The sequence below is a fragment of the Monodon monoceros genome, unplaced genomic scaffold, assembly GCF_005190385.1.
Source record: "Monodon monoceros isolate NGI ecotype Baffin Bay Population unplaced genomic scaffold, NGI_Narwhal_1 Super_Scaffold_12, whole genome shotgun sequence".
Classification (NCBI taxonomy): Eukaryota; Metazoa; Chordata; class Mammalia; order Artiodactyla; family Monodontidae; genus Monodon; species Monodon monoceros.
Window position 1 is genome coordinate 81262037 of NW_021703768.1, and position 288358 is coordinate 81550394.

The 288358-nt window shown below is 35.0% G+C and overlaps 1 pseudogene; it reads left to right on the top strand.

The window, feature by feature from the left end:
* Window positions 1-134926: 134926 nt before the first annotated feature.
* On the top strand, window positions 134927-236988 carry LOC114892105 (annotated as a pseudogene).
* The last annotated feature ends 51370 nt before the right edge of the window (window positions 236989-288358 follow it).

Sequence of the window (288358 nt, forward strand, 5' to 3'; positions counted from 1 at the left end):
TATTAGTATACCACAATTTATTTATCCATTGTAGTGCTGATGGAAATTAAAGTTGTTGTGGGCTTTAGAAAAGCTGCTATGAATTTTCTTGTATATGTACTATGATGGGCATGAAAGAGCACTTAAGAAAATATGATAGAGAACCCAGGGGCACAGTGATTCAGAGTATGTACTCTGGAGCCAGATTGCTGAGTTCCTCTATTCTCCATCTGTGTGACCCTGGGCAAGTTCTCTCAACCTTTTCTGTCTCACTTTCTCCATCTGTAAAACTAGGATTAAAACAGTACTTAATCCATACAATAATTTTGAAGGAAAATGAGTTGATATACAGACATACCATGTTTTATTGTGCTTCATTTTATTGCACTTTGCAGACATTGCATATTTTTTACAAATTAAAAGTCTGTGGCAACCCTGCATCAAGCAAGTCTACTGGCGCCATTTTTCCAACATTTGTTCACTTCATGCCTCTGTCACATTTTGGAAATTCTTGAACTATTTCAAACTTTTTCATTATTATTATATTGTTATTCTGATCTGTCATCAGTGATACTTGATATTACTATTTTAGTTGTTTCCGAGCTCTACAAACCATGCCCACATAAAACAGCAAACTTAATAAATGTTGAGTGTGTTCTGCCTGCTCCACCAGTCAGCTGTTCTACTGTCTCTCTTGGGGTATCTCTATTCTCTGAGACACAACAATACTGAAATTTGGCTAATTATCAACCCTACAATGGCCTCTAAATGTTCAAGTGAAAGGAAGTGCCTCTCACTTTAAATCAAAAGCTAGAAATGATTAAACTTTGTGAGGAAGGAATGTTGAAAGCCAAGACAGGCCAAAAGCTATGCCTCTTGCACTAAAGAGTTAGCCAAGTTGTGAATGCAAAGGGAAAGTTCTTGCAGGAAATTAAAAGTGCTACTCCAATCAGCTTGGTGCTTTGTGATCGCCTGGATGGGTGGGATAGGGAGGGTGGGAGGAAGGGAGACACAAGAGGGAAGAGATAAGGGAACATATGTATATGTATAACTGATTCACTTTGTTATAAAGCAGAAACTAACACACCATTGTAAAGCAATTATACTCTAATAAAGATGTAAAAAAAACAAAAAGTGCTACTCCAGTGACCATAAGAATAATAAGAAAGTGAAACAGCTTTTATGGAGAAAGTTTCTATGGTCTGAATAGAAGATCAAACCAGCCACAGCAATCCCTTAAGTCAAAGCCTACTCCAGAGAAAGGCCCTAACTCTCTTCTATTCTTTAAAAGCTGAGAGAGTTGAGGAAGCTGCAAAAGAAAAGTTTAAAGCTAGCAGAGGTTGGTGCATAGGTTTAAGGAAAGAAGCCATCTTTATAACTTAAGAGTGCAAGGTGAAGTAGCAAGTTCTGATGTAGAAGCTGTGGCAGATTATCCAGAAGATCCACCTAAGATAATGAAGGTGGCTATGCTAAATAACAGATTTGCATTGTGGACAAAATATTCTATTTTTGGAAGAAGATGCCACCTAGACCTTTCATAGCTAGGGAGAAGACAACATCTGGCTCCAAACCCTCAAAGGACAGGTTGATTCTTTTGTTAGGGGCTAATGCAGCTGGTGACTTGAGTTGAAGCCAATGCTCATTTGCCATTCTGAAAATCTTAGGGACCTTAAGAATCATGCTAAATGTACTCTGTCGTGCTCTATAATAGAACAACAAAGCCTGGATGACAACTTATCTGTTGACAACATGGTTTACTGAATATTTTAAGCCCACAGTTGATACCTGCTGCTTGGAAAAAAGATCCCTTTCAAAATATTACTGTTCATTGACAATGCACCTCGTCACCCAAGAATTCTGATGGAGATGTACCACAAAATTCATTTTTTTTTCATGCCTGCTAATATAATACTCATTCTGCAGCCATGGATCAAGGAGTAATTTTGAATTTCAAGTCTTATTCTTTAAGAAATACAATTCATAATGCTATAGCTGCCATAGATAGTGATTCCTTTGATGGATCTGGGAAAAATCAATTGAAAACCTTCAGAAAGGATTCATCATTCTACATGCCATTAAGAACATTCAAGGTTCATGGGAAGAGATCAGAATATCAACATTAACAAGAGTTTGAAAGAAGTTGATTCCAATGCTCATGGATGACTTTGAGGGGTAAGAGACTTCAGTGGAGGAAATAACTGCATGTGTCAGAAACAGCAAGAGCACTAAAATTAGAAGTGGACCCTGAAGATGTAACTGAATTGTTGCAATCTCATGATAAAATTTGAACATATGAGGAGTTGCTTCTGATAGATGAGCAAAGAAATTGGTTTCTTGAGATGGAAAATACTGCTGGTGAACATGTTGTGAAGATTGTTGAAATGACAACAAAGGATTTAGAATATTACACAAACTTAGTTGCTAAGACAGTGGCAGGATTTATGAGGATTGACTCCAATTTTGAAAGAAGTTCTACTTTGAGTGAAAACACTATTAAACAACATTGCATCCTACAGAAAAACTGTTCATGAAAGTAATAGTCAATTGATGTGGAGAACTTCACTGTCATCTTTTAAGAAACTGCCACAGTCACTCAACCTTCAGGAACTATCACCCTGAACAATCAGCAATTATCAACATTGAGGCAAGACTCTCTGTCAGCAAAAAGATTCTGAAGGCTTAGATGATGGTTAGCCTTTTTTTTTTTTAAGCAATAAAGCATTTTTAACTAAGGTACGTACATTGTTTTTTCAGACATATGCTATTATTGCACACATGACAGACTACAGTATAGTGTTTATCTGACTTTAATATGCACTGGGAAGCTAAAAAAATTATGCGACTTGTTTTATTGTGATATTCACTTTATTGTGGTGGTCTGGAAGTGAACCCACAGTACCTCCAAGGTATGCCTGTATATGAATTATGCAGAGCAATGCTTGGCACACAAGTATTTCAAAGAAATTCATGGCAACAGTGTTAGGAAAGCAAATGACAAAATGAGCTGATGTTAGCAGAAAATTCCAATGACTACAACAGGATATTTTTTTTAACTTTGTGAAAATAGAAGGAGCTAATTGACTCATTATTTCTACTTTCTCTGATAGACAAATGCATTCATAGTGAAGATGTAAATATCTGTTAATCATTAAGAGTAACTTAAACCAGTGCAGATGTTCAGCTCGTCCATCCTGCTGTGTCCATATCTGTTGTTAAATTTCAGCTTCTGTTGCAATTGGTCAACTACTATTAGCTGTAGGTGAGGAGACACCAGGAGAGCATCTGACCATGTTAAGTGACTTCCCATTTCCAGGTTCATACAAATGGCATTTGGGATGTTGGACACATTTCAAATGCAAATATTTAGCAATTACATATTCTGAGTAAGGTAAAATAGGAAAGGAGCCAAATGACAATTTTTAAAGAGAACAAATTGGATTCTGAAAAGTACTGACCTATGGCATACTTATTGAATGACAATTAAAGTTCAGATACTGTGCAAGGCAGTGGATACAAAATGATATATAAGACACGATTATTATGTTTGAGAAGTTTACATGTTATTCTGAAAGAGTCAATAAATAGGTAAAAAATGTCACTTAGCTATAAAAATTTATCAGCTATGATTACTAAATACATGTCTGTGCATTTGGGGATTAAAAAGTCAATATTAGAGGTTCAGGAAGAACAAGTTGCCCCAAAATAATCAGGTTTTTTCACATAGGTTATATGGTCTCTAGATTGTGAAATGTAGTTATATCTTCTTTACAAAACATATCTGTATCAATTAATTCTTCCATGTTCAAACCACTAGGTCCCTATTCACTAGGGACCATTGGTGACCTTTTAAAGGAATTTCTACTCCAAAGATGATCCCCTAACATTTACTCAGAAAGTCCACACTCTAAAACTGCATGCTATGAAAGATTCAGCTTTCATACCTCATGTCATCACCACGAGGTTTGTTCATTAAAATAATTAATGTTAAAATGAATTTTAATTTTTTAAAGTTATTTTATTATGGCAATAAGGATAGGCTAAAATATTTAGAGTGGGAATTTACCCCTTTATGAACATGGCATAAAACTCAAAAGAGGACTTTATACATTACTCTTGATCCACAGATGGTTTGTGTCATAACCCTGTTTGCAGGATTCTTTTTCATCCTATTCTGATAGATATTTGAATCCAGCCACTGGAAATTCTCACAAGGCTTCGTGTAAGGTGTCTTAAAATATAACAGAGGGGTGAGGATATACCAAATTCATAAAAAAGTTTTAAATCTATGTCTAGCTTTTAATAAATGTCTGCAGGCAAGGCAGAATTAGACTAGACTTTACTGAGACTTTACTTTAGAATGAGCCAGAGGACAAGATTATAGAAATACCTTACCTTTGTCTAATTCTATTCACTTCTACAAACAAATGACAAATTAGGCCAAATGACAATATTATTCTTTTCTAGTTCTATATTCTCTGAGACTTCTCTGCTATATACCTGAAAAGAGCTTAGCAAGTGGCATGTAATACTGTGTTAATACATATTTTTGAATAAATAAATGAGAGAAGAGTTTAAATTAAGACCCTTGAGAAAGTAATCATAAACATATTAAAAATTTATAAATTATGGGTTTGTAAATCAATAAGTATATTCCTAAATATTTGTGTCTATGACAACTGCCGAATAAAATGTGCCAAGACAAACTATCAAACAATTCTATCCACTTTTTAACTTTATTTCTATAACCAGAATCTTGCATTTCTTTTTTTTTTTTTTTTTCCTTTGGTAAGAACACTTGAGATTTACCCTCTTTAAAAAATTTTAAGTGTAGAGATCCAGTGCTGGGTGAAGCCTCTCTGCACTCAGCCTGATTCCACCATCTTGAATCACGGTGTCTTGTGGGATGCTTTTGCACATGGCCTGCAGCTGAAGTGTCAGATGGGGCAGTCCTGTGCTGGGAACCCTAATGCAACTTGTTAGGAGTGAGGCCTCTGCACATGGACCCCTATAGTACTTCAATGTTAAGCAAGCCAAGACAGCTACAGACAGGTATAAAAGGAGCTGGAGCTCTGAGTCCGAACCACTGGACTAACAGAACCTCAGACCCCAGGGAATATTCAGTAGAGTGAGGTTGCACAGAGTTCCTCATCTCAACACCAAGACATAGCTCTACACAATAGCCTACAAGCTCCAGTGTTGGAAGCCTCAGGCCAAACAACAAGTAAAACAGGAACACAATCCCACTCAAAAAAAAAAAAGAAAAAGAGGGCAAAAAAAAAATGTCACAGATGAAGGAGCAAGGTAAAAACCTACAAAACCAAATAAATGAAAAGAATATAGGCAATGTACCTGAAAAAGAATTCAGAGTAATGGTAGTAAAGATGATCCAGGATCTCAGAAATAGAATGGAGCATGGATTGAGAAAATACAAGAAATGTTTAACAAAGATCTAGAAGAACTAAAGAACAAACAAACAGAGATGAACAACACAATAACTGAAATGAAAAATACACTAGAAGGAATCAAAAGCAGAATAACAGAGGTAGAAGAACGAATAAGTGAGCTGGAAGACAAAATGGTGTAAATAACTGCTGAGGAGACAAATAAAGAAAAAAGAATGAAAATAATTGAAGACAATATCAGAGAACTCTGGGACAACATGAAACACACCAACATTTGAATTATAGGGGTCCTAGAAGAAGTAGAGAAAAAGAAAGGGTCTGAGAAAATGAAGAGATTATAGTGGAAAACTTCCCTAACATGGGAAAGGAAATGGTCACTCAAGTACAGGAAGCACAGCGTCCATACAGGATAATTCCAAGGAGAAACACTCTAAGACACATATTAACCAAACTAACAAAAATTATTCAAACAAAAAATATTAAAAGCAGCAAGGGAAAAACAAAACAATAATATACAAAGGAATCCCCATAAGGTTATCAGCTGAATTTTCAGTGGAAACTCTATAGGCCAGAAGAGAGTGGCAGGATATACTTAAAGTGATGAAAGAGAAAAACCTACAACCAAGATTACTCTACCCAGCAAGGATCTCATTCAGATTCAATGGAGAGTCAAAAACTTTTCAGACAAACAAAAGCTAAGAGAATTCAGCACCACCAAACCACCTTTATGACAAAGGCTAAAGAAACTTGTCTAAGTGGGAAACACAAGAGAAGAAAAAGACCCAGAAAAGCAAACTTAAAACAATTAAGAAAATGGTAATAGTAACATACATATCGATAATAACCTTGAACGTAAATGGATTAAATGCCACAACCAAAAGACACAGACTGGCTGAATGGTTACAAAAACAAGACCCATATATATGCTGTTTACAAGAGACAAACTTCACTTAAGGACACATACAGACTGAAAAAGGATGGAAAAAGATACTCCATGCAAATGGAAATCAAAAGAAAGCTGGAGTAGCAATACTCATATCAGATAAAATAGACGTTAAAATAAAGAGTGTTACAAGAGATAAGGAGAGACAGTACATAATGATCAAGGGACCAATCCAAAAAGAAGATATAACAATTATAAATGTTTATGCACCCAACATAGGGGCACTTCAATACATAAGGCAAATGCTAACAACCATGAAAGGAGAAACCGACAGTAACACAGTAATAGCAGGGAACGTTAACACCCGACTTATACCAATGGACAGATCATCCAAAATGAAAATAAATAAGGAAACATAAGCATTAAATGACACAATAGACCAGATAGATCTAACTGATATTTAGAGAACATTCCATCCAAAACTGGTAGAATGCACTTTCTTCTCAAGTGCGCATGGAACATTCTCCAGAATAGATCACATCTTGGGTCACAAATCAAGTCTCAGAAAATTTAAGAAAACTGAAATCATATCAAGCATCTTTTCTGACCACAACACTATGAGATTGGAAATCAATTACAGGAAAAAAACTGTAAAAAACACAAATACATGGAGGCTAAACAGTGCACTACTAAATAACCAACAGATCACTGAAGAAATCAAAGAAGAAATTAAAAAATACATAGAAACAAATGACAATGAAAACATGACAACCCAAAACATATGGGACACAGCAAAAGCAGTTCTAAGAGGGAAGTTTATAGCAATTCAATCTCACCTCAAGAAACAAGAAAAATCTCAAATAAACAATCTAACCCTACACTTAAAACAACTAGAGAAAGAAGAAAAAAGAAAACCCAAAGTCAGTAGAAGGAGAGAAATCATAAAAATCAGCAGAAATAAATGAAATAGAAATGAAGAAAACAATAGTGAAGATCAAAAAATCTAAATGCTGGTTCTTTGAGAAGACAAACAAAATTGATAAACCCTTAGCCAGACTCATCAAGAGGGAGAGGACTCAAATCAATAAAATTAGAAATGAAAAATGAGAAATCACAACTGACACTGCAGAAATACAAAGGATTATAAGAGACTACTACAAGCAATTATATGCCAATAAAATGGAGAACCATGAAGAAATGGACAAATTCTTGGAAAGGTACAATTTTCCAAGACTGAACAAGGAAGAATTAGAAAATATAAACAGACCTATCACAAGTAATGAAATTGAAACTGTAATTAAAACTCTTCCAACAGGGCTTCCCTGGTGGCGCAGTGGTTGACAGTCCACCTGCCGATGCAGGGGACACGGGTTCGTGCCCCGGTCCGGGAAGATCCCACACGCTGCGGAGCAGCTGGGCCCATGAGCCATGGCTGCTGAGCCTGCACATCCGGAGCCTGTGCTCCGCAACGGGAGAGGCCACAACAGTGAGAGGCCCGCGTACCACAAAAAAAAAAAAAAAAAAAAAAAATCTTCCAACAAACAAAAGTCCAGGACCAGATGGCTTCAGAGGGGAATTCCTTGAAATATTTAGAGGAGAGCTAACACCAATCTTTCTCAAACTCTTCCAAAAAATTGCATGGGGAGAAGTACTCCCAAATTCATTCTACAAAGTCACCATCACCATGATACCAAAATCAGAAAAAGATATCTCAAAAATTATAGACCAATATCGCTGATGAACATAGATGCAAAAATTCTGAACAAAATACTAGCAACCAGAGTCCAACAGCACATTAAAAGGATCATACACCATGCTCAAGTGGGATTTATCCCAGGGATAAAAGGATTCTTCAATACATGCAAATCAATCAATGTAATACACCACATTAACAAATTAAGGAATAAAAACCATATGATCATCTCAAAAGATGCAGAAAAAGCTTTTGACAAATTTCAATGCCCATTTATGATAAAAACTCTCCAGAAAATTGGCGTAGGGGTAACCTACTGCAACATAATAAAGGCCATATATGACAAACCCACAGCAAGCGTCATACTTAATGGTGAATAAATGAAAGCATTTCCACTAGGATCAGGAACAAGACAAGGATGTCCACTCTCACCTCTCTTATTCAACATAGTTTTGGAAGTCCTAGCCACAGTAATCAGAGAAGAAAAAGAAATAAAAGGAATCCAAATCAGAAAAGAAGTAAAACTGTCACTATTTGCCGTTGACATGATACTGTACATAGAAAATCCTAAAGATGCTACCAGAAAACTACTAGAACTAATCAATGAAGTTTGTAATGCTACAGGATACAAAATTAATGCACAGAAATCTCTGGCATTACTATACACCAACAATAGTGGAATACTACTAAACAGTAAGAGGGAAAAACTGCTAATTGGTTCAATGACATGAATAAATCTTAAGTAGATTTTACTAAGTGAAAGAAACCAGATCCAAGAGGAAAAGGCAGGTATGTTGACAGAAAATAGATCAACGGTTGCCTGTGTTTGGGGGTAGAGGGAACAGTGGCGACTACAAAAGGGCTGTGCAGAGAAGATTTTAGGGAGATGTAACTGTTCTGTATGTTACTGGAGTAGTAGATACTTGATGGTATGCATTTATCAAAACCCTTAGAAACTGTACATCACAAAGAGTTAAATTTAATATATGCAAATAAAAAAAACAAGATCAACTAAATTTGAGAGTCCAAGAATAGAATGCACATTAGGGCAAATGAATATAATTTTATTGCAAATGTATAGCAACTTCACTGAAGGTGGTGGGGGAAAAAAAGAGCTGACCTAAGTAACTTTGCAGGATGGTATTTGGAGTGGAAACTGTGAGACCAAAGAAAAAAGTAACTGTACATAAACATTACTCTATTTCATAACCTTACTTCTCCTAGGGGTATGGATTTTCAATTCTAAAACTATGTTATGAGTATATTAGGGCTGAACAAAATCAATAAATTGTAGCTAATGAGGGACAGGTATCTCACTATCAGATAAGGAAGTTATAAATAAGCCACAGTGAACCCACTGGTGCTGGATTAGAATCTGAGATAGCAGTATAAAGTCATATTTAGCTTAATGTACATAGAGAGATACAGATAATATAGATATGTGCGTATACATGGGTTAGGAGCTATGCATATAATTTGAGCACTGCCTGCTGAGAGGGCCTAGAAGCAGTGATAGCCCAGTAGCATCAACCACACTGAGAGCCCAGATTTGGGTTTCTGAAGCCATTCTTCAATAAAAGGCATGAAAGCCCTTCAGAACCTGGCTGATTCCTAGACTTGAGGAAGACAAGACCATTATGAACCCACATTTTGTAGTGCCAAAGAAAGTTTGGGAGGCAGGTCAAAGGGAAGCAGGAGCCAACCTGAAATAGTTCTCAATGGCCAAAGCTGGAAAAGTTGAGCAAAAAGTCATGGAATAATAGAATGTAACCCAAAGTATAAGATACCTGTATGTAATTTCATGCTTATATAAATTATTGAATAAATAATTTTTTTGAATAATTAAAAAAATTTTTTTTATTAAATAAAATTTAAATTAAATAATTTAAATAAAATTTAATTTTATTTAAAAAATTTAAAAAATTAAAAAAAAATTTTAAATAAAAATAAAATTAAAAATTTTATTGAATAAATAAATAAATGGGGCAGACATGACAAATCTTTCTTACAGAAAAACTATAATTTTTGAAGAAAATTACTTTCTAGGAGATGGAGCTTAATTCTTTTCCCCTCTAATAACTGTCTGGATTTAGTGACTTGCTTCCACAGAATACAGTGAGTAAAAGCAAAAATAGGAACCTTACAGTAGAGAAACTTGGAAAAGCTAAACCAAGTGATCAAGTTTAATGTCACAATAATAAGTCATATGAGGAAATAAGACGTACAAGTCATCTCTGTGGGATTTTTTCCAAAATGCCTTACCTCCAGCCTTATCATGAGAAAAACATCAAACAAACCCAAACTGAGTACCTGACCAGTACACTCTTCAAAACTCTCGAGATCATGAAAAACAAGCATTAAAAACTGTCACAGAGAAGACTAAGGAAATGATGACTATCTGAAATGTAATATCCTGGATTGGATTCTAGAACAGAAAAATGACATTAGTGGAAACTAGTGAAATATGAATTCTGTAATTTTAGATAATAGTAATGTACCAGTGTTAATTTCCTAGTTTTGACAAATCTCTCAATACCATGGCTCTGTTAATATTAGGGGAAACTTGAGTGAATGGTATATGGGAATTAGTTCTCTGTTCTACCTTTACAATATTTCACTAAACCTAAAATTATTATATAATCAACTAAAATTATAAAAGATAATTACCACCTGACTAGTAAGAATAGTGGAAATAAAATAACTAAATGAATTAAAAGGTTTACGATGAATGTTCTAGCCCATGTTGGAATGAAGTCTAAGAGAGAAATTGGAGAGGTTAAACTTTTTTTTTTAAAAACAAAAGTAGAACAGAGAGGGTTATGGTTCTTATAGCTGGGGTGGGGTTTGTTGGAAATAAGTCATATAGAAAGTAAAGATTAAAAAACAATAAGAGATCTAATTTCAAGTACCATCCACCCCATTTCTTTCTTCAGTCAGTGTTGCCTTTGCTGATCTCATCCTCCTTGTCAGAACAGAGATGGCCAGGTTTTTGATGACAGGTTAAAAAAAATTAATTTTTCATAGTCCTTTCTGAATCATTCCTATTTTACACAGGAGACTTTATATACTTTTGGATTTTTCTATTCAAAATTGTGTTTAACTGATTAAAGTTTAAGATGAAAAATTGGCAAACTTTGCAATTCTGTTGAATAGTCCAATCTGCACTTGGATCTTGGTAAGCAATACACTTTGGTAAATTCTGGTAGCCAAAAAAGATCACCATGACATCAATGGTGTTGATAGAATAATACATCACAACTTAATTTCTAGAATTCTCTGACTCTGTAAATTTATTTATTTTTTTCTCTTCTGGCTCTACACCATTTCTCTCTGCCTGAAAATATGGTAGATTTTGTTTGTTGGTTGGTTCCCCTAGAAAACAATTTAATATGTGTTTCACAGATGTTTCCTTACATTGGCCTGAGGAGGTACAGATATCTAACTCTACCTATTTCCAACAGAGCAGAAATCTTCTGAATACTTTTTGGCTGCTGTTTTTCTGCAAAATTCTTCATTAACACTTCTTGAAACCCAACCACATACAGTTGAATGTGCAGATATCTATCATAGTATTTAAGAAAAAAATCTAAAAATTAGGGTTCATGTTTAGAAAACTCATTAATTCAATATTAAATTGCACTGATCACCTTTTTGGAATAGCAAGCACATTAGCTTCTAAAAATTGAACCATAAATAAGAAGCAGAACCTGCCTCATTGAGTATACAGTCGAAATTTAGAAAGAGATAAATGAATAATTAAATTTTTGCCATAAATAGTGCATTTGAACATGGTCAAGTAACTATTTGTTCCAGGAAAAAACAAAAGTACCTGAATAATAGGATAAGAAGCATAAATGTTTTTGAGGCTATATGTAAGCTGGATCTTAATGATGTGCAGGCAATTGTCAAATAGATATTACCTTACTTAAATTGCAAGACTGTTTTGAAACATTGACACAGTATTTCTTTTGTTGTTTAAAATCTGCTTTTGAGACCATATAACGAAGTGTTTTAGAAGTGGGTTTACCATGCTCCTCAATCACAATAAGCAAACGATCAAGCCCATATATGTATGATATAATGCTATAGTATGTGAATATATATATGTATATGTGTAGGGGTGTGTATATATATGGACACATAAATGGATATGATCATACATATAAACATAAAGATCCTGGCATCTCTATCACCTCAAAATATAAGCACTATTAATAATTTAATGTACAAGTCTATGTGTATACCATGATTCAAAAGCTATATATAAAAATTGTAATAGGTACAATATGCAAGAACTAAGAAAGTTAAATTAACCTGAGTAAACAGAGGATCTAGGCATAACTGGTACAGTCTTATAGGGCTTACATTCTTCGGGATTCACATTCAGTTTAATTCTCTGCTGTCACCTTTTGCAATTATTGACAATGTTATCTTTGAATGTGTGTTTCGAAAATGAAATCAGGTAAGAAAATGGAACAAGTTTATAAGCAGAAGAGATAACGTACAGTGCATTTGTCTGCTCATCCTTCTACCCCATTCACATATAGCAATCCCAATGCCCTACAAGAATGAACACAACTGCGGTACAACAGTGATGTGTGGGGTACAGGAAGATCAAAACAAGAATAAAGGAAGCGTTTTACCTCCACAACTGAGCAAGCACAGACAATGACAGCCTCAAGAGGCCATGCTTCCTGTTCCAACCAGCACTTGCTTTAAACACAGAAGGCAAAGGCATTCTGACAGACACAAACAGCCAATGGAACTTACATTCTTTCTTACTTGCAATTCCCCTGTATTAGCTAAATAACCACTTAGACTGAAGAATGATGACAGAATGAAAAATAAAGATTGGGCATCCCAGAGTTACTCTTTCTTTCAGTCCTTCCTTACTCATCAGTAAGACAAAAGTAGAGTCTTAATAAAATATGCTAACTTGTAGCAAAAGTGAAATAAAAAGCTATGTTATTCTTGTGCACTTTCATTTTTATAGTAACAGTGAAATAGGTACATGTATGATGAGCTAAAAAAAATCATATAATTTTAGTTATTTCACATACAAATTACTCTTATATTTGCACTGAAACTGTCATTGCACAATATAAAAATGAATACTAAAAATTAATGATGTCTTAAAATTTTAATTTTTCTTTACTTAAAATGACATCAAATACCAAATAAAATAAAACATGGCAGTTAAAGAGAGCTCACAGTTGAAAGGAAAATGCTTTATATTTTAGTACCTTTACCTGCACTTTTTGAACTATTTGCTACTATTACTATTTGTCATAAACTACTATTTGAAAAACATTAATTTCTATTTGTGGTAACTATGACTTGGCTTTTTTTTTATTATTTGAAAGAGACTTCACACATGAGAGGTAACATACAATTGTGGTGAAAGAAAGGACTTTGTAGACAAAAATGTCTGATTTTGAATCGTGGTTCTGCCACTTACTAGTTGTGTGACACTATGCAATATGGAAATTGTGTAAACCCCCCAGTTATACATCTGTTTTCTTATCTGTAAAATGGGAACAATAAGATTACCTCTCTTACAGGGTCCTTTATATATCAGTTTATATAATTATAACAATGTGCCTAGACCACAATAAATGTCACATAAATTGTTTTCTTCTATCATTGTCATTAGTCTATGTATACATAGAACTGTTCCCAGACATGATTCAAAAATCAAGAAGAAATAATGGATGAAAATAAATTAGAAATCACTTGGTGAGTGAAGACTTGCAGAAGACAGGAAGGAATTAGATCATAATATTACAGGATAGTGTGCAAAGTAAAATTTTATGGGAAATGAATCGATATAAAAATGATCTATCCAGCCTTAAATAACAAAGCTGATTATAGGCTGACTTACAAAAAATGTCCATTCAAGTCATGCTTATGGTAGAAGTCAATGTTTTATAAAAGATTCAGAATAGTTGAGGACTAAATGTGTGTTACAGTAAAATTTGGAAATATGCGATGGGATGTTCCAGAAGGAATTGAGTTCCCATTCATAGGAAGTCAACAAGCTCTGACAGAAGAAACATGTGGAAAGATTATTACACAACAGATTAATATAAAGAGAAATAGGCTGACAACAAGAGGTGTTAACTGTGATCACCATAATGGGTACCATGTATGTGTGTTAAAGAAATCCACATAAATACACATGTTTGAAATTATCACTTAAATTTTTTTCCATATGACTATGTATCCAGTATAGCACCCTCCTATTTTCATAAGTTATTAAGGTACACAAACAAAATAACATTTAAACATTAAATGCTGTTCTGTCAGGTATTCCTAGATAAAAGATACTGAGGCAGTGCTAACAGGTAACAAACACACACTGTAGAAATTTTTATATTTTAACTTTTTCTCTGTATTAAAACTCTACCACAGCAATTTAGAAGTCATTTTCTAATGATTTGTGAATTTTCAAAACAATTTTGGATTAATAATGTTCTCTGTATAGGTAGCAATGATACAGATCCTGCTAAGATACTTGGAAAATTAGAAAAGCTATTTTTCTAAAGAAAACAAGGTATTTTGATAGTTTCACAACTGCTTATTGAAGAGCTTTCAACTGAAGGACTCCTGTGATCCCACCTGTCTTTTCCAGCCTCTCAACTTTTAACAAATATACTTGTTCAAATAACCACCCAGATAATTTTTCCTTTCTCACTTCCAAGCCCTTTGTCAAACCAGATAATATGCTTGGAAATACTTATTTTCTCCGTCCATCAGGCCATTACTTCTTCATCAGACGTACACTAAACTTTCATATTGTTCTGGACATTTCCTAGTTTAATCAGAAGAGAGAAATCAGCTACCTCTAAACCAATCTTGTCTGAAGGAAGATTTCATACAGTGGTTCCCCGGAACTTCATTCCAAATACAGTCAGCCCTCTGTACCCACAGTTCTGCATCCACAGATTCAACCAACTGTAGATGGAAGAGGGTTGGTTGAATCAAAGGACGCAGAACCCACGGATACAGAGGACTGACTGTACTATGCCATCTTATATAAGGCACTTGAGCATCTTTGAGATACGGTATCCACGGGTGTCCTGGCACCAATCCTCTGTGGACACCCAACCATGACTGTATGTACTTTTTAGGTGCTACCCTCTGAAATGCAGTTTGACATAAAGCTTACTTATTTTACTGTCTCTGTATTTTTATCATATTTGATTCTGCTTTTTGAACATTTTTATTTGTTTGTATGTATGGTTTCTTCCTTAGATTTATTGGATTACTGGAAGCCAGGAGTCTTATCTGTAACTCAAGAAAGGTCTATTTCTCTCTAGTCCTCACAAAGATGCTCATGAAATATCTTTTGAGGTTGTAGAAAATGTATCAATATACTACATCAGTGGAGACTGCTTTTGAACCTCCAAGGAGGCAACAGATACCCTCAGAGAAAAATGATTTCATGCACTTTCTCAATACATTTTAATGGAATTAAAACAAAATAAACCTGTTGTTGAAAGTAAGTAAATCTCTATTGCCCTAAAACATATAATTTCAGAAGCCTAGAAGTTATTTTCTATGTCTTTTTTCTGATGGGTTGGTTTAAAAATACAACCATTGCTGTCACTTATTATTGGTTAAAATGTTGAATTTAAAGATTGTATCCATAATTCCATATGGAATAGCTATCTTTTTAACTTGAAACTTGAGAGATTTTACTTGTTTCCTGTTTGTTCTTTGGTAGAGAATGAGGGCTGGTTGCTACAGCAACAGATTTGTTCTCTCCATGCATTTGTACTTTCATCAGATGTGCACTCTGACAGTGAGTTCTGACTTCTGAATATCTGACTTTTACAACCACAGCTAATTACAAAACCTGTAACAATTCCACATAGCTGCCCTAAAGGGTAATACAAAACTTGTAGTACTGAAGAAAATGTCGATTGCCAAAACAATTCCGAGGGAGAACAGAGAAAAACAAGTAATTACATTTTTAAATCTATAGTCAAAAATATTAAACTTTAAATTATCTGTAGCTGCTGGGTTTACAAAATATCTTTGGGGAATGAGAAAAAATGTCAGTTTTCTCTGCCTTCACTTTTCTCCACCACTCTTGAACCAAGGTTCCTCAAAAATATTCAGAACCAGAATATTATATTGGTTTTCAATCACTTTGCTTTTCAACTAGAGAATTTAACTCTTGAATGAGGGGAGGAAGTTAAACTCACAACGTTTGAATCTTCTGTAATATGAACTACATTTTTATCTCTGACTGACTGTTAACTTTCTAAAAACATGGTGTGTGTTAAAGCTGCAGCATATACTTATTAAAAACAAACCTGAATATTCAAAGCTTTTGCTTTTTTTAACAAAGAGCCAGTCAATTTTTACAAAGAGCAAAGAGGTGGAATATGTTCAACCTAAAAAAGAGCTTTTGAAAAATAAATTAATAGAACAGACTTTTTAAAAAATGAGCAAAAAAAAAAAAAAAAAAAGAGGAAACTAAAGTTGAGGAAATTTCCTAAAAGCTACAGTAGAAACATGGAGAACTAGAGTATAACATTAAAAACAGAAGTAAATAGAGAACAAGTCCAGGAGACAACGATATTCAATTACTTTCCCCAAACACTTCCACTGACAGCTCCACCAGGAGCATCACTTCCGCTTTGTCTTATGGCCATTCTATACCAACTCTACACACTTATTTCAGCACCTGTGAGCATCTCTATGCTCCAGCTCCACTAGCCAGTAATGTAAACAAAACAAACAAAAAACACTTACTCCCCCCACAAAGCTAAGATGATCCTTTAATTAACAAGTTACAAGGGCTTGCTTCCCACAATGTCATTTTAAAAGAAATTCCAGTCCTTCTCTATAATTTCACCCTTCAGTATTCACAGAACCTGCAGAAAAACTTATATGTTTACTTTTTTTTATTACCTTTATCACATGCCAGAACAACACAGAAACACTCCTTAAGGGGAAGTGTGGTAATTTATGTTTCAATCTATTTGCCTTCCAGTTTTCTGATGCTTATACTAGTCTGCATATTTTCTTTGGCTACAGGTAAAAATCTGAAGCCTAAGTAGTATTTTGTATGTAAAGGTGCACTCTGCAGTAGTGTTTTAGAGTAGAATCTTGGAAGGGACCTAAAATAAATCAATAATATATTGATAAAATAAATTATGTATCTCCATACCAAAGAAGACTATCTAGAAAAGAGAAAGAATGACATGAATCTATATTAATTGATGCAAAATAAACACAGCCTATCTGGAAAGGATTTCCATTATATATGGTTGCCTAAGAACATTTTATATCTAATTTATATAAATTTATATTATTTATTGAAAAAGGTCTAGAAATATGTTCACTAAAATATTTATTATAATTTCTGAGTGGTGGTCTCTTTTTATTTTTCTAGATAAAGTTTTCTATTTCTAAAATTTATTGTCTTTTAAATATACCCCAAAAAACTTGAATTGGCAGTTACTGACTGTTAAAGATACCAATCTTTTCTTTATTTACATTTCTGTATTTCAAAGCTTCTAAATAGTATAACTACATAGATGTTTTTAAATGGTTTTGGCATTCTTTTATCATCTTCTAAGATAATACTGTAAAGAAACCCATTAAATATGTGTAAAACTATACTAATGAATCTGTGATGAATGGAGTAATTTTTTACACATTACAGTTAATTACACCAGTGTAGCTATCTACTGAAAAATTCAACACTGATATTTTTGTCAGAATAAAGCTATTTTCCTTTACCTAGAGTTCAAGCAAACATAAAAGGAGTAAAAACAAATCTTGTATTATAGAAGAAAAGGTGAATAACACAATTCTTAGAATATTCCTCTGGCAAAACCTTTTAATTTTTTAAGTTCTCTGACAAAGAACTCCTTTTAGTAGTCAAATTTAAGTAGTCAAATTTTAAAATGAAAGCTACTTATAATTGTCAAATAATGTTTAAGTCAACATTTTAAAGTTGCTTTCTTCCCAATATTTTAATCAAACTATGTTTTTTCTTACTATTTTATAACTTTCCTCTTTCTTATAATGCACAAAATGATTTGAATAAAATGTTATTACTTTTCATTTCAATTTTTACACAAAATGACATACATATCTGGATATTAGAATACAGAATTTAAAAGAAATCATATAAATATATTTATAAAATCTGAAACAATCAGAATTTTCTTCTTACTCTTAAACTCTTTGAATCTAAGGTTATATCTTTGTATCTGGTGACAAGAAAGCTGCTCAATTTTGGACAATTAAACTTCAGTTGAATTTATAATAACTTGCCTTCATGGAAAGCATGCTAATACTTAATACTACAACCGAAATTCCATTATTGATTCACAAAAGATTCTAAAGCTTAAACAAAAATTATAGTAATATAAAAATCTCATTATAATCTTGTATATCTCTCACCATCATATCAAGAACTGCTACAAGTAACATAAATTAGAAATAATTCAACTTCTTTTCCTCTTCAGTGTCCTTTGTCACTTTAAACATTTAATAGGTTATTCTTTTCTATATGTGTTATCTACAGTTACTATGTGCTACTAATGGGTGGTTGGAGGATTTCAACTAGGTTTCTCATGTCAGAATATACCTCTCTTCCGATGGTATATACAATAAAATTTATTGTGAGTGAGTTAAGGATGCTTTGCAACTATATTCTTGTTTGGTTTAAAACAGGAATTTAGAAACATTATACATAATTAAGATAAAGCTATATAGTTTGAAGAGTGCATAATATTTTAGAAAAGTAATCAAAGAACAAAATCAATTAAGGACAATAATTTTCCTGCTCCTTATACTGAAGTGTGATTTTAAGTCTGCTTTAATCAAAGAGATATCTCTGTATTGTTTTCTACAAGTTTCCTCATAAGAGTCTCTTCCTTATCCCACATAAAATGAATCAATAAATGCAACTATATGACAAATTCATGGTATCCTCCTTTCCAAGCAGGATTTATGTGTAATTACTCTGATATCTTAGGGAACTACCATCTATATATTCATGAATTAATTTACATCAAATAGTTTCAAGAAATGTCTTCATCCTTTGCGCTGCTGTCACAAAAATACCAGAGACTGTGTGGCTTACAAACAACTAACATTTATTTCTCACATAAAGACTGGGAAGTCCAAGATCATTACGCAGGCAGATTCCATATCTGGTGAGACCCTGCTTCCTCACTGGCTGCTGTCTTTTCATTGGAACATCAGTTGGTGGAAGAGGGACAGGATCTCTCCCAGGCATTTTTTATGAGGTCATGAATCCCATTCAGGAGGACTCTGTCCTATAAACTAGTCATTTCCCAAAGGCCCTACCTCCAAACACCAACATGTGGAGGATTAGGTTTCAACTAATAAAATCTGGGGTAACACAGACTTTCAGACCACAGTAAGCAATCATTACTAATTCGGGATCCATAGAGGATTGCATGTAAAACTGCTCATATATTGAAAAGCCATCAGATATCTTGCAATAAAACAAATTTCATCAACTTACATCTTTTAAAAGATAAAGATAGAAGTAAATTCTTTCTTTGTCTTGCTTAGAGAGGATTAAAGTTATTTTCAAATTTTACTTTAAAAAGGAATATTCAAGTATATTTAAAATAAATTCAAATTTATTTAATAAACACATAACTTTGACAAAATATAGTATTTTTAAAGGCATAAATTTTTCTTGACACTTCTCCTCTGTGGAACAATATTAATATTTTTATCACACAATACATTAAAAGTATCATACACCATTATCAAGTGGGATTTATCTAATCCTTGTATTATCCAATACAAGGATTTCTCAATATCCACAAATCAAAAGTATGATACACCACATTAACAAACTGAAGAATAAAAACCATATGATCATTTAAAGTGATGCAGAAAAAGCTTTTGATAAAATTCAACACCTACTTATGATAAAAACTCTCTAGAAAGTGGGCATAGAGGAAAACTAACTCAACACAATAAAGGCCATATATAACAAACCCACAGATAATATCATACTCAATGGTGAAAAGCTAAAATCATTTCCTCTAAGATCAGGAACAAGACAAGGATATGCACTCTCACCACTTTTATTCAATATAGTTTAGAAGTCCTAGCCATGGCAATCAGAGAAGAAAAAGAAGTAAGAGGAATCCAAATTGGAAAAGAAGAAGTAAAACTGTCACTGTTTGCAAATGACATGATACTATACATAGAAAATCCTAAAGATGTTACCAGGAAACTACTAAGGCTCATCAACGAATTTAGTAAAGTTGAAGGACACAAAATTAATACATAGAAATCTGTTGCACTTCTACACACTAATAATGAAAGAGCAAAAAGAGAAATTAAGAAAACAACCCCATTTACCATGGCATCAAAAAGAATAAAATACCTAGGAATAAACCTACCTAAGTAGGCAAAAGACCTGTACTCAGAAAACAATAAGATACTGATGAAAGAAATTGTAGAAGACACAAACAGAGGGAAAGATATACTATGTTCTTGGATTGGAAGAATCAATATTGTCAAAATGACTATACTACCCAAGTCAATTTACAGATTCAATGCAGCCCTATCAAATTACCAATGGCATTTTTCACAGAATTAGAACAAAAAATTTTTAAATTTGTATGGAGACACAAAAGACCCTGAATAGCCCAAGCCATCCTGAGAAAGAAAAACAGAGCTGGAGGAATCAGGAGCCCTCATTTCAGACTATACTACAAGCTAAACAAGTGTGGTACTGGCACAAAAACAGACATATAGAACAATGGAATAGGATAAAAAGCCCAGAAATAAACCCACATACATATGGGCAATTAATCTACAACAAAGGAGGCAAGACTATACAATGGAGAAAAGACATTCTCTTCAATAAGTGGTGCTGAGAAAACTAGACAGCTACATGTAAAAGAATGAAGTTAGAACATTCTATAACACCATACACAGAAACAAACTCAAAATGGATTAAAGATCTAAATGTAAGAATGAATACTATAAAATTCTTAGAGGAAACATAGGCAGAACACTCTTTGACATAAATTGCAGTAATATCTTTTCGGATCCACATCCTAGAATTATGAAAATAAAAGCAAAAGTAAACAAATGGGACCTAATGAAACTTAAAAGCTTTTGTACAGCAAAGGAAACCATAAACAAAATGAAAAGACAACCCACAGAAGGGCAGAAAATATTTGCAAATGAAGCATCTGACAAGGGATTAATCTCCAAAATATACAAACAGCTCATGCAGCTCAATATCAAAAAAACAAACAACCCAATCAAAAAAATGGGCAGAAGGTCTAAGTAGACATTTCTTCAAAGAAGACACACAGATGGCCAAAAAGTACATGAAAAGATGCTCAACATCACTAATTATCAGAGAAATGAAAATCAAACATACAATGAGGTATCACCTCACATCGGTCAGAATGGCCACCATCAAATGTCTACAAACAATAAATGCTGGAGACAGTGTGGAGAAAAGGGAACCCTCTTGCACTGTTGGTTGGAATGTATATTGGTACAACCACTATGGAGGACAGTATGGAGGTTCCTTAAAAAAGTAAAAATAGAACTATCATATGATCCAGAAATCCCACTCCTGGGCATATATCTGGAGAAAACCATACTTTGAAAAGATACATGCACCCCAATGTTCATTGTAGCACTGTCTACAATAGCCAAGACATGGAAGCAACCTAAATGTCCATCGACAGATGAATGGATAAAGAAGATATAGTATATATGCAATGGAATACTACTCAGCCATTAAAAAGAATGAAATAATGTCATTTGCAGCAACATGGATGGATGTAGAGATTATCATACTAAATGAAGTCAGAGAAAAACAGATGCCATATAAAATCACTTATATGTGGAATCTAAAAAGATGATACAAATCAACTTATTTACAAAACAGAAGTAGACTCACAGACTTCAAAAACAAACTTATGGTTGCCAAAGTGGAAACATGGTGGGGAGGGATAAATTAGGAGTTGGGGATTAACAAATACAATACTACTACATATAAAATAGATAATAAACAATGACCTATTGTATAGCACAAGAACTCTACTCAATATTCTGTAATAACCTATATGGGAAAAGAATCTGAAAAAGAAAGTATATATGTATACGTATAACTGAATCACTTTGCTGTACACCTGAAACTAACACAACACTGTAAATCAAATATATTCCAATATAAAATAAAAATTAAATTTTAAAAAAAGAGGTACAAACTATTATGTATAAAAGAAGCTACAGGGATATATTGTACAACACAGGGAAAATAACCAATATTTGATAATAATTATAAATGGAGTATAAAAGAAAACAAATATTTTTAACAAGGTCATGACACATCTTTTAAATGCATTTTTACATTCACTAACTTTCCCATCATTATTAACTACTGTAGAGCAAAATCGAAGTTTGATTTTCCTCTACCATAAATGCTCTTTGAGTAGCATTTAACTTATAAGGAAACTGACAATTATCTGGATGAGAAAAAAGGAAAATTTACAAAAACTGTGACCATACTAATGATGCAGAACAGAAGCCATTATTCATCAGGTATATATCTATGAAATAATTCATTTCAAATAATTAATGCATACTAAGTACATAATAAACATATCCCTTCATTCATCTGGAGGACACAATAAAATGTCAACTCCAGTGTGTCACACCTTTCTATAATACCTGTCCCTTGGCTTAAGGATTACCAGTCAATCACTTCTAGCCAACAGAATATGGTAAAAGTGATAGGACAGCCAGTCACTCCACTGATTATGTTACATTACATAAAACTCTATCTTAGCCAAATGACATATCCTCCTGGGCTTGAAGAAGGGAGCTGCTCTGTTGTGAGAATGTCCCCCGAGGGAGAGGATCATGTGACAAGGATCTGTGAGTATCCCTGAGAAGAGAGAAGGACTTCCAGTTGACAGCCACCAACAAAAGGGAAACACTGTTTTTTTTTCTCTTTCTTTTTTTTTTTAACAACTGAAAGGAACTCCATTCTACCAACAACCATGTGAACCTGAAAAAGGATCTTGGCCTCCAAAATGGAATACAGCCCTGCAGACAACTTCAGGGTTGCTTCCAGAGGCCCTGACCAGATGATCCAATAAAGCTGTGCCTGAGAGAGACCTTCAAGATGGCGGAAGAGTAAGACATGGAGATCAACTTCCTCCCAAAAATTACATCAGAAATACATCTACATGTGGAACAACTCCTACAGAACACCTACTGAATGCTGGCAGAAAACCTCAGACTTCTCAAAAGGCAAGAAACTCCCCCACGTACTTGGATAGGGCAAAAGAAAAAAGAAAAAACATAGGCAAAAGAATAGGGAAGGGACCTGCACCTCTGGGAGGGAGCTGTGAAAGAGGAAAGGTTTCCACACACTAGGAAGCCCCTTCACTGACGGAGAGAGGGGGTGGGCAGGGGGCAACTTCGGAGCCATGGAGGAGAGCGCAGCAACACGTGTTCAGAGGGCAAATCGGAGAGATTCCTGCACAGAGGATCCGTGCCGACCAGCACTCACCAGCCCCAGAGGCTTGTCTGCTCACCCGCCGGGGCGGGCGGGTGCTGGGAGCTGAGGCTCAGGCTTCAGAGGTCGGCTCGGAGGGAGAGGACTGGGGTTGGTGGCGTGAACACAGCCTGAAGGGGGCTAGTGCACCACGTCTAGCCGGGAGGGAGTGCAGGAAAAAGTCTGGACCTGACTAAGAGGTAAGAGACCATTGTTTCGGGTTGCGGGAGGAGAGGGGATTCAGAGCACCACCTAAACGAGCTCCAGAGACGGGCATGAGTCGCAGCTATCAGCGCGGACACCAGACACGGGCATGAAACGCTAAGGCTGCTGCTGCAGCCACAAAGAAGCCTGTGTGCAAGCACAGGTCACTATCCACACCTCCCCTCCCGGGAGCCTGTGCAGCCCGCCACTGCCAGGGTGCTGTGATCTAGGGAGAACTTCCACAGGAGAATACACAGTGCGCCTCAGGCTGTTGCAATGTCACGCCAGCCTCTGTTGCCACAGGCTCGCCCTGCATTCTGTAACCCTCCCTCAACACGGCCTGATGAGCCAGAGCCCCTTAATCAGCAGCTCCTTTAACCCCGTCCTGTCTGAGCAAATAACAGATGCTCTCAGGCAACCTACACACAGAGGCGGGGCCAAATCCAAAGCTGAAAGCTGAACCCCAGAGGCTGTGTGAACAAAGAAGAGAAAGGCATATTTATCCCAGCAGCCTTAGAGAAGATTAAATCTCCAGAATCACTTGATGTGCTCTGCATCTCTGGAATACCTGAATAGACAATGAATCATCACAAAATTGAGGCAGTGGACTTCGGGAGCAACGATATATACATTTTTTTCCTTTTTCTCTTTTGTCAGTATGTATGTGTATGCTTCTTTGTGTGACTTTGTTTGTAGAGCTTGCTTTTACCATTTGTCCTAAGGTTATGTCTGTCTGTTTTTTTTGTTTGTTTGTTTTTCTTTTTAGTATAATTTATAGCACTTGTTATCATTGGTGGATTTGTTTTTGGTTTGGTTGCTCTCTTATTCCTTTCTTTTTTAATTTTACTTTTTAATTTTTTTACTTTTAATAATTATTTTTATTTTAATAACTTTTTTACTTTATTTTATTTTTTCTTTCTTTCTTTTTTCCTCCATTTTCTTCTGAGCCGTGGGGCTGACAGGGTCATGGTGCTCAGGCCAGGTGTCAGGCCTGTGCCTCTGAGGTGGAACAGCCAAGTTCAGGACACTGGTCCACCAGAGACCTCCCAGCTCCACGTAATATCAAATGGCAAAAGCATACCCAGAGATCTCCATCTCAATGCTAAGACCCAGCTCAACTCAACGACCAGCAAGCTACCGTGCTTGACACCCTATGCCAAACAACTAGCAAGACAGGAACACAACCCGACCCATTAGCAGAGAGGCTGCCTAAAATCATAAAAAAGTCACTGCAAAACACAACACCACATGCAGTCCTTCCCACCAGAAAGACAAGATCCAGCCTCATCCACCAGAACACAGGCACTACTCCCCTCCACCAGGAAGGCTACACAACCCACTGAACCAAACTTAGCCACTGGGGGCAGACACCAGAAACAACAGGAATTATGAACCTGCAGCCTACAAAAAGGAGACACCCCAAACACAGAAAGTTAAGCAAAATGAGAAGACAGAGAAGCACACAGTAGATGAAGGAGCAAGGTAAAAACCCATCAGACCAAACAAATGAAGAGGAAATAGGCAGTCTACCTGAAAAAGAATTCAGAGTAATGATAGTAAAGATGATAAAATATCTTGGAAATAGAATGGAGAAAATACAAAAAACTTTTAACAAGGACCTAGAAGAACTAAAGAGCAAACAAACAATCATGAGCAACACAATAAGTGAAATTAAAAATTTGCTAGAAGGAATCAATAACAGAAAAACTGAGGCAGAAGAATGGAGAAGTGACCTGGAAGATGAAATAGTGGAAATAACCACTGCAGAGCAGAATAAAGAAAACACAATGAAAAGAATTGAGGACAGTTTCAGGGACATCTGGTACAACATTAAACACACCAATATTCGAATTATAGGGGTCCCCGAAGAAGAGAAAAAGAAAGGGACTGAAAAAATACTTGAACAGATTATAGTTGAAAATTTCCCTAATATGGGAAAGGAAATAGTCTATCACGTCCAGGAAGCACAGAGAGTCCTACACAATACAAATCCAAGGAGAAACACGCCAGGACACATATTAATCAAACTATCAAAAATTAAATACAAAGAAAATATATTAAAACTGCAAGGGAAAAACAACAAAAAACATACAAGAGAAGGTTGACGGCTGATCTTTCAGCAGAAGTCTGAAAGCCACAATGGAGTGGCAGGATATATTTAAAGTGATGAAAGGGAAAAACCTACAACCAAGATTATTCTACCCAGCAAGGATCTCATTCAGATTCAACAGAGAAATTAAAACCTTTACAGACAAGCAAAAGCTAAGAGAATTCAGCACCACCAAACCAGCTTTACAGCAAATGTAAAGGAACTTCTCTAGGCAGGAAACACAACAGAAGGAAAAGACCTACAATAACAAACCCAAAACAATTAAGAAAATGGTAATAGGAACAACATATTGATAATTACCTTAAATGTAAATGGATTAAATGCTCCAACCAAAAGACATAGACTGGCTGAAAGAATACAGAAACAAGACCTGTAGACATGCTGTGTACAAGAGACCCACTTCACACCTAGGGACACATACAGACTGAGGTGAGGCAATGGAAAAAGATATTCCATCCAAATGGAAATCAACAGAAACTTGGAGTAGCAATTCTCATATCATACAAAATATTCTTTAAAATAAAGACTATTACAAAGGACAAAGAAGGACACTACATAATGAACAAGGGATCAATCCAAGAAGAAAATATAATAATTGTACATATTTATGCACCCAACATAGGAGCACCTCAATACATAAGGCAAATACTAACAGTCATAAAAGGGGAAATCAACAGTAACACAATCATAGTAGCGGACTTTAACACCCCACTTTCACCAATGGACAGATCATCCAAAATGAAAATAAATAAGGATAAGCTTTAAATGATACATTAAACAAGATGGATTTGATATTGATAGGATTTCCATCCAAAAACAACAGAATACACTTTCTTCTCAAGTGCTTATGGAACATTCTCCAGTACAGATCATATCTTGGGTCACAAATCAAGCCCTGGAAAATTTAAGAAAATTGTAATTGTAACAACTATCTTTTCTGACCACAACGCTATGAGGCTAGGTATCAATTACAGGAAAAAATCTGTAAAAAATACAAACACATGGAGGCTAAGCAATACAATACTTAATAACCAAGAGATCACTGAGGAACTCAAAGAGGAAAGCAAAAATACCTAGAAACAAATGACAATGAAAACACGACGACCCAAAACCTATGGGATGCAGCAAAAGCAGTTCTAAGAAGGAAGTTTATAGCAATACAATCCTACCTAAGGAAACAAGAAACACCTCAAATAAACAATCTAGCATTACACTTAAGGCAATTAGAGAAAGAAGAACAAAAAAACCCCAAAGTTAGCAGAAGGAAAGAAATCATAAAGATAAGATCAGAAAAAAGTGAAAAAGAAATGAAAGAAACAAGAGCAAAGATCAATAAAACGAAAAGCTGGTTCTTTGAGAAGATAAACAAAGTTGATAAACCATTATCCAGACTCCTCAAGAAAAAAAGGGAGAAGACTCAAATCAATAGAATTAGAAATGAAAAAGGAGAAGTAACAACTGACACTGCAGAAATACAAAGGATCATGAGAGATTACTACAAGCAACTCTATGCCAATACAATGGACAACCCGGAAGAAATGGACAAGTTAGAAAAGCACAACCTTCCAAGGTGGAACCAGGAAGAAATAAAAAATATAAACAGACCAATCACAATCACCGAAATTGAGGCTGTGATTAAAAATCTTCCAACAAACAAAAGCCCAGGACCAGATGGCTTCACAGGCGAATTCTATCAAATATTAAGACAACAGTTAACACCTATCCTTCTCAAACTCTTCCAAATATAGCAGAGGGAGGAACACTCCCAAACTCATTCTATGAGACCACCATCACCCTGAGACCAAAACCAGACAAAGATGTCATAAAGAAAGAAAACTACAGGCCAATATCATTGATGAACATAGATGCAAAAATCCTCAACATATCAGTAGCAAACAGAATCGAACAGCACATTAAAAGGATCATACACCATGATCGAGTGGGGTTTATCCCAGGAATGCAAGGATTCTTCAATATAAGCAAATCAATCAACGTGATACACAATTGTCTGTAACGAACTGAAGGATAAAAACCATATGATCATCTCAATAAATGCAGAAAAAGCTTTAGACTAAATGCAACAACCATTTATTATAAAAACTCTCCAGAAAGTTGGCATAGAGGGAACTTACCTCAACATAATGAAGGCCATATATGACAAACCCACAGCTAACATCATTCTCAATGGTGAAAAACTGAAACCATTTCCACTAAGATCAGGAACAAGACAAGGTTGCTCACTCTCACCACTGTTATTCAACATTGATTTGGAAGTTTTAGCTACAGCAATGAGAGAAGAAAAGAAATAAAAGGAATCCAATTCAGAAAAGGAGAAGTAAAACTGTTACTGTTTGCACATGACATGATACTATACGTAGAGATTCCTAAAGACTGTACCAGAAAACTACTAGAGCTAATTAATGAATTTGGTAAAGTAGCAGGATACAAAATTCATGCACAGAAATCTCTTGCATTCCTATACACTAATGATGAAAAATCTGAAAATGAAATTATGGAAACACTCCCATTTACCATTTCAACAAAAGAATAAAGTAACTAGGAATAAACCTACCTAAGGTGACAGAAGACCTGTATGAAGAAAACTATAAGAAACTGATGAAAGAAACTAAAGATGATACAAACAGATGGAGAGATATACCATGTTCTTGGACTGGAAGAATCAATGCTGTGAAAATGACTCTATTACCCAAAGCAATCTACAGATTCAATGCAATCCCTATCAAACTACCAATGGTATTTTTCACCAGAACTAGAACAAAAAATTTCACAACTTGTATGTAAACACAAAAGACCCCGAAGAGCCAAAACAATCTTGAGAAAGGAAAACAGAGGTGGAGGAATGAGGCTCCTAGACTTCAGACTGTTCTACAAAGCTACAGTAATCAAGACAGTATGGTACTGGCACAAAAGAAGAAATATAGGTCAATGGAATAGGATAGAAAGCCCAGAGATAAACCTATGCACATTTGGTCACCTTATTTTTGATAAAGTAGGGAAGAATATACAATGGAGAAAAGACAGCCTTTTCAATAACTGGTGCTGGGAAAATGACAGCTACATGTAAAAGAATGAAATTAGAACACTCCCTAACAGCATACACAAAAATAAACTCAAAATGGATTAAAGACCTAAATGTAAAGCCAGACACTATAAAACTCTTAGTGGAAAACATAGGCAGAACACGCGATGACATAAATCACAGAAAGATCCTTTTTGACTCACCTCCTAGAGAAATGGAAATTAAAAATAAATAAACAAATGGGACCTAATGAAACTTAAAAGATTTTGCACAACAAAGGAAAACTTAAGACGAAAAGACAACTCTCAGAATGGGAGAAAATATTTGCAAGTGAAGCAACTGACAAAGGATTTATCTCCAAAATTTACAAGCAGCTCATGCAGCATAATATCAAAAAAAAAAAAAACCCAATCCAAAAATGGGCAGAAGCCCTAAATAGACATTTCTCCAAAAAAGATATACAGATTGTGAACAAACACGTGAAAGGATGTTCAACATCACTAATCATTAGAGAAATGCAAATCAAAACTACAATGAGGTATCACCTCACACCAGTCAGAATGGCCATCATCAAAAACTGTACAAACAATAAATGCTGGAGAGGGTGTGGAGAAAAGGGAACACTCTTGTACTTTTGCTAGGAATGTAAATTGATACAGCCACTATGGAGAACAGTATGGAGGTTCCTTAAAAAACTACAAATAGAACTACCATATGACCCAGCAATCCCACTACTGGGCATATACGCTGAGAAAACCATAATTCCAAAAGAGTCATGTACCACAATGTTCATTGCAGCACTATTTACAATAGTTAGGACATGGAAGCAACCTAAGTGTCCATCGACTGATGAATGGATAAAGAAGATGTGTCACATATATACAGTGGAATATTATTCATCCATAAAAGGAAACAAAATTGAGTTATTTGTAGTGAGGTGGATGGACCTAGAGTCTGTCATACAGAGTGAAGTACGTCAGAAAATGAAAAACAAATACCGTATGCTAACACATATATATGAAATCTAAAAAAAAGAAAAAAAATGGTTCTGATGAACCTAGGGGCAGGACAGGAATAATGACGCAGATGTAGAGAATGGACTTGAGGACATGGGAACAGGGAAGGGTAAACTGGGACGAAGTGAGAGTCGCATGGACATATATACACTACCAAATGTAAAAAAGATAGCTAGTGGGAAGCAGCTGCATAGCACAGGGTGATCAGCTAGGTGCTTTGTGACCAGCTAGAAGGGTGGGATAGGGAGGGTTGGAGGTAGATGCAAGAGGGAGGAGATATGGGGATCTATGTATATGTATAGCTGTTTCACTTTGTTACACAGCAGAAACTAACACACCAATGTAAAGCAATTATAATCCAATAAGGATGTTAAAAAAAAAAAAAGCTGTGCCAGAAAACTGAGACAAATATGTTGTTTTAAGTTGCTTTGTTTAGTACAATGTGCTACAGAACGATAGAAAACTAATCCACTTTTTTAAATATCTCTGAAATCATAACATTTAAGGTGATTTTATTATTTTTTTTAATTCACATTAATGGAAGGAGATTTTAAATGGTGAGGCAATTGTGCATGAGTGGGCCTACCTGTACATGTATCTATACAGAATTCCACATCAAGTGTGGCATATGCCTCTAAAACTAAGTTCTAATTAAAATACCTCAAACAATTTATATCATTTTAATCAGTTATTGTATGTTTCACTGGTAATGAAAAATGTTGTGCTAACCTGAATTAAATGAACTCGTAAGCCTAGGAAAGTAAAACAATTATGTGGTCCTCTATGGCGTATACTTTTTATGTTTGTGTATTTACATATTTACATTTTAATTTTAGATAGCCATTCCTTTAAAATTGTATTACTATGGAAGGAGTAGTAGGTAACTGATTACTACTATTTCTACAAAAATAACGCTGAAGAATGAATCTGCAAATGAGGGATATCTTAATATATGAAGCAGATGAGAATATTCAAGAGGCACCTAGGACCTTACTCAATGCTGCTTTAACTTGCCATGGTAACAGGTACTAATGTGCTTTAACATTTGACAAAATACTAATATTCAAAAAGAGAAGGCTGTAATTTTGTCCAGAGAGTTGCTCTCACCAAAAATAATTGTTTTATGTGATACACACATATATATATATACACACACACACACAAAACATATATATAATGGAATATTATTCATCCTTACAAAAGAAGGAAATCCTACTGTTTGCAATATGGGTAAAACTGGAGGGCATTATGCTAAATGAAATAAGCCAGACAGAGAGAGACAAATACTGTATGTTCTCACATATATATGGAATCTGAAAAACTGAACTTATAGAATCAGAGAGCATATTAGTGGTTGCCAGGGGCTGGGGGAGGGGGAAATAAGGAGAGGTTGGTAAAAGGATACAAACTTTAAGTTATAAGAGAAATAAGTTCTGAGGATCTAATGTATAACATGACTATAGTTGATAATACTGTATTGTATAATTGAAATTTGCTAAGAGAGTAGACTTAAGTGTTCTCAACAATAACAAAAAAGGTAAATATATGAGGTGAGAAATGTGTTAATTAATTCAATGGTAGGAATCCTTTTATTTGTTAGTTAACACATTAATAAAAAAAAGAATATTTTCTCAAAGTCAAAAAAACATAATTGTTTTACTAGGGTGAACTATCATTAAATCAAATTCTATTCTGTGAAAATGAGAAATTCTTGGGCACATTTTGACAAAATATATTTAAAGGGTTTATTGCAAAGATTTGATTGTTACTCTATTGTGGATATTTTAAAATTTGTTTTCTGATTTTTAAGTAGAAAAATACAGAATAGGTACAAAGTAAAATACATAATATTATATTTATTATTTTGATTATTTAAAGGCAACTTGATATCCTCAATTATTTTATGTTTTTATTATTGGCCTCTTTATTCATAACATTTAAGGTTTTCATTTAGAAATTTTGTCTAGTAAAACATCACTTTTTAAAAACTTTTTAATTTATATTGGAGTATAGCTGATTAACAATGTTGTGATAGTTTCAGGTGCACAACAAAGCAACTCAGCCATATATATTACATGTATCCATTCTCCCACAAACTCCCCTCCCATCCCGGCAGCCGCATAACATTGGGCAGAGTTCCCTGTGCTATGTCCTTGACATGTACACACTGCTATATTTAAAACATCACTGTGATTAAAGGAATAACACAAGTAGTTATGTAATAGAATAACACAAAGTTTTATCATTCTGACAAGGCTATCATGCTTTGCACAATGTGGCAAAAGCAAGATTACAGAAAGTTTTAACTACTTCAATTTTAACACAAGTTCCACTGACTTCCTTGATTTCCCCAGGCAGAAGGTAAATTTTTTGACATTTAAAGAAATTCCCTAGCAACGCGTTTGCCAATGCATTGTACTTGCCAATTTTGATCATTCCAGTTCAATAAATGCTGTCTGGAAACAAAAGGAATGAAGTATAAATACTCCCAACTGATACATTATTTTTGAAGGATTGGCATTACATAATTAGCAAATGTTATTAAATGCCTTTAAGTATCATTAGTGAAGAAGAATGGAAAACTGTTTAATGGTTACCCCTCTCTGTGCTTTAAATGGATTGATAGTGCATGAAGCCACTTAAAGATATAAAATATAAGATGACAGGCAAGACCATCAGTTTTATATATTCATTATCCTATACAATTTATTTTGCATAATTATTTCATTAAAAAAGAATTCATTAAATTGATACAGTGTCCATAAAAGAAGGTGAAATGCCTACATACACCTCTGATTACAAACTTATCTGTAGTAACATTTCAATGACATTTATATTAGAATTACAATATATAGCTTTTTTTTTTTTCGGTAAGTGGGCCTCTCACTGTTGTGGCCTCTCCAGCTGCGGAGCACAGGCTCCAGATGCGCAGGCTCAGCAGCCATGGCTCACGGGCCCAGCTGCTCCGCGGCATGTGGGATGCTCCCGGACCGGGGCATGAACCTGTGTCCCCTGCATCAGCAGGTGGACTCTCAACTACTGCACCACCAGGGAAGCCCTATATAGCTTTTATTTACGTTCTCGTACTCCTCGAAATTGTTGTCATTACAAAACGTGACTTGTAATAGAAGTTCTTACAATGCAAGTGATAGTGTAGTTTTGTTAGATAAATCTTTGTCTTTGAAAAGCCATGTTTTCAAAAATTTATCATTTTATCTGAAAAAATTGCTCTTAAAATATTTGAATGATAACCCCATTTCCACTATTAACAAAAACATCTCAAGAATTAAACAAGTTGAAGATGATTACTTTTCTGTACAAAGTAATAAAGTATTTACCTGACTATGGATAAGAACTATTCCAGATTTTTTTTCATTTAACAAGAAGGAAAGGTATGGGACTGGAGTTTGAGCAACAAATATGAAACATTAAAATCTATAATTGTTACAAAGCAATAGAGGTAGGTTATAGAGCTGGCCGGCCAAGTCCCTGCAATAAATTAGAAAGATGTGCTGTATAATTGTTACCCCCATAGGAATCTTTATACAACTAATGAAATATAAACTACTCCCCCCAACATGAAAGAGAATCTTTTTAGGAGTATTAAAAATGTTTTTAAAAGAACATGCAAAACAGCATCTCTTTATCTCTCTTGAGTATTGTGGCAACATGTAAAGACTTACTAACAAAGTAGATAACATCTTTTTATAAATATTTAATTTAAAAGGAACATGCAAAAAAAGAATTTATAGAATACTCTTGTCAGTATCTATATAACTCTGTTGAGTATTGTTGTAGCATGTAGTATAAGGTTCTAAATGAAACAACAGAAGCTATTACAATCAAGAAAGCCACCTTCAGAATATGACACCTAAAGCACAAGCAACAAAATAAAAAATAAACAAGTGGGACTACATCAAAGTAAATAGTTTCTGCACAGCAAAGAATCAACAAAATGGAAAGACAAACTATGGAATGGAAAAAAAAATTGCAAACCACATGTATCTGATAAGGGATAATATCTGACATAAAGAACTCATATAACTCAATAGCAAAAAAATAAACAATTCAGTTAAAAATAGGTAGAGGGACTGAATACACATTTTCCTAAAGAACAAAAATGAATGGCCAACAGGTACTTGAAAAGGTGCTCAACATCACTAGTCATTAGGGAAATGCAAATCAAAACCACAATGAGGTATCACCTCACGTCTGTCAGAAAGGCTATCATAAAAAAAAAAAAAAAAGACAAGAGAATAAATGCTAGCAAGGATGTGGAGAAAAGGGAATTCATGTGCACTGTTGGTGGGATTGTAAATTGGTACAGCCAGTTAGGACAAGAGTATGGAGGTTCCCCTCACCACCACAAACTGAAAATAGAACTACCATATGATCCAGCAATTCCACTTCTGGGTATATATCCAAAGGAAACAAAAACACTAAGTCAAAGAGATATCTGCACCCCCATATTCATAGCAGCATTATTTACAAAAATTAAAACATGGATAGAAACTAAGTGTCCACTAAAAGATGAATGGATAAAGAAGTTTTGTGTATATATATATATATACATACATACTGGAATACTATTTGGTCATTAAAAAGGAGGAAATCTTGCCATTTGCATAAACATGAGGTGCAGATTGAGGGCATAATGTTAAGTGAAATAAGTGAGATAACGACAAATACTGTATGACCTAAGTGATACGTGGAATATTTTTAAAAAAAGAAAAATAATCTTATAGAAAAAGAGATCAGATCTGTGGTTACCAGAGGTGGGGAGAAGGGGAAAGGGTAATAGGAGGAAAACTGTCAAAAGGTACAAACTTCCAGTTACAAAATGAGTAAGTACTGGGGATGTAATATACAACAAGTTGACTAGTTGACTATAGTTAATGCTGCTTTATAGCATATATCTAAGTTGTTAAGAATATATCCTAAGCATTCTCATCACAGGGAAAAACCTTTTTATTCTTTATCTTTTTGTATCTGTATGAGATGGTGGTTGTTAACTAAACTTCTTGTGGTAATCATTTCATAATAGATGTGCATCAAATCATTATGCCAAACACCTCAAACTTCTATGGTACTATATGTCATTTATATCTCAATAAAACCAGGAAAATAAAAAACACTAAAATCCAGGAAATCACCAAGGAACAACTCAAAAGGAAAAAAAATAAGAAAGCAGCCTCCAGAATGTCCCATGAAGTTGACAGTCACTGTCATCAAAATTTTTGAAACTGAAAAATGTATAGAGCAATAATATTTATTGAGTATGAGTAATTTATTTACTATTCCAATTTTAAGCCATTCACATGCTTCCCCCAAAAGTTGGAAGTTTGTAGTAGAAAAAAGAAAATGCTGACCTAAAAAATTACAAAAATTACAAAACATCGGGGAAAAAGTTACCTAATATTCTTATCACATTGACTCTGTTTTCACTAACAAAGTATGTTATAAGTCAATCTGGTTTTAGATCCTGTTACTTAAAATACAAAATTAGTTTAACCTCCTCACTACTAAGTTCCTGTCATATACTTTTAAAAGGGAAATATTTATGTTTCAAAAAAAGTACTTATAAAATGCCCCATTCAAAGACTTTCTCAGTCTGACCATGCCATGTCATATTCACAGTTATGTTCAGAATATGAATTATGAAAATTTGATGCAAATACTACTGAAAACACATCTTTAATCTTGATATTATTCATCTCTTAATACCAGATGGTTTGTATTTATCTAGAACCAGGAAACAGCACTCACACGTAGGCAGCCAAAATAAGTCAAAAGTCTACATTTAAAATCTCACACACTTTACATATGGTTAGCCCAAACCCAAACTATTTAGATTCTAAATACATGCAGAATAAATTCTGTTACATGACAGATTTCTTTAGGCTGGCGACAGTATGGTAAGGAGGAATATTTTAGACTCTTTACAAATAACTGTGGCAAAAAAGATAGTTGATGGTGTACGGTATTCTGTCAAGGATTCTGGTAATGTATTATCCTCAGTCCTTAAACAGAAATAGTCTTGGCGCTTACCTTAAAAGCACCCCTCACTTGTAATTTTAAAAGGTTATAATATTAGAGTGCCCTTCACACAGAGTTTTATTTACAAGAGCTGCACATTGTTTTCACTTGCTGTTCTGCATCTTGGCCATCATACCACTGGTACAAGATAATTTTGAAAGAATTTCATTGAATGTTTAAAGTATTACAGAAGTATTTTAATCTATGCATCTTTTGGATTTTAGAAGAAATTTTATTCTTTGAAGTAAAAAGGAACTGCTATAAGAGTTGCAAACTCTGTACCTGTGTATATATGTATTTTGGGCAATAAAACAGCATGGTCTGAGAATGCAAAAATATAAAAACAAAACAAAAAAATGGCAAGAGGCTTATTTAGCTCTAAAAAGATTTACATACATTTCAATGATACAGAGAAAGAAATTATGTTTTCTAATGTAAAGCTCTTAGAAAAGGAAGGGGGCTGAAATCTCTTTCCTTATTTTCAACAGGGAGAATTAGCCTTTTAGTTTGTATGTGCCCTTATAACAGTTAACAGGATTTTGAATGATTTGATGTCAAGTCCATAAGAGTTATACAATACATCAGTCTTTACTATAAATAAAGAAGGTGATTGTATGAAGGTAGTTTTTTTTTTGTTTTTTTTTTTGGTGGTACGCGGGCCTCTCACTGTTGTGGTCTCTCCCGTTGCGGAGCACAGGCTCGGGACGCACAGGCTTAGCGGCCATGGCTCACGGGCCCAGCCACTCCGCGGCATGTGGGATCTTCCCGGATCGGGGCACGAACCCGTGTCCCCTGCATCAGGCGGACTCTCCACCACTGCGCCACCAGGGAAGCCCGAAGGTAGTTTTTAAATTGGCTGTTGGAGATTTCAAGGTACTTTGAAGCCGGAAGAGCTCATGCAATTTTATCCATATTGGTCTGTAAGGATTTGTGACAGCTTTCCCTGGCAATTTTCTACCATACATCTTATATTTTTATCCTCTTATTTTTTTTCTAGAAATCAGGTGGGGTTTACTCTCCTCTGTTATTATTTTGGAGGCATTTTACCCTATCAACAAAAGTAGAAGGCAGAATTTTAACCCTATCCCAAATAAGAATAATTTATCCTTATTGTTCCTCATAATGACAATTGTTCATTTTAGTTTTCTTTGAAACAGACATCTTAACTTCTGAAAATTAATTACAGGCTTATATTTTTGTTAATATAAAAATGGATGTGAATATGGTATTGTAATAAGGTGAAAATTCAATAAAGTGTATATACCAACACTATAAAAGTTTTAAAGTTTTTTTATAAGTTACCAAGGACCTGCCATCAAAGTCAAACTGGAGTTATGGATTCAAAAATTACAACTAGAGGAGGATAGTTAATATTGATTTGTACTAAAGATAGATACTATTTTTGATTCTGTTAATTTAATGACACCAAGCAAAGCAGTGTGCTGTCAGCGTGTGCAGGTAACACTGAAGGCTGTCAGAAGTCTTCCAAATACAATGAGTAGTAGTAAAATGCAGTAACTTTTAGTTATTGACAGGCTAGACCAGAATTTTAACTTTAACTGAAACAATTTATTTATCTTTTCAATTGTTTTGTATAACCTACTATTTCTTAGCTTTGCATTATTTTAATAGAATTGTTTATTTAAAAATTTTAAATTATCACATGACAAGAGAAATACAAAGTCAGAATATCTAGCTAGCATCTGAAGAGCCTAAGTAAACATTATGCCAATCTTCAGAGCTGTACAAAAAGATAGAGTAATTTCACAGGTGCTAGGAAGTCTCCTACATACTTTTTGTTTTCTTGGGTAACTAGTGATTCTGTTCAAGTCCTTAAAAAAACTGCACAAGATGCTTTGTCCTTCTAAAGTGAAGCAAATTATAAAATATTTTATTTATAAAATAAAATATTCCATGGAAAGGAAACACATTTCTCTTGCCATTTAGAGTCTCCCTGACTCTACATTAAGGCTACATTTGAGGTTTGGGGCCAGCTTCTACCTAGACAGCTACGTTTGGTTCACTTTATCAATGCTTTACTAGTCACTTGTTCCTCTCATGAAACTGACAAAGTTTTACCCATCTATGCTGATCTTTTACACTAGAAATACAATAAAGACTTTTACTATGGAGAATTTCAAAAGCATATATCATGTAAACCTAATGGCATAATGAAACCCCATCACTGATACAGTAACTATCAACTCAAAAGCCAATTCTGATCTACTTGTACCACATATTCAAATATTTCAGTTTATATCACCGAAAGATAAGGACTGTTTTTCAACATGACCACAAAGCAATGGTTTCAACACACACACACATGCATGCGCAACTTAACATCATCAAATATCTATTTAGTGTGCTCAAGTGTCCAATTCCAAAGGAAGTCCTTTTGATTTTTTTACAGTTCATTTTAATCAGGATCTAAATAACTTCACACATGACTGATTGACATATATCTTATATTTACTTTAGTCTATACTTTTCTACCATCTATTATTTTTTCCTTACACTTAACTCGATACAGAAATCAGGTCATTTGTTCTGTAGAAAGTCCCTCTGTGTAGATTTTTGCTTAATGTCTCTTTAAGGTGTAGTTTAGCATATTACCCTGTCTTCTGTATGTCAGAATCAAGTCTAATTCATTGTTTATGCTGAGTTCTTCCAAAATAGGCAGGTAAAAACTTGTTACCTCTAAGAGACTTATTAAACTATATCACTGCAAAACAAATAGACATGGCTTGAGTGGAATAGCCAAAAATGGCTGGTCTCTTCTAAAAATAATAGGAATACTCTTTTTTATGAAGAATGTTCAGTAAACTTCTAAATCCTTTCCTTCTGAAATAAAGCATTAGTAAGAGAGAATACTATGAGAATACTATGAGTATCAGTAAAGCCCACCTTTTGTTCATATAGTCTCCAGTTGGTGTTTTATTAAACTTCATTCACCATTTTCCTCCCCCCGTTGAACCAATCTATGCTTCCATACAACCTCAGGATAAGCCGTAGAACAGCTGGACATAATTCCTTTAGGCTTAATAGTTATAGTGTTTTGTAATGAATGATGACTATATTTCACCACAGAACCTTTACTTAGAGAGGCTTGTAGTTTAGATGGGTCATTCATCACTGATTCCAAAAGGAAAGACAGAAACTAGAATCTCATTTCCTCAAGAATGAATAGTCTGCACTTGGGTTAAACTCCACAGATAACATTATCTTTTGTTTTCTCTGTTTCTGTGTATGTTTTTTCATCATCTTATGCAATTTTGGGGCCATGGCTGAAAGCTAGTCAGTTTCCTTTCTTGAACAGCAAAATCCACACCCCAAACACTTACCTTAACAGGCGTTTATACTCAGGGAGCCATTACTCACCAGCCCTAATTGCCCCAGGGACAACCCCTATGCCCAGGAGCCTGCCAAATTTTCAAATTAGCCATTTAACAGGGAGCCCAGGAAACATTATCAACCCACCCCCTACCATATATAAGCTGATTTCTAAAGTTCAAGTTTACCTTTTACCCTGTCCCTGGATCTACCCCCTATGTATTGTGTCTGGCAGCCTTCTCTGGTTTAGAGCTGTAAGTAACAAATAGTTCTGCCTTTCATCTGTGTGAGTGTCAGTATGTTTTGCTGACACTGCCAGCCAAATAAATCCTTAGATCTTATAACACATCAGTCGAATCTCATTTCTCTAATCTGATTAATTTAGTTATATTTAAAAAAATAGTTTATTATATCATAAACTCTAATGTCTGAAGAAAAGTTAGAAAAACACAAGGAGAAATAAATTATAAGAAATATAAAGTAATTAACAAATGAGAAGTGTCCTAACATTGCTCTTGTCAGGTCACTACTGTAAAGACACTAATTCAGTAGGTGTATTGATAGAAGCAGGACACATTTTAAGCTTACTGTGACTGCTTTCTGAGGATACTATTTATATAACTTGGAGATGCAGAAATACATACTTTTTTAAACAAAGTTAAATAATGAATATATTTAGTCTATACATATGGAAATAATCTAAATAGTAAAGAGAAATGAGTTAGACATATTTCCACACAGGTGAATACATTAAAAAATACTTTTCAATTATACTAATAGGTGAAATAGATAAGCTGTAACAATTATTCTTAATTAGTTTCCATAAATTTTTTAAACTGACTGAAAAGAAGTACACTTGATAACTAAAACCAATTTTCCCTTCAAAATACTTTACCAGTTACATGTACACTAACTGGCTGAGAAAGCACGTTTTATCTCACAGTATTAATGACACTGAATAATACTATTTGTTACTTTTTTTTTTTTTTTTTGCGGTACGCGGGCCTCTCACTGTTGTGGTCTCTCCCGTTGCGGAGCACAGGCTCCGGACGCGCAGGCTCAGCGGCCATGGCTCACAGGCCCAGCCGCTCCGCGGCATGTGGGATCTTCCCGGACCGGGGCACGAACCCGTGTCCCCTGCATCGGCAGGCGGACTCTCAACCACTGCGCCACAAGGGAAGCTCTATTTGTTACTTTCTTAGGACAAAACATTGGATCTTATTTAGTTATACTCTGGTAGCCCCTGGTAACTAATAAGTTTGAAAATGTTTTCATATATTGCACTTAACAATCATATCCAGCTCCTTACCCAGAACTTTCAAAGCCCTGTTTTTTCCAGTCCCAATCTTGGTAACCAATTCCAACTCATGCCGCTTTCCTTATTACTCACCATCCTACAAGCCTCTAGCAACATTCTAGCGGTTCCTAGAGTGTATCAACCACTCTTACCTGAGAGCAGTTTTACTTCTTGTTCTCCACGACTATGTCCTCATTCCCACAACCCCAGACCCGATTCTTTGAATTCTATTCCTTTTGATCATTTCAATCTCTTTCCAGACTATTATCCTCTATTAGTTTTGTTTATTTCGTTTACCACAGTTTTCATTATATGTACACATTTATTATTGTTTCCTTACTGTCTATTTATGTAACTAGCCTCTGTTTAACACAGTACTTTTTGGATAATGCCACTTGCACAGGCAGCTGCCTGATTTATTTCTCTTCATCTGTCCAGATGAGGTCAACACAAATAGAACTTTCCTGAATCACCTCTACGTTCCTGCTTGATATATATATATCCTTACATATGATTCTCTTTGACAATGCTGTCAAACTTCACCTTCTCTGAAACATCATGAAATCTCATGTGTTTATGCATTCATACATTTTGCCTGGAAAGTCCCCACTACAGCCCTTCTAATCCTTCATCAATTAGGCTCAGCTTCTATCTTATCTATCTTCATCCTCTGCTTGCAAAACAGCCAGCAGACAGCACATTCTGAAAGATCACTAGGTAGTGAACTCCTTGAAAGCAGGGACTCTATGGTTATTATACTACAGACTAACAGTGTTGCATAGAAGGTGACTGGTAATTGTGTCTTTAATGAATTAGGAGCATTCTGAAACCTTAATGGCATTAATTTTGCATAAGATTAGAGAAATTTCTTGCCAAATGCCCCAAGCCTAAATAATCCACTAATATAAGAATTCTAGGAACATAACCATGAGTCAGTAGATGGTATGGGGGACTAGAGGAGCATTCTTGCTCAGACCAGTTTAGCACGCTGAGACAAATATAATAATTAGAGTAAAACAGATAGCTAGTGGGAAGCAGGGAAGCAGCCACATAGCACAGGGAGATCAGCTTGGTGCTTTGTGACCACCTAGAGGGGTGAGATAGGGAAGGTGGGAGGAAGATGCAAGAGGGAGGAGATACGGGGATATATGTATATGTATAGCTGATTCACTTTGTTATAAAGCAGAAACTAACACACCATTGTAAAGAAATTATACTCCAATAAAGATGTTAAAAATAATAATAATAATAATTAGAGTAGTTTGTGAAAAAAAGCAGCATCACTTACTGTAGGAAAAGCAAGACCAAACCTGATCAGATATTAGTAGACTAGGCAGTTCTCTCAGGTATAATTTGGCTAAAGAATTTAATCTGCTGCTTAGTAAGAAAGACTCAAAGATATTATGAAAACCCTAAACAGAACTATTAGATTTCACATATATTTTCTCTCTGGACGTATGTGTTTAGTAAACAAAGAATATTTTCCCACTACATAGGATGAATTCAGTTATCCCCAGGTAATTAAGTTTTAGTTATTAATTTTCAGGTTAGATGCATCTTTATCCAAAATGATTGCCATAGTCAAGACTTTGGTACTGTATTTAGATTTTTCAGTGTAGGAAAAGAAAATGAAAGAGAGAGAGAGAAAGAATCTCTCGACACTTAAGTGATCATTAGCATATAATGTCCAAATTAAGTGTAAGTGAATTTAATAGTGAATAATTTCTCATACAGTTTAAATCCAGATTTTAAAAACTGACTGAAATAGTGAGCTTAGAGAAATTGTAACTTATAAGATTTTATTAGGGGAAACTCTTGGTTTTAACCACAAATTCAATATATTTCCTAATTCCCCTTTTGATTTTTGAGTACTTTTCTTAACATCAAATATTATGAGCCTCAGATACTCATCATATAGTCTCTTTCATCCTTCCCTCCCTACCCCCAGCTATACTAACTCCCAGGATTGTATTATTTTGATAGCAACCCTAAGAACGGCTGTCTGGACTTCATTTCTTAATATATGTTATTTTATTTCTTTGAATTCATACACATACAAAATATTTTACTTATGGTTAATGTATTATATTTTATTGTATGCAAAATATTTAATTCTGACTAAAATCCTATGTAACTTTAATAATATATTATTGTTAGAATATGATGCTATTGGTAATGTGTACTTACCATATAAATGAGATACTTGTCATAAAGGAGATTTTGAGGCTAGAAAGATTAACAAATTAGTTTTAGTTTATAGGTCATAAATAACTTCTTTAGAGCTTGATATATGTAGTTTATTAAAAGTCAGATATAGGAGATAGCATGAAACTTCAGAATAAACATGAATATATTACCTCATGAAAATTAGGCTTATGATGGTACACATTACCAAATGCATCTTGTCTAAATCCCTTCATTAAGGGCATATTAATTACTTTTTAGAACAAAATGGAAATATGGTCTAATAAATTGAACATAATGAAATTGCAATCTTTAATGTGTTAATTTTCTTTTTCCTTTTCTACCCTTTAACAAAATATGCTTAAATCTGTTTCAAAAAATTGGTACATAATAAATTCTCTAAATGAAATGCCTTTCAATTTTTAAATAACCCTGTGTTCAACAAAACATCTAAAAACAACTCACTAAAACTGCCACATATTGAACACAAAAGCATTCCTTGAACTACACAGGCCTACTGGTGTGATTGGCTGGCGTAAGCTGGTATTCAGCCCCATGAAGGGTCTTATACTCCCATTAATAACATACTTTTCTCAAATGAACTAAGTTTCAATAATCATTGAGCAGGATAGGTGTTGGCCTTGACTTCTAATACCACAATATTCTTGAATATTTCTTCCTGATTTTGCAGTGATATATGTGTTATTATCTATATTTAAGAATTATTTCTAACCATATATAAAACTGTATATATACATACCTGCCAGTATATATATATACTGTTACTGCCACTGATGAGAATAACAAGGTACAGAGGGTTTAAACTTGTCAGTGGAAGATTCAGTTTTCATATTCAGGTAGTCTGGACCTGGAGTCCAAAATTTAATCACATGAGTGACTGCTTCTTACTACCTCATGATGTAAGGAAAATATCACAAAATAGCTAATTCTGAGTGAGAAGGTCAGGGTAGATGCCAGGCAAGGTAACAATTTTCAATGTCATACTGGGTACCCATGCACTATATAGATATATTAGATAGGAATATGGATATATATATGGATACAGATATAGATACAAATATATGTATTATATAGATATCCAACAATAAGGAGCTTGGATTTCAGATATTCCTAAATTTAATTTTTGTCTGTTTTTCTCTATTGATAAAGCAAGATAAAGACTAATGATTTAATCCAGGAGTACTTTCCTCAGCAAAGGATAAAATCCCACAAAAAAACACAATGACTTCAAAACAACAATTATACCAACAATGAAAAATTGCAATCCATCAAACTTCTTCACAAATAGCAAGTACATCATACCAAAGAGTCTGGGTGGTTTCAAATTAGCTGACAAAGGTAAATTTCTAAAATTGGACATACCTGCTTTTAAATATTCAGAGGAATTAAAAGAGAAAAAGATTTTCCTTTTGTGCCTTTCCAAGTCCCTCAGGAGCAGTGAAACTTAATTATTCTCATCCTCCTTTCAGTAACTCTCATCTACCATCTATCTCTATATCGTAGAAACACCTTCTGCTTCTTTGCTGAATTCTAGGATTCTTGGCTTGTATTTCCATAGTTCACATTTTTATGTTACATAAAAAGATTTGGACGCAATGAATTAAGCATCAGTACTATGAAAACACAGACAACTGCTGAGTACGCTCCTTTGTCACGGTAAACATTGTGACTACCAGTGAGATGGATTTGAGACTTTAATGACACATAACACTGCTGCCAGTTTTTAGTTTGGAGATTACCTGACTTCTCTTTTTCCCCCTACTAACATGAGAAGATTCAGTTTAAGATTTTGGGGGGTTTTTAGGGTTTTTTGGGTTTTTTTTCCTTCATTTTTTGGCCCCGTGGCATGTGGGATCTTAGTTCCACGACCAGGAATCGAACACAGGCCCCCTGCAGTGGAAGAAGTCTTAATCACTGGACCGCCAGGGAAGTCCCTAGAAGATTCAGTTTAAATGTTAACTGTAATCACTGTGTGGTTAGACTCATATGTTGAATTGTAATCTAATGCTGTGAAAATGGGACACTGTGGGATATGAAGCAAACCCATCGATATTAAAGTGCCTGGCCACTTCATTTTCAAAACAAGGTGGATATGTTCAAATCGTCAAGGATTTTATGAGAATTGTGAAAGTATAGGAGATAATTTATGTTAATGTGCAAATTGAATATAGAAAAAGAAAGACAGGTTTCACATAATTAAATTAGCCATTTCATTCCCTAAGTGAAAGCGTAGTTTCTGCAATGAGAATTTTGTAACTGATCAAACTTTTAAATTTTCCTCATCTGGTTATAAGAAAATTTTGCAAGATTGTACAGGCTAAAAATCTCATCTGAACCAGTAAGTAATAGAAAACTGCTTTTATTTTTGCAATTTCAGAAAACAGTTCAAAAAGCTGTACATTATGTGATCAACAAAAAGTAAACAACTGTAGTCATATCTATGTTCAATTTCTCTCTAAAATATTTCTTATCAAATAATCCAAGAAAAAAATTAAGTAAATAAAGTGGAAATTGAAGTTCATGATTTCTTTTTGATTAAACTTCAATGATTAGAGTAAGCTGTATGTAGTTAGAATCTTCCTGTGCTGTATGATTTTTAGGACATATTTTATACACATTTCCCTAAGGCCTCTCCCACCACCCTTTGCCCAAAACTACTGATTAACTTATTATTTTTGCGTGTTATTTTACTGACTGCAAGACTAACTGTCGAAATTTTAAATGATAGGAATTCAGGCAGGTTAAAAATAAAGACTACAATTATTTTCAGGAATGTTAATAGGTACTTTTCAATTAGATATTTTACCATTTTACAAATGAGAAGATTGAGACTCAAAGAGAGTAACTCCTTTGAACAATGTTATACTAAATTGTTTATTTAAGATTTAAGAGTTTACTTACATTAAATAATTAAGATCACCTCATGCTTAAAATTCAAAACTATTTTGGAAATTAAATTGCATGTAATATATAGAAATATCTGAAAGAATACATCTATGAAGTTTGTAAAGATTTTAAAGATAAAAATGGCTATTTTATAATATAAGGCAAAGTATTTCTTCAATATAGATCTGATTTGGGGAAAAATGTCTTAGAAGACAATGCTAAAGTTTTCCTTTTTTCACTTTTATGCCTATCCCCCTTAAATGAGACACAGCTAAAAATACAATATACTAGACAGGAAAAAAAACCCTACTTTTCCAGTTTAGCAGCATTGATTATTTTAACATTAATTTATGTATAACTGACATCACTGAATTTAGAGAAGCAGCCTTTCTTAAGTAGAAAAAGACCTGGTATTGGAGACAAAGATCTGACTTTTTTTCTATTCTTTAGCTACTTTATTGTATTCTCTTTGGGCCTCTAAATAATGTATCTATTACAAAAAGATCAATTCACATTCCTGAAGGTAATTATAGTATTTATTTTAACATACCCAAATTCCTATCATTTGGAATTTCAATAATTACTCTTGTTTGCAGCAAAAAAATGACAAAAATAATTAGCATTAAGTTTGTCAGGTATTTGAGGGCAAGAGTGGTGAGAAATACCTTAAAAATATGGGAAACATATGTGACAAACCCTGAAAAATTCTACAGAATTCTTCCTCAGTTTTACTCAAAAGCAAAGAAAACAAATGAAGAAAAAAAAGGCAAATTCTTTTTCATGAAAATAGCATAGTAGCATTCCTTATGTTTGCACAATTGTACCATTAAATTAAAAAGTGTTTAAAGTAATTTGAATTACACATTGTCAAAGGATCATGGATTAGTCTCATTAAACAGTTACCTCTGAGGCAACTGAAGTTTCCAGAGTCTGATTATAAATGGCAAAGTTCCCATATCAAGGGAAGTGGACTTTACTTGAGGGTAAAGTATGCTTCTTAATGATAAAAATATAAATGGAAAAATCCACAACCACCACATTTAAATGTTAGCCCCTTTCAGAATAATGATTATCATATGTGCTTTATCCTTGGGTATGAAAACAATAAAATGCAATAAAAATATATTCTTTCAAAAATAGTTTAAAAAGCAGGAATGGATGACAAATATAATTTCAGCTGTTAAGTTAGTGAACATAAATACTGAATCAGCTGCTTTAATTACTATTCGTTTTGTTCACCAATTTCAGCTGAACTGGTCTTCTAGAATCATATAAATGTAAAACCACAATGGGGTCTTCAGTGTTTGGCAATCTGTCATCTAGTTATCCTGTACAACAACAACAACAAAAAGTTAGAGAAATATGCAGAGGCCAAAAATTACACTCAAGTAGAGGAGGAATTGAACAAGTGTAGTGGGTGGCTGCCCAGGGAACCCGTATTAAATTCCACTTGCCTAGATTTTCCTCTTTAATAAGACACAGGGAAGAGGAGGCAAGCCTAAGCCCCAATCAAAACAAGAAGACAGAACCAAGGGAATTTGCATAAAGCTGGGTCCTCCCAGAAAGCCAATTCCAGCAAAACATAAACTAGGAGAAGATCCACCAAAAGGGGGTGGAAGGTGAAGAATTGTGCCCATTTTGGCCATCATACTTGAGATGGGAATACCAGAGACTCTCTCTCAGAATCTATAAATCAGCCTTCAAATGGGTACCTAGCTATGATTCATATGACCTGTCAGATCTGAAAAACCCCTTCCTTCCCCACTGCAAGCCAAGGACTTGCTCTAGATTGATCTTCCTTTCTTAAGGTGTATATTTATGGAAACAAATGCAAATCACCTAAGTAAGAATGACTTTCAATCCAGGCCTTATTAAATTCCTATAAAATGTAAAAACTATGAATTCCTATCCTCTCCCCTTCCCTCCCACCCTTTTTCTCATACAGACACAGACATAAATTCATGTGGAAACAAACCACTGTAAGTAAAAATCAGTAGGAAAAAAATGAATTTCAGAACCAGCAAGTCAACAGGTACTAAAATTAGCAATTATGGGACATAAAGTAAGAACACTTAATATCTTCAAAGAAACAAAAAAGGGACTGTAAACTAGAAGCTCAATGAATGTTAAACAACAAAGCAGACACAGAAGAAAAGATCAGCAACAAAAGATTGTTTTTTTGGATGTCAGACTGATAAAAAAGATGTCAAATATGAGAGGTTATGAAACATCAAAAATACAGTGAGAGGTCTGAAGGCGGATTTGACTTCTGAAAAAAGGTAATATTTAAAACAGAGAAGAGACAATGTTTGAAGGGATAAATGTTAACAATTGTTGAAAGAAATGAATCTTCAATTTAGGAAACTCAACATATCCCAACCATGGTTTAAAACATAACCATACCTCAACACATTGTAGTGACATTTTGTAATATTAAAGATTAAGAGAAGCTCTTAAGCTTGGCAGAAATGACAGCTTCACAAATATCTTTCAAGAAAGAAGAAAAAGACATTTTTGCATAAGCAAATACTGAGAGTTGACCATTAAAAGGTTCCTATTAGAGCAATATCTAAAGGATGTTAAGGAAAAAGAAAAAATGGTCAAGGGTCTAAGATGCAAGAGATAACACAGACACACACACACAAAACAGGAAAATGCTGTTTTAGAGATAAAAAGGAAACTTTGATTCTTAAATGCTTTCAAGAAAAAATACTGTGAGCTTCAACCTATTGTTTTAAATTGCCTTGATTTGAAATATGTATATTCAGCATAAATCACTAAGTCAGAGACAAGGAGATTTCTAAGCAGGTTTGCTGCCTCCATAACCTAATCAATTCAAATAAAGTTTTCAAGGACTTTATTATACGTTATCTTAGAAATGACCCCAAAATCTCATAATTCCTTTTATAAGAAATAAGCTGTATTTTTCCAGTTAGTTCCCAAACTGTTTAAAAGTTTGGGTAGAGAATTAAATAAAATGAAGAGATCTTTGCATTTCAAATACTCAAATTCAGAAATTCACAATTCAAATGGTTACCAAGAAAACCTTGCTTAGCATAATATAGGAATGAGAACGTTTAGGCCCAAATAAGGTTTTGTCAACTAATAAAAATATAGATGAAGTAATAAAATGTAGCTTTACAAATCTGAAGGTTATCTATGATTATATATTACCAACCATATTTTCTAACAAAGTTACCATAAGGTAACATTCAGTACATTTTAAAATAATTACTAAAATTTAAATGTTATAAAATTCTGACACTTAAAAACTTGATAAGCACTAATTTAAATACTGATTGTAAATCTCTTTGAAGAAGATTTTGGCATAAAATTTTAGCCCATTTTTAACTATTCCTCTAGAATAATTTTAAGAACCCATAATCATTCCATTCTGATGAAGCACAAAGCATAACTAATGAATGTTCGGCTGCACAAAAATCCAGAATAAATTGTATTCACCACCTCCAAATGTTATTTTAAAGAATTAAAAGATCTGTTACAGCCCTTCCCTTTTCTCTAAATAAAAATTCTTATGAAGCCATATGTAAGGATATTGGGTATTGTGTCTTCCACAGTATAGTATACTTACAAATTGCTTCAAAGGTTTTGAAAGAATTAAAGCTTCTTCTACTTATCAAGAAGTTTACCATCTAGTGTGGCCAACAGAATCAATCCTCAATTACCATACAGGGTGGTTGTTATGTAAGCCTTTATTGGGCTATAATTGACAAACAAAAAACCACACACATTTAATGTATACATCTTGATGAGTTTGGACATATGCATGAACTCATGATACCATCACCACTAAGGTACTAAACATAACATCTCCAAAAACAAAATTTAATGGGAAAAAAAATAAAGAAGGCAAGTTTAAACTATAAAGCAGACAATAGGATATTAAAAGACTCACGGAAGGTATAACAACAATCATTTGATCCGAACTGGGTATAGACACTTGACTTTTACCTCCTTATCTACTATTCTAACTATGTTAGGAGAGTTTCCCCTCCAAAAGAGAGGAGGTTTAAATTTTAAAGAAGTTGTATAAAAACCCTGGGAAAATAAATGGGGAAAATAAAGACCCCTTGATTTGAAGAGATGCTGTAGAGAATTTTTATTAGTGAAAGAGACCCTAAGAATAGTTCAAACTTCTGGCTTCATTTTTTTGTGACAGCACAATATAAAACTCATAACACAGAACCGTGGATAAAGAGACAGAAGTAAAAAATGTCTTCACCCAACTTAACACTGAATGATTGTTGTTACCCCCAGTAAGTCTTTTAACATCCCGTTGTCTACTCTGCTTTGTAGTTTAAACTTTCATTTTTTCTCATTAAATTGTGTTTTTACATAAATGAAACTTGTGGGGAGGTTAGTCAGCAAGCTTTCTTTTTCTGTGACACTTGCCGAGTTTCTGTAGGGCTTACTTCCTTTCTGTTACCACCACACCTCCAAAGGACAGCTACCCATACAATGTGGTTTTCTGCTCCCCAGAAATGATACCTCCCCAAACTGCTGCATTTGTTCCTGCCCATTTTCCAAGTCCTTTTATTTTGTCCGTCCAATAGCCAGTGCTGTGATCCTCCAGAGTTGAGACTTGTTACTTAAATTCTAATTCAGACTGGACTTTCTCCTGGTGTGAACCCTCATTAATATGATTTGTGGGTCTTCCCCAGGAGGACCTTGATAGCCTCCTCTATTATGCTCAATCCTAAACTCATTCTTTGAAAGTGTTTAAATAAGTTTAGAAACTTACTCTGTGCTTTATTTCCGCATTCACTACATGTACTTTGAAGTCTGGATAGTTACGTTGTAGGCATGGAAAATAGGTGATGTTATACACGTTCCCTTCATTGATATTTATAGTTCATGAATGATGTGGTCACCATTTTTCTATGGGAACTTTTTGAAGTGTCCAGGCAGTTATTGTTTAAAGTGTTCCACATTTTAGTGTTGTCTGAGGGTATTTCTCCTTGCACAGTTTACTTTGTTCCTCTATCCTTTCTATTTTCTGTAATTTGGAATTTACATCTGTGTTTAAAACATAGAAAACATACATGAGTCTGTGTGCTTCATTTTTTATCATAACAGCAGATGAAGAATTTAAGGTTGTCTCATCATTAAGAAAGGCAATTTCACTCACATAATGATTAAGTTGATGACAGCCAGATATCTTCACTGTATCGTTTTTTTCTTTGCAATTAGCAAATAATAGGAGGAAAAAATTTAGTCAGCAACACAAAATGTAACTGAGCGTCAAAAAAGTTTATGTGAATATATAAAGAATAAATCTCTCAAATACTGTCATTATCATCTCTTGAATAAATGAGGAGTAAAATAAAATTCAGTTCAGCAAAATCTTACAAATTTTTCCATTTAGTATTTTCACTAAAAATGCCAATGAAATAAAATGCTTAAAATATTAAATAGGTGAAAAATCACTTGGATCTTACCCATAGTTTTCATAATTTAACTAGACAGGTATTGATTAGTTTCATAAAACAATTTTTCCTGAGAATTTCTTGTTTTAATTTTGTCATTGCACTGCCAAAATAAATATGCAAAATATTTGGGAAGGCAAGCCAAAAAATTACTATCCCATAAAACAGAATTCAATTTATTAGAGAAAACATGATAACCTTATTTTAAAAAAAAATTATAATGCTTACTCATGATGAAAAAGGTGTAACAAGACAACCTATAAGCTAGAGATTATATTTGATTAAAAATTGCTGTAAGAATTTGAATAATGTTAAAAAAAAACAAAGTATAATAGTTAATGATCAGAAAAAAACACACTAATAATTTTTAACATTTTGACTGTTCTGTAAAAGAGTTAGACCCAGGAAAATTAATGAAAGGAATTAAGCTGATTAGAAAATATAAACTTAGGAGTGTTTTCTGTGTCTCTGTTTCTGTCTCATTGTATCAATACTTCATAACCATTGGGAGCCATAAATAAGTAAATGAATTGGAACTGAAGGAAAGATTTCTACTGGGAGATGAAGCATAAGGAAGATTCAAGAAGATACCTGTGACCTATCAGTTATGAGTAGCTAGATTTGCATGAAGGCACGAGTCTAACTCAGATGATCTCTAAGGACCCTTTCAAGGTCTTTAATTCTATTACACAGGTGCCACTCCGTGGTGAAAGAACATAGGATTTAGAGTACGAGACTGGATTTGTGTTCAAACTTTACCTCTGGCTGCTATGATATCATGAGCAAAATCACTTAGTCTGTGCTGTCATTCCTCAATGATGCAGCTAACATTCATAATAAATTCCCCAGATTTCAATGTATTGTAACTTGAAATATTTACCAATATCTTTATGTGTATATCTGTATGCATGTATACAGATAAATTTGAAATTGCAGTATTAGCTATATGTATTTGAATGAATGTATAGATATACATAATTTAAATTACTGTAAGAGTTGTAATTCAGTATATAATTCATCCATGCAATATATCTTTATATTTGCCAAATCTTCCTTTTGTTTAAAATGTTTCCTGGATAATCCTTTTTATAGATTATAATGTGTTGAGATGAATCTACAGCAGCTCTGTACCTATAGTGCAGATTAAAAACCTGTGTTTTACCTATATGAACTATTTAGAATTTTGTTAACACTCGAGTGAACAATTGTGTAATTTCCTTTGGTGATAGACTTAATAAAGCAGAGAAGCCATGCCTTTTCATGTGCTACCCACAGTAGACTTCAAGAGTTTATTCTGCTACACAGGAATTTTGATGATGAATGTATTATGACTAGGTGACATTACTTTTCTCCTCCAAATTAAGTTGCTACTTTATTTTTCAATTATAATGCGCAGGAAATGTAGCATTAAGTTTGGCAAAAAGGAGGAAAGTAAATGAGCAAGGGGATGAAAAATAAGTATTTTTAATAACAGTACCCTATTCTATTTAACTTTCAAAGACAGCTTATGTTAATGTGCCTCAACGTTTCTTCTTGTTCTATATCTACATTCATGTTATACAGACCCCTTAATATTTATGATTAATGTTGAGTTTTTCTCAACATTATCTGGTGGAAGCTGATAATGTGATCATGAATGTGAATTTAGAATCACCCAAGAACAAAACAATATTGATAATAATCACTAATTTCTCAAGTGCTATAATAAAAATTCCCCCTTTAAACTGCAATTTTGGTCCTCTAAATTATACTAAATATCGAATGGTTAAAAATTAAACCACCATCACATTGTCTCCGTTTTAGTATCTGATAAAATGTTTCAATCAAAGTGTCCAGGTTTGTCTGCCTAATGGGAAAATAAAATTAGTGCAATCATAATGAAAGAATATTAGTTTCATGGTAAGGTCACAGGGGAAAATCCTTTCACACATATACACACACACAGGAAATAGATTTCGCAGATTAAGAAAAGAGACATTTTAGATACAGTGAGAACTATAAAGAAAGTAGCCGGCATTTTACTGAATATGAGGAGGGGGACATACTTTAATAACATAATTGATAAAAACTATTCAGTGTGAACTGTTAAGTGAAAAATAACAATCCAAGCCAGAAATAAAGGTCTGTAAAAGGGGACTGATTCAGAGAAGTTTAAGGGAAGAACAAACTATAGCATTGGAAAGAGGGTCAACAGAGGGTTTAAGAAAGTAGGTTTGGTTTCTATAAAAGAAGTCCTTCTCACAGTTAAAATTGTTTTAGTGAGTTATCAAGGAAAAAAATCAAGTTCCATAGACTTTAGAATTTGTAGCATACAAATATGATCAAATGAAGTGAAGAGTGTGGTAAAAATGCATGTAGTTCTTATTTTAGAGAACTGATTTAGTCAATCTCAGCTAATCCTTTGCTATTACTAAAGTTATGATTTAAAGAACTTGTCTACATCACTTAAGAGAATTATATCTAAACTTAGTGGACACATCTAGATTGTACCTAGTCAGAATTCCAGGGTCCAAAATGGTTCTATAAATTTGTATTCTATACCAGGTAGCCATGTAGTAAAAAGAAAACTCAAGTCAGAAATAATTATATTGAAACTGACATTTATGTTGCATTTGTTGGGTATCCTATATTCTGTTAAATACTTTGTATCATTAATTTTATTTAATTCTTACAAATAAACTTTATCACAGCTTATTGTAAAATTCATTTTACTGACGGCTTATTGTAACATTCATTTTACAGATAAAATAACTCAGGTTTAGAGAAACAAAATGGGTTATCCATAGATCCAAGTTTTTAACTGGTGGGTCTAGGATTTAACTGATGCAGTTTGCTGGTAGCATTAATTTAGTAACCAGCAGGAGTAAATTCTATTCTATAATGTTGTTTCATGATTTCTGTCTTTTGTTTCTAGGATTAGGGATAAAGACAGTGCAGCCAAACAAAGAGACATAGTGATATGGGAGTGGGCATCCCACAGAGGTGTGCCTTCAGGACAGGAGCCAGGATATCAGTCTACTTCCCCCTGGTACACGTGATATACATAAAGGCCTTCACAAAGTCTCTACAATTGGGAGGTACAGTGCTAAGTGGCTGTCTTCACACAGCCCACGAAATCCTCTTCCAGCCACACTTTTATGGGACCAGTACAAAGACATGTCATCCATCTTCCCTGCACTGCTTTCCTTTTACCTATTGATTTACCAGTCTTTTAAAAGGAGGAACTCCTGTAGTAGGAGCTATATTCTTAAGATATAGTTCCAAAAAACTCAGGCTTCTGATCTCATCTCCAAATTATTATTTTCAGTGATGAATTTCTGACTTGAAAACCTATTCTAACTTATTTTTCCAGATCCTTACTTAACTTCCAAAGTAGTTATTCCCCCTGCTAAGCTCCTTTGTGGGGGAAAAAAATAACAGCAACAAGAAATGCATTAGCCTTTCAAGATGTTATATAATTTTAGAAAAGCTCATTTATTTTTGGAAGTGCTCTGTGATACATAAAAATCCCACAGAAATGTTTACAACATGGGGATTATTTCCTTTAATGTTTAGAATAATGTTGCACCAGAATAAAGCAGATTCAATATTTTTAAATCATTCACTCTTATTCCATTTCAAAGTTATCATTTGTAGAAAACAACTGATTTTAATAAAGCATAAAAACCTTAAACTGTGTTCTTTCATGAAAAATAACCAGATAAAATGAGTGATGGGCCAAGTAATTGTAATTTATTCCTTTCCAAATAATTTCTTTTATCTAGATGTACTGTTTTTCTAATATACTGTTATTAAGAAACAATATATTGCCTGAAGAATGAAACAAACACCATTCTGAATTAACATCCAAGTCATGTGGCACTAATCAATTTCTCTTCATAGCAGCAAACCAAGTTTGTAAATTAAAAATCATATCAACTTTGCTGTTTGTGAAAAGTAATTGAAATGATATATAAAAAAGGCAGAGTCCCTGCAACATAGTAGTGTTCAATACAACAGTATTTTTTGTGTAAAATTATGGTTAGCCTGGTTTGGATAAAATGGGACCTTCAAAATCACGAGTAGAGTTTGCTTGGAAAACTTTACTAAAGACTATTTCTACTGCTGTTATTGTTCACTGACTTTTAAAATTATTTTTGTATTTACTGTTTGATGAACAATTTGCCATCTGCCATGTCTAGATATGAAAATTAATTGCTAATGAATGTGGCTGAAGTCCACAGGACCATTGAGGATGCCTTGACTCCAGAGTCTCTGTGACAGCCTCCTTTCCCTACCTGTGACTGATGACTGCTGTCTGTGGTCACACGTTGCTTCACCTGATAGCTGTGAAATGTACAGAATGTTGCTTCATAATTCACGAAATGATTATGAAGCTAAATATTCCTGGAAAAACAATGCTTCTGGAGAAAGTCCAAAGCTTCAACTAAATTAGGAAAAGGGTGTTAAATATGCACCAGAATTGCCCACCTGCATGCAAAATGAGACTGTTAAAATCTTGAAAAGGTTTCAATACCTACAGATGGAACTTATCCATTACCCACAAATTTACTCCTTGCCTTCACCAATAACTGGTATGCTCACAGTACATCATCTGAGTTAAATTATGTTATTTGTAAATCTTTTTGAAATAAAATTAATTAGTGCTGAGAAATGAAATGTGACAGATTTTCAACTGGTATGAGAGCAGCAATGATTCTCTGAGTGATGCCATTAAATGCCTCTCCTTGGCGTTAGGAGATCATTCTTCTTTATATACTGGCAATTGCGTACAATAAATTCACTTAGATGTTAATCTCATCCCTAAATATAGTTACCTAAATACTAGAGGGTTATCTTTTTACATATTTTCCTAAAATGCAATTGCATTATTAGATCAAATTTTTGGTGTACCTTTATTATTATTTATAGATGAAAGAATAAAGATCATCATCTACACATAGTACAGGTTATAGATGATTAATTATATAACAATCATGGATACATGAATGGAAAAAAATAAAAGGAACTAAATTAACAAGATTGTGGTTATCATCATACTTCATCTTTTTAAGTCCACTGACCTACCTTGAATATGATATTACAATTGACTTAATCTTACCAATTCCTTACTTCCACAGATAACTTATTCTCCTTGAAAGTTTCCTTGACACCCAGTTAAAGTATTATTTTCTATGACCACTGACACTTTGGGCATCTCTTAGATAAACTATTGAATCCTTACTTATGTTTACATATTCTATCTCCATCACAAGTTATAAGATCTTCTTAATATACCTATAGATCAAAATCTATTGATAGTTAGTGGTCTATCCATCCATCATCTTTTTGATTACAATGCAATGAACTGAAGTGGAAAAAAAAACTGGGATCATTCTCTTAATTATCCTGAGTTTATACACTTTTTCCAATAACTCCAATGGTTTCTCTATGCTTTCCTAATTTATTTTTATAATTTTTGATTAGAAAATTAGAAGCATTTCTCAAAATAACTTATTGACAGAAGAGACAGAACAAGCTGCTTGGCCAGCCTGTGTTGCCAAATAACCACTTAGTTTCATTTAAGGCAATCTCCATGATCTGATTTCCAAATCAAAACCCTGCAGTTCTGGGAACAACATAACAGCATTTGCCACCATTCCCAGTTTATTTCACCCAAAGGAATAGTAACAGCAATACAATCATACATTTTTTTCCCACAACACATGAAAACCAAAATTTTCAGAGCTCAAAAGCTTAAGGTACCCTTTATGTTCATAGTTCAAAAAAAAAAAGTCTTGTTAGTAAATGACTAATGTTTGTGTTAGCAGAAACTACCCAAATTAAAACTTTATTCTCAGAATACGATTCAATCAAACTGTAAAAATACTAAGAAAGGGGAAGTCATTTTTAAAAGGTTAATCTTTCAACAGATGTTATACATACAAATCTATTTAATATAATCTCTCCATTAGCAATATAGTTCCTTTAGCACAATATACTTCATTGGGAATTGCTAAGTCTTTTCTTAGATTTCCTGGTTACTCTGTTATCTAAGGAAAAAAAGGGAAAAGCTGAATATTGTACCAATAAATTAGAGAAAATCAAATCAGGGAAAATAAAGACCTGGAATATAAAGTATATACTTCATAACTTTTAATAAATGTTCAGGTCTTCAAGTCCAGTGGTACCTGTTTTTATTTTTCTTAAAATAATACTAAACTATCAGCCTAAGAAAAATGAGCTATATCTCAGGATCTCAAATGTATATTTTTGCCAATAGTATCTTATTATTAATTTATGAATCACAATTGCTTTCTGTTCATCTCCTATTAATGCTTTTTCTAGAGTGATGTTATTATTCAGACTCCAGGAAAGAGCTTTAGTTTTTTCTAATCTAAAGCTTGATTATGTATCAGTCACTTAGGGAATATTTTAAAAATACAGAATCTTGGCCTCATTCCATCCATACTGAATCAGAATCTTTATGGGTGAGGCAAAGTGATCTAATTTTTTTTTGTGATCTAATTTTTAAACCTCTTCATTTGGCTCAAAAGCCAGTACAGCAATTGACAAATGAATTATCATCCATAGCAAGGGGTGATGCATAGTATTGTATTAGAAGGGGCCATAATTTGTAGGGAGAATTTAAGGGTTAAAATATAGTGAAAATCTCTGAATGATAGCTGGGGTATTGTGGGAATATACTACAGATCTTTCAGCCAGGTAGCATGCACAGATGATGCTTTCCTAATCAAAACTTTAAAAGGGAACCAGGAGAATACAGAAGGGAATTCATTTACTGAAACCTCTCCTATGTCATAAGTTCTGTTGGCCACTCTATACACATTATATCATTAATCTTATGAAAATTCCAAAAGGAAACCATTTATATTTAAATTATTCTGATATAGAGATACTAAGTTATTAATGTATTCCCCAAAGTCATGTAGCTAACAATTAGATCTTATTTAAAAGCTTATGAATTCCATGTTATCATATATTCTGTGACAGGCCTTCAAAAGGGTAGACCTGAAAAAGAAGTTCTGATATAATTTGGTAAGAGTATACCTCTTATATAATTTAAGAAGTCATTCATAATAGGAAATACTGTTCTCAGCTTAACCTGACCACTTAAGAATAACAAGTTGAAAAGTGGATATGAAGATCTCAGGGAGGAAAATGGATTCTAAAATTTGGAGTCTGTAATTGCCAAAGAATGAAGGTCATGTTTAGCCATGTATGTTCTCTACATTTGAGGGAAACATATTAATTAACTTCATAAAACCAAGATAAAGCTTCAGAAATTTAGTTATGATCCCCTGAATGGTATTTTCAGCCAACAAAATAATCTCCAGTAAGAAATAGCCTCAGGGTAAAGATCAAATCCAGAGCATTTCTAGTAGAATGCAGCCTTAGGGCAAAGTTTAGATCAAAAATGTGTGATAAAATTCTTTGATAAGATGTTGGAAAGATCATAAATATTTAAGGTGACATCTCTAATACTTTCTCATGAGGTTCTTATGTGGTATAAAAAAGTCTAAAACGTTAAGTTCTGATTACACACTAATGAACATATATTTTTCAAAAGAAAATTGTCTAAAAAATCAAAGTGGAATGAGAAGGAAATCCAAAAAAGAGAGGATATATGTATAAGTATAGCTGATTCACTTTGCTATACAGTATAAACTAATACAATATTGTAAGGCAACTATACTCCAATTAAAAAAAAATCAAATTGGATATCCAGGAATTCCTTGGAACTCATATATTAAACAACATAGAATATTCCTGTTAGTAAGTATGGAAATGCATAGGTTTCTTCTTGTTTTGTTTGTTTGTTTGGGAGGGTAAACTTCCACAAATTCCCTTATTTTTAAAAAAGAATAAAAGAGAAAGCCTATGGATAACATTTTCAATTAAATTAGATGACAAGACCAGAATATGGGGGTTTGGCTGTTTATATTTGAAGATCTGTAACTAAGTTATCTAACTCCCACATTCAGCCAACATATGTTGGTAAGGCAGGTATAGGGAGCATAGAAGCACATGGTAGTCACTGGCCCATAGACATTATAGACTCTGCTTAGGTGTATGTCACAAGTTCCTTGATTAAGATCATTTCTGCTCTCAGAAATTGATTTTAACTCTGCACTCTGAGTTAACCTTCGTTTTGATCAACAATTCATGTTTGCAGCTGAGTAGCTTTCTAAATCTGCTTCCTGACATTTGAAGTTTGTGAGCCCAGGGGACTGTTTCATTTTCAATTGTCTCTGCCTCTTTTAGTCCCAGCTGGTGATGCTGTTCCTGACCCAATTCTCTTAAAATCTTTGTGATCATCCTATGAATCTTACTGGTGTTCCTACTATAAAACCAAAGTCACACTCACAAATTTCTTCAAGATTGACTCCTCTCAATAAGATCTGTGGACTGAGTGTTAAACTACTATTGCATGACAGCTTCATGATCTTAGAAGCCAATTTTCCTAGCAGAAAAAGTCTAGAAAGCATGTCTATAAGTTCCTCAAAAGTCATTTTTCTCCAGCTGAGATGACATAAGAGATGTCACCTTAACCCTTTCCAGTGTTTTGACTAAGAATTTTAGAGCAACATCCTTAATTTAATCCTTCTCTGAGGCTACATTTTACTGGAAGTTCCCTGAATTTGATTTTTACTCTGAGGCCATTTCTTACTTTGAGAACACTTTGGCTTGAAAGCATCCAGGCTACCTTATATGTCCTAGAAAGTCTGCTCAACAACTGGGTAGTTCCTTCTTGAATTCATCTGTATGTTTCTTAGCAAATACAGATAAAACATCAATTGGCATTTTTAACACTCTTCCTGGAATTACCCTTAGCCAGAATCACCAGTTCATTGAGTACATTTTCTATTTTCCAAGCTACAAAAGGCAACCATTTTGCCTTTCTACTACTCCATAACACAGGCAGCTCTCTATCCAGACTCCAATAACAATTTCCTCATTATTTATCCAGCTTCTAACACCAGTTTCCTCAAGGTCTTCCTGGCCACTTCCTGTGATCCAGTTCCAGAACCAATGCCACATATTTTATGTTTTTGTTCATCAACACTCCAGTCCTCATAACAATTTTCATTCTTCTATCACTGGGTGACAAACCACCAAAAAACTTAACAGCTGAGAAAAAAAGGTAGTAGTTTTGTGGTTCTGCATCTTCACTGGGCTCAGCTGCACTGTTCTCACTGGGTATCATACAATGTTAGTCATATAGCAGTTGGTGCTAGAATCAATCATCTGAGGCTTGACTGGGCTGGATTATGCAAGTTGGTACCTTCACTAAAATGTGTGGTGTTTCTGCTCTTCCATGTGGTAGTTTCTCTCTCTCTCTCTCCCCCATCCCAGAATGTCACAAGGTCACCAGAATAGCCTGGGCTTCTTACTTGTACTTCAGTGGAAAACTTTATAATACCAAGGTGACACAATTCTGTGTGATCTGATTTTAGTTTTTAATTGCCTTTGAACTATCGTACAACTCTTTAAGTTGTAGTAACTGACAGCAATATAAAATAATTCTTGTTTATAGAGACTTAGACCTGACAAAAGATCATTTCTGTCATTACTTTATTGGACAAAGCAGTCTCAAGGCCTACCTATCTTCAAAGGGATGGAAAAATCAACTTCTCCTTTGATGGGATGATCAAGGTCACATTTCAAAAGAGCATATGGAATAGAAGATAACTTTGTAGTCACCTTTGGAAAACACAGTCTGCTTACAATACATTTTAGCAACCCTCTGTCTTAGACACTCTTTGTTATTATTTTACTGATCCCGTGGTACAAAATTTATTAGATTTTTTTATAGTAGTCATATAAATTCATTAATTCTCTGTGACTTTCATTGATAGTTTAAAGTCCAGAATGTTTTTATTTTCTTTATCTAAATTCTTCACTGTAGTCAGAAGCAGCTATCTCACTGTTTTAGTACATTTGGGATGCTATAATAAAATCCTAGAGACTGGGTGCCTTATAAACAACAAATTTATTTCTTACAGTTCTGGAGGCTGGCAAGTCCAAGGTACCAGCAGTTTCAGTGTCTGGTGAGGGCCAGCTTCCTAGATGGCTCTCTTTTCCCTGCAACCTCACATGAGGGAACAAGGGATCTTTAACATGGTGGAATGGATAAGTGGCCTCTTTTAAGGGCACTAATGCCATTCATGAGGACTCTACCATCATGACCTAATTACCTCCCAAAAGACCCATCTTCTAAAACCATCACCTTGTGCATTAGGAATTCAACATGTAAATTTTAGGGGAGCAAAAATGTATTCAATCTGTAGCACCCACTTCATAGAATTCCTACATTCCTCAATCCAATAATAATCCACTAAGCAGGCAAATGCCCACTAGTTAAATTTTAGGAAAATTTTGTCCCACTAGGATTAAGAATTGCTAGGATAATTTCAATTACGATGATTTGGGGGTCATCATTAACTTCAAATATAATCATACCAGATAACTAATCCTAGATTAATTTATTTGAGTGACTCTTATATAAAACACTTTATTAATCAGGGCTGAGTAGAAGAAACAACGACTACAGGAATTTGAAGTAATAATAATGATGATGATGCAAAAAATAGGTGCCAGCAAAATACTGAAATTGTTGAAAATAACTCTCAACTGAAATTATTGACCTGGTTCCAAAAAAAAAAATGGAGAACTGACCCTGATAGCAACTACTAGTGAGACCAGGACTAAAATGATGCCAAATTCAGTAACCCATTGCTCTCAACACTTATTCTTGTTGCTTATCCTACAGGTAAATCTGCAGTTAGAATAGCGACACCCAAAGCTTTGTTTCAGAGATAAAGAAATTGAGTCATGATATTGCCAACTATTGGTGCTGTTACCACCATAAATGGCAAATCTGTGAGTGCCTCCAAAGCCCCTGCAGCACTGGAGTCTTTGAAATAACATTTTTTGATTTTCCAGCCTCTCAAGCAAGGTGTATGGAATGGATTTGGAATGATTCAACATGCAACATCCATCAATATATTTTTATATAAATCTTTATGCACATATATTAGTAACACTGTGATGTACACTGTAAGAAATAGAAGTTTAAAGATGGTAAGTAAAAAAATTAAATTGCTAATAATCACAAATTATATTATAGGTGTAGAATTATTGTATATGTGCAAAATGGCAAAATACAGAAATTATTAGAATCAGTAAGTATTTTTACCATGAATACTGGATGAAAGCTCAATATAAAATAATAATTTGTATAGCTATACACTAGTGAATGTTTTTAAATATTAAATATCATTATAATAGTATAAGAGAGCTAATATAAGGAACAAACCTAATGAAATTTTTGTAAGACCCCTGCAATTTTTAAATAATGGCTAATAGAAAGTTGAAAAAATACTTTAAAAATGAAGGTAACTCTCTATGATTCATTTTTGTGAATATTCAACATTGTAAAAAATATTACTTCTCCTAAATTGGTTGAAAGATTCAATGTGATCTCAATCAAAATCCCACTAGAATTTTGTGAAAACTGACAAGCTGAATTTTAAAATTAACATGGAAATTAGAATTAAAATAATCAAAATACTCTTAAAATAGAAAGCAATGTTGGAGGACTTATAATAACAGATACCAAGACTTTTTATAAAACTGTGGTTATAAAGACAGCATGACAGTGGTGAAATGCTCTACAAACACACCAATAGCACCAAATAGAGTGAGCGAACTCATTAAAGACAGAGGCCAGTCTTTTTATAGCTAAATCTTGGAAGCAACATCCTATTACTTCTGCAGTGCTCCATCTAATTCCATGGGGAATTAATTACATAAGGGCATGAATATCAGTAGGAAGGAATAATTGAGGGCCACCTTAGAGGCTGCCTACCACAATATGTAGAAAAAAATGAATACAGTTGACCCTTAAACATGAATTTGAACAGCAAGGGTCCACTTACATGCAGATTTTTCAATAAATTTAGTACCTGTTCTTTCATTTTACAGATCTTTAAATTGACTGGTGTGGAGAAAATTTTGTATTTGAATAGAGGTCACAATACGTAGAATCAAAAGGACTAGAGTTTGAGTCCTGATTCTAACCAAACAGTTCCAGCTTCCTGCTTTTGGGTGAATCATTAATCAATTTGTTTGTTTTTGAGGCAGAGATAGCAGTATGCAGATTTTCCACTTTGTGGGGGTCCTTGCCCCTAACCCCCAGCTTTGTTCAAGGATCAGCTGTATAACCATTACCTCACGTTCAAGAAACAAATAAAACTCTAATTTCAGATGGAACATAGACCTAGACATACAAGTAAAATAATAAACCTTCTAGAAAAAGAATATAAGAAATTAGCTTTATGATTTTATACTGAGGAATATTTATTTTAAGCAAAACACAGTAAGTAGTAATCATAAAAATATGGTCAATCAGGTGTCACTAAAATTAAGAATACCAAATCATTCTAAGATATCTTTGAGAAAATAAAAATCAAGTCACAGGCTGAGATAGAATTTTTGATATACATATATACATCAAAGGACTGTGACAGAAATGTTTGTGGGTTTTTTTGTTGGTTTTTTTTTTGCGGTACGCGGGCCTCTCACTGCTGTGGCCTCTCCGGCTGCGAAGCATAGGCTCCGGACGCGCAGGCTCAGCGGCCATGGCTCACGGGCCCAGCCGCTCCGCGGCATGTGGGATCTTCCCAGACCGGGGCATGAACCCGTGTCCCCTGCATTGGCAGGCGGACCCTCAACCACTGCACCACGAGGGAAGCCCTGTTTGTGTTTTTTAAACAAGAAAAACACACCAATAAAAAAACAATAAAAGCAGCAAAAAAAAATTGAACAAATGCCTAGCAAAAGAGGATATCCAACTAGCCAATAAGGATATGAAAAAGTGATTTAGCCATTAGGTAAATGAAAATTAAATTCCTAAGATACCACTGCACCCAAATGAATGGGATACAATTAATAGAAATGAAAGTAACAAGTAGTAGAGGGGATGTGAATCAACTATTACATTGTTACACTGGTGATGAAAGTATAACTTGATACAATCACTTTTCAAACATGTTTGGCAGTACCAACTAAAGCTAAGGTATACCCTATGACAAACCATTCCAACCAAGGACTTATGCAAGAATGTTCAGAGCAGAATTATTTATCTTAACACCAAACTGGAAATAACCATCAATGATAAAAGGTATAAACAAATTGTATATTCACATAAGGGAAAACTACACAGCAATACAAAAAATAAAAACTACTGATGCAACATGAGTGAATATCACTAGATAAAACATTGAGTGAACAATGTCAAAAATCAAAGCCTATGTATGATATGATTTTACTTGTATGAGTTCATTAACTGCTGGCACTAATATATGGTGTTCATAATGTTTACCTCAGGGGAATTTTCTATATATTGATCTTGGTGATAGCTACAATGGTGTATACACAGTAAAATTCCTTTGAATTATATATTTAATTCATATGTACAGTATGCTCAATTAAACATTAGCACACATGTTGCCTCCTACTTGGTGTATTTTGCCTTTTTAATTAGATGTATAGAATCATTTGTAATTCAGAATACTTGTTTTTAAAAAGTGGTGACAGTTTAAAATTAAAATAAAAAGCAATTAAAACAATTTTTTTTGAAGTAATGGGATTGCCACAGTTGAAATCTGATTTTCCTGAACTCATTCCCATATGATCATTAAAGGAAAAGCGTATTTATGGTATTAGGTCAGGATTAAACTGGGCAGGAATTTGTCACATACTGCAAATGGAGACAGTTTTTCATTCTCCACATTTATCTTTTAATCAAAATGTCATATGCATAGTTAGTTTAGAGTTACTCATAGCCTTTGCTGCATGGTATCACAAAAGGGATCATTGTATTATAATCTTTTCCATGAAGCTCTCAAGAATCATTCAACTCTTCTGAATGACAAGAGAATCTTCTAAAATCTTTGTAGACAGACTGTATCTGTCTTTTGTAAAATTACTCAACACCTCAAAGGATACAGCTAATTCAAATTGGTGTGTGATATCAATATCCTAATTAACCACTGAAATATTTTCCAGTAAAAATAAAACACAAAGAACATTTTAAAGACCTGATGTATTTGTATGAAGCAAAATATGTAGGCTATGTGGATCAACCTATATTTCTCCTGAAGTAAGGGGGAATTAAAAATAATGAAGTCAAGAAATGACACTGTTTTTCTGGTTAGTCTCCCTGTTTGTTGAGTACAATGTAAAGAAAGAAGAAACTTCTAAATTTTTTAAGTACCAGAATAAGAGGCATTTACAGTATTCTAAATTTTCAAAAAGTCTTCTTTAGAGTATAAAAAGAAATCAAATACACACATTGAGGAATATTTCAAGTAAAAATGATATAAAATTCATCTGATTCAAAATAAGATAAGGATTATTCTCTATCACAGATAAATACAGTCTCTTAGTCATAATAGGCTATTTTTATTAAAATGTAATTTGCATGCCATAAAATTTGCCATTTAAAAATGGATAATCAGATACTGCACACAGTTGCTGCCTATAAATGTCATCTAAAGGGGACAAATAAATGGGAAATGCAAAAGAATGTTCATTTTAGGATTAGATACATTTTTTTTAACCAAGAGAAATGAGGCTGGAATATTTAAAATATTGTGCTGATAAATGATTTAAAATCAGGTGCATTCCCTCTCTTAAGCCATACAAATGCCACTTTATGAACAAAGGTGTCAGTTAATAGCTTTCTTAAAAGTTTGACACTCTTTTAAAAAAATAACTTATTTTGGGCTCCCCTGGTGGCACAGTGGTTGAGAGTCTGCCTGCCGATGCAGGGGACACGGGTTCGTGCCGCGGTCCGGGAAGATCCCACATGCCGCGGAGCGGCTGGGCCTGTGAGCCATGGCCGCTGAGCCTGCGCGTCCGGAGCCTGTGCTCCGCAACGGGAGAGGCCACAACAGTGAGAGGCCCGCGCACCGCAAAAAAAAAAAAAAAAAAATTAAAAAAAAAACAAAACTTACTTTATATTCATAAGTAACAAATTCTTGATCCTGTGATTTCTAGTGATATTTTAATTATTGTAGCAGGATTCACATTCCCATACCTTTTTCTTTTTTTTGGTTTTGCTTTGTTTTTTTGCGGTACGCGGGCCTCTCACTGTTGTGGCCTCTCCCGTTGCGGAGCACAGGCTCCGGACGCGCAGGCTCAGCGGCCATGGCTCACGGGCCCAGCCGCTCCGCGGCATGTGGGATCTTCCTGGACCGGGGCACGAACCCGTGTCCCTTGCATCGGCAGGCGGACTGTCAACCACTGCGCCACCAGGGAAGCCCCCCATACCTGTTTTATATTACTAAGTTTGGTCAAATATACGGCCTAAGTGAAATATTCTGATTATTATTTATAAATCATTTAACTTTATAAATTCATTCCTCCACCCACACTCTGGAATGTCAAAGTACTTTTAATATTTTGTTCTGGTAATAAGTATTCTATGGAAAATCTCACATATAATCCCATGGAATAACAGAAATAACATTTTTATATATGACTTAATCATTAATCAAGGGTATTTTTTCAGATGGTAAACATTAACTTTAGTGTACAGTTTGTTTAGATCAAATAGTAATTCAGTTTTTTTCTTTTATTTCATAAAATATTATTCACAAATCAGAAGTCAAATTTAGCTAATTGTTATGTGAGCAATTTCCAGAATCTAGTATTATTATCTCTCAAAGTAATAGTGTTGGGGTTTTTTTTGGCTATTCATATTTTAGGTAAAAGTGGATATTCTTTTGCAAATTCTATTGCCATATGTAAAACATGACAGGATTGATGCTAAAATAACCACAAGTATTTTTTACTTATGCGTGCAAAGTTAAAAATTTCCATGGCAGTATTCCCTTTATATACCACTTTAGGAATCTGGGACCGTTACCAAATATTTTAATTTGTTTGAATCTTAACCTTTCTATACAATTTTAATTCAGAAATGTATACTAAAAGAGTTTTCTTACCAGAAAAGAAAAAAGAGCTGATAATAGATTTTCACTAAATATGCATGAATGCCAGAGTAGAAAAAGGTTTCAAAAATGTTCTCATACTCCTGTTTGTATTACATTGTCTATGCAGATTTATATGAAAAACCAATGTAGAGAAAAGAGTGAAAGCTGGAGGAAAAGTTGGGACCGGGTAGCTTACCAAAGCACTAAGATCATTATTGTCAATTTCAAAACATTTGGAAAACAGAATTGTAAATGTGGAAATCTAATAAAATTTTAAGGCCAGAACATCCCAGAAAGAATCATGAGTTACTAGATATTTTTAATTGTTAATTTACAGCTCTCATAATCTTACATAATTTTTAGCTCTTGCTCCATATTGTATGCTTAGAAAATGGGGAAAAGAGAAGGTGCAGGATAAATGTAAGAGGAGAAAACCATACTGCTGCTCCTGGGTAAGATGGAGTTACTTGTGATGAATGACCCCTCCACTGAAAACATGTAAGGAAAGCGGGATAATATACAGTTGACCCTTGAACAACGCTGGTTTGCATTGCTTGGGTCCACTTAAAGCATATTTTTTGCAACAGTAAATAGCGGATTTTTTTCAATAGCAAATACTATGGTACTACACAGTCTAAGCTTGGTTGAATCCGCGGATGTGGAGGAACCTCTAGTTCAAAGGGCAGATGACAAGTTATAGGTGAATTTTGACGTGGTGATAGGTGGGTGTCCCTAACCCCAGCATTATTTAAAGGCTCAACTGCACAGATAACTTATAAATGAAAGCATTCGTGTGCCTCTATGGAAACTAGGGCTTGAAGGGTTAAGATCCCACAGAAAGGGAAACCTAAGACTAGAGAGCCATTGTTTTCCTCAAGTCTATATTTGCCTGTTACAGGTGTAGTGCCAGAGGCCGAGAATCCAAATAAGGAGCCAAAACTGCAAAGCAGAGAGGCCATGGATCTTTTGGCCAGCCTTAGCTTACTGGAGTCACAAAATGGAGTTCAGGGCTGCCAAAACCTTGAATAGAGGGTCCAACAGTCTAGAGACAGAGGGACGAGGCACAGAGAAATGAGACAGACTCTCTGGTTTTCCTACTGAACGATGAACCAGACTTAAATATGTGGATGTAAAGGGCATAATCAAATAAGCAGAAAGCGGGCTTCCCTGGTGGCACAGTGGTTGAGAGTCCACCTGCCATTGCAGGGGACATGGGTTCGTGCCCCGGTCCGGGAGGATTCCATATGCCACGGAGCGGCTGGGCCCGTGAGCCATGGCCAGTGGGCCTGTGCGTCCGGAGCCTGTGCTCCACAACGGGAGAGGCCACAGCAGTGAGAGGCCTGCATACCGCAAAAAAAAAAAAAAAAAAAAGCAGAAAGCCACTAAAAAGCAGAGCAGAGTTTTTGGCAATCTTACAGTGCTAAGCAGACAAAAATGGGAGTCCAGTATACACCCTACAGGAGAATGGGCCCAAGTATAGCCTGATGGATTTAACTGAAAGCCGCAGGATTAGAGCCTATCACACATTCTGTAGGCCTTGTAGTTGTAGTTAAACAAGAAGCCTTATTGGACTGAGTGTCTAAATGACGCCCTTATGCACGCATCGTTTGTTTTTTTGGTTTAAAAAAAATCACATGAAATACTCAGCTTTTTACATTTTCCAAAAAAATGAATGTGAAAATGTTATTTTTTATTACTGAAGAATTGTAGCTTGACATGTTATTTGGATTGCAAAATATGTATTTTTTTAAAGTGAGCAGTTATTAACTGTGAAAAATATTTTCTATCTCAACAGGGTAGAATAGAAAAACATCTACTAATAGAGTATTTCTTTTGGTCAAGGGAGATATCTGTTTTGAAATCCGATGAATTGTTAGTGACAGAATCAGAGTAAAGATAGTATTTGACAAACTATGTTCAATCGAATTTCAATTTGATTTTTACCTAGAATATGGTGTACTTTCAGTACAGGTGGTTAAAAATGGCATGTTGTTTTACTTTTTTTTTTTTTTTTTTGTGGTACGCGGGCCTCTCACTGCTGTGGTCTCTCCCGTTGTGGAGCACAGGCTCCGGATGCGCAGGCTCAGCGGCCATGGCTCACGGGCCCAGCCGCTCCGCGGCATGTGGGATCCTCCCGGACCGGGGCACGAACCCGTGTCCCTTGCATCGGCAGGGGCACTCTCAACCACTGTGCCACCAGGGAAGCCCTGTTTTACATTTTTTATCTTTATAATTTATTCTTTTTATAACTATGTTCCTCAGTACTATTGTTACTGCTATGTTTATTATCCCAACTTTAAAAACCAAGGTCAAGTAAGGCTAATCATCTTATCTAAGTAATACAAGAAAAAGTAGAAAAACCAGAATCCTAATCTCAGAGTTACTCCAAGACCAGTGCTTTTAAAAACTCCGACGTTATAATACTGTCTGGAGTTTCCATGTCCATAATAAGTGATCTGAATTAAGTGCTGACTAATACCTAAAAATAAGAGAACAACATTTGATAGAAAAAATAGTTGCTATAATGCCAGAAATCTGAGTTGGTGGATCATAGAGAAATGAGAAAAGCAAGCTCAAGAGGGCCAGTGTAGGGTTGAAAATAACATCCGTGGCAGCGCAAGTCAACATTCAACGCTGTACTCACATTCAGAAGTAAAGTGAACAGCCTGGATTCAGGGTAGCCAGGTTCCCGCTTTAAAGTAAAGTAAGTTAGAAATCACACAGGAAGTCAAGACGTGTCATCAAAATGAAAACAGGGAAGCATCCAGTAATCAAGATACATATACAGAACCTCCTGTATTTCAATCAAGAAATATTCTATACATTCTCATATAAGAGGTAACTTTAAAACCAACCTCAGTAAATGGGATAAACGTCTCCATATTTAGAAGAGTCAGTGAGGGCACACCAAAGTGAAGGCACATTCAATTCTTACTGAGAATTCTGAACTCAATAAAATATGAGTTTTTGCAGGGACCAAGACAAACCACATAAAGTCAATCACAAAGAATATGGGTAAGTCTTACTTGAAAATAAAAGGCCAAGAGGACCTAGGAAAGGTGTGATGCTAATAATGTACATCCATTTTTTTCTTAGACTGTCTTTGGTATGTCTTAGTCTCTAGGAAAAACTTTTCACCTGAAATGCACAGAATCTATTATTTTATATACATAAACTATGATGTGCTTGGAGAACTTCAGTCTTTTTCCAGCACTTCCCTAATCACAGAACCCTTATTAACACCTTGAGCCAAAGCTAATAATTTTTTATTTGATTTAGGGAATCATTCTCCAATGGCTTGAGGACATCATATTTAAAATTTTTATTCTAACTGCAGTCGATTATGAATTAGGAATGATAACTCCAAAAATGTTAATCTCATTAGCTAACCTAGAATCTCACCTAGAATATGTCAGTATCTTCTCATTGCTCTTACAATGAATATGAAATTCCTGAGTGTGGTTTACAAGTCCCTAAATGACCTGACCCCACCTAAGACTCCTTTTTCATCTCACATCAAGATTCTACTCTTTCCAATCATGCTACAAAAGCTTTATTTCAGTCCTTGTATGCAGCATACTCTATCATGAAACAGAATGTTTTAAGATATGTTCCCTCTCCCTTTTTAGATATGCTCTACCCCCTTCTCTGTTTACTTAACTCTTTTTCATGCTTTAGATTTCAAATCAAGTGTAACTTCTGGGAAACCTTTGGTAATTTTCCAGACTTTATTAGGTCCCTTTTTATAAGTTACCATACGATCATTTACTTCTCTTTTGTTGCAAGTAACACAGTTGCATTATCATATTTGCTTTGGAACATTATTATTTATATCCATTATTTGACTATGAACACAATGAAATAAAACAGTTGCATTTGTTAAGAATTTATTTCCAGTTTTGATCAATGTGTATTAGACTTCTCAATTAGCAATCAGTACTTTTGGAATGAATGTATAAAGTTTTAGTTGATAGGTGATAAAGGCAAAAGCATCACTGACAGTCACAACTTGGCCTCATCCTATCAGCTAGGCCTTGGTGTTGCAAGGAGCTGGTCTGGCACTCATGACCAGGTCTTGGCGTTCTTCTGTTGGACATAAACAATTTTATAAAACATCATCATCAGACAAGGCTCTTCTGTGACCATGACGGATCAAGACAAAAACAAAACCACTGTCTAACCAGGTCTGAAAACTGACAAAAACAAATACTTTCCTTGCACAAAACTGACCAAACAACGCCCCATCCTAGATAAGATCAGTCACTGCTGCTGCCCTGCCAATTTCAGAGTCAGCCTCACTCTAGTCGTCCCTTCTTCTAGGTAAGATTTGGATTTCAAAACAGTACAAATTTCCCTGGTGCTTTAAGCATGACATAATTAGCTAACTTTACTGCACTTACAGTGTGCTAGCCACTTAACTCACTGAGCAGAGAGCACAGTTAGTATTAATTTCAATTCCCCAAGTCTGATTAGGGTGATAGAAATATAATTAAAAAAGAGCAAAGAATCAGAAAGAGTGTATGAGTAAGATATCCAGGATCCATAAGTTGAATATTATATTTGTGATTAATATTCTAATAGCATAAATAGCACTGCACATTCCCACTCCAGTGAGCTCAGAGAAAGTCAGAGAATACTGTGGAGGACGATAATGTTGACGATGATGCGTATGAGAACTGATTTGACAGATGTTCAATATAATAGTTTGCTGAGGTCTCTTTTAAAAAAGATTGACTTCTAAGAGATTTGCATGGATTGAGAACATTAACTGGATAGTAACCTCCTTGAGGATAAGAGCCACATCTTAAGAATTCTTAAATCCACTAAATTTGAGCCCTATTACTCATAAAATGTAGGAGTCAATGTGGTTTTTTAAGTATGAGTTTCAACTAGTTTTAAAATAGTCTCTGAAACAGTGACTATTTTAGCTATTAAGAAAAAAATCTGTTTTAGATAATGCTTAACATATAAAAACAGTAAAATATAGCATTCATTTCTTAATCCTCTCATAAATAGAAGGAAGTAAGATAACTGGGAAGACTGCTGAGAAGCTACTCATGGGCAACAAGAAAAAAATGGATTAAACAAGAGTTTTAAAACACAAAGATTAACAGATTACATTTTAAAAATAAATCCAGCAATGGACTATCAAATTTAATGTAAAAATGTATATCTGGAAATTTAAAAATACTGTAACTTATGAATTAAATAAGAAATTAGAATTCCAAACCATCTAGAAATGAATTATAATAAAAGCATTATATCAGAATTTCTGTAACAAAGAAAATAATGATTTGAATGAAATCTATAGTCCTGAATGTTTATACTACGAAAGAAATATGGATGAAAATCAGCACACTGGGTCTCCAACCTAAGAAGTTGAGAAAGTAGCAACAGAATAAATCAAAAGAAAATGAAAAAATAAAAGACTAAATACTTGTCGAATATAGGTGACTAGTGTCTAAATATCAAGTTCCAGAAGATTGTTTCAATATGACAGCCTCTTTATAAATACAAAACAAATGAAATGACTGTTTACATGTTTATAGATATATAAGAAAACATATATATATAATTTTATGACATATATGATCTATGATAAACATATAATAAAACATGTGCATATACAATAAAGCATATTTATATAAATTTTTATATATTCATATCACTTATACTATATCATATCAATTTTTTCATATATATGATAAAAGAAATTATATATTTTATATACATTTGATATATGCATCATATATTATATACCATAACATATATCGCATGACAAACTATGTATTTATATATCATATTTTTTATTATATGTGTGTGTATATATATGTGTGTCTCTCTCTCTCTCTCTCTCTCTCTCTCTATATATATATATATATATGCACACATATTGAAACAAAAGAGTGATAAACAGAAAATTCAGGATAGTGGTTTCAGAGGAGCCAACTATAAAAGCAGAGGAGAATCCAACAGTCAGATATCAGTTTTTGGTATGATTTTTAATTCTAGATTGGATGACAGGTAAAATACCTGCAGATATCAACATTATATTCTTAAATATTTTAAAATAAGACAGTAAAGAACATTATACATGCACTGAATACACTAGTAAGTTATTTACTGAAGATTATGACTAATCTACTTCTGAGCTAAAACTCAATAGAAACATACTACTAATGCATTCCATTTGGCAAAGGCCTTTCAAATACATTATTTTTGTGTGTGAGAACTGTTGTTCAGAAATGGCATTTAAGTTCACATAAGATCTTAACAGCTGATGTGAATACTGGGTGAATCTCTGACTGGTTTTGCTCATTAGTTCATTTATAATTTATCAGAAATATGAAAGAGTATTAAACAATCCTTAATTTTTCTCAGATGGCTACAACACTGAGGCCCTTACCTACTACAGTGCTCCTTACATGTAAGATCCTTTGAGTACACTGTGGTTACTTAACTAGGTTGGGTCTTAGAGTCTGTTCAAATCTACTGTAAGATTTTACTTAAGTTTTTTTAATAAAGCATATTCAATATATTACAAAAATAAGCCAACTTATTTTTGTTGTCGTTTAAAATCAAAACGAATGATGTAGTTAGCTCATCTGAAGGAAAGATGCTTATAACTGGTGTGTAAGGATTGGAACGGATTCAGTACCAGTAAGGGAAACAAGTTAATAAGGAAAGATGACAGATTTTACATGAAAATTTAGACATATGAGACACTTTGAAAATTTGGGTCTAAACTACCTGTTTCCATTTATTTACCATCCATTTTATTAAACAGTAGACTATGGATGTCATTAATTCAATGACCTGTAATTCACTGGGCTAAGGTTCTACTGGAACTCACAAAGGCTTATTCATTGTGACTGAAATGGCTATTTTTGTTTGTAAATCAGTGGTTACTCATATTTTATATATAAGAGTATAAGTCTAAGTGACTCAGTTTCCTTGCCTACAACCATAGCACAATTTTTTGACCTACTCTTTTTTAGGCATATTGATCATTATCCTTACCCTTGCCTTCAACTAAAGAGACTATTGGAGAAAAATATCCATACTGGGAAGAATCAGAAGCTCTGGTGACAAGCTGTATGAATTGTTTATGTTACAGAATTTTTTTAAACTTAATATCATGAAATATACATTACAAAATTGAATACTAGGGATAGCAAGAAGAAATGATTCAAATACTTAAAGAAATTACTTATTGAATATTCCAGATGCCATCTCATATATTTTCCTATGAGGGGCAGTTACAATGCTGTCATGATCCCCATTATATGGTTGAGGTTCCTCAGATATCTCAGCTGGCAAATATCAGAATGTGATGGGATACATTCTGTTTGTCTTCAAAGCCTGAATTACATTTTCTTTAAAATTTCTTAAGCCCAAATATATAACATAAAACAAACAAACCTGAGTGCCAACAGGCCAAATAGTGGAGAAGTCTTCCCCACGATAGGGAATTTCACCCTAGCTATACCTATCCTCGGACAAGAAGCACTAACACTGATTTTGATTGTCAAGGCCTTGTACAAGGGAATCCTTAGGGCTCTGATTCCCACTTGAAGGTTCCCTAAGGAAGTGTTTGCCTTGTGCAAATATCCTTTTTCCTAATTGCTAAACATGATCTATTTAATCTCTAAAGTCGAGTATCTGTCTTTTTAACTCTACATATTTTTCTCTTTATTTCCTTCATTCTATTCCAGTTTGTATAAAGAAAGAAGGGTCCATCTGCCAGTTTGTTCTCCTGTCACAGTGCCTGGTTCTTGCTGACAAATGCTGAAGAATGTTGATTCCTTAAAAGCAAACTGTCAATATATTTAAACCACTTATGTGCTTGCCCCGACCCATTACCCTATGCCATTCTGCTCTTTACAAGAAAATGTGTCGCCTTTTATGTTTAATGATTATTGCTGCCTATTTTTCTGTCTATGTCTAGGGGCAAGTTCAGAGATGATAAAATGAAATGTTTGACAAGTTCTGAGTCAAAAGTGCAATGTTAATTGACGTTAAGTCATCTTTGACAGCATTAGAAGAAAAGGCTAATATGAGCAGTGTTATTTTTTAAAAAACCCTCTTAATGTCTTATTCACTCACACAGAATTATGTAAAATATTTATTTAAATGCATTTGAATTTTTTTTGCTTTTTAAGTCATTTTGAAGAAAACTGTACTAGTTAAGGAATATGAGAAAAATTAAGAAAATATCTAATTACTATGTATGCTCTATATTTTGTTTAACATGTATTTCTCTTGATATCTTATAAAAAAGTATAAGGCAAAAAATAAAGGATAAGTTTTGTTCTATCCAGTAATGACTGAGACCATCACAAATAAATCAGGTTTCTACTGAAATGACTGTAATTGATATATAAATGTATATATCCATTCAACAAATATTTTGTTCATTTATCAGGTATGATGAGGTATATATCCCAGAAGAGACAATATGATGTATAGACTGCAAAAGATTTAAAAGCTACTCACACATAACACACACATGTGTGTACATGAGTGTGTATCTGTGTGTGTGAGAAAATGGTAGGATAAATTTAAATATTTGCATTTAGCTAAAGTATGTATTGAGATCCTGGTATTCACAATGGATAGATCAAAACACAGTAATATGCCAAATTCAATAAAGAGGTAGTTCAGAATAGAATAAAAAATCATTTTCTAAGTTTATTCTATGGGATAGGAAAGAAGGAATCCTTTCTGGAATCTGGTCTCAAGGGAAAATATTATTCTTTAAAAAAATTGCTGATGATTTATTTTAATCAAAAGTAATGCAACAAAAATCAACACTCTATTCTGTGCTTTGCTTCATGGTATCTACCCAGGACAACAGCTTATTTATTAGAATAATTGTATTTGTGTTAAAATTTCACAGAAAGTTTTTGGTACTAGTGAATTAGCTGTATGAAATCCTAGACCTTTAGGGTCATTCTCAAAAATAAACAGATACGTCTTTCTCTCAATAGGATAAAAAGAGGTATGAATGGAGCTAGATATCAAGCTTGTTATTTTGAATTGCTAGAGAGGGATGTTTATGCTAAGGTTAAGATGAAGTATTTTATGAGAGGAAGAGTGCAGGAGAGAGGAAAGTACACTAAGTAACTGAGAACAAAGGAAACAATATGAATCGGCTTTTGTAGATGAAGATACATGGATGGAGTCAAGGAAGAAAAAGATAAAGATGTGTTAGTTTATTCCTGTTCCTCTTCTTCCAAATTGTGTTTTCAACAATCCCTCTTGCCCCACCTCACCCCTTTATTTTGACAGCTACGATAGATGCTGAGTTCTCATTGTTAATATCTCAAAGAAGTTTGTGTGGCATGTAAACAAATGTTCCTGGCACATGGGGCTGTAGATCAAAAGATGATTCATCCTTTAAAAAACACCTTAGCTTGAAAGCTTTCAGAAAGTAGATGGGTTTTAAAAGCAGATCAAAAGACAAACTGCAGACCAAACAAACTGGTAACTGCATAAGGCAAAATAAGTTAAATGCTATGATGGTTCCTCTCATCAGAACCTGCAGAGGGGGCATCTAATTTCAGTGTCGTACAATTTTAATATACAGTTCTAAATTGGGTAGTTCACAAACACTAACATTAACCAATAATTTATGCCCTCTTTCTCCCATTAGTAGGCTGTACATCTGACTGTAATACAAGAAGCCAATATAGAAGATGTCCATGTCTTAAGATTACTGATAGCCTTGTCTTGTTTACAGATGAACCATCGATCAGATTCAGTCTTTAGGTCCATAGCGTGACTCATATTAGTAAATACCATTTGCTGACACAGTGTTTAACAAGGTAAATATGCACTTTAAAAGTAAAGGGAAAGTGAGCTAAAAAGCTGATAATTTTAAGTTGGCTTTTAAGAAATTTATGCTCCATCAGTATGCGAATGTTCTTTGTTGCCTATTTTAGTAATTTCAACATTTGAACTATCAGGGTATCTTGAATTAACATCTCATGAATCTCAAGCTTTGAAAAAACTTTACTAAAACTTAGCATTAACAAATTTTCAAATATTATTAATAAAAAGAAAACACCAATAACCAGTATTTCCAACTTGTATTAATAAATTACAGTAAAAATGAAGGAAACATGATATATAAGTTAGCATGTTTAGCCTTATTATTGTTGTTAATTTATGATATCTGTCCAGTATAGCTGCATGCTTATTTTGTTTTGTTTTTAATACAAATCTCCCTATGACTTAGTATGTTTTTAAATTTTAAGGTTTATTAATTTCACACAAATGCTACAAACTTACAAAAATCAATTTAAAGCTTATTTTTCTCTCTTTACATATATTTGAATTTTGGGTAATGTATTTTCCAATTAATTTTTTTGCTTTTTGATTACTTCAGTCAACATTTGCCACTTTCAATCAGAGGGAAGAGAAGTTCTGAGAGCCTCTGAGTCACCTACAAATACTCTTAGGGTCCAGGTTTTAAAACACTGAGGAAAAGGAGATCAAGATGGCAGAGCAAAAGGACATAAAGCTCCCCTCCCTCCACCAGCACATCAAAAATACATCTATATGTGGAACAATTCTCACTGAAAACTAACTGGAAACTGGCAGAAGGTTCTTCTGTGTAACTAAGACTGTAAGAAAGATATGTAATTGGGTAGGAAGGGATGAAAAGTGATCAGGTCAGGAATTGTGTCCCTGGGAGGGGATTCAAAAGAAAAGGGAGTGAGTAGGTCACCACCCTGTGAGTGAGTAGGTCGAACCAGACTGGGTGTCCCATTCTCAGGGTCCTAGGTGGAGGAGACAAGCCCCCTTAGCTAGCTGAAGGACCTCTGGGACAGACAGAAAGGCTGGAGAAGCCTGGACTCCATTCACAAAGAGCACATGCACATACACTGGCTTACCCCCATAGCAGGGCAGAGAGAGGTTTGCACTAGTAGCTACTGGGTTTCCCATGACGATCTTACTACACACCTTAGCCTGAACCAAGCAAATGCTTCAGCTCTACTCACTCTATGCCACAATGTGACACTAGATCTGGGGCAGCCAAGACCTGGGAAAAGTCTCAACCTTGGGACACAGAGGTAACCGGTCCTGAGGAGGAGCCCAGGTGGGGCTATGGTGGCTATTGTTGGCACTTACTCAAGCAGTGGTCCAGAAGCACCTAGATTTCTGACAGCAGATGCTCATACACAGGTCACCCCTGCGCCCATATGCAGAGAAACACCACACCGGCCCCACCTCCCCTGCAGAGCATTGCCACAACTGGGCAGGAGTGTTGGAGGCTGGGGACAGTGATCATCTGTGAGAGACAAAGGGGTTTAGACCCCCAGGCAAGGAAGTGAGAGATCTGCAATAGCAGCTGCCTGGTTTTCTGTGACCACCTTGCCAGGCACCCCAGCCCAAACTGAGTAATGTTCCAGCTCTCCTCAGACCATGCCACCGCATGACATTGGATCTGAGGTAGCCACAACTGCAGAATAGACGCACCGTGTGCTGCATTTCAACAGAGCCACATATGTCTACCCAGGCAGCACATCAGATCTCTATATGTGCAAGGGCCCCACTTGCTTCAGCACTCTCCTTTTCTGGGGCAAAAGTACCAGTGCAGGAAGAGGCGAAAAAACACACTTGAAACAGACAGAGCCAGCCCAAGCCTGACCCTCACGGTTTCTGCTCCAAATGTGGGATCTGAACCCACCCTTGACCCACACTCAGTGGTGTTAATGGCCACTGAGCAAAAAGGAAGTCCCACTTTACACCCAGCGCTGGCTTTACCCCTCCATCTCCAGCCCCACCCCTTACCAAGGTGATAGCTACCTGCACATTCTAAGGAAAGATTTGACTAGTATCCACATCAAATCCACCCCTCCCATCAAAAGCATTGGACACATGCAGTCTGTATATGGATGCTCTCACTTAAGAACACCCCTTCAAGACCACAATAGGTAACTGTTTCATCTAGATTTGCAGAAGCACAGAAAGTTAAGTAAAATGAAAAGGCAGAAGAATGACTCTCAACTGAAAGAGCAAGAGAAAACCCCTGAAAAAATAATGAAACAGAAATAAACAATTTACCAGATAAAGAATTCAAAACATTGGTAATAAAAATGTTAACTGAATTAGGAAAAAGAATTGACATAAACTCTGAGCATTTTAGCAAGGGACTAGAAAATATTAAAAAGACCCAATAAAAAATGAATAATTCAATAGCTGAAATAAAAAACACACTAGAAAGGATGAATAACAGAATAAATAATACAGAAAAATGCATAAATGAACTGGAAGATAGAATAATGGAAATCGCCAATTAGAAAAGAAGAAAGACAAATTTTTAAAAATGAAAGTAATCTAAGATATCTCTGGCATAACATTAAGCATCTCAACATCCATATTATAGGGATTCTAGAAGGAAAGAGAGAGAGAAGGGAATCAAAAATATATTTGAAGAAATTATGGCTAAAAACTTCCTAAACCTGAAAAGGAAACATATCCAAGTACAGGAAGCACAGAGGATCTCAAACAAGATGAATCCAAACAGATCCACAACAAGACGTATCAGAATTAACATAGCAAAAGTTAAAGATAAAGAGAGAATTCTAAAGGCAGCAAGAGAAAAACAAAGAGTCATATACAAGGTAATCCCCATAAGGCTATCAGCTGATTTCTCTGCAGAAACATCACAGGCCAGAAGGGAGTGACATGATATATTCAAAGTACTGAAAGGAAAAAACGTGCAATCCAGGAAACTCTACTCAGCAAGATTATCATTTAGAATAGAAGGAGAGATAAAGAACTTCTTAGACAAGCAAAAACTAAAAGAATTCATCAGTACTAAACCTACCCTAAAGGAAATGTTGATGGGTATTCTCTAAATGGAAAAGAAGAATCTACAGGAATGGGAAAATCCCACTAGGAAAGGCAACCATATAATAAGGATTAGAGACCACTTTTAAAAGCCAGTATATAGTTTAAAAGATGAAAAAAGTATAAAAGCAACTGTAGTTACAATACACAGTTAAGGGATAAGCACGAAGATGTAAAATACAACATTAAAAACACAAAATGTGGGGGAGGGGAATAAAAAATGTTTATCTTTCAGAATGTGTTTGAACTTAAATGACTACCAGTTTAAAATAAGTAGATATAATTATGGGTCAACATATATCAACCCCACAGTAACCAAAAATCAAAAACCTACAACAGATACACAAAAAACAGAAAGGAACATAACCATACTACTAAAGTAAAATATAAAGGAAGAAACAAAAAGAAAAAGAAATGAACAGAGAAGAGCTACCCAAAAAATTGGAAAACAAGCACTAAAATGGCAGTAAGTACATATCTATCAATAATTACTTTAAATGTCAATGGACTAAGTGCTCCAATCAAAAGATAGATAAAAAAGACAAGACCAATCTGTACACTGCCTACAAGAGACTCCCTTCAGGGCTAAAGACACATAGACTGAAAGTGAGGGGATGAAAAAGATATTTCATGCAAACAGAAATGACAAGAAAGCAAGGGGTAAGGGTAGCAATACTTGTTTCAGATGAAATAGGTTTTAAAACAAAGACTACAACAAAAGACAAAGATGGGCATTATATAATAATAAAGGGATCAATACAAGAAAAGATTATTACCCTTGTTAACATATATGCAGGCCAACACAGGAGCACCTAAATATATAAAATAAATGATAACAGACATAAAGGGAGAAATTGAAAATAATACAATAATATAGGGGACTTTAACACCCCACTTACATTAATGGACACATCATCCAGACAGAAAATCAATAACACAATTTTGATCTTAAATGACACGATAAACCAGTAGGACTTAATCAATATCTACAGGATATTCCATCCCCAAACAGCAGAACACACATTCTTTTCAAGTGCACAAGGGACATTCTCCAGGATAGACCACATGCTAGGCCACAAAACAAGTCTCAATAAATTTAAGAGGATAGAATTACAGTGAGTATTTTTTTTTCTGACCACAATGGTATGAAACTAGAAATTGACTCTACAGAGAAAAACAGGAAAAGAACAAATATGTTGAGACTAAACAACGTGCTACTAAAAAACCAATGAGTTTAGGGGGCGATCAAATGGGAAATCAGGAAATACCTTGAGACAAATGAGAATAGAAACACAACACTCCAAAAATCTATGGGATGCAGCAAAAGCATTTCTAAGTGGGAAGTTTATGTAATACAGGCTTTCCTCAAGAAACAAGAAAAATCTCAAATAAACAACTTAACCTACCACTTAAAAGAATTAGAAAAAGAACGAAGCCCAGAGTCAGCAGAAGAAAGGAAATAATAAAGATCAGAGAGGAAATAAATATAATAGAGGCCAAAATAACCCAGAAAAGATCAATGAAACCAAGAACTGGGTTTTTTTGAAAAGATAAAATTGACGAACCACTAGTCAGGTTCACCAAGGAGAAAAGAGAGAGGACCCAAATAAACAAAATAAGAAATGAAAGAGGAGAAATAAACAATACCACAGATACAAAAAATCATAAGAGAATATTAAAATAGTTATATGTCAACAAATTGTACAACCTAGAAGAAATGGACATATTTCTAGAAACATACAATCTGCCAAGACTGAATCAAGAAGAAATAAACAATTTGACCAGATTGATGATGTATATTGAAATTCAATCTGTAATTAAAAAAATAACTCCCAAAAAACATAAGTCCAGAACCAGATAGCTTCACAGAGGAATTTTACCAAACATATAAAGATGAGCTAATACCTACACTTCTCAAACTATTGCAAAAAAACTGAAGAGGAGGGACCACTCCCAAATTTATTCTACAAGGCCACCATTACCCTGATATCAAAACCAAAGACACTACAAAAAAAGAAAACTACAGGTCAATATCTTTGATGAACACAGATGCAAAAATTCACAACAAAATATTAGTAAACCAAATTCAACAATATATAAAAAGGGTCATAAACCATGGTCAAGTTCAATTTATTCCAAGGTCACAAGGAAGATTCAACATTTGCAAGTCAATTAATGTACTATACCGCATGAACAAAAGGAAGGATAGAAATCACAAAATCTTCAATAGACAAAGAAAAAGCATTTGACAAAATTCAATATCCATCCATGAAAATAAAAGTGTGTATGGGGCTTCCCTGGTGGCGCAGTGGTTGAGAGTCCACCTGCCGATGCAGGGGACACGGGTTCGTGCCCCGGTCCGGGAAGATCCCACATGCCGCAGAGCGGCTGGGCCCGTGAGCCATGGCTGCTGAGCCTGCGCGTCCGGAGCCTGTGCTCCGCAACGGGAGAGGCCACAACAGTGAGAGGCCCACATGCCACAAAAAAAAAAAAAAAAAAAAAGTGTGTATGGATGGAAAATATCTGAATATAATAAAGGCCATTTATGAAAAATCCATAGCCAACACTAATCATACTTAATGATGAAAAGCTGAAAGGCTTCTCACTAAATTCAGGAACAAGACAAGGATGCTCATTCTCACCACTTCTAATTAACATAGTATTGGAAGTCCTAGCCACAGCAATCAGACATAAATAAATAAAGGCACCCAAATTGGAAGGGAAGAGGTAAAACTGTCTCTATTTGCAGATGATATGATAATTTATATAGAAAACTCTAAAGTCTCCATCCAAAAACTATTAGAAAAAATAAATGCATTCAGTAAAGTGGCAGTATACAAGATTAATATACAGAAATCTATTGTGTTTATATGCCCTAATAATGAACTATCAGAATGAGAAAGTAAAATAAAAAAAAAAAATCTTTTAAAATCATGTCAATGGGCTTCCCCGGTGGCGCAGTGGTTGAGAGCCCGCCTGCCGATGCAGGGGACACGGGTTCATGCCCCGGTCTGGGAGGATCCTACATGCGGCGGAGCGGCTGGGCCTGTGAGCCATGGCCGCTGAGCCTGCGCGTCCGGAGCCTGTGCTCCGCAACGGGAGAGGCCACAACAGTGAGAGGCCCGCGTACCGCAAAAAAAAAAAAAAAAAAAAGCAAGCAAGAATAGCCAGGAAAACAGTAGAGAAAGAAGAGGAAAGAGGTAGAGGAAAGTGAGGGGACAACTTTGCCCTTCATTCAAAGACTCTGTTATTATATAAATTATCAGATAAGTTATTGGAAAGGATAGAAAACCTGAAATTGAAAAAAAATGAAAATTTAATAATTTAATACATGAAAATGGTGTCATCTTAAATAAGTTGGGAAATATGTTGACTTTTTAACAGAAAGTTTTGGGAGAACTATTCGTAGAAGAATGAAAATATCTATGTAGAAACATCACTTGGTAAACACTAAGATAGAGTCAAATGTAGGAGAAACTTAAACGTTAAAAAAAAAGAAGAGGAAAATATACAAGTACTAGTTAAATTACGTGAGTAAATAACTCTATGACTCAAAACAGACAAAAACTTTAACTATGATTACAAATTCAGAAACAAGAAAGGAAAAATTGACACATTTAATTACTTAAAAATATGAAGAATAAAACAAAACATGGCAAATCAAACCAGTATAAATAAAAATTGTTTTTAAATGACTAATTGGAAAAATATTCATAATTTATATCTCCATCTAATACTTAAATATCTTCTAAAATAGAAACTAAATAGGCCAACAACTCTATTGAAGAATTGGTTAGAGATTTAAACATAATGACTACAGAGAAAAGAAAGCAAATAGCTCTTAATCATATGAAAACATGATCAGTTTTCTTATAAAATACAAAAAATTAACTACATTGAAATGTCAAGTCTTTGCTATCAAAATGGCACAATCCAAACTTTTGATAACATACTCCATTGCCAAGACTATGGAATGTCAGTACAATCTTATAGAAAGAAATTTGCCGATATTTAGCAAAATCACATATACATTTTACACTTTAGGCCAGCAGTAATACTTCTAGTAATTTTTTTTTTTACAAAGTTGTATGCATAAGGCTATTCACTAAACATTTTTATAATGGCAGCATACTAGAAACATAGAAATCTAAATGTCTGTCAGTAGGGAACTGGTTCAATGAGGTATGGTTTATCTACATAATAGATATTATTCAGCCATAAAAGGAATGGGAAATACTTTCTTCGTATTGATATGGAGTAGATCACAAGGATATGAAATGAGAAAACAAGATGAAAAAAAAAGTGTATATTATGCTACTATTTTTATATTATTATTTTTATGCTAATACGAATTAGGAAAGGGATACTATATAAATTTATATACATATTTACTTTCATTAGGTTAACAGTGGAAAACTAAAGCACAATTCAAAAAATTATCATAAGGCTTAGTAGGATATAAATAACAAAGAAGCAGAATTTTTAAATTTACCATGTTTTGAAGGTATGACTCCAGTTTCAGGTAAATATTTTATACAATTTAAAACAAGATTATATTTAAAAGCAATTTCTAAAAATAGTTAAATAAAGCACACGAACCTAGCTGTGTCTCAGTGGTGGGTTTACAATGCAGAAAATAACTATTCCAAATGGCTTTCAACACAGACATTTGTTCATAAATCCCCACTGGTATATACCCTAGATACAACAACACACAATAGCATCAATAATGGGGAGATAGAGACAGAGAAACTTAAACTGTCTTCAGTAATCATATTATTGGTAGCCTGCTTTCTTCTCTTGAAATTACGCAGGGTTTGTGATGGAATCTTGCTTTTGGTTTATAGCACCAGGTGACATCCTGGGGCTACCACATTTTTTTGCCAAAAACAAAGTTACACAAAATGTCCAAGTGAAGTTCATGCTCATAGCAGACAGAAAGCAGAGCAGGGCGCTGAAATGGCGAGAACACTGGTATGTCATCAGATGTTCTAAGTATTTGCTTGTTCAGTCACTTCAATTTTAAGTCCTTAAGCTTCATACCTAAATTTTCCTAGTCTGTCTTTACTCATTTTAATGTGGTGAAAATAATACTTATCTACCTCCATAAGTTGCTGTGAAAATAAATGAGAAAATGTTTGAAAGATCTTTGAATGTGGTTTGCTTTTAACAAATTTAAGATACCTTTACTAATGAAATGCATAAGAAAGCCAAAAGTGAATAACAAAAACAATATATGTATCCACATATGTATATGAGTTACTTTGGGGCAATTAACTGTTTTTCAGATGAGAATACTAATGTAGCATTTTTTCTGGAAATATTTTTTTGGAGTTGAATCACAAGATTTAGACCCCCACATAAGTTAAAATACTAAATAGTTTCAATATTATAGAATACTATAATTAATAGAACAGTAAATTTGCAATGTCTCAAGACTCATCCTGATAAACCAGGGGTTATATCCGACATATAAAATTTTGACGGAGTAGTATTTGTTTTAAGGGACAGTCCCTGAAGCAGTGCTTCTCTCCTCAATGAGGTCTTTTTTACTCTCATCTCTGGTAAAGTGCTTTTTTATGGCATGTGCTTTGCATATCAAACGGTTCACATACAATTTTGTTTCAAATTGGTTTGTTTCAATGCATATATGTATACATGTTTAAATGTGCCTATCTTGTCAAGCTACATGTGATTACAACATTTAAGTTGTCATCTTCTAAAGAGGGTTTTATTTTTTCCTCTTGCAAAACTTTCAATAACTAAGCTTTGAAGATTTTTGCTCTGATCTTAAAAAAGGTATATATATTTCTCCACCAATTACCTTTTCATTGATTTCCATTTAAATATCAGAGCTCCCATATTGGCTTGCTCTGAGTATAGTGAAATATTTTAGATAGTTTTCATTTACAACTTATTCTAAGTGATTCTAATAAGGCAGGCAAGGATTTAAATCCCATAGCTAGAGTATTGATTTTTTTTAACCCTATAAAATTTTGAAATGTTTTTAACCCTATGTACAATTATGCCCTGTAGCTTTAAGAATTTTTATCCTTCCTATAATGAGCTACCAGCATCATTTACCTACAGATAAAAAATAAAATAATTTTCTTTCCATGTGAGTTCAGACTATATTTCTGACATAGGTTTAATCCTTTCTCAGATATTTATCAATACAACCTCATTGAAGTTTTTTAAATTGTATTCATAAAAATAGTTTTATTTCCTTAAAATTTATAACTTACTGGTGTCTGAAAGTGACATATATGCACTAGACCATGTTATTAAATTGAATACATCGAAAGTATCCCTTTTTAAATTTGCATCACACATTTTGTCAGGTCAAATATATTCAGCTGATGTTGCTTGAAGTCACTGTACTGTGTATTGTTCACCAAAACAGCCATTGGAATTTTGCCACAATGTTAAACATATTCTTGCACTGTTTATAAAACCAAGGCCTAATCACACTTGGACCATTAGAAGATGTGGTTCCTACAAGTGTCAGAAAGGGAAAGATAGAGGGAAATACCATATAAACTTGGGAAATAAAATTGGGTGAAAATTTCTCCAAAAAAAAGAAAAACTGCAAAAAACAAATGTACTCAGTTGAGGTACATTATATAAAGTGAAGATTACATTTATACTTTGATAAAGAATATCAAATTAATTTACAAGGGTGGGGACTATCTTGCATATGAAAATATAAAATTTGATTACATTAACCCATAATATGTTAATAAACAGTAGTTATTGTTAATGTTATAATTTAATCCATTCTCCTGATATCAACTCTGGTGTCACACAAAGAGAACTAGACTTGGACCTAGAAAACGAGGGCTAGAATATATTCTTCCATTTACTAGTTCTTTGACTTGAGATATGTGACTCATTGTCTCTGAGCCTGAGATTTCTGACATATTAAAAAGGAACCATAGTAAAATTATGAAATTAACCATTCCTCACAAACCTTACATAATAGTAGAAAGGAGAGAGAAAATATAAGTTGGTCAATACACATATTCATGTATATACCTGAGTAATCACTGGGCCTCAGTAATATGCACCTCATGTTAATAAACTTATTTCATAGCAAAACTTCTTTTATACCAAATAAGTAAGGCAAAAGACTCACTCACATTGGATTTATGGTATTAACATCATGCAAAGCAGCTGGTCTGATGGACTAATGGAATGACCTATTGAAGATTCAATAACTGTGCCAGCTAGGAGACAACATTCTACAAAGCTGGGTGCTCTCCTATGTAATGTTTTATATGGTTTGAACCAGTGACCAATATATAGTGCTCTTTCATCTACAGCCAGAATGTAGGTCCAGATAACACCTAAGGGATATAAACAGGAATTATGTTTCTCATTATTAAACCTAATGTCCTATGTGTAATATTTTGATTTATTTTTCCCTTTACTTAGGGCTCTACTGATTCAGAGAAATGCTTCCTTCAGGAAATGTAACAATGGTTATACTGAAAATCAACACTACCACTTTGCTATCCCCAGTGGTAAAGGTAATGGAAATCTACAGAAACCCATTAGAGGAAAAATACCAAGAGCTGAGACCCCAAATGATCTTGTTTAATGGATTAAGGCTTCAGACAGAATTACAGTTATTAATCAGCTGACTCTAAAATGGGGAGATTATCCAGGTGGGCTCAATGTAATCACAAGGGTTCTTGTAAGCGGAAGAATGAGACTGAAGAGGTAGAGTCAAAGATTAACACGCTATGCTGTTAGCTTTGAAGATGAAGGAAGGAGTCTTGAGTCAAGGAATACAGATGGTCTCTAAAAGCTGAAAAAGGCAAGGAAATTGATTCTTCTCTAGACCTTCTAGAAGGAATGCAGTCCTTCTGACATCTTGCTTTTAGCCAGTGAGACCCATTTCAGATTTCTGACCTCCAAAACTGTAAGATAATAAATTTGTATTGTTTTAAGCCAAAATTTGTGATACTTTGTCTACACCAATAACAAAAAACTAATACATGCATAAAATTATTGCTTTTCAGCCAAAAATGGCCAATATAAGCAATTTAATGTAGTTCAAATTATATATGACAACTGATTTTTAAAAGTCCACTAATAGACTCCCCAGTGGTTACCTATGTATCTGTTACCATTTTACCTTTATGTATTTAATTTGCCTCTCATTTTTTTATGTAACCTCAATTGTAATTCTGGGCAACTGTGTGATTTATTGATGCTTGACATTTGGCAGGGAGTCTTGGTTAAAAATGTAGAGCTAAATAGGTCTTACCAAGGTAAGATGTATGATACAGAGGCAGGCTGATTTTTTCAAAATATTTACCCTCCTCCTCTTTTATTTTAAGTGATATGAGGTTTTATAGTATTAAATAGAGGATTTAAAATGGTACTTAAAATACAATTGCAATAGGAGTGAAATCTTGCCTTTTCCCCCCTGAAAACCTTATTCATTATATCCACCAAAGGGCTAGGATTGGGGATATGTATAGTCTTAAATCCCTAAATGTCTTATTAGACATCATAATATCAAAGGAAATTTTTTTTTTTTTTTTTTGCGGTACGCGGGCCTCTCACTGCTGCGGCCTCTCCCGTGGCGGAGCACAGGCTCCGGACGCGCAGGCTCAGCGGCCATGGCTCACGGGCCCAGCCGCTCCGCGGCATGTGGGATCCTCCCGGACCGGGGCACGAAGCCGTGTCCCCTGAATCGGCAGGCGGACTCTCAACGACTGTGCCACCAGGGAAGCCCCCAAAGGAAATTTTATAAATGCCTGGAGACTCTTCTAAGTTTTCTAACTGCCAAGAGAATCTTCTAAAATCCTCCTAGTCAGACTGGTTTCGATTTCTTTCAAGGTACTCCCATGATCTCCAAGGCCACAGATTCTGAAATGTATGTCCAGAAGCACAGAGCTAAATTTTAATAAGGCTTTGATGTGTTTATGTGTAGTCAATAATCAGGTCATTTGAACAAACCTCTACTCACACAAAGTCAGGCGGACTTTTGGAATAACAAGTATAATATTTCTGTATTGCTGTTTTAATTAACCTGCCTACACTATGAAAACAAATCTCAATATTTTTTAAAGTTACATGGGTATGTGGCTTTTGCATTTTTCTAAATTTTCAAATAGATTCATCTAATGAAAAACAAAGACTTCTAAGACATACATGTGGAAAGAAAAACAGCAGGAGGGAAGACTATTTCAAGTATTTTTAGCATAATTCTGGCCATTTCTGCTATGGAATTTTAATTCTCTTAAGTATGTAAAAACAGTTTTTCTGTCAGCCCTTAAAGATAAGAATATATGACACATACGGGAACAACATTCCTCCCCCACCAAAATAAAATTAGATAAACTCATCACAACACACAATTCAAGGTGTATTTAGTACTCACTATCCCAAGAGGAAAGGGTTTGTATGAGTTAAAATAACTTGTTTGTAAGTATATTGCTTTTAAAAACTCAATGATTTAGGCTGTGAAAGTTGCAAAGTTTAGATTTCCATCTGTTTTCCACCACATTGGCCAATCAAAAAATATACTGCATTTTCTTATTTTTATTCCTTTCAGTTCCCACCTACAATTGTCATATCTTTGAACTTAAATGATTTATCTGTACTTTTTATATTATACTGATTCATGTATTCTTTAAGAAACTCTTTATAGTATTTAATATTATCAGTTAACCCTTTAATGCTCATGTCTTGTTCGACATTTAAAACTTAAATAATCTGAACGTTTTCTATATCCCACATAATCACTAAGTATCAAATAGACACTGTGGCAGATACTGTTGCCCTGCCTATATCCTGTCCACACTTAACAACTTTTCAATAGAGGCTGCCCCTGTAGAACATCTAAACTGTCTGTTTGAGGGACTTTTTGATTTTTTTTCTTGCTATAGGAGTACAATTACTTTCAATCACAACAAACCGAAAGTGTCAGAGAGATATTGCCCTTAGAAGTAGGGCTCAACTAAGGAGTGATGGGAGTGAGTGGCTGAATACAGTAGTTTCTTCTAACTTAATTGATATAACTCTAAGATGCATTCTCTATCTCCCACAATTCCCCAGCTGGATGAACTCCAATTGTCCCCCTATGTTGCCTTCTTTCTCTTATCATTCCTTCCCACTACCTTATTGATGTTTCCTGGAATCATTTCTCAAAAAATAAATTTTACTCAAACTCTATCTCTGCTCTAGGTCTGCTCCTGGGTAGCCTAAACTAAGACATTATTTATTGAAAAATTAAAGAGAAATAAACGAGAAACAAAACTGATATAAGGTGTTGTACTATAGAGACACTGGAAAACCTGATTGCAGAGTAGTCTTTGGGAGCCCCATTGGGATAGGACAAAATGTCTAGAGACTGTGAAAAGTAACACAAAAGAACGAACAATGAAAACCTTCAGTGATAGATATTATATATCCATAGCACTGGGATAGATTAAAAATAGAGCCAGATTATCTTATTATGATAAAAGACATTGCTATAATCAAATCCATGTCTACTGATCAAAATCATATATAATTCTAAATCTAGTATGAGGTAACTTGGCCATTCACTTGCACATTATTGAACATGGGCAGAAAACAACCTGTGGTTGATCCCCAGTAACTGTGGCACGCCACACGACACCTCTTGCCAAGAACCACAGTGTAAGCCCACGTGCTGTGTAATTTTCTGAGGGCAGGGAGGATGGGAAGCACATCTTTATTGTCCCACTCTGTCTGGAACACTGGGAGGATTGACTGCATATCCCCTTGAATCCCTTCCAAAAGATTTAGTTTGCATTTGATGACAAAATATGGCTATAACTCAAACTATTGATCTTAAGGAATGAGAGCATCCTATAATGCAGGAGATAAAGAAATGGTTTTGTGATGAGCAATAAAGGCTTTATCTGCCTAGTATCTTATGGGGATATTCACTGCTAAGTATTAAAATAATGCAGTCACTAACCTACACTTTGAACAAAGGCTATTATTGATATGCAATCTTCAATATCAAAATATTAATATTTTAAAAATAATAATTATCATACAAAGAAAAATGAATTACACATCTAAAAGCCATGCTGCAATGAGCTCAAATCTGCTGAAAGGCATTTCAAGGTACTCAGAATGATTCATGGAGGAAATATGAACTTGGAAGCAGAGACAGAGATTTGATTGAAGGTAAAGACATATCAGCGAAAGTGTGTAGGAGAAACAAAGGTATTGCAATGGAGAATCTTGAATAGATTGAATCACTTGGAACTTGAGAAGAGGAGGAATGAACCTGGCTTTTTTTCTCTTTACTAAAAGAATAAGCCTGGATTTTCACACTATGCATATGCTATGGAGTAAAGTTTGGGAAGCAGGAGAAATAATTAACTTTTATTGAGAACCATGCCATTCAAAGTATCATGCTGGACCCTAAAATACATTAATTCATTTCATTTACATAATCTTTTGAAATAGATTTCATAATCTGAATTTTGAATCTACTGAAGCTAACATTTCTGTAAGTAAACTCATTTGTTCTAGGTAACTCTCCTAGACCACAGCTGAATCAGCATTCCAAATTAGAAGCATACAATAACACAAACCAAGTACTATCATTAATTACAAATGCCATTCAATGGAGAAGTGTCATGATATTATGGACAAAGAAATTCATTCCAATAACTAGTCAGTGAAAACTTATATGGAGAGATACAAGTAAATAGGAAAGACATAGTTTCCATTTCATGAAAAACCTTACACTTAATAATAATTTGATATACACTCTAGCCCTTTTCAGAATCTTCAAAATTAACCAAGTTACTTTATTCACAATATTTTCTTTTCTTACAGAGGAATTACCAGGCGAAATATTACGTCTCCTTGCCTTATGGTCTATGTGACTCTGAAGCACTCTTTTTTTTCACTTTTATTAGTTGAATTTTGAAATAAGCATGAATCAGTTTTTTAAAAATAGAAAACTCAAAAAAAGGCTATATAAGAACACATTATGAAAGAAAATCCAATCACACATAAAAATATCAAGATGGAAAACTGGTGAAATGTGGTATTTGCCATTTAAAGCCTCGTCATATTGCTCAATAACTTACTGTAACAGGTGTCAGAAATACTATTTGAAAGATGTGGAGGCCTTTGTTGTAGCTTCATCTTACTCTGTTTAATTACTGTCTATCTCAGTAACATTGATTCAGCTCCCTAACTGTAGTGCAGAAACACCATGAATTAGTAAAGGAAAAAGGATGGTGGCAGTGAACTATCTACTTAAATGTCTTTGAGAAATTAGCAAATAGCAACACTTTCTTTAAAAAAAATGAGATGAATTATCATTGCAAAACAGTTGACTATGATTAAAACAACATATTTGCAGCAAAAACATGATAACCAGAGGATCATAAAAAGGAATTAAAACAAAAAAGAACCACATTTACTACTAATGACCCTATATAAGTGTATATTTAGTTAAAATAAAGCAGACACATATAACCCATATAATTATGTATCATATATACTTTCATGATTCACAAATTTATTATATAGGAAGAAAACTATTAATAACTTTTCATTAATTTTGCACAACTGAATGCTTCTCACTTTTTATTTCGACCTTGAGTGTATAAAAGCATACTAAACGGGTCAAGTAAAAATTTCTCTTGGATATGATGTAAGTTTTATTTTTTCTCAATGACTATTAAAATAGATTCAAACATAAATCTAACTTTATAGAATAACAGCATTTAAATCATTTAACTCAAGCACATTAACACTAAAGTTAAATAAATTTCTTCCCAATTTCATATGGTCTTCCATTAATTTTCCAAAGATGCTACAAATTTGCTTTTATGTTTGCCTTTACCTTCCTAGGAATTTAATTAAAAGGAGTAAGAGACAATTGCATAATCGGCATTGCTGTTTTCCTACCTATGAACAGGTTTACCCTTGCCTTTTTTATTGGCTATGAAGTACTTGTACTTCTATTATATTTTTTAAACAGTACTTAACAGTGTTTCTATTGTTTTTTATTCAAGAGAATAAAATTGACATTCTTTAAAATAATTATTCAATTAAAAGGAATAAACTGGCATACTGCAAATTTTAATATACTCTAGCAGCTCATTAAATTGAAAGGCTAATATGATATGCTGTAGAAAGGCTGTGTCACTCTGAGTTGTTTACAAAGGGTGCTAATTAAGTGCTTTGCCTGATTTATTGCTGTAACTTATCCTTCTGTCAGCTCTACAGAAATTTTCTAAGATGTGAGAGCAAAAGGATGGACTTAGCCAATGTTAGATATCCTGTTTATCTCCAAGAAAATAGAAGGACTCGCTCATCTTCTTTAAGTCTCCATTATGCTTTCTCTTCCATTTAAAAGCTGTATTAATGTTTCTATTTTTTAAAAAGAAACTAGAGGCTTCTGGTCTCAGTTAGGAAATGTTGGAAGCTGGAAAGTGTGTCTTTCCCCCTGGGAAAATTTCAAATTCATGAAAACATCAGAAATCTGAAATCACAGGGTAACAAACTAACCTGAAATCTGGAGAGAGAGAGGATTGGATTGGAGCGTTGGATTCCTGGAGGCAAGCGTTGGATTCCTGGAGGCAATTGACGCCAGAGGGCATATAAACTCATGGCATATAGAGAGTGGATATACTCTCCCTTCTGAAACAACCAAAATGTGGAAAAAAATACATGAGACAACAGTAAGCAAGATATTGTACACCAGGCAACAAAAGGAATCCCTGAAAGATGAGGAAATAAGGTAAACGCTACAATTTTGATCCAGTGTATGAAGTTTCCAGGTACAGGGAGTGAGAGCCCGGCTGCAGCCTAGTGGATGCCCTGAGTTGAGCTGGGAATCCGGGGAAAGTTAAGGAGGGCACAGTTCCTGGGACAGAGTATCGAGAGGACAGAGCTATGCAGAGAATGAACCCAGAAGTCTTCAGAGAGACTCACTTGAGTATTTGTTTAAGCACTGATCAGGACATGCCTGTGATGAAACCACTAGGGTCTGGAGAAAAACCTTCCAAAAGGATGAGTGGTAACAGTACACAAGGTTCACAGAGGGACAGAAGACCATGGACAGTGTCTGTTCCACCAGCCAGACCCAAAAAACTCAGAAGCCATGGGGACTGTATTATCAATAGATGCTAAAACGAATGGGTGCAAGTTTGATGAGAAATAGTATATCTACATTGTATTAAAATATCTCCCCTCTAATATAAAGGGAAACAATAGTAAACTACAGTTGGAAAAACCTACCTACATAACCTTAAGCAAAGCAATCAAAATTAACACTACCATAATAGGACAATCCAAAATTGTGTGTCTCCTGATATTATTTGCTGAGAAACATAGCATTGCTTTTGTGATATCCTTGTAAAAAAAAAATGTATCACATGAGTCAAATAATGAGGAAACACCAGAGAAACCCTAGTTGAGATATTCTTCAGAATAACTACCTTGTTCTCTGACCAAATGATTGTTGTGTGCAGCTGATAACTCTATTGTATTTATGCATGAAATGTTCCTTTTATAGGAAAAATGCCCTGAAATATTTAATTATCATGTCTGCCACTTACACAGAAATGGGTCATGTTTATATACACACACACACACACACACACACACACACAGGGAGAAAATGATAAAGAAAATGTAGTAAAATGATAACATTTAGGGAAGCTGGGTAAAGGGTAAATAGGAGTTTTTTTTGTACTATTCCTGTAAATGTTCTCTGATTTTGAAATTATTTCAAAAAATTAAAAATCCAAATATATATTAGTATAATTAAAAGTGAAAATAAGAAACACAGCCTTAATTAAAGAAGTTTTCAAGTACTTGTTTGCTTTAATAATGCTATCACTGGAACAAACTTTATCATTATCACATAAAATCTTACAGAAATGTCTGTGGTCTAAAGAAGTTATAGAAATGCATACTCTGTTCTAAATCACATGAAAGACAATTTATTAAAGAATGACCAGAGAATCTTGATCTAAGTCAGTTACATCACAAGTAAGACAGGGTTACAAGAAGAATTGAAGGGATGTTGCTGGATTGATACTTTTTTTAAATCAGGAAATAGAGATAGAAAACCTCATCTAAACTTCTGAATAGTTTTCAGCTGTGTATACTGAGTTCAGGAGACATAGGTATAATTTGTATAAGAAAGCATATCCTGACATTCAAAGTTAGATTTTCCAGCACTTCACTTTTCCCTTTTTTCCCAATGTTTTTAACTTAAATTGAGATAACAGTGCTAGAAAGAAATATCTATTAACATAAAAATATTTATCATGTACTGTCATCCTTTAACCAAATCTTGTGCTGTTCTCCTCATGTATTCATCTTCAGCACTAACAACCTACTAAGCATTCTTTGATTTTACTAACAGTGTTAAAGGTCAGGGTCCTTGAACTTGCTTTTGTCTTTTCTAGGAATCTTCCCTTCCAGACATTTTACAATGCGTTCTCCAGGCTTCGGATTTCATCAGCTCTCTGCCCAAATGCCATGTTCTTACTGAGGTTTTCTCTGACCACTCTTTGTAAAATATTGTCTTTTTAAAATCACTCTCCATAAATCAGACTTATTTCCCTTTGTAGCAAGTGAAGCACACTATATGTTTACCTGTTATCTCTTCAAGGACACCTAGTGTGCAGGAGAGTTAGAAGCAAATGAATCAAATGTTCAAAATTAACTCCAAATCCAATATCTTTGCTACTGATTTCACCAAGATACATTTTAAAAATAATTTCTTGAATGTTGGGCCAACAGGTATTCTGACATTGGTTTTGTTTTATTATTTCCCAGGAAGCCAATAATAAAATACAATGAAGCTAATATACTTTTTCCTGATTTTATGCCTATGTCTGGCTTTTTATGTGAAGATGTCCTTCTGAGCCATGAGACTATGGCAAACCCTCAAACTTTTGGCAAGAGAGAAATGAATGTGTGGGCCACTGACTAGGACCAGTGCTCAAGGCTCTGGGCCACAAACAGGGCTGGGTTGAAGATACCCTTTGTTGCTTATTTCACGCAATGCCTGAGATCTGGGTCTGTCTATTTCTCCCAAGGGAGTCATGTCAAAACTTCCAGTTTTAAGAATATATTCAGCCTTTTTCATATCTAAAATATATAAAAGAAAAAAATTAAGGTTGTAACTGCATTAAATTGAAGTTACCAACTTTTAAAAGATACGCATACATGCTAATGTTAACTTTGGAAAAAGAATTTTTTAAACTATGCCTAGAGAGAGAATCCTCAAAAAGTTACAAGCAAACAAACAAAAACCCCACACACGCCAATACTGATTTGGAAGAAAATTTTCTTAACAAAAAATTTCTATAACAATTGTGTGTGAAGTAAAAAAACACTTGGAAAATGAAAATAGTTGCCTGGCTTTGCAGTTTGAACTTCTGCCTTGCATGCTTCCACCAAATTTCAAATTGACCTTAGAATGTTTCATTTGTTTCTCTTGGATACTTTGAAATCTATTTTAATCAAATGGGAAATTAAAATAAAATAAAACTTTAAATGATTTGGCCCCCTTGCTTTCTATCAGCCTCTCTCAAAGATTCCATTTGCCTGCTCTGTCATATTTTGCCTGAGTAAAATCCCTTCAGTTCAGCTCTATCTAATTCGCTGATGGAACTGGAATCTGCTTTGTTCTGTTTCTATTGAATCAAAATAGGAAGAAAAATGGGCTCTCTTCACAAGCTCTGGGCTTTGCTTAAAATAGGACCACCTCAGTGGGAGTTCTGCCATACCTGACTGCTTTGTCTCAGCTCTGCTGGACTGTGAACTGGCCCAGCAATGTACTTCTGCTTATACAGATTGTTTTGCTTGGTTGTTTTATGAATAAGCATCTGATTCTCTCTGTCTTTGCTTTATTGAAAAATCCTCACCACTTTTGGTTTTGGCACCCAGCAGAGTAAAAGGACATATTCAAAGCAAAGTCTGGGAGCAAATTTGATAGCTTTAGTGAATAAACAGCGAGGTTTTATTTTAAATGATTCATGCCTACTTTGAAAAAATACTAAGTATCTAAGTGGGAAAATTTAATGCGTATTTTGTCAGACAATATGGTTTATGAGTTTGTCTATATTTAAATGTGTGGAAAATGTGCACATTGTTCTACTCAAGTTATTACCCTTGAGATAAGAATATGAATTGCAATAGTATAAACCCATTAACTAATATCTTAATTATTTTACCCAACTAAAAGGGTGGTCTACTGCAGCTTCTTACAACTTTAAAATAATGTGATGCCAAGTGGTCACATGACTGTGGAGGGAGAGATTTCTTTTTAAACCCACCAGTACTACTGGCCCATCTCCTTCCTTTCATGACACTTAAGACTAAAAAATGTAGCTGTTCTATTCTTGAGCTCCTCATGTGTGAGCTGGTCAACCAATTAATCTAACCTACGTAAGACAAACAAAAATTTTTCCAAAAATTTTTTTGTTCCCTTCAGCTACACTCTTTCAGGTCCTTTCATATATTTTCTAAATATCTCTACCCTATCTCCATTCTAACTCCACACTTAATAAACCAAGGTACTGGGTGTTTTTAGGTCTTTTCCAAGGTCCCCATATCTCAAAAATAAGAAAAGGATATTCTGACTAGCTTAAGCCTTTAAAGGTACTAAAGTTATTTTAGTATCAAGAAACTATGACCTGAAAGTTTATGAACATATTTTTACATCAGTGTCAGGATTCACCTTTTTATGTTGAGCAGATTTCTGACATCCTAAGGAATCTTAAAGAAAAACAACTACTAATCTGGTCTGTAGCAACTTGAGAGGTTTTACAAATTTGGGGCAGCAAATGGTCATATAGAGAAGACTGAAAAATGTCCCAAAGTTCAAAAGTAGAAATTAGAACACTCCTTAACACCATACACCAAAATAAACTCAAAATGGATTAAAGACCTGAAGGTAAGGCCAGACACTATAAAACTCTTAGAGGAAAACATAGGAAGAACACTCTTTGTCATAAATCGCAGCAAGATCTTTTTTGATCCACCTCCTAGAGCAATGAAAATACAAACAAAAATAAACAAATGGGACCTAATTAAACTTAACAACTTTTGCACAGCAAAGGAAACCATAAACAAGATGAAAAGACATTCCTCAGAATGGGAGAAAATATTTGCAAATGAAGCAATGGACAAAGGATTAGTTTCAAAAATATACAAACTGCTCATGCAGCTCAATATCAAAAAACAAACAACCCAAACAAAAAACGAGTGAAAGACCTAAATAGACATTTCTCCAAAGAAGACGTACAGATGGCTAACAAACACATGAAAATATGCTCAGCATCACTAATTATTAGAGAAATGCAAATCAAACTACAATGACGTATAACCTCACATGATCAGAATGGGCATCATAAAAAAATCAACAAACAATCAATGCTGGAGAGGGTGTGGAGAAAAGGGAACCCTCTTGCACTGTTGGTGGGAATGTAAATTGATACAGCCACTATGGAGAACAGTATGGAGGTTCCTTAATAAACTACAAGTAGAACTACCATACTACCCAGCAATCCCACTACTGGGCATATACCCAGGGAAAACCATAATTCAGAAAGACACATGCACCCCAATGTTCATTGCAGCACTATTTACAATAGCCAGGTCACGGAAGCAACGTAAATGCTCATAGACAGACGAATGGATAAAGAAGATGTGGCACATATATACAATGGAATATTATTCAACCATAAAAAGGAACGAAATTGGGTCATTTGTAGAGACGTGGATGGACCTAGAGACTGTCATACAGAGTGAAGTAAGTAAGAAAGAGAAAAACAAATATCGTATATTAACACATATACGGAAAGCAGATATTTGTGGATATTTGCAGAGCAGAAATAGAGACACAGACATAGAGAACAAACGTATGGATACCAATGGGGAAGGAAGGGGTGGGATGAATTGGGAGATTGGGGCCGACATATATATATATATATATACTATTGACACTATGTCTAAAAACAGATAAGTAATGAGAACTTACTGTGTAGTTCAGGGAACTCTACTCAATGCTCTGTGGTGACCGAAATCCAAAAAAAGAGGGGATATATGTATACGTATAGCTGACTCACTTTGTTGTACAGTAGAAACTAATACAACATTGTAAAGCAACTATACTCCAATAAAAATTAATTATAAAAAAATAAATAAAAATGGAATGATTTTTTTTAAGTATATATTGTTGTCCCTGGCTTATATCTCTTTCAAAAAGAACTTTACTTATATACAGCTCTTAAAAACCTCATTTCATTTCAGGCTTCTTCCCAAGCAATACCAGAAGTAGCCAATCAGGAGAAACTGGATAAATCAGTTTGAAAATAAATGAATCTTATTTTGGGACATCCCTTCCTAATCTCCTTGTGAATGTTTGACATTTAAATACATGTCATCCATAATCCCTGGCAGAACTGACCTTCTTGAAATGTCACAGAACTTGTGCCATGCTGATGTCCAGATGAATATACTAGCATGTAGCCTCTACATTCAATCATGGAGGAATGGTCAAAAGCACAGTAAGGTAATAAGAGAACACAAATTATTATGTGGTGATTCTTTTCAAACAGATTTGAAAGGGAAACATCTATAACTTTATCTCAAGGGGGAATGGCAAAGAGGGAATGAAGCTGTGGTAGCCAGACTACTAAAATGACCCCAGTGACCCTTACTCTTATACATATAATCTGTCCCCCTTAAGTGTGGGTGAAATTTATAGCTATATCACTCATAACATGGTAAAAGGGATTTTACAGCAGTAATTAAGGGCACTGATTTGATCCCTCGACTTTCAGCCAATCAAAAGAGAAATGACCTAAATAAGGCTGACCTAATTTCATGAGCCCTTTAAATCTGAGTCCAGAGGTGAGAGACAAAGAAAATCTAAACTCTACAACAGTCTGTAAACTACAAAATCTATGTTGGGATTTGCAGCCTCACGTGTAGCAGTCTATTGACCTCTCTCACTCATTGCCTACAATCTCTCTCATTTTAAACCAATCCTTTCTCCTATCGGGGTAGTTACATTTTCCTCCCTTCGGATATCTTATAGTTCAATAACCTGTTTTAAGAAACTAGCTCCATAACTGTTAAAAGTGTTACAATCTGTTTTTCAACTTCCATGTTCTCCTGGAGGAATTTTTACAATTCCTCTTGATCAGAAAAAAGAAAGTTAAGATAATCCAACTCTATAGTAAGGAATTTCAGTATAGGATTAGTCAGTAATCCCATTGTTTCTTGATCTTCAACCTTGAAGTAAATCCAATAGTATAAATGACATAGAATTTGAATAGACAGTGAATAAGAAGTAGCAAGAATGAGAGTAAGACACATATATGTCAGATACATCCTGTAAAAATTCAGGTACCTGTCTCATCAGTGAACCTCCTAAGGAAGCAGAGTTCTGAGTATTGTCAGAATGTCCCCCTTTAAAATAAAAGACAGGTTTTTGCATTGACTGTTGGATTCTTTGGATTTCAGAATCAATATATTCTACATTCATACAGTTTGCTCTGACCCATTTATCAGAGAACCCATGATGTTGCTAGGTATGAAAGGGGCACAGAATAAGGGAAAGCTTTGAAGTAATTCCAGGCTATTCTACAAAACATCAGGACATTCAGATCTTCTAATGGTGCTTAAAATGGCTGTGGTAAATAAATGCATTTGAAAATTCTAAATAAAAATTGTTTCAGGGATCCATAGGGTTTTGTGGTACAGTCACGCCATCAGCCACTAGCCAGTACCTTACAGCTATTCAGCCCTGGGAGAAAATTAATGCTTGACTAAGGGATACCTAAACAATGTGAATTGAACTGCTTGTCACAATTATGTGATGTCATCTGGCATACCAAGACATAATATTGTGTGTGTTCAGGAAAAAAGAATTTTATAAAATGGAAATATTTGATAAAACTTCAGACTCAAGCCTGTTTAGAAGGCATAAGGAAGTTGCACGAGCCTGAGATTCCAGCACAAGGCAGACACAGGCTCCCAGGTCAGCTGGCTTCTCACTCCTATGGTAGTGGGAGACACTGCCAGGGAACTTGAAGGTGGAAATTGACAGAAGTCAAAGTGGCTCCCCTTTCTCTCTGCTTCCTATGCCATCTCATTTATGGCTCTTTCTCCAGCCAGACAGGTGGTTGGATTTCTAGTTTTCACCAGGTGATTCTAGATTTGAGCTTCAATAACACTTCTGTGACCCTTTGTTCCTGCAGTAGCTTCCTGTTGTTTCCACCTACTATTTTTTGGTGTGACTCACAGTCCATTGCTTGGCTTCTCAGTAGTTCTATTACCTGTGCAATCAATGCCTTATACTAAATTCCTTTAATTTAAATATTTGTAGTGATTTTTGTTTTCTTGGTTGGACCCTGAACATAAGATAGATAAAATTTAATTGCAAATTATATAAGATTCTACTTAACTAAGTTATATGAATATTCATAATGAGTTAACAAATATGTTGCCAATAAAATGGGTGATCACAATGTCACATGGCTGAATGGGTAAGAGGAACTTTTGAGATTCCATCTGTTTAAGAGAAACAAACATAGATTAGAATGCCACCTGGGAAGCCAAAAGTGAGTGTCAACATAAATGCTTTTATTTTAGTATTTTAGTCTGAAAATTATCTATGTATGTATCTATATTTCTTTCTGTATCATGCCAAATGTCTTTCTTTTTATCTATCATTATAATTTTTTACCCCTAGAACTGTGTCCTGTTTCAGTTATGCTGGATTCAAATATTAACAACTACATTTCAATGTATACATTTTAAAAGAATAGATATAGCTTTAAATAATATTTGTCCTCAAAATAAATTATAATAAATTATGACTCAAGGCAAATTTTATTTTAATTGTAATAAAACCAGTAGGCTGTCTACCTGGCTAAGAATGAAACTGGTGTAAATCCCAGGAGTCAAATGTAGGATAAACTTCACTTTCTAATTTGATAATTCTCTATTGTCATCTATATCATTTCTTTGACAATTCAGATTTTAGTGAATTCCCTTCATCTTCATTTGTACGAATCAAAAAAAAATGAACATATTGCAAAATATCCACATGCAAAAATATCCAACATCACTGTTTAAACTTCTCTCTCTCAGGGAAACATAAATTCATCTAGACTAGAATTTTGCCATTACTGCTGTCAGAAATTTGCAGACTGATTTTTGGATCACAGCAGATGGTGGTTGGTGGTAGGAAAGGTTTCCATGTTTCCATTTTACTAAGGTTTCTTAACAAGAACATTTGTCCAAAAATATGTTTAATTCAACTGAAAATCATTTACACAATTTGAATGAAAGTAAACCAGAACATTTGAAAATATAATAAGAAAAATCAGCCTCCAGAGAGCTTGGACTAAGCAATGGAAGAGTACAATTTGACAGTTGTTTTTTTTAAATCCATTTTCATTCTTACTTTCCTTTATCATGAGAATCTACCAGCTCTTTCTCAAAATGTCACCCTTTACAGTTCAGTTGGCATTTGGGATGAAAAGAAATCACTTTTTTTCCAAGTGTGCACAAGGTTATTTCTTTGAATGAACTATCACTTTATCTAAGCAACAGTAACATCTTAAATACCCTTTTTCCCCATTGACCTACATCTCTGTTCCAGATTAAGTGTAAAACCAGAAATTCAATCATTTTTTATCCTTGATAACATGGTCTTATCTAATATTTGCCTTGTGGATATAATTTGAAAGGGAGAATTTCATTAACATTTAATCTCAGTAAACACGTAAGGAAATGCAATTTGTTTTTGATAAATATTCTAATTTCAGTAAACGTCCTATCTTATTTTCTCTGTAGATTTCTATCTATGGGAACATATATTACTGCTTATGTTACAAATTAACAACACTGTGATATAGTTTTTAGTCTAAATGCAACATTCTTTTTTAGTATTTGCTAATGCAGTTAAATGAGTTTAAATTCCACTGATATCTTAAGGCTAGCTATAAATAAAATGTTCTAGCACTTTCCAAAAATTTTGAGGATGCAGGGATAATTTTTTTAAATGAGGCAAAAATGCTTAACCTATATTAATAACTCAGAGTCAAAAGACAAATTCGAGCAAGTATCTAAATATTTTTTGATGTAACCAAGAAAAATATCTAACTTGAAGTACCTTTAAAATTGTCTCATCTCTAAAGGTGTACAATAGATGTGTCCTTAGTACAGAAACAAAGAGGTCCACAACAGTGATTTTAAAATGAAAACATAGTATCCATCTCACTTATCACAAAGTGTGCCAAAATGACAAAAAAAAGACTGTACTTGAATATAATTAGAAAATGCTCCTTCATGGAAAAAAAATAGAATCTGTTATTATTAAACATTTAACAAAAAACCCAACCAAACAATGGAGAGGTAAAAGAAAAGAGAGAATGAAAAGGGCCATGTAATATTTGAAAAAATATCAAACTCAATAGTAATCATTAAACCAGGATAAGGATGTTTAGAGGCCAATTCTCTCCTAAGGTTTATTTTATTCAGATTGTAACTTTTCTAGAAAGTTTTTGAATCCAACATTATTGGTTTAACATGTACTGTCTTTTGCTCTATACTCCACCCATGTGAATTTCCTCAAGTTCTAGTAAAATGGTTATGAAAGGCATGGGCTCTCCACAAATTATCACGCTTCTTAAGGGCACAATTTCCTGGGCCTGGGGTCTGTCCATGAAGAGAGGAGGCAATAAAATGCTTTGCTTTCTTAGTGTGACAGAAGTGAATAGCATAAAGAATGATCAATTTCACAAGGTGAATCTATTCAACACAAAGCTATGATTCAAAAGCACGTTGGTGAGAAATTGTTTCTACAGAAAGATCTCTGAATCTGAATCTACCAGCTCTCTCAAATGTACTATCATTTCATTTATGTTTATGTCATCCCTGATTTTAAGGACTTGGGTGAGGTTAATTTACAGAATCAAATAATAGGCAAGTATATAAAAATGGATGATAGGGCTTCCCTGGTGGCGCAGTGGTTGGGAATCCTCCTGCCAATACAAGGGACATGGGTTTGAGCCCTAGTCCGGGAAGATCCCACATACCACCGAGCAACTAAGCCCATGGGCCACAACTACTGAGCCTGCACTCTAGAGCCTGCAAGCCACAACTACTGAGCCTGAGTGCCACACTACTGAAGCCCGCGTGCCTAGAGCCCGTGCTCCACAACAAGAGAAGCCACCGCAATGAGAAGCCCGTGCACTGAAATGAAAAGTAGCCCCTGCTCGCCGCATTTAGAGAAAGCCCACGCGCAGCAACGAAGACCCAAGGCAGCCAAAAATAAATAAAATCAATTTTTAAAAAATGGATGTAAAAACAGAGGTGAACACATTATTGAATAAATTTAATTTTCTTTATACGAAAAAAAATGTAATCATTGAAATATAAACTAAAATAATAAAGTATGATTATTCTCTGTTGGATATCCTATTAATCACAATCCTTGGTTCTTTCCACTTGCTTATACCTTGTCTATTAATGGCACACTTCTATTTATTTAGTTAATTATTTAATATATTTGATAATACAAGTTCATAATAATAAACCAAAGCCACAATCTGAAAATAACCCATAGCTAACATCTGATTATTTGGTGCCCTGAGTCCTGAGAACATAATATACCCCTGCTTTTCCTCTATTAAACTCTTCATAATAGTTAGCAGACATTAGCTCTATGTAACTTTTATGTGGTTTTTAATAAATTTTTTATATATTCTCCTATATTATTTGAACTTCTACAGTCGTTTATAAATTCATAACCAGAATACTGATCCAATTTTCCCTTTTTTTAACATCTTTATTGGAGTATAATTGCTTTACACTGTTGTGTTAGTTGCTGCTTTATAACAAAGTGAACTAGCTATATGTATACATATATCCCCATATCACCTCCCTCTTGCGTCTCCCTCCCACCCTCCCTATCCTACCCCTCTAGGTGGTCACAAAGAACCGAGCTGATCTCCCTGTGCTATGCAGCTGCTTCCCACTAGCTATCTATTTTACGTTTGGTAGTGTATATATGTCAATAGCACTCTCTTACTTTGTCCCAGCTTACCCTTTCCCCTCCCCATGTCCTAAAGTCCATTCTCTACATCTGAGTCTTTATTCCTGTCCTGCCCCTAGATTCCATATATATGTGTTACTTTTTAGATTCCATATATACGTGTTACCATATACTTTTTTTCTCTGACTTACTTCACTCTGTATGACAGACTCTAGGTCCATCCACCTCACTACAAAAACTCAATTTCATTTCTTCTTATGGGTGAGTATTATTCCATTGTATATATGTGCCAAATCTTTTTTATCCATTCATCTGTCGATGGACATTTAGGTTGCTTCCATGTCCTGGCTATTGTAAATAGAGCTGCAATGAACATTGTGGTACATGACTCTTTTTGAATTATGGTTTTCTCAGGTACATACCCAGTAGTGGGATTGCTGGGTCATATGGTAGTTCTACTTTTAGTTTTTTAAGAAACCTCCATACTGCTCTCCATAGAGGGTGTATCAATTCACATTCCCACCAACAGTGCAAGAGGGTTCCCTTTTCTCCTCACCCACTCCAGCATTTATTTTTTGTAGATATTTTGACGATGGCCATTGTGACTGGTGTGGGGTGATACCTCATTGTAGTTTTGATTTGCATTTCTCTAATGATTAGTGATGTTGAGCATCCTTTCATGTGTTTGTTGGCAATCTATATATCTTCTTTGGAGAAATGTCTATTTAGGTCTTCTGCCCATTTTTGGATTGGGTTGTTAGTTTCTTTGATATTGAGCTGCATGAGCTGCTGATATATTTTGGAGATTAATCCTTTGTCAGTTGCTTCATTTGCAAATATTTTCTCTTATTCTGAGGGTTGTCTTTTCATCTTGTTTATGGTATCCTTTGCTGTGCAAAAGCTTTTAAGTTTCATTAGGTCCCATTAGTTTTTGTTTTTACTTCCATTTCCCTAGGAGGTGAGTCAAAAAGGATCTTGCTGTGGTTTATGTCATAGAGTGTTCTGCCTATGTTTTTCTCTAAGAGTTTTATAGTGTCTGGCTTTACATTTAGGTCTTTGATCCATTTTGAGTCTATTTTTGTGTATGGTGTTAGGGAGTGTTCTAATTTCGTACTTTTACATGTACCTGCCCAGTTTTCCCAGCACCACTTACTGAAGAGGCTATCTTTTCTCCATTGTATGATCTTGCCTCCTTTATGAAAGATAAGGTGACCATATGTGCGTGGGTTTATCTTTGGGCTTGCCATCCTGTTCCATTGATCTATCTTTCTGTTTCTGTGCCAGTACCATACTGTCTCGATTACTGTAGCTTTGTAGTACAGTCTGAAGCCAGGAAGCCTGATTCCTCCAGCTCCATTTTTCTTTTGCCAGATTGCTTTAGATACTCGAGGCCTTTTGTGTTTCCATACAAATTGTGAAATTTTTTGTTCTAGTTCTGGTGAAAAATGCCATTGGTAGTTTGATAGGGATTGCATTGAATCTGTAGATTGCTTTAGGTAGTATAGTCATTTTCACAATGTTGATTCTTCCAATCCAAGACCATGGTATATTTCTGTTTGTATCATCTTTCATTTCTTTCAGCAGTGTCTTATAGTTTTCGGCAAACAGGTCTTTTGTCTCCTTGAGTAGGTTTATTCCTAGGTATTTTATTCTTTTTGTTGCAATAGTAAAATGGGAATGTTTCCTTAATTTCTCTTTCAGATTTTTCATCATTAGTATATAGGAATGCAAGAGATTTCTGTGCATTAACTTTGTATCCTGCTACTTTACCAAAATCACTGACTAGCTGTAGTAGTTTTCTGGTAGCATCTTTAGGATTCCCTATGTACAGTATCAAGTCACCTGCAAACAGTGGCAACTTTATTTCTTCTTTTCCGATTTCGATTCCTTTTATTTCTTTTTCATCTCTGATTGCTGTGGCTAAAAATTCCAAAACTATGTTGAATAATAGTGGTGAGAGTGGGCAACCTTGTCTTGTTCCTGATCTTAGTGGAAATGGTTTCAGTTTTTCACCACTGAGAACAATGCTGGCTGTAGGTTTGTCATATATGGCCTTTATTATGTTGAGGTAAGTTCTCTCTATGCCTACCTTCTGGAGAGTTGTTATCATAAATGGGTGTTGAATTTTGTCAAAAGCTTTTTCTGCATCTATTGAGATGATCATATGGTTTTTCTCCTTCAATTTGTTAATATGGTGTATCACATTGATTGATTTGCATACACTGAAGAATCTTTGCATTCCTGGGATAAAACCCACTTGATCATCCTTCATCTGCTGTGTACTTCTGTCTTCTCACGTTACTTATCTGTGTTTGGGGGTCTCCTTTTTGCAGGCTGCTGGTTCATAATTCCTGTTGTTTTTGGTATCTGCCCCCATTGGGTAAGTTTGGTGCAGTGGGTTGTATAGGCTTCCTGGTGGAGGGGACTGGTACCTGTGGTCTGGTGGATGAGGCTGGATCTTGTCTTGGTGGGCTGGACTGCATCCAGTGTGTTTTGGGGTGTCTGTGAACTTATTATGATTTTAGGCAGCCTCTCTGCTAATGGGTGGAGCTGTGTTCCTGTCTTGGTAATTGTTTGGCATGGGGTGTCCAGCACTGAAGCATGCTGGTCATTGAGTGGAGCTGGGTCCTAGTGTTGAGACAGAGATCTCTGGGAGAGCTCTCGCCGACTGATATTACGTGGGGCCAGGAGGGTTGGGGTGGTCCAGTGTCCTGAACCTAGCTTTCCTCCCTCAGAGCCTGAGGCATGACACCCGGCCGGAGCACCAAGACCCTGTCAACCACACGGCTCAGAAGAAAAGGGAGGAACAAAAAAGAAAAAGAATACATACATACATAAAATAATTATGAAAATAAAAAAATTTAAGAAAATTATTAAAATAGAAAAAACAAAAGAGAGCAACCAAACCAATAAACAACTCCACCAGTGACAAGTGCTAAAAACTAAACTAAAATAAACATATAAATCAGAAACTAGTCAGTCGTATACAGCAAACCCCTAGTCTACAGAGGTATTCCACAGATGCAGGGTACATCAAGTTGATTGTGGAGATTTAATCTGCTACTCTTGAGGCTTCACGGAGAAATTTCCCTTTCACTTCTTTGTTCGCACAGCTCCTGGGGTTCAGCTTTGGATTTGGCCCCACCTCTGCGTGTAGGTCGCCTGAGGGCGTCTGTTCTTCGCTCAGACAGGACGGGGTTAAAGGAGCAGCTGATTCGGGGGCTCTGGCTCACTCAGGCCGGGGGTGGGGGGGGAGGGGCACGGAGTGCGGGGCGGGCCTGTGGCGGCAGAGGCCAGCGTGACATTGCAGCAGCCTGAGGCACAACGTGTGTTCTCCCGGGGAAGTTGTCCCTGGATCCCGGGACCCTGGCAGTGGCGGGCTGCACAGGCTCCCGGGGGGGAGGTGTGGATAGTGACCTGTGCTTGCACACAGGCTTCTTGGTGGCTGCAGCAGCAGCCTTAGCGTTTCATGCCCGTCTCTGGGGTCCGCGCTGACAGCCGCAGCTCGCGCCCGTCTCTGGAGCTCATTTAGGCGGTGCTCTGAATCCCCTCTCCTCGCGCACCAGGAAACAATGGTCTCTTGCCTCTTAGGCAGTTCCAGACTTTTTCCCGGACTCCCTCCCGGCTAGCCGTGGTGCACTAACCCCTTCAGGTTGTGTTCACGCCGCCAACCCCAGTCCTCTCCCTGCGATCCGACCTCCGAAGCCCCGAGCCTCAGCTCCCAGCCCCGCCCGCGCCAGCGGGTGAGCAGACAAGCCTCTCGGGCTGGTGAGTGCCGGTCGGTACCAATCCTCTGTGCGGGAATCTCTCCGCTTTGCCGTCTGCACCCCTGTGGCTGTGCTCTCCTCCGCGGCTCCGAAGCTTCCCCCCTCCGCCACCCGCAGTCTCCGCCCGCGAAGGGGCTTCTAGTGTGTGGAAATCTTTCCTCCTTCACAGCTCCCTCCCACTGGTGCGGGTCCCGTCCCTATTCTTTTGTCTCTGTTTATTCTTTTTTCTTTTGCCCTACCCAGGTACGTGGGGAGTTTCTTGCTTTGGGGGAGGTCTGAGGTCTTCTGCCAGTGTTCAGTAGGTGTTCTGTAGGAGTTGTTCCACATGTAGATGTATTTTTGATGTATTTGACGGGAGGAAGGTGATCTCCATGTCTTACTCCTCCACTATCTTGAAGGTCCTCCTCCAATTTTTGTCTTTAAACACACATAAAAAGAATTTTTGCTACTTCAATTGCTTAAAGCATCTCTTCCCACCTATGAATCTACTTTCCATCTTTGAATTTGCTTATTTTGAATCAATTTCCTTGGTACTCAGCAATTTTTGCTTAAACAGAAGAGTTTTCAGTTTTGCCTATTTTACGTTTTCCTTTATTTTATAAAACTTAGTTTTAAATTCTATTTTGTTATTTTAAATCCCATTCTGAATTATCTCTCATAGATATGGGATAAACAAATTTGTGGGAAAAGCTGTTCAATAGCTTGAATATAAATAGAGCAGAAGTTGGAATGGGTTTTACAGAGCTGTACAGGTTTAAAGCCCATCGGTGCATTTCAGTAGAATTCCATGCAAAAACTACCCTCAAGCATTTGAACTAATTTGAAATATAGGAGCAAGGAACTGCATCTATGTTATACCAGGTATATAAGAATGAGATCTGATCTAATACTCAAAATAGCTTTTTAATATAGTTATTTTGATTTCCATTTCTGACATATTAAATTTTATGCTCTAAGTGGTTAAATAATTGGTCCATGGTCACATAATTTGCAAATATCAGAGCTGGGGTTTTAATATGTATTATTGTATGTGAGTATGTATCTGAGTGTCTCTGTAATAGGACTTCCTTTGAGTGGAATATAAGAATAGAATTACATAAATATTTTTAAAACAATCTAGTTTCTATATCACAAAAGTACATGACCTATTACTTGAAAACTATCAATCATTGGTTCATATTATGGAATAAGAAGGTTGTGATGAGCAACACTTTCCCCAAAAGACATTTCAGTATAATCACTTCTCATATTGTATTCCAGAAAATAATCAGATGGTCCTCAACTTTTACATAAACGTTTTCTTTAGCCAAAATTCCACTAAGTAAACAAACTAAAGGTACACTCTTATGATAACCAGCATATGGAAAAAGCAAATGAATCCGAAATCATTCACCAAATCTAGGTTTGGATGAGTTTCTTTATTGGTAAGATATTCTAGCTCTTTGTATTAGATAGGTCAGATTGTGCTCAGCTGAGACCTAATAGGATGTATCTCTTCAATGACTTTTGTAAGAAACACATGTCTGCTGAATCTCACTACAGATATACTAAAGATTCTAATTTAGTAACTCTTAGGTAAGACCCAGGAATCTAAATTTTAACAACCATATCAGTACTACAGATAATCAGGAAATTTGGGGAAGCACTACATTAACATAAGACAAGAAAGGAAAATAAAATAATGTATTAAGTGCTAGGTACTTTCTAAATCATAAATAATTTAACCCTCGTAAAAATACTGTAAGTTAGGTAACTCCATTTTGAAAGTGGAGAAAACAAATTTTAGAGTGATTAAATATCTTTCTCATACTAAATAAATAGGAGATCATTTTGCTCATAAAGTGTACGCTTTTTTTTTACTTCATTATTGTGTGTATCCTGCAGGTTTGGGGACCTAATTTAAGCATCTGTCAATCACTACCATAACTTCAGAACACAAGGCAATAACGAGAATTTAATTCACCAAAGTTTCAACCTTAAAGTCACACGGATCTGGGGAAAGTGCTTCACTGGAGATGTCTTCAGTGATACCAGTCTGAATCAAACCTGAATATACTTTTTCAAATTCATAATCTATCAATGCTATATTTCAGGTTGTACAATAAATCTATGGGAAATTTCACTTGCTTGCACATCTGAGGTTTTAGTATTATTAAATATTATTAGATATCAGCATTGTGTTTAAACTATTGAAAAAGAAACAAGGCTTTCAGTCCAGCATGTAAGAAGCCTAGAAGTGGCCACTCTCGCTTAGCAACAAGTAAATGCTGAACAAACTAAAAAACCAACAACTCTTCTTAGATCCATAAAAGAAGTAAAGTCATTAACCAAACTGCTGTCCCCCAAACTGGAGAGAACAGGCAAATACAAAATAAAAATAAAAAAAAAACAATCACAACTTACTGAGCAGAAAACACCATGGGAACCAGCTCCTAGGTAGGGAAACCCGAACTGTGATTGAAGACTTGCTGGAGGCTCAGTGGAAGACTTAAAATCTCCAGGGAGACCCAATCATCACTGACCCCACCCACACTTTCATGAGTTCCACCTGTTCCAGTTCTAACAGGTTCTCAAAGGGATTATTGGAGAAAAATTCCCTCGGGCTTCTGTCCCGGGAGAGAGAGAACCATTTTGATACATCCCAGAGCATTCTGTTTTTCTTAACAAGGCCTGCACTCAGGAGAAACTATTTAACCAAAGCCAAAACTGCTGAAGTTTCATCAGCATCTAATTGACATGGGGGAAGGGAAACATCCAACCCAGCTGATTCTATCCTTCCATGTGGAGAAAGCGAAGTACTCAGTTCTAGCGAAATCTAGCCATCCTGCCAATCATAAAAGGGGAGGGACTGAGAAGCACATGTGAAGTTCACATTCTAGAGGCAAAGACACACTAAAAGACGGAGACCTAATCATAGGACGGTAGAACACTTCTCTTCCCACAACTTACTACCACATTACTAAAGACTTAATTAGTAATGTGTTCCTTTAGTTCCTTTTTATCCATTACATCATTCCTGGCTATCTCTCTCTCACACAACACACACCACACACACAATTACAAGACACACTGAAAGGCAAAAAACACATTTTGAAGAGACAGAGATATACTGAAAGGCAAAAAGACATTTTGAAGAGACAGAGCAAGCATCAAAACCAGTCTCAGATATGGCAGGGATGTTGAAAACATCAACCCAGGAATTTAAAAAGAACAATGATTAACATACTAAGGGATCTAATGGATAAACTAGACAGCATGCAAGAACAGAAAGGTAATGTAAGCATACAGATGGAAATCTAAGAAAGAACCAAGAAGAAATTCTAGAGATCAAAAACCTTGCAACAAAAATGGAAAATGACTTTAAGAATGCCTATGACGATGAACTTAGCAGACTGGACCATGACTGAGAACAGAATCTCTGAGCTTGAGAATTCTCAGTGGAAACCTCCAAAACTGAAAAGCAAACAGAAAAAAAAGACTGAAAAAGAAACATAACAGAGTATCTAAGAGCTATGGGATACCTACAAAAGGTGTAAACATACATTTAGGGGGAATACCAGAAGGAGGAGAGAAAAGAACAGAAGAAATAGTTGAAACAATAATGACTGAGAATTTCCCTAAATTAATGTCAGACACCAAACTGCAGATCCAGGAAGCTCAGAGAACACCTGTCAGGATATCATAAAACCTAAACTTAGGCATATCATACTCAAGCTACAGATAATCAAATATAAATTAAAAGATTCTGAAACAAGCCAGAGACAAAAACCTTACCTAAAAAAGAGCAAATATAGGAATGACATCCAACTGCCTCTCAGAAACCATGCAACCAAGAAAAGAGTGGAGTGAATTATTTAAAGTGTTAAGAGAAAATAAAAACACAACGTAGCATTCTGGTCCCTGCAAAATTATCTTTGAAAAGTGAAGGAGAAATAAAGACTCTCTCAGCAAAACAAAAATTGAGGAAAGTTGTTATTTATAGAGTTGCCTTGTAAGAAATAATTAAAAACTTCATTAGAGAGAAGGAAAATAATATAGGTCAGAAACTTTGATCTACATAAAGAAAGAAAAAACACAGGTGAAGGAATAAGTGAAGGTAAAAAAAATTAATTTTCTTATTCTTAATTAATCTAAAGATGTAGTATAAGTGCCTGACACTAAGCTTTTGATTGCCAAGGCATTCATTTCAAAAGACATCCGTCTTGAATAAATACATGGCTAGCTGTATGACACAGCTCCTAGCAAAACAACCAGAAATTAGGCCTCCACACCCAGGCCGTTTCCTTTTCAGAAAACGCTGGGCCACCACTCCAGTGACCCCACCTCCACCCTCCCATGTCCAAATTCCCACCTCTTAAGCTACAGATTGGCCAGTAATGAGTGATCCAGTGAAACCCAGACAACCCACCCTCAGATCCTAATAAAAGTGGAGCCTAAATCCATGTTATCTCTCTCCCCGCTTCCCCCCACCACTCTTTTCCTCACAACCTCACTCTGTGACCCTTGGGCATGCCAAGTACACTCTAAGACCTTTGAGTAATCAATCTTTTTCCACAAAGTTCTCCGATGGTTTTTGCTGAAATGTGTCCTGTGACATAATATGCATCATAATAGAAAACAGAAGGGGTGGCCCAGCCATAGCATTGGCCCCAGTGGGGGAAATGTGTGTGGGGTTCCCTCTGAGTAATATGGGCCCAGGCAAGTGCCTCAGGCATTCCTAGCTGAGAGCGTCACCATCAACAGGCTGGGACTGACACAACAGATAAGAGTTTGTTAATATAATAATAGCAACATTGTATTTGATATGTATGCTTTTGTATGTTTATGTATAGGAGAAATGTATGACAGCAATGAGACAAGGAACAAGAGGGAGAGATTAGGATTATTTTATTATGATACACTACCTATGAAGCAGTATAGTGTTATTTAAAAGTAGAATTGGATTAGTTGTAAATGTGTATGGCAAACTCTAGGGCAATCACTAAAAAAAAGTAAAGAAAGAAATTTTTTAAAGTATGAAAAAGAAATATAACTACAACTGATAGGCTAAGAAAAGAGAAAAAGAGAATAATAGAAAATGCTCAATTAAAGCCACAAAAGGCAGAGAAAGAGTGGAAGATAAAATAGGAGCAAACAACAAGGGGGAAAAAAATAGAAAACTGTAACAGTAGATATAATCCAACTATATAATCATGTTGAATGTCAATGGTCTAAATGCACCAATTAGAAGATAGATGTTGTCAGAGTGAATCAAACAACAGACACAACTATATGTTGTCTACAAGGGTCCTACTTAAAGTAAAAAGACAAATATAGATTAAAAGTGGATAAAGGAAAATATAACACGCTAACAGTAATCCAAAGAAATGGGAGTAGATATATTGATTTCAAACAAAGCAGGACTCAAAGTAAAGAAAGGTATCAGGGGCAGTATGTAAAAAGGGGCATACATAATGATAAAGGGGAAAATTCTCCAAGAAGACAGAATGATCCTTAGTATATATGCACCTAACAACAGAGCATCAGCACATTGATAAATTTACAAAAAGGGATTGTCAAAAACATACAGTATGTACATAACATAGAATGAATTAAAATGTTATGAATACTTTATAAAACTAACAAGTTGCATTTTAATCATTACATCTTATTTAAAATATTTTGAATATATCTCCCCAAATGAATGTATAATACTTGGCAAAATAAAGCTACATCATGCATACATTCTAAGTATTTGTGTGCTTTACAGGGGTTAAGCATTTATTTTGAGAGTACTATAGAGCTATAGTGCTTCAGTATACACATATGTACAACATATCAGTTAATTTATACAAAATCATATACATATAACATCATAACTTATAAAAAAGCAAATGTGAAATTTATAGGATCTCATGATATTTATTTTTCTATTAAATAGCACAGGTTTTCATATCCTCAAGTTACTAAATCCTCAAAACATACTTTGAGGTGCACCATAAATTTATTAATGAAGTAATGGGTTCAAAAGTATTGATTTTCTCAAGGTCACACAGTTATTAATCTGCTTCTGGATTTGACCAAAGTTTATTGATTCCAATTTGGGACATTTAAAATTTTATATCACACTTCCTTATGCTCACTTAAAAATACTCTGGCAGCTATAGATCTAAATTAATATCAGTACATTGAATATAACTGCCATGTGTACTAGGAGATAGACTGAAATGAAGAGTTGACAGTTTTGTAAAAGTAAACTTAAAAATTAACTTTAGAACATATGAGTTTCAAAGGCTCTTCTTCCTTAGGGATGCTTGGGTATAATTTCATAGGAAGAACACAACTCTAGCAATTATTAGTTACTGTAATCTCCTGGTGCGAATGTAAGTAATTATCAATACATTCCATCAAGACCATAAGGGAAAGAATGTAAAACATGAATCTTTAAGTCATTTAAATTGCTTTAAGAGATGAAACTATGCAGAAACAATTGTATGCAAAGAGAAGTTTTGCATCTCACAGTACTAAAATTTTAGAAGGAATGTTTTAAAATTAAATCTAAAACTCCTGTTTCCTTAATAAATATTTATTGAATATATGAGATATGTCAACTTGCTTAATTCTGGGGATGTCTAATCTCTGTTCCCATGAGGTGGAGTAGGAGGACTGAAATAGATTCTTTAAATAGGTCACTTACAATACAACTAAATAAGTGCAATGAGAGATGTGGAAAGGGTATTATAAAAACATAGAGGGTAAGGGGATAAGGGGAAAGAGTGAGAGTCACTGATAGCTTTCACAGTCTAAAATCAATTTAAATAGGTAAAAAGGAGTTCAGCAGGTGAAAAGGTGATGGAAAGGCATTTCAAACAGAGATCATGCATCCAAAAAAGCCAAGCAAATGCATAGAACATCATAAATATAAAACTTGAGTGACAACAATGAAGCTAGAGCATCAGACAGATATGGAGACTTATTAAATAAAAATGTATGGCATTTTTTTCTAGAGTTTAATTAAATTGTAAAAAGATGAATGGCATATTTAGATTCATATTTTAAGTGAGCCTCTGTGATTTTATTTTTTTTTAATTAATTAATTTATTTATTTATGGCTGTGTTGGGTCTTTGTTGCTGCTCACAGACTTTCTCTAGTTGCGGAGAGTGGGGGCTACTCTTCATTGCCGTGCGCGGGCTTCTCATCACAGTGGCTTCTCTTGTTGCAGAGCACGGGCTCTAGGCGAGCAGGCTTCAGTAGTTGTGGCATGCAGGCTCAGTAGTTGTGGTGCGCGGGCTTAGTTGCTCCGCGACATGTGGGATCTTCCCCAGCCAGGGATCGAACCCGTGTCCCCTACATTGGCAGGTGGATTCTTAACCACTGCGCCACCAGGGAAGTCCTGTGATTTTAATTTTGATACCACTTAAAACAATATTAAAATATTAAGTATCTCATCATACATTTTTAGTTGACATTTTTCTTAAGTTAATTTGAAATTCATATGCCGTCTTAAGAAAAATACAAAGGAATGTTGTGTACCCTTTACCCAGTTTCCCATATTGGTAATACTTTGAAAAATTAGTACAATATCATGATAGGATACTGACATTGATACGATCCACTAATCTTATTTACACTTCCCTAGTTTCACTTCTTATTTGCCTGTGCTTGTGTGTACACACATGCACATGTTTAGTTCCATACAATTTTGTCACCTGTGTACATTTCTGAATCAACCACCACAGCCAAGATACTAAACAGTTCCTTGGTCACAAGGATCCCAGTATTGCCTTTCTGTAACCATACCTTCTTGCCCTTCCTTTATCCTCCCTAAATCTAGGCAACCAATAATACATTCTCCATTTCTAAAGTTTATTTCAAAAGTTACATACATAGAACCATACATTATATAACTTTTGAGATTGGCTTTCACACAAAATAATTCTCTGGAGATTCATCCAAGTCGTCGTGTATATTAATAGTTCATTCTCAATTATTGCAGAGTAATATTCCATGGTATGTATTTACTACAGTTGTTTTGCTCTTTAACTCTTGAAGGATATCTGGGCTGTTTCCAGTTTGGGCTATTAAAAATAAGATTGACTATTATGAATATTCATGTAGAGGTTTTGTGTGAACACAAGTTTTCATCTCTATGGAATAAAAAACCAGTAGTGCAATTGCTGGGTTGAATTGTAATTACAGCTCTAGTTTTATAGAAAACTGCCAAAGTATTTTCTAGAGTGCCTGTGCCATTTTACATTCTCACCAGCAGTGTAAGAGTTACGCAGTTTCTTTACTCCTTTCCACTATTCGACATTTTCACTCTATTTTAGTCACTCTGATAGCTAAGTAGTGATATCTCATTATGATTTTAATTTGTATTTCCTTAATGTCTAATGACATTATATGCGTTTATATGCTATCTGCATATCCTCATCAGTGAAATGTCCAGTCATGCCACTTGCCCATTTTCTAATTGGATTTTTACAAATATTCCATGTGTTTATAGAGATTTTCCTGTTGTCTTTCTATTTTAATTTGATTCTTTTATGAACAGAAAAGACACTCTCTATACTTTCAATTCTTTAAATTTATGATATAAGCTATGGGCTATTTTGGTGAATATTTCATTTTGGAAAAATGTTTATTTTGCTGTTATTGGTTGCTATTCAATATGTAACATGTAGATCTTGCTAGTTGACTGTGCTGATCCACGTATCTTTGATTTCTTCATTGACCTACTGAACAACTGCTCAGTAGCATGTTGTTCAGTCTCCATGTATTTGTGATTTTACAAGGTTTCTTCGTGTATTCAATTTCTACTTTCATATCATTGTGATTGAAGAAGACGCTTGATATGATTCCAATCTTAAATTTGTTGAGGGTTGTTTTGTGTCTTAACATATGGCTTATCCTTGATAAAGTTCCATGCGCACTTAAGAAAAATGTGTATTTTGCTTTATTTGGATGAAATATTCTACATAAATCTATCAAATCCATCTGGTCTAATGTTTCATTTAAGGCTACTCTTGTTGAATTTCAGTCTGGATGATCTATCCATTAATGAAGGTGGTGTATTAAAGTCCCCTACTATTATTTTGTTGCTGTCAATTTCTCCATTCAGGTCTGGTAATAATTGTTTTATATATTTTGGTGCTCCTATGGTAGGTGCATATATATTAATAACTGTTATGTCTTTTTATGCTTTGTCTTATTGATTTATCATTATATATTGTCCATTTTCGTCTCTTGTTACTTCTTTTAGCTGGAAGTCTATTTTGTCTGATATGAGTATGGCTGATATGAGTATGGCTATACCCACTTTCTTTTGGCTGCCATCTTCTAGGAGTATCATCTTCCATCCCTTCACTTTGAGCCTATTTTTGCCTTTATAGCTGAGTTGAGTCTCCCGAAGGCAGCATATAATTTGGTTTTGTTTTTTAATCAATCCAGCTACTCTGTCTTTTGATTGGTGAACTCAATCCACTTATATTTAGGGTGCTTATTAATAGATGAGGACTTAGTATGGCCATTTCATCTTTTGTTTTCTGGTTGTTCTATATCTCCATTGTTTCTTTTTCCTTGTGTTTCTGTCTGCCATTTTACTTTGGTGCTTTTCTATCACGTTTTTCTGTTTCCTCTTTTTTTTACGTTTTGTGTCTCTGCTCTAGATTTATGACCTGTGATTACCACGATGTTTGTATAAAACAACTCATAGATAAAATAGTCCTTTTTCTGCTGACAGCATCTTATCTTCATTTACCTATACAGGTTCCATCCTTTTCCTCTTACCCTTTTGTGTTTTTGTTGTCTCAAATTATCCCTTTTATATTTGGAATTTGTTACCAAATTGAAGTAGCTATAGTGATTTTTTCCCTTTTTCTCCCTTTAAACTTTATGCTATAATAATGTGTTTAAAAACCTATTCTGATTAAAGGTTGTAATTTTCTGGTTCTGTCATTTATCATCTTACTCAAAGTTTTGTGTACTTTTTCCTTTTTCTGGTATAAGAACACATTTCAACATTTCTTATAAAGGCCTAGTGTTGATGAACTCCCTCAGCTTTTGTTTGTCTGGGAAAGTATTGCTCGTTCATATCTAAATGATAACTCCTCTGGACAGAGTAATCTTGGGTGACAGTTTTATCATTCAGTATTTTGAGAATGTCATTCCACTCTCTCCCGTCCTGCAGAGTTTCCGCCGAGAAATCTGTGGATTGCCTAATGGGGGTTCCTTTGTAGGTTACCATTCTTTTTCCCCTGGCTGCCTTTAAATTTCTTTCTTTGCCATTGACTTTGGACAATTTTAATATAATATGCCTTCAAGAAGGTCTTTTTGCATTGAGGTAATTATGTGTTCTCTTAGTTTCATGGATTTGTACATCCAGTTCCTTCCCCAGTTTTGGGAAGTTTTCAACTATTATTTCTTTAAATAAACTCTCTGCTTATCTTCTTCTTCTCTTCTCCTTCTGGGATACCCTTTACCTTAATGTTGCCCTTCCTAAAAGAGTTAGATACTTCTGATACAATTTCCTAAATATTTTTTTAATTTCTCTTTCCTCTTCTACTTGTATCATTTCTAGATTTCCATCATTGATCTTACAAATTCCCTCTTCCATATACTCTGTTCTGTATCCAATGCTTTTTTTTTCTAATTTATTTATTTATTTTTGGCTGCATTGGGTCTTCATTGCTGCACAGGGGCTCTCTCCTTGCGGCAAGCAGGGGTACTCTTCGTTGCAGTGTGTGTGCTTCTCATTGCGGTGGCTTCTCTTGTTGCGGAGCATGGACTGTAGGTGTGCAGGCTCAGTAGTCGTGGCCCACAGGCTTCAGTAGTTGTGGCCCGCAGGCTTCAGTAGTTGTGGCTTGCGGGCTCCAGATCACAGGCTCAGTGGTTGTGGTGCACGGGCTTAGCTGCTCCGCATCTTGTGGGATCTTCCCGGACCAGGGCTCAAACCTGTGTTCCCTGCATTGGCAGGCAGATTCTTAACCACTGTGCCACCAGGGAAGTCCCTCCAATGCTTTTTAATGCATTCTTCATCTCATTTATTGTGCTCTTCAGCTCCAGAATTTATTTGGTTCTTTTTATAGAGTTTCAGTCTCTTTGGTAAAGTATTTATTCTGTTCATTAATTTTATTCCTGAGCTCATTGAACTGCCCAAGTGTTCTTGTAGCTCACTAAGTTCCTTCGTGACAGCTATTTTGAGTTCTCAATATTCCATGATGCGATATTCCGTGACGTTAAGTTTGGTTTCTGGAGAATTGTTGTTTTCTTTTTGTGGTACAATGTTACTGTGATTCTTCATGAGTTCACGAGTTGTTCCTCTGCTGACATATCTGATGCAACAGTGCCTTTCTATCTGATTCTAATGATTCAATAGGTTAGAAATTAGAGGCTTTTCTTGTTTTCCAGTAGGTGGCGCTATAGCAGAAGGTTTGGTTTCTCTTTTCTGAGCTGCCTCTGGTGATATATGAGAGTCAGCACTCTCCACCTCCTCTGTCGGAGGGGTTGTGCCATGGCCGCATTATTGCTTTTTGTGCCTTCAGAGCTGTTGGTGCCTTTCTGCTGCCAGTGTCACTGGCATCGCTGCCTAGGGCACTGGAATGGTGGGCTCTCCCACTGTGTCTGGGATCCCTTGACTCACAGGCTCCACCTCCACAGGGGAGTGTGGGAGCTGGAATTACCTGGGTCCTTCTGCCTTGTCTGGCATTTGTAAGGTTCACAGGCTCTGCTAGTGTGGGTGGAGGGGGCAGGGGGCCAGAGTCATTGGCACCTCAGTGGCTGGAGGGACGGAGTCCCAGGCCCCACCACCATTGTTGCCCAGTTACCTGAAGCCGTGGGCACCACTGTGGCCAGGAGACTGGAGTCATGTTCTCTGGGGCTGCAGGCTCTGCTGCTCTGCGCAGAGGGCTGGGATGGCAGGCACCACCTCTTCTGTTCTCCACGGTTCCACCTCCTCTATGTTTTCCAGTCACCCGCCTTTAGGTGTACAAATGTATGGAATTCTCTGGTGTCCTGGTGCATTGGGCAGAGGCACCTTTGTTGAGTTGTGGATGTTTTATTCATTGTAGATTGAAGGGGAGAGCCAAAGGGAGCTTATCATCTGCCATTCTGTTGACTTCAGTCCTGTGTCAATTCTTATGTATCATGTTGTCTTATAATTCAAATCCAATACATGAATACCTTTAAACAAATTAGCATTATCTCACAAAAATTCTTATACTTTCGTTCCTTCATTACTTAAGCTTTCATATTTCAAACTGTGAAAAGTACAACATGCCCATATATCTCTAACTGCTACGATTAAAAAGGTTTTTCCTTTAGCTACCTAACATTCAATGGAGAAAAAAGCTTCCTGATGTATTCTCAATGGTGATAATAACCTTTGAAAGTACTTTCTGATGGTACTAAACAACCACCAAAATTTTTGAATAATTACCTAAATATATTTGCACATTTTATAAAAAAAGAATATTGTTCCGTTGCAATTTCTTAGTAAACAAAAAATTGTGTATCACAATACATTAAAACTTGAGTGCTTGTACACTGAATAGTACCTTGAAGTAATAACAATGGCAGGTAATTTATAGCTCACTGAATATTTTCTTTCTTGCATTTAATAATTAAAGATACTCTGTCTAGTCACTTCATTATCCAATAGACAGTTACTTGGACATTAGAAAGTACAGGTTCAAAATCATTACTTAATATCTGCAACAATGAAGACCACAAAGAGGTACCCAATATTAAATTAATCAACTTTAGTCATTGAAAGTAAGTAATTTAGGAAATAATTCTATCCATCTGAACATTTTGGAAATACACTGGTGAGAATCAACAAAATTAAAACTAATGTCCAATTCAAAACTTAACATCAGAATTGAAGAGAACAGTACACAAGACCAAAATTTAATGATATAATTTATTCACACCTTCAAGTCTCTCCCTTTAATTTTTCTTTAGGACTTGTCTCAGCTAGATGGCAACTCACTTTCCTCTGATGTGCTCTTTAATCTCCATTAGGGCAAAAGCTTACTACCGTCTCATGATTTACACACTTAGCCTTTTGGAAGATGAAAATTATTGAAGTGATTTGTTGGTTTCTTGATTGATTTTGTAATCAATGCCAAATTACTTCATAGTTGCTGTTCCTAGGTCAGAATATCCACACTTCCCATTAAGCTCTTGAATCAAAAGTACTAATGTGATAGTAGAAAGAGACATATCCCAAAGAAGAAATAAATCAAAACAGAAATCTCCCCAAAGAAAAGGATATTCACTTACAGTGAATAATCAAAGCAAATTACAAAAAGCAGGAAGCACAATAGTTAATGCTATAAAACTGTGTAAATATATTTGTATGGTGCATTACTAAGTCTGTTCATAAAAATATAGTACAAGTCAATCTTGAGTAAATACAGAAATACTCTGACAGAAGCGGTGAATCAATAAAGAAAAAGGCAGTTAACAACAGAATAATTATGAATGGGTTTCACGATTCAAAAGACAGCATGCAGAACCTATTCAATTTGATCACTGCTATAAAAGTCCCATTTCCATCAACTGAATGTGTTTTTCTGGAACCACTGAAATTCAATCATTTGTGCATACTACTACTTAGAATGACCATTTTTATGAGTAGTAACATGGCTTTTCATGTCATTTGCATTCATATAATTTTGTATATAATTACTTATTTTGATCAAAGATTTCCAACTGTTAACTGTGTTAAAATAACCAAAATTCATGCATAGTCATCACCTCCATTAAATTAGACCTCTTGGATTATTCTGAGTGTTCTTTGGAGGACATGATTCCTAATCTCTCATATAATCAATTGAAATTACACTTTGGGTTCATATATTGGTCAGAAAGGATAGATCAATGTAGCATGGATTGGTCAGGACACACAGGAATCCTGTCTCTTGAAGAGCCATGATGTTACGTACTTCCAGGCAGTTGTGACTTTTGAGTAACAACTGAGCAACTAACTGTACGTGTCACAGACAGTACTAGGGGTTACTGGTTACATGATACTGCTTGACAAGGTTCCCGTAGCTATACTTTTACATATTTTGAATGTGTATGTGTGTGTGTGTGTGTGTGTGTGTGTGTATTTCCCAAGGGCAAACCACTTGGATGTGATTTTATAGGAATTCAATGAATAAAACTTTTAGTAATCAAATTTCAAAACAAGTGGGTTTAGCAAGGTCATATTTATAACTTTACTGTAGAAATGTTTAGAGTCAATATTTGAAAATAAGCTTAAATCTCTATCAGTCAGTGTTCTCCAGAGAAACAGAACCAATAAGATCTGTGTTTTATACATATACATATACATATACACATACATATACACATGCATATACATATATACATAGGCATATACATATATATGCATAGGCATGTACATTTATCTATCAAGACAGAGAAAGAGAGAAAGATTGATTTTATTTATTATAAGGAATGGGCTCACAGGATTATGAAGACTGGTAAATTTAAGTCTAAAGTGTGGTCCAGCAGACTTGAGACCTAGGAGAGCCAATGGTGTAGATGAAGTCTGAAGGTGTTAGCTGAAGAATTCACTTAACTCGGGGAAGGGTCATTCTATTTGATCTATTCAGGCTTTCAGCTGATTGGATGAGGCCTGCTCATATTCTGAAGTACATCTGCTTTACTCAGCCAGTTAAAATGTTGTGTGACATAATCATTGACTAACGGGAACAACTACCAATCAATAATCTCTTTTCATACTTTCCTCTCCATATCATCCCAATCCTTTTGTAACATACAATTGAATTTTCTGCATTAAAGATTATCTATAACCTCCTAATTGACAAAAGTGGCATTTTTTTCTGCTCTTAGATTATTTGATAGAATATTTAACTTTGATGATCCTTCATTCTTTTTTTTCAGTTTGTTTCTTTTGTCGTGATCTAACAGCCTTGTCCAAGTTGTCTTCTAAAACCAGATGCAACTCTCAAAGCCAGTTGTAATTAATTCTTCCTTTAAAAGATTAGCTAATGTGTTCTTTCCTTTTTATTTCTATTGCCACTGCTCCAGAAAAGGATACTCATCATCTTCCCACAGACTACTTCAATACCTTTCTGTTATACTTGTTTTCCGTCCTGCCTTCCACATACCCAATATTTACCACTGCCGCTGCCAGACTAACACTTCAAAATCACAGTTCTTTTCATACCAGCCCATTTGTCAAATCATTCACTAGCTTATTTACAGAATTTGTAGTACTTCACTGTATGGCCTAATTTACTTTCCCTTATGCATAATAATATTCATCTGTTGTTGTCTGCTTCCTGCCCCAGAATATTTCAGGTACCCACATGAGTTTGCATCAGTTCTAAAAGTGAAGGGCATATCCCTTCTTCTGTAGGTGAACTTCTTAAAGATCTTGTTTAAGTATTACCTCCCCTATGATGCCTTTCTTCATTCTCCCTGAACACCCATGATGCACATCAATCATTATTTCTGGTCATTCCCACTAGGATCGTTACAGTTCCTAATTTCCCTGCTTCCAGTGATATTCTCTAAATAGTTGTATGCCTGGAGGATTCTCCTTGGTCTACATGTCTTAACTCAGATTTTATCTTCTCACAGATGTTTTCCTTGACTTTAACTCAGTATAAACTTCATAATACTTTTCAGTGTCTAAATTTATCTCTTTGTTGTATTTATTCACTTTTTTTTTTAACTATCTCATGTACTCGATGTAAACTCTTATGGAGACAGGAATCTTTTATGAAGACAATTACTTCAGAGCAGTTTTAGGTTCACAGCAAAAATGAGGGGAAGGTACATATATCTCCTGGTCTCACACATGCATAGTCTTCTCCATCAACATCTTTCACCAGAGTTGTACATTTGTTACATCTGATGAACCTACGCTGACAAATCATAGTCACTCAAAGTCCATAGTTTACATTACAGTCACTCTTGATATTTTACATTCTATGGGTTTGGACAAATGCATAGTGACACATATCCATCATGATGGTAACATATACAGTATTTTCAATGCCCTATAAATCCTCTGTGCTCTGGCTATTTATCCTTTTCTTCCCACAAACCATGGCAACCATGGTTCTTTTAACTGACTATAGTTTTGCCTTTTCCAGAATGTCATGCAGTTGGAATCATACAGTATGTAGCCTTTTCAGATTGGCTTCTTTCACTTAGTAATATGAATTTAAGTGTCTTTCATGTGTTTTCATGGTTTGACAGCTCATTTCTTTTTAGCACTGCATAGTATTTCATTGTTTGGATGTATCACGTTTATTTCTCTAATCATCTACTGAAGGACATCTTGGTTGCTTCCAAATTTTGGCAATTATGAATAAAGCTGCTATAAACATACATATGCAGGTTTTACGTATGGATATACAGTTATTGGACTGTATACTAAAAGTATATTTCATTTTGTAAGAAACCTCCAAACTGTCTTCCAAAGTAGTTGTATAATTTTGTATTCCCATCAGTGATGAATGAGAGTTCCTTTTGCTCCATGTCTTCATCAGCATTTCACGTTATCAATGTTTTGAAGTTTTGCCATTCTAGTAAGTATGTAGTGGTATCTCATTGTTTTAATTTACATCCCCCTGATGACATATGATGTGCAGCATCTTTTCATATGCTTATTTATATGTGTATATCTTAATTGGTGAGGTGTCTGTTCAGTCCATTTCTAAGTGGGTTGTTTGTTTTTTTATTGTTGAGTTTTAAGAGTTCTTTGTATATTTTGGATAATAGTCCTTTGTCAGATGTGTCTTTTGCATAGTTTTTTTTTTTTCCTGTTCTGGTTTTTATGCTGGAATTTAAGTGTTTTCTCATGGAAGGTACTCAATAAGTATTGGCTATGAATTTTTTATCACAGTTTTTAAATACTTTTCTCTTACCTTAATAGGATTTTTTGAAAGATAAGAAATATAACTTATTTTTGTGCCCTATCTCATCACATAGTTTGGAATATGTTAACTGTTAAATTATGTTTGTTAAATGGGTCACAATCTTTTAATTTTTTTTTAAATTGAAGTATAGTTTATGTACAATATTACATAAGTTACGGGTGGACAACATAGTGATTCACAATGTTTAAAAGTTCTACTCTATTCATAGTTATTATCAAATATTGGCTATATTCCCTATGTTGTACAATATATCCTCATAGCTTATTTACTTCATACACAATGGTTTGTACCACTTAATCCCTTACCCCTATCTTGGATCATAATCTTAACCAAATATTAGAGCAAGTATTTGAGAAACAGTGGAACATGGTGGGAAAATATAACTCAAATGTTTGAGTACTTCTGAAATGATAGGAACTCTAGTGAGGAGATTTTATACTGTACATATTACAGATAAGGAAACAACAGTAAGAGATTTTATCAAATTATCTAGTTTATGAGAATGGGGCCTATATTCTTATCTCAGCATACCTGAATGCAATATTTTGCATCTTATGCTCTTCTATTTGGATTCAGGAAGGAAAAAAATCTCAAAAAACAACACTGGCTTTCACTTGAGTTTCAATTTCTTCATTGCACAACAGAAGACATAGTAATAACTACTTTATATTTTTTAAATCATGCAGATAAAATGAGAAAATGTATCTCTAATGCTTAGCTCACTTGATATGAATACTGTGAGGTTACATTTGGCTGTTTATACCTTACAGTTAATGATAGGCAGTGGCCTCACTGTTGAAGAGGAGGAAATACAGTGTGCAAACCATGGTTGTCTGTCTCTTGTCTGAAGGAAGCCCTTACTGTACTCAGCCTTTTCTGTTAAGGGCTAAGGGATTTCCACATCATCGGCTAGGTATATATCATGGGTCCTAAGAAATGGAATCACAAAATTAAGTAAATTTCATTTCATACTATTATCTGTGTTGTTTTCTTCAGGTTACAAATCAAACCAAATGGTACAAGAATCACATACGGAAACAAGATTATGTAGAAATAATCATAGTATATAATTGTAATCATAGAATAAAGCAATACTCCCCATCTTTTTTAGTTGTCTTAAATAAGGTCCATTCATATTTTAAACTCTTTTAGGGACATTTTAAGTATAACTAGTTATCTATTACCAAAGTTTTAAAAAAAGACAAACAAGATATAAATTAATCCTGGTCTATATAATTCCAGAATTCACATTTATCATTAAAAGCCAAACAAACCTGACATACTTTGTAGTGAGGAACAGTTACTGTACAGTTGTAAAGGGTACTTTTTCCACTCTAATTTTATATGTAGGTCTTATATTTATAAAGAGACACATTATTTTGGAACGCATAAATTTAACTATGAGAGAGGAAATTTCTTGATATGTATCTACAAGTGGTTCTCAATAATTCAAAGAGTGGTTTTTAGTGATAAGATCTTGGGACCACTGCCATCTTTTAACCAAGTTCTATTTGAAATTCTGAAATATTAATACTACTTCATTTAAGTAAAATCAACTTCTATTACCAGAATAATTTCAATAGAATTTAATGGAAAATCTTGAATAGTTATGAGTCATCTCCTATTAATGAACACATCAAAACTTCAGTAGATAATTAGAAGTATGAAAGAAATATGTATATTCAAGTAGAATAGCAACTCTCAAAAACAAGTCTAAGTTTTAGTTCAATACATAGTGGACTTACACTCTATCATAAATGTTTAAATTCAAGGCTTAATACAAAACTATTGGATGTTTTACTTTTATAATGCATGTCTTTCTAGTTTAGAATTCATACTTTCAATAAGTTGAAAAATAAAAACCAAAAATTCCATCAGGTCCACTTCCAGTTAGTGTTTTCCTTCAAATTGAAAGTGACATATAGAGCAACATTTAAAGTAAAACTCCCCTCATGGAGTAACACTAAATGGTACCATGCCCTTCTTTCTTGCAGATACAGACCCGTAAAATAATTGAGTTTTACCAAAGATGTCCAAAAGTTTTTCTAAATATACTAGAGTGGGACCATTCTGACACAAAAACATATGCCACAAACTGCCAAAGGCTGTAAAATGTGCCACAAGCATAAATTGTTTTAAAAACGGAGTTGGGCAAGTATTTGGAGAAAAGAAATACTGAAGGGCAGATCTGCTAAATCAAAAGGAAGCGATGGGCAATAAATGCCAAGCTACTGAATTCTTGCAAGATTTACTGCAAATTCTTCCTGTGCAGTAGCCTCATTTTTTTTTCTTGTAAGGAAAATGAAGTTATTACAAGGTATCATGCCAAATCTCATGAAATGTCATGACAAAGCACTAAAAAATGGTCACTTTCTGCATGAAGCTCCTGAAGATGATTCTGTAGTATTAAAACTCTCCAGTGAACTACAGCTATTTTTAGGGGGGAAAAAACACTTTGTTCATTTTATTTAATTTCTTAATACAGGGCATTTTTTATTATTTTGTGTTTTTACATTTAACATTTATTTGGAAGACTTCCAGTAATGTCAGTGTTCATGGAAACTAACCTGTTATTTTTTAATAAGGAAGAAGTCATTGACTCCTTCCCAGATAGGGCATGTATTTAGCTTTGTTTTTCCAGTAAACAAGATGCATTTCAGTTTCAGTCACTTTCCCTGACCCATATATTACTAAATACATTTATTTATAGAACTGAGATTTATTTAACAAAATTAAACTAACAGGCATATGCAGAGGTGTGAACCATGATGATGGTGTTATAAACACTACAGTAGTTACCTACAAATATTGGGTCAAACTCAGTGGATCAGAAACTGAGTTCTCTAAGCCAGACACAATTCCCCACCAACACACTGTCATTCTTTCGGTAAACCTCTTTCGTTGAATCACTCCAGAATCCTTTCCTCAAACTGTAAACGTTGGAATCAACCTTGGGTGCTCTTCCTCCCTTATACCTACTATGATGGACTCAGAGATGTGCCACCTCCCAAATCTCCCTGCAAAGATGCTCTTGTTTCCCAGATACTAACAAAGGCTGTCACCAGACAGTCTTTGGCAGTTGGCCCCTTCAGGGGTTGCCTTGGCTTCAATGAACTGCCTCAGTCAAAGTCATGCTGTTGGGAGTGTGGCCTACATCCAATGATTAATTTTACAGGGATTATAGAAACCCACTAATTTTAGCCCAGAGCAGGACATCTCTGACCAGGAATTTCAGCCTCAGGATCCCCGTTAGGTCTGCTGAGACTGTTTGGACTATATCACAGCTGGATTTCTCTCTCTGCCCATCCCTTACTTCTTCTTTCCCCTTTCTAAAGGTATTGATAACATCATCAACCGTTATAAACACCCTGAACACTAAACTGTCTCAAAGTCTGCTCAGAAAAACCTATATGCTATCCTTCCATACATCACCCCTTAAATATTTTCAGTTGTACCTCTAATTATATAAAAAATGCATCTAGTTTTATCATCTTCATTGATTCTGCCTCATTATAGTCTATCATTTCTACATGAGGTCAAAGAGAGACCTCCTAAGGGAGGTCATCTTTTCTAGTCCTGTACCTTCAAGTACATACCCCACACAACCGGAAAGAGCTTTAGTGCAAAATAGATTGTCTCTTTCTTTATTCCCTTAGTGATCACCGAACAATTACAGAATAAGGTTTATATCCTTTACACTGCATGCCAAGTCTTCTATTTTTAAGTCATGGTGTACTTTTTCAATCGCAACACATTTTATTCAATCTTGTATACACTGGACTTCAGCCTGGCTCACTGTTTCTTCTTCCCTAAATGTCTGCTTCCCCTCAACCTTGTATGTTTGCATTGATTTCTCTTCCTGAAACATTATTCTTTGTCTTGTAAATTTTTCTTCCCAGATTCAGCTAAAACCACACTTTTTCTCTGATGCCTTTTTGAATTAAATCCTCGCCGATTTCCAAAACTGAGTTGAGTGCTCCCACTCTCTGCTGCCACAACTCTCTGTGCATATGTCAAAAGACATTGTTGGAATTGCCTGGTGGCGCAGTGGTTAAGAATCCGCCTGCCAATGCAGGGGACACGGGTTCGAGCCCTGGTCCGCGAAGATCCCACACGCCGTGGAGCAACTAAGCCCGTGTGCCACAACTACTGAGACTGTGCTCTAGAGCCCATGAGCCACAGCTACTGAAGCCCGCATGCCTAGAGCCTGTACTCCGCAACAAGAGAAGCCACCGCAATGAGAAGCCCGGGCACCGCAACGAAGAGTAGCTCCCGCTCGCCGCAGCTAGAGAAAGTCTGTGCACAGCAACAAAGACCCAACAACAGCCAAAAATAAAATAAATAAATTATATAATTAAAAAAAAATGTCATGTTGTATAATTTTACTTTATCAATCCATTGCTTTTATTAGAATTTAGTTTCCTGATGGTTGTGAATGCCTTTACATCTCTATCAAAAGCACTGGCACATAGGTGTTCTATAACTTACATAGGCTCTGAATAACAAATGAACACATTAAATAAGTACTTTAAAATTCTTTTCTCAGTTGAAAATAACTATGGTTAGTAGAGAAACAAACAATATTGATATAGATGGGCTTTGATTTGTCTGATAAATTTTACATTCATCTGACAAACTTCACTTCTGAGGAGCCCTATAAGTGGATAATTTTCTATATAGGATTTTTATCTTTCAAGTATTGATTAAAAGAGCTTTGATGAAGATAACATTTAGTCGGATATGATTTAAAATTACTGCTTAAGTCCTTTTATAAACATTTGGCATTAATAATAAAGAAAATAAATTTTGTAACCAAAGGTTTCCTCTCTTAAAATATGAACTAATTTAACAAAGAGGCTATAAAATGACATATACTGTGTGCTCAACATGTGTGGGTTGTTTGCATATTTACATTTATCTTACATGTATACAATTTAAAGAGATAAATCACATTTATTTTCATATTTTATATATATGTGTACAGATATAGATTTTAATGCTCTACAGTTTTAAATTCAGAAGGACAAATAAAGGTCAAACTACAATTTCTCTGGTTTATCTTATTTTTTCAAGTTCTCTTTTTTATCAATCTTACCTTTAAATTAATGTGTAGGGTCTAAATCAATATCCTTCCAGGGCTTTTGTTACCTTATCTTGATGTGGTGTTTCTGAACTAATGATAAAAATGCAGCTTATGTTTAGGTTTAGCTCTTCAATTTGAATCTACTGAAGGGCGAACGTACTTCTTTGAACTATCACAACCTTTTAGATTAAAAATAATTATTTTCTGTTTTAATAGAACAGCAATATTGTTGTTCTTTTTCTTCTCCTTCTTCTTTAGAAACTTTTAAATTTGTTTTAAAATTCTTTCCAGTGTTATTACTCTTCTTTGTAGATTCTCCCTGCAGGAAATTTAAACATTCAAAAATAATTTTCCAAAAATTATTGAGGGATCTACAAATGTCATTCAGCATGATTTTCTGTGATTACTTGCATCAGACTCACTGAGAGTATGTCTGTGGGGTTCCTTTTATTCATTCAAAGTCACACATCCTTTAAAAAAGAATATATAATTTTCTTTAAAGAATATAATTCTGCCTTCAGAAAAATACTTATAATAATAATAATTATTATTATAACAAGATTTTCTTCACTGAAAGAATAGACATTTTAGATTTCAGAGAACTTGTGTTCCATTTAACTACTTTTTAGACTAAATATTCATCTCTTTTTAACAGTTTTTCATACATTATTTAATCTAGATCCTACCTTCTCTGGGTCACACTAACCATTCACGTGCATTTTTACCTAGGTGAATACTAAAAGATGGTATGCAGAACTTAACACTAATGTTCCAGTAGGCTGATAGTGCAGAGTTGCAATGAAACTACCATTATTTAGGTAGGCTAAATCACTTTAGCTTTTGAACAAATCATGCTGGAACATATGATTCATCTGCCCATCAGAAACTGCAGAAATGAAATGTTTCATTCTTTTTCAAACACTGGTGATTTTCTTTCAGTATTTTTCCCCTTTTTCTGCCTCCTAAGTCTCCTTCATGCTTCTCTTACAATATTTTGTTCTCCATTTTCTTTGTAAATATTTGAAATTGTTTTTATGATACCCATAGCATGCTTTTAGGTTTTTTGTTGTTCTTTTTTTGTTTTTAATAAAAGAACTTTTGTGAAAGATCTCATTAGGTCCATTCTCTTATCCCAAATACCCACACTTGATACAATTGAATTGAGTGTTGTTTTTTACTGTTTCATTAATTTTTTGTAGTATTTAGATGAATGTCAGTCACATAATAGATGCTCGATTCATTTTTGCTATAAATGTCTGCAATAAAAGAAAATAGATTGCAGCATGATTTTATCAATTGCAACCCAATTTAAAAAATTAAAAATCAGATAAAACACAATCATCCAAAATTTTCAGGACTGAAAGTTAAAAATATCATAAATACCCAACCTAATTAAACAAAAATGTATAAACCACTTTAAATATCGGTTTTTTAGATGATATTATTATTGAGCTACATAAGGAAAAATTCAAATCATATATTACATATAAAAGTAAGATAAAACTGTGTCTTAAGGCAGATTAGAGCTACATATAAAGCAATTTGGATGAATACTTTCAAATCTCATTAACTCATACCCTTGGGGTTATTTGAGGTTATTTTCAAAGCTAAAGCTCCAAAAGAGAAACAGTTGACAGCCTCAGGAGGTTCTTAGACATTTGAGTGCTTTAGGAAAAAGAAATCTTATTTTAATATATATATATTTTTTGCGGTACGCGGGCCTCTCCCTGTTGTGGCCTCTCCCGTTGCAGAGCACAGGCTCCGGACGCGCAGGCTCAGCGGCCATGGCTCATGGGTCCAGCCGCTCCGCAGCATGTGGGATCTTCGTGGACCGGGGCACGAACCCGTGTCCCCTGCATCGGCAGGCGGACTCTCAACCACTGCGCCACCAGCGAAGCCCAAAATCTTATTTTAAACAAATGTTTTATTAGTCAAAATTTTAAGGAGCACCGAATAAGTGAAGTAAATACACCAATATTTAAAAGTGATTGTAACTAGTTGAGGAACTGATGGATATTTCTTTGTTTTGCTGTATGTCTACATTTGCTAAATTTTATTTGATAAGGAGATTATGCTTTTTAAGCTCAGCAGCAATTTATTTGCAAGCACATGAAAGATAATACTTTAAATATAAATCATAAAACCTTTTAAAATTAGTCCAGTGATAGTTATGTATCAATTTTAGATACAGTAGTATAGTAAATGGCATTAATGAAACATAAAGTGCATATTTTAAATATTATAACTTATAATATACACAAGTTTTATCAAAATCCGTATATAATCAAAATGTATACTAAATGAAAAACATGAGTACCTAAACAGTGAAAATAGAAAATATTAATGTAATTAAATTCATAGGTACAACAAATATAGTAGATATTATTGGGAATATGAAGGTAAAAGTATATATCTTTAAGTTAATTATCTGTATATTCTTAACATGACCAAAATTGGGCCAAACAGAGAAAGATACTGGGTGGGCCTAAAAGTGCCTTCAATTTTTTAAGTAAAAATAAAAGACACATTTTTCATTTTCACCAAGAACTTTATTGAACAATATATTTACCTTTTTGTTCCACTACCTTCTGCCATTTTTCAGGCAACTTCATAATTCCATCTTCCCAAAACTTTTTATCTTTTTGAGCAAAGAACTGTTCCATGTGCCTTTTATAGTCTTCCAAGGAATTGAAATTTTTTCCATTAAGAGAATTTTGTAAAGACTGAGATGAATGGAAATCTGAAGGTGCAATGTCTGGTGAACATGGCAGATGAATCAGAACTTCCCAGACAAGCTGTAACAGTTTTTGCCTGGTCATCAAATAAACATGCTGTTTTGTGTTATCCTGATGGAAGGTTTTGCATTTTCTGTTGACTAATTCTGGACACTTTTTATCGAGTGACGCTTTCAGTTGGTCTAATTGGGAGCAGTATTTGTTGGAATTAATCATTTGTTTTCTGGAAGGAGCTCATAATAGAGGACTTCTTTCCAATCCCACCATATACACAACATCACCTTCTTTGGATGAAGATCAGCCTTTGGTGTGGTTGGTGGAGGTTTTTTTTGCTTGCCTCATGATCTGTTCTGTTCCACATTGCTGGACAGTATCCACTTTTCATAGGTCATCACAATTTGTTTTAAAAATGGAACATTTTCATTACGTTTCAGTAGAGAATTGCATGTGGAAGTATGGTCAAGGTTTTTGTTGCTTAACTTATGTGGAACCCAAACATAGAAGCAATGAACATAACCAAGCTGGTGCAAATGATTTTCAGCACTTGATTTGGATATTTTGAGTATGTCATCTATCTCCTGTGTGGTACAATGTTGATTGTTCTCAATTAATGTCTTGATTTGATCATTATCAACTTCAACTGGTCTACCCAACCATGGAGTATTGTCCAGCGAGAAAACTCCAGCACAAAACTTCACAAACCACTTTTGACACATTCGATCAGTCACAGCATCTTCTCCATACACTGCACAAATCTTTTTTTGCGTTTCAGGTGCGTTGTTACCTTTCTTGAGATAATAAAGCATAATATGCCAAAAAATGTTATTTTTCTTCCGTCTTCAATATTAAAATGGCTACCCCCAAATTCACCAATTTTGATGTCTTTTTTTTAAATGCACGCTGATATGACAGCTATCACATACAATCTAACAAAACTGTCTCGAATGAAGTTAAAGACAACTAAGTGCTACTAGAGCCATCTTATGGAAAAAAACGAACGAACCTTTTGGCCCACCCAATACTTTAAAGTGCAAATATATAAAATAGAGCCTCAATCTGCCTTTTAAAGTATCTTTTATATTACTTTGCATTTGTTCATTGTGTATTAGAATGTAAAATTAAGTTGGTGAAAACATCAGATGAATTAGCAAAATTACTTGAGATGCTCAAAAACTGAAAATAATGTTTATGAATGAAATATTAATATAAAGATTTGGAAACTATTATACAATTGATCCAATAGGGCACATATATACACAAACACACAAAAACATATATAAATATTATGGTGAGCCATTAGCACTTGATCATTGGGATTATTTATTTAAAATATTTAGGTTGTAGGTAAAGACACTTGAGGAAAACGGGCTCAAAATGTTGGAGGAAAAAGAATCTCTGGATCTGAGAAACAAGCTAATATAAGTGAAAAATTATAAAGATAAGAAAATATGGAGGGGCAGAGTCAAGATGGTGGCGGGGGAGGACGCAGAGTTCACGTATCCTCACAGCTAGGGCGCCTGCTGGATGATGGTGTGGGACCTCGATGCCCAAGGAGATGGGAGGAACACCCAAGCGACCGAGTAGGATGTGGGGGGCATGAGGGAGAGGAGAAGTGGAGGCTGGACAGGACTGGCGCCCCTGAGGGGTGTCTTGGAGGGGGGATGTTTTCCCACAACTGGAGGGACCCTCAGGGGCTCAGAGGTACAGGGGGGAGCATGCTGAGAGTTTTCCCTGCCAAATCAGGCCCGGGAAGGCTGTGGGGCTCCCGGGCCTGGTCCTCCACCCTCCGAAGTCCCCTCTGGGCCATGATGGTCCTAGGGGCATAGGAGGGAGGTGGGGGGAGAATAGGAGAGGCAGACTGGGAGGGGTTCTCCAGGATCAGAGGATCAGGGGAGGCATGGTGGGAGTTTCCCCTTAACACTCAGCCCTGGGAAGCCTGCTGGGCTCCCAGGCCAGGTCTCCTGCCTTCCAAGGCCAAAGGCATGCCTGGGCCCCTTTTTGCTCCTGTTGAGCCTAAGCCCCACCACCCAACCCAACCCCCCAGGGCCTTTTCCAGACCCGTGGGTCCTAAGCATAGGCCTTGCCCACCATCGAAACCCCGGCCCAGCCTAAGCCCTGACCCCCACAGCCAAGGCCTTTTTCAGCATTTTTTTTTTTCCTCTTCTGTTTCACTATTGTGGTTCTGTTCTACCTCCTGGTTGTTTTTTCATCTATATTTTTATTTTTTTAAATTCTTTCTAACATATCTCTTAGTTTTCTAATTTTATTTTATACTCTTTGTTATTGCGCTGCCCCTTTTTTATTTCTTCTCTTTTTCCTTTTTTTTTCTTGCTACCCACATGGCTTATGGGATCTTGGTTCACGAGCCAGGGGTCAGGCCAGAACTCCTGGGGTGGGAGCTCCAAGTCTGAACCATTGGACTAACAGAGGACCTCAGACCCCAGGGAATATTCATCAGAGTGAGGCCTCCTGCAGGTCCTCATCTTGGCACCAAGACCCAACAGCCTACTCAACAGCTTACAAACTCCTGTGCTGGAAGCTTCAGGCCAAAAAACCAGTAAGACAGGAACACAATCTCACCCATCAAAAAAAAAAATGATGACGAAAAAATGTCATAGATGAAGAAGCAAGGTAAAAACCTACAAGACGAAATAAAAGAAGAGGAATTAGGTGGTCTACCTGAAAAAGAATTCACAGTAATGATAGTAAAGATGATCCAGAATCTCAGAAATAGAATGGAGGCATGGATTGAGAAAATACGAGAAATGTTTAACAAAGATCTAGAAGAACTAAAGAACAAACAAACAGAGATGAACAACACAATAACTGAACTAAAAAATACACTAGAAGGAATCAATAACAGAATAACTGAGGCAGAAGAAGAAATAAGTGAGCTGGAAGACAGAATGGTAGAAATAACTGCCAAGGAGCAGAATAAAGGAAAAAGAATGAAAAGAATTAAAGGCAACCTCAGAGACCTCTGGGACAACACTAAACGCACCAACATTCAAATTATAGGGGTCCCAGAAGAAGAAGAGAAAAAGAAAGGGTCTGAGAAAATATTTGAAGAGATTATAGAGGGAAACTTACCTAACATGGGAAAGGAAATAATCACCCTAGTCCAGGAAGCACAGAGAGTCCCATACAGGATAAACCCTAGGAGAAACACACCAAGACACACATTAATCAAACTAACAAAAATTAAATTCAAAGAAAAAATATTAAAAGCAGCAAGGAAAAAGCAAAAAATAATATACAAAGGAATCCCCACAAGGTTATTGGCTGATTTTTCAGCAGAAACTCTGCAGGCCAGAAGGGAGTGGCAAGATATACTTAAAGTGATGAAAGAGAAAAAGCTACAACCAAGATTACTCTACCCAGCAAGGATCTCATTCAGATTTGACAAAGAAATCAAAAGCTTTTCAGACAGCAAAAGCTAAGAGAATTCAGCACCACCAAACCAGCTTTACAACAAACACTAAAGGAACTTCTTTAGGCAGGAAACACAAGAGAAGAAAACGATCCACAAAAACAAACCCAAAACAATTAAGAAAATGGTAATAGGAACATACATATTGATAATAAACTTGAATGTAAATGGATTAAATGCTCCAACTAAAAGACACAGACTGGCCAAATGGATACAGAAACAAGACCCATATATCTGCTGTCTGCAAGAGACCCACTTCAGACCTAGGAACACATGCAGACTGAAAGTGAAAAGATGGAAAAAGGTATTCCATGCAAATGGAAATCAAAAGACAGCTGGAGTAGCAATACTCATATCAGACAAAATAGACTTCAAAATAAAGACTATTACAAGAGATAAGGCAGGACAGTATGTAATGATCAAGGGATCAGTCTAAGAAGAATATATAACAATTATAAATATTTATGCACCCAATATAGGAGCACCTCAATACATAAGGCAAATGCTAACAGCCATAAAAGGGGAACTCAACAGTAACACAATAATAGTTGGGAACTTTAACACCCTACTTACACCAATGGACAGATCATCCAAAATGAAAATAAATAAGGAAACACAAGCTTTAAAGGACACAATAGACCAGATAGATTTAATTGATACTTATAGGACATTCCACCTGGAAGTGGCAGAATACACTTTCTTCTCAAGTGCACACAGAACATTCTCCAGGATAGATCACATCTTGGGTCACAAATCAAGCCTCAGAAAATTTAAGAAAACTGAAATTGTATCAGGCATCTTTTCTGACAACAATTCTATGAGAGTGGAAATCAATTACAGGAAAAAAACTGTATAAAACACAAATACACGGAGACTAAACAGTGCACTACTAAATAACCAAGAGATAACTGAAGAAATCATAGAAGAAATTAAAAAATACATGGAAACAAATGATAATGAAAACACGTCCCAAAAGCTATGGGACACAGAAAAAGTAGTTCTAGGAGGGAAGTTAATAGCAATCCAAACTCACCTCAAGAAACAGGAAAAATCACAATCTAACCTTACACCTAAAGCAACTAGAGAAAGAAGAACAAAGAAAACCCAAAGTCAGTAGAAGGAAAGGAATCATAAAGATCAGAGCAGAAATAAGTGAAACAGAAATGAAGAAAACAATAGCAAAATCAATAAAACTAAAAGTTGATTCTTTGGGAAATAAAATTGATAACGCTTTCGTCAGATTCATCAAGAAAAAAAGGGAGAAGATGCAAATCAATATAATCTGAAATGAAAAGGGAGAAATCACAACTGACATCGCAGAAATACATAGGATTATGAGACTACTACAAACAACTTATGCCAATAAAATGGACAACCATGAAGAAATGGACAAATTCTTGGAAAGGTACAATTTTCCAAGACTGAACCAAGAAGATTTAGAAAATATAAAAGACCTATCACAAGTAATGAAATTGAAACTGTAATTAAAAATCTTCCAACAAACAAAAGTCCAGGACCAGAGGGCTTCACAGGCAGATTCTATCCAACATTTAGAAAAGAGCTAAAATTGATCCTTCTCAAACTCTTCCAAAAAGTTGCAGAGGGAGGAACACTGCCAAATTCGTTCTATGAAGCCACCATCACCCTGATACCAAAACCAGAAAAAGATATCACAAAAAAAGAAAATTATAGACCAATATCGCTGATGAACATAGATGCAAAAATCCTGAACAAAATACTAGCAAACAGACTCCAACAACACCTTAAAAGGATCATACACCATGATCAAGTGGGATTTATTCCAGGAATACAAGGATTCTTCAATATACACAAATCAATCAATGTGATGCACCATATTAACAAATTAAGGAATAAAAACCATATGATCGGGGCTTCCCTGGTGGCGGAGTGGTTGAGAGTCTGCCTGCTGATGCAGGGGACATGGGTTTGTGCCCCGGTCCGGGAAGATCCCACATGCCACAGAGCGGCTGGGCCCATGAGCCACGGCCGCTAAGCCTGTGCATCCAGAGCCTGTGCTCCGCAATGGGAGAGGCCACAACAGTGAGAGGCCCACATACCACAAAACAAAAAAACAAAAAACAAAACCTTATGATCATCTCAATAGATGCAGAAAAAGCTTTAGACAAAATTCAACACCCATTTATGATAAAAACTCTCCAGAAAGTGGGCATAGAGGGAACCTACCTCAACATAATAAAGGCCATATATGACAAACCCACAGCAAACATCATACTCAATGGTGAAGCACTGAAAGCATTTCCACTATGATCAGGAACAATACAAGGATGTCCACTCTCGCCACTCTTATTCAACATAGTTTTGGAAGTCCTAGCTATGGCAATCAGAGAAGAAAAGGAAATAAAAGGAATACAAATTGGAAAAGAAGTAAAACAGTCATTGTTTGCAGATGACATGATACTATACATAGAAAATCCTAAAGATGCCACCAGAAAACTACTAGAACTAATCAATTAATTTAGTAAGGCTGCAGGATACAAAATTAATGCACAGAAATCTCTGGCATTCCTATATACTAACAACAAAAAGTCAGAAAGAGAAATTAAGGAAACAATCCCATTTACCATAGCAACAAAAAGAATAAAATACCTAGGAATAAACCTACCTAAGGAGGCAAGACTTGTACTCAGAAAACTATAAAACGCTAATGAAAGAAATCAAAGATGACATAAATAGATGGAGAATTAAACCATGTTCTTGGATTGGAAGAATCAATATTGTGAAAATAACTATACCACCCAAAGCAATCCACAGACTCAATGCAATCCCTATCCAACTACCAATGGCATTCCTCACAGAATTAGAACAAAAAATTTTACAATTTGTATGGAAACACAAAAGACCTTGAATAGCCAAAGCAATCTTGAGAAAGAAAAATGGAGCTGGAGGAATCAGGCTCCCTGACTTCAAACTATACTACAAAGCTACAGTAATCAAGGCAGTATGGTACTGGCACAAAAACAGAAATAGAGATCAATGGTACAGGATAGAAAGCCCAAAGGTCAACCCACACACATATGGTCATCTAATTTATGACAAAGGAGGCAAGAACATAAAATGGAGAAAAGACAGCCTCTTCAATAAGTGATGCTGGGAAAACTGGACAGCTACATGTAAAAGAATGAAATTAGAACACGTCCTAACACCATATACAAAAATAAACTCAAAATGGATTAAAGACCTAAATGTAAGACCAGACACTATAAAACTCTTAGAGGGAAACGCAGGAAAAACACTCTTTGACATAAATCACAGCAAGATCTTTTTCGACCCACCTCCTAGAGCAATGAAAATAAAACAAAAATAAACAAATGGGATCTAATTAAACGTAACAGCTTTTGCACAGCAAAGGAAACCATAAATAAGATGAAAAGAGAACCCTCAGAATGGGAGAAAATATTTGCAAGTGAAGCAACTGACAAAGGATTAATCTCCAAAATATACAAACAGCTCATGGAGCTTAATATCAAAAAAACCCAAACAACCCAATTAAAAAATAGGCAGAAGCCCTAAATAGACATTTCACCAAAGAAGACATAAAGATGGCCAAGAGGCACATGAAAAGATGTTCAACATCACTAAATATTAGAGAAATGCAAATCAAAACTCTGAGGTATCACCTCACACTGGTCAGAATGGCCATCATCAAAAAAATCTACAAATAATAAATGGTGGAGAGGGTGTGGAGAAAAGGGAACCCTCTTGTACTACTGGTGGGAATGTAAATTGATACAACCACTATGGAAAACAGTATGGAGGTTCCTTAGCAAGCTAAAAATAGAACTACCATATGACCCAGCAATCCCACTACTGGGCATATATTCTGAGAAAACCATAAGTCAAAAGGACACATGTACCCCAGCGTTCATTGTAATAGCCAGGACATGGAAATAACCTAAATGTCCAATGACAGATGAATGGATAAAGAAGATGTGGTATACATATACAATGGAATATTACTCAGCCATAAAAAAGGAACGAAATTTGGTCATTTGTAGAGACATGGATGGCCCTAGAGACTGTCATACAGAGTGAAGTAAGCCAGAAAGTGAAAAACAAATACCATATATTAAAGCATATATGCGGAATCTAGAAAAATGTTACAGATGAACATATTTGTAGGGCAGGAATAGAGACATAGACGTAGAGAATGGACATGAGGACACAGGGCAGGAAGGGAAGGGTGGGACTAATTGGGAAATTAGGTTTGACATAAATACACTACCATGTGTAAACTAGATAGCTAGTGGGAACCTGCTGTATAGCACAGGGAACTCAGCTCAGTACTCTGTGACGACCTAGATGGGTGGGATAGGGGGGTGAGAGGGAGGCCCAAGAAGGAGGGGTTATAGCTATACATATAGCTGATTAACTTCATTGTACAGCAGAAAGTAACACAACATTGTTAAGCAATTTTACTTCAATAAAAAAAAAAGAAAATATGATGTAGACATCTTAGCCATATTTTACATTAAAGTCTGAAATTCAATTAAATATTACAGAGCAGATACATCTGAGTTTTTCTTAGTCTGAAAACGCTAACAAGACAAAAGGAAAATTCAAAGATTTCAGTTTCAGCAGAAAGAATATTCTCATTTTCTTCCTGGTCCAATTAATGGGTGTATTAGGAGTGATATTTATCTAATTTTAAGAGCACAATAAATATTTGACATATGAAGCCTGCTGGAATCATATCCAAGTTAAAGCAACTAGGCTTTGCTTTAGTGAAGTTATATAAAATTTCCAAAGCAACTCAGTGGTCACATGAGACAGTATAACACACCCACCAGAATGATGAAAATTTTTAAAAATTAACAATGTCAAGCAGAGTGATTTAAGTAACATTGTTATACTAAGGGAATGGAATTATGTACATTAATAAGAATAAATGAGTGGACTTTTTCACAATCAACGAGTGACATAGGTGAATCTCACAAAAATAAGTTTAACTAAAAACAGCCAGACAGATAAACGATGTAAAACTGGTAAATCTAAACAATGGTGATAGAATTCAGGATGTTGGGTTCTTAGGGAAGAGGGTTGACTGGAAGGATGCAAGAAAGGAGCATCTGGGTACAGTAACTATCTATTTCTTATCAAGCTTGTGGTTCCAGGGTACATTCATTTTGAGAAAACCCATTGAGCTGACCATTTGTGATTTGTGTATTTTTCTGTATGTGTTCCATAGAATTTTACTTTAAAAAAAAGAATTATGTTAGATGGAATAAAAAACTATATTCATATTCTACAGATTGGAAAAGGAGCCACATTGAAATCTTTGTTTAGGATGTAGAGTTTGAAAGCAGTAGAATCAGCTCTTAGACAATGATTCCTAGAAAAGCATCACGTTTGCTATAGAGAAAAGAGTAGGGGTAAAAATTCACATGACTTAAAAGGTTGAATTCAAGATCTTTGTGACTGTATTTTAAATGCATGCTTAAAAATAAATACCTCATTTCTAAACATAAGTGGAAATTGAATGCATTCGATTCAGAATAACTGAGAACTATATATTGAAGTTGGAGTGACCTCCCCTTGGATTGGGAACACATTTCCTCAGTCTTTCCTGGTTCATGGACCAAGAACATCAGGAGAGAGAAAAATGCAATATCTTTTTAATTACAATGCTACTTTTTAACAGATATAATAAAATTAGAGTTTTTATTCATGACAAAGCCATGGATCTGATAAATTAATGCCCTCTGGTTTTGTCCTAAATAAAATGTCTGATTTAGGAAACTGCTTTAATCCAGGTTATATTTTCATTCACATGAGTCTAAAATTCAAAGGCAAATGAATGGGGAATAAATAACTAGTTAATTAAGCCTAGCACAAAAGTGGAAGTGATTCTTTGTCCACAAAATGGGGAAGTGAAAAAGAAATGATATTGCATTACAAAGGAAATGATTTCATGCAATAAAACATCCACTATTACTTGTTTTTGTGTTTTGGTAGGGTTTTTGTTTTTTCTTTTTCCCATTAATTTACAGGGACAGGATATAACTTTTAGAGTGGACCAGAGAAGCAAAGTTTTCCTTATTTCACTTGATCTGAAGTTGACTCAGATAATCAAGTCCCTGGAGAATGTGAAAGGACAAGAGTTTAAAATGCAAGGAGTGGAGGAGACAAACTGAAGCTACACAGGGGTTACAGTAACTTAAGTGGAACAAAAGGCATTCCTAAACTCAGACTTAGGTACAGATTTTCAGCTTCCCTGTATCATTTAGTAGCTTTCAGTTTACTTATGGCAAACACTATCAAACTTTTATTGCTACATTCTTAAGGGTCAGGGAGTTTTCAGAAATCTTCATCTTAGACATTTCCAAGAGTCTGGGCATAAAACTGACAGATGTCGTTTCGGGGGGCTCTGAGGAGCTCGGGTCCTTTATGTCTCAATGCAGAAAGAATTCAGTGAGAGGCAAGGTGATAGATAAGAAGTGATTTATTAGAGTAGGGTGCTTGTGAGGCTTACAAGTGGGCAGGAGAGAAGGTGCCAGGCCGAGAACTTAGCGGGCTACAGATTTATAATCAAAGGAAAAGTGGGGAGGGGGAGAAGACCACCTTCTTCCTCATTCTTGAGTAGACGTCACGCTTCCATCATCAGCTCCTCCTCCAGGTTGGGCAGGGGAGTTTTCTTTCCCCTGCATGGTCAAGCTAGGACTGTCATGGCACTGTGGAAAAATTATTTTAGGTCTCAGTACAGTGAGGATCTTTCACTTTGAAATGTCACCTTTCCATAAATTATTGGTTTTTATGTGTACAGAGAACATGTCCTAGGGGTCATTAACTTACTGAGCTTACTGGGCAGGATGTGGGTCTTATGCCACCATTGTTTTATTGTTTTGGGGCACATCTCCTGCTTCTATGGCATGGTTTTGCTGCTAAGCAGGCCTGCTTGGTTTTGTGGTTAAGCCAACCTGCTTTCTTGAGTGATCATTAACTTACAGGGGTCTCCCATACTTTTTTCTTTACTTACAATCCCCTAGTGGGATTAACTATTTAATCACCTACTTTGTCCCTTTACTCTGTCCCTATCAGGTAGAGGGAAATATAATGGGCCACCAAAGATGGCATTTTCTACTTCTAGTTAACCATGGAACTCATGGTAATGTGAGCATTTGGGGGTTTTGAAAACTGACTTCTATTATGGCTTATTATACAAGCATGAATGCAGAGAAAACAGAATAGTTTTAAATGAATGACAGTAGGCATCAATTTCATGCTGATGCTATATAGCTGACCTTATTTGTAAATTTTAATACATTTAATTCTGTTTTGGAATTAAATATATGGCTTTCATGCAAATGTCCGCAGCTTATGAAAGGCGATAAGTTCATAAACTGTGCCTGTTAATAAAATTATTTGTTATAGAAAATATTCTCAGTTTAAAAAAAAAAACTCAATACTTGCTAATGTGGAAAGTACACATATTATGTACAGTTATTTTAAAAACTACAATATAGAATTACTTATGCAATGAAATAATATTTCTCAATGGCCTGACATATATTTCTCTGGTCCTGCAGTGTTTACAGATTCTTGAAACATACTCTCTACACATCTGAGACACCTGGCCTTTAACTTGCAGTAGCCTCTGTCCACTACCTCTAAACTCAGTTATGAAGAGAGGCAAAATAAATTTTGAGCCAACACAATGTAATTTGTTACCTAGTGCAATTGTTGCTGGTCTAGAAATCCAGTTGTGGTATTTGGAACTCAACAAAAGAAGCAGAACAGCAGGGTGACAGAGATTCTGGACTCTACAGCTAAATAGCCAGATTTCAGACCCCAGTTCCTCCTGTCACTAGCTGTGTGGCTCTGAACAAGTCACTTAATCCCCTCTACCCAGGCTTTCTCATTTGTAATCTAGGGATACTAATAATAATGCTAACCTTACAGGGTTATATAAAAATGAAATGGATTCTTAGTTGTAAACTGCTTAGAATCAAGTCTGGCACATTCATATTCATAAATTTAAAACATAAATATATAACTCTAGTCTCCACTTGGTTCGTTTCAATTCACTCTGGGCCAAAATCACTGCCCAGGTGATGGCCTACTTTCTTGAGAGATGTAATATTTTCCTTTAACTCTAAATGGGTAGGCCAGGCTCCACTATGGTGCTAATGATATGCACGATTGCTCACTAAATGCTTCCTGAATCTCTATTACACTGTCATCAAGTTCTTCCTGTCTTTTAGGAATTCTATTACCCCTATTTTAATCTCCCACATGTTTTCTGATTTGCATGATTTACTGGTCTATCAAGTATTTTATGCTGCCAAGTAAACCTATCGATCTATCTACAGTCTTTTTTTGAGCACTCTCCCCATGACAACCACTGTGCTAAGTGCTTTTCTCTCTTATTTAATCCTCATGGTAGCGTTTAGGGGGTAGGACCTATCATTATCCTTATTTTGCAACCGAGAAAAGTAAGGCTTATAGAAGTTAAGAAATGTGCCCAAAGTTATATAGCATGGGTCAGGCAGAGCTCACATATGAACATATTTGGTGACTATGATATCAAGTTTTCCTTGGAAGAGGGAAGTGGGTAAGTCTGAAACAGAGACAGACACCTTAAGGGTCTATTATTCCTCTTATAGAAAAGCTCTCCCCCACTGCTTATTTGTTCTGTTCCTCCTATTCCTCCTCCTACTCCTCTTCAGTTCAGCATGGATATTTCAGCCACGTTAGTTTGGGGAAACTAAGCTAGTACCTCCTGTTTTGCTACCATCAAACTTGATTTTCCTATTCCCCTAACTATAGCTGAAGCATGCTAGCAGATAGCCATGGTTAGTTCAATAATTGATTCAGTATCCATTAATACAACATATTATTGAATGCTAGGAATTGTTTATAATGTGGGAATATAGCAGGGAATAAAACAATAACAATAAAAAGCCCAATTTCCTTAGAAGAAAAGGAATAAAGACTGTGCATCTATATCTATCTATCTACCTATATTTACATATGTATGTATGTACATATGTATACATATGTACACGGTGTAATACCAGCTAGAGGCATTATTTAAAAAAAATCTCTTACATAGCAATTGATAGTTTTATATGCTTTTAAAAAATATTAATTGCCTTAATGTCATGTAAAATAATTACAAGGTAATTAGAGTATACTTTAAACTGAAACTTCAAAACATTGCTCATGATACACTGGGTCTACTATTATATGCAGACACAAGAAATAATCTTATCAGAATCACTAAACAGAGGTGGTTAGATGTAATCATACTCATAATCCACAGAGAAATTTCATGGATATTTAAAGTATGAAAAACCCATCAAATAGAAACAGAGGAAGAAAATGTAGTGAACTAGTTGCAGATCTAACCTAAATTATGTTGATATCCTTAGATGGTGGCACAGAAAGTCACCTAGCCAAAATAATTAATGTGTTTATATAAAGATCTGTCAAATGGATGAGTTTACTCTTCTATTCCTGGGGCAACGTGCCTTAAATGATTCCAAAGAAATATAAAAAAACATTTTTCTTCCCATAAGTGTGTTTAAGATCCTCAAGTACTTGTATCCTAGTCCTATTGAAAAGTTAAAATATTCATCTATTAACTGAAGATCTAGGCTAAAACTTGATGATTAGCAATTCAATTTATTTTCTTAAGACCCATAATAAAAATTCCTAAAAATATATGACCAAAACTACAAATTAAGCATCACTGTCTTTTTGGCATAAAGGAGAATTGTTTTTTCAAATAACTTTTTATTCACATTTGAACAATCAAATGTTTTAAATTATTGTTGCTGAAATAATAGTTTTATACATATATAGATATGTAAAGTCCATCTTTGTCAGTTCATGTGAAAGAGGGAAAAGTAATGTTTGTAGAGTGTGGACTGTAACATGTTATTCAGAAAACAGAAATAACCTCTATGTCAAGGTTTAGAGGAGGCAATGTAATCCTAATGTCCAAAAAGAAAGGGAATGAACGAAAGTAGTAGGAGTACCAATAGGATATCAAAGACACTTAAGGGAAAAGAGAATTCTTAACCTTCTCATGCTTCCCTCTTAAATCTGAAAATGGGTTAAAATATGTGTTATAAATTCAATGTTTTGTATTTATGCCCAGAAAGGAAATTACATTAAAATACATACATCCAAGTAAAACTGCCCAAGAAGGGAGGAGAAATTTGTCTAGTTTGCCACCTCAGCTCAGAATCTGTAGCCTCAAATCAAGGTGAATCAAAATATCATTCCCCATAACTTGAATTTTGGATAAAAATTCATAGAAATTCACTATTCTCTGCAGATTTCAGATTGTCATTTAGGTATTCCTGTTAGTCTCAAATCCAATCACTTACATCTGTTAGTTTTAATCAAGCAAGATTGGGTGCATCTAAAACAAATATTTGCCTGAACACAAAAATAAGTGACCTATAACAACCTAATATATATAATAATATAACTGACTTGTTCTAAAACCATTTTACTATAGTATAATAGCAACTTGGAAATGGCACAGTTTAAGGTATTTAGATTTCTCAAATGTCCTTATCAAATATCCCACTTTATTTGAGTTATATGTTTTAAGTGAATATTTATAAAGGAATTTGCTTAATTTTTACAACAGGAATTTTGTGTTACTAAGTCTTGTTCACACCTAAGTACTCTGTGCTCTCTGATCTCTCTCAATGATAATTTTACACAAATCAGCTCTCAAAACTTTCATACATTTTGAAGTCTTTAGGATACTGTTGCTTGCAAGGAAACAGATTTAGTGCATGCATTTCACAGCATATTTACTAACCATTTAACAACTTGAGTGAGACAAGCCTAACACTCTGGCTTATATTCCTTTTTATAATTTTCCCATACTCCACATTATATTTTAGCTAAATTTTCAGGGAAACTCAGCAAAGACAGACATTGTTTCTTAACTCCACTATCACCCTCCCCCACTACCATCCTCCTTCTACTTCTAAAGCCTTTGGCATCTATTCCACATTCTTTGTTTTTGTAGATATCACTGACAATACACAAGATTTTACATTCAGCAAAATTCCCAAAGGGGAGAGTCTTTTGTAAAGAAGCTGGTCCTTTATCCTCGTTTTCAAGGAGGTTGTAGGGAAGGAGGTGAAAAGAGGAACACTCTGCCAGAAGTTGTGAAAGCCCCATGCTGCCGACCATTACTGTTCCTGTACAGCTCAGTTTTGTCCCTTGGGATTTCACTAAGACTATTCAATGGTAGCTGTGACACAGTAAATAGAAAAATCTACATCCAATTGTTAGAGTTCTCACATAACTCAAGTTCAACCAGCCAATGGGAAAAGACAAAGAGCCCTTTCTCCTGTTTCCTCGGGCCTTTTTGCAAGCTTGACACAACTCAACTGAGTCAGAAGTCTTACCTGGCTCTTGTTAATTTCCCTACTCTCCTGGCAGTCAGTAGGAGGGAAACTTCAGAAAGACCTTTTTTTTCTGGATTCCCCACCTTTCTTGATCTGTATCCCCTTCTCTAGGGACAATTCTTGTTTGAAACAAAAAAAGATTCTTGTTTTAATATCAAGATTTCCTCTCCTGCATCTGGATCTTCAGTAAAAGAAATGTGTATTGGACTGGGTGTAGGAATATTTTGAAAAATTCCAGCATGGATCATTAATCTCATTAATGGTAACTGTAGAAGACCCTGTCTGATCCTAGCATGTTTCCCTAGCAGAGGGTCGACTGAGCTATTCGAGGAAGTCCCCTTAGGGACTACACTCTACTTACTGCTCCAAGCTGTGAGCTCACCTGCCCTGCCAATCCTGGGGTTTTCAAGCAACCAGAAAATGACATGGGATACCAGTGAAACACGGCCAGTCCACAATCAACTTATTTATAATGGCTATGACCAAATCTGTAATATCTCAGTAGTTCCTGAACATGCAGTGGCAATAATTTATTGTTTTAATTATTATTTTTTATTTTAAAAAGCCCTATTTATTAAGGAAGATTTTCAAACAAATACAAATAGAATAGTATAATGAACTCCCAGGTACCCATCACCACTCAGCTTCAACCCATGAACACTCTTATTTCATCTAAATCCTCCATTCCCCCCTCCCATATTATTTTGAAGCAAATCTCAGGCCTCATACTATTTCATCCATAAATAATTAAGCATGTATCTCAGAAAAATAAAGCCTCTAAATAAAAGTACACAGTACTATTGTCATATCTTAAAAAATTAAAAATAATTCTTTAATATCATCAAATACCTAGTCAGTATTTTAATTTGCAATTGCCGACAAACTTCCTATTTTATTTTGTTTTTTTTTAAATTCCATATTGGAGTAGAGTTGATTAACAATGTTGTGATAGTTTCGGGTGTACAGCAAAGTAATTCAGTTACACATATACAGGTATCTAGTTTGGGACTGACATGTACACACGGCTATATTTAAAATGGATAACCAGCAAGGACCTACTGTATAGCACAGGGAACTCTGCTCAGTATTATGTAACAACCTAAATGGGAAAAGAATTTGAAAAAGAATGGATACATGTCTATGTTTTAATTATTATTTTTTAATGTACCTATAAAGGATTGACTTAATTATATAGTTCATGGAATATTATAATTATTAATCTGTTCAAGACCTACGTCATTTTTGTGTTTTCAATTTCATTTATCTATTCATCTTTTTTTTTTTTTTTTTTTTTTTGCGGTACGCGGGCCTCTCACTGTTGTGGCCTCTCCCGTTGCGGAGCACAGGCTCCGGACGCACAGGCTCAGCGGCCATGGCTCACGGGCCCAGCTGCTCCGTGGCATGTGGGATCTTCCTGGACCGGGGCACGAACCCACGTCCCCTGCATCGGCAGGCGGACTCTCAACCACTGCGCCACCAGGGAGCACTTTTCTCTCCATTTACGACTTCCCTGATCTCTAACCACCCCCAAAGGCAACCATCTAATGTGTTGATTGTGTATCCTTCTGTTGGTATGTGTCATGCTAAAACAGGTCCTTTTTTAGTTTAATAAATTTTTTACTAACACAAATGGTCCTGTATAATAATTTGCAAAATTTTTTGTTTACTTGTTTCAGTCTACACTGTATTGCTAAGTTCACCTTGTCTGTGGCTTTGGTTTTACTTTGTTTCACTTCATTCTATATTAACATATGTCCAGTTGTCATGTGGTATTCAATTCAGTGCATCAGCCACAGTTTCCTAAGTAACGTCACACTGAGGGTCCCCTGCGTTACATCCAACTTTCTGTCACAACATACATCACTGCAATCAGTATTCTTGTTCATATCCTCCTATGTTATCTGTGACGACTTATTTGGGATGTATACCTAGCAGAGGAGTTGCTCTGTTATGAGGAGTATGTGCACTTTATTTAATGAAGAACTACCAGTTTTTGCTCCAGAAAAGAGCAGTGCATGAGACTTACTATGTCCCTGGTTCCAAAACAAAAGTTTGCATTATTCAGCTTTCTAACTTTTTGTCAGGCTAGTAGGCATAAGGTGATACTTAAATGTTTTTCAGCAGTTTTATTGATATCTAACTGACATACAAGAAACAGAATATATTTAAATTGCATACCCCAACCAAGGATCAAACCCAGGCCCTCAGCAGTGAAAGTGCAGAATCCTGACCGCTGGACTGCCGGGGAATTCCCCCCACCCACCACCTTTTTTTAAAAAAATAAGGTGGGGACAGAGTGGGATTCTGGGGAACAGCAATGTCCCCTCCACTTCCTTCTGGGAGGTGCAGGGCTGGGTGCCTACGTGCCATGCTCAGGGTGGGCAGGGTGCTGTGGCTCCTCCATGGGTTCATTTATTTTATAGTTTATTGGTTTTTAATGGCTTATGTGATAGGTTTTGACACATGAACCTATCATCACAATTAAGATAGTGAAAATAGCCATCACACCTAAAAGTTTTTTTCATGTCCTTTTTGAAATTTTCCCTTTCTTAGCTGGTCGCTTTCATTTAGTTATTTTTTCACTTATTAGAATGGCTAGAAACTCCACCACAATGGCAAACAGAAGCAGTGAGTACTGGCATTCTTTCGTTGTTCCTGATCTCAGGAGAAAGCCTGCAGATGCCTTTACCAGTCTGAAGAAATTCCCTTCACTTTCTAGTTTACTGAGGCTTTACCAAGAATAGATGTTGGGTTTTATCCATGCTTTTTCTGCATTTGTCATTTATATGATCATATGACTATTCTCTTTTTTAGTCTGTAAATATGATGAATTATATTACTTGATTTTTTAAATGTTAACCAACCTTACATTCCTGGGATAGATGCCGATAAATCATTATGTATTGCCCTTTGTATATATTGCAGGATTTTGTTAAAATTTTAAGATAATATTTGCATCTATGCTTATAGAGATACTAAGATTTAGTGTTCTCTTTAGTATCTTTGTGTATAGGTGTTTCACTATTATTTCTTCCTTAAATATTGATGAATGCTTAAGTGAAGACATATATGGTCTTGAGTTTCCTTGGGGGAAGGCTTTTAACTAAAACATTAACTCCTTTGTAAGATATAGGGTTACTATATCAGTAGACACAGTTATCTGTGTCTTCTTGAGTAAGTTTTGATAGTTTGTTTCTTTCAACGAATAGGTCCATTTCATCTAGGTTATGAAATGTATTGCAGTAATTTTTAGGGGCTTGAGGTTTATCAATTTTAGTGTGGTCTGCAAATAATTTGCTGTTTATTTCATTGGGTTTCTCTATTGTTTTCTGATTTCTATTTCACTGATTTCCAAACTTTGATCTTTCTTGTCTTCCGTACTTTGCATTTCATTTTGCTCTTCTTTTTCTAGGTTCTTAAGATAGAAATTGAGGTCAATAATTCCACACCTTTCTGTCTCGAAATACAGGCACTTAGAGCTATAAATTTTCTCTTAAGTACTGTCTTAGCAGCATCCCATACATTCTGATAAGTTGTGTTTCCATTTTCATTCAGATTAATATGTATTCTAATTTCCCTTTTGGTTTCCAGTTTCATTCAGATTAATATGTATTTCTAATTTCCCTTTTGGTTTCTTCTTTGACACATGACTTATTTAGAAATGTGTACTCTAGTTTGCAAATACTCAACAAATTTTCTAAAGATCTTACTGTTATTAATTCCTAATGCAATTCTATTGTGGTCAGTAAACATACTTTGTGTGTGACTCTATTTTTAATTTATTGAAGCTTCTTTTGATTCCCAGAATATAGTTTTTCTTAGTAAAATTTTCATGTGCATTTGAAAAGAATGGGTGTTCTGCTATTTTTGGTGAAGCGGTCTATGAGTCAAAAAGTTAATTGATAGTATTATACAAGTCTTCCATATCCCTGCTGATTTTCAGTCTACTTGCAGTGCCTCTTGCCAACTATCCAGATCATTGTACATATTATTTATTCATTTTAAATTGTTCTCTTGTTCGCATTGCAAATTGTGTATCATTTGATTTTTTTAGTTGGTTATTGCTGACATATAAAAATACTATTTTTATTTGATCATGTATTTGTCAATATTCCTGAATGACATAATTATTTCAAGTAGCTTTTACTATTAATTTTACTGGGTTTCTTTTTTTCAGGTAGTTGATTATATCACTTGTAAATAATGAGAAACTGATCTCTACCTTTCAATCATTATAGCTCCTTTTTCTCTCTTTTCTCATGGAAATGTTGACAGTGAGTTCTTAGAGACATTTTCTTTTATCATTCTTTACTAGATCTAGTTTTGTCATCCATAAAACACATTAAAAGTAAACTGCTACTAAGTATACATAATGTATATAATTATCTTTACTTAATTTCTGCTACCCTCTTCTTGAATTTATTTCTCTTCTTCTTTGAATAGCTCCTCCAGGAGTATTTTCAAACTATGATTGTATGACAATCTAAGGCATTCCTTGTCTGAGAATATTCTTATATTACTCTAGAATTTTAATAATATCTTGGCTGAATGCAAAATTGTAGTTCTAAAATATTTCTAATTGTCTGTTTTTATATTTTCTTTAAATATTTAAAAATATTAATCCATTGTCTTCCTTCCTCCAGGAGGCTCATATCGATTTTGTTTTTAGGCTATCTGTTATGTCCAGTGTGTTGTTTTTGCTTTATTATATTTGCATTCTTCAGTTGATTATAATTTTTTACCTGTGAGTTCATTGTCAGAGGCAGTAACCTGGTAAGCCAGAAGTCTTTTTTAAAAAAAGTATGATTTGAAGTGTTTTCTGATTTTTTTTCTTAAATATTTCTACCATGTCCAGTAACAAACTACCAAAGTGTTGTCACTGAATTCAGAGTTGGGAAGAGAGGTTCACAGTTGGCTATCCGTAATAGGTACAAACTGATTCCAACACACCACCAGATCAGCTACTCTTACATATAGAATATATTGAGGAAGGGATAAAGCTAGGAACACATCTTACCCTTCCAGTTGAGTTGGAGAGGAGAGGAAATCAGTCTTAGGATGAGGATCCCAACCACCACAGATGCAGTGAGGATCATATTCCTTTGCTTTTATTCCAATAGACAATTTCTCTGTTCATTATTAAATTCTTAGAAATATGAAGAATTGGAAGGAAACAGTTACCTTAGATTCTAAACCAGTGTCCCTGAAGGTGAAGGAGAGATAATGCATTTGTGGAATAAGAACTCAAGTCAGTTTGATCAGTCTTCAAATGGTTTTAAAAATTGTGCATTCCAATGTGGTTTTACCCTGCCTGGTAAGTTCTATATGGGAGAACTGGACTGCTGTTACCAATTTCTGTGGTGAAGAGGCGAAAAATTATTATTAGATGACAATGATGGAATGGGGACATGGCCAGAACCAATCTTTAAAAATTACCTTCACTCGGTACTCTCAGTGCTGCCCCTAGGTGTCTTTCACCCCAGGCTGCAACCATGAACATTCCCCTCTCTCCCCTGCACACACACACACAGAAGTTCACAAGAACATTTAGTTCCCCAACAGTTTCTAATATTTTGTCCTTTTTGTTAATTACCTCTTGCATACTTTCTCTCTCATTTACTTAGTTTCATCAAGGTCGATCTTGAGGAAGGGAACTTGCAACACTTCAAAACTTCTCCCCAGAACATCCTATAATTTAGACTACTGTAAATTGCACTATGATATGAATTTAAATCAGGCTATCTCTGAAGAGTTTAGATAATTAATTTATCACTTTTTCATACTGATTGTTTTCTATTCTAGGGATATTAAGTTTAAATTCAATTGGAAGATAAATAAGGAATTAAATCCAATTCAGCTGTTATATAACATTTTAGAACAAACAAATAAACCAAAAATGAGTAAGTCTTGACTGTCACAAGTAAGGAAGATACAGAGAAAATGTCTCCTTTTTCTTTTCCCAACACTCTTACACCCTAAAGCTGCCTGTGTATTGAAAAGGAAATAATTTATTCTAGACTGAAATATAAATCTAAGAAAGTTTTACAGCAGAGGTCTACCAAGAGCTCCTGTATGTAAATTCCTTTAGCAGTTTAATTGGGCATCTAGAGGTATGTGGCCATTGGGAACAACTGAAAGTATTTATAAAAACTGAAACATATGAGGAAGATAATTATGAAGCCTACATGCATGAAGAATCAAGCTTCATCTTTTACTTGAAGGACAATTTACTAGAACTTGAAAGAATCTTGAGACTAAGTGTTAACAATGTGTTAACACTGGATCATTATATGCAAGGTTGGATTTTAGAGCTCTCCTCTGAAATTCCTCACGAATTTGAAAGAGGAATAAGTTACTTCCTGCAGTAACAAAATGATTCAACTCCTTGACGACAGGTGCCAAGTAAAATTGCTGAAATTGGTAACTTTGAATATCAGACTATTCTGCTTAATTTCTTTGAAATAAAAAGTATATTTTTTATAAATTTCATTACTTGAATTACGTGTTTCCTTTAAAATAATGAAGTAGCAATATTTGCTATTTATTAAAAATTTCTTACGTGGACAGGGAATATTGCCTGCCATTCCAGAAAACAAAAAATGTTGCCTACCATCCCAGTTCTACAAGGATCAAGTCATTAGCCACTGCAGCTGCCTACTTACAGTGGACCCTGAGTGTGGAGAAAATCAGGAAGCATTCTGTGCACTGGATACTGGCCCTAGATAGTTGCGATGCATATCTAAGGAATAATTTCAATGAACCCAGATCCTTGCCTCTTCCCATACACAGAAAAACACTAAAATCATTAACTTAAGATGTCTGTTCATGGTGAGTAGCAGTAACCTTTTGATGTTCAACTAGGTTCCCCCCCACCCCGGGCTACAGCTGTCAAGAAGATCCCCAAATAAAACTTAACTAGCAACTTTCAGGTTGTGCATTTTTCTTCAGTAAGCACTTATGAACATCAATTGATACATTTGATATAAGAGGAAAGAACTATACAGCTACATAAAATTAGGCAAAGTGATAAGTGTTCAGGAATGAGAGGGTACCCAAAGGTATGTTTGCATTCCCTTGTCTTTGCATCCATAACACCAAACACAAATCTCCATTGACCTAATTGTAACTTTGACTGACAGCAAGTGATTAAGCAGTTTCCCCTCACTGATGAAATCTACCCACTCACTTTTATATCTTCAATATTTCAGATAGCTGGTCGGATAGGAGGATCTCATTAACTATTGCCTAAAATGTATTTAGCACCTAATACTAGGGAAAGAAATCAGTGATCAACAAATTGAAGCGGATACCTGAAAGAAAAGCTCACCATTTATAATTTTTCTTTCAGAATGAAGTCAAAATTAACAAAAATAGGTTTTACATTTCAAAAACAAAACCATTAATTAATATGATTCATATTCTGTAAGAATTCAAAAGTTGCCAAATCTAACCACTTATAAATAATTACACTTTTATATTTAATTCCTTAAAAGTTTTAAGTGCGTTAGCTTGCTAAAGCATATATAAGTTAAATGATCCTTTCAAAAGTATAGAATTTCCATTTTTTAAAATGATTCATTTGGTCACAGATTGATAGCACTTTAAGATTAATGACTATGGCCACACATGTTTCATAATTCAATAATTTTCTAATCTTGTTAAAAGCATCATTTTAGACACCACTTCATTCAGGTACTACTTCATTTTTCTTCTTTATAATCTAAAGTGAATGTAACTTTCTTGTTCATAAATTTTAAACTACCCCAATTTATTTTCACAAACCTAAATATTCATACCTGCTACATGTCATTGTTTAATAAACTTGAAATTGCTTTAAAGAATCCCACCCACAAAAATAAACTCCTCACATTGTTTATTTTTTATATGTAAAGAATGTCAGAATATCATAATTTCATATTTTAGTCAAATTTTTACATTAAGAAAAGTACACTAATAAATCCGTTCTTCTGCAGAAAAAAAAATTCTTCTATTTGGAATATCTACACCTCCTACGTGGGGGTGGATCTCAGTTTATTTTCATGCCATAGAGGAAATAATGCTTTATGTAAACTAGGGAATTCTTCTCCGGCAAAGTACAGATTTAGTTTGTTAGAGTTACCTTCACTCATAAAATATATTTTAGAAAAACAGAAACTATTTTGTCTAAAAGTAGGAAGAAATCAAACCAGTAACAATGACAAACAGGCTGATCAACTTTATCCAAGGGTAATGCCCAAACTTGTTCTTATCTCAAGTAAGAAGTGTTTATTATCAAATCCGCAGCCCCATAGAAGTGAAAATTTTTTGAGAATGAGTAATATCCACATAAAGATGGAAAAATATTTAATATTCTCCTTGGTTCTTTTTTCCCTTCACTATGAGATTCTATTCATATTTTTATACCATTAAGTAATGTTCACAAAATGATGGAAGCATCACCAGAACTATCTTTTCCCACTGCAACACATTAAATCATATATTTTCAAAGTGGTCTAGCATCTATTGCATCATGGAAAAAGCTTCCTGGGAAAGAGTCAGACCCTCCTGCTTAGTAGCAGAAACACCAGAATTTAAACGCATAATGTGTCATATGTATTAATGAATAATATTGGAATTAATGAAGGAAAATTATAATCATTTCTTGGACTATCATGAGTTTATGCTCTTGCTTATAAATCTAATATCAGTAATTCCTAGTTGTTTAATGACCTAAAATGTCCATATTTACACCAAAATGTTTAAATGATTAAAATTTATAAAATAAAATTAAGTTAAAGATAAGACAACTTACTTTAAAATGTAATAAATAGAAGACATATAAGGTGGTGGCATGAATTGCAATCAAGCACAACAGAGTGATTTTCTATGACTTCAAAAGATTGGTTAAGCACACCATAAACATATGAATTATCATCATAGTGTTATAAGATCTCAAATTGAAAGTTTTGATTGATGCCTGAGACGCATTATATATGAGGTATCAGTGAGACGGGAGGTAAACCAATATGCACATTTATAAAGGAAATAAATTAGAACTCTTTAGATGACTCTTGAAATCTCTCACTAACTTTAAGCATATACAAAGCATTAAAAAGAGATTTGGTGGGAGAAAATGAATGGAAAATGTATTTTAAGGAAGAGTTGCTACTTTGTTTTGAGTTTCAACATTCACAAGAAGGAGAGAGAGGGGTGTGTGGCCCTCGCCTCAAACCTGAGAACAGCAACAGTGAGACAACTCAGAAAGAGTGGTACTTGTCTCTATTTAATGGGTCCCTTTGGGCTTGTGTTTGATATACATGCCTGAAGAATTTAAGACTAGATTCTATCCCTATTGGCATGTGGTAATATGGAAGCAGGTGAGGAGAAGGAGAGAGAGGGAGAGAGAGACAGAGAGGGAGACAGAAAGAGAGAGGAAGAGAGAGAAAGACAGAGACAGAGAATGTTTTAGGAAGTAGTATTGTCAACAGCATGACAAACTGTATTTCCCAAGGACTGAGATGGGTCATTTAAGAAAGATATTATATTTAGTCCCCTAAGATCTTCAGATGACAAGGAAGAATGTGGAAACTCCTAAGGAACTGAGGAAAGAGCAGCAGCTAGAGTAACAAAATCTTTATTGCCTGTGAAATGGAAGTTGTAAGGAGTTTACAAACCCATAAAATGCCCTACATGAGAATCAGGTTTAAACCCTTGCCTAGACCAGAGTGTTTGAGGCCATCTTAAGTTATTATAAAGTCAAAGAAGTCTTTACTTCCCCTTATTTTCTACCCATATTCTTAACCCTACAGGGGTCAAAATTCATGATAAGTAAGCCAGAGGAAGAGGAAACTGTCTACACCCTTCATCACAACACACTTTAGCAGAAAATATGTCCTCCATAAATATGACCCATTAGTGAACGTGGAGAAGATTTAACTCTCAACCAAGATTGTAGTTATGATTAGTTGATGAAATTAGGAATTTAATTACTTAATTGCAACTTGTTTTCATTACTTGAGAGTAACCATAAAGTCATGATTCTGTACAGTATGGTGACAATAGTTAATAATACTACATTTTATGTTTGAACGCTGCTAAGAAAGTAGATCTTAAAAGGTCTAATGATGAGGGGATTCAAGATGGTGGAAGAATAAGATATGGAGATGACCTTCCTTCACATAAATACATCAGAAATACATCTGCATGTGGAACAACCCCTACAGAACACCTACTGAACGCTGGCAGAAGACCTCAGACCTCCCAAAACTCCCCACAAACCTGGGTACAACAAAAGAAAAAAGAAAAAAACAGAGACAAAAGAATAGGGATGGGACTTGCACCAGTGGCAGGGACTTGTGAAGGAGGAAAGGTTTCCACACACTAGGAAGCCCCTTTGCAGGCAGAGACTGCGGGGGGTGGAGGGGGGAAGCTTCAGAGCCACAGAGGAGAGCATAGCAACAGGGGTGCGGAGGGCAAAGTGTGGGGATTCCCACATGGAGGATCGGTGCCGACCACCACTCACCAGCCCGAGAGGCTTGCTGCTCATCCACCGGGATGGGAGGGGCTGGGAGCTGAGGCTCGGGCTTTGGTCGGTTGTGAACACAGCCTGAAGGAGGCTAGTGCGCCATAGCTAGCCAGGAGGGAGTCTGGGAAAAGGTCTGGAGCTGCCAAAGAGGGAAGAGACTTTTTCTTGCCTCTTTGTTTTCTGGTGCACGAGGAGAGGGAATTCAGAGCACCGCTTAAAGGAGCCCCAGAGACGGGCGCAAGCAGCGGCTATCAGCACGGACCCCAGAGATGGGCATGAGACACTAAGGCTGCTGCTGTCACCACCAAGAAGCCTGTGTGCAAGCACAGGTCACTATCCACACCTCCCCTCCTGGAAGCCTGTGCAGCCCGTCACTGCCAGGGTCCCGTGATCCAGAGACAATTTCCCCAGGAGAATACACGGCATGCCTCAGGCTGGTGCAACATCATGCTGGCCCCTGCCACTGAAGGCTCACCCCTCATCCGTACCCCTCCCTCCCCCTGGCCTGAGTGAGCCAGAGCCCCCTAATCAGGTTCTCCTTTAACCCCATCCTGTCTGAGTGAAGAATGGACGCCCTCAGGCAACCTACATGCAGAAGCGGGTCCAAATCCAAAGCTGAACCCCAGGAGATGTGCAAACAAAGAAGAGAAAGGGAAATCTCTCCCAGCAGCCTCAGGAGCAGTGGATTAAATCTCCACAATCAACTTGATGCACCCTACATCTGTGGAATACCTGAATAGACAACGAATCATCTCAAATTGAGGAGGTGGACTATAGGAGCAATGATATATATATTTTTTTCCCTTTTCTCTTTTTGTGAGTGTGTATGTGTATGCTTCTGTGTGATTTTGTCTGTATACCTTTGCTTTTACCATTAGTCCTAGGGTTCTCTCTGTACGTTTGTTTGTTTTTCTTTTAGTATAGTTTTTAGCACTTGCTATCATTGGTGGATTTGTTTTTTGGTTTGGTTCTTCTTGTCTTTCTTTCTTTCTTTTTCTGTTTATTACTTAATTATTTTTGATCTTTTATTTTAATAACATTTTATTTTATCTTTTCCTTTCTTTCTTTCCTTTTTTCACCCATTTATTCTGAGTTGTGTGGAAAACAGGCTCTTTGTGCTCCAGCCAAGATTCAGGGCTGTGCCTCTGAGGTAGGAGAGCCAATTTCAGGACATTGGTCCACCACAGGCCCCATAGCACCATGTACTATCAAATGTTGAAAATCTCCCAGATATCTCCATCTCAATGCCAAGACCCAGCTCCACCCAACGACTAGCAAGCTACAGTTCTGGACACCCTATGCCAAACAACTAGCAAGACAGGAACACAAAACCACCCATTAGCAGAGACGCTGCCTAAAATCATAGTAAGGCCACAGACACCCCAAAACACACCACCAGACGTGGACCTGCCTACCAGAAAGACAAGATCCAGCCTCATCCAGCAGAACATAGGCATTAGTCCTGTCCAGCAGGAAGCCTACACAACCCACAGAACCAACCTTAGCCACTTGGGAGAGACACGGAAAACAACAGGAAGTACAAACCTGCAGCTTGCGAAAAGGAGACCCCAAACACAGTAAGTTAAGCAAAATGAGAAGACAGAGAAACACACAGCACATGAAGGAGCAAGGTAAAAACCCACCAGGCCTAACAAATGAAGAGGAAATAGGCAGTCTACCTGAAAAAGAATTCAGAATAATGATAGTAAAAATGATCAAAAATATTGGAAATACAATGGAGAAAATAAAAGAAACGTTTAACAAGGACCTAGAAGAACTAAAGAGCAAACAACAATAATGAACAACACAATAAATGAAATTAAAAATTCTCTAGAAGAGATCAATAGCAGAATAATTAAGGCAGAAGAATGGATAAGTGACCTGGAATATAAAATAGTGGAAATAACTACGGCAGAGCAGAATAAAGAAAAAAGAATGAAAAGAATTGAGAACAGTCTCAGAGACCTCTGGGACAACATTAAACACACCAACATTCGAAATATAGGGGTCCCAGAAGAAGAAGAGAAAAAGAAAGGGACTGAGAAAATATTTGAAGAGATTACAGGTGAAAACTTCCCTAATATGGGAATGGAAATAGTTAATCAAGTCCAGGAAGGACAGAGAGTCCCATAGAGGATAAATTCAAGGAGAAACATGCCAAGACACATATTAATCAAACTGTCAAAAAGTAAATACAAAGAAAAAATTTTAAAAGCAGCAAGGGAAAAACAACAAATAACATACAAGGGAATCCCCATAAGGTTAACAGCTGATCTTTCAGCAGAAACTGCAAGCCAGAAGGGAGTGGCAGGACATATTTAAAGTGATGAAAGGGAAAAACCTACAACCAAGATTACTCTACCCAGTAAGGAACTCATTCAGATTCGACAGAGAAATTAAAACCTTTACAGAAAAGCAAAAGCTAAGAAAATTAAGCACCAACACACCAGATTTATAACAAACGCTAAGAAACTTCTCTAGGCAGGAAACACAAGAGAAGGAAAAGACCTACAATAACAAACCCAAAGCAATTAAGAAAATGGTAATAGGAACATACATATCGATAATTACCTTCGATGTAAATGGATTAAATACTCCAACCAAAAGACATAGACTGGCAGAATGGATACAAAAAAAAGATCCATATATATGCTGTCTACAAGAGACCAAATTCAGACCTAGGGACACATACAGACTGAAAGTGAGGAGATGGAAAAAGATATTCCATGAAATGGAAATCAAAAGAAAGCTGGAGTAGCAATTCTCATATCAGACAAAATAGACTTTAAAACAAAGACTATTACAGCAGACAAAGAAGGACACTATATAGTGGTCAAGGGATCAATACAAGACGAAGATCTAACAATTGTAAATATTTATACACGCAACATAGGAGCACCTCAATACATAAGGCAAATACTAAGAGCCATAAAAGGGGAAATTGACAGTAACAAGATCATACTAGGGGACTTTAACACCCCACTTTCACTAATGGACAGATCATCCAAACTGAAAATAAATAAGGAAATGCAAGCTTTAAATGATACATTAAACAAGATGGATTAATTGATATTTATAGGACATTCCATCCAAAAACAACAGAATACGTTTTTTTCTCAAGTGCTCATAGAACAATCTCCAGTGTAGATCATATCTTGGGTCACAAATCAAGCCTTGAAAAATTTAAGAAAATTGAAATTGTAACAACTATCTTCTCTGACCACAACACTATGAGAATAGATATCAATTACAGGAAAAAATCTGTAAGAAATACAAACACATGGAGGCTAAAGAATACAATCCTTAATAACCAAGAGATCACTGAAGAAATCAAAGAGGAAATCAAAAAATACCTAGAAACAAATGACAATGAAAACATGACGACCCAAAACATATGGGATGCAGCAAAAGCAGTTCTAAGAGGCAAGTTTATAGCAAAAAAATCCTACTTTAAGAAACAAGAAACATCTCAAATAAACAACCTAACCTTACACCAAAGCAATTAGAGAAAGAAGAACAAAAAAACCCCAAAGTTAGCAGAAGGAAAGAAATCATAAAGAGCAGATCAGAAACAAATTAAAAAGAAATGAAGGAAACAATAGCAAATATCAATAAAACTAAAAGCTGGTTCTTTGAGAAGATAAACAAAATTGATAAACCATTAGCCAGACTCATCAAGAAAAAAAAGGGAGAAGACTCAAATGAGTAGAATTAGAAATGAAAAAGGAGAAGTAACAACTGACTGTGCAGAAATACAAAGGATCATGAGAGATTACTAGAAGGAACTATATGCCAATAAAATGGACAACCTGGAAAAAAAAAACAAACCTGGAAGAAATGAACAATTTCTTAGAAAAGCACAACCTTCCGAAATGGAACCAGGAAGAAATAGAAAATATAAACAGACTAATCACAAGCACTGAAACTGGGACTGTGATTAAAAATCTTCCAACAAACAAAAGCCCAGGACTAGATGGGTTCACAGATGAACTCTATCAAATATTGAGAGAACAGCTAACACCTATCCTTCTCAAACTCTTCCAAATATAGCAGACAGAGGAACACTCCCAAAGTCATTCTACGAGACCAGCATCACATTGAGGCCAAAACTAGAAAAAATGTCACAAAGAAAGAAAATGACAGGCCAATATCACTGATGAACATAGATGCAAAAATCCTCAACAAAATATTAGCAAACAGAATCCAACAGCACATTAAAAAGATCATACACCATGATCAAGTGGGATTTATCCCAGGAATGCAATGATTTTTCAGCATACGCAAATCAATCAATGTGATACACCATAATAAGAAATTAAAGGATAAAAACCATATGATCATATCAATAGATGCAGAAAAAGCTTTAGACAAAATTCAACATGGATTTATGACAAAAACCCTCCAGAAAGTAGGCATAGAGGGAACTTACCTCAACATAATAAAGGCCATATATGACAAACCCACAGCCAACGTTGTCCTCAAATTTGAAAAACTGAAACCATTTCCACTAAGATCAGGAACAAGACAAGATTGCCCACTCTCACCACTATTATTCAACATAGTTTTGGAAGTTTTAGCCACAGCAATCAGAAAAGAAAAAGAAATAAAAGGAATCCAAATCAGAAAAGGAGAAGTAAAGCTGTCACTGTTCGCAGATGACATGATACTATACATACAGAATCCTAAAGATGTTACCAGCAAACTACTAGAGCTAATCAAGGAATCTGGTGAAGTAGCAGGATTCAAAATTAATGCACAGAAATCTCTGGCATTCCTATGCACTAATGATGAAAAATGTGAAAGTGAAATCAAGAAAACACTCCCATTTACCATTGCAACAAAAAGAATAAAATACCTAGGAATAAACCTACCTAAGGGGACAACAGACCTGTATGTAGAAAACTGTAAGACAGTGATGAAAGAAATTAAAGATGATACAAACATATGGAGAGATATACCATGTTCTTGGATTAGAAGAATCAACATTGTGAAAATGACTATACTACCCAAAGCAATTTACAGATTCAGTGCAATCCCTATCAAACTACCACTGGTATTTTCAACAGAACTAGAACAAAAAATTTCACAATTTGTATGGAAACACAAAAGACCATGAATAGCCAAAGCAATCTTGAGAAAGAAAAAGGGAGCTGAAAGAATCAGGCTCCCTGACTTCAGAGGATACTGCAAAGCTACAGTAATCAAGACAGTATGGTACTGGCACAAAAACAGAAATATAGATCAATGGAACAGGATAGAAAGCCCAGAGATAAACCCACGCACATATGGTCACCTTATCTTTGATAAAGGAGGCAAGAATATACAATGGAGAAAAGACAGCCTGTTCAATAAGTGGTGCTGGAAAAACTGGACAGCTACATGTAAAAGAATGAAATTAGAACACTTCCTAACACCATACACAAAAATAAACTCAAAATGGATTAAAGACCTAAATGTAAGGCCAGATACTATCAAACTCTTAGGGGAAAACATAGGCAGAACACTCCATGACATAAAACACAGCAAGATCCTTTTTGACCCACCTCCTAGAGAAATGGAAATAAAAACAAAAATAAACAAATGGGACCTAATGACACTTTAAAGCTTTTGCACAGCAAAGGAGACTATAAACAAGACAAAAAGACAACCGTCAGAATGGGAGAAAATATTTGCAAATGAAGAAACTGACAAAGGATTATTCTCCAAAATTTACAAGCAGCTCATGCAGCTCAACATCAAAAAAACAAACAACCCAATCCAAAAATGGCCAGAAGACCTAAATAGACATTTCTCCAAAGAAGATATACAGATTCCCAACAAACACATGAAAGAACACTCAACATCATTAATCATTAGAGAAATGTAAATCAAAACTACAATGAAATATCATCTCACACTGGTCAGAATGGTCATTATCAAAAAATCTACAAACAATAAATGCTGGAGAGGGTGTGGAGAAAAGGGAACTCTCTTGCACTGTTGGTGGGAATGTAAATTGATATAGTCACTATGAAGAACAGTATGGAGGTTCCTTAAAAAACTATAAATAGAACTACCATATGACCCAGCAATCCCACTACTGGGCATATACCCTGAGAAAACCATAATGCAAAAAGAGTCATGTACCACAATGTTCATTTCAGCTCTATATAAAATAGCCAGGACATGGAAGCAATCTTAGTGTCCATCAACAGATGAATGGATAAAGAAGATGTGGCACATATATACAATGGAATATTATTCAGCCATAAAAAGAAACAAAATTGAGTTATTTGTAGTGAGGTGGATGGACCTAGAGTCTGTCACACAGAGTGAAGTAATTCAAAAAGAGAAAAACAAATACCGTATGCTAACACATGTATATGGAATATAAAAAGAAAAAAGAAAAAAATATGGTCATGAAGAACCTGGGGGCAAGATGGGAATAAAGACTCAGACCTACTAGAGAATGGACTTGAGGACACGGGGAGGGGGATGGGTAAGCTGGGACAAAGTGAGAGAGAGGCATGGACATATATACACTACCAAATGTAAATAGATAGCAGTGGGAAGTAGCCGCATAGCACAGGGAGATCAGCTCGGTGCTCTGTGACCACCTAGAGGGGTGGGAGGGAGGGATACCCAAGAGGGAAGTGATATGAGGACATATGTATATGTATAACTGATTCACTTTGTTATAAAGCAGAAACTAACACACCACTGTAAAGCAATTATACTCCAATAAAGATATTAAAAAATAAAAAGGTCTAATGACAAGAGAAAAATTTGTAACTATGTATAATTATGGATGTTCAGTAGGCTTATTGTGGTGATCATTTCATAATACATACAAATATCAAATCATTATGTTGGACTCCTGAAACTAATATAATATTGTATGTCAATTATATTTCAATTAAAAAATTTTTGAAAATCATGATTCTTCTCACAATTTTCATGCACTGTCACAACAAAAACTTTCTCTACTACATGAATTTTATGTCACTGGGAAATAATGATAAGTTGTTTTTTATTGATATCCCATGATTCATGCTTGTCCAATATGCTGGTTACAGTAGAAAAGAAAACTCCATCTGGGTATTAAAATACATACAAATATCCTTGAAGGTAAATGTATTTTTAACAACACAATAGATAGGTTTTCTCTCCCAACTTGAATTTTTAAATCTGGCTGACAACATTGATGGCAGAAATCCTGAATTCTTCAAAACAAAACAAAACAAAAAATCCAAATCTGCCAAATATATCCATGATGTCAGGAAATCTCTAAGCAGGTGAGGTGTTCAGTGCAGAAGGAATGTAATTTAGAGGGGAACAGAATCAAAGCAAGATGCTCTTTTATCTGTAGAAGTCAGAGGGATTTTTGTTTTTAGGCATGCATGTATTCTCTGTTCAGTTTCACAACTATCACAAGAGTCTAAGCAGTGTAATATAATGGATTTCACATGTAATTGTGAAACTGAAACTTTATAAGAGCACTGACTGCAGTCCTGTTAATCAGTTCTTTCCTATATTAGAGGTTATAAAAACCAACCCACTCTTTTGACATCTCATTTCAAAAATAACAAATTGTCATTAAACCAGAGCTATAAATTCAAGTTTATTGATATCTCTATTGACACAGTGGCAAGAGAAGCTATAAATATTACTTACATTCTTATTACTAACTTGAAATTCCAATTGAGAAGGAAGATAAATCACTCTTAGTTCTTAGAAGATACTCAAGAAATGGACAAGGAGATTATATAGTTTCCTATATAGTGGAAAATTGGATTTAAAATGAAGTTGTTCAAATTTTTACTTAATTCAAACTTATCAACTTTCCTGATATTCTAATTTCTCAATCAATAAAAGGCAGTTAAGGAACTTACACCGATAGTCTTCTCAATTTCATGCAACATTTATGTAACTGGTAAAATTCTAGGAAATAGAAATATAGTAGTGAACAACATTAGATACAGATGCCATTTCCATAAAGAAAACATCCTAGTGAATACAAGCCAGTATATTTTTTAGGATGGCACAAAATGATTTTCTTGTGGGGAATTCTCTAGTGGTCCAGTGGTTAGGACTCTGTGCTTCCACTGCGGGGGATATGGGTTCAGTCCCTGGTCAGGGAACCAATGTCCCACATGCTGCGCAGTGCAGCCAAAAAAGAAAAGAAGATCCCTTGCGGTGCAGGAAGAAACTACAACTTTAAATTCTATTCTCAACTAAAAAATACTCCAAATTTTTATGCCCCAAATTCTTCTGAACTGTCCTTGACAAGATCATTGATGATCCCACAGTGCCAGACTCCACAGATCAACTCGCAATCTGCATTATATTCAAGTTCTCAGTGGTAATTATTATAGCTGGCTACTGACTAATTCTTTAAACACTTTCTGCACTTGATCTCTGGGCCACCTCACTGTCCTGGTTCCCCACCCAATTCTGCTCCTGTTCAGTCTCATTTACCAGGTCTTCTTCTTTCCCATTTCTAAATGTTGCTGTGCCTTTTTTTCTCTGTTCTCGATAACTTCTCTCTTTACATCTCTCCCTAGGTTATCTCATTCATTCCTTTAAGTTTAAATACCATCCACACTTTGATAACTTTCAATTTTATTTACAGTTCTGATCACTCTCCTGAAATCCTGAATCATATATCCTAGTACCTGCTTGACATCACCATGTAGATGACACAAGTATCCAAGAATTACTAGGCGAGAGCTAAAATACACATTTGTACCTACACATCTGCTCTTCTCTACATGACGCCTCCTCTTATCCAGATGCTCACCCAAAAAACTTTACAGCAAGCTTGAATCATCTCTTTGTCTCATAGCAAATGCATCAGCAGTTCCTCTTGCTTTTCAGTCACAGGTTCCAGTCAATATCCTTTGCTGCCTGGACACTGTTACAGTCAACTTATCTCCTGTTTCCACTTTTTCCCATACATAGTCTCCTTCTCCACAGATTCTGAATGACCTTTTGAATATATCATTCTTACCATACCATTTCTCCATCAAACACTTCCATTAGTTTTCTGTAACACATAAGATAATATATGACAACCTTACAATGGCTACAACATATGAACTTGTACCCCTCAAACTCCCTGGCTTATCTCTTTCCCTTGCTCTTGTCATTTCAGTCAAGACTGCTTTCCCTATGATTCTTTGAATCCACCAAGCAAATACCTACTTCAGAGTTTTGAGCTTGCTCTTTCTTCCACTCTTTTCCCAAATATTGGCATGGCACCAAGTCACAGTTAATTCAGATGTCACTTCATAAGTCCTTCCCTGACCTATCTTATTAAAGATACCTAACACATATCTCATCCTGTGCTCATTATCTGTATTTTACTTCACAGCATTTATCACTAGCTTATATTATATTATATATGTTTGTTGTCTATGTACTACTAAAATGTTGTCTATGTACTACTAAAATGTAAGCTTCATTAGGGAAGGGACATTGTATTTTACTCACTGCAATACAGAATCTAGCAGAGCGTAAGTACTAAAAAATGCATTAAGCAAAGGAATGATTGCTACATATGTTACCATGATGGAAGAGTGTTAATTCCATAATGTGAAATTGGTGCAAATATTCATCTTCAGGGTGATCCAACTGTAGTGCTCTGCAGTGTACCTGTTCCCAAATAACTGAAGTTAAAAATGTGTGTTATGTGTATGTGTGTGTGTATATATATATATACATATATATATATAAAATATGTGGATTATTATATGTATTTGAAGTTAGAAATATTCATTAGTTTCAATAGGTATTAGATATATATTAGTTTAATTGAAGTTAAAATTTATACTTATTATATATTATATATCTAAAACATATTTAGTATATAAATATAATTATTTTATATATATATTTACTATATCTTATACAATACATTTTAACTTTATATGTAATATATATTCAATATATAATTATTCATATCATTATATTTTATACAAATAATAATTCTATACTTAATGTATAATATATAATTATTAATATATGTCTAGCTTCAATTAAACTAATACTAAAAAATAGGAAATAGTTTTTTTAATATTTCTTCGAAAAGCATATATTGAAATATTACTAATAATAAACCTCCAGGAGAATGAAAAACTGGCAAACCAGATATTTAATCCTATCAAGAGTATACCATAAGTCACATTAAGGAGTCAAAAAAATGATAATAAAATCAGATATGACAAAAAGTCAGAAAATTTATTTAAAATCAGTACAGTGACTATTTGAAGTAATTATTTTGATCCACTATCATTAATAATAAATTTTATCCCAATAGTAGTATATTATGCTTTGAGATAAGTGCTAATGGTTAGTAACTAGAATGTGAAGCCACATGTCTACCATTTAGTTCATTGATATTTAAAGAAATATAATCCTCATTCCAATATTTCACAAATTTCACTAAATTTAACAATATTTGAAAAATTCATACTTGAAAAACTCCATTGTCATTTATAACCTAATAACCACAAACCATTGAGAAAACATTTCCCATTCCAACTACACAAATGAATAAAATGATATATACAAAACAATACGGGAATAAACTAAAATGCATCCCTCTCTTACCGAATGATGTTAAGAGAGATAAAGAAGACAAACATCAGGAAAATGATGGAAATCTCTCAAATCTGTTTAAAAAATAAATGCCCCAAAGCTATAATTTTTATAAGTCAAAAGAAGGTAATTCATAAAAGATACGTACTCAACAATAAATTATTTTTAGAAAACTAATAGGATGCTTTATGAAAAAACTGGGAGAATGTAACCATTGATGTGTTGGTTGATTTGACTGGCACTATAATGACTCAGCGATAAATTTACTGAATTTATACTACGTGCTTCATTCACTAAATGATTCACAAATGAAATGATGCTTCTGAGAAACTGAGCCAGCATTCTCAGAGTATTATACATTGTCATCGGTGTTACTGATTTTACATACTCAAAACATTTAGAATGGAATATAATCGTGAAAATACTTTCCCTGAAATGGGGATGAACCATAAAACAGTTGCACTGCACAGCACCTGTTCAGTATTCCATTCAAAACAGTTGTTCCAAATTTGCTGATATAGTTGGTGATGAAAAGTGACTGACTGTAGGTAAATGGTGCCAAGCACCTTTTTAGTAGAAAAAATAATATACATATAATCAGTTTACAGCACTGTCAAGTTAAAATCACTGTTTTAAAAATGAGTGAAAATGTTTTAAATGAAAATTGTACTACAATAAGAACATTTGAAAAGGAATAGCTGAAAATATTTTTACCATCATATAATTGTTACAAGACATGAGGTCCTCCACATCCTTGCCAATGCTTGGTACAGTCAGTCTTTTTAACTTTACCTGCTCTAATATATATGTAGTAGTTTCTTATTGTGAAACTAATTTACATTTCCGTAATGACTGATGATGCTGAGCATGTCTACATATGTTTATTTGTTATCCATATATCTTCTTTGATGAAGTGACGGTTCAAATCCTTTGCTTATTTTTTGATTGAATTGTTTATTATTGAGTTTTGAGAATTACTTATATATTCTGGATACAATTCCTTTAATAGAAAGATGACTTGCAAAAAGATGATTTTTCAGAAGTCTGTGACTTCTCTTTTGATTGTCTTAACAGTTTTGACCAAAGAGAAGACATTCAGAATTTTGACAATTTTGACAATTTTGACAATTTGTCCTTTTCTTTCATTTATGGTTAGTGCTTTTGGCATCCTATATTTAAAAAGTCTGTCCCTAACTTAAGTTTACAAAAACTGTCTCCTATATTTTCTTTTAGAAGTTTTATAATTTAGGTTGTCCTTTTTGTTCTACAATAGATTTTGAGTTAACTTTTGTGTCTAGTGCAAGATATGGACTAAGGTATTTTTTGTTTGTTTATTTGTTTTATATAAAGATATACAAAGGTCATGGTAACCTTTTTTGAAAAGACTAACCCTGTTTTTCACTGAATTGTCTTTGCACCTTTGTCAAAAATCAGTGGTCCCTTATGTGTGGATTTATGGACTTTGTTTCATTCATCTACTTTTTTTAAAAAATAATTTTTAATACATTTTTAAAAATATTTTTTAAATTTATTTATTTTTGGCTGTGTTGGGTCTTCATTGCTGTGCACTGGCTCTCTCTAGTTGCAGCAAGCAGGGGCTACTCTTCCTCATGGTGTGCATGCTTCTCATTACTGTGACTTCTCTTGTTGCAAAGCACGGGCTCTAGGCGTGCAGGCTTCAGTAGTTGTGGCATGCAGGCTCAGTAGTTGTGGCTCATGGGCTTAGTTGCTCCACAGCATGTGGGATCTTCCCGGACCAGGGATTGAACCCGTGTCCCTGGCATTGGCAGGTGGATTCCCCACCTGGGAAGGCCCTCATTTGTCTGCTTTTGTATTTTTACCCCAATACCGCTCTCTCTTTATTATTATAGTTTTAGTTACATAATAATGTTGATATCAGATAGTGTTACTCCTTCACTTTTGTTTTTCTTTTCAATGTTGTATTCGCTATTGTACGTAATCTTTTGGACTTCCAAATAAATATTATAATCACTTTGCAAACTTCTACTAAAAAAAAACTTCTACTAAAAAAAAAAGCCTGCTGTATTTTTTCATTGAGATCGTACTGCATCTGTAGGCAATTTGGTGGAGAATTAACATCTTAACAATATTGACTTTTCTGACACATAAACACAGTATATATCACCATTTATCTAGACATTATTTTATTCATTAATTTCTCCCAGCAGTGTTTATAGTTTTTAGTGTTTGGGTCTTAGAAATATGTTATCAGATTTATCTCTCTTGTGAAGTAAGTCAGAAAGAGAAAAACAAATACCGTATTCTAACACATATATATGGAATCTAAAAAGGTTCTGAAGAACCTAGGGGCAGGACAGGTATAAAAATGTCGATGTAGAGAATGGACTTGAGGACACCGGAAGGGGGAAGGGTAAACTGGGACAAAGTGAGAGAGTGGCATGGACATATATGCACTACCAAATGTAAAATAGATAGCTAGTGGGAAGCAGCCGCATAGCACAGGGAGATCAGCTCGATGCTTTGTGACCACCTAGAGGGGTGGGATAGGGAGGGTGGGATGGAGATGCAAGAGGGAGGGGATATGGGGATATCTGTATATGTATAGCTGATTCACTTTGTTATAAAGCCGAAACTAACACACCATTGTAAAACAATTATACTCCAATAAAGATGTAAAAAAAAAAAAAAAAGGCCAACACAAGGAATAGTTTACACATCATGAAAGGAGAAGTCTCTCTCTTCAAAAATGTAAGTTCTAAAGATTTGATGATCCTAATGTTGGAAGAGGTATGTTGCTAAATTTTTTGATGCCTTTTCACCCTGATCAAATATGTTCAAACCAGGGTCCTTATTTAACATAAACCTTGTAAACACGTTAAATAAGCAATCCACTCATGGTTACTTGAACACTGAATCAGTAAATTGCTTCGTTTAAGAAAAAAGATTTATCTCTCTTTCACATTTTGATGCTAATATAAATATTGAAATGTTACCACTTAAAAAAGCTTCAAAATTGAAAACTAAAAAAGAAACAAATCTAACAAAGGATATGGAACAACTTTCTGGAAAAGTATAAAACCTTATTAAAACTTCATATAATAAAGAATGCCAAGCAAATAAAGATATATTCATAATTAGAAGTTCCAATACCTAAAGTCCTCATCTTTGCCCAAATTGATCTATAGATTCAATGAAAACAGATAAAATCCTAGCAAATAATGGTGTGGGTTTGTGTGTGTGTGTGCATGACTAAAACTTCAAAAATATGTTCTAAAATTTTATGGAATGGTAAAGATTAAGGAATAATCAAGGCACCAATGAAAACAATATGTGAGAACAAGACTGAATTTGTGTAAACATAATAATTTAGAAAGCACACTATTAGAATAAGAATAGATTAAGGATCAATAGAACTTAATGGAAATTTTACCATACAAATAGCATTGCAGTTTAATGGAGGAGGTTTTTAATATTTAATAAATAATGCTGAGACATCCAAGAGAAACTGGAAGCCAAACACACATACACCAAAATCCTTTCCACCATTACCAACCTATATGAGAAAGATAAAGACATAAAACTTTTAAAAACTTTTATTCCTCAGAACATACAATAAAGCAAGCGGAACAGCAAGATAAAACTGGAGGAAGACATCTGTAACACATAATACTCCTAATGGATTTAAGTCCATAAAAATAAACGATGGCTACAAACACTAGTGGTAGCATTAAAATATATAAACAACCTAATAGAAAAAAGTAAATGTTTTGAAAAAGTACCACATAGAAGAGAAAATGCAAGTAACTAAGTGAAAGAATATGCACAGCTTGACAACCAGAAAAATCATAAGTTTATACAATCTTAAGATATAATTTATACCCATGACATTGTTAGAAATTTTAAAAAAACAAAAAACTTGACAATATCAATTGGTGGTAAGGGTTTAAAGCAAACTGGACACTTAGATTGATGAGAGTATTAAACACTTTCACAAAAACTCGGCATCCCTCATCTATTACAGTTTAAAAAACTCATTCCCTATAGCCCTAGGAATTCTACTTCTGTATATGCTCAGGGAAACGCTAAACAAGTGTATTAAGAGGTATTTGCAAAATTATGTATAGCAATAATGGCCATCAACAACACTACCCTCCGTTGCATATCTTCATAAATTTTCTCATATTTGACTTTTCATTTAACTTCTGTTAGCACCTACTCAAATGGCATATATTAAAGACTAACGTGTGGGCTCCTATAATGGGGATAATATTCTTAATGTCTGAAACAAATGTATTTTAATATCCTCTTATTTTATTCCATCTGTAAACTGAGCCATGATGCATATGTACCTAGGATAATTTTTAAAAATTGAAAGATAAACATGGAATTCATTAAACATGGGATTCTAGGTTGATGTTGCATCATGAAGTTGTCATTATGTTTATTTTGTCATCCTCTGTTTATGATAAGAAGCAGATATCATTGCTCCCCTGAATGTGAATTGTCTTTTACTCTGCCAACTTTACAGAATTTTTTTTCTTTAGTTTTTAGCTGTATGACTATGATGGGCCAAGGTATACATTTTTGTACTGTTTATCCTGACTGAGGTTCCTGAACTTTTTTCACCTCTGCTTCCTTTGTGTTGGGCTGTTTATTTATTTATTCCTATTTGGAACAATTTCTCCACTATCTCTGCAAATATTCCTCCTTCCTTGGTCTCTTTCTTCTTCTGGAACTCTAACTGCACATATGTTAATCATATGGTATTTTCCTTCAAGTTGCTAAATCTCTGTTTAGTTATTGGTATCTTTCTCCTTCTTGCTGTACTTCAGTTTGGATATTTTCTATTGACCTGTCTTTGCATTCAATGGCCTAGACACAGAAAAATGCTGTATCCAATCTGCTATTAAGTTTGTCTGATGAATTTTTCAATTCAGATAATGTCTTTTTCAATTCTACAATTTCCCTTTGGAAATTGTAAAGATACAAGTTGCTGAGTTGAATCTACATAGCCAGAAACTGAGCTGTGCTTTAGTTCTGCTCTGCTTACACTTACTCTCAGTGCATGATAAGCTTTGAATTCTTCTCATGCCACCTTGAGCCTGGAATGTGGGCTGGGGGGATTTTCTCAGTCGGCTCCCTCTTAACTAAAAGACTTCCCTTTACACTTGTGCCTCAAAGAGGTCTCTCCACGCTCTTATCCCTACTCCCGTAGTATTCTGATGTCAACTGTTACTCAGAGTGCTAGCCTGACTTGTGACTGAGAGAGCAAACTGGTCTGGCTCACCTCAGCGGTAGGGAGGCACTGTGTTCCTGGCTCTCAAAGAGGGTGGTTCAGTTATCCTGCTCTCCTCCAAGTAGTAGGCGATCTTTAATGGTCTGGAAACATGACGTTTTCCTATCTCTCCCCCAGGCATACAGGATTTTTTTGTTGCTGTTGTTCGATTCTGTTCCTCTAGCTGCAAGTAGTCTTCATTTGTGCCCTATCCCAGAAAATAAAAAGCCAACTAAGAGCACTGGATGCAGTGCTGTAGGGGAGACAGAACTGGGTGGGGCAGTATGCCTTTCCAATAGTGGCTGAGTCACACCGCCCTCTCCTGGGGGAAGCCTTTTCCAAGCTCTCACATGACCCTATCTCCTGAGGACCCAGACAGTCTGTGGAGAAGAGCCTGCTAATGCAAACACCCCTTGCTCGTGCCTGTTGCATACCCATATGCTACCCTGCAATTGCCTTCAGCAATATGTTACAGCATTACTGAATTCTTATCAATTAGTAATTTTCCCAATGCCTGTCCCAGGGAAGAAAGCATTCACGGTCCATCTCTCCATGGAAGCACCTGCCTTTCCTTGGATTTCAGATGAGTTGGTTGTCCTGAGATCTCAGCTCTGTGAAGTGTTCAGGAAACGTCGTATTTTATAGAACATGTGGATTTTACATTACAATAAAAGCAGCATTCTTTCCAGTTTGATATATCCTAAGCTGAAGCTGAGAATCTATTATTATTTTAACTGTATTACAGGGTCACACTTTCTTGTATCTTTACATGCATTTTTATTTTTAATATGTTCAATTTTTTTATACAGGTGCGATAAATATTGAAGCATTTAGTATGTTTGCCTTTATTCTGTTTTGGTTTTCCCAGTAGGGGCTTGTCCTTTCCTCGTGCAGGGAGCTAAGACGAAGCTAATCATAAGTCGAGCTGAGCTGGGACTGGGTTGAAGCTTTATTTAATTTCAATTCAACTCTGAATTGAATTCCAGCTGCACCCTTGAACCTAAATTTCTGATAGCATTGCAATATCTATGTTTTCTACTCTATACCCACAGATGCTTACTTAGCAAATTCTTATGGGTTATAACTGTCTGGCCAAGAGATTTAGTTTTACACTGGGGCTCTTCCAGATTCCAAACAGTCATACCTGGGCTTTTTTTAATGAAAGCCCAAGCTTTCCTTAAAATTTAGTCTTGTTTCTCCTTATTCCAGAAAAAGTCTCTCTTTCTATGGCATGGCTCCTCCTTTACTCTCTCTTATCTTGTAGCACGCAGTCATTTCTCATTCAGGAAAAGATCACTTCTCTTTGGAATTGTGTCCTTTAGATATTGTTGCATCCAATACACTCGGAAGGCTTTAAAGTTAAGTGTTATTTTGTTTGCTTATCCAGTGTTTTCTTGTATGATGAGCACAATCTCACATCATAGCTGGAAATTAGTATATCAGGCCCTAATTTTTAATTTCATAAAAATCAAGCTCCAGAGTTTCTATTTCAGTTTTACCTTAGAGGGTTCATGTCTGTGTTTAAAGTACAATTGAAAGATTTTTTTCCTTTATTGTCAATGGAAATAATAATTCCCCACTACGCCTAAGTCAAAATGTTGATGAACCAACACAACTTTCCTGTCACACTAACATCATTTCCCATTTAACAATCACATATGGCTGGTTGGTAGAAACACGCTGCAGCAGAACAGAGAGAAATTGCAATCTCTATGTTAGAAATTCCTTTATCTCCATAGTAGGATTCAGGAGCCAATTTTTTGAGTAAGGTACATTCCCTAGAGCTGACGCGGAGTTCATATTTTGCTATACTTGGTATAAAATCACTTACAATTTAATATTTTCCAAAATATTTGAGGATGTATTCAACATAATTAGGTTAAAATAAAGCCAGGTTATTTTTGCACTCTTGTGGAACAGCAATTATTCCATCATTTTACAACTCTCTTTGTTAAAAAAGATATTTACCCCTTCAAATATGCCCATAAAATATACAGATGATTTTAATATGACTCTATTAATAAGTATGAAATGAAAGAAAATTACTATAATACATGGGTAAAATCACATACCTGTTGAATTTACATTTAATCTTGGATTTTTATCAAACTTCATTTGGTTCCCTATAGGTCACTTCAATAACCTACATTAACAAAAATATTATTTTATGGCATGTTCTTTGTTCTAATAAGAAGCATCCTAAATCAGATTCTTCTTTAAATATTAATTTTCCTAACAGGTAAAGTTTTAATACTTTTAACAAGTTAATCCTCTAAATGCCTCTAAATGGCTTAAAGTTAGATTGTAAACATATATTTTTCTATAAATCAGTAATCAAAACTCTGTGAGCTGTAATAAGAAATATTCATGCGTACATACTGACTTTCCATTTTTAGTGGAATGATCTTTAAAAGAAAGTACTTTGTTGATCCATTAGTATAGACTAACAATCTTTTCAATATCTGAAAAGTAAAACATTTCATCAGTCAATTAAAATTTAGTTGATGTGATACCATGATTGTACCTACTTTAAAATATCTAAGTGACTAAAATGTTTCAAATTTATCTGAATGTTTGACATAATCACAAAAGATTATTTTACTCAGTCCCTATTAATATTTTAAATAGCTAAACCTATGTGCACTGCAACCCTTTAGGTTGAGAGAAAAATACTGAATATAAAGGTAATTTACTCTTTTAAAAAAGTCTATATTAAATCAATATTTTGCTTCCTTCTAAGAATAATTTAGTTCCTTTGTTCTTTGCACTATGACTAATAATTTAAAACTCCTATATACAAGTACTAATGTTTTTATTGTCCCTTATTAATTACTCTCTATGAGATGAAAGCTAAAATATTTCGGGTTTAGAAGAGATCTCAGCACATAGTGGGAGACCAGGGTAACAGTCAAAATGAAATTATTACTATAGCATTCCAAACTTTAGAATCAGTCACGTATAATACTATTCATATGAGAATTGCTTACAATTTGTTTATCAATAGATGAGCCTTTAATTTGTGTCATGAATCGGCACTGTTATGATTCACAGATAGTGGAAAAGTAAAAAAGAGAGAGAGAGAGAGCTAAGCTATATGTACCTTCTGCCAGAGTAGGGAAACCTGCTCTAACAGAGAAATTAGGCTCTGCATAATGAAGCCTTTAGGGGAAGGAGATGCTACAATGTGTTTAAAGCCAAAACCACAACCAGTCTCATGGCCAAAATAGACTTGGGAGAGCATCTTTGGGCTTGTTGGTATTCTGGTGTTACCATTAAGTCAGAAACTGCCAACATCTTAGCTGTTTTCTTACTGCCCTTGACCATTTTTCCCAGAAGCTGTTACTGTGCATCTCCTTCTGAGGTTCTGGTCATTGTTATCTTTGAATTTCTCATGCTAACCAGAAAAATGAGATTTTCATATAGATTTTTATACTGTGGGGTCATGTAAAATAAGGCCAGGTTATGTCAGTACCAAGGAGATTTGCTGGATAGTTTCCTCTTCCCATTCTCTCCTAGAAAAAGATAATAATTAGACTATAAAGAAAGAAGAAAATCAAGACTTTCATAATATTTAGTCAAATACTGAACATGTGAATGAATACAGCAGTGGTTTTACATTACCAGATTGACCCTATGCTAGCATTAGCTCACTACATGAAGAATTAAACATTTAAAGAAATGTGATTAGTTGCAGAACTCAAGGGGAAAAAGATTACAGATGCTACTTTTTTTCACCCTAATTTTTTTCTTATTACCTTAAACAACAATTCAACTGTTGTGTCAGCGATGATTACTTAGATAACAAATAACTGAAACCCTCCTCCCCCTTGGCAACCACAAGTCTGTTCTCTATGTCTGTGAGGCTGTTTCTGTTTCATAGATAGTTTCATTTGTGTCATATTTTAGATTCCACATATAAGTGATATCATATGGTATTTGTCTTTCTCTTTTTTACTTACTTAGCTTGGTATGATAATGTCTAGTTGCATCCATGGCATTATTTCATTTTTTTATGGCTGAGTAATATTCCATTGTACATATGTACCACATCTTATTCATCCATTCCTCTGTCAGTGGCAGGAATGGATAAAGGTTTAGATTACTTTCATGTCCTGGTTACTGTCAATAGTGCTGCAATGAACACTGGGTTGCATGTACCTTTTTGAATTATAGTTTTGTCTGAATAGATGTCCCAGAGTGGGATTGCTGGATCATATGGTAACTCTATTTTTAGTTTTTTGAGGAACCTCCATACTGTTTTTCATAGTTGCTGTATTCCCACGAATAGCATAGGAGGGTTCTGTTTTCTTCACACCCTCTGCAGCATTTGTTATTGCAGACTTTTAAATGATGGCCATCCTGACCAGTGTGAGGTAGTACCTCATTGTAGTTTTGATTTGCATTTCTCTAATAACTAGTGATGATGGCTTCTTTTCCTAATAGCTCAATCATATCATTAAGAACATATGCAATTTCAATCTCCCTTCTTTTCCAATAATCCAAAGCAAACTTTCCTTTAATATCACTGACCCACTTTACATTAGGAGTCCTTTCTATGCAATCTTTGTCAATAAGAAATGCCATTTACTCACTGAACTGCATTTGGAGTTGCTATTACTCTCCCAAACAGCATTACTGATCAACAGTTTCAACTCTGAATGTTTCAAAAAAAGGAAAAATTTGCCAAATTATAGTCGATACAGTTATAATGTGGTATGCTCCCTTAATCTGTCATTTAAATTGAATGTTTCTGTCATCAGTTATTTTTACTTGACTTTTATTTGGATTCTTCTAGCTTTTACCCTGAATGGAAACCCCTCACTCCTCCCTCCCTCCCCAATTAATACCTTTTTGGCCAAACAGTATTATGTAGTATTGAATTCTCTCACTGGCATCTCTTTGACAATGGGAATTTCATGACGAGTTTGAAAAATCCTCTGGTTATGATTAATGTTTTTCAGATTGAGAATTACATTAATGGTACATATAGAAGATTGGAATGTCCCCATCCAGGGACTGTGTGTTTGGGGAAGAGTGGGTATATCCAAGCATTCTCTCTTTCTTTTTCTCTTTCTTACCTTGGGACTGTAGGTTCTTAAGAGAATTTTTTTCGCTCTGTGAAGGTACATGATCATTAGAGTAATCCCCAAATATTCTAATCAATTTGACTTGTAGATTTTATTGTATTCTGTTCTCAATCTTTAATTGTCAAGCAAAATCTAATTAAGTAATCACAGATTGAATTCTAGCCATACAGTATTACCATCACAAACACACATAAGCACACACACATATGTATACACATGCATTCACACATTCATGCATGCACACACATGCACACACACACATATGGCCACCCACCCACATATATTCTGCCTCATGAAAACCTCTTTGGAGAAAATTATTAACAAATTACTCATTTTATGACACTTTAAAAATATCTTCTCTGCTAGTTATGCAGTTTTATAAAGCTTTTCCTGCTTTCTCTCTTCTGCTCCAAGGTTATAGACTTGTTTCTCCTATACTCTTTATCAGCTTTTCTGAACGATGCTCTTATTAACTTTATAGTATTTGTTTCTCCTATACTCTTTATCAGCTTTTCTGAACAATGCTCTTATTAACTTTATAGTATCTTTGTTCTTGTATTTGATACTGCTAACAGTAAAACTACAATTGTGTCTAGAAGAGCAGTGACAACTATGATTCCTTCTATAGAGTTTAAAGATCTACCTGACACTTGATCTGTAGTACAGATGTAAGGCTTAACTAAGGAATGTGATGTGTGTGTGTGTGTGTGTGTGTGTGTGTGCGCGCCCAAAACTATAAAGGCAAAGAGGCTGCATAACACGTGTAGGGTACAATTTTAGACTTATTTTTACTCAACTCCAGGTCACTCTGTATTTCCCCCCTCCAAAACCTGTCTCAGTGAATAAGCCACTAAAAGTATCAATGAATATTTAGTAAAATATTTGCACTAGGTTGGCAAACAGTGCTTCATACTTTGTCAACACATTTATACTCTAAAATCTAGTAAATTCCTGAACTTGACCTGCTTAAAAATGTATTTCAAAGTTTAGGGCCACCCACAAATTTTTAATACACAGAGATGCTTGCTCAAATCTGCAGTCACATCCCAAAAGCCTTCCATCCGAATTCTGGGGTGCAGATTGTACAAGTAACTCTCAGTGTAAAATCACGAATATAATGACTGCAAGTGAAGCATGATGAATTCTATTATATATTACACAATACCAAATGACAGGATACATACAATTTAGTATCAAAACACAGAATGTTAAACTCTGAAGTCCAGATAACAGGCCTTCTACTCTGAAGAAAGTAAATCTCATGCTGGTGTTTAATGATCCCAGTATTTGATATACTGAAGTAGCTGGTTAAAGGTGGTAGAAAATTTTAAGTTTTGACCAGAATTGACTCCCTGATACAAAACAATCCAATATGTATAAAATGAGGATAGTGATAGTCATGAGAATAAAACATTATGTCTAATAAGGTTTGCTATCTCATTATTTCCCTGCTTATCGTTTTCAGATTGAGTATATCTGAATGTCTATTGAAAATACTTGGGAAATACAAAGTGATAAAAAATTGATAGAAAATATATGCTTCATTCATGGATTAAAAATTGAATAATTACATGATGTCAATTTTTTACCAAGTGATTTACAGATTCAATGCAGTTACAATTTTAAAAAACCAGTAGGTCCCAGCAAACTAAAAATAGAGGGGAACTTCCTCAAATTTATTTTTTAAAATCTATAAAAACTCTACAGGTAACATCATACTCCATGGTGAGAAACTAGAACCTTTCTCACTAAGGTCAAGAACAAGGCAAGGACGCCCCCACTCACCCTCCCTTTTCAATGTCATACTGAAAGTCCTCGATAATGAAATAAGAAAGAAAAGGAAAAAAACATACAGACCGGGAAGGAAGAAACAAATCTGTCCTTGTTCACAGGTAACATAGAAAATGCATAAGAATTGAAAAAAACTCTTAGAACTAATAAGTGATTGTAACAAGGTTGCAGGTTAACATCCAGAAGTCAATTGCTTTCCTATACACCAGCAAAGAGCAACTAGAACTTGAAATTTAAAAAATAACGTTTACATTAGCACTCCCCAAAATAAAATACTTAGGTGTAAATCTAACAGGATAAGTACAAGATCTATATGAGGAAAATTACAAAACTCTGATGAAAGAAATCAAAGATGAACTATATAAATGGGGTGACATTCCATGTTCATGGTCAGAAAGACTCAATATTATCAAGATGTCAGTTCTTCCCAATCTTATCATAATACAGGTTCAATACTATCATAATCCAAACTTTGTGCATTTTGAAAAACTGACCCTAAAATTTATATGGAGAGACAAAAGAATCAAAATAACCAACACAATATTGAGGGAGAACATCAGAGGACTGACACTATCCAACTTCAAGACTTATTGTAAAGCTATAGTAATTAAGATAGTGTGGTATTGAGGAAAGAATATACAAATAGATTAATGGAACAGAATAGAGGGCCTAGAAATAGAACCACACAAATATAGTCAGCTGTTCTTTTACAAAGTTTCAAAGACAACAAAGTAGAGGAAACACAGCCTTTTTAACGAATGTTCCTGGAATATTTGGAAAATGAAAAAAATTAATCTACTTATGAATGGATTGTACATGAATGGATCACAGGTATAAATGTAAATCACAAAACTATAAAATTCCTAGAAGATAACATGGGAGAATACGTGGATAATCTTGAATTTGGCAATGACTTTTTAGAAACAACACCAAAGGCATGATCCATAAAAGAAATAATAGATATTAGATTTCATTAAAATTAAAAACCACTGCTCTGTGAAAGATACTGTCAAGACAATGAGAAGACAAGTTAAGGTGGGAGATAATATTTGCAAAAAACCCATTTGATAAAAGATAATTATTCAAAATATATAAAAACTCTTAAAGGTCAACAATAACATTAAAATTTGGTGAAGACATGCAGCAACTAGAACTTGCTTACATTATTGATGGAAGGGTGAAATGATACAACTACTTTAGAGAACTGTTCAGTAGTTTCTTAGGAAGTTAAACATAGATCTTCCCTGGGATCCACCAATTCCACAGCTGGATGTATTTACTTAGTAAAAATACTTATATAGGAATGCTCATAGCATTATTATTCATAATTTAAAAACTGGAAACAAAAGAAATGTTATTAATAAGAGAATAGATTAAGAATTAATTATAATATAATCATAGAATACTAATCAATAATAAAAGATGAATTACTGACACAAAGTAAGCTCAAAGAACATTATATTAAGACTCTCAAAAACATTATATTAAGCAAAAAAGTCAAATACAAAGAGTGCATACTTTATAAGTCCATTTATATGAAATTCAAAAAGAGACAAAACTAATCTATAATGATAAAAATCACAAAGAAGTTACTTCTTGGGAAATAAAGTTGAAGTAGAACTGTCTGGAAAGTGGCACAGAAAAACATTGTGGTGCAATAAAAACACTCTCACTTGATTCAAGAGGTGTTTACCAGGGAATATAAATTGTCACTTAATTTATATTTATGTTATTCTTTCAGCTGAACACTGAGATCTGTGAATTTTTTTGCACATTAATACTGCCTCAATAAAATATATAACCAATATATATAATAAAACTAATAAAATACATCTACATTATTAACATGTTCCTAGGGCTTATAACTACATGAAGTATTTCTTAAGAATGAATAATTCATTTAAATACTATTGTTTAAATACTATATTTTTAAACTACATGTTTAATGTTTATTGTATAAAGTTTTAGCTTTGTGGATAAAGTGGGATACATACAGAGGAGTATTATTATTATTATAAATATCACAGAATGTTTGCTTATATATAAGGTATTCTGTTATAATCATGTCTGTCTGCAACAAAAGTAATGATATGTTTTGTTTGTTTGTTTTTTTGCGGTACGCGGGCCTCTCACTGTTGCGGCCTCTCCTGTTGCAGAGCACAGGCTCCGGACGCGCAGGCTCAGTGCCCATGGCTCACGGGCCCAGCTGCTCCGCGGCATGTGGGATCTTCCCGGACCGGGGCACGAACCCGTGTCCCCTGCATCGGCAGGCGGACTCTCAACCACTGCGCCACCAGGGAAGCCCAATGATATGTATTTTTAAGATAATTTCCCACTTTAGAAAATTATAAAAATACTATGAAAGGAGGAAAATGTGTACATTAAGAGGTTTTCTTCCAAAAGTGTTAAAAACTATTCTTTCTGTTTGACAGCATCTGTATCACTAGGATTCTCTCAGTAGTACAGTTCTAGCACATCCCAATCCTGGAAACAAAGATAAACTCAGAGAAAGAACTGGTAGTATATAGTCTCTGGCACTTTGATGCTAAAGGTTGTGATATTCAGGGAAACTTTCATGATAGGGACTGAGGCATTCAAATTTTTTTTAAAGAACCATAAGTAGTTGGAGCACTGTTAACTTGGGAGATTTAACTAGGATTTGGAGAGCAAAGATTCATTTACATGCACAAATCTTGTGAATGTAGAACTCTCAAAAAACCAGGTATTCAATATCTACTCTGCTAGTTCTTCAAATAAGACAAATAATGACTCAACACTACTGAAGTAGCAGCTATAATCAGCAAATAAATAAATAAGATGATAAATATGGTAGTTTTCTCAGGTCACATTTTGTTTTCCTTTGCTGAAACACAAATGTTGACTAACCTTAAATTACTTTTCAAAAAGTGTAATGCTAGTCTACCAGTGGAATCTCAGATATGGTACTACCTTAATAATGCATGCCAATATTTCCAAAAATTCAATTATTTTGTCTTATATATGTTACACATTAGTGTGAGTTAAACATTATTTATGTTATCCATTAATGTATAAGTTAAGCTCATGGTATGTCCTGTTGGTTGAGTGTGTCCTCCCAAAAAGATACATTGAAGTCATAACCCTCAGTACCTATGACTGTGATGTTAATTGGAAATAAGGTTTTTGCAGATGTAATCAAGGTAAGATGAGGTCATACTGGATTAAGATAAGCCCCAAATACAATGACTGATGTCAGAAAGACAGATAGGTGCACAGAGTAGTCAGCTATGTGAAGACAGAAGGCATGGAGTGATGCTACCACAATGCAAGGAGTGCCAAGGACTGCCTGCAAGAACCAGAAGCTAGGAAGAGGCAGGAAATATTCTTCTCTAGAACCATCAGAGGTAGCACTGGCCCTGATGACACCCTGATTTCAGACTTAGCCTCCAGAACTCTGAGAGAATAAATGTCTTTGCTTTAAACCACTCAATTTGTGGTAATTTGTTATGGCAGTCCTAGTAAAGTAATACAATATGTTTTTTTTTAATTATTATTGCCTAAGGAAGTAAGACATATACATTTGTATAAATAATTTCACTTCTTGAATTTGGCTCTTTTCTTAAGTTTGCCTGATCTTTAGCAACTTTGTGAAATAGTTTCTAAAAATATATTGGTATCACTAAAATAAAATTTGAATGTACTTTTATTTTAAAATATGAAGAAGAAATTAATTATGCGTAACAATGCAATAAAATCATTACAGGACATTTGGTCCTGTCCAAAACATCCATTGAGACATTTGGTCCATGCCAAAAAGCTTCTTGAAATTTGGTCCTGTCCAAAAAATCCACTAAGTCCATGCTGAAAGGTCCTTGAAATTAACTTCATCAAAAAGTCCTTGAAATTAGATCCTGTCCAAAGTGTCCATTGAGACATTTGTGCCATGGTTCATTAAATAACACAAACATTTAACTTTGTTAAAATTTCATTTACATTATTTTTATTGTAATTTATGGAATTTGAATTTCACATTTATTCTTATTCTTCCTCATAGTGAAGTTTTACAGGGTTACACTCAAGTCGATGAGCAATTGCTATCAAGTATGTATGACCTGTTATTAGCTTTATATTCATTATATCTGTTAACAATTTTGGTTCTATGAATTTACTTTTGTCAGTATCATTGTGAAGTTGGTGGCTATATTTGAGTGTGACCACCAAGAACCTTAATTTGTTCATTGTTTTGCTATTAATCTTTTAACACTTCAATAAATCTTCAAATTGAAGGATAATGTACTACCACCAGCTTTTGAAATTTGCTATGCCAGGCTTCCACTGCATTGTTCATCCTGTGATTGTCATTCAGTACTGATGTAAAAACATTTCAAATTTCTGGTGAAAATCGTGGAGCTTCTGTTCTGCCTCTGCCACATCTACCATGTACATACATTCTGAAAACATAATCCATCAGATCATCCGAATTTTCTTCTGTATTCTCCACAAGGTACTCAAAAATTTCATTTACATTTTCCAAAGATGCAAATGGAAATCCAAACAATAAGTATGCACACTTATGTGTGTTACTTTCCATTGTCAAATACTCATATGTTAGAACCAAAGAAGATATTTTTAGGCCCAGTGATTGTGAAAAGTGAAACAAATATCCTTTTACTCATGCATTTGGTAGGAGTAGTCGAATCACATTCATATTTGCAATTTTAAAATCCATCATGCACAATGAAGGGTTAATGTTGAGATTTCTTTCCCATGCAAATGCGAGTACTTTCATATATATATCTGTAAGTGTCTTCTTGCTTCTTCATTGTTAGTGCATAAGTCTATGGCATAGTATAACCTCATACTACACCATGCAGAGTAAGTAACTGAGTGAACTGTGTTGGTGCCATCTTGAAGGTGCCATCACTGAATAATGTGGAACTGGTACTTATAAAATCAAATATTTTCATAAGTTGTATAAATAAGAATTCTTCTCTCATCTTGAGCACTGGAATTGTTTATAAGAAATGATTCTCCATATCTGGTTACTTTATATGCCTCTGGAATTTCAACTCCATGTAATGAAGTTGGGTTTGGAGATCAACGTGGGCTTTTAATTCTTTTTACTTGCCTCTTTAATGAGTTTGTTTCTGCTAGCATTAACAGGATCTCTTTATCATGAATATCATGGAATGTTCTTCCAAGTACCTGTGATGATGTTCCATTTGGTTCTTCTTCTGCTATTTTAACCCATTCAGGGTTTTCCTTACTTCCCCTTCAACACCAATGTTGTGCTGATGTTTTCCTGTCCTATCATGAATGACTGTAATCTTATCCAAATCCTGATTAGTTGTACATCAAGCATTGCAGATTCTCCTCTCTCTGTGGTACCTGTACCTTTTACTGCTATCTCTGTTAAAGTAATAAAAATGGTAACAAAAATATTAATAATGTAGCATTGCCTTTTTTTTGTGTGAACATACTATTTCTGACATATTCCACTGAGAATTTTAAAATAAAGATGTATTGCCAAGCAACAGAAGGGTTTTTTTTTTTTTTTTCTTTTGTAGCCATCAGACCAAATATGCTCCTGGATATTTTGGATAGGAACAAATTTCAAGGACCTTTTCGTGTGGGCTAAGTGTCTCAGTGGACATTTTGGACAGGACCAAATGTCCACTAGTTGATAAAATTTTCTATTTTATCTGTGATTCAAAAATATAACATTTGGATAAATGCTTTTGAGCAACAAAATCTTATATGCTCATTTCTGTCACATCTACTCTTCTCAGAGTAGTAATTTTCATGTTAAAGTTCAAAAGCCATGCCTTGTAAGATAAAGTTTGCTCTGCATTATTTTGGATGAATTGCACAGAATTTGATTAGCTTCTCAGAATGTGGTTATTGAAATTATTAATTTAATTGACTTAAAGGCCATCAAGAGAAGAGCTAAATAACAAGATATATATATTCACCCATTTCTTATAAAAATAGCTATTTTACTAAATATAATTATCTAGTACCCTATGATATTGCTGGATTATCAAGGCCAAATCGGTCAAGATTATTACTACAAGTCAAGGCCTTGTTAAATTTAGAGGTAAATGCTTATTAACATGCCTCTCGAGCTTTATATTTAGAAGGGATGAATAGAATAAATTACTGTTGACGAGCTAATCTTCAAACGATCTAGTTAGCTGCCATGGACACTGTAGCCATAGCTCGTGGCTCTAAGTCTAGCACACTCTGGGCAGATGAGTGCTGGGGTGATAAATGGTGGAATGCAAATTTAAGCTGGGGTTACTGAAAATCAATGAGCAGAGACAAGGAATGTCCAGAGACAAGGACGTTCCAAGCAGAGACAAGGAATATGTCTTTTTATACAAAAGATCAAAAACTTTCACAACTTGAATAAATAGTATTGAGATTTAATCTGAATAAAAACCAGAAATTATGACCAGTTAATTAGTTCCCTGCAATTTATTTATCAAACTATTTTTCATTCATGTTCTTTTAATGAAATGATTTATAATACTATAGTTCAATTTATTTTAATAAATCATTTATGGATTTCAGTATTTTCTGAACATTTGTATCCATGTGTTTTCCTGTTTTACATACTATTCTTATACATGAATTATTGAAGCAAAGTATAATTTCTCAACCATTGAGTACTAGAAATAAAAAATATATTAATTAAAATAGTGGACTTTATGAAACCAAAGTCACTATACAACTATGAAATACTACTATTATCATTCTCATATATTTAAATATGTTTAAGTTCTTATATGTTCATCTCTATTATCATATTAGTTTACTATTATAAATATTAGGAAATTTTTAGTAATTATAATAAAATTCAAATAACAAAGATTATCAAAATATCATGGCCTATAATGAGTACAGATAAAAAGTCATAGTTCTATATACATCCTAGAACTTGTGTTCCAGATATGAATACTAATTAAAAATAAAGAACAACCTACTTTTTATTCTAGGAATCTATGATTTTTGCACCCATTCAGAATTCAATACTTAACTGAGCTACTCATTATATTACCAAGTAATATCTAGCAGAATAAATAATACATGTTCAGTGGCAGCCTTTCCAACATAATGGATTTAAAAATATATAAATATTAATAAAAATATCAACTAACATTTAAAACATATTCATAGAATGTGTACAATGCAAATATGTACATATAAATGCATATGACTTATAATGTTTATAATATGCTGCCAATTTAATACATTAAAAAAGAGCATAATCAGACTACATATTTAATATAATTTGTTATTACCTTTAATTAAGAAAAACCCATTTAAAATTTTTAAAAATCAGTTAGAATTTATTTAAAAGACGATTCTGATTTAAAAGAAGTTCTCTCCTATTTAAAGTACCTTAAAATATCCTCAAGATCCACTTTAGCTTCTTTAAGAGACAGTTCTACATTTTAGATGTCAGTGTTAGAACCTGATGAAATAATATTTTGTTCAAACTGACATGTGCAATTTGAATTAATTGATGGCTACACCTTATAAATTACTGTTGATGAAGCACAGTTAAGAGAAAATTGGTCTACAATATTTATTAACTACTCAGGTAGTAAATACCTGCTGTCATCTATCTATTTCTCAAGTTACCCTGCCTGAGATTCAAGAGATATGCAATGTTATCCTGCCTGATATTCAAGACAGCCCTGAAGTTCATTTAAGAAAGAAGTGAACCCAAAAACCCACCCCAGAAAATTTTGAATATAACTCCACTCAGTAATACAATATCTGAGTCTGTAAAACTTGATTAACTTTCACATCACATCTATGACATATTTTGAGAGAATTAAATGAGCTAAAATAGACAAAACAAACAAAAGCAACAAAAGTTAAAATATAAGTACAACCAGTCATGTTTTTCTCTTTGCACCAATTTGTCATATAACTTAATTTGATCTCCAGTGAGTCAGATAATATTCCTCTCTTAATATTCCCTTAACAATTACAATAACTGAGCTTGCCAATATCACCAAATGAAGTGAACCAATAAATTGAATTGCCTCCACAATAGTTTACTCTTAAAGCAATATCTATTATATTACTATTTGGAAACTGTTATCAGAAATAGCATAAGCTGAAGAAATTTCATATTTCAGATAAAGGACCATACATAAAAAACTAGATTTCTTTAGCTTTTTGCACATGAATCATTATTTCTGCTCATTCTCACTAGAACCTTTGCAATTCCTGATGTCCCTGCCTGCAGTGATATTCTCTAAATAGTTGCATGGCTGGATTTTCCTTGGACTTCATGTCTTACAAACATCAAACATCATCACCTAAAAATGTTTTCTTTGACCTAAACTAGCATAATCTTCATAACACTTAGGGTCTAAAATTATCTCTCTGTTGTATTGATTCACCTTTTCCTTTTTAAACTATCTCGTGTAAGCTCCACAGAAGCAGAAATCTTTTTTTTTTTTAATTAAGACAATTTTTTTAGAGCAGTCTTAGGTTCACAGCAAAGTTGAGGGAAGTCTGAAAATAAAGGAAATCTCATTTCCAATGGGGTCAGGAAGCCCTAAGGGGGAGCTCTCATGCAGGACCACTCGTCACACAGCTTGCTTACTCCAGCCGGAGAAAGTGTACCTTGCATCCTCCACCAGGAAGAAGTTTACTTTACAAATCCCAACAGGAGGAAGAAGGATTTTCTCCTCACCCAGCAAGAGCTCAGCCAAAGAGAAGCTGCCATAATTCAGCCAATGAGAAGCCACCAGCATCCTGAATTCTCGATCACATCCAACAAACTTTCACTCAGAAAAGCCCCTCCAAGATCCCCTTTCCCCTACAAAAGAACACTCCTCTCCTTTGTAATCTGAACTTGCCTATGCTTTGCCATCGTTTGCTTGTCCCGAATTGTAATTCCTCTACTATTCCCAAATAAACTCATTTCACTGATAGAATAACTGGCTATTTTTACAGAAATTTCTCATGTACTTCCCTGCTCCCACACATGAATAGCCTCCTCTATTATCATCATCCCCCCACCAGAGTGGCACATTTGTTACAATTGATGAACCTACATTGACAAAAAAGAATCACCTAAAGTCCACAGTTTACATTATGGTTCTCTCTTAGTGTTTCACATTCTGTGGGTTTGGATGAATGTATAATGACATATATCCATCATTATGGTAACATACAGAGTATTTTCACTGCTCTAAAAATCCTCTGTGACCGGCTATTTATCTTCCCTTACCACAATGCCTGATCTTTTAACAAACTCTGTTGTTTTGTCTTTTCCAGAATGTCATATAGCTGGAATCATACAATATATAGTCTTTTCAGACTGGCTTAGTTCATTTAGAAATATGCATTAAAGTTTCTTACATGTCTTTTCTTGCCTTCAAAATTAGGCAAAATTTCTTGCCTAATTTTTTTTCTGAATAATAGTAATATGTATTAAAGGTTCCTCCATTTTTTTTTCATGTCATGATAGCTCATTCCCTTTTAGTGCTGAATAATAGTGCACGATCTAGACATATCATTTTCTTTATCCTATTGAAGGACATCTTGGTTGTTTCTAAAATTTGGCAATTATGAATGAAGCTGTAAGAAATATCTGAGTGCACACTTTTGAGTGGACATATATTTTCAACCGGGTAAAAGAATTATTTTATTTAGATAAATACCCAGTAGCATGATTGCTGGTCTATAATAAGAGTATGTTTTGTTTTATATGAAATTGCCAAAATGTCTTCCAAAGTGGCTGTACCATTTTGTATTCCCACCAACAATGAATAAGAGTTTCTGTTGCTGTACAGCCTCACCAGCATTTGGTGTTTGTCAGTGTTTGGGAGTTTGCCATTCTAATAGGTGTGTAGAAGTATCTCACTGTTTTAATTTACAATTGTCTAATTACATATAATATTGAGTGTGTTCTCATATGCTTATTCAGCATCTATATATCTTCTTTGATGTGGTGTCTATTCAGATCTTTGGCTCATTTTCTGAGTGGTTCCTTTTCTTGTTCACTTTTAAGAGTTCTTTATATGTTTTGGATAACAGTTCTTTATCAGATGCGTCTTTAGCAAATATTTTCTTCCAGTTTCTGGCTTATCTTCTCATTCTCTTGAAAGTATATTTTTCACAACAGAAGTTTTCAATTTCCATGAAGTCCAATTTATCAATTTTTCCATTCATAGATCATATGTTTATGACTAAATCTGATCATAATTCACATCTCTTCTAAGTGGATTTCTTTTTTCTTACCTGTCACTTCTAAAGCCTTTTAATCTTAATATCACAAGAACTGAGTAAGGAACGAGTTATTGAAAATTTTCAAAATAATTGTAGTGATATCCATTAGGCAAATAATAGTTGTATGGGTGTTAAATATGTTTATTTTTATTAGTCTTATTGAGATGTAAATTAATACTAAAAACTGCACATATATACAATTTGATGGGTTTGAACATATGCAAACACCCATAAAACCACCATCACAATCAAATTAATATATCCATCCCCTCCAAATATTTCCTCTTGTCCCTTTGTTTTACTTTGTTTGTTTGCTTTGTGGTAAGAACACCTGACTTGAGATCTACCCTCCTAACAAAATTTTAAGTGTACAATATGTTTTTGTTAACTACAGGCACTAAGAGATATCTGCACTCCCATGTTCAATGCAGCATTATTTACAACAGCCAAGGTATGGAAGCAACCTAAGTGCCTGTCAATAGATGAATAAATAAAGAAGATATGGTGTGTGTGTGTGTGTGTGTGTGTCTGTGTATAAAATGGAATATTACTCAGCCATGAAAAAAATGTAACCTTGCCATTTGCAACAACATGGGTGAATCTAGAGGGCATTATGCTAAGAGAAATAAGTCAGTCAGAGAAAGACAAATACCATATGACTTCATATATACATGGAATCTTAAAAAGAAATGAACAAATGTAACAAAATAGACACAGAGTTAAAGATACAGAAAACAAACAGGTGGCTGCCAAAGGTGAGGGAAGTGGGCAAAGGAAAGAAGTAGGTGAGGGAGATCAAAAGGTATCAATACAATCTTCTAGTAGCAAAATAAATGAGTCACAGATATGAATTGTACAGTGTGGGGAATACAGCCAATAGCTATGTAATATCTTTGTATGGTGACATATTTAACTAGACATCATAGTAATCATTTTGAAATGTATAGAAATATAGAATCACTACATTGTATAACAGGAACTAACATAGTGTTGTAGGTCAATTATACTTCAAAAACAAACAAACAAACTCATTGAAAAAGAGATCAGATTTGTGTTCACAAGATGAGGGGTAGGTGGAGGGGGAATTGGATGAAGGCAATCAAAAGGTACAAACTACCAGGTATAAGATAAATAAGTAGTAGGGATATGATGTACAACATGATAAATATAATTAACACTGCTGTATCATAAGAGTTCTTATCACAAGGAAAAATATTTTTTCTATTTCTTTAATTTTCTAACTATATAAGAAGATGGATATTCACTAAACTTTTGTGATAATCACTTCATGATGTATTAAGTCAAATCATTAGGCTGTATACCTTAAACTTACATGGTGCTATAGGTCAATTATATCTCAATGAAACCGGAAGAAAAAAGTGTGGTATACGCATACAGCCTTAAAGAAGGAAATCCTGCCAAATGCCACATATGGATGAAACTGGGGGGCATTATGCTATCTGAAATAAGCCAGTCACAGGAAAAATACTTCAGGATCCCCTTTGTATGAGGTCACTAAAATAGGCAAACTCACAGAAGCAGAGAGTAGAATGATAATTGCCAGAGACTGGGTGGGAAGAGGAAACGAGGAGTTGTTTGAAGGGTATAACTTTTCAGTTATGAAAGATAAAGGCATTCTAAATGCATATATTGAAGCAGCCTTAGAAATTACAGTTTGTTAGTAACCTATCCTTTCTCTAAAAAGAAAACTATATGACTTCTTTAATCCTACATTCCCCAAATCCAGGGGTACAATCCACTTGAGGATACTTTAATTCTTTAATCACAATTATTATTTAATGTTTAAAGTTATCTAGAGCAGTAGAAATGGAGACATGCTTGTAGATATACTAAATATACTAAAAGACCTAAACCATTATATTTCATTTCTTTGTGAATTATATTCTTTAGTAAAAGATAAATCTGTACCAACAAGTAGCAAAATTGCTTACATAACTTCAGGGACTTTTCTTTCCGAAAACATGTTTGTTTATATGGTGTTCTATCCCTCTCCCGAGAGTGCTTTACAGCCTAGAGGCATGAGAAATGTTCTAGATGAGATGGAAAGATTTGTAATAAGGGAACTAGAGGAGATTGACAATTTTCTTGGCAAGCAGACCCTAAAATCTAAGGCAACTGTATACAGTAATATGACATTACAGTGGGAGGTAAGGAAGAGTTAATGTTTCTTAAGAATGGAATTCTAGGCTATTAATTAAACAATTTTTCAGGATTGTCACTTTTTTATGGATGTGAGTCAAAGTGCAATTTAATGAAAAGGTGTATCCTCTGCCATCAAATCAATTAAATACATATTTAAAAATCGTACACTAAAGTTCTCAAATTCTTGTGCAGCACTTGCAGCCCTCCATACTGCCTCACTATGCTCTTTTATCTCTGGGTATAATATTTATTTCTAATAATTGCATTCCTTATCTTTGAAATGAGGTAACTGTGGGGGGATAAGTTTATCATGCAAAATATATTAATCACCCTCCTAGGTCTTAGAAGTATTTTAGTGCATGTCAAGCCTTGAAAATATCCTGGGGGTGTAATGGTGTCATTATGTTCACAGTTTGAGTTATATCCCATTGCTTAATATTTGCTTTGAAAAAGACAGCCTCATCAAATCACAGGCTGCTCACTTCACATTGCAGTCCATACTCACAAAATGTAAGGAAAATGGAACAGAGTTGCTGGTTAACTTAGAACAAAATGTTAATTGATCTCTATTTATTTTACCTAAACATACTTGCCTTGTGAATCTACCCAATCAGATGTTTCTATAGCTCCTGAAATAATTGATATTTGAAGTAAGGTCAGTAATGCAACAAGATGAGGGTTACATTTATAGCCTGGCTCCGTTGTTTCTTGTTTCCCTACATTTATATCTTGAACTCCTAAAGAATAAGCTCTAACTTGATGGAACAAAATTATTCTGTGCTTCCACAGCATAAAGTGCTTTCAATTTCCTTCTCCATTTAAGAATTGATAAAACTTCAATTATTTTTCTGCTTTATTTTTTCAGAAAAAGTGATAATTTTTTAAACTGAAATTTTATTTATACATTGATTTTTGTTATTATTTCTTAGGAAAGTATCAGATCTCCATCCCCAGATGGGGATGAAAAGGCTCACAGCCACGTGCAATTTCTTGAAAGCCTATTTAGAATACAAGGGAAGAACCTGCAAACTCTCATGATTTCTTGCTTTGAGTTAAGAGAGGGATGGTATTTCTGAGAGGTAATATCTTGGGAAGTAACTCCTCCAAGTATTCAGATACATCATCTAGGGACATATGTATCAATCGAAAGTGGATAGGAAAGCAGGGGCCTGGGGTATGAAACCAAAGAAATAAAAACCAAAAATCGATACCAAACAAAATACTCAACAAAGGATTAATATAATGGACAAGACTTCAAAGAGGTCAAAATGACCTGGGCTTTTTCCTTCACTCCCTCCTTCCCTCCCTCCCTTCCTTCCTTCCTCCCTCCCTCCTTCCCTCCCTTCCCTTCTTGAAGGCCATCTATCTATCTATCAAACAGTATTATACATATTGTGATCTATTTTAATATTTATATAACAACATGCAAAACCAAGCATGCATGCAAACGTGCAGAGCTGGGCCTCATTCAGAAATACTGTCAAAAGTCTACACTGTAAGCTCTGCATGATTGAGAAGCTAGGCAGGGCAAAATAACCTCTCAGAATTCTCCTGTGATAGTCACTGGCAGGTGATAGTAGTCAGTCCCTGGAGGTACTTTAGGGTTGCAGCTATTCTCTAGAGAATATCTTGTACTCTGAGATGGGTTGGGAAGAATCATCAAGGAAAGAAAGCAAATAGTATAGAATTCTGAGAAAGATGCCTCTTTTATTCTTGTGGTTGAAATAGATTCATGCTTTGTCATAAGCATAAGCCCAGAGTATACATAAACACTAATTTTTAAAAGCATGTTATTTCTATAGATAAGTTTTTTACAATCAAAAGCAAAAAAGGATTCGTAAATTATATTCCAAAAATAATTTTAGAAGTGCAGATATCAGCATGTAGGCAGGTAAACACGTCTCTTTTTAGAGGATGGACCTGGGTGGTTTCAGAGGCAACGCTGGCAGCCTGTTAATTACTAACAGTTTATGGACGACCTGTACTGCTGGCACCTTCTGAGAAAAATCCATAAACTTTCCTCCCCAAAAAGTGTTTAGGCATGGCAAATAAATAGTTTCTACAAATGTAGTTCTCTTTTACAGGTGTTATAAAGAGTATGTTTTCATTTACGAAGTAGTTTTCAACCATAGTATAAATGGTTTTTGCACTGGCAGTTGGTTTTATATTATGTTCATTTATTTCCTTTTTAAAAGAAATCTTTCTCTCTTTTTAAAAAACAAAGTCCAAATCAATATTCACATGAATAAAAGCTGGTTTAATAGAATAATGGATTGGAAACCAAAACAAATGAAATGCTGCCATTATAAAAGGTTTTTCTTTCCCCTTAACAATTCAAAATAAGAAAATTGAATTAATATTTAACCTCTCATTACTATAGCCAGTTCAAATATTAATTGCTTGAAGAGCACCAAATTTGCTCTTTATAAACCTTACGCCATTGCTGAAAACTGCATTGCCAAGCAGTCTGTATTTTTTCTTGGAAGGAAAAAAAATGTTTGCCCTCTAGAGTCAAAGAAAATACAGCTAGTAATTTTTAGTAGGAAATATCCTGCCAAAGGTTGTGAATGAGGGTACAAGGGACAGCAGGTAGTGTTTAACAGAGAGCCATTTACAACCATATTGTCATGACCATCTTCTGTATAGATGGGACTTTCAGTCTACTTCTGAGTTGTGACACACAATTTTGACATTTAAATAAACTATTGGAGCAGAGTTAGGAAAAGAGAGAAATGATGCCAAAATTACTGAAATCTAAAGAATGCATCTATTTGTTTAAGCCCTGATTTAGGCATCACTGCTCAGAAAAAAATTGTTGAGCCTTACTTTAAACAAGAACAAATTAAGTACTGAATTTACTCTCCAGAATTTTCTTTGATAATTAACAAATTGTTACTCTTTCATATATATTGCTTCTATCAATCAGCTGAGCAGGATGGTAAAATTGTGATGATAAAAGTATTTTAATAACCAAAAGCCATAGGAATCACATTAGCCTGGAATAATAAAGATAGGTAGCAAAACTTCAGGCAAGGTGAGGCAAGGCTCTTCCTTTTTTATTAGCTTTGCTTGTACTGATTGAAGATTAAAATGGTAGAGGGAGGTTTTATTTGCTATACTTAAAGCTTTGGCAAAAATTATCATAGCTCTACAGTACAAGCAAATTTTAATGGCCATAGTCATGATTTAGGACAGTTTTGATTATCTATTCCTTTAAGACCAGTTTTGGAGGTTACCAATCAATGATCTATGACCTAGACATTCACTGAGTCCTCTTTTGTTTGATATGAGGGGTGGTAATTTTTTAAGCTGTTTTTATAATTAAGAAAATCTCATTTAAAAATTCCAAATTTTCAGTTTTTCTTGACAAATTGGAAGGTCTACAGCCAAACCTCCATGTGCAAGGAGATTAATAAAGGTTACACCCTTCAGACAGGGCATTTTCTCTCTTGATTGTCACAGTTTACATCTGTTCCTATCAGTTCGTACCAGTAAGACTGGCTTTTGATTGGCATACACCGTCTTTCTTGTACACTTGCCCCTTGAACAACATAGGTTTGAACTGTGTGGGCCCACGTATACGTGGATTTTTTTCAATAAGTATATTGGAAAAGTTTGGGAGATTTGTGATAATTTGAAAAACCTCACAAAGGGCACAGCTTAGACATATCAAAAAATGAATAAAAAGTTAGGTAAGTCATGAATGCATAAAATACATGTAGATACTAGTCTATTTTATCATTTACTAACATAAAAAATACACAAATCTATTATAAAAGTCAAAATTTATCAAAACTTATGCATGTTAGCACTTACAGATGATACCATTTGCAGGTGAGAGAAATGTAAACAAATGTAAAGATACAGTATTAAATCATAACCTCATAATTAACTGCAGTACATACTCTACTACTGTAATAATTTCGTAGCCACCTCCTGTTGCTCTTGTGCTGAGCTCACGTGTTGAGAGTATCAGCTTAAAATGCCAGGTGACAATAACCATCTCCGAGTGAGCAGTTCGTCTCTCCAGTAATTGCATAAAAAATATTTCATGATGGATAAAGAAGATGTGGCACATATATACAATGGAATATTATTCAGCCATAAAAAGAAACGAAATTGAGCTATTTGTAATGAGGTGGATAGACCTAGAGTCTGTCATACAGAGTGAAGTAAGTCAGAAAGAAAAAGACAAATACCGTATGCTAACACATATATATGGAATTTAAGAAAAAAAAATGTCATGAAGAACCTAGGGGTAAGACAGGAATAAAGACACAGACCTACTGGAGAACGGACTTGAGGATATGGGGAGGGGGAAGGGTGAGCTGTGACAGGGCGAGAGAGAGTCATGGACATATACACACAAACAAACGTAAGGTAGATAGCTAGCGGGAAGCAGCCACATGGCACAGGGATATCGGCTCGGTGCTTTGTGTCTGCCTGGAGGGGTGGGATAGGGAGGGTGGGAGGGAGGGAGACGCAAGAGGGAAGAGATATGGGAACATATGTATATGTGTAACTGATTCACTTTGTTATAAAGCAAAAAACTAACACACCATTGTAAAGCAATTATACCCCAATAAAGATGTTAAAAAAAAAAATGCAAAGGGCCATCTTCCCCCACCTCCTCCAAATTTGTTACTGAGATAGGAAAAAAATGTTGTTGCTTTCTCCCATGTTCAAAACACATTATAGAATTTTACCCTTGCTATAAATATACATTTTACGTTTGATTTTCCTAATGTTTACTGGCAAACTTCTGGGTCACTGGAAGAATTGATTCCATGGCCTCACTGGCAGCAGGGCACCAAAATTTAAAAGCAGCCTGGGGAATTGGATGTCATTGGCATCCTCATCCTAATGTCTCCTCAAACTATAAACTAATCATTTAAAATATTAAAGCAGAGTACGTTCAGATGCACAAGCATAAAGGTTTAAGCTAGATTTTTATTTGATGACTTGTTCCCTACTTTATTTATTAAACATACAGGACATCAGTTTTAAGTACTGGTGATCCAATTTTGCACAGTGTATGAGCATGAGCTTTGGAATCAGACAGGCTGGGGTTCGAGTTTGGGCTCAGCCAATTATTAACTGTGACCTTGGGCACACTTCTTTGTATAGCTCAGAGCCTGAAGCCTGTTAAGCATTGTCAGTAAACTTTGCTTGTACCAGCAATTCAGTACAAGCAAAGTATTTAATCTCTTGCCTATTCTTAGTGATCATAGTCAGAATGAGTTCAAACCACAAAAATCAATAATGATCTTTAACAGGGGAATCTTCTCCCTCTTCCCCTTGGAGAGAGGGGGCAGTAACAAAATTCCAAGTTGATTGAGGCTCCACTACCTATGAGATCATGGAAATGATTTTTCGAAGGGACCCAACAATTTGTCCTGAAAAAGCTAAGAAAATAAAATATAAAAAGTAAAAAAAAAAAAAAATTTCATGGTTCTTACATATTTTTCATTGTGTTTAGTGCAATAGCTTGAATAACACCATGGGACCCATATGAAATGCCACTAGTGATGCTGGAAGTGCTCCCAAGAAGCAGGGAAAAGTAACAACATTACAAGAAAATGTGAATTGCTTGATGTATACCATGGATTCAGGTTTGCAGCTTCAGTTGCCCGCATTTTAAGATAAATGAATCTAGCATAAAGACCACTGTAAAAAAAGAAAAGGAAATTCATGAATCTGTCACTGCAGCTATGCCAGCAGGCAGGAAAACCTAGCACTTTTTGCAAAATAACTCTTTATCTCATATTGAAAATGCAGCTTTTATGTGGGTGCAGGATTGCTATAAGGCATACCTATAGATTCCAATATGATTTGAGAAAAAGCAAAGGCATTATATGACAACTTAAAGCAAAAAGAAGGTGAAGGATCTAAAGCTGGAGAATTTAATGTCAGCAAAGGATGGTTTGAAAATCTTAGAAAGAGGTTTGGCTTTAAAAATGTCAAGATAACAGAAGAAGCAACTTCTGCTGACCACAAGTCAGCAGACAAGTTCCCATGCCATTAAGAAAATCATTGAAGAGAAAGAATATTTGCCTGAACAGGTTTTTAATGTAGATGAAAATGCCCTATTCTGAAAAAATAAAGCCACAAAGGACATTTATTAGTAAGGAAGAGAAGTGAGCACCAAGATTGAAGGTAGGAAGGGACAGACTAACACTACAGTTTTGTACAAATGCAGTCAGGTTTATAATCAGGACTGCCCTTATCTGTAAAGCTTCTAGACCCCAAGTCTTGAAGGAAAAAGATAAACACCAGTCTTTTGGTTGTACAACAAGAAGCCCTGGACAATGTGGACCCATTCCTGGATTGGTTCCATCGTTGCTTTGTCCCTGAAGTAAGGAAGTGCCCTGCCGGTAAGGGATGGACTTTTAAAGTTCTTTTGATATTGGACAATGCCTGCGGCCTTCCAGAACCCCATGAGTTCAACATCAAAGGTGTCGACGTGGTCTACTTGACACAAACACAATGTCTCTAATTCAGCCTCTAGACCAGGGAGTCACAAGGACCTTTAAGGCTCATTGCACACAGTACAAAAGGATTGTCAACAGTATGGAAGAGAAGAGAGAAATGAAAATCTAATAACTGTCCAGCAAGAACTGTTTGAGCCATTTTTGTGTCATCATCATCACTGCCTAAGTATCCATCAGGTGGAACATCATGTGTAAGCCTTGTATTGAAGTGAATAGCCTATCCTTATATAGGCATTAGGTGATAGTTAATAAAAAACTAATAATGTGTCAGTTTTCTTACTATTTTATAACTTTGCTTTCAAAAGACTGTATTACCATATAGTATATGCCTCTCTCTTTCTGGTAACTGAAGAAAATGCATGTTGACCTATTGTCACAGGTAAATTGTTCTTTAAAAATGTAACAATGTTTCCAATACTGTATTATCAGTATGACTGTAATACTATGTACCATAAAAATGTTATAACAATCATTCATTAGTATATAGGCTAGGCTGCAGTGAATCAATCACATTGCTGCTTCTTTGTTATCAATGCATGAGTCATTATACCTGTAAATAAATATGAATTTATTTTTCACATTATTTTTTCATTTTTGATGTCTAGCGTTAGAAATATGTGTAACATCTACAGTGTTTTGAGTTCTATAGGTATAGATTATATAAACTCACCAACAATGCTCTAGGCTTATTCATAAACATATTCATTTATATTCCACTTGTAGTTATTTTACACAGCTAGATAATACTGCAAGTGTTATATTCAATGTGCAATACAAGACTTGCTAAGATGCTCAAAAGAATGTAATTTTTAGCCCAAAACCAGATATGAGTTTGAGGATAATATATGATCTTCAGATCAAGTAAGACTTTTCTTGACTAAGAAAAATCAATTTTGAGAATATGTGCTAATAAGGAAAATAATCAGTATGTCCACACATGTCCTTTGAGATTCTTAGTGCTATTTATTAAAAGCTTCAGTTTTTTCCGATTAATATAAAAAACTAAATTATTAAAGCACAAATAAGATGTGAAGATGTTTTGTACATGAAACAAAGCATGGGATGAATTGTACTTGCTTTTAAATTTTTATATATATTAAAAATTGAGAATGGCTATTTGCTACCATGATACCAAGGACAGTGAAACAATAAATTCTGTTCTATAAACAATTTAACTTGTGGAAATTTAATCTTCTTTAAATATAATCATAGTGAGTTTTCTCAGAATCATTTCATTCTCTCCCCAGTCTTCTCTCTCTTGCTGTGATCATTATTATTATATTACAATGTTGTGTTGGTTTTCCTCATGACCAAACAGGCTGATGGTCAAATAATGTCCCGAATGATATTAACTTTGAGCCCATTGTTGCATTACACCTTGCACTGTCCCAGAATGGAAATAAAATGGACCACAGGGAAATATCTAAGCTGGGAAATGACTGAATTTTAAAGACAGATACAGTTTATGAAAGTGATCCTTTGTTTACAAGTTTTTCCTAATACAAACTGCTTTCCTTACCAGACTAAACTTCTGGGAAGTCCTCATTTATTTGTACTGCAATTGGGTTCATTTTTGAAAAAGCCATAGAGAGATCATTACATCAACAATATCCATTGCCAGTACTAAACTGCCAAATAGACTCAATAAATAATTGTGTTGTTTTTTTCCCCCTCATCTTCCTATGCTATCCCTATTATGTACTCTTACTCTTTCATCCTAGATTTGCAATGCAGCTTCAAGGCCTCATGTTATACATCAGCCTAAGGTGGGACTATGCTGTACACTCCTCAGGTACTTAACACCCTCCTGCCACCCCCACCTCCATCTGTTATTCCTCAGGCTCACTTTCATTGATCCTAAAACTATGTCTGCTCTCTAACCAGCTCCATAAACATTAAAATGCAAACAACATGTTCTACTGAAATCTCAGAAACCTTCTCCATTTCTTTTTTATAAGCTGCCCATTTCTCTAAGGAAGCATGTTTATAAAATACTCCATGACATACTAAGACAGACTGCTTTAGAGGAAAATCAGAAGTGTATCCAGGTTGTGAGGCTTAGAAAATTTGATGTGTCCTTTGTAAAAGAAAGCATAATTACAACTTTTAAATTAAGTCTAAAAGTGACTATATAAATCACAATGAATAGCAAATTTCAGAAAATTACAAATAGTGGATCACAAAATCCAGAAAAATATAATATTTTTATCCAATAACTATCTCACCACCTCTATAATACTTTTTTCTTACGTTTTGATTGTATTATTTCTGATCACCATGTCAAATGAAAAGCATTTTGTAATACCATTGTCAATGCAGTAATAAAAAATATTATTCAGTCTTTCTTTAGTATGGTTGATGGAAACTTTTATTATTAGTTATTACCTAGAAAAGTTTCTTTCAACTTCAAACTTACTATTGGAAATGTTATATAAATTCCAGGGTTGTTTCCAAATTTGTTAAAACCTCTTTTGAGTTTCTTTCATGTGTGAACTTTAAGGTTTCAGGAATTTTCTTTTTGTTTGTTTTCCTTTGCAGTGTTTATGATAAGAAGCAGATATCATTGTTCCCCTGAATGTGAATTGTCTTTTACTCTGCCAGCTTTACAGAATTTTTTTCTTTAGTTTTTAGCTGTATGACTATGATGGGCCAAGGTATGCGTTTTTGTACTGTTTATCCTGCCTAAGCTTCCTGAACTTCTTTCATCTCTGCTTCCTTTGTGTTGGGCTGTTTATTTATTTTTTAATTTTTTTCCTATTTGGAACAATTTCTCCACTATCTCTTCAAATATTCCTCCCTCCTGGGTCTCCTTCCTCTTCTGGAGCTCTAATTGCACATATGTTAATCATATGGTATTGCCAAATGTGGAGGTTATGAGAATGAGATAGTTCACGTAAGCACAATACTTGGCATGTACTATCTAGTCAATAAATAGTGCTACCTTTCTTATCTATCTCACCCCAAAACATTCCTGTAGTGCAGATGCTTATTGTGGAAAGCCATCAAAAAGACGTGATCTCTAGTCTGGCCCACAAGCTGGACCCGACAGTCAGAAGCTACCCCAAGGACACAGTCTTGAGATAACAGTGTAGTGATGAAACAGTCTGGACTGTGTACGTGACTAAACCCAGTTAAGGCCTCTATATAATCTTTCGAGATCCTGAACAGGCAGGTTCAGAAATAAACTTGTCTTTCAATAATTTCTCTTGCTTATTAAACCTACCACCTACCAATCTGGAGAGTTTGCCTGTTTCTTAGATCTCTCCCTGCCCTCCGTGAATGGGGCCAGTTTCAGGTAACAGGCAGGAAGCTCTGGAGGAAACTGCAAATCAACAATGCTATTATCGTCACTTTATAGATGAGGAAATTTAGGAACACAGCTAACAAATGGCAGGACCAGGCTAGGTTTCATATATCTGCCTCCTCACACTGTAGTTTATTTCTTTTCAGTTGGCACAGTGGCAGATTAACTTATCTCTCAAGGTTGACCCACAGGCACAGAGAGGGACAGGGGCCACTGGCCTAGAACTTCTCTAAAAAGTGCCCCTCTAAAGGGAATCTAGAGTTAGCACATGGAAAGAAGCTCTGTCTCACCACCCATATCAGGACTTAGCAATAACCCAATGTCCCTTTGATCCTGGTTTTTCAGAAAACCTGGGAGCACAGGGTCACACATCTATCAGCTAAATTCCAACAGTTATCCTGATGTGATCTTTAACAACAATAAAAAAAGAAAATAACATACATTGCTTTTTTAAACTTTAAGCTATTGACATTTAGCAATATGGAGAGTTACAGAGTGCTATAGCTATGATGTTACACTTATGGAGAGTTGCTTCAGTAACAGCTGTTATTCAGAAATCTACCTGGGAGAACTGATTAGAAACATGAGACAATTTTCTTTGATGCCAAACCTAGTTATATCTCCACATCTTTAGTAAAATTATTTTTTAATGAAATGGAATAAGGTTAAACAGATTACCTGTGTTATGCCTTCCTTTCTTAACAACAAATTCATTCTTTTCCTTGGAATATGAAAATATGGACCCCACATGTATTTATTTTTAAAACCATTTCTAAAAGAATAAATAAAACTAAGCAAAAACTGATCTCTTCTGATAAATTTGACAGCTTTTCTGAAAGAGAAATATCCTTTCTCCATATATGATCCAGATATTCAATTGTAATAAGAAAGTGAATATGACATGACTCAGAGCTTGGTTACTAAGATGTCAGGGAATCCTGGGCTAAAATTCTGACACTATCACTTTTTTAAGCTCACTAGTGCATCTTTAAAATGACAATGATATAATTAGCTCATAAATTTGTTGTGACGAATAAATAGGATAATGCCTTAGTTGAGCAATTAGCATAGAGTGATCACTCAACATTATCTGCTATTAGTTGTAGCACGGGTAATAAGACAGCTAAAACATTTTCATTATAAAATAGTCCTCACAGGTTATGGCTCTAGGTAGCAAAAGATTATGATTTCCCCAAAAAGCTCAGCACAAAAGGATCCCAGATTCATCCTCTTAGAAGCCTGAAACTTGTGTAGCTCACCCCACACTCATCCCCAGGTCTGCATTTTCAATGTAAGGTTGTACTTGGCTCTTTCATTGTTCAATAACCACTGTTCTTAATAAAGAAAAAATTAAATAAAAACAAAACAAAATGCCAGTTTAGAGAATGCTAGCTACATTTTATTGTAAAGAAAGCATTCCAGAGCAATATCCAGGGCATTTCTAGCTTACCAAAACAAAGCATGACAGAAGGCATGGGTTACACCAAAGACACATTCAGTGCTTACAAATTAGGTCAGCAGGAGGGAGTGTCTACACTGTCCTGGGCATGGGACTAGGCTTTTCATATCTGTCACTCACTTTAATCACAGAGAAAGGTTCTGGTGTCCTTTTAACAAATAACAGAGATAACAAGACTCAGAGAGGTCAAGACTATGGAGGACAAAGGTCATACAATGGCAGGGCAAGCATCCTAACATGTCTTTCCCTGACTCCAGAGACCAAGCCCTTTCCTCTACACGAAACTGCCAGTAAATTGTCTGAAAATGGTAAAGGGGTATTTTCTTTATATGGAAGAACTTTCCATCTAAAACTTGGAAAACTTTCACAGCAAAAGAAGATATATGGTATATTTCCCATTGCAATGTTAACATTCATTACACTTTCTGAAAAATGGGAAAAGAAACAACGTTTAAGTCATGATTACTAGGGTCTCTTATTAAAATGGGAAATATTAAGTTTATTATTTCCCCGAACTATAAAGGGTGTGTTTACTTTAAATGAAGTAAACGTGTCAGTTTTGTAAGTCAAAAGTTATCAAATATTGGCAGTTGTATACAACTCAATCAAAAATAGATTGAGAATCACTTTTATCCCTGTTAATTTGACAGACATTTAAAAAATTTTTCAAAATAAATTACTTACTAGATTCATCACTTATTACTACTTGCCATGTGATATACTTGAAAATGTGATTGTATTCCTTTAGCAATTAAAAAATAGAATAAGATTTCTCATAGTTAAAGTTTAATTAAAACATTTACCTGTTTTCCTAAAGGATGTTTTTTATACATACATGTCTCTGCACATGCTGGCTAAGAATTTAAGGGAAATTAAACACAAGTAAAATGATATTTAGGGAAAAGAATCAGGAATGTTCAACAAGGACTTGTTAGTAGTTATGACACACAGCAGGGCCCTGTGGGGCTCCTGGGCACAAAGCCTTTCTGTGTCCCCCAATTCTTTGATTACAGGAAATAGCCTTCATTCAGCCTCCATGACCTTCCCTGAATTCCAATGGGCAGATTCAAGCAGTTGTTAATTAGGGAAGGGAGGGGATGTGAGACAAGGGAAAAACAAACAGTCAAGAGAAACAATAGTGCAGCCTTGGGGCAGGGTCCTGGTTCCCCATCAATGGATACACACAACAATTTGAGCTGTTTTACAGATACTGAAACCCCCTAATTTTATTCGTGTTTATTTTCAATTAAAAAGTGTAGAGTAAATATGCCTAAATTTAATGTATCTCATATTTGTGAAAAATCTCAAAACAATAACATGCTCTGTGGTACTTTATCCCATGAATTGATCATGTCTCCTGGAAGCAGAAAATGTTTAATTATCCTCAAACTTGATCACTCGTTTCTGCTAGATAGAACACTGTGCTCAGAGCTGGATAAGGAATTAGACATGTAAACAATCTATTTGCATCAGCTCTTCTTAATCTGATGTGTAATTTAATTCTCTTACAGTCTCTCTCTTAAAGTACTGTTGACTTTCTCAAGGGGCTGCTAATGGCAGGAGAAAAGTCCCTGCGCCCAACAAGTAAACCAGTGTTAAGAGTTGCTGGTATTCCAGTAGTTCTCCAAACCCTTTGAGCTCGTGAAAAAACATTCTATCAAGGGCCTGAGTTACCTTTCTCTATTGATTCTTTAACTTTGATACTGATTTTCAAACGTAGCAAGGCAGAAACTAGGTGAATTCAGTCATACCTTCAGGATATCCAGATATTTAATTTTGCAAATGACGATATTTAGATATATAACTATAAATATCTAAAGAGGCTAGAAACAAACAAAAAAAACCCCACAGACCTTCTTTTTACCTTTTTTTGTTTTTAATTTGGGGCACAACTGAGTTTCAGAATCAATCTGCATCATTTTACAGTAAGTCCCCTACCTATGAACCTTAAAGTTGCTAACTTTCAAAGAAGCTAACATGGGTTCCATCAACATCAGGCATGAGTGAAATTGCAGCTTGCCCTCTGTCTCCTATTGCTGACAATCCTTCAGCTCTACCATCTCCCACCCCAGCTCCCTCCTCCAGTCAGTAACTCTTCTTGCCTTTTCACTCAATGCCAGCCCCATGTATGCCAGCTGTTGTGCTGTACCACTGTACTTATCAAGGTACTGTACTGTAAGATTAAAAATGTTGTCTTTATTTTTTGTATTTGTTTGTTTTTTATGTATTATTTCTGCAAAAAGTATTATAAACCTATTACAGTACAGTACTATATAGCCAATTGTGTTAGTTGGGTACCTAGGCTAACTTTGTTGGACTTATGAATGCACTCTCAGAATAGAACTCGTTCATATGTAGGGGACTAACTGTACTTTGCTCGTTACTTACACTCAAGTGGAAAAAATTAAATCTTGAGAATTAAAATATATTTCTTAGATTTATATTCACAAAAAGCTGAAACTAATTTGTTCATCCTAGCAACTTTTCATTCCTGATCTCTACAAATAGCAGACCATGCAGTCCCTTCATGTTTCTTGGAAGCCTCTACTCAGGTACCTCAGAAAATTACAAAAGCACATCCCATTGACAGAAAATTACAAAAGTACATCCTACAGGGGCCATTTATAGAAACTCATAGTGACAAGTAAAGTTTGAGCCAGCAACTTAATGATGCTATTGAGATACAAAATATGGGGGAAACGTTCCTCAACTCAGGACAGAGTAAGATGTGCCTGGTGCTTATCTGAAGGGTTTATTATAAGAACTGCTAGAAGGTCCTTCTTAAAATAAAAATTAATATCATGATATTAATATGAGACCACCATTCATCTTTAATGACAGTCATGATACCCACAGTATCAACAGAGAGTTTTAACTGGGTGGGGCTCATATAATTGTAAATGTAGGCATCTAATTTGAATCATAATTTGATAAAATAAAAATTTATATTCAAAACCTCTCAGGATTAATTCAGTTAGAACTCGTTATAACTCTAAGAAGGTGAATATAAATAATCCACAAATTTCTGTTCTACAAAATGCAGAGGTTATTTCTTAAATTTGATATGGATGAATTAAAACATGATAATGAACTAAATGAAGAACTCATGCTAATGAAAAGCAAACAAAAAATATTGTGCAAAGGATGATAATCCATCAATCGTCCTTATCAATGATCTCTACCTCAAATCTTTATCATAATATGTAATCATTCATTCATTTGGGCAGTCAAAATTAATTTATTATCATCTCTGAACTCTAAGCACTGGGAATAGAGATGTATATACGTATTCCAGGAGCCCACAGGCCATAAGGGTGATAGACATGCAAGACACTCTTTATGATATTTCATGATAAGTAGCTTAGTTATACTATGCATGGGGTGCTGTCATACCACAGAGGCTGATAACCATACTCAGTCTGAAAGAGGAATGTTCTAAGAGTTTTTACTAAAACTGAGCCAGGTCAGAAAAATAAGAGTAAGATCTAGAGTGGAAGGGAAACATTCTTTTAATAGAGAGCAGGATACATATTATACCTGTTCAAATTTTATATCTTCTAATAGACAACTGAGGTCAGAAATTTTGTCATTTTAATTTTTATGTCTATGATTTTATAAAACTCTTGCATGCAGTTGATGTTAAATTAAGATTATTAAATGAATTAAATGTTAAAAAAATAAATTCATCTGATTAGTCACTGAATACACATGCAAAAACTGAAGATTTATACTTAAAAAGACACACACTGAATGCAAGTAAATTATCAAATAAAGTCAGAAGAGATTGAAGGCAGAAAAAAAATAAAGTAATGAAGAAGTGTAGTATGCTAAATAAAACTGACTTACTAGAAGTGATGTTGATATATGCCAGTAATAGGGGTCTGAAGGAGCACCAAAGATATTTGAGTTGAAATAAAAGGAGAGGGAAAGAGAAGTAAAATCACAATATAGGACTAAGTTGTAGGGACTATATACTGCATTCCTGCTATTGATGAGGAATCTGAAATAGCATAATATCAATGATGAAAATTTTGAATACAGAAAGTGATGGTGAGTCTCAGAGGCAAGATAGACCATTGTAATTAACATATAAAAGATTAACTGGAAATTTGAAGCACATGATGAGTTACCCTCTTAGAAAGCAGTAACATAAGGAATTCATCTGCCTGCAGCTTGGGATAAATGTTGTAATAGAAAGGAACAACAGAGAAAACATAATTAATTCCTCAGCTCCCATTTCATTTCTGACTATTCTGTCCAGATGAATAATCATAAAGCTATAAAGGAGATAACAAGTGGTATTTGGTAGAGCTTAAGACCCAAGAAAAATAGAGGGCCTTAAGAAAAAGACATATGGATTTAAATACTTGGACTTGGGCACATTACATTCCCACAGGATTATTATAATGTAGAGATAAGATGCCTAAACTGATGGCAGGGAACTAAGAGGACAACAGGGAATGGAAGAGCTGAAGGAAGATTGGAGATAAAAAAAACAATCCCGATGAAAACAAAGTATAGCCTCCAAAATACAAATGTAGAGATTTCCATTATTCTCAAGGAGAATTCTGTAATGGATAAATTAAAATATTCTTCTCTTTAGAAAGGGTTCAGTTATGGAGGGAAGCCAACATGGTTTTATCTGGATGTGGTCATGGAAAACTATTTTTTCATTACTTCACCCATTCACTTCTGCAATGTCTACTGAAGGCTCTCCATGTGCTGGCAAGAGTAAAGATTTGGAGTTCTCAAAAAAGAAAACTTGATTCATGTGAAGTACCATATTTTGGTTTAAGCAATCAACTATAAGCATGCAGTTTTTTACTAGTGGAAGTGGAAAAAAAATTTAGACAATGTATATTGTACCAAAAGGCCACTGATACACGCTGTTACACTGAAAAAGACTCTTTATATTAAAGATACTTGAAGTGGTTGCTGGAGATGTAGCCTAAAGAATAGAAAGAAGTCTTCAGAGGGAACATAACAACTCTTCAAATATGTAGACGGTTAACAAGTAAAAAAGAGAGTAAAAGCAGAATCTAGGAACCAACAGGCAAAAAGTTTATTTCATTCATTTAGAATTGAGGAAAATACATAATCCTTCATTAAACAATCCACGCAGAAGCTAGAGATTACTTATTGATTGGTTGGTGACAGAATGTTATTCTTAAGCCTAGAATTATAATATTTTGTTAAAGTTTTATAGTCCCTTATTAATCTTGTGTTTAAAGGGTTTTTTGGAGAGAACACTGACAATTAGTAGAATAACAAAGTTCTTTATAGAAAATAATTCAGATTTATATAATCTTGAAAAAACATAATCAAGAGATCAATAATTGTCTATGATTTTCAAAATGGTTTCTTCTGAGAACAAAGACTGGTCATTGATATTTCCTATATGACAATGGGTTCAAACAATATGAAGAGTATTCTGCTAGGACAGACTAATAGACTTCTATTAATTTTTAAGTGCTGGACAGGCTAAGGAGAGAGGTTGTGAAACTTTCATAACAGGGAATCTTTTATGATAGTATAGCATCTCCTTTGGATGTTTTAGAGATTCATCTTGCCATCCATGTTTCAGACAGTATCTAATATGGTATCTCCATGGGTTCCTCTTCCATTCCTATGGTCTGAAAATTTCCTCGTGTGTTCTAATAGTTTCTGTCTCCTACTGCTTTTGGAATAGCTTCTCCATTGGTAAGTAATATTTTGCACAATTTAATTTTATGATGGTAATTAGTGTTCTATCGGTTCTTCTCTGTTAAAGTCACTAACTTATCCTTTTTATATTAGTTATGCTGGATTATTTCAATAAATTAGATATCTATATATTCATTTTAAGTAATTCACATCCTATGCTTTTATGAACAATGTTCTCAAAAATACGAGATCTTTCCTTATTATCAAGTATCATTAAAAACACAACTGAAAACATTTCTGTCTTTTTAACACTCTCTTTACTGAATCAAGCTGAAATCATTTAGACATGATTTTCTTTTGAAAATTGTAAAATAAATTTTGCAATTTCTATTTCTATTAAATGCACTATTAACTAAAACTTTTTTTCCTGGTTTATTTTCATGAAATAGAAACATGTTTAATCCAACTGGATCTATTTGGCTTACCAAATAAGTGTATAAAACAGTTCAGGGATGATATGGCAGCTTTACAATGCAGGCTTTCATCTTCCTACTCAAATATCTTTAACTACAAGAAGCAAAAACCCAAACCAGCTGATTTTATCTTCCTTTAAAGTGATTTCTTGAGCTCTAACTAACAATTCCTGCTTACATGCCAATGTCAAAAATGTAACACAGGCCACCCGTGTTGCACGAAAAGTTGGGAGATCAGGAAACTTATCCAGACACACAGCTGCCCCCCTCTGAATGGGTCCATATTATTAAGAAAGAAGAAAATGAACATCATTTATGCAAATAATTTCTGCCACAGGACTGAAAGGACAGAAATTTCAAGGAAACAAAGAGTATGTGAAGATAGTATCTTGCAAAATAGGCTAGAAGAGTGTTCCCTTATAGGAAAACTGTCTCTTATATATGTATAGCCACTGTAGTCCACTGCTCTCTAATTCACAATATTTTGTTCAATAAGAAACAAAGGCATTCACAGAGAATGAACTTATGGTTACCAGGGGGGAAGGGTGGAGGGAAGGGATAGATTGGGAGTTTGGGATTGACATGTACACACTGCTATATTTAAAATAGATAACCAACAAGGACCTACTGTTTAGCATAGGGAACATTGCTCAATATTCTGTAATAACCTAAATGGGAAAAGAATTTGAAAAAGAGTAGATACATGCATATGTATAACTGAATCACTTTGCTTACACCTGAAACTAACACAACATTGTTAATCAACTATATTCCAATATAAGATAAAAATTTTTAAAATAATAAAGAAACAAAGGCATTCAGTCCATTCAACAAATATTAATTAAGCTCGCTATTATGGGTCAACAATACTTCAGGAAAATTCCTTGAAAAATGTTCATTGTTTCAGGTACAGTTCACCTTGTAAATGAAATGAATACATGAGCAAAGAATGATAACATAATACCCTTGCCCTCAACAAGTTCACCCTGAAACAAGTGACAAAAGAAGACACACAAATGATTATACCACAGTGACATAAACACAAATAGAAGTATCAATAACATTCCATTGGAATAAAAAATAATTTATTCTCACTGGCATGGGGGAAGATCAAACAAATTGAAGGTAATGCAGGAACAAAGAGTATAAGAATTTTTCAAATGGGTCAAGGTTTTACAGAATATCGTTGGCAGAAACCATTCATTTTTCTAACAGATGTATTTAGACGTGGTTTTATAAACTTTTTAAAAGAAGCTTCAAGAGGGTAATTTAAAAAAATAGATTTTATGGATCAGTGTTCACTGATCCAAAAAATTGCTTAGTCTTCCATGTCCCATGACTTTGTTTGTCATAATTTGAAAAATTTCTTAAAACACATAGAATAATATTATAGTCCTGGAAATGATAACCCTCAAGTAGAAGATTATAGCAGAAGGCTGGCAGATGATTCAGGGGTTGTGAACTTTGCTAATAGAATAAGTCAACTTTCACATCGAAAGACATAAAACACTAAGTGCTATCAAAGGGACATATGAACTCTTTAGCTAATTTTCCACCCTGTAATATTTTACCATTATACACCCTACATCCCAAACTGACATCCCTGAAATCAAATTCCATTATTAATTCATTTACCTATTAACACATAGGAAGCATCAGAACAAAATTCTTCACAGCACCTTGTGACTGGATTCAACCTCAGTGATTAAAGAAGAGACTGTCATTTTTATTAAAAAGGTTTTTTCAGGTATTGCTATCTGCATAGTAAGTTAAAAAAGAAATTAGTGAACTACAATTACCATTCTAAAAATATCCTTAGAGTTGAATATCCATTTCAAAAAGAAAAGAAGGAAAGAATATTTTGCTCAATGTACAAACTAGGTGACATAAAAGTCAAATATGTCCAGATATGACATGATTTTTAATCAAATATAATGGATTTGTTTTTCAAATAATATTCCTGGAGGCCAACAACATAAGGAAGTAAGAGTTACAGTGAACAAAACATGAGGTTACATTGGTTAACATTTCTTTGCCTACATCCCTTCAAAGACTTGAGAAAAATGAAGTTAACCAGACAAGAACAAACTGTGTATAAATAAAACATTCAATGAAAATCAGGAACTAAAATCTCTAAGAAAAGTAAATGTGTTTTCACATTAATAATAACTTATTAATAAGTTATTGATTTACTTAATGTGTCAATGTTTATAATTACAATGCATGTGAAAATAAAAATGATGCAAATGTTTTCCACTGAGGAAAAGAAATCTATTGCTATCTGCATTACACACTCTCATTTTCTTAGATATTTATGAGAGTAGTACAAGATTTAATAAGAGCTATTTGTTTTTAAGCCATTTGTCATGAAATGAAGAAGAATCTCATCAAAAAATATGTTTTCCAAGTTTTATTTATTTATAATAAATAATATATATTATCTATTATATAACAGCTCAACTATTAAGCTAATTTTGAAATTCAGTTTTGAATTAGCTTGAACTTTTTTAAAATTTATATTTAAGTATAGTTGATTTACAATGTGTTAATTTCTGCTATACAGCAAAGTGACTAAGTTATACATATATACATAATTTTTTCATATTCTTTTCCATTATGGTTTGTCATAGGATATTGAATATAGTTCCCTGTGCTATACAATAGGACCCTGTTGTTTATTCATTCTATATATAATAGTTTGCATCTGCTAATCCCAAACTCCCAATCCATCCCTCCCCCTCCCCTACTCCCTCTTGGCAACCACAAGTCTATTCTCTATGTCTGTGAGTCTGTTTCTGTTTTGTAGATAAGTTCATTTGTGTCATATTTTAGATTCCACATATAAGTGATATCATATTAGTCTTTCTCTTTCTGACTTACTTCACTTAGTATGATGATTTCTAGGTTCAACCATGTTGCTGCAAATCACATTATTTCATTCTTTTTTATGGCTGAGTAATATACCAGTGTATATATGTACCACATCTTCTTTATCCATTCCTCTGTTGGTGGACATTTAGGTTGTTTTCATGTCTTGGCTATTGTGAATAGTGCTGCAGTGAACATATGGATGCATGTATCCTTTCGAATTATACTTTTGTCTGGGGTATGTCCAGGAGTGGGACAGCTGGATCAGATGGCAACTCTATTTTTAGTTTTTTGAGGAACCTTCATACTGTGTTCCATGGTGGTTGTACCAATTTACATTCCCACCAACAGTGTAAGAGGGTTCCCTTGTCTCCACACCCTCTCCAGCATTTGTTATCTGTAGACTTTTTAATGATGGCCATTTTGACCAGTGTGAGGTAGCACCTCATTGTAGTTTTGATTTGCATTTCTCTGATAATTAGTGATGTTGAGCAGCTTTTCATGTGCCTCTTGGCCATCTGTATGTCTTCTTTGGAGAAATGTCTATTCATGTTTAGCTTGAAGTTTTAGTTGAAAATGAGCAACTAACATTTATCTTTGTGAAGGTTTCTTTTAATACTAACCTTCATTCATTTTATCTTTATTTGAAAACTTTGTGTATTTAACCATTCTTACAAAGGCTCTGGAAAACTGAATAGACCTCCTGGTCTCTGCCGCTGGCCTTGTGCTCCTAACCTCAACTCCATCTTCTTCAGTTTAAGAAACAGGATATTCTATTTCATATACAAGAGACAATAAGGGTGAGACACTTTAAAAAGCACCTTTTCTTTTATTATTTTTCCACTGTACCCAAAAGAAATGGAACAGATTATCTTGCCTTTCATAAAGCTTTGGGTAGCTTCATAAGTTACCTACAAATATGATTTTTTAAGCTGAGTTTGTATAAATCTATTTGCTGTTTTAATGCCCTTTGAATGTTAGTTGTTAACTATCATAACTGTATTTGGAAAGTATGGCTTCAAGTAACCCATTGTTCAAGAAACAATCCTATCACTCCCAGTTATAGATACATCCTTTTGAACAAGTGACTTAAGTTTTCTAAGTCTTCATTTGTTATCTGTAAAGTGAGGATGACATTTATTTCACAAGATTTTTTAAAGAGCCAAATAAGATAATAAATGTAAAGCATCATAATGACTGACCCACTAAATATTAAAATGTTATTCACTTTCTCTCCTGGCAGCTAATATGTAAGTTGTTCTATTTGTTAGGCATCATTTTGAATTAGAAATTAACAAAAGTATATTTTAGTGATTTCAAGAAATCAACTATATATATCGTTTTTTGCAGAAAGTTAAAGGTAGCATCTTGACGTTATAACTCTAATAAGTAAGCAAATCTAAGAATCAGATGATGCCTTATTGACTGTGTGATTATACTTAGTCACTTTCTGGGGTTCACTGTTAGCTTTCTTAACTCTAAAAGTTAGCACAATTTATATAGCTTTCTAAAAAATATTTTCTTCAAAAAAATGAATCTGATGGAAAATAAAATAGTAGGAGAATTATGAATAGAGCTGAAAGAAGATAAAACTCACTTAGATAAATAGCTATTTGTTTTGGTGTAAGAGGAAATGTATTTTTTTGTTGTTGTTTTAAATATTTCAAATTTTATTCTCTTTTGATATAAAACTATGGAACACTCATAGATTTTGTCTAAAACTATGGATCATCTATACCTTGTTAGTAAGTACAAAAGAAAATGTATTAAACAGTATTTAGAAAGCAGTACCAGCAAACTTTATTAGAAGCATTAGATGTGTTATTAAAGTTGATATTAATTCATAATCTGCAATTGTTAAATGTGTATAACTTAATGTTAAAATCACACCTTTATAATCTACAATTATAAACACAGATTTTCTGTAGGCTTCATAAACCAGAGAAGTAGCTCAAATGTGCAAGAGCCAAGGGATAAATAATATTATAAATATACGTATCTATACATATATATGCATTATATTTATGTGTAAATATTATACACGTAATTATAGGCATAATGTTATATTATATGTGCATGTGTATATATGTGTATATCAGTTATATTACCTAATTGAAACCATAACCTATAGATAGTTACAAATTTATTTCAAATATTCAATCAAATATATTACTAACAGTGTAGTCATTGTGTTTTCAATGTTGGTAAAGTTATTCAAATTTTCCACTTTCATAAAGTCCAAATTGAGCTGCCAGATGCTGAAACTCTCCTTCTAAGTTAAAAGCTTGTTTCACATCCAAACCTTTCAAGTGCTAAATATTTGCTGAAAATTGGTTGAATCCATAACTGCTTAGGAGTTGGAAGAGTTTTAGGTATTATATGCAGTCATTCATTAACTTAGCTTGTAGACACTATGTCACCCTGCATCTTCCTTATTTATATCTTTTATCAGTAAAGTAACTAATTTAGTTATCATGCTATCAGCCTATTCAGTCAGTGCTGAACTGAACCATTTCATGATTTCTTTTCCAGAGCACCTTTAGTGGAGGCACAGGTGAGATCTGGCATTCTAGCTTCACTGAGTCTCCCTCAGAAACTTCTTTGCTCTGTGGTTTGTAGATAAATATCAGTGTTCTTCTATGTTCTTTTGCAAGGAGCTACCTTTCCTGAATGTTGATTTAGTATAAACAATTCTAGGTGCATGCATACATATTATCTTATTAATGAATATGTATAATACCATGAAGTAGCTATTTTTAATTCCCATTTTCACAAATAAAAGAAAACTAAGAAAAATTTAATTTTCTTACAACAAATGCACATTTGTATATAGGAAAGTTAGGGGAGTTCATCTGATTTTTGTATCATCATCTTGAGTTGAATACTGACTCTTCATCATTTTTATAATGCATGCATTTTTTAATTTAACCATACCAGAAAAATAGGTGTGTTTCTTACTCATATTTCACAGATGAGAAAACAGGGCACTAAAGAGCTTAAGTATCTTATTATCAAAAACAATATTTAATTGATAAAATAAGGATTTATCCCCAAGATCATGTGACACAAGAGCTTCCACTCCTAACAACTACTCTTATTAGTATAGCTCAAGGTGGCAAGGTTCACAGATTAAGTGTGATCAGAAATATGTAACTACAAATCATCAGGATAAACAAAGGGCTCCTTTCTAATCTTAAAACAAATGAATTAATCTCCCTGATATTCAAAGGAATTCAGGATTTTGACTCCTATTGCATTGAAGTATAATAAAGTCATGACTATTACAATAACTATATTCTGTTATTTACATAGATTCAAAATTAGCCAAAGATATTTTTTCCTGGCATAATCTAGAGGAATATAATTCTAATTCTCATTTATTTTAGGTACTGAATATTAAATTTTTAAAAACTTAAACTAGTACATTTTTGTTCAAGAGTCTTACTACTTTCATTCCACATTTCATTGCCCTTTATTGACTCCTTATTTCAGAGTGTAAATTTTATTGTCACTCTTGCCAAAAATAATTTTTAAAATTTTACCATGGAAACAATTATGCACACACATACAACTGATTATTGTTCATCAGGAATATATCATGGTATGAAAAGAGGAAAACAGAATGCCTTGATCTATGAATATATTGAAATTTTAAGAATATGTTGATTATTATATCTAACATTCAAATGGGTAATTTAAGTGTCAATATCTATCTTTTCCTATTGATCTAATCTATATAACCATCTGTCTATAAACACATTTATACACACAAGCACACATATATATGTGTATGCATATTGTTTATGTGTATTTACATAGGTGCATGCATGCACACACACACACACACACACACACATACATATAGACAGAGGAAGAGAGATGACATACATTAATTTAACCCCAATAATAATTAGATACCTAGAGTAGTAAACTGTATAAATGCTGCAAAGGAAACAATGTTATCCTATCCTTACCCTACAGAGTATTATAATGGCGATAGGAAGATTAGGAAGATAACAAAATCCTTACTATCAACACATAAAACACATGTGATATAGGCCATTTCTAAATTCAAATGAATGTAAAGATTAAGTGTAGTTAATTAGAGAATACATTTTCAAGGCAATGAGTCTTATGCATGGAAGACCTCAGATGTAGAGAATATATCTAAACACATGAAGTAAATTTGAGAATAATACTACAGAGTGATAAGCACAGAACACAGTTGGCCCTCAATATCTGCAGGTACTGCATACATGGTTTCAAGCAACCATGGATTAAAAATATTTTTTTAGGGCTTCCCTGGTGGCACAGTGGTTGAGAGTCCACCTGCCGATGCAAGGGGCATGGGTTCGTGCCCTGGCCCGGGAAGATTCCACATGCCGCGGAGCGGCTAGGCCCGTGAGCCATGGCCGCTGGGCCTGCGCATCTGGAGTCTGTGCTCTGCAATGGGAGAGGCCACAACAGTGAGAGGTCCGCGTACCACAAAAAAATATATATATATATTTTTTAAAAATCCATAAACTTCAGTAAAGCAACTATACTCCAAAAATATTTTTTAATTAAAAAAATTAAAAATATATATACAGTTGGGATTCAAAAAATGACAGTTATCAATGACCAAAAAAAAAATCCATAAACTTCCAAAAAGCAAAATTTGAATTTGCCACACAACAGCAACTACTTATGTAGCATTTATGTTGTATTTACCACTCTTTACACAGCACTTACATTGTTTTAGATATTATAAGTAATCCAGAGATGATTTTAAGAATATGGGAGGATTTGTGTAGGTTATATGCAAATACTATGCCATGTTCTGTAAGGGATGGCGCATCCACAGATTTTGGTATCCAAGGGGTGGGTGGGATGAGGGGGGTCCTTGAACCAATCCCCTGTGGGTACCAAGGAACGACTGTACTACATGAAAACACTATATGAAAAACACAGAAAAACCTGGGTTTTATAAGAGATTCTCAGGGAATCTACTTTTGGAAAGCAGAAAGGCCACACTTAGAAATATTTATGTAGAAGACTTGGATGTTAAAATAACTTAAACTGATAGAAGTAGAACTGCTGAACCTCAGTGTATGGTGCTCAGAATGAATCTCGCTAAGGAGACACAAGAGATACTTATGTTGAGCCAGAGGTGACAATGAAGAAGTTTTGGGAAGACTGGAAGAGCACTATACATACATCCATCCTCTGAAGCCTACTTTTGTTCGTAGGACACTTCATTTTCAAGGAACAACCTCACCAACAAAATTTGTTTCCCAATGTGGAATAGTAGATTGAAAAACTGGCTACAATCCCTCAGTCTTCCTTATGTTCACACCTTTTAAATGTTGCTTTACATTTATTTCTATCAAGGAGTGAAGTTTCTTTTTCCATCTCTTGAATATGGGCTGTCTGTGTGACATGGTTGGCCATTAGAATGTAGTATAAGTGACAGCATGCCAATTCTGAGTGTAGGGATCAAGTCCAGAGTCACTTCCTCTCTCTTCCTTGAAATCCTTCTCAGTTGTCATGTAAATAAGTTCCAGCTTGCCTGCTGAAGAATGAGAAAGAACAGGGAACAGAGACAACCTCCTGGCTACAGTAATTCTACTTAACCACTTCCCAGTTGACCATCCTGTTGAGCTCAGACACGTGTGAGCCCCGCCAAGCCAAGATCAACTGCCCAGATAAGGCCAGCCCAACTGCCAAGTCATAGACTCAGCAGTTAAACCACTAAGATTTAGAGTCATTTGCTATACAGCAAAAGCTAACTGATACACATGGTCAATATCCTCCTGATGAAGGAATAAGGTTACTGTAGTTTATCACACAGGCAATCTAAATGCATTCCTATGTATATTAAAAAGTTTAATTGACACTTCACTCAATTATAAGATAAACTTCTTTTTCATCAAAATGTATTAGACAGGGCTTCCCTGGTGGCGCAGTGGTTGAGAGTCTGCCTGCCGATGCAGGGGACACGGGTTCGTGCCCTGGTCCGGGAAGAACCCACATGCCGTGGAGCGGCTGGGCCCGTGAGACATGGCCGCTGAGCCCGCGCGTCTGGAGCCTGTGCTCCGCAATGGGAGAGGCCACAACAGTGAGAGGCCCGCACACCGCAAAAAAAAAAAAAAAAAAAAAAAAAAAAATGTATTAGACAAGTCAGAGGTATCAGTCCTGCTTCTTTAAGTTATAATTTGAAATGAATATGCATTGTGATTTTTTTTTAAATTTTATTTATTTTTGGCTGCATTGGGTCTTCATTGCTGCGCACGGACTTTCTCTACTTGCGGCAGGCAGGGGTTACTCTTCCTTGAGGTGCACGGGCTTCTCATTGTGGTGGCTTCTTTTGTTGCAGAGCACGGGCTCTAGGCATGCGGGCTTCAGTAGTCGTGGTGCGTGGGCTCTAGAGAGCAGGCTCAGTAGTTGTGGCACACGGGCTCAGTTGCTCCGTGGAAAGCGGGATCTTCCCAGACCACAGATCGAACCAGCGTCCCCTGCATTAGCAGGCAGGTTCTTATTGCCTGCCATTGCGCCACCAGGAAGTCCCTGCATTGTGATTTTAGTCTCCGGTGAGTTCTGCATTACTGCTCTTGCCATATGAACACCAGGAGCTTTGTTGATTGTCCAGTTCACTTCTGGAATAATCACTATATAACCAACTTCTGGCTTTAAATCATTTTACATTAGAATGCCACACAACTGTCTAAAACATCAAAGAGAAGAAAGGAATTATTCTGCAAAAACATTTTGTATATTTTTAGTTAGGCTTAGTGTAACTCCAGATTGAGAAGCTTTCTAACATTTCACATAGTTGCCTTTCTTTGCAGACTCTGTATGTATGTATGTGTATGTGTGCATCAAATAACGAATGGTAATATAAAGTAAATTGCCCTTCTTATGGTCCAATGTTAATTAAAACCAAACATCCCTTCCACAATGAGCTAATGTACATTAATTATTCTGTCTTGTGCAGATGTGACATGAGGGAACATGTAATTATTAAGGGGAAAAAAAGTACACATTGTAACAATAATTGTCCGCAATGTGAAATACTATTGCTTTTCCCCTATGAGTAACTTGAATACTTGCCAAATAATCCTCTCTCCACCATTTAAATAATGTAAATTGTTCTTTCACAATAATATATGCTTAGAATTACCTTTTTATAGAGTTTAACTGGAACATGTTTATTTCCATTTACCTTCCTTCCACAGTTTTAAACAATGCAAAAATCACAATAAGTTTTTAACATTTTCTACTGGCATAAATTTAAACATAAAAAATGAGTGTTATTTTATAGAAGAAAGAGCATTGATGGCAGTCATAATTAACTTTGAATGCTACCCTTTTCTCTTTAAACTTGAGAAAATCTTTTTACTTTTCAGAGATTATTAAGTTGAAATACGAATACCTACAAGGGTAGTAGATGGAAAGTGCTTGAAAAGATTATGAGATAACATGTATAAAGTGGCCAAATCACAAATGATCTTTCCCAAATTGCTCTGTTATTAGGAACAGAAATTAAATCCATTGAGATAAATTTAGATTTTCAGATATCTAAACTCTCAATCTCAAATTATCTTTATCTGTCTTTTAAATCCTTTACCAAAGGACATTTTCTCTGCTTCTAAATAAAATTATATGATAAACATTTGAGGACCTCAATCAAATGCTGATACATCAGAAAAAGAAACTTTCTGAAGGACAACCACTGTCTCCCAGAAACTTTGTATTCCCTCCCCAAAGGAGAAACTGGTGTTCCCCAAAGTGATGATGAAAAACATGACTGAAAGGCAGAAATACAGCAGAGACCATTTTCGGCCCAGCACTGGTGGTACTTTCTCTGCAGCTCTGTTCCATATAGCCCATTTTTCAGTTTTCTGAAAGTGAGGTGTCATTTCTGGTAGGGACTTTTGATTCTGACATTAGCTTCTGTGGTGGCTTCAGAGGAAGAGGCTGCCCTAGTGAATCATCTCTTCATTGTGGAAATTATTCCTGGACCCTGAGTTAGAATCTGGTTTTTGGCCTTCAGCATTTCCATCAGTTTTGGAGTCACTTAATTTCCTGTACTGAATATCTTTCTTGTTAGAAAACCTAGAGATTTTTCTATCTCTTGGATTAATCCCTGACCGATACAGCTTCAAAATATTTTTGATAAGGAATAAATTTGTCCAACATAGAGTGATTGTAAGAGAGAAATAATGATCAAGGGCTAGGTTAGATTTAGATTATAGAGATTCTTAAATGGATTGGTAAGGAAGTGGAATTTATTCTAAAATTCATGAGAAACCATTTGAGCAGAGAGATAGAATGATCAATATGTATTTTAAGAAGATGATTCTGGAACCTATGCATGGAGTAAATGGAAGGATGATAGACTGGAAGCAAGTGCTTTGATCCAATGAAAGCTGTTGGAGCTGACATCAATCACTGCATAGAATAAAAGACAATCCTCTGAAATAACAGCTCTTTCACAAACAACAGGCATACAACTGTTTTTAGCACTATCAGAAAAAGAACCAAGAACAACCCTTATAATTTTTTCTTCGTATTACAGCTAACAGCTGTCATTTTGTTTAATGCTTTAAAGTTACACTTACAATAGGTTTCCCAGCTGACATGGGCATGGCAACATGCAAATGAGTGGATATGAGATGCACACGTCAAATATCATTTTCTCTGACAGGTGGTTCCTGGCAATATATATTGTTCTGGCAATATATATAAAGTTCTTAAAGCTTAAATATACCGGTTGTTTTCATTAAAACTATGAAACACTGGAAGAATAAAAAACAACTTGAGGGCTTCCCTGGTGGCGCAGTGGTTGAGAGTCCGCCTTCGTGCCCCGGTCCGGGAAGATCCCACATGCCGCGGAGCAGCTGGGCCCGTGAGCCATGGCCGCTGAGCCTGCGCGTCCGGAGCCTGTGCTCCGCAACGGGAGAGGCCACAACAGTGAGAGGCCCGCGTACCGCAAAAACAAACAAACAAAAAACAACTTGAATATTTCTCAGTGATAAAACCAAACACCCAGCTTTGAATAAGTACTCAACAACATTAGTTCTCTTACTTTCCATCATACCTACAACACTGAAAACACCCTGATATTCCAAGCCAAAGCCAGGTATGCTCTGAGACTAAAATGTCCCCTTTGTCTATGGAATACCCAAGCAATTCTGTGAGCATTGAACAAAATGACTTAAGTGTCACTTGAGAAGGTAAATATCCCCTGGTGCTTCAGGAAAAAGGAAAGATAAAATCCAAATATAGGGTCGGGGGAAAAACAGCTTTCTGAAGAATAAAACACTTGAGATGGGTCTTGAAACAAACATGGACGAGTAGATGAAAATGGTATGATGAAAGGTACTTGCAAACATGGGAAAAGAAGGATATAAGGATTTAATGGAGGTTGTACCTATATTGTGGAGGAGAGAAAATGGCTTGCTGAGAAATCAGTATTTAATTGGTGGACTACAGAAAAACTTTAAAAGATTTTAAGTGGAGAATTGATCAAATCAATAATTTATAATAAAATGTTGGTATCAACACATTTACTGATGGAATTCCTCTGAAAGATATGTCTAACTTTGCCTCCATAGAGTTAGTCTATACAAAGGTTTTCCAAAAAATTTTTTTGCCAACATTTACAAAATTGGGCATATCACAATTACAAAGTGCAGACTTATGACTTTTTCAGGGTTTATTTGAAATCAGAAGATACATAAGCAGAAAGCATAAATTCCTACTCAGCAATTGTAGTAGGTTTACAGATAAAGACTTAGTATCATATTTTGAGACACTGGAATTAGCAGCTGTGGCTCCCTCTGCTCTGCATTTATGCCTTCCACCAGTACATTTCATTTATCCATGGCTTTGGTATATCTGAGACAGCTGAAATCTAATAGCTGTATCCCCATTCCTAGAATACATCCTACCCCATATAAGTCCACAAAGTACCTTCAACAGTCCAATACGTTTGTCCATCACAGGATTTTCAGTACAGGCATACTTTGTTTTACTACACTTCGACTCATTGAAGACTAGATGACGGTTAGCATTTTTCAGCAATAAAGTTTTTTTTTTTTTGCGGTACGTGGGCCTCTCACTGTTGTGGCCTCTCCCGTTGCAGAGCACAGGCTCCAGACGTGCAGGCTCAGCAGCCATGGCTCACGGGCCCAGCCGCTCCGTGGCATGAGGGATCTTCCCGGACCGGGGCACAAACCCGTGTCCCCTGCATTGGCAGGCGGGCTCTCAACCACTGCGCCACCAGGGAAGCCCAATAAAGTATTTTTTAATTAAGGTGTGTACATTGTTTTTTTTAGACATAATGTTCTTGCACACTTAATAGACTATGGTACAGTGTAAACCTAACTTTCATATGCACTGGGAAACCAAAACATTTGTGTGACTTTCTTTAACTCGATGTTTGCTTTATTGTGATGGTCTGGAACCAAACCTGCAATACATCTGAGGTATGCCTGTTCTATTATCCACATAAGTTGATAAAATGTTTATTTCAAGTCTATTTTCTCAGGCAATTGTTCTGGTTAACAATAAGTGAGCATGTTTATGGATTAAAAAATTTAAGTTTAGAAGTCAAACTTTATATTTGATTATGCCTTCATATTTATTATTTTAAATAAAGTTTAAATTCATTTCTTGTATTATCAAAGGAGAGGGAAAGACTCTCATTTAAAAGTTGTATACTCAAAGAATGCTAATTTATTACATTGATGAGTTATAATAAATTGTGTCTACATGTTTATTTAATTTCACTTCATATTTAAATATTATATGAATATTTATTTTATCACTATAGTAAAAAATTTTGCATTAAAATAATTACTTTTTGATTATAATACATAATAATTTAGCTAAATGAGTGTCTCTGTATGAGCGCACTTGATTAGGTATATATATGTCCTTGATCATAAAAATAGGGGGTTTTTGGAAGTTTGGAGGTGCATAGCTGAGACATTTAGAATACTACAGTTTTGACACTGTTGGGGTTATGTGATTGATTTCTGACTAACTATAAGGTAAAGTCAAGGGAAAGGCAAAAATGAAAAGGGACACAGATGGGCATGATGCTCCTGCTGGCTGGAAAATCAATTCCTGGCACTTGAAGGGAACAAAGGAGGAGAAGGGATTTCCATATCTTAGAGACATGCTGTGTCAACCAGAAGCTCAAGAAAACACAGGTGGTATAAAAGTAAATCTTTCTGGATTTTGTAACTTTCAAGTTCTAATTTGGTAGGTTTGCACCAACTGTTTACATAGCCATTGAGTCAGGCCCACAAGCTTAAAAATAATTATTTGCTCTCCGAAATAATTTCATAAAATAAACCAAGTCTTCAGCCTTTAAATCAAAAAATAATATAGTGTTAAAATTATGCCATTGCTAAGTGTTCATGTACAGTCTGTAGAATTAAGGCTTTCTGCTGGTAGTTTTGTTATTTTGACCCAGGATACCAGGAACATCTCACCAATCACCTCTGATGGTCCTCACTTGAACACACACACACACACGAAGAGATGGATATACAAAAGAAACAATATACAAATTAAAATTCCAGGGTATTAGCATATAAGCTAAAGTCACACCATGAAACAGGTCTGGTAAATGCTGTGATGCAGAACATAGTTTAATGGAAGCCCTTACTTTCCTTGTTTCTTAAACTTGGGCTTTATTTGCTTCATCTGCCTCCCTAACAGGAATCAAAGTAGCAGGGCAAGTGAGATCATCAGATATGTACAGCCAACAGCCCACCTAGGCAAACCTTAACCATACCAAAGTGGATGGTACACAAAGCAAATGGAAAATATGAAAGAATGGAGGAAGCACCACAGCTTTAGCACAATGATCTCACCTTCTAAAATGTATCACCCTATCAATGCCTTGGACTCAAGCAATTTGATCTGTAGCTTCTCCTCTACAGGAAGTGCTGGGGGGCGGGGGCAGAAAGAAGGAAGTAAAAGCCTTATTCTAAGCCTTCTTTTTGCCCCTCTACCCTCATACTGCCTGTTTCTATTCATTTTATAAGTTCTGTTTATGTCTTAATAGATAAAATTAACTTCCTAGAATCATCAGCACACAGACTATTTGTATCCAGGTTTATAGATATTAAGTATATCCTCTGAAAGTGTTCTGTTTCTAGAGAAAAGGAAAATGCATTTCAGAAAAAGGCCATTAGTGAAAAGATACAAAACTTTAGCATTTTGCCATCTCATTTTGAGATGCAGTTCTGAACTTTAGGAATTTCAAATTATTCCTCTGATTCGCAGACAAAGCAAAGTTCAGTGAGGCAGTATTTTCATTAAGAAACAGTTAACTCAGTAATGGTCTGGGCCAACTGGAGAATGAAGAAAAGCAATTTAAAAGAGCACAGGATCTGTTTTAAGAATAATCACTTGTTCACCATATAAAATGAATAATTTAGATGGCCATTAGGCACAATTATTATAGGTGGGCAAAGGCAAATGGAAAATTGTATATTTTCATGGTTGCTAATTGCATCTTGATTGAGGAAGAGAAATTCATGCATTTGCTGAATTGAACTACCATATTAAGACAAAACAACTATTTGGTTGCTTGTGAACTCATCAGAGTTTTAAATTACACATCGATCTATCTTTTTTCTAGTTTTTAACATTTTATTATGTAAAATTATATAAATACACCAAGCATCCAGATTCAACAATTAATAAGTCACAGCAAATGCTGTTTCACCTAAATCCCCACCCAATTTCTCTAATTACCCCACTCAGATTATTCTGATTAAGATTTATACATCCAATCATTTACTCTGTAAATTTTTATATTGATTTATCCTTATGTTCAGTTTTGATACCAATTCTGAGTTCTCTTTTTTTTCCCAAATGACTGAAGCAAAGGAAGTGAGCCACATTTACCAACATATATCACCACACAGCTTTTCTTTTATGAACACACTGTTGTGGCTGATTCATGAGATAAAGGTATTGAACATATTTCAGGCTGCCTCAAGTGTCTGTCATCATTATTTCTGTATACTACTTATAAAGGGGCTCAATGAATGCTTGTAGAATGAGTTCAGAGAATCTATGATTTATGACCAATTACTCTCATAAAATTCATGTCAATATTACATAAGAAAAAACCCTCATAATATAAAAGCTATAACAGTGTCTACCACATATTGTCAGAATTAAATTTGACAGTGCCTATACAGCACTTAACAAGTCCTGACCTATGATGTACTATTAAATATTTGACCTTAATATTCATGTTGTTGTTTGTTATTAAAAGTGATTTTGTAATAGTAAGCACAAAGGAATGAGGATCTGCAAACTTTTCTGGGGCAGACTTGCCCACCTCATCATTCATGGAAAAAGAACTCTTCAAAACCTTAAAAACACTTTAGAGCTTAGATTTATTTCTTCTGTGCCAATGGTACCAAAAATAGCCTATTACCCACTATATTGATACTTCAACCACAGTGGTAGAACTTTAGCTTTTTTTTCTCAGTGCAGGACCTTCAAATACTCTGGATATCAACTATGTAAATATTCTAAGAGTGATGATCAATAGCTATTGCTCTCTTCCCCTTGAAAATTTGCCTAGAATCCCACTAATTAGTGAGGCAGTATGCTCTTGCTCTAGAGCTCTAATCTCTACATATAAGAGTGTCACCTTGGGAGAGAAATTGGACAGAGAAGCGGGAGGGTGAATATAGTTCATTACTACGAAAAGTACGTCAATCGATCTAGAAAAATTATTAAGGGAAAACAGAATTGAAATTTTGGTTAGATATTTCAGTAGCATAAACTATGCTCTCCCCTGCAAGATACTAGCAGTCTAGTTGTGTAATGGACTCTAACACACATGAAATAATTTGACAACTATGTTACACTAACTACTTTAGTTCCAAAATATAAATGTGGTATTAAAGTACATAATTAAAATTTAACTTATGGAGAGTTCTCCAAAGAAGACATACAGATGACCGAAAAGCACATGAAAAGATTCTCAACATCACTAATTATCAGAGAAATGCAAATCATAACTACAATGAGGTGCCACCTCACACTGGTCAAAATGGCCATCATTAAAAAGTCTACAAACCAATAAATGCTGGAGAGGGTGTGGAGAAAAGGGAACTCTCCTACGCTGTTGGTGGAAATGTAAATTGGTACAAACACTATGGAGAACAGTATGGAAGTTCCTTAAAAAACTAAAATAGAACTACCATATGATCCAGCAATCCCACTCCAGGGCATATATCTTGAGAAAACCATACTCCAAAAGGATACATGCACCCCAATGTTCACTGCAGCACTATTTACAATAGCCAAGACATGGAAGCAATCTAAATGTCCATCGATGGATGAATGGATAAAGAAGATGTGGTACATATATACAATGGAATACTACTCAGCCATAAAAAGAATGAAATAATGCCATCTGCAGCAACATGGACAGACCTAGAGATTATCATACTAAGTGAAGTAAGTCAGACAGAGACAAATATCATATGATATCACTCATATGTGGAATCTAATTTAAAAAAATGATACAAATGAACTTATTTACAAAACAGAAGCAGACTTACAGATATCAAAAACAAACTTATGGTTACCAAAGGGGAAACACTGTGGAGAGATAAATCAGGAGCTTGGGATGAACACACATACACTATTGCATATAGGATAGATGACCGACAGGGAACTACTGTATAGCACAGGGAAATAATCTAAAAAAGAATGACTATATGTATATGAATACCGGAATCACTTTGTTGTACACCTGAACCTAACACAACATTGTAAATCAACTATACTGTAATAAATTTTTTAAAAACTTTATCTATAAAAAATATATAATACACACAAGAAATATATAAGAATATATGTGATTATAAATGGGGCCACAATAAAAATTAGTGGTCCTTAACTGAAGTATGGTCAGAAATGATCCCCAGAAATTGTGATTATGTAACTCTGAACTAGATCCTCAAGAATTCATACGTTAAAAAATGTCTAGAGGAAATTTTGATAAAGACTCCTTATTGAATGACACTGGTATGAAGACTATGATGTGAGCTGTACATGTTTACAATGTACAACACAGTATATCTGCAAAAATCATCTCCAGAAGAGGTAGCATGTCACTGTATGCCTCCATGGTTTCCCTGACTGGCCTGTCAAAACTATGTATGTGACTAGCACATAACAAGCACTAAATTAATATTTGATTAACTTTTTATTTATTTATTTTGATTAACTTTTTATTTATGAAGCAATGAAAGAGAAGTTAGATTTTATTGAGTCCGTCAAATAGAATATCAGTGAGAAAACTGACCAAATATCATAATTCACAGTGAATTAAAGAAAAAAATTCATTAAGCAAATGAGAGAGCAAAAATCCAAGGCTCAGGTTTATTGCGTGAGATGTACTGAGTGTAGGTGAAATCTAGAGCATGGAGACTCAAGGTAGGGCCAGAAAAGATACATAAATGTTTTCCATGGATGTATATAAATTATTGTAAGAGGTCTTTCTGGAAACATTGTTAAAAATTAATCTAAAAAGTGACTTCTGCTATTCAGATCGGAATAAAATCTTCATTGTACATTAGAAGCTCAACATTTCTCTCAAACTATTATGAAAGTTGCATTAATTATTTTAGAAGGCCAACATATATGTCAGAGATTTTCTCTTAGTATATTTGTTCATTATATGCTTGGTTTGTGTGCCCTTTTTCATCAAATGACCACAATAACTGTCAATATAGTACCTAAATATATTACCTGCCACGTTAATCAGAATATGCTAAACTTTATCATATAACATTTTCACCTAATATTCAATACACTTAAAAAAATTTTTTTAATTATAGCTAACTTGAATAGCTTACATCTTGCAGCACGTTAGGTTCTGTATTGCTTCAGTACTAAATTTTGGTGTGCCTTAAGTGCTCAATTTTACAACGAAATGAAAACACCATAGAAAAACAGTCCTATTACTGTGGGAAATGTGCCAACTACTGTATGTGTAGTTTCTGCCTAATACTCTAAGGGACAAGATTTATCTCCTGGTCTGAGACCTTTTCCAAATACGGAGATAGAAGCAAGAACCAATTAAATATCAGGCAAATATTTGATCATATTCTGAATCATGTTATTAATAAGCTGAACTGATTTCATTCCACTCTCTTGCTGAGTTGCCTGCATGCCTTAGTCCACTTGGGCATGGTGGAGGTTAGGGTTCATTTTTTCGAGAAATGTATATAATGTTCTTTACTTTCTGTGTTAGTTAACCAATGATAGCCAATGGCAACCCTGAACAGACTTTGTAATTACAGTGGAGCCCATTTTCTGATATCGTCTAATAAATTAGTGAAGAAACCTCAATAAATGTTCAGAGTTCATCCATATTCTTTCAGATATTTGTCTCTAAAGCCTCAGGCAATAAACCAATCACATTTAAATAATTTTTTAAAAAGCCATTCCAGATATTGCTATGTCCTGACATGCTTTTTTTTTTTTTTTACCTAAAATGCTCCAGGTGTCCATATCTTGAGAACTGTATAAGCCAGTCTTTAATAGAAAGTTTCATTTAGGGGGAAAACAGCATAGGGTAGAAGTGGCAATTTTTTTTTTCCACCAAGGTCTCAGTGAAGAGTGAAAACTCACTTAAGTGAAAATGAATGTATCATCTGCAAAGACTTTTTTGAGACATAAATATTTTAATTTTTATTTATTTATTTTTTTGCGGTACGCAGGCCTCTCACTGTTGTGGCCTCTCCCGTTGCGGAGCACAGGCTCCGGACGCAAAGGCTCAGTGGCCATGGCTCACGGGACCAGCCGCTCGGCGGCATGTGGGATCCTTCCCGGACCGGGGCACGAACCCGTGTCCCCTGCATCGGCAGGCGGATTCTCAACCACTGTGCCACCAGGGAAGCCCTCATAAATATTTTTATTAACAAGGCATCAAGGAAGTCAATTTACTGATGATTTATGGATGAACATTTCACATATTTAAGTTAAAGAGACATTTATTAAACACCTACTAGGGCTGAAGCACTATATTCAGTACTTTAGACCTGCCCCAGGAAAGACTATTATTACAGTGAGAAAACAGAAAAAATATGTAAGCATAGAGGAGGGACTCTTAGCATACCCTGGAAGGTTTTAGGATGTTTTTTATATGACCTTTGCCATTAATAAAACCTATCACAAGTATAAACTTATAATTACTTGTATAAGTTCATTATTTCTAGACTGCAAGGTCCATGAGGATGGTGAAAAAGTCTATTTTTGACAGCTTTACCTCCAGAGTCCAGCATAGTATTTAGCACACAGTAGGTACTCTGTTTGTTAACTAAAATAGCAAGTGATATGAGCTCTGTGTAAGCTGTGATCAAAAGATAAGTTAACATGTCAATCTAAAACTCCCTAACTATCCCTCCCCGCCACCATTTCCCCCAGATAACCGTAAGTTCTTTCTCTAAGTCAGTGAGTCTGTTTCTGTTTTGTAAATAAGTTCATTTGTGTCCATTTTTTTAGATTCTGCATATAAGCGATATCATACAATATTATTTAAAATGGATAACCAACAAGGACCTACTGTATAGCACAGGGAACTCTGCTCAATATTATGTAACAACCTAAATGGGAAAAGAATTTGAAAAAGAATAGATACACGTATATGTATAACTGAATCACTTTGCTGTACACCTGAAACTAGGACAACATTGTTAATCAACTCTACTCCAATACAAAATAAAAAGTTAAAAAAAAAAAGATAAGTTGAATTAGCTGGGCAAAAATGTTTGCTGGGAAGGGCGAAGTTGAAGTGAAAGAAAGATGGGTTAGGATATTTGTGATAAGGCTATGTTACACTGAGTGCAGATCACAAGCCAAGGTATGAAGCCTGATAGGTGTGGGGTGCCACATGTGATATAGTTCCAAACAGGGCATTCCTGGAGATGGAAGCTTGAAAGTTAACTAGGGTTTATCCAAAACATGATAGGCTATGTTTCCCTTGGTAAGGAGCTAAAATCCATGCCTGAAGGACAAAGACGGCATAAACTTGCACTAATACTATCACTACCTTCTCAAATAAACCAAACAGGCTTAATTATTTTGTCACTGATCAAAGCACACTTTCATGCTGAGCCAATATGGTCTCTGAACAATGGATTTAAGCCAAAAATAGAAACCTTTTTTGCTGAGCCTGTTCAGGACAAAGAGAGACTGTACAAGTTTTTCACGAGGGAGTAACAGCATCAAATGTGTGGTTTAGCTTACATTTTGTGTAAGGTTGACAAGAGATACTGCATGCAGTGAGATAATTTATGAAGTAAATCTAATAATTTATATGAAATATAAATAAAATATTCTATATTAAGGAAAAATGCCATGTGGAGCCTTGTTTTGTAACTGTTGATTAATTTATCCATTGCCATTTTGTCAATTTTCTAACATATTTTGTTCAGTTTTTATTATTTCTTCCTTCTCCTTTTTACTCCTTTGTAGTAGAACTTATAGTTTATTTTAATTCCATAAGAAATTGTTTTTACTGTTTATATACTCAGTAAGATTTCAAGGTACTGGACTTCCCCTCTGGAAATTGGGTTAAATATTTTAATATCTACAGTCTTTTATATATGGCTTATTCCTTTAAGTCTTCTGTTAGAACATTCTCATACTACATGAGCTGCCCTAGATTAAAACAGAGCTTACTTTGGGTATAACTCATTGATTAGTATTTTCTTATGGAAACAAATAAAATACATCCTTTTAAACAAATTCCCTATGATAATTTTCATTTTACTTGTCTGGAGAGAATGAAATGTGTTTATTAATATTACCTCCATTTTTAATTATTTTTCTTTATTAAATATAAATCTGCATATATTCTAAAGAAAGGTTTACTATGTGTTTTAACTCTCAGATATAATTAATTAATTTTATTCCCATGCATTTTTCTTTCAGATAGTTTTGATGAAAGGGAGAGCAACTCCCTGCATACATTATTTTTTTCATTTGCAATGTTTAAAAAATGGAGGTGATAGAAAGATATTGTCTTACAAAAATATATCGCACAGAAAACTAGAACCAAATGCCCAAAAGCTGTCAAACAAAAGCTGTAAATCAGAGGTTGAAAGTTTGATTTCATAATTTTCTAATATTTACCACTTCACAATCCATCACGAAGTTGTTGATCTAAAAAAACCTAGGATCAGGCATCTAACAGATTGCAGTTTTGTTCACAGTATTTCCATAGCAGTGAGTTTTCATTTTTCTACTTAAAGATTTCCAAATATTCATGCCTAATTATACTAGTACAGTACCATATCATTGATCAAATTTTTTTTCCCATAATCATTTTAACAATAACATCTAAATACTTCAATTTAAGCCTTATTCATTCTTTCCTCAACAAATTTTTCAGTGTCCTTGAATACAATAAGACGCAAATAGTCTGTTTCTTATGACACTTTCACCCACTAACTTTAGCATCATCAATGGATCTTGTATACAATATTTCTTTCTCTGGTATTTGCCTAATGGAAATTTCCTATTTCCATTGTTCCTTCTACATTCTACTTTAAGAAAGACCTGCTCTTCTCCATTATTTTTTTCAATTATTCATTTTTATAAGGAGGATCATGAATATTTATATTAGTCCACAGTTTATCCATAATTTGTATATCCATAATTTATCATAAACTGTTCAAAAATGAATATCGTTATTTATTTTGTTGTTCAAATTGTCCCAGATTTGGCCACTGAGATCTTCACGTTGGTGCTAGTGTCTTTTTTTATGACTTTACCATATTTTTGAGCACTTCATTAATTAGCATCCTGATGTTCTAGGCTTACCTTGTAATTCACCTAACCTCACAAGATTTTTCCAAGGAGCCCTGATTTTTTTTATTGGAAAATAGTATTTAGAAAGCAAGGTTTGGATGGTAGTTGTGCTCACTGCCATTAGATACTGTTCCTACATACGAACATGTACATCTATATATTTCTATGTCTACCCATTTGTGTGAGTGTGTGTGTGTGTGTGTAATCACATTGATAACTCTCATTCCAATCTATCACTACAGGGATCACTCTAGGCTTCCTCCTTTCCTTATTTGTAATTGTTTTCTGTAATAGTGTGAAACCTGACTGTCATGCACAATATTTTTACTTACTGTAGTGACACACGTAAGTAAAAACGAAGATGTTTCAGAATCACAAATTCTCCTGTAAGAAACAAATTTATTAACTAGAGTTAATAATCAACTATAGGGCTTCCCTGGTGGCGCAGTGGTTGAGAGTCCGCCTGCCGATGCAGGGGACACGGGTTCGTGCCCCGGTCTGGGAAGATCCCACATGCCGCTGCGGAGCGGCTGGGCCCGTGAGCCATGGCCATTGAGCCTGCGCGTCCAGAGCCTGTGCTCCGCAACGGGAGAGGTCACATCAGTGAGAGGCCCACATACCGCAAAATAATAATAATAATAATAATCAACTATATTTCAATAAAAATTTTTTGAAAAAAAGATTAATATGGAGTAAGGCCAATAATTTGTCAAACCACTGACAGAACGAATTAGTACTCAGTTACAAAATATGTCAATTATGTCTTCAAATTAATGATTCCTAATAGTATTTTTAATTTAAATAAATATGTGAAGCAAAGGACTTTGAGTCTGTGATTACTTACACATCCTACTCATCTTTAAGAATTTAGCTGAAAAAAATTGGGATGAAAAAACAATAGAGATAAATAAATGTAGACACAGGCATACATCATTTTCTTGTGCTTTGCTTCATTGTGTTTTGCAGATATTGCTTTTTTTACAAATTGAAGCTTTGTGGCAACCCTGTGTCGAGCAAGTCAATTGGCACCATTTCTCCAACAGCATGTGCTGACTGCAAGTCTCTCACATTTTGGTAATTATCATAATATTTCAAACATTTTCATTATTATTACTTTTGTTATGGTGAGCAGTGATCAGTGAGCTTTGATGATACTATTACAATTGTTTTGGGGCACCACCAATCACACCTATATAAAATGGCAAACAATCAACAAATGTTGTGTGTGTTCTGATTGCTCCACCAACAGGCAGTTCCCCCATCTCTCTCCCTCTCCTCAGGCCTCCCTATTCCCTGGGACACAATATTGAAATTAGGCCAATTAATAACCCTACAAATGTTTCTAAATATTCAAGTGAAAGCAAGAGTCACACATCTCTCACTTTAAATCCAAAGCTAGTACTGATTAAGCTTGGTGAGGAAGGCATGTCAAAAGCTGAGGTAGCTGCACCAGCTGGAAGCACTGCTTGGAAGGCAGAAGCTTACATGGCTCTCTACAGCGGGGCACCGAGACCACCAGGAGCACGTGAGGAAGAAGAAAAAGTGTCTTCTGTCCTCTACTCTGTATCGTAGAAGGCTCCTGATCATTCTCTCACAGCATTTATGTTCTGCTTCACATACCTGGAGAACTCTATTCTTCGTTCACTTTGCTTTCCTAATAGTTCCTCTAGTGATCACTTTGACCATTTTCTCTTCATTTGTCCTCCTCGAGGGCCTCGTTGTAATTATCTTGGGGGCAGGGCTGCTCTATGAAATATACTGCGGGAGAACTTTCTATGCCAGAATGCCTGTTTAGAAAATCCTTGAAAAATTCTTGGAAGTCAGTCCCAGCCATCTCTGTTTCCGTGTAATTAACAGTGCATTTATTGCTGTTGCCAATTTGGCTGTGGACTTCCCACTTTTTTCCAGAAGATTTGCCAAAACTGAGCTCTATGTGATAGGAGCAATGGATTTTGGAGTAGGAGGTTTTATTTTAGGGACTGCAATGGTTTGTCCAAAGGTTAGGAGAAAATATACAAAAGGGTCCAGCTTTGTTATCTTACAAAGTCATTGTACTCTGTTTGGCCATTACTTTTCCTAGGAATGGGACGATTAGTCATTATAAAATCCATAGGCTATCAGGAATATTTAACTGAGTATGGAGTTCACTGGAACTTTTTCTTTACCTTAATAGTTGTGAAATTGATAATATTAATGCTATTGATTATTTTTTCCCTAAATAAATCCTGGATTGTGACCATCAGCATTACTGTATTATACCAGCTAGCCTTTGATTTTACCCCACTGAAACAGTTAATTTTATATAGCACTGATGGCAGTGGCACAAGGGTTGGTTTATTAAATGCCAACCGAGAAGGAATAATTTCTACCTTGGGGTACATGGCAATACACATGGCTGGTGTTCAAACAGAGTCATACATGCTTAGAAAAAGATCACACATCAAAGACTGGATAAAAGTAGCATATTGTATTCTACTGACAGCCACTGGCCTCTTCATATCTCTTTACATAGTTTAGGTAAATGTAGAAGTAGCATCTGGAAGAAAGGCCTATTTAGCCTTTTGTATTCGGATAGTTGCTTCTTGCCTGATCCTTCTTAGTAGTTTATTACTGGGTGATATAATTTTGAGTTTTGCCAAATTTCTAATTTAAGGGGCAGCAGTACCATGTTCTTAGAAACTTATCCAGTCACCTACTGCAAATAAAAAGCATTCAGAATCTCTAGTCTCTGAAGATGAAAGAAAGGAACCCATTCTTTGTTTAATCACAGCAATGAACAGAAACCAGTTAATTTTCTTCTTGCAGTCAAATGTAACAACTGCCCTAGTCAACCTGTTGGTAGATACATTACACAGCAGTACCTTGTGGGCCTTATTTGTGCTCAATCTCTACAGGTTTACCAACTGCTTAATTATATATGTGCTACACTTGTAAGATAAGACAATAAAATTTTGGTGATCAATACGGGTAGTATATGCTTTGAGCAATATTATATTTTTTTCTGTCTAAACGTATACTTTTATTATGTTTTTTGAATTTTATTTTATTTTTTTATACAGCAGGTTCTTACTAATAAAAACCTAACTGAGAAATATTATTTTAATGAGGGAGAATAAATATAAAATATGAAGAAAATGGGCTTTTGGCAACCCAGGGTTAACTGTATTTCATTATAAAATTAAGTTTCACTCCTACTCTAACAGTAGTGATGCTTAATATTTTAAATGTATCTCAACACTATGTAAAACAAACCAATACCAAAGAAATATAGCCTTGTGACTTGTTAGAATATTTATAAATTTCAGTATATTTTTCTTTTTTAAAAAAATTTTTGTGGAAGTCTAGTTGATTTACAATGTTGTGTTGGTTTCAGGTGTGCAGCAAAGAATCAGTTATACATATACATATATCCACTCTTTAAATTTCAGTATTTTAAAGAAACTGTTGTGTTTACAGTTGCACCACTGGAAGACTGGAGGGTGGGGAGGAGGATTTTTACTTTCTATCTTATATCATGTATTATCATTCTGTATTTTTTATTGTATGTATTTTATAATATTTACATTAAAATATCTCAGTTGTGGAATTGTCACAAAAAAAAAAAAAAAAAAGCCAAGATAGGCTGAAAGTTAGGCCACTTGTACCAGTTAGCCAAGTTGTTGATGCAAAGGAAAAGTTCTTGAAGGAAATTAAAACTGCTACTCCAGTGAAAATACAAATGAAAAGAAAGTGAAACAGCCTTATGCTGATATGTAGAAAGTTTTAGTGGTCTGGATAGAATATCAAACCAGCCACAACATTCCCTTAAGCCAAAACCTAGTCCAGAGCAAGGCCCTAACTCTCTTCAATTCTATGAAGGCTGGGAGAGGTGAGGAAGCTACAGAAGTAGTTTGAAGCTCATTTTGCTTCATAAGGTTGAAGGAAAGAAGCCGCCTCCATAACATAAAAGTACAAGGTGAAGCAGCAAGTGCTGACGTAGAAACTGCAGTGGGTTATCTAGAAGATCTAAGATAATGAATGAAAGTGGCTACGCTAAACAAACAGACTTTCAATGTTAATGAAACAGGTTTATATTGGAAGATGACATCTGGGACTTTCATTGCTAGAGAGGAGTCAATGCCTGGCTTCAAAGCTTCAAAGGACAGTCTGATTTTCTTGTTAGAAGCTAGTGCAGCCCAAGACTTAAAATCGAAGCCAGTGCTCATTTACCATTCTGAAAATCCTAGGGCCCTTAAGTATTATGCTAAATCTACTCTGCCTGTGCTCTGAATGCAACAACAATGCCTGGATGACAACATCTGTTTACAACATGGCTTACTGAATATTTTAAGCCCACTGTTGAGACCTATTCTTAGAAAAAAAAAAAGGATTCCCTTTCAAAAATATTACTGCTCATTGACAATACACCTGGTAGTCACCCAAAAGCTCTGATGGAGATGGACAAGGAGATTCATGTTGTTTTCATGTCTGCAAACATAACATCCATTCTGCAGCCCATGGATCAGGAGTAATTTAGAATTTCAGTTCTTATTCTTTAAGAAATACATTTCGTAAGGCTATAGCTGCCATAGATAGTGATTCCTCTGATGGATCTGGGCAAAGTCAGTTGAAAACCTGAAAAGGATTCACCCTTCTAGACGCCATGAAGAACATTTGTGATTCATGGGAAGGGGTCAAAAAATCAACTCCTGTTCATAGAACAGGAGTTTGGAAGAAAGTGATTCTAATGCACATGGATGACTTGAAGGGGTTCAAAATTTCAGCAGAAGAAATAACTGCAGATGTGGTAGAAACAGCAAGTGAACTAGAATTAGAAATGGAGGCTGAAGATTCGACTGAATTGCTGCAATCTCATGATAAAACTTAAATGTATGAGGAGTTGCTTCTTATGGATGAGCAAAAAAAATGGTTTTTGAGATGGAAATTACTCCTGGTGAAGATGCTGTGAAGATTGTTGAAATAAAAGGATTTAGAATATTACATACACTTAGTTGCTAAAGCAGTGGCAGCATTTAAGAGGATTAACTCCAATTTTGAAAGAAGTTCTACTGTGGGTAAAATGCCATCAAACAGCACTGCATTCTACAGAGAAAGTGCTCATGAAAGGAAGAGTCAATCAATGCAGCAAACTTCATTGTTGTCTTATTTTAAGAAACTGCCACAGCCACTCCAACCCTCAGTCAGCAGCCATCAATATCTAGGTAAGACTCTCCACCAGCAAAAATATTACAACTCCCTGAAGGCTCAGATGATGGTTAGCATTTTTTAGCAATAAAGAGTTTTTTTTAATTAAAATGTGTACATTATATTTTTAGATATAATGCTACTGTCCACTTAATAGACTATAGTATAGTGTAAACTTAACTTTTATATGCACTGGGAAATCAAAAAATCTGTGTGACTTGCTTTACTGTGATATTCACTTTCTTGTAGTGGTCTGGAACCAAACTGGTAATATCTCCGAGGTATGTCTGTATAGAGACAAATGGGCTAGAGATAGGGACAACTGGACAGACAGACAGACAGACAGACAGACACACACACACACACACACACACACACACACACACACTGGGAAAGACGCATTACAGGTTAAGGGCCATGTTACCTTAAAAGAGCCATCACCGTAATAGAATACCTCAGAACAAATGGACATAAAATTTTCAAGAGCAGTCTTTGGTTGTCATGGACATACTCTTTATTGCTTTTCCTCCCTCTATCCCTTCCAGTTTGCTTCCTTCCTACCTCACTTTTTTTTTTAAAGGCATTCTTTCTGAAAACACACTTACATGAGGCTGATGCTAGAAAAAAACCCCTTGTCTGTTCTCAGGCATATCACAGTCTAACTAGAGTACAGACAAGTAAACAGAGAATTTCAACAAATAATTATGGAAGGTATTATGGCAGTGATATGCACTGGTTGCTTCGGAATAACATAGGACCTTTGAAAGCACGATATCCTCCTTCAAGTTACTGGCCGGCACCACCCTTATCACTCTATTCACTGATTACATATGATTCTATTACTAGTTTAGAAATCATCTGTATTCATCTGTTCTGACTACTATAACAAAATACCACAGACTGAGTAGCTTAAAAACAACAGAAATGTATTTCTCACAGTTTTGGAGGCTGAAAGTCTGAGATTAGGGTGCCAGCATGGTCTGGTGAGGGTCTTCTGGATTTTGACTTCTTGTATCCTCAGATGGCAAAAGAGGGTAAAGGGTGATATCTTGGGCCTCTTTTATAAGGGCATGAATTCAAATAAATGGAAAGATATCCTGTGTTTATGGATTGGAAGAACTAACATTGTTAAAATGTCCATACTATCCAAAGCCATCTACAGATTTACAATAATCCCTATCAAAATACCCATGACATTTTTTCCCCAGAACTAGAATAATCCTAAAATTTGTATAGAACCACAAAACACCCTGAATAGTCAAAGTAATCTTAAGAAAAACAAAACAAAACACAAAGCTGGAGGTATCACACTCCCTGATTTCAAACTATGCTACAGAGCTACAGTTATTAAAACAGTATGGTACTGGCACAAAAACAGACATAGATCAATGGAACAGAAGACAAAGCCCAGAAATAAACCCTATGCATTTATGGTCAATTAATTTACAACAAAGGAGGCAAGAATATACAATGGGGAAAAGACATTCTCTTCAATAAATGGTGCTGGGAAAACTGGACAGTACATGCAAAAGAAGGAAATTAGAATATTTTCTCACACCATATACAAAAATAAACTTAAAAAGGATTAAAGACCTAAATGGAAGACCTAAAATCATAAAACTTCTAGAAGAAAACATAGGCAGTATGCTTTTTGACACTGGTCTTAGCAATACTTTTTTGGATATGTCTCCTCAGGCAAAGGAAACAAAAGCAAAAATAAATGGGACCTAACCAAACTTAAAAGCTTTAGCACAGCAAAGGAAACTATCAACAAAACAAAAGGCTGCCTACTGAATGGAAGAAGACATTTGCAAATGACATGTATGATAACTGGTTAATATCCAAAATATATGAAGAACTCATAGAATTCAATATCAAAAAATAAACAGTCTAATTAGAAAAATGGTCAGAGGAACTCAACAGTCATTTTTTCAAAGAAGACAAACAGATGGCCAACAAGTACATGAGAAGATGCTCAACATCACTAATCACCAGAGAAATGCAAATCAAAAACCACAATGAGATATCACCTCATAACGGTCAGAATGGCTATTATCAAAAAGACAACAAATAGAAAGTGTTGAAGAGGATGTAGAGAAAAGGGGCCCTGGTATACTGTTTGCGGCAATGTAAACTGGTGCAGCCACTATGAAAAAACAGTATGTGGAGGCTCCTCAAAAAATTAAAACTACCATACAATCCGGAAATTCCACTCCTGGATATTTATCCAAAGTAAATGTAAACACTAATTCCAAAAGATATATGCATCCCAATGTCCACTGCAGCATTATTCACAATAGCCAAGATATGGATGCAACATAAGTGTCCATCAATGGATAAATGGATAAAGATGTGCCATATATATATATATATATATATATATATATATATATATATATATATAAATGGAATATTGCTCAGTCATAAAAAAGAATAATATTTTGTCATTTGCAACAACATGGATGGACCTGGAGGATATTATGCTTAGTTAAATAAGTCAGACAGAAAAATACAAATACTGTATGTTTTCACTTATTTGTGGAATCTAAAAAATAAAATGAACGAATATAACAAAACAAAACCAGACTCACAGATACAGAGAACAAACTAGCAGTTACCAGAGGTGGTTGGGGTAGGGGCGAAATAGGTGAAGGGGATTAAGAGATACAAATAATTAGGTTTTAAATAAATAAGTTACAAGGAATTAATGTACAAAACAGTGAATACAGCCAATATGTTAAAATAATTTTATATGTTGTATAATCTATAAAAATATTGAATCATTATGTTGTACACCTGAAACCAATGTAATATTGTAAATCAACTAAACTTCAATAAAAAATAAAAGTGTAAAGTTTCTTACCCAGAGGAGGTGCTTGATACAGTATGGTTTTCAACTTCTCTTTTATGTTTTTCTAAATATTATTAAATTTTTATTAAGAGATTTAACAATTTTTTGTTAAACTCAACTAAGTACTATACAATATTCTAGGAAGCAGGAAAGGAATCAATTATGCCTCTTGGATTTTAAGTTCAGTTAATAGATTGGTTTGATGATGCATGCTACTGAACTGAGGAAGAAAGGCACAGATTAGAATCAAAATTATATATTGCCTCATTATTCTTGAGATACCTTGACAACAAAGTAAAAAAGTTAAGAGGCTAATGGACATTTTGTTATGTATTTTAAGCAAAATGGAAAAAATCACTGCTAAAGATATAAATAAGTATATACATAGGAATAATATGATATGTGAGAAGGTAGAGACTGAAAACATGAACTATACATATACGAAGTCTTGCTGTAATGAAAAGCAAAGAAACAGAGCAATACCTGGATATTTAATTGATGTCAATGGGAGATTTAAAGTTTTACATACTAAAAAAAAGTTTGTCCCAAATGGCTTTCAGAGAACTTCCTATGCATCTGCTTACTGTTGTTAGTGTTGTTTTCCCTTGTTAACATAGTGGAAGCAATATATAAAATGCTTGCTAGCTAATGCTCATCAATAATGCAAAGTATTTGACTACAAATATTGTATGGTTCAATCAATATTCCAGCTGAAACAAATTATCCTAGATTAGCATCTAATTGTCTTGGGTTTTCCTAAATTGCTACCTTAAAATTTAATGAACTCTAGAAATTAAATAGGAGTTTAGAGATAAACAGAAAAAGGGTAGATTTCAACTCTGTGGGTTTTTTTATTACTTCTTTCTTCCTTTATTATTTGTGACCACCATCTGCTCAGTTTCATATCACAGTTATTTGTTTTCCTGTTTAATCTGACTTAAAATTCAATTATGATCTCACCTTAATTAAAATAGCAAGAACTTTGTGAATATTATCATTAATACTAAATGGTGAGTTCCTTGGTGCATATATATTTCATTTGAATATGACCATAGATACTCCAAAAGTAGTTGTTCTTTATACAAATATATTTGTTAAGATAAATAGAATGTATTGAATCCTTTCTAAGAATCTGAACTAATTTCTGTTGGTTGAATTTGAAATGTGAATATATGACAAATGCAGGCCATATAGGAGATGTTCATCTATTTTTTTATACACTACCTGTTTTTCTGTGTGATACATTTTGGGTAACAGCAACCATCCAAGTTTGCCTAGGACTGTCTGGTTTGAGCACTAAAAGGCCAGTCCAGGAAACCTCTCAGTTCTAGGCAAATTGGTGCAGTTGGTCACCACACATTCTAGAAACCACTTTATTTTAAAGATAAAATACAAATTGCTAAAAAATATTTTAAATAATCTACTTAAACATTAGTAATCTATTCAGTATAATACAGTGTGTCTTCATTTTGAGAAAGAGTCTATGAAGTCTGTATTAAGAATTATTTCAAACCTGTTTTAGAAAGTGCATTGGTTCAAAGAAAGAAATTACCACTTTATAAGAGAGATGTACAATACAACCATATGATTTTATTTTTCTAAACTACTGTCTCTAAACCTAGGTTGAATCAATACTTCTCAATTTGCTTTCAACTTTAAGGCTTTTGCAACTAATGTAACACAAAAGTGCAAACCAAAGAGAAACAAACTTCTCAAGTTTTTAAATCTGGAGTTTAGAGAAAGGGTACATGATACATACTATAACTATTGCTCTGAAGAAACAAAAAAGCTTTTTTCATATAACTAAAGAAGCAGAAAGTCTCATGGTAATTATTAAAATGTTGCTTACATTTTTTTTCTCAACAGTGTCTATCATCGCTGATGAGATTATAAATATCCAAGAATTTGCCAACACTCAGCATTTTGTTGATTCTCACTGCTGACAAAGATCACCTTTCACAACATAATGAACTTCAATAAAACCCCAGGACATGTCTTGGAAGAGTTTCAAGAAGACAGAAAAATAAATAATGGTAAGAAAAATCTTAAATGTGACCTTTTCCTTAATTTGGGGCGTGGTCAATAGTGTAAAGAAAAATAGCCTGTTTGGGGAGACAGCATCAGATTTCACGTTATTAAAGAAAAGAAAAATCTGATTGTTTCAACAACTGGAGAACTTTTTCATCTATCTTTCAGGACAAAGAACATTATTAAATATGCTACAAGATATTCCAGCTGGTCCCAAATAAAATTTCAAGATTGTCAGGATACATACAATTATTATATTCAAAAATTAATGTATCTCAAACAATCAAGTAAGCTACAAAACCAAAGCGCTCTACATACTCATTCTTCTACAATCACAGTATGTTAAAATTGGTCTCTGTGGCACTGTCCAGCTTGTACTTCTGCTTCCACATTCTGTTTCTTCTGTTATCACTTCCATCTACCCTGTCTAGACAGCCTTCCTCCAATATATGCAAACCATCTCATTATCTCCCTCACTCCTGTGTTAGGTGGAATATCCTGAAATTTTAGCATGACCCACTTTATAATTTTATTATATATCTCTATATTTATATATATCCATATCATCACCTTATAATAACAGCTAACTTTCATTGAGTATTATTTGCATGCCAGGTACTGTGCTAAACACATATTTATTATTTTATTAAAAACAACAATTCAAGGCAGTTTTTATTATATGTTCTCTTTTACACATGAGGAAACCAGAAGCTCAGAGGAGTAAAGTTACTTGCCTCATTCAGGCAACTAAAAATGGTGGATTAGAGGCAGTAACCACATTAGACTAAAAATAATAATTACACACACACACACACAGGTTTTCACTTTCTTACTCAAAGAAGGCACTCAATACAGGTTTCTATGGATGATAAAGATCTATTATCATGAAATTAGAAAGTGTAGTGTGACCAGGAAATCAGCCTATCTACTTGATAGTCCTCTAAACAAGTTTATCCATTTTGTGGACAAACACTACAAAGAAAGTGGTAAATTTGAGTAAGGTTTCATTCACAAGGTAACTTAAGGCAACCCAGAAACTTCCCAAATCTTGTCCTTAAATTTTTTACAGAAAGAGCTTAGAAGCCTTTCAGCCTGTCCTAGAGCAGATAAAATTTCAAAATAATAAATATCTATGTATGTATATGTATTTTGTGTTCATAGAATTAGAAAAGTGATAGGTAGAATTGAAAGCAGCTCTTTTTCCCCTTCCCTGCTTGCCCATTTTTGTCCCTTTCCAACCTTGAAAGAACCTAATTATAGGAACAAGATCACTAGGCAATTTAAACTAACTTCTGACATGCTCTCCTGAATACACACTGTGCCTTGCCTAACCTGCTGATTCTTCTCCTAGATAAAAAGTAGTAAGAATGAAGAATTAAAAAAAAAAGAAGAATTAAGTAGTTAAATAATGACCAACTCTTCACCCCCAACAGCTCCCTTAGCAATCCTGCAGGCAAATCATGTGGGCAAGATAACATCCAAACAGAGAGTTGGCCAGTCTGCAAGTAATAGAGAATGATGCAGAACCCACCTCCTGCCTAGATGATTCACTGAGATTCTCCCCCACACCTCACCTTTTTTTCCTTTAAAAACTGTCATGGCTGAGAAGAATCTTTGGAGTTGGTCTCTGGACATGAGTCCAACTTCTCCCCAGATTGCTGGCTTTTCTGATTAAAGCATCTTTCCTTTCTACTGACAGTTGCCTCTCGATTATTGGCTTTTGAGTGGCAAGCAGCTGAACCTGAGTTCGGTAACAGAATTAGAAAATTGATAGATAAATAAATACATGGATAGATGACAGACAGAGAGATAGAAAGCTGAGTATCATGGAAAAGCAGCACTGGTTGTGATGTTACACAGAGTGGGGAAATTGGTCACAGGTAAATGGCAAGGAAGGAAGGAAGGAAGGAAGGGAGGGAGGAAGGAAGGAAGGAAGGGAGGAAGGAAGGAAGGAAGGGAGGGAGGAAGGAAGGAAGGGAGGGAGAGAAGGAGAGAGAGAGAAAGAAAGAGGGAGGGAAGCAGGGAAGAAAAGAAATATTCACAGTCACAGGAAAAGAAAAATTACAAGTGTGCATTTAGGAGGCACTAAAAGTGCAGCATTATTAAAAGCATGCTTAGGGCATTGGTTCTTTTTACTGCCTAACCTGGACCAAGAATACTAATATAATTTAACTTCAGTTTGTATTCTGTAAGGCAATCAATTGCGTATAAAACGTAAGTACAATATACTTTCTTATATGAAAGTTATAGCCACAGGAAGAGTATGTGTTTCTCTTAGTTCTATTTTCTCGCTACCCTCTGAGTATTTCCAAATCAGCTTATATTTTGTTATACTGATACTCCAGTTATTTATTTTTCTGTCAAATTTAAATTACTCTCACAATCTCACACTTGTAACAAAGTGCATGTGATTCCAAACTTTACATATTTTACTGCCTTATTTTGTTTTGTATACATACTCAATAATTAACTTTCTCAAATTTATTTCCTATTGCAGTTCTGGCCAGATATATGAGCAATATTTTCTTTTAGACAGCTAGTGCTGCACTTGTTTCTTATTTTAGTATGCACACTTTCATAATATTCCTTCTTAATGGCATTTCATATACACCTCTTTGTCATTTTCATTCTCTGTGTACTTGTCCCTTCTCCCAGCATTCTCCTTATACTTTACACTCATTCTCTCTACCTGCAAGTTCTTCTCAGAGGACATTTATTTCCTATCTGTGTAAAATCCATCTATGCTAAAGCAATTTCTAATTCTTTACAAAACTGAAATCCATTCTGTCTGTGCCTCAAGCTAAGTTTTTAGTTTTATGTTCCTCCACGCCTCGGCCCAAATGAGGCACAGGCAGCATAACGAGCTCTGACCAAATTTCAAGGATGGCTTATGTGGCAAAGCAAATGGATTATGCTTCCATTTCACAAGATGACAGTAGCCAGGAGACTCTTCACTAAAGTAATATAAAGCAAGGGGTGAGAGAGTCGTTGGTATCAAAGCATTTCTCATAAAAGATGAAGAGAACTCTTCTTGAGACAGTTTCTCCTCTCTGGGGAACTATGCTAATTACAAAGCATCATAAACAAATTTTAAAACCTATTCTCAGAGAGGGAAAGACTCCAAAAACACCTCTCAAAGGGAAATAGCAACGTGATTATCACAACTTATTTCCTTCTATTTATTCTTTTTGTTTTCAATTTCATAACTTACCTTTTAATCTTGCTTCATATATCACACAGATATATAAAACAAGATTAGAAACACAATTACAAAGATAGTCATCAGAGTATCAGAGTACTCCTCCTGGTATTCTCCCTGCACTGGCAAATAAAAACTGCACTGGCATATAAATAGTGAATCACTGCCACATTCTAAGTCTGTATTTAAAGTTTGATAACTTGATATTTGTGAGGATTACTAGGGATAGTTAATCTTGTTAGAATGAAAATGCCATGAAAAATAATAAAGTTATTACAGATTTATAATATTATTACAGTATGTAGAAAGCTTGATATCATTTAGCATTGACTATGTGAAAATTCATGCAAATTCACAAATAATCATTGAGCACTATTCTAGACTTGCTCCTGAACCCACGAGAAACTCATACCACTTTGTACTTATTTTATGTTATGCAGTTTGTGATAGATAACAAAATTTTAAAGAATTCACTATAAATTGTAGAAAATATTAAAGGACTCTCAAAGCTTCTATATATTTTACTTTTAACCCATACTCCCACAGCCTTATATAAGATTAATCTAGATCATCACATTGCACACTGACCCTATATAAAGGACCTTATACAGCCACATGAGGGAATCCTTTGTCAGGTTTCTGTATCATTGTTCTCATTCAGAACTATATTTTTGCTCCTGGTTTTAACCAATATTTACTCCCCTCATACATGGCTTCCATGTATGCTGTAGTGTGATACCTGTGCCCTTCAGAAAGATCTGCAAGGCATGAAAGGAGAATTGTCCATGCTGAGACTTTAGGACCGAAAGACTTCTCTGGTGGCAGTTCTAATCACGTTTCCCTGCTGCAAGTTCAGGTTGGCAGAGAGATGCTTTGTCATATCATTAAAGAGCCATGAGGCTATATAAAACTATGTAAAATAATGTTGCGTTTCTGAGTTAACAGTGTAGTTTTTGTCCCTGTCAAGAGGAGGGTCAGATTCAAAAAGAACATTTTGAATATCAGTAAAAATTATTACTAACATAAACAGGTTATATCTTGAAAACTGGAAATCGTGGTAACAAATTGTCAAATAATTTTGAAAATCTCTTTTAAATTATACTGGTTTTGCTTTTTTTAAGTTTGGATAACAAAACAGTGAAGTACACATACAAAAATGGTTTAAACTCACCTAAAATAGCATGTCTTTACTGAATAGAATAGAGAAAATAAAAGGCTGTTTTTTCTCCTGTAGCCATAAATACTTGGTTTATAAATAAATACTGGACCAGATTACACATATTATGAAAAACTTAAAAGGTAGGCAGAATTATTATATCACATTCTTATTATTTATTATCCTGGAATTCCAAATAATTAATATAACTTTCTAACTATTAAACCCACTAATAAAACAGTTACTCAGAGTGAGGTTATGTCATTACCATGAGTTCTCAAAATGTCCATACTTTTTCTTTTGTCATACTTATTGGAGTATAATAGCTTTACAATGTTGTGTTAGTTTTTGTCCTATAACAAAGTGAATCAGCTATATGTATACATATATCCCAATATCCTCTCCCTCTTGCATCTCTCTCCGACCCTCCCTATCCCACCCCTCTAGGTGGTCACAAAGCACCCAGCTGATCTCCCTGTGCTATGCAGCTGCTTCCCACTAGCTATCTATTTTACATTTGATAGTGTATATATGTCCATGAGACTCTCTCACTTCGTCCCAGTTTACCCTTCCCCGTCCCTGTGTCCTCAAGTCCATTCTCTACATCTGCGTCATTATTCCTGCCCTGCCCCCTAGGTTCTTCAGAACCATTTTTTTTTCTTTTTTTAGATTTCATATATATGTGTTAGCATATGGTATTTGTTTTTCTTTTTCTGACTTACTTCACTCTGTATGACAGACTCTAGGTCCATCCACCTCACTACAAACAACTCAATTTTGTTTCCTTTTATGGATGAATAATATTCCACTGTATATATGTGACACAGCACATCTTCTTTATCCATTCATCTGTCGATGGACATTTAGGTTGCTTCCATGTCCTGACTATTGTAAATAGAGCTGCAATGAACATTGTGGTACATGACTCTTTTTGAATTATGGTTTTCTCAGAGTATATGCCCAGTAGTGGGATTGCTGGGTCATATGGTAGTTCTATTTGTAGTTTTTTAAGGAACCTCCATATTGTTCTCCATAGTGGCTGTATCAATTTACATTCCCAGCAAAAGTGCAAGAGGGTTCCCTTTTCTCCACACCCTCTCCAGCATTTATTGTTTCTAGAATTTTTGATAATGGCGATTCTGACTGGTGTGAGATGATATCTCATTGTAGTTTTGATTTGCATTTCTCTAATGATTAGTGATGTTGAGCATCCTTTCCTGTGTTTGTTGGCAATCTGTATAACTCCTTTGGAGAAATGTCTACTTAGGTCTTATGACCATTATTGGATTGGGTTGTTTGTTTTTTTGATACTGAACTGCATGAGCTGCTTCTACATTTTGTAGATTAATCCTTTGTCAGTTGCTTCATTTGCAAATATTTTCACCCATTCTGAGGGTTGTCTTTTCGTCTTATTTATGGTTCCCTTGGCTACACAAAAGCTTTTAAGTTTCATTAGGTCCCATTTGTTTATTTTTGTTTTTATTTCCATTTCTCTAGGAGGTGGGTCAAAAAGGATCTTGTTGTGATTTATGTCATAGAGTGTTCTGCCTATGTTTTCCTCTAAGAGTTTGATGGTGTCTGGCCTTACATTTAGGTCTTTAATCCATTTGGAGTTTGTTCTTGTGTATGGTGTTAGGGAGTGTTCTAATATCATTCTTTTACATGTAGCTGTCCAGTTTTCCCAGCACCCCTTATTGAAGAGGCTATCTTTTCTCCATTGTATGCTCTTGCCTCCTTTATCAAAGATAAGGTGACCATACGTGCGTGGGTTTATCTCTGGGCTTTCTATCCCATTCCATTGATCTATATTTCTGTTTTTGTGCCAATACCATAGATTTCTGTACTTTGTAGTATAGTCTGAAGTCAGGGAGCCTGATTCCTCCAGCTCTGTTATTCTTTCTCAAGATTGCTTTGGCTATTCAGGGTCTATTGTGTTTCCATACAAATTGTGGAATCTTTTGTTCTACTTCTGTGAAACATACCATTGGTAGTTTGATAGGGATTGTGCTGAATCTGTAGATTGCTTTGGGTAGTATAGTCATTTTCACAATGTTGATTCTTCCAATCCAAAAACATGGTGTATCTCTCCATCTGTTGGTATCATCTTTAATTTCTTTCATCAGTGTCTTATAGTTTTCTACATACAGTTTATGGTCCCCTTAGGTAGGTTTATTCCTAGGTATTTTATTCTTTTTGTTGCAATTGTTAATGGGAGTGTTTCCTTAATTTCTATTTCATATTTTTCATCATTAGTGTATAGGAATGCAAGAGATTTCTGTGCATTAATTTTGTATCCTTCAACTCTACCAAATTCATTGATTAGTTCTACTAGTTTTCTGGTAGCATCTTTTGGATTCTCTATGTATAGTATCATGTCATCTGCAAACAGTGACAGCTTCACTTCTTCTTTTCTGATTTGGATTCATTTCTTTTTCTTCTCTGATTGCTGTGGCTAAAACTTCCAAAACTATGTTGAATAATAGCGGTGAGAGTGGGCAACCTTGTCTTGTTCCTGATCTTAGAGGAAATGATTTCAGTTTTTCACCATTGAGAATGATGTTGGCTGTGGGTTTGTCATATATGGCCTTTATTATGGTGAGGTAGGTTCCCTTTATGTCTACTTTCTGGAGAGTTTTTATCATAAATGGGTGTTGGATTTTATTGAAAGCTTCTTCTGCATCTGTTGAGATTGTCAGATGGTTTTTATCCTTCAGTTTGTTAATATGGTGTATCACATTGATTGATTTGCATATACCTAATAATCCTTGCATTCCCGGGATAAACCCCACTTGATCATGGTGTATGATCCTTTTAATGTGCTGTTGGATTCTGTTTGCTAATATTTTGTTGAGGATTTTTGCATCTACGTTCATCACTGATATTGGCCAGTAGTTTTCTTTTTTTGTGACATCTTAGTCGGGTTTTGGTTTCAGGGTGATGGTGGCCTTATAGAATGAGTTTGGAAGCATTCCTCCCTCTCATATTTTGGAAGAGTTTGAGAAGGATAGGTGTTAGCTCTTCTCTAAATGTTTGATAGAACTTGCCTGTGAAGCCATCTGGTCCTAGGTTTTTGTTTGTTATAAGATTTTTAATCAGTTTCAATTTCAGTGCTTCTGATTGGTCTGTTTATATTTCCGATTTCTTCCTGGTTCAGTCTTGGAAGTTTGGGCTCTTCTAAGGATTTGTCCATTTCTTCCAGATTGTCCATTTTATTGGCATACAGTTGCTTGTAGTAATCTCTTATGATCCTTTGTATTTCTGCAGTGTCAATTTTTCCTTCTTTTTCATTTCTAATTCTGTTGATTTGAGTCTTCTCCCTTTTTTGTCTTGATGAGTCTGGCTAATAGTTTATCAATTTTGTTTATCTTCTCAACGAACCACATTTTAGTTTTATTGACCTTTGCTATCGTTTCCTTCATTTCTTTTTCACTTATTTCTGATCTTATCTTTATGATTTCTTTCCTTCTGCTAACTTTGGGGTTTTTTTGTTCTTCTTTCTCTAATTGTTTTAGGTGTAAGTTTAGGTTGTTTATTTGAGATGTTTCTTGTTTCTTGAGGTAGGATAGTATTGCTATAAACTTCACTCTTAGACCTGCTTTTGCTGCATCCCATAGGTTTTGGGCCTTAGTGTTTTCATTGTCATTTGTCTCTACATATTTTTTTATTTCCTCTTTGGTTTCTACAGTGATCTCTTGCTTATTTAGTAGTGTATTGTTTAGTCTCCATGTGTTTGCATTTTTTACAGTTTTTTTGCTGTAACTGGTATCTAGTCTCATAGCGTTTTGGTCAGAAAAGATACTTGATACCATTTCAATTTTTAAAAATTTACCAAGGCTTGATTTGTGACCCAAGATATGGTCTATCCTGGAGAATGTTCCATGAGCACTTGAGAAGAAAGTGTATTCTGTTGTTTTTGGATGGAATGTCCTATAAATATCTATTAAGCCCATTTGTTTTATGTGTCCTTTAAAGCTTGTATTTCCTTATTTATTTTCATTTGAGATGATCTGTCCATTTGTAAAAGTGGGATGTTAAAGTTCCCTACAATTATTATGTTACTGTCAATTTCCCCTTTTATGGTTGTTAGCATTTGCCTTATGTATTGAGGTGCACCTATGTTGGGTGCATAAATATTTACAATTGTTCTATCTTCTTCTTGGATTGATCCCTTGATCAATATGTCATGTCCTTCTTTGTCTCTTGTAATAGACTTTATTTTAAAGTCTATTTTGTCTGATATGAGAATTGCTACTCTAGCTTTCTTCTGATTTCCATTTGCATGGAATATATTTTTCATTCCCCTCACTTTTAATCTGTATGTGTCCCTAGGTCTGAAGTGGGTCTCTTGTAGACAGAATATATATGTGTCTTGTTTTGTATCCATTCAGCCAGTCTATGTGTTTTGGTTGGAACATTTAATCCATTTACATTTAAGATCAATACGTATGTTCCTATTACCATTTTCTTAATTGTTTTGGGTTTGTTATTGTAGGTCTTTTCCTTCTCTTGTGTTTCATGCCTAGAGAATTTCCTTTAGCATTTGTTGTAAAGCTGGTTTGGTGGTGCTGAATTCTGTTAGCTTTTGCTTGTCTCTAAAGATTTTAAGTTGTCCATTCAATCTGAATGAGATCCTTGCTGGGTAGAGTAATCCTGATTGTAGGTTTTTCTCTTTCATCACCTTAAATATGTCCTGTCACTCCCTTCTGGCTTGCAGAGTTTCTGATGAAAGATCAGCTGTTAACCTTATGGGTATTCCCTTGTATGTTATTTGTTGCTTCTCCCTTGCTGCTTTTAATATTTTTTCTTTGTATTTAATTTTTGATCATTTGATTAATATATGTCTCAGTGTGTCTTTCTTTGGGTTTATCCTGTATGGTACTCTCTGTGCTTCCTGGACTTGATTGACTATTTCCTTTCCCATGTTAGGGAATTTTTTGACTATAATCTCTTCAAATATTTTCTCAGTCCCTTTCTTTTTCTCTTCGTCTTCTGAGACCCCTATAATTTGAATGTTGGTGCGTTTAATGTTGTTGCAGAGGTTTCTGAGTCTGTCTTCAATTATTTTCATTCTTTTCTCTTTATTTTGCTCCCTGGCAGTTATTTCCACTATTTTACCTTCCAGCTCACTTATCCGTTCTTCTGCCTCAGCTATTCTGCTATTGATTCCTTGTAGAGTATTTTTAATTTCAGTTATTGTGTTGTTCATCACTTTTTGTTTGCTGTTTAATTCTTCTAGATCCTTGTTAAATGTCTCTTGTATTTTCTCCATTCTGTTTCTGACATTTTGGATCATCTTTACTGTCATTACTCTGAATTCTTTTTCAGGTAGACTGCCTATTTCCTCTTCATTTATTTGGTCTTCAGGTTTTTACCTTGCTCCTTCGTCTGTAACATATTTTTTTGCCATTTCTTTTTTTTTTTTTTGATGGGTGCAGCCACATTCCTGTCTTACTGGTTGTTTTGCCTGAGGCATCCAGCACTGGATTTTGCAGGCAGTTGGATAGACATGAGTCTTGGTCCTGAGATTAGGACCTCTGGGAGGTCTCACTCCAATTATTATTCCCTGGGATCTGAGGTTCTCTGTTAGTCCAGGGGTTTGAACTCAGAGCTCCCACTCAGGAGCTCGGGCCCGACCTCCATCCTGTGAACCAAGATCCCGCAAGCTGCGTGGCATGGCAAAAAAAAAAAAAAAAAGAAGGAAAAAAAGGAGTAATACAATATCAAAGAATAAAAAACAAAATAAAATTAGAAAGATAAAAAATATATTAGGAAAAATAAAACTATATTTGAAACAACTGCAACAAAGTAAAATGAAACCACAACAGAAAAAAGGAAAAAGGAACAAAAGGGATGTGAGGGGAACAAGCCAAAGGAGAGAACAATAACAAAGTACATAGAATAAAATAAAATTAGAAAAATAAAAGATTTATTAGGAAAAATAAAAATATAAATGAATGAACAACAATGAATCAACAAGGTAAAACAGAGCTCTAATCTCAAAGAGGAAAAAAGGAAAAGCAAAAAAAAGCCTTGGCTATGGGGGTGGAGTTTAGGCTGGGGTGGAACTTAAGCAGGGGCAGGGTTTAGGGTGGGGCAGGACCTAGGCCAGTGGGGGCATGATGTTTGAGCGTGTGCCTAGGCTCAGGATGCACGCAGCCAGCAGGAGAAGGCCTTGGGGGCGGGGCCTAGGCAGGGTGACACTGAAGCATGGGGCAGGGCCTCTGCTTAGGACCTGTGCAGAAGGGGAAAGGCAGCACCTCCAAAGGAGGGCCTCTGGAGTGTGGAGTTCTGGAGTTTGGAGGTAAGGCCCTGGGTGGGAGTGTAGGGGTGGGGCTTGGGCTCTGCGTGGCAGCAGGGAGGCTCCGAGGGCAGAGGATTAGGTCTGGGAGTCCAACAGGCTCCCTGGTGCCTAAGTGGACAGGGAAAGAGCTGGCTGCGTTCCCTTCTGTTCCTCCGCACCCCCCCCAACATCTCCCCCATCCCTGCTGGACCCCTAAATGTGGGTGGGTCCTGCTGGGTGTAGGAACTCCTTCCCTCCCCTAGCCTCACCTCAGAGGTGCTAGTCTCAGAGGTCCGGGCTTTACTTTTGCTCCCCCTTCCCTCCCTTCCATTCCCTCTGGACCCACGTGGCTGGAGAGGGGCCTTGGTGGGCAGAGGATTAGTACTGGGATCTCAGCAGGCTTCCAGGGCCCACGTAGGTAAGGGAAACCTGGCCATGCTCCCTTTCAATCATCTGTCCTCCCAATGGTTCCCCAATTTCCCCCTTCGGGCGTGGGATCCCTTCCCCTCCCCCAATACCCCTCAGGGGCGCCAGTCCTGTCTGGCTACCACTTCTCCTCCCGCTTCACTCCCCCCACTCCCCACGTCCTACCTGGTTGCTGGGGGTTTCTCCCATTCCCTTAGGTGTCTGTGGTCCCCCACCAGTGCCTGGTAGGTGCCCTAGCTGTGCAGAGACATGAATTCTGCATCCTATACCCTTATTTTTTAGAGCTAAAAATGTATAGTATTTTTAATGTAGTTTTTTCCTTCTTTATGTTAGAACGAACTCAGAAAATTAGCAACTACAGTAAGAGAGGACAGAGAAGGTGACCTAAGCATATAAATGTGTCTCTTTTCCCCCAACTTTCCTAAGAGCGACCAATTGGAAAGGGAAGTATCAACCCCACCTAGAAATTCAAGAGGTGCTGATGAAAGAGTTATGAAGGACTATGCTCTGTTGCCAGGCCTAAAATCTCTACATCCACTTCCTCATTCTAAGGAGGCTTATTGACTTTTACTCTAGTTAATGTTCTCAGAAAAATACTCACCACAAATTTTAAAGTTATTAATTAACCACCTTCTTGCTGTCAGAAGAGGATTACTGAGGGTTCTACCTGCCTATCAAATCCTGAAGCCTCCAGCTGAACTGAAGAGTAGGCTGCCTTTAAGGTCATTCTTTTTCATCCCACTTAAGGTGAGGCAACTTTATACTGACCTACAGAAGGTGCCCAACAGTCCATCACTGGACCTTGCTTGGAGTTCAAAAGTGAGCATGACTTACCAAGGAAAATCAAATTGTGAAAAAAATATTTGATGTCAAGAGTCCATACCAGCTACTAATACCAAATAGTATATATTATGATATATAAATATAAGTAGGCAATTTAAACAAATTAAAGTCAACTGACAAATAAAGAGAATGAATAACTGAAAAATAGAGACCTAGGGAAATAGAGCAAATGCACTGCAGTGAAGGCAAAAATAGTGAAAAAAATATAAAAGGAGAATTTAAAAAAAATGTGTTCATTGTACTTCCATACAAGTTTTAAAATAAAAGCACTTTAATGGGAGCACTTACACTTTCAATAAAATGAATTCAAATTATCATGAAAAATTTTGAAATAAGGAAAATTTTGTGTGGCAAGAGAAACATAATTGCTTAAAGTAAAAAAAATATTGATAGAGGATGTGAATAGTAAAATAACTCAGTGTAACAGGAGGTAAGTTATAGGTATACAAACAGAAAGCAGATGAACAAGATAAAAAGCATAACTTAGGAAGAGAGAGAGAAGAGAGAAAGCAAAGATAAAAAGATAAATCAAACCCAGAATGTCCCATATCCCTGTGTGTCAGATAACATTCTATACATTAAAAGGAACGGAAGTCTACACTAATCAATCAAAATTTAAATTTATAGTAAATGTATTGTTCCTATATGAACAGAGGTTCATTTTATTTCTGTACCTAGAACTGTATCTGGGACATGGTAGATTTCAGCAAATATTTCTTGGATAGATGTATGGATGAATGATGGACAGATGGATAATGGATGAACAAACAGATAGATACTTTTAAAAAGAAAATTATACATGTTCTGATATTACTCTTTGGAAAACACACATTTCCATAATTTTCCTTGCTAACTTAGCTAAAGAATGACAAACTCTTGTTCCTTTTTTTTTAATGTTGTGCTAACTTCTGCTGTACAACAAAGTGATTCAGATATATAGATATATAGATATAGATAGATATAGATATAGATATACACACACATATATATATATTCTTTTATATATTCTTTTCCATTATGGTTTATCAAAGGGTATGGAATATAGTTCCCTGTGCTATACAGTAGGACCTTGTTGTTTATCCATTCTATATATAATAGTTTGCATCTGCTAATCCCAAACTCTCAATCCATCCCTCCCCCTCCCCCTCTCCCTTGGCAAGGACAAGTCTGTTTGTGTTTTGTAGATAGGTTCATTTGTATCATATTTTAGATTCCACATATAAGGGATATCATATGGTATTTGTCCTTTCTGACTTACTTCATTTAGCATAATAATCTCTAGGTCCATCCATGTTGCTGCAAATGGCATTATTTCATTCTATTTTATGGCTGAGTAATATTCCACTGTATATATGTACCACATCTTCATTATCCATTCATCTGTTGATGGACATTTAGGTTGTTTCCATGTCTTGGCTATTGTGGCTAATGCTGCTATGAACATAGGGTTGCATGTATCTTTTTGAATTATAGTTCTCTCCAGATATATGCCAAGGAGTGGGATTGCAGGAGCATATGACAACTCTATTTTTAGTCTTTTGAGGAACCTCCATACTGTTCTCCACAGTGGCTGCACCAATTTACATTCCCACCTACAGTGCAGGAAGGGTCCCTTTTCTCCACACTCTCTCCAGCACAAAATCTTGTTCCTTGAATGAAATAATATTCAAAAATGTTACTATATTAACAATTTTGTTTTTAATCTGGAGATAAAAACAAATCTCTGAGTGCTGACAGATGGTTAAGTACTCTTGTATGATAAGATTTATTTTGGGAGAATCACAATTATAATGTAAGTAGTTTTTGTTTATTCTGATGATAAATATTTAATATATATTCTCCTGGAAACAAGAGAGGGACTAGAGTTACTTAGCAGTATGTGCTTAAGAGCACTAATGTATCTTTAAATAACAGTATTCAGGCATGCACATAATAACAAAACACAAATGGGAAGAAAGAAGACTCAGGGGATTGATTTATAATGGGATGTTAAACCTTTTAGCTCAAGGTCATCAGTTCAGATATAATCTAAGTCATCAGTCAGTGACATATTTACAATTTGCAGAAATAAGATGAAATAATTTATTCTTTCAAAAGGCAGTTTTATTAAAAATCAGGATGGAACAGGGCTCATATGAGAGAGTTTTATAGTTATGATTACTCAAATAAGATAAAGAATACCTACTGAGTGTCTATCTATAAGCCCAGCATTCTGCACCCCAAATATATCCATGTGAAACTCTCTCCTATATTTATGCACCAGAGGTCAATTACAGAATTCTGAGAATAATAAACTAAACATAATTAGGGATTAGAACTTTCAAAATGACTTAAGGGATTTTAACTTGTTAGCTGAAAAAAGAATCCTCTGAATCTTTAAATATGCATTTCTTCATTCTTAAGGAAAATGATTTTATGCATGAGAAGCTGTCTTTAATTAAACAAATTCCCCTATAAAACTCACAGCATATTTTATTTGAATAGGCTATATTAAATACAGAAAAGTTTACACATAAAGCAATTTTCAACTAAGAGAAAGAGACTTCAAATTTTTTCTGAAAATATTTTTTCATGTTTATCCCTTTCATCACTTTATATTACTTTCTCTTTATTTTGCTATTGCTTATTTAGATTTCACCACATCTTTTCTTTTTATTCTTTATTTTTTCAGTGGTAGTCTCTTGAGCCTTAATGACTTATTAAGAGATTACTAGCTGTACTTTCAGTGCAGTGCCAGGCTTGACTTTTCTATCACCTCTCCAACCTATGATTAACTTGTAGAATTTGTCTGGCAGAGAGGCAAACACTTTCTTTCCAGGGGAAGAAATAGATTACATGGCAGGGCCTTGTAGGATATTAGCCAGTTTTGTATCTAACTGAGAAATCTTACCCTAACACTACATATAAATGCCTAGTTTTTCAAATGATCTTTGAAGCCATCATAAATCTTACTAGTTCTCCATAAATGAATTTCTGGAATAAGGTATTTGTCATTTTAATGTTATGTTTGCATGATACTCATGATTTTTCACTCAGAATACTGTACTTTAACATTAAGAACATTTTCCTTAACATTAGCTAACGTCCATTTATGAGGCCTTAGAGGATAAAATTCTTCCAAGCATTTATTTGCTTTTCCTAATCAAACCATATGTTTTCACCTTATGGGCATTGAATTAACATATTCCATTGACCCCTTTGCTTTATCTACTCAAAAACTAGAAACCAAATATTAGCAGCCTGTCCTCAGGCATGCGCAAATTATTAGCACATAAGGTACTAAAATCTCTTCCTTAACAGGATAGAAAGCCCAGAGATAAACCCATGCACCTATGGTCACCTAATCTATGACAAAGGAGACAAGAATATACAATAGAGAAAAGACAGCCTCTTCAATAAGTGGTGCTAGGAAAACTGGACAGCTACACATAAAAGAATGAAATTAGAACACTCCCTAACACCATACACAAAAATAAACACCAAAATGGCTTAAAGACCTGAATGTAAGACCGGACACTATAAAACTCTTAGAGGAAAACATAGGCAAAACAGTCTTTGACATATATCTCAGCAAGATCTTTTTTGACCCTCCTCCTAAAGTAATGAAAATAAAAACAAAAATAAACAAATGGGACCTAATGAAACTTAAAAGCTTTTGCACAGCAGAGGAAACCATAAACAAGACAAAAAAACAACCCTCAGAATAGGAGAAAATATTTGTAAATGAAGCAACTGACAAAGGATTAATCTCTAAAATATATAAACAGCTCATGCAGCTCAATATCAAAAAACCAAACAACCCAATCCACAATGGGCAGAAGACCTAAATAGATGTTTCTCCAAAGAATACATACAGATGGCCAACAAACACATGAAAAGATGCTCAACATCACTAATTATTAGAGAAATGCAAATCAAAACTACAATGAGGTGTCACGTCACACTGGTCAGAATGGCCATAATAAAAATCTACAAACAATAAATCCTGGAGAGGGTGTGGAGAAAAGGGAACCTTCTTGCACTGTATGTGGGAATGTAAATTGATACAGCCACTATGGAGAACAGTATGAAGGTTCCTCAAAAAACTAAAAATAGAACTACCATATGACCCAGCAATCCCACCACTGGGCATTTACCCAGAGAAAACCATAATTCAAAAAGACACATGCATCCCAATGTTCAGTTCCCCAGCTCCCTGAGTCTTATAAGTGATTGACTGGAAGCATCCAATGCCGATATTTTGTGTATTTCTATTACTAGTTCATGCTATGGATCATCGGTGTCGTTAAGATCTTTACATCTAATCAGATTAAAGAACCAGTTCCAGAAACCTTAAAACCAATTCATAAAACTCATCCTTAAAATTCTCTTCCTCTAGAACCACTCTCATTACCATAATCTCTAGAGAAACAGAACCAAAAGGATACATATATTAATATAGATATAGATATGTATATATCTATACTTACATCTGTCTACCTATCAGCTATGCCTTTCTTAAAGTTAAAGCCAACATATAATTTTATTCATGGAAATTAAGGTTATATTTATAGCATATTCCTATTCTGACACCAATTACTATTTGTTAGTGGGGGTGATGGTGGTAATGGTGGTGGTGTTAATGGTGGTAATGTGTGTGTATATGGTATAGATATGAGAGTTTTTAAATATTAAAACAGACAGTAGAGAAGTGTATAGTATATATTCAGGAAATCTAATTATCTTAAACCTCATGCTGGGCAAAAGTAATCCACATACATTAAAACCAATACCCCAGTGGAGAAAAATCCATAGTGTTTTACATATTTATATGAACATCTGTTCCATACTGTTTTACACATTTATAGGAACAGGGTCCGTACTGTTTTACATTTTATAGGAACAAGATGGGGGAGGGAGATCTATGTGAATTGTGATAATGCAAGTTTGCTTGTTAAGAAATTGGTCAGGTTAGAATGGGTTAGTCTCTAGACCACAGCTGCTGGTATCAGCCTATTCTTTTCTGGAGCTAACTCAGATCTATTGAGCATGTTCTCCTCCACTAAACTCTCCAAGTGAGAAAGGAAATGAGCCCCTAGGGCCATTCAAATCTTTCCTCTACCCACCTCCCAGGACTTGGGGATTGGTAAATATTATTCCCATCAGTTTTACTGACCCTGGGTTACAGGATTTCCATAATCAATAAGTAGCAATCAATAGATTTTGAGTCAAAAAATTAGAATTTGTGATTATTATTATATTATTACTATTCAAACAAAGGTATAGTTAGGTTTTTTGTTTCCTCTTAAATGCCTTCTGATTCTAATCAATACATAAGAATGTGGCTTAAGAAACCCAAATTTAGTCCAATATAACAAATGTCAGAATAATTCTCCATACAACATACAGGTTCCTTTGCCAGGGTTCTGCTGTTGAGATTTATATTGCTTTAAAGGGAAGGTCAATTTAAATATTGGTGATGAAATGTTACCACTTTTTAAGAAAAATAAATCTTTTTCTTTTTTTTTTTGCGGTACGTGGGCCTCTCACTGTTGTGGCCTCTCCCGTTGCGGAGCACAGGCTCCGGACGCGCAGGCTCAGCGGCCATGGCTCACGGGCCCAGCCGCTCCGTGGCATGTGGGATCTTCCTGGACCGGGGCACGAACCTGTGTCCCCTGCATCGGCAGGCGGACTCTCAACCACTGCACCACCAGGGAAGCCCAAGAAAAATAAATTTTAAAGTTAACATTTGCCAGACAAAGATCAAGTATCTCTGGGTCTGCCACTAAGAAGTCATCACTGCTGTGGTGTAAGTTACATTAACATAAGTCATGGATTAAATTTCAAAATGTAAAGTCAATTTAAAATACGTATAACTTTAAAATATATTCATTTTTACATAACTTAAGCCTCATTTACTTTATTCTGTCATCTCATAATTATAATAATGATAAAAGGTAAGAAGAGCACAACAGATAACATGAGAAGTGGTCTGAAGATAAATAGCTTGTATCACAAAGAATGAGCATAGCAGAACTAACACTATACATGATAAATAACAATTTACATAAATAAGCCAAAGAAGAAAATGTACCAATTTTACTAGAAGGTGGGATTATATCCAAAATGATCACTGTTAACTTGAAATATTTTGAATGCTCGAGAAGAGGGGAGAATATTATGTGTTTAAGTTATGATCTTGTAAGAAAATGAAGGGATTGTATAACATTTAGCTAAATGTTGATTTTCACAAATTTGCATTCAAGTGCATTGCAATATAGAATCAATAATAATATGGCAGTGATTTATATTTTACCATATCCTTTTGTCAATGGAACTTCAAACATTTCAATCACAACTACCAGATCATTTACTAGCTTTGAAACTAAATAACTTAGGTTCTGAAATTGTTTCACTTCATCAATGTTTAAATGACAAGAGGGAAATTTTTCTGTTGTTCTTCTTTTGAGAAATAGTAAATAATAAGGAGATAAAAATGACACAATGGAAAGATCTTGGCTTTAAAGTAATCTATGTTTTGTCTATGGCTTGGAGCAGTTTCTGAAATGTCAGTTGAGGCACCTGTACAGATTTCTTTAGAAAACTTAATTATGTATTTTCCCTGTTAATTTAGATTATTAGAATATAATATTACTTATAATATTTCTTATATTTATATTATATAAAAATATAACTATAGATATATCATGTTCATAGTTCATACAAGTTTAAAAAACAAAATTACCAATTGAATATGATCATAATTTTAACATCAATAAAACTTAAATCAATAGCATTGATTTAATGTGTTGGATAATATAGATTTGCCAAAATGTGTACGATTATCTTACCATGGACCATGTGAAAAATTAATTCTTTCACTTTTTTCCTAATTAAACTATGAAAAAATTGGACTCATCAAGAATTCATTATGTATATATTGTCTTCCTTTTTCATTTCTCATTACTGCCAATCTGCTTGTAAATGCAAAAAACAAAAACTACATCACATGGCAAAATGTTTTTATAGTTATATTCTACATGATCATAAAATTCCTTAGATATTCTAAATAAAGCAAAACGATAAAGTTTATAATTACCCATGGACTAAATGTTCACAAAAATACGTTTTAACCATCACCTTGGAGAATAAGTCATTTAACTTATTTGAACCTCAGATTCCTCATGTGTTAAATGGGTGAAGAGAAATGTAGACTAGATGACTGAGTTTTATTTTTTTCCTTTTGTCATCCATAATTTAGTGAAAAACATTTAACATACATCCATTGAGTACCTAAATGTCCATAAATGTGCAGGGTCTGAGATTCTACTCTTCTTGAATGCTAAGAAGTTAGCCTGACATAGTTTCATGGATGTTGTCAGAAGTGACAAAAGAGTCTCAGGACAGAGCCAAGAGACGTTATTACTCATGGGTACAAAGAACTGTATGAACCTCACATTTGTATCATTATTTTCCTTTAACCACCAAATCCCGTGGGGAGGACATTACGTGGTCCAAATAGGTACTGTGCATGCAGTGGGTTTGAAACATAGCTGAGGAACTATAAAGGACTGCAAGCAAATCTGTCCTTTGCCTGGGAGGGAGACAATATCCTTATTATCTTGAACAGTAAGAAAAGAAAAGAAAAATACATGTCCTTGCTCTGGAAGTAGATACTACCTCTATTTTCCAAGGTTGTTTGCTACAAACGTATCTTTAAGAAGGCAGTCTAGAACAAAAGGGTGTCAGATGCATCAGGAATTGCACTAAGCAGGTGGGAAAATGAACACGAATAATTCACAGTCTTTATTCTCAGGGAGCTAACCAACTAGTGATGGAGAATCAATACTTAAGTAGTTTTACTGCAGTAAAGTAAGTGTTAAACAGAACACTATGAACCCCTTGTTAGTTTACTGTATTAACAATGTAATTCACAAAGGAAAAGTGTGTACAAAAGCTCAGGCACTGCAAGATCTCATTCTTGATTTAACTCATCACCAACTGCGTTCAGCATCACACTGAATGGTCAATGTTATAAACTAAATGTTTGTGTTCCCTGAAAATCTATATGTTGAGGCTCTAATCCCCAGTGTGATAGTATTTGGAGATGGAATTAGGCTTAGATTAGGTTTCAAGAGTGGGAATGCATGATGGGATTAATACCCTTATAAGAAAAGGAAGGCAGAGATCTCTCTCTCTCTCCCCAAATGCAAGCACTGAGGAAAGCCACATGAGCACACAACAAGAAGGTACCCCTCTATAAACCAGGAAAAGGGCCCTCACCAAGAACGGAATATATTGGCACCTTGTTCTTGGACTTTCCAGCCTCTAGAACTAGGAGAAACAAATGTCTGTTGTTTAAACTACAGACCAGTCTATGGTATTTTGTTACAGCAGCCTGAGCTGACCAAGACAGTCAATAAGGTTGCATAGTAAGGGTACTGAAACAATATGTGAATCCTGAATAACCTCCTGAAAACGTTATATGGTTTATTTAATGCAATGGTTTTCATACTTGGTTCCATATTTATTCATAAAATACATTTAACACTTTTCCTTATTTAATTATTTTATCTTGGCCATTTTCCCTTGATTCAATTTTGAAAAATAAATTATATACTTCACCTCACATGAGACCAGTTTGCAATGCACTGTAACTGCTTTTAAATTTCTAGTGAATTCTACCACAAAGGTGAAGCACTTAATCTGTAAAATATCCTTTGATGTTCTAACACTGAAGTTACTAGATAAGTATAGGGTACTCTTCTTGTTATTAATATTTATACTATTATACTAAGTAGGAAAAAGTATCATTTAAAAAATTCATTGTAAGCCTGCTATCATTGAGATTAAGAATGATAGTTCAAAGTAATAATTCATGGCTCATTTCTATCTGCAAATAGAAAATTTGAAAGTCAAGTCTAATTAGAAAATAGCATTATCATTCTTACAAACGATCCATAAACTGAGTTGTGATTCTTTTTTCCTTTCTTTGCAATTCTGTTCTGTTACAGCTTTATTTCCCTTATGACATTTTGATTTCACTTATGGAAGTTTTCTCCGAAAAGTGTCAATCCTAATCAGGTCTAAATTCTCCTTGGTAACATATTTTGTGTTAAATTTGAGGTGGACAGAGGAGGAGCAATCTCATTTTTAACTGAACTGACACCTGCCAGTCAGTTATCTAAATAAAACTTTCACATGGTTTTAAGCCCTAGAGAAATTCTTCTGTATATTTTAGAAATTCAAAAAATTTTAGTAAGAAAAGCGATTTTCAAATAAGTTTTTAGTAATAACACTGAAATCACTGTAAATGACACATTTACCACTGAAGGTTTTCTTTTCTTTTCTTTCTTTCCTTTTTTTAAAATAAATTTCCAGTGCTAATGATTTTCCCCAAACATTATTCCATTTCATCTATTTTGTAAAAGGCTTATGTAAATACAGAGATTGCTTAGGTTCCCCTTCTACCTTTAGGGAAAAGCTTCTGTGCTTTTAAAAATCTTTAATCATTCTATAATCTTCTTTTCAACAAAACCCATTAAATATACATAAATCAGTTTGAGGGTAGAAAGGAATTTTGAATACATAAGATGCAATATGACATTTTACAGTTAATTTGGGTTTTAATTTACCTTCATTATGTAGAAAATGACACTCTTAAAAAAGAAAGAGAGAGAAAAGAAAATGACACTCTAGGCTTGATATTCAATTCAGAAGCAATAAGACAATTATTGGATCTTATTCTTACAGCATTCTGAGCAGATATATAAACTCTGTGACACCATAGCAATCTATTATAATATTAAACACATGACTCATGATACACTTTAGCAATTATATATTTTTTCCCTTTTTTGAAGAAGCAGAAAAAATCTCTTTCTTATATTAAACCAAAGGAAAGCAAGGAATATTTACAGATAATGAAAGGAAAAGTTGTCATCTGTAAGAAAATTACTAGATTCTCTTTTTTTGAAAGAAGAATAGATTCATAAGAAGTTACAAAACAGTACAAATAGGTCCTATGTACCCTTTAAACCCTTTTCCCCCAATGGTTACATCTTCCATAGTTATAATAGATTATCAAAACCAGAAAATTGATATTGGTAGAATCAGTGCTTAAAGTATATGCCATTTATCAAATGTAGACTCATGGAACCTAAATACAGTCTAGATACAGCTCTATTCCACCTCCATTAAGATCTTCCTAGTTCTACCCCTCTCTAGTCACATTCACCCCCTTCCCCCTCACCATCTGTGGTGAGTTGAATAGCACTCCTCAAAAATTTGTTTCCTCCCAGAACCTGAGAATGTGACCTTATCTGGATATAGGATTTTTGAAGAAAGAATTAGTTAAGGATCATGAGATGAATTCATCCTACATTTAGGATGAAATCTAAAGCCAATGACTTGTATCCTTAGGAGAAGAGGAGAGGACACACAAAAACACAGAGAAGTCACAGAGGCATAGACTGGAGTTATGCAACAAGCCAAGGAATGCCAAGAGTGGTCAGCAGCCACCAGAAGCTAGGAGAGGCATGGAACAATGTTTCTCAGGGGCTCCAGAGGAAACCCTGCTGACACTTTGATTTCAGACCTCTAGCCTCCAGAACTGTGAGGATAAATTTGTTTTAAGCACCTGGTTTGTGGGACTTTGTTACATCAGCCCTTGGAAACTAAATAAACTATTCTTAAATCCTGACTACTACTAATATGTTCTCTACCTCTTACAATTTTGTCATTTAGAGAATGCTATATAAATGAAGTCAAACAGTATGTGACCTTTTGAAATGAGCTACCTCACTCAGAATAATACTCTTGAGATCCATCCAAGTTGCTGCATGTATCAATAGTTCATTCCCTTTTATCATGGAATAGTAGTCCCCAATGTAGCTGTAGCAGAGGTTTGATCATTCATTCACCTACCCAGGGACATTTTGATTACAAACAGAGCTTCTATGAACATTTATGGACAGGCTTTTATGTTCTTAAATTTGTCAGGAATAAGTGTCCAGGAGTGTGATTGCTGGGTCATATGATAAGTATATGTTTATTTATTTTTTAAAGAAACTGAAAATTATTTTTCAAAGTGACTATACCATTTTACATTCAAACCAGCCAGTTTCTCTGCATCCTTGCCAGCATTTGGTACTGTCATTCTGTCATTATGTTTTATTTTAGTTGATGCAATAGATGTGTAATGATATCTCTTCATGGTCCTTAGTTTGTATTTCCCTAATGGATACTGATGTCGAACATCCTTCCATGTGCTTAATTTCCATGTGCTTATTTTCCATCTGTATATCCTCTTCAGTAAAATCTCATGTCCTTTGCCCATTATCTAATTGAACTGACTCTGTTTTTTATGTTTTTTGGTTTTTTCCTATTTTTGTTTGTATGTTTGTTTGTTTGTTCCATAAGAGTCATAACGAAAGTGGAGAGAAAAGGGTAGACCAGGTCCTCAGGACCTGAGGACAGTGGCGATCTCTCTGGACTTCCTTCTGCCTCATATATATCAGACTGAGTGGTTGGGTTCTGGTCAAGGCGCCAAACCAGAAATATCAATAGGTGCAGACCAAAAAACAAAACAAAAGCAAAACAATAACAACAAAAGAACAAAAGCTTTTCTTTCTAGTACAAGGGCCAGAAAAAGGGCAGGCTAGCAACACAGAAAAACTTTTAACAATAACCATTCTACTTCAGGGATGCACCAAAGAAAAAACTGTGATCCTACCATCAGCCCTCCAGAAATTCCAAGTGCAGAGCCTAGACGTGAACACTAATCAAACAGTAATGACTCACTCCAAATTTCTGCCAGGGTGGTATCAGAGTATGGAGCTGGGACTTTCATCCCAAATGAGTGACAATGAGCCCCCAGTGTGACCTCAGTGGAGATCACCTAGGGAGCCCATACTTCTATCCCGATGCATCAGCAAGGAGGTGTCCTTCCTCACTCCAAAGGGGCAGTTTCAGAGGAGGCCTAGGGAAAAATCAGGATTTCCACCACTGCTCAGCAGTAATGAGGTAACCTCCTCTTCTCACACAGGATACTATTAACAGCTGTCTAGTAGGGAGCCTGAATTAGCAAACCAGCACAGCAACCTATCCAGCCACCTGCCCGGCCGTGAGGAGGAATCCTTCTCTGCCCAATCCTGGATGTCAAGAAAGGAAAACCGAAAACCTAGATTCTAACCACTTCCAGCCGTGAGGAATTGTCCTCATCTCCCATAACTTGGAATTGTATCACAAGAAGCCTGCTAAAACACAAGATTTAAATAATAGCTACAGTTTCATGCACAATGCCCCAAATGTAGAAGTTTTGACAGAAAATCGCCAAGAATAAGGGAGATCCCAACTTCAGTGAGGAAAGACAATCAACAGCTTGTCAACAAGAAGATGACACCAATATGAGAATTGTCTGACAAGGATTTAAAAACAGCCTTCATGAAAATGCTTCAACAGCAATTACAAATATCCTTGAAAGAAATAAAAAATAGAAAGTCTCAGCAAAAAATAGTAGAAACAAGATTCAAGTAGAAACTTTATAGTGAAAATTACAATGACCAAAATTTTAAAACTAGTTGAATGGGCTAAGCAGCAGAATGGCAAAGAAAGATGAAAAAAATCAGTGAACTTGAGATGAAACAATAAAAATTTTCCAACCTGAACAACAGAGAAAATCGACTGGAAAAAAAAAAAAGGTGAACAGAGACTCGGGGACATGTAGGAATATAACAAAAGGTCTATCATTCATGTTACGGGAGTTTCAGAAGAGTAGGAAAAAAGATATTGGGCCTGAAAAATATTTGAGGAAATAATGGATAACAGGAAAATCTCAAATTGCTTGGAAAGTAAACAGCACACCTACATAATGAAAGGGTCAAAGATAAAGTCTAAAGAAAAAAAAATTTTTAAATACATGGCACTCAATGAAAATGAAAATATAACATAACAATATTTCATGGAGAAAGCTAAAATAATTCTGAGAGAGAAATGTATAGCATGAAATGTTTTTTTAGAAAACAAGAAAATATCAAAAATCTAAGCCACTCAATGTACTAGAAAGAGAAGAGCAAATTAAAAATACAAAGCAAGCAGAAAGAAGGTAACAATAACAGTAAGAGCAGAAAGCAATGAAAATGAAAAGGCAAAGGCAATAAAGAAAATCAGTGAAACAGAGGATACCACTACAGACCCTACACACAACAAAAGTATAAGGTAATTTACAAACAAATACTCACATTTGACAACTTAGATGTAATGGACCAATTTCTGGAAAAGTACAAACTCCCACAATGCACCCAATTTAAAATAGATAATTTGATGAACACTATAACTATTCAGGAAATTGAAATTTTTCTTTAAAAACTCTCAAGAAAGAAACCTCCAGGCCCATATGATTTCACTCACAAGTTTCACCAAACATTTAAAGAATTAACATCAATTCTACACAATCTTTTCAAAAACAAGAGGAAACACTTTCCTATTTATTCTATGAATCCAATTTTATTTATCAAAACCAGAAAAAGGCAACATAAAAAGAAAAGTACAGACCATATCTCTCATTAATCAAGATGTAAAAATTCTCAAAATATTAGTAAATATAATTCAGAAATACATTTTTAAAGTATAAATCATGACCAAGTGGTTTTTATTTCAGGTATACAAGCTAGTCCGAAACTGTAAAATTAATTAATGTAATCCATTTTATCAACAAGCAAAAGGAGAAGAATAACATGACAATATCAAGTGATGCAGACAAAGCATTTGGAAAAAATCAACACCCATTCATGATAAAACTCAGAGAAATAAGGATATAGAGGGACTTCCGCACATTGATAACAAATATTTACCAAAACAAACAAACTCATAGCACATATCACACTTATAAAAGACTTAAAATTTTCCACCAATGATTAGGAACAAGGCAAGGGTGCCCACAATCACCACTGGTGTTTGAGTTAGTTGTGGAAGTTCTAACCAGCAAATAAGCCAAGAAAAGGAAATAACATGCAAACATGAGAGGAGATGAAATAAACCCTGTCTTCTATTTGCAGATGATATGATCTATGTAGAAAATTCCGAAGAATCTATAAGCAAACTGCTAGAACTAATAAGTTATTCAGCAAAGCTGTAGTATACGAGATCAACATACAAAATCTGTTGAATTTCTAGATCCTATAAATGAATACTTAGTAAATGAAATAAAAAACACAATACCGTCATTGTTGGGCGCAAGGGTACGAGTGAGAAGCGGACGGAAGCAACGTGAGCGTAGAAGGCAGTGCCAGCACGCCGAAGGTCCCAGGAAGGGGCTCCCCAGAGACTTCATCGTGAGCGCCAGCGTCAGAACTGGAGAGCCCTCCCACAGCTCCCGCACCTGCCCAGGAGGTGCTCCAGTGCGCATGCGTAGCAAGGGTCTCTCTGCACCTGCTCTCACTAGCTGGCGACCTCTCGGGGCAGCCAGGTGGAGCCTGTTGTGGTGCTGCTGTGTGAGCTGAGGAGTGTTGGGCACTCCTCGCCATGTTGTTACTGCTTCTCCCCGCCCAGGCTGAGGCAACTCATGGAAAACATGGCAACCACGATTTAGTAAAAAATATATATATACCATTTTACAGTAATTCAAAAAATATGAAATACTTTTGTGTAAATTTAATGAAACATGTATAGGACTTTATATTGATAATGATGAAACACTAATAAGATCTACATAAATTGAGAGAAACACCATTTAAATGGATTGAAAGATTCAACATAGTAAAAGTCAGTTCTCAAATTTATAGAGTTTTAATGCAATTTCTATCAAAATTCCATCGAAATTTTTTGTAGATATAGCCAAGATCATTCTAAAATTCATATGGAAATATAAGGGAAGTAGAATAGCAACAAAATTTTGAAAAACAAGAATAATTAGCAAGATTATTCTACCTGATCTGATGACTTATAAAGCCACAATAATCAAGACCATGGTAATGGCAGAGGTATAGACAGGTAGATTGGGGGAACAGAATAGAGAATCCAGAAATAGTCCCATGTAAGTGTGGTCAGCTGATTTTTGACAAAGATACATTTGCAATTTAATGAAAAAAACAAAAGCATTTTACAGCAAATGGTGCTGAAGTAATTAGCCAAAAAACAAAAAGTACCTCAAAATGCATTATAGATTCAAATGTGTATCATAAAACTATAAAAATTCTGGAAGATAACACAGGAGAAAATCTCCTGCATCTAGGGCTTGGTGAAGAGTTCCTAGACAGTCATCAAAGGAGTGATCAGTAAAAGAAAAAAAAAAATCAATAAATTGGACTTCATCAAAGCATTTTTTTTCTGCAAAAGACCCAATTAGGAGATGAAAAAAGCTACAAACCTGGAGAAAATACTTGCAAACCTTATATGTAACAAAGGACTCATCTCAAACATACAAATAAATTTAGACCCTAGTTTATATCTTTTTACAGTATACTATTTTCTAAATCTTTGTTGAAATTAATCAGCTAATTAGATCATGCCTGATGCAAATGTACTATTTTTACAAGTGCAATGGGAAGTGAACTCCATGAAGAAGCACAGTCCAGAAAATGGATATTTTTTATCTTTTAGCAAATAGGCAAAAAAAATCATTTATGTAACTAAAATGTTAAAAAATATTTTATGCCCAACAGTTTGGGCATGTTGTAGCTCGATATGCCTGGCAAGTCACTGCCTATAAAGGCTGCACACACATTTACTGTTCATTGTTTAACAATGCCTAAACTAATAGAATCTTTGTCCTGTACATTTCATTTTCCACCATGCAAGTCTTTGAGACAATGGCTTGCTGCACATTTTATGATTTCTTTTGATTAAGAATCTAGCAGGCTTCTATTATATAAAGTTTTAGAATAGGCAGAAATAATCTGTGGTTACAGAAACCAGATCTTTAGCAGTTTAGGGCCATAGCGTAGGAAGGATTGATTGTAAAGGCCAGTGAAGGAACTTTCGGGGATGACTGAAAGTTTCTGCATCTTAAATAGCGGTGGTTACATGACTATGTATTTGTCAACATTTACCAAATGTTTACAGCTGATGCTCTATCAAGTTTTGGGCTTTCAAGTAATTTTGAAGACCAGTTCACCTACATTCAACACTGGGAAACATCCACCAGCAGTTCTTTTGATCTTGGGTAATTTATCATCAATAGGAAGTCACTTACATTTCTGATCTCTAGGCCCTGCTGAGCTTCCACTCCCACCACATCTGACCCATATTCTTTGCTGATATCTCTGGTGATATCTCTATGCTCCAAACAGGCCCTTTATCTAAATACTTTTAGGCAATTAGAGAGAATGCCAAAGGCTATTCCTGAGACTTTCGGACCTTGATTGTTTTCAGCTTGAAATAATCTTCATGTTTGATGAAATAAAATTCATATTTTATGGCAAGAGGAGAAAAATTTTAACGTAAAATTTTTCTTTGCCCTTTTGGGCCTCCTCCCTTCCCTTTAGTGTGTATTGTGCATCTGCATTAACCAGACCTCCTTAGGAGATAACATTCTTTCTTAATCTCATCAAAGATCATAACTCCTTAGGAGATAACCTTCCTTCTTAATCTTGTAAGTGGCCACAATTACCCATGATCCACTACAGCTTTGTAGGTATAGAACTAGATTGTGTAAACTGTCAATAACCTGTGATTTGACATATAATCCTTTGTCTCAAAAATTTATATAACTGTTCTTTGACTTCTAACTGGCAGAACGGTCCTCAAAGCTTTGTGGAAGACTGTCTCTTGGGTTATAATACTCAAGTTGGCTTAAATAAAGTTTTCCATTTCTTTCTTGGATTGACAAATGATTAATTTTTCATTGACATGTCAAAGATATATTTTGGGGTGGTAAATTTTGCTTCCCTACAAAAGCAACAAAATTGACCCTCAATAGAGAACTGATGAATAAAATATGTTACACCTACAATGAAGTACTCTGCAGTTGTAATTTTAAATTAAAATTGGAATATCAACATCAACTCTTTAAAAAAATACATTTATAAGCTTAACTCTATTTATTGTAAAGTGACAGAAGTACTCTTATTCAATCCCCAGCTGTATTTCCAAAGTTTCCTTTTATTAAAAGGACATCTTTAATAAATTTACTTTTCAAAAATGTATCATATATCTATTTTTATTTCTTAGGAAAATTATTAGGGGTATACAATTGGATGAACAGATAAAAACTTTACAGTTTTTGATTCATATACCTGAATTTTCCTCAATAAAAGTTATGCCTTTTCACACTCTTATCAACAATGTATGGAAATGCCAATTTTATAGCACTTTTATAGATACTGGTTTAATTAGTGAGTTTGAATATTTTCAAACATGATGGATAAAAAACTGGTATCTTATAGTTCTCATTTAAATTTCTTTGTTGTCTAGTAAAATAAAATAATTTTTCAAAAGTCTCTTTTGCCATTAATATTGATACTTATTTTTTAATTTCCATCTGTGATCTTGGCCTGTCTCCCAATTCAGGTATTCAAATTGTGCTTACTTCAGATCCTAGAAATATTTTTAATAGTGCAAATATTTATCTGTTAAGCATGTTGCAAATTTATCCCAGTATGTCATTTCCATTTTTCAGCTGCTTTTTAAAATTATATTTTGTGAGTAATGCAAATAAATTCTGTAATGTAAAACTTTCAAAGAACCATTATATAAGTATACAAACACAATGTGTAATCCAAAACAAAGTGCAAAAAATATGAAGCATAAAATTATGTTCAGGCTTCCCTGGTGGCGCAGTGGTTGAGAGTCCGCCTGCTGATGCAGGGGACACGGGTTTGTGCCCCAGACCGGGAAGATCCCACATGCCGAGGAGCGGCTGGGCCCGTGAGCCATGGCCGCTGAGCCTGCGCGTCCAGAGCCTGTGCTCCGCAACGGGAGAGGCCGCAACAGTGAGAGGCCCGCGTACCGCAAAAAAAAAAAAAAAAAAAATTATGTTCATTATAGATATTAACTTGAAATTCTTATGATTGATTTGTTTCCAGGTTGGATTTATGGATGAAAAATATCTCCTTTCTTTAGAAATTTAAAACTACTCTGGACATATTGACCAAATTTCCTGTACATAAAAGCATATGTAATATTTTACTTTCCAGAATCCATCTGATATTAGCCTACAATCTCAGTTTTAAACAGCTAAAAATATTGACTAATGGAGTAAGTCCTCCAGTTGCAGACATTCTAATTTGTAAAGTTTTGCCTTATTTTTGACTCTTTCAGGTGTTGCCTCCTTTTTAAAATTCAAATTTATCTTCAAATTGGACTATTGTTAAATTGCTACAATTATTCTACATATGCTGAAATAAAAAGCAGCATTTGGAGGTAATCTGAGTTAGATTAATTCTTGGAGTTAGGATAAACATGGTAGCTTAATGATTATTACATGTTTTTGTTAGATGGAAAACCTCTACCTTTTGACATTATAGTGCTTAGGGCAGATTTATTGATTATATTTGAATTTGTGGGAGATTCTGTCAGGGAAGAAGAAATTTTCCTCTACCTTTCTAGGTTCTTCTGGCTGGTCTAAGAATTAAACTGACATAGATTAACAGGAAAAAAGCAAACAGAAGTTTAATAACATGTATATGTTGGAGAGACACAGGACAACGGAGTAATTAACCAAAATGAAAACCTTCACATTAAATACCACTTTCAGCTAAAGACAATAAGAGGATGTTGGGGGTAGTGGTTTGGAACTTCAGAGGAAAGGAAGGCAATTCACATGTAGTTGATGGAAAAGCAAATATTTGCTCCCAGGCTGAGACAGTGGGACACAGCATGAACTCTGTTCTTCAGGCCACACCACCCTTAATCCATACTCTTTGCAAATATCTCTGGTAATATCTCTATTCTGGAAACTGGCCCTTTATTTAAACTCTTTAGGCACTCAAGGGGGAAGTAAAAAGAAAGATTTCCTGACCCTTCTGTTTCTTAAAAATAATCAGCCTAAATTAATCCTTATGGGAAAGAGATACTGGGGGGGGGGGGCAAATTTTGCTCCCCTACAGTCCTAATCAATCACTGCTCTAGCACACACTAATTATTATACAAATCAAATGCAAAGTCAAATTCAAAACTGCAGAGAAATTAAATTCCCAGAACAACAGAGAATCCTTGAGATATTAAAGCTTGTCTAGAGTATAACAGCATTAAATTAGTAATGCTGAAACCATTAAAATCTGGAGCTTCCTTTTAATAAATATACTTAGTAAAGAAATAAATTTTATGTCATCTAATCATTTATGGTCATTTAGATTGAATGACTAAAAGTGGAATCTTAGTCCTCATTCCATATCCCTTTCCTTCCCCACTGCACACCCGCCCCCTGCCAAAAAAAAGGCAAGTTTTATAATTTTTACTTCCAAGATAACATTTTAGGTCTTCATCTATCCTAAGCCACATTTAAGATATTTAAATTTTGACTAAGTAAGTTTGGATGTCTATCTCACTTTGTTTTTGCACTTGACTTTCAGCAGATTTGACATTTGTTCCCACCTTCTAGTCAACAACTTCCAATGCTTTTCAAACTTGCCATTTTGGGAATTCTTAACATATTTTGGATTCAATTTTTATTATTGAAATTAGAGAGTAGAATTCAGCATATTTAGTAAAGAAATAAATTTTGTTTTCTACATTGCAATTCCAGGCATAGCCATTTCAATGGGGATTTGAAAAATGGATTAGGGAATTGTAGCTGTTAATTGATCTGATTCTCTAATTAGCAGGATAGACATCTGGCCGATGACTTTTTTCTTCCAAGAATTTTGGCTGTTGGGTAACAGAAGGTATTCACTGGCTATGGGTATGATGACTGTTAAATTTTGAGAGCAACTGTGTTATTAAGCAACTGTCTCAGAAACAGTTTGGCCCCTTCACCCTGCCTTTGTTGCTTTGTGGATGCCTCTCAGGCCTGGCTTATTAGCCAGAATACCCAAATCAATGGGAGCTCTTGGGCAGCTGGAGGCAAGGCTGCCACTTGCATTGTAATTTTGCTTATGATATCTTTTGATGTACAGAAAACTTGAATTTTTTTATTCAGTCTCTACTGCTTGCTTCCTTACTTTTATGCTTAGAGATCATTTCCCCAGTCAAATATAAGAATCATTCAGGGGTATTCTAATTATTTCATGATTCTTTCTGTTTTAATATTAAATCCATCTAAAATATATTTTGTATAAATTGAGGAGAATCTTATCATTGTAGAAAATCACTGCTGCTCCATTTATAGAATTGACCCTTTTTAAAAATGTTATTAATATGAATCTGACTGAAATTTCTCTTGTGTACTACTAACATTTTGGCTAAACTTCTGTCAGTATTTCTGGATCATTTATTATTTTATTGTTTAATAATGGTATAAGGGACTCCTTTTTTATTGTGGAGTTTAATGGGGATGCCTTTTAATTTTCAAAATAAGTAATATCTTTATTGTTATTTTATATAATATTACTTTTCATAAAATAGTTAATTTTTAGTTTACTCTAAGTTTTTATTCTATTTTGATTTTTTTAAATTTTGGAAATAGTTTTTGAAACATCTATACAGATGAGATGAAATTTATAAGAGATTTCTTTATATTGGCCCATTCTTAGTCTTAGAAAGACTAAGCCACTTTCTATTCCACTAAAGTAGCTTAGTCTTTCAAAATTTCTGCTGAATTGAATGTGATTATTTTTGAAGAATATGGAGTAATAAATAAGATAGATCAATATTTTTCTTTTGCATGCTTTCTTTATTAGGTTTTGGTTCACAGTTATGTAATAAGTGTCATGGAAAGAACCGACAGTGTTCATACTTTTTCTGTGTTCTAGCAGAGAATTTATGACAAGGAAAGGTGGTGTCTTAAAAGTTAAAAAATAAAAAGTCACCTCTTAGACTGTCTGAGCAAAGAATCTTTGCTGGAGCTATAAAAAGTCAGTAATCTGAATCTGGAAGGGGATACGATGATGAAATGGATATCTTTTCCTCAAATCACTCTCTTGAACCATGCTTACACCCAGCCCAGATCCACACATCTCAGTCCTCTGAAAGAACTGCAGGGCAGGGTAATGGTTAAGGACAGTAATTGGAACCAGACACATTTAGGTTTGAATGCCAACTTTGATCTTACAAATCTGATTTTACCTTTCTAAGTCCCAGTACATGCTAATGTAAAATGGTATAAAAATACCCTGCTATAAAAATTTATACTCAATTTATATTCAAACAAGACCTTACAAGTCAAGGATTAGTGAAAGATTTGGAAAGAAGGCATTTTGCTCTTTCACTATTTTTTAAGAAATCCAAGAATACCGTGTCTCCACCTAATACTTGATGTAAAAATAAGTTATCCATAAGGTAATTCTTAAAAGAATTGAATTTTCCTACATTGTCAACAAATATATTTTAAGTGCTTGATCCATACTCTTATAAAGGTCTCATATTTCTTTGACCAAAGACTGTCAATTCTAGACTGATTGAAGTTCTCTATATTAATGTAAACTGCAGCTACTGCCAAAGAAAAATGGGTCATTAATCTTTCTTTATTTCTGTCAACAAAATGGATATCATTCTTTGAAATAAAGAGATATAATCCACGTTCATTTTAGGATACTAAGAAACAGTTTCTGCTTTGAAAAATAACAATATAAACTCCATATAAAGAAAATTAAAGGAAAACAACAAAGTTACTTAGATGTTTTATGCCCAGTAACCATAAAACTGACCATCTGAATATCTGAGTGGAGACAATAATTAGATACTTTTTATCTTGCCTTTGCAGATCAAGAATGTTGCCTACCATATCAGTAAACAAAGAATGTGTGGCCATCAAGCCATTAGCCACTGCATCCACCAACAACAGCACACACTGAGGGAATTCAGGATAGAGAAAAACAGAATATTGGCCCTAGATAGTTAAGGTTCATATCAAAGGAATAATTTCAATAAGCCCAGACTCTTGCATCTTCCCATTCATAGAAAATCACTAAATTCATTAACTCAAGATGTCTGGTTTTCTTTAACAGTAATCTTTTGATGTTCTGACTACCTGGGGGTTTTTGCAAAAACTCCTACATATCCTGGCTCCTCCCTTACCTTTTCAGAACAGTCCCTCAGAGCTATCTGAGAGGCTGTCTCCCCCGTTTAAGTCCTCAGTTAAATCCACCGAACAAAACATAAATAGGGTTCTAGAAATTCTAGAGAGGAGTCCAACAATTCGCTGGTAAAGGGAAGATTTGAAGATATTTTATAACTCTTTAGATGAGATTGAGAAAATTAATATTCTTCATCAAAGAATGGGTGGGAGAAGTGTAAGCTGATGAAGACTGTTGACCTAAAACAGACTACCAGATATTTCTGCAACAAAAATGAATTTTTTTGAGATTAGTAAAGAATTACAATTCAGGGCCAGCAACCATGGTGAGCCATGTGCAAGTCAAGGCACAGCAAGGGAAGGAGAACTCTTTTATAGAGGGAAAAAGGAAGTTGGGAGGGCTATAGTAAACAAAGAGTCCATGGCTTTTCACTGGCTGAGAGGTTGCCAGGAAAGAAGAGGAGTCTTCTTCCTGGTGGGCTCTGATATCCTCACAGGGCATGCAAGATCCCCCTTCTGGTCTCTCAACTTTATCTAATTGAGGTTTCTGCTTATTAATTTTTTATAAGATTATGACCAAGGGATGAGACAGTGTAGAAGAACAGTTCATCACTGTCTAATATTAATAGGCTTTGATTGTATAAACATATATTCTCCTCTTTTTAAACAGGAAAACACCTTTCTTTGAATTTATTATTCACCTTTATACTGCAACACTCAATACTAATACAATTTATATACTATTCTTGGCTAGGGAAATATTAGGGAAATATTCTGCATCATTCTAACCACTATCATGTTCAAAACATCTAATATGTCACAGGGGTTTAAAGATGATTTTATTGAATTCTAATTGTTTAACTTCTTGTGTACACTTAATATAGTCATGATAAACTGATCTCTTTTAAAAACCAAATATAAGAAGAAATGCATTGAGCTTTTAGTAATTCTCAACAGGTATAGATAGACTCTACTAAGTAATTTTAAGGTTGATATTTTCATTAATAGAAGCCAATCTACAAACTTTCAGTTGTTTACTAGTTGACTTATTCTTTCAAGTCCTTTCATTATTCTTGGGACCTAAGAGAAGAATCTAAGCATTATTAACTCTATGATGGGATTATGATTATAGATAAATTCAGAAATTAAAGACTGCTGTTCCTGGAATAGACTCTAGCCACTCCTGGATACCTGACTGGAGTAGCCTGTGAGTTATCATTAATAAATTTATATCAGAACTTGACAAAGAAGAACTATAAACCTCTAGTTGAAAAGAATGTTACAATTTAGCTCAGCGATTTTTTTCTTTTAATTAGTATCCATGGCAATTATCTTCTGGGCATCCTTGAACTGCTAAAATCATAATCAAAACTGTGTGTCTACATAAGTGAGTTTATCTAGGTAGATGGCCTACAGATTTTTATCAGATTATTTAAGAGGACTTTGATCCAAAAAGAACAAGAACACATTTATTATAACACACACACACACACACACACATTCTCTCTCTCTCCCCCCCTTTTTCCCTCTGCCTCTCTTTCTCTTTTTCTCTTTGAGTAAACCAAAGTCCAGAGAGGCAAGTAGACTGGCCCTAACGGCACTTGTCCTTGTCACACAGTAAAACGGAGTTGGGACCAGAACTGCATTCTTCTGGTTTACCTGTCCAACTCTTATTTCCATTATACTAACGGTCTTTTGTCTCTTGTCAATATTTTGAAAGCATGAGTCTTACATTATGGTATGTAATCTACTACTGCATTATCAAATATGACAAATAATGATAGGAAGATATACCCTCTTCAGTATTTATATATGCATTGTATCATTTTGCTTACTTAGGATCAGAACAAACTAAAATTCTTTTCTCTGACTCCTAGGTAAAATTGTTGGGTCTAAAATAAGAATGTCCTTCGCACGTGTTTGATTGGTTGTCTGACAGGCTTTGGTATTTGAAGCTAATTGAATTATTAACCTACATATACCAAAATTAAGTGTTTTAATGATAGTCACATTAGAACTTGATGAATGGTTATTAGATGTCAACCTTATGCTTCTTACTCTTAAACAGCTGTCTTAAAGTAAACAGCAGGCCCTTATATCAGAATAATAGTTCAATATATTTTAAACATTACCAATAAAACCTATATATGCCTAAAGTTCAAACTAGGGGAAATATTATTATTCCCCTATGTCTTTTAAAATTCCCAATATTATTTATCACAGTATCATATTCCTTCATCTTTTGCAATTTATTGTATCAGCCACATTGCACCAGGACTTTGAAATTATTAACTCATTCAAATCATCAATCCATTTTATTATTTTTTAATCCATTTTAAATAGTATTACTTTCCAAAATAGTTCTATCATTCCAATGCATTTTTCACTATTCTTGCTTCCCTAAAACTGAGGTTCTCAAGCATACAATTAGGTGATATTTAGATCAGATGACCATCCTTTAAATATATGGTTCTTTCCAAAATTATGTAACACTGACAAAAGTCACACAAGCCTCAATATAAATGGAATTATATTGTTAGAATGGAGGAGTTCGGTGGAGAAATATGTATTTTAGGCCTTATTATAATTTTAATTTCTGATATCTTTTGGAGATTCTATTGCAAAGTTACTTTTTAAATGTGTAGCATTTTCCACAAAATTATAATACAAAGACACTGCTTGCATATTACTCTGTTATTTCATAACATAGATGGTGAACTAAAAAGGGAGCTAAGGACAAAAAAAATAAAAGAAAGAAAGAAGACTTAGAACTTTCAGCATGGTAAATAATTCATATCATGGCACAGTATATTACTAAATATTTTAAGTTACATTAAAGAAAACAAAGAATTGTGTCAAGATCTCATTTAGAAAACTTCAAGTATATAATACATTTTATTCACTATAGTTCTCACCATACACATGCAAAAAAGTAAGCATGTGTGGTGATAGGTAAATTAGCTTGATTGGGGGCATCATTTCACAATGTATATGTATTCAAAATATTACCTTGTACACATTAAATATATACAATGATTATTTGTTAATCATACCTCAATAAAGCTAAAAATAAATACACATAAATGAATTAAATGTTGATTGACCTAAAAAAAAGGGTAAGAGTAGTTCTCATTTGAATTACGCAGGCTTAAAAAAATAAATATGCAAAGACAAGGACTTATCGCCTTCTACACATCAATTAACAAACAGGAAGATACAGAATAGAGGAAAGAAACTTAGAAGTCTGGATCTTTAATGTGAGAACCTGAAACTCTGGAAGATGATCTAGGTGCAGAGTTGCCCAATAGTTGGCCAGATTCATTGGACATCTGGAGAAAGGAAGATTGCAGTTAGGTGAATAATTGTGAATATATGGTGATCATAAATAATATTTCAAAGTATCTGCCACAATCATGTGATATAAAAGACATATGTATTACTAACATCACCATGGTTTGTTGTCTACAGTTATAATTAAATGAAAGACTAAAGTTCAATTAAAGATTAGGGAAAATAAAGATGTAGTATTTTCCTCATCCAAGTTCAGTAATCTGTTAATTCTATCTATAAAAGCCAGGTTATAAAACTGGTTTCTAATAAAGTGTCTGAAATTTTCCAGTAATATGTGTAACTTATGAAAAAAAATACAATACATACTACATTATTTTCTACTTTCTCTTTACTTATAAATTACTGACACAAAATGGGCTTAAAATACATTTAAAAATTTCGGCCAAATTTATACAGCATCGATAAATAGTAGATATCAAAAAGATGTGTTGACTAAAGATAAAAATATAGGTGAAGGGGGCTTCCCTGGTGGCACAGTGGTTGAGAGTCCACCTGCCGATGCAGGGGACACGGGTTCATGCCCCGGTCTGGGAAGATCCCACATGCCGCTCCGTGGCTGGGCCCGTGAGCCATGGCCGCTGAGCCTGTGCACCCAGAGCCTGTGCTCTGCAATGGGAGAGGCCACAGCAGAGAGAGGCCCGCATACCACACACACATACACACACACACACACAAAAATATATATATATATGTGTATATATATATGTATATATATATATATAAATATATGAAGGGAATTAAGAGACACAAACTTCCTGTTATAAAATAAATTAATTCATGGGGATGTACTATATAACATAGGAAATACAGTCAATAATATCGCCATAACTTTGAATGGTGACAGATGGTTACTATACTTATTGATAACGCACATCAATTCAAATCATTCTGCTGTACACCTGAAACTAATATAATATTGTATGTCAACTACAATAAATAAAAATTTAAGCACACTTATTTATAGATTCAGAAAAGTTACAGAAAGCAAATGAATAGTAAATGATAAGAGAAGAACCTGCAGACACATGAAAATCAATGGAAAGAATGGGATGGGTGGATAGTATGATGAGAATTCAACAATTTTTCATTACTGGTGTTGTCTAAGTTTAGTTTGATGTAGTCCCATTTGTTCATTTTGCTTTAGTCACCCTTGTCCAAGGAGACAGACCAAAAATATATTGCTGAGACCTATGTTAAAGAGCATACTGCCTATGTTTTCTTCTAGGACTTTTATGGTTTCAGGTCTTACAATTAAGTCTTTAATCTATTTTGGGTTTATTTTTGTATATGGTATAAGAAAGTGGTTCAGGCTTCCGGGAAGATGGCGGAGGAGTAAGACACGGAGATCACCTTCCTCCCCACAGAAACACCAGAAATACATCTACACATGGAACAACTTCTACAGAACACCTACTGAACGCTGGCAGAAGACCTCAGACCTCCCAAAAGGCAATAAACCCCTCACGTACCTGGGTAGGGCAAAAAAAAAAGAATAAAGAGACAAAAGGATAGGGATGGGACCTGCACCAGTGGGAGGGAGCTGTGAAGGAGGAAAGGTTTCCACACACTAGAAGCCCCTTCGCGGGGGGGAGACTGCGGGTGGTGGAGGGGGAAGCTTCGGAGCCAAGGAGGAGAGCACAGCAACAGGGGTGCGGAGGGCAAAGTGGGGAGAGATTCCCGCACAGAGAATCGGTGCCGACCACGAGAGGCTTGTCGGCTCACCCGCCGGGGTGGGCGGGACTGTGAGCTGAGGCTCGGGCTTCGGGCGGAGCACAGGGAGAGGACTGGGGTTGGCTGCCTGAACACAGCCTGCAGGGGATTAGTGCACTCCCTAGCCGGGAGGGAGTACGGGGAAAAGCCTGGACCTGCCGAAGAGCCAAGAGACATTTTCTTCCCTCTTTGTTTCCTGGTGCGCGAGGAGAGGGGATTAAGAGCGCTGCTTAAAGGAGCTCCAGAGATGGCGCGAGCCGAGGCTAACAGCACGGACCCCAGAGACGGGCATGAGACCTAAGGCAGCTGCGGCTGCCACCAAGAAGTCTGTGTGCTAAGTCAGGTCACTATCCACACCTCCCTTCTGGGGAGCCTGTGCAGCCCGCCACTGCCAGGGTCCCGGGATCCAGGGACAACTTCCCCAGGAGAACGCATGGCGTGCCTCAGGTTGGTGCAACGTCACACCGGCCTCTGCCGCCGCAGGCTTGCCCCACACTCCGTGCCCCTCCCTGCCCTGGGCTTGAGTGAGCTTGAGACCCCGAATCAGTGGCTCCTTTAACCCCGTCCTGTCTGAGTGAAGAACAGACGCCCTCATGGGACCTGCATGCAGAGGTGGGGCCAAAACCAAAGCTGAGCCCCTCGGAGCTGTGAGAACAAAGAAGAGAAAGGGAAATCTCTCCCAGCAGCCTCAGAAGCAGCGGATTAAAGCTCCACAATCAACTTGATGTACCCTGCATCTGTGGAATACATAAATAGACAACGAATCATCCCAAATTGAGGAGGTGGACTTTGAGAGCAAGATTTTTGATTTTTTCCCCTTTTCCTCTTTTTGTGAGTGGGTATGTGTATGCTTCTGTGTGAGATTTTGCTATATAGCTTTGCTTCAACCATTTGTCCTAGGGTTCTATCTGTCCGTTTTTTTGTTTTATTTTTTTTCTTTTTTTTGTTCTTAATAATTATTTTTTATTTTAATAACTCTATTTTATCTTACTTTATTTGCTTTTACTTTATCTTCTTTCTTTCCATTTTCCCTTCCTTCCCTCCTTCCTTTCTTCCTTCCTCCCTCCCTCCCTCCTTTCTTTCTTTCTTTCTACTTCTACTAATTCTTTCTTTCTACTTTTTCTCCCTTTTATTCTGAGCTGTGTGGATGAAAGGCTCTTGGTGCTGCAGCCAGCAGTCAGTGCTGTGCCTCTGAGGTGGGAAAGCCAACTTCAGGACACTGGTCCACAAGAGACCTCCCAGCTCCACATAATATCAAATGGTGAAAATCTCCCAGAGATCTCCATCTCAACACCAGCACCCAGCTTCACTCAACGACCAGCAAGCTACAGTGCTGGACATCCTATGCCAAACAACTAGCAAGACAGGAACACAACCCCACCCATTAGCAGAGAGGCTGCCTAAAATCATAATAAGTCCACAGACACCTCAAAACACACCACCAGACGTGGACCTGCACACCAGAAAGACAAGATCCAGCCTCATCCACCAGAACACAGGCACTAGTCCCCTCCACCAGGAAGCCTACACAACCCACTGAACCAACCTTAGCCACTGGGGACAGACACCAAAAACAAAGGGAACTACGAACGTGCAGCCTGCAAAAAGGAGACCCTAAACACAGTAATATAAGCAAAATTAGAAGACAGAAAAACACAGCAGATGAAGGAGCAAGGCAAAAACCCACCAGACCTAACAAATAAAGAGGAAATAGGCAGTCTACCTGAAAAAGAATTCAGAATAATGATAATAAAGATGATCTAAAATCTTGGAAATAGAATAGACAAAATGTAAGAAACATTTAACAAGGACCTAGAAGAACTTAAGATGAAACAAACAATGAACAACACAATAAATGAAATTAAAAATAATCTAGATGGGATCAATAGCAGAATAACTGAGGCAAAAGAACGGATAAGTAACCTGGAAGATAAAATAGTGGAAATAACTACTGCAGAGCAGAATAAAGAAAAAACAATGAAAAGAACTGAGGACAGTCTTAGAGACCTCTGGGACAAAATTAAACGCACCAACATTCGAATTATAGGGGTTCCAGAAGAAGAAGAGAAAAAGAAAGGGACAGAGAAAATATTTGAAGAGATTATATTTGAAAACTTCCCTAATATGGGAAAGGAAATAGTTAATCAACTCCAGGAAGCACAGAGAGTCCCATACAGGATAAATCCAAGGAGAAATACACCAAGACACATATTAATCAAACTGTCAAAAATTAAATACAAAGAAAACATTAAATGCAGCAAGGGAAAAACAACAAATAACACACAAGGGAATCCCCATAAGGTTAACAGCTGATCTTTCAGCAGAAACTCTGCAAGCCAGAAGGGAGTGGCAGGACATATTGAAAGTGATGAAGGAGAAAAAACTGCAACCAACATTACTCTACCCAGCAAGGATCTCATTCAGATTTGATGGAGAAATTAAAACCTTTACAGAGAAGCAAAAGCAGAGAGAGTTCAGCACCACGAAACCAGCTCTACAACAACTGCTAAAGGAACTTCTCTAGGCAAGAAACACAGGAGAAGGAAAAGACCTACAATAATGAACCCAAAACAATTAAGAAAATGGGAATAGGAACATACATATCGATAATTACCTTAAATGTAAATGGACTAAATGCTCCCACCAAAAGACACAGATTGGCTGAATGCATACAAAAACAAGACCCATACATTTGCTGTCTACAAGAGACCCACTTCAGACCTAGAGACACATACAGACTGAAAGTAAGGGGATGGAAGAAGATATTTCATGCAAATGGAAACCAAAAGAGAGCTGGAGTAGCAATTCTCATATCAGACAAAATAGACTTTAAAATAAAGACTATTAGAAGAGACAAAGAAGGACACTACATAATGATCAAGGGATCGATCCAAGAAGAAGACATAACAATTGTAAATATTTATGCACCCAACATAGGAGCACCTCAATACATAAGGCAAATACTAACAGCCATAAAAGGGGAAATCAACAGTAACACATTCATACTAGGGGACTTTAACACCCCACTTTCAACAATGGACAGATCATCCAAAACGAAAATAAATAAGGAAATACAAGCTTTAAATGATACATTAAACAAGATGTACTTAACTGATATTTATAGGACATTCCATCCAAAAACAACAGAATACACATTTTTCTCAAGTGCTCATGGAACATTCTCCAGGATAGATCATCTCTTGGGTCACAAATCAAGCCTTGGTATATTTAAGAAAATTGAAATTGTATCAAGTATGTTTTCTGACCACAATGCTATGAGAGTAGATATCAATTAAAGGAAAAGATCTGTAAAAAATACAAACACATGGAGGCTAAACAATACCCTACTTAATAACGAAGTGATCACTGAAGAAATCAAAGAGGAAATAAAAAAATACCTAGAAACAAATGACAATGGAGACACGACGCCCCAAAACCTATGGGATGCAGCAAAAGCCATTCTAAGAGGGAAGTTTATAGCAATACAATGCTACCTTAAGAAACAGGAAATATCTTGAATAAACAACCTAACCTTGCACCTTTAGCAATCAGAGAAAGAAGAACAAAAAAAACCCCAAAGTTAGCAGAAGGAAAGAAATCATAAAGATCAGATCAGAAATAAATGAAAAAGAAATGAAGGAAATGATAGCAAAGATCAATAAAACTAAAAGCTGGTTCTTTGAGAAGGTAAACAAAATTGATAAACCATTAGCCAGACTCATCAAGAAATAAAGGGAGAAGACTCAAATCAATAGAATTAGAAATGAAAAAGGAGAAGTAACAACTGACACTGCAGAAATACAAAAGATCATGAGAGATTACTACAAGAAACTCTATGCCAATAAAATGGACAATCTGGAAGAAATGGACAAATTCTTAGAAATGCATAACCTGCCAAGACTGAATCAGGAAGAAATAGAAAATCACAAGCACTGAAATTGAGGCTGTGATTAAAAATCTTCCAACAAACAAAAGCCCAGGACCAGATGGCTTCACAGGCGAATTCTATCAAACATTTAGAGAAGAGCTAACACCTATCTTTCTCAAACTCTTCCAAAGTATAACAGAGGGAGGAACACTCCCAAATTCATTCTATGAGGCCACCATCACCTTGATACCAAAACGAGACAAGGATGTCACAGAGCAAGAAAACTACAGGCCAATATCACTGACGAACATAGATGCAAAAATCCTCAACAAAATACTAGCAAACAGAATCCAACAGCACATTAAAAGGATCATACACCATGATCAAGTGGGATTTATTCCAGAAATGCAAGGATTCTTCAATATACGCAAATCAATCAATGTGAAAAACCATATTAACAAACTGAAGGAGAAAAACCATATGATCATCTCAATAGATGCAGAGAAAGCTTTTGACCAAATTCAACACCCATTTATGATAAAAACCCTGCAGAAAGTAGGCATAGGGCGAACTTTCCTCAACATAATAAAGGCCATATATGACAAACACTCAGCCAGCATCATCCTCAATGGTGAAAAACTGAAAGCATTTCCACTAAGATCAGGAACAAGACAAGGTTGCCCACTCTCACCACTCTTATTCAACTTCGTTTTGGAAGTTTTAGCCACAGCAATGAGAGAAGAAAAGGAAATAAAAGGAATCCAAATCGGAAAAGAAGAAGTAAAGCTGTTACTCTTTGCAGATGACATGATACTATACATAGAGCATCCTAAAGATGCTACCAGAAAACTACTAAGCTAATCAATGAATTTGGTAAAGTAGCAGGATACAAAATTAATGCACAGAAATCTCTGGCATTCTTATGCACTAATGATGAAAAATGTGAAAGTGAAATCAAGAAAACACTCCCATTTACCATTGCAACAAAAAGAATAAAATATCTAGGTATAAACCTACCTAAGGAGACAAAAGACCTGTATGCAGAAAATTAAAAGATACTGATGAAAGAAATTAAAGATGATACAAATAGATGAAGAGATATACCATGTTCTTGGATTGGAAGAATCAACATTGTGAAAATGACTCTACTACCCAAAGCAATATACAGATTCAATGCAATCCCTATCAAACTACCACTGGCATTTTTCACAGAACTAGAACAAAAATTTTCACAATTTGTATGGAAACACAAAATACCCCGAATAGCCAAAGCAATCTTGAGAACGAAAAACGGAGCTGGAGGAATCAGGCTCACTGACTTTAGACTATACTACAAAGCTAC